We start from the raw sequence: 269757 nt of genomic DNA, 5'->3' as shown, positions 1-269757 counted from the left end.
CACAGCACAGCACGGCATGGTGCAGCATGGCACGGCATGCTGCAGCACGGCATGGCATGGCATTGCACAGTTGGGTCGCAGCGAGGAGCTGCGTGATGCAGAGCATGCAGCAGCCGTGCAAACAGAGTTGGTTTCTTTGGCAGAGAAGAGATGCAAGAGCCGGCCGTGTGTATTCAGCGCAGGTGAGCCAAGAGTCCCCGCTGCAGCTGGGGAGGGTGGCCCCCGGCCAGGCCCCCCTGAGCCCCCTGGCTGTCCCTGACTCTCCCCCTCTCCAGCACCCCCAGGCTGGAGCATCCCTGGGGACCACCCGCACCTCTGGGGGCTCCTCCTGGCAGCCACGGCCCTGGCGGCCGCCGGGGCCCCCTGAGCTGCGACGCCACCGCTGCCACTGCACGCCGGCGAGGAGAAGGGGTCGGGAATGGGAGCCAGCAGCTTGATGGAGATGGCGGGATAGGACGGGGCAGCAGGAGGGGCTGGGGCCATGGGCACGGCCCCGCTGCAGGGCCCCGCGTGGCGGCCGCCTGTGCCCAGCTCGCCCTGCCACGGTGCCACCGGCCCCGGGCCGTGCCGGCAGCCCCGGGACACCAGTGGAGTCTGGATGAGCCGCAGCCGGGGCTTTTGGAGGCAGCTGAGTGTGGGGTATGCAGAGGCTGACCCAGGGACAGCGCTGACAGGGACTGGGGGGACCTGCTTTTGGGGTGTCCCTGCCCAGCTAGCTGCTCCGCTGCTCTCCTTTTCCTGGCTCCCAGAGGAATAAACACCTGCTGTGTGACACTGGGATGTCTCTGGGGGTTTCCTGCGGCTCCCTGGGCTGGGAGCAGCTCGGGGATGCTGCAGCCAGGGCTCTTCTACAGCCCCTTCCACCCTCCCCATCTCTCCCATATTGGAGCATCTTGCAGAGCGATGCCCATGCCCCGTGTCCTGCTCGAGGGGTCCAGGGCGGGGTGTCTGCTCCCCTGCCAGTCCCATGTCTGCCTGCAGCCCAGGAGGGGTGGGGTTGCAGCCCCCCCCAGCACCCGAAGGAGCAGGGAATGGGTGGAGCAGGGCCATGCCAGGACAAGACAGGTGTGGGGCTGCCCATGGAGCAGCATGTGGGGTGCAGCAGCTCTATGCCAGGGGATAGCCCCGACACCCCCCGCCAGGTGCAGAGGGTGATGCGATGGGACCACCTTCCCTGGGGTCCCTGCACCCCAGGGATCCCTACCCTCCTCCTTGTCCTCCTCCGGGGCAGGGTGCCGCTGTGGGGCCAGGCATCCCCGGGGCAGGACCAGGGCTGGCTGTGGCTCTCCAGCCCCTCTCCAGGCAGGAAGGGGGTCAGGGATGGATCCTGCCCTCCACGGGCACCTGGGCCACCTCCTCCCCCTCCCTCCTCACCCCTGTGCACCCATGGGTGGCCCCATCCCCAGGACACAGGTGACACAGGGCAGCCTTGATGTGTTTTAATAAATCCTGGGGTCCCACAGCCAGCTGTAGGCAGGTCCTGGGGCTGTCCTGGGCAGCGCTCCCGGCTCAGCAAGGGGCACCCAGAGCCTCACGCACAGCGGGGCCGGCAGATGTGGGGCCAGGGGAACCCCATGGCGGGGCACAGAGGCAGGCCTCCACGGAGGCATCACATCCCCACGCCCATGGGAGTGGGGACCCGCACTGCGGGGCGTTCACCCGTCATGAGTTGCTCCCTGGTCTCAGCCCAGTCCCCCACTCTTGGCAGGGGCTGGGGCTGGTGCCGGGGGCAGCCACCGCACCTCCCTGGTGTCAACGCCGAGGGGGCTGAGCACCACGCAGGTGAAGTTGGTGTGCAGGTGCTGAGTACCGAAGGAGCTGAAGTGCAGGTCACGGCGCAGAGCCACCCCCGAGCCATTCGCCTCCTCTCTGTGGAGCCAACAAGGACCTGTCAGCGCCTGTCCCTGGCTGCATGACACTCCCCCAGGCTGGGGGTCCCGGGGTCCCTGCCCCAGCCAGGGCTGCCCCTCCCTGCCAGCCCTGCTGAGCCCTGGGACCCCCAGCCCCCGGTACTCACAGCACTGTCCCCTCGTGCACAGCCCCCTCTGGGTGCAGCTTCTCCACGAAGGAGCCGTTCCCCAGCCAGTAGAGCAGCGTGAACTCGGGGAGGCTGCTCACCGCCTCACATGAGATCGTCACGCTTTCACCTGGAGCCAGAGGGGACGCGGGGGTCAGAGGGGCTGCGAGGGTCCCCGGTGCCCCCTGGGGCCAGGTTGCCCCTGCCCACAGGCACAGCCTCCACCCCCAACCCCAAATGGGAGTGACCCCCCACCTCACCAGCACCCAAAAATCTCAGCTGCAGGTGCAGGATACACCCCGCCTGCCTGCCAGGGCTGATGCAGGAGCCTGCCCCGGCTGGGGGTCTCACTGCAGCCCCACAATCCCCAGGCCACCCCGCAACGGCCCCAGGGATCACTCACCCACGCGAGGGGGCTCTGACGGCATCTGCAGGACAGTGATGCTGGGGGGCTGCAGGGCCATGGCATCTGGGGGAGCAGAGTGGGGTGAGGCGGGGGGATGAGAGCTGCCCCCAAGACCCCATGTCTCTGGGGTGGGTGCAGGGTGCTGCAGAGGGGGCACAGCTCCTCCCCAGGCCCCTGCACAGGCCTCCTGGAGGGCACAGAGCCACGAGTTGGTCTCCCCCGACCCCGCCAGCAGCCCCCACTTACCCGTGCCGTGGGAGACCACAGCCCAGCAGAGCAGGGGTAGGAAGAGTTGGGCAGGAGGTCTTGGGGTCCCTGCAGACAGAGATGGGGCTCAGCGCTGGTCATGCCGGGATGCTCCCCCTGAAACCGGATCAGCTTCCCCCCCCAGCATCCCCCTCCCCAGCATCCCCCAAACCTAGGACTGTCCCCCCCAGCATCCCTGGAGCTCGTCATGGTCCCCCCCAGCATCCCCTGAGCCCCAGAACGGCTCCCCCGTCCGTCCCCCCGCCAAGCCGTCGGGCAGTTGCCCCCTCCGGAGCCCCCCAAGTCCCGGCGGGTGCCCCCCCGCCCCCGCCCCGGGGAGCTCCGGCCGTACCGGCGGGGCGCAGCGCAGCCATGGTGCGGTGGTGCTCGGGGCGGCGGCGGTTTTATGGGGCGGCCCGAGGGGGCGGCCCGAGGGGGCGGCGGGTGCGCCGTGACTCACCGGGAGCCGCCCTCCGTCCCGGCCCCGGCCCCGGCGGCGGGGGAGCGACCGCCGCCGCACCGGGACCCGCACCGGCCCCTGCGTGGCTCTGGGCCCCACGTCCGCCCCCGCCGTGTCCCCGGGCGTGCCCAGTGTCCCCCCTGTGTCCCGGTACAGCACCCATGTCCCCCTGAGCCCCCCAGCCCCATGCTACATCCCATGTGCTCCCGGGACCCCCGGGCTGCACCCCACATCGCTCTGCACCCCACGTCCCTCTGGCCTTTGCCCCAAGTGCCCCTGTGCCATCACCCCCCCGTCCCCCTCACCCCCCTGTGTCCCTCGCCCCCCCATGCCCTTTGTCCCCATGTCCCTCATCCCTCTCCACGCTTCATGACCAGCCTTGCTGCACGCAGTGTCCCCCCCGCGCCCCATGGGTGAGCAGCCGTGGGCACCCCCGGGAGACGGGAGCAGTGGGGGGCTGAGCCAGTGGGTGTCACAGGGTCCAGTGATGGTCCCCGGGGGCTGGTGGCAGCACTGGGGAGCCGGAGGGGTGGGGATTTGGGGCCAGTGTGGGGGGAGCCAGGGGCTGGGCAGAGCTGTGCAGGGGGAGAGGGAGGTGGGTGAAGTCCCCACGGGGACTGAGCACCCACACTGGGTGGGGGAGCCCTGGGTGCTCAGGGGTGGCCTGAGCTTAGCACCAGCCCCTAGCTCCGGGGGGTAAAGAGGAGAAACCCCCAGGGACCCACCCAGGGCTTCACTCTGACACTCAGTGGCAGGGGTGGCAGGGGTGGCCCAGTGAGACCCCAGGGCCAGGACCCAACCCCTCTCCCCCTTCCCGTGGCAGAGCCCCCCTGGAGCCAGCTCACAGCAGCAGGGGCCCAGCAGGAGAGCAGCAGACACAAGGGTTTCAGTAAGCCACCGGGATCAGGGCTGCAAAGCCGGGGGAAGCCCCCGGGGCCTCCTCCTCCATCCCTGGCACAGCCGCGGCCCGGAGCCAGCGTGGGCACAGCCACGGGGCAGGAGCAGCCCTCAGGCCCTGCGGTGCGGGCACAGGACCAACACACCACATGGAAAAAAGCCCCTAAAACTCCAGTGAGTTTTCCGGCAGTTGTTGATGGTTCCCAGAAGGTCAGGACCACGGCTGGGAGAGGCATTATTTTGGGGACCTCTCCAAGCACAACACGGCCCCTTCCTCCCACCAGGCTAAGGATGGTGGCTGCATCCTCCCCGCAGCACCCACGAGCACCGGGAGCTGGGGCTGCGACAGCGCTGGCCCAGGGGTCCCGTGGCCAGCGAGGGGCCGGAGGTGGCTACCGCAGCGGGGACGGCTCAGCACCCTCCGCTCCCCCACCATCCCCATGAAAGCTTGACCCACATGAGCTCAGGGCACCATGAGGCAAAACATGCGGGCAGGGGGTGCAGCGAGGGTGCATCGTCCCCAGCCCCACGGGGGATCCATCCCCCATGGAGGGGGAGCACAAAGGCGGGACACGGAAGACGATCAAGAAAAACCCTGGGCCGTATCTCCGTTTCCAGGATTCTATTTCTGTGTTTGGCACAACATTGTGACGTGGTTTCACCCGAAAGAAAACCAAAAGGACTCAGCGAGGCACGAGGCCGGGTCTCCCCCGCCGGGTGACGCAGCCCACGCTGCACCTGCAGCCGAGCCGCCGCGGCCACTTCCCGAATCCCCTGCACGAAGCAGCGCAGCCCCACGCGCCACGAATGGGGTGACAGAGCCTCGCGTCCCCTCACTGCATCCTCCTGCCAGACCCCGCCACCCTCAGCGGACACGCTGGAGCTCCCCCCGGCTCCCTGCCACCCCCAAAAGGCCCCGGCCAGCCCCGGGGTTGGGGACCTTCCCCCCGCACGCTGCTGTCACAGGCTGTCACCCACCCGCTGCCAATAAATGAGCTCAAAATGTCCCTTGCGCAAGAGGAACGGAGGCATGGCTCCACGCACCGGCACGGCGAGGCGGAGCGATGCCGGAGCAGGGAAACACCGGCACCAGCCCAGCCCTTCGCTCCATCCCTGCTATTCCAGTGCCAAAACCAGCAATGCCCAGTGAGGCGTCCCCCCAGCCCCGGGCAGCGACAACCCGCTCTGGGGCTGCTCTCCACGTACTGTCACCATCACAGAAACGGGTGCAGGGAACCGGCGCGGCCCCGCTGCGTGCCCTGGCTGGCCCCCAAGCCACAGCAGCCGGGCAACGCTGCCGGGGAGGAACGTAGAAAAGAGGGGAGCGTACAAAAGGGTTCCCCGAGGCAGGGCGCAGGCAGAGCCCACCGTCACAGCGCAGGAGAGCGGCTCGGTTCCTCCCCGCACGCCCACGGCCCCAGGATGGGGACCTGGCGGCCCAGAGTCCAACCCGCAGCGCTCAGTGCCAGGGCGGCTGAGTGTCCCTCCGTCCCCCCTTCCAGGGCTCCAGCCCCACGCAGCCGAGGGGCCCAAACCTGACCCTGCTTCCCCGTGTCCCTTCCTCGCTGCCGGCAGGGCTGCTGTGGGGAGCCGGCAAAGCCTCGGCCCTCTCCGTCGCCTCCCCCAGCAGAGCGGCAGGAGAGGGAGATGGAGAACGGCCCTCCCAAAGCCAAAAGCTTGGTGTGAAGGGCCGGGGAGGGGCTGGGGGAGGGAAACGGGACAAGCGTCTCTTCATCTGCAATAGAAAGTTTTAAATACGCTCGTTAAAATAACCGCTTTTAAAAAAAAGACTCCCCCAGCCCTAGCGGGGCGGGGGGACCCCAGGGCAGAGTCCTCCCTCGGCCCCCTGACGCCGTCCTCGGGGGCGACCGAGGTCCTGAGAGGTGACGGAGAAAAGCCGGCGTCCCCAGCCGGCCGCTGTCCCCTGCCCTGGGCACGCGTCCTCTCGTGGCTGCACGGCTCCCCAGCGCCTGCCCTTACTCCAGCCCCAGGATGTAGTTGATGCCCTGGACCAGTCCGATGATCACCGGCTGCCAGGCCACCAGGTAGCGCAGCCAGTCCAGCAGCTGCCCGTACATGACGTGAGGCCTCTCCCAGCTGGGTGGGAAGGAGTTAAAGAGCCACGGGGAGAGGGGCAAGAGGAGTGTGGCCCACCCAGGAGACCCCCAAAGCTGCCACCCCGCAGGGGCTGGGGGGACAGAGCCCCAACATGGGCCTCAGGCCAAGCTCACCTGGGCTGCGCCTCAACAGGGAGGGTCCAGGGTGCAGCCAGGGGGGACCCGGCTTCACCACCTCCTCCTCCCGTGGGATGGACACGCCCAGCCACCGAGCTGGGGCACCCACAGAGAGCAAACCCAGCACCTGGGGGTTCAGCACCCAGGTACCCTGACATTCCCATCGCTCCCTACCAGGCGACATGCCCAGCTCAGGGGTGGGTTTTGCAGGGTCTCCACCATCGATGCGGGCTGGCAGGGACCTGCCCGGGGCACCAGGCGAGCCCAAATGAGCAGCCAGCAGCTCCCAGGCACGGCGCCGAAGCCCTCCTGTGCTCTACCCACTCCTCCCCTTTGCGAGGCGCTGGGTCCCATGAGGAGAAAGGATACGGGTTACTGAACATCCTCTTGAGATCCACCTTCTCTTTGCAGTACGGACACGTCTGCTTCTTCCCGACGATGCACCAGCCACGGATGCAGAACTCATGAAACCTGGGGAGCAGCACGTTAAGGGGAACTGCCTCAGGCTGGAGGGGGACACACACACACACACACACACACAACCAAGCGTAGAGGAAACCATCATGGTTAAGAAAGTCATCGCCACGGCACGGGAGGGACAGGAAACATCCACACTGTGCAAGGACGGCTGCGTTGCACAACCGTGGTCCTTTCCTAGAAGGTGCAGCACCTTCCAGGGACAGAGGAAGGGGCTCCCAGGATGGCGGGAGGCATCACATGGGCTACGACCAACGCGCCGGGCACTGATGAAACACAAACCTTTCACTGACGCCGCCAGCGCACGCGTAGCCCGGCACACACTGACACCAGAGCCAGGCTACACTGACGTTGGCGTGCAGGGAAGCTCCTTGATATGAGGGTGAGAGCCAGAGGACTGGCAGGGATGTGTCTGGCTGAAAAACACTGGCAGTTTGAGCACTGGGAAGGTTTGTACAGCCCAGGAGAGCTCTGCAAACTTGCCTGCGTGCATTACACAAGGCTCCCACACAGGCTTCAACAACAGCTTTAAGGAGTTTCTCCCCAGGGCCCGACTTCCAGGTGCCAGCTACGCTGCGTCACGGCAGACGGGTCATGAGGATTTGCCCAACCCAAGCACAGCCCAAAGGCACACGGAAAGATGAGGTGGCCGCAGCCGGGGCCCCACGGCATAGCCCTGGGGTGAGGTGAGGCCGCTCGCTGTGACGGGGGACCCTGCCACGCACGAGGGTGTCACTGAGCAAACAAACTCCCCCAAGTAATGCCTCTGCTGCTCAAACCAAGGGTTAATGCCGGAGGGCAGCAGCGGGAGCCGCTCTCTCCTTGGCCCTGGAGCGTGCAGGCGCCGATCCAGGCTGCCAGAAGCACTGACTCCTCCGACAAACCCCCACCCGGAGCTGCCGCAGGGTGGGCGACACACAGCCCCGGGCCCCACACAGGGTCGGTTGCTGGGGCCAGGCCAGCGTAAACCCCACCAGCCAGTTTATAGAGCATAAATATAGGCAATGAGTTTTGCTGGCATGACCTTTGCTCAGGCCCAGTTTGGAAACCACCTCGCAGCCAGTAATGCAGGCGGTGCCAGAGGACATCCCATCTCCACTGCTGAGTCACTGCCAGAAAAACCCCTGCTCCATCCCCTGCTGGGGCTGAGCCATGACCAGGACTTCCAGTTTCCAAACCGACTGCGTATCAATCAGCTGACGGGGAGAGCTGAGCAATTCCAGGGCACCAGAAACCTCGTGCGCAGCCAGAGGCGCTTTGGGGAAGGAGGAAGCAGCCAGGCTGCAGCTGGAGCCAACCGACCACACTGGACCAGGGGGGCTGGAGGTGCCCCCCTACCTCACGCCGCCAGAGCTGACACAGCGGCAAGCACCGGGCAGAGAGGTGCCAGCAGATTTGGCAAAAGCAGGTGGAAAGTGAGGTGCAGCTCCACGGCAGCCCCAGAGGAGCAGGCAGAGCTGGGGAGGGGAAGGAAGAGCAAACAACCACTTGTAACGCACACGGAGGCGGCAAGGAAGTGATTTCAGGAACACGCAGGACTTTCTTTCGATGACAAGTCAGCTGTGACACAGGCAAGGATCATGTGCAAAATCAGCAGAATGGCCCCAAGTCCCAGGACAGACATTTCTTCACCCCAGGTGGGGGAAGCCCCGGGACAGGAGCTCGGCACCACCAGCCCCGGCGGGGAGCCGGCGAGGCGAGGGGCTGGCTCCGGAGGAGAAGGATACACGTGGTTGCAGGAGAGGCGGTAGGTGTTCTCGATGATCCCCTCCTCGTTGACGTCCACGAAGATCTGCTGGCCACAGACGGCGCAGACGCTGTCGGAGAGGTGCTTGGTGGGCATCCCCGAGGCGCTGTAGAACTGAGCGAGGGCAGAGCAGAGGGAGAGCGGTGACAGCGGGAGGGCACACGTCCCACGCCCGCGTCGGGGCGGCTAAGCTTTAAGGAGGGCTGGGGTCAGCGCCCGAGGAGTCCAGCCTCGGCCTTTTGGGCTTAAAAACCTTGTTACAGGTCCAGCTGCGGGAAACAACTACAACAGGACAGGGAGGTGCTCAGTGACGCAGTGCCCCACCACACCCCAGCCCCTCTGCCATCCCCGTGTGCCCCCTCCCCATGCTGGGGACCACCCCGCTTCGCTCCCCGACGGCTGGCTGAGCTGTTGGCCGCTGGCCGGGGCCGGTGCACCCATGCCCGGCAGCGAGGGCAGAGGCTGCGGGTGAGAGCGGGACAAGCTGGAGGTCACAGCTTTGACCCAAGATGACAACCTTGGGCTGGCAATCGAATGCTGCCCGAGCCAGCAAATACAACCCAAGCCTCCAGCCCCGCACGTCCCTGAAGCTCGGCCGGTGGAGGAGCGAGCGCAGAGCAGCCACCCCCCACCATTTACCAAGCCTGTCGGCTCAGCACCGGCCTGACGCGGCACGCAGGAGGGTGCGGGCACGCAGCGGGGTCTCCCCGCATGCAGCTCTGGTCCCACATGCTCCAGGGACAGCCACAAGCCCCGGGTCACGCGTGCCCTGCCCCGGCTCCCAGGGACAGGCTGGGAGAAGTGGAAGCATAGAATATCTCACAGTGGAACGGACCCATGAGGATCATTGAGTCCAACTCCAGGCTCCTCATAGGACTGCCTAACGCTAAATCATATGGCTAAAAGCATCACCCAGGTGCTCCTTGAACTCTAAGAGGCTTGGTGCCGTGACCACTGCCCCAGGGAGCCCATCCCAGGGACTGGCCACCCTCTCAGTGAGGGACCTTTCCCTAGAGTCCAGCCTGAACTCCCCCTGACACAGCTTCATCCCATTTCCTCACGTCCTATCGCTGGTCACCAGAGAGGAGATCAGCACCTCCCTGTCCGCTACACCCCCTGAGCAAGGTGTAGGCTGCGATGGGGGCACCCCTCAGCCTGCTCTTCCCCAGGCTGAACAAGCCAAGTGACCTCAGCACCCGTCAGTCTCACCCTCGAGATCCTTCACCATCTCAGTCGCCCTCCTCCGGGCACCCTCTCATGGTTTGATGCCTGCCTTGTACTGAGGCACCTCAAACTGCACCCAGGACTCGAGGTGGGGCCGCAGCAGGGCAGTGCAGAGTGGGACAATCACCTCCCTTGACCAGCTCACTGCACTCGATGCGTCCCAGGACACACGCAGCCCTTTGGGCTGCCAGGGCGTGCTGCTGGCTCCTCTTCAACTTGCCATCAACCCAGAGCCCCAGATCTGCAGCTGATGTTGATAACTGGCTCAGCAACAGAACTCAGAGGGTCATGATCAATGGGGCAGAGTCTGGCTGGAGGCCTGTCACTAGCGGTGTTCCCCAGGGGTCTGTGCTGGGGCCAGGCCTGGTCAACACATTCATCAGTGACCTGGATGATGGGACAGAGCGTAACCTCGGCAAGTTCGCTGATGGTCCCAAGCTGGGAGGGGCGGCTGATGCACCCGAAGGCTGTGCTGGCATCCAGCGAGTCCTGGCCAGGCTGGAGAGCTGGGCCCAGGGGAACCTCGGGGAATTCAGCAAGAGCCAGTGCCAGGCCCTGCCCCTGGGGAGGAACAGCCCCCCGCACCAGCACAGGCTGGGGGGGACCTGCTGGAGAGCGGCTCTGCTGAGAGGCCCTGGGGGTGCTGGGGGGCAGCGAGGTGACCCTGAGCCAGCACCGGGCCCTTGGGGCCAAGGGGGCCAGCAGTGTCCTGGGGTGCATGGAAAGGCGTGGGCCAGCAGGGAGAGGGAGGTTCTCCTCCCCCTCTGCTCTGCCCCAGTGAGGCCACATCTGCAGGGCTGCGGCCAGTTCTGGGCCCCCCAGGTCAAGAAGGGCAGGGAGCTGCTGGAGCAAGGCCAGCGCAGAGCTGCCAGGATGATCAGGGGCTGGAGCATCTCCCTTGGGAGGAAAGGCTGAGAGACCTGGGCTTGTTCAGCCTGGAGAAGAGAAGGCTGAGGGGGGATCTCATCAGTGCTTATCAATATCTGAAGGGTGGGTGTCAGGGGGATGGGGCCGGGCTCTTTTCAGCGGTGCCCAACGCCAGGCCAAGGGGCCACGGGCACAAGCTGGAACACGGGAAGTTCCCCCTGAACATGAGGAGAAACCCCTTTGCTGTGCGGGTGCCAGAGCAGGGGCACAGGCTGCCCAGAGAGGCTGTGGGGTCCCTTCCCTGGAGACATTCACACCCCGCCTGGACGCGGCCCTGTGCCCCTGCTCTGGGGGTGCCTGCTCCAGCAGGGGTGGGACAGGGTGAGCTCCAGAGGCCCTTCCAGCCCCCACCAGCCTGGGATTCTGTGATCTCTTTCCATGGGACTGCTCCCCAGCCTCTTGCCCCCCCCGTTTGTATGTATAACCAGGATTACCATGTCCCAGGTGGAGAATCCAGCACTTGCTCTTGTTAAATTTCATACAGCTGCTGATTACCTCTCTAGCTTATCCAGATCTCACTGTAAGGCCTCTCTACCCTAGAGGGAGTCCACAACTCCTCCTAGTTTAGTATCACTAGCAAAACACGTCTCAGGCAGAGCGCCAGCATGGCTTCCCTCCGAGCATCTGATGGAGCCCTCGGGCTGCAGTGCCAGCTGGTGGCAGCATCCTCCCAGCAGCCCTGCAGCCAGGCCGGACCCCAGGGGAGCGCCTGGGCTGCTGCAGGCCTGTCCTGGTGCCCACTGCCTGCCCTGGGGGAGCCCCGAGCTCTGCCAACGTGTCCCAGTACAAGTGGGAGGTGGCCAGTGAGGGGCTGGGGCTCCCCAGTCCTGCCAGGCAGCACCTCCAAGGGGCAGCAGCAGCAAGCTCAGAGAGGAAACACAAAATCCAAGACCCTAAAGAGCTGCTGCAAAGAAGCAACATGACCTACTCCACTGGTGTCCTAGGTCACTTATTTTTTGGTGGAGTGGGGTTTTTTGGTACTAGCTGAGTGGGCTACAGATTTTAGGCTTGGAGGCACGCAGGAACATGCCCTCCATCCCCAGGGATGTCAGGAGGGAACGCATCCACAGCACGGACCCAGAAACAGGAGCACTCTTTGGCACTGGAGGTTTTAAAGGTCCAGGTAGAGGAAATAATTTGTCAGGAGTCTAGAGCAGCTGGACAGGTCCTTCCACTCCTCATTTCTGGTGCTTCTGGGGGCAAGGGAACACCTGCAGATGCTTTGCTCTTACGGAAGGATCTCAGAGCAACTGTAGTTAGGTCAGAAACCTCCCAGCCCAGGCACCACGGAGGTGGGCACAGCGAGGAAGGCAGCAGCCTCAGGGAGCCCTTCCCCAAGGGAGGAGTTTGATGCACTTTCCCGTTTTGGGGAGGCAAAAGCTGCTGCTGCGACTGATGCATTTCAGGCCCCCCCTAACAGGGCAGGACTCTCGCCTGGGGGACGGCACGGCGTTAACTCACCCCGATCGTCGAGGCCATGTAATCCGCACACATCTCGGCAAAGTCCCGCTCCAGCACCCCGTAGTAAAGACCATAGAAGAGGAGGGAGATCCCAAAGTCCATCGCGTCTTCTGGTTTGATTCTACAACAGAAGAGCCCAAATGACATGAAGAGCTTTTTTGGGGGAGGGGCTGCAGGGGCACAAAGCCAGCGTGCTGGCACAGCCCGTGGCACTAACTCTGTCGCCAGAGCGGCCCACCATGGCAGCGGACGCACATCACTGGGAAGCATCACCCACGGAGGTCTTCGGGGTGCCTGCCCAGCACAACCCCAGCCCCCCCTTTGGGGACGCTTCACCTCGGTTGTCAACAAGCAGCATGTGAAGGGAGGTGCGGGTGTAACACCCTGGCTTTCCAACACCCACTGCCCATCGCCCTCACCAGCCTCTGGAAGGGGCAACTGCAGCGATCTCCAACTATCTCATTCATCAGATTAGCTCCCAGTAAGCCCCCAGTTAACCCTGTCACATCTCTGCAGGCAGCAGCCAGGTCTCCTCATATTCCAGAGGAGGGATCAACCTCTCCGAACAGGAAGATGGCTGGGGCTAGGGTCCTCCGCCACCACCTCTGGGCTGGCTGCTTGTTGCGGGTACCTCTTTATCAGGGTAGCAAAGGAAATCCTGCTGCTGCCCCCAGGCTGGAGAGGCGCAGAGCTGGAGGAGCTGCCGACACGACCGAGCTGGAAGCAGGGCTCTCCAGCGACCCTGACCAGTTCAGGTACCAGCACCTTTCCCGCCACCCTCCCAGCAGGGAGAGGACACCCCAAGAGTCATTTTGGCCCCGTTAATCAGACTGCTAAGAGAACACCTTTTCCAGAGTCATAGCCAATGCCTTATTCCACGCGGTGCGTTACATCCCCCGCCCCAGGAGAGGGACCAGAGAGATTCACTCACCTGAATAATAAGTTAAGACCAAAAAGCGTGAACATCACAGCCATGTACCCTACGATTCCAGTGGCATAGCTGATCTTGTATATTAGTAAAAACCATTTATAAACCAGCCTGTAAAGAATTAAAACAAGACTTTAACTATTTTATTTTTCCTGAATGAAACCGCACTGAGCGCCTGAAGAGTTTTACTCTTTAAACCTAGATGGTGCTGTTTGCAGACGCTTCGCCTACCCGTACGCACAGGCAAGAGAGCTCTAAATTTCTAATTCAAGCTACAGATTCACCACAGCCAGGGCAGCTCAGTCTGAATTTCTGAACTAGAAACCCTGGGATCTCCAGTGGCCGTAAACAAGGGTGCTTCATGCCGGGAAAGCCCTTGGCGAGGCCCCAGCCCACGCGGTATCTGCCTCTCCACCACCCACTCGGGTGCCACACGCGTCAGGCTGGATGCCGGCAGCCGGTTACTGCTTCACAGCGGCCGAGGCGGGCAGCGACTGCACACCCCCGGGGCGCAAAATTTAAGACAATGAGTTGTGGCATTGAAACTGGAAAGAGCTTCTCGCAGTGGTTACCCCAGGGCTGAGGAGTTCTCTCAGGAACACATGTACTAACCTGGGCGTTGTCTGTACCAGAGGTTTTCGAGTCGCCCTGAAGGTGACAAAAGCTGTGACCGCTGAGAAGAGCACCCAGATTACCAGGAACCGCCACCAGTACAGCTTGATTGTGAAATACAGAGGCACTACCCACATCTGGAAGAGGGTCACCATCTGGCAAAACAGAGGAAAGGCATTTTGAGCTGGTTCTCTGCTCATCAGACATGCAACACACCCTGCCAGTCCTGGCAGCCATTCTCCTGCCTGCATCAAAGGGCCCTGAACAGCACCAGGGAACTCAGAAGGTTTGGTCTGTGGAGGTTTGGTCAGGAGGTTTGGTCTGTGGCACCCAGAGAACAGGCTCAGAGCCTCACTGAGGGAGTCAGAGGCAGCAGCCAGGCCTCCTTTAGTAGAAGAGGACTGGAGCTGGAGGGAAAGAGAGGAAACCTTGCCAGAGGATGGTAGAGGAGATGATCCACCTAACTAGTTGTTGTAAGGTGGCTCTATAAACCTCTGCCTTGCCAGGGTCCTGAACGCTGCAACCACAGGCGCCTCGGACAAGTATTAAACAAGGAGACAGGCACAGCAGGAGGTTGCAGACTTGCCCATTCCCAAAGGGGATCTACAGCCGTGCAGCTGAGCTCGTGTGGTGCTGCCAGAGGGCACAGGCAAACAGATTTGGTTTAAAGGTCACAGAGAGTTACGGGTATTGCCTGGAAACATTAATTACGATAAGGAAGTCAGAGTGAGGTCATCTTAGGTAAAACAGCAGTCCCTGACAAGCCGGGGGAGCCGCAAGCGGCAGCACTGCTGCAGGAACTGTCAAACCCAGGGTCCCAGCAGCAACAAGCTCCCATCGCTGCTGAGGAAGCACCCAGAAAACGCAGCTTCCCTTTGTCTCACCCTAAGGGCAATACTTGAGGGACGACAGCCCATCACCTGGTGTCAAAGCACTATGTAAAACTGAGTTATTGGCTTCACTTATAACAGAAACTTATTGCCTCCAGGTGTGTCCATCCTCATCCCTAGCTAGAATCCTCGTACACCGTTGGGAAGACGAGGGTATCTCAACACCAGCCAAGAAGAGAAAAACAGGAACATACTCATCAGCTAAAGGACAGCATCGCTCAGCCTCGGAGACAAAACGCGTGCGTGGGAGACACTTACATTGTAGGAGCGAGGGTGCCTCTGTTTCCACTGAACCAGCAGGAGCTGTGCCACCACCAGCGTGGCGATAAGGATGAGGACCATTTCGGCATGCATGGCCTCGTGACCGCGGTGCTTGGCGTGCATCCGTGCGTGCTCCACCCTGCAACAAGAGGGAAAAGGCGGCTGAAGAGCACGCGGGCACAGACCGCACGCTAACAGCGTGGCGGGGCTGCCAGACACCTCGGCGCTGGGGAAGCCAGGAAGAGCAGACCGAGAGACACCACGAAGGAGTGCCGAGGAGACGCGTGCTGTCTGGCAATCAGAGGCGAACGGACAAAAGGCTTCTCTCAGCTCGTTTTGAAACGGTGAAAGCCCAGACTGCCATCCAGCCCATCCTGGTGCGAACGCAGCAGAGATAACGCGTCCTGACGTACCTGAACTAACGAACGCGGGGCCCACGTTTCACGTAACGCACCCGGCAGCTCACCGGTGCCACAGCATCACCTGCGCAGCTGTCTGACACCACGAGCGTGCGCTAACTCTCACTACCAAACCCTCAGCCCCGTTTCAGACGCACCGGGACCATCCTCCCTCTCGCCCAGCATGGGAAAGGCTGGATGGGCTGGGGGGGGTGCACGATGTGCAGCCGGCTGAACCCCCAGACCCCAGCAAATCATCCCCTCTGCCCTGGGCCACCCTATTTGCATCCTGGAACAAGTGATTTCCAGGCTGATGCTCTGCAGACACCTGGGGTTTCTTCACAGCTTGTGCTGTCTGAGCAAAAAAGAAGGCAGAGTTAAGACCTGTAACACCCCTACACCTTGGTCTTAAGCTGACAGGACAGTTCAAGTTAGGGGGAGAAAAAAAAAATCCAAACCCAACAAATATGCCAAAGTCTATGACCTTAAGCTGTCCTTTGTAAATTAATACTGGGAGAAGACCAGCCTTACCTTGCTTTCCAACAAGCATCACAAATTGGTTTGGCTAAGGAAAAAGAGGAATAACTAGCAGGCAGTTTAAAAGAAAACCATTAGTGTTGCCTTTCAGGAGAGTTCACACTTCCTCCTAACAAATAATGCTGCGCAGGGAAGGCTGACCCTGTCCCTTCCCGCTGCGAACACGGGCTGGGCTGCTGGTAGCTCCGGTCGGGAGCAGGAGCTCACTCAAGCTGTAGCATCGTTTCACCTCACAACACAGACTCACCTCCATCTCTCCTCTGGGGACAAGTGCGAAAGATCGACCTGGAGAAAGAAAAAGAAACAAAACCACCAAAGAAATCAGCCGCTGAAGTCTGGGAGCAGCAGTACCAGCCTTGAGCAGATAAGTTATTTACTTCATCCCCCCCAAACAGCATGGATGCTGGGTTCTGCCCCACACAAGCGAGGCCGTGCTGTGTCTACGCTGCCTGTTCGCTACAAGTGACACTGACACAGCACCCGGCTCCTTCATCTCCCGGTGAGACCCCACCAGTGCCGGCAGCAGTGCCGGAGTCAGCTGCAAAGCCACCCCGCGAGACCCCTGGGGTTGCTCTTTGAGAACCTGAAGAAGGAAAACCCTGGATTCAGAAGCTTTAAACACCAAACCCTCAACATGCCCATGGTGACACCACAGCCCAGGCCGTCCTTCGACCCTCCAGGGGAGGGCTGCAGAGTCCTGGAGCGATCCCAGCACATGCCAGGAAGAGGAGGGAGACGCGAGCCCAAAACCCCACCAGTCTGCAGGACACGGGGTGGCGCCTGCACACCAGCACCAAACTGTCGCCAGAAGAAAATCTCAGAAAGAATTGAGGAAAAAGAATTTAGGACTTGCTTTGCTGACGTGTCTGGAAGTTCTTCCCAAGCGTTACAGGCAGCAAAGTTTTTGCCCGACTGGAGCGACTGAGAGCAACAGGAGTTGCTGTTATTAGTGACGAAAGCAATCCGTGCTTATCGCCAGCTGAAACTGCCAGGCTGGACGGAGGGTGTTAAGGACACGCTCCATGTGACAGGTTTAGGGGACAGAAGGAACCGGATTTAAGTGATTTAAAAGCTTCCCCTCATCCCGCAGAACCACGACTCTGCGCTAACCTTCTCAGCTTGCAAGCGAGCAGCACCCAAACCTCACCCAGAGGCCGAGTCTCACAGAATCCCTGAGTTTCCCCAGTGAGATTTGGTGTGAAAGCTCTCACCACAAGGCATTTGGACTGAGGGGTGGGGGGGACCTTCGACATTGCATTTTGGCTTTCTCTTGGAGCTTTATATCTTCACATGAGAGGCCTCCAGCACCGCCCATGTCCCTGCAGGGCCTCGCTGGCCGGGCAGCGCTCGTCCCCGTGCCAGCCCAAACCCTGACACACAGCACTGAGGATGCAGCAAACGAAATCCCACATCTCCGGCTTCATGTCACCTTTCCTTGGTACGACACACAACCCCTTCCGGCCGCCCTGAATGACCTGCGCCCGATGTTTACCAGCACACAGGCCTGGGGCCATAAGAAGAGAGGTCAAAAACAAGTCAGAGCAAGGACTTTGTTATCGTGCTTTCCTGCACGCACTGGAGACGTGTACACGGGAACGTGCTCCACCTCGCCCTGGACTCTGATCACCAGGTACGGAACCTCCGGCTTCAACCTTTACCCCTGTGACGCATGGCAGATCCCTCGGGGCCTTTCCCCAAAGAGGTGTTTTGGAGCCAGCACCTCCAATCGCACCCAGCCTCGGCCGAGGACGTGTGGATGCATCGCTTCCTCTGCGGAGCTTAATTATACCCTGGGGTGAGGAGGCAGGGAGACGCCCGCCTGGCAGCAATCCGTCTGCACGCCGTCACACATCTGCTGCGCTTCGCCCTAGAGCAACACCTGTGAGAGATTCAGTCCCCGAGGCCTTCGAGAAGCGCTTCGGTACTTAGAGAGATGCAAAAAATAGATATATGAAAATCCCTGTTCGAGCTTGCTGGCTTGCGTAGGAAACCGCGTGTAGGTGGTGACGATCTGACGCTGGCTCCGAGAAGTGCGCTCAGATCGCCCAAATCCCCCGAGCTCTTCTGTTCCTCGAGCATCCACATCCAGATTAATTGGTTCGGTCACTGCTTTCCCTTCAAAAAGTCTGCTACACAAGTCGTAGTCGGAAGAGCAGCTCAAATAAACAGTAAAAAATAGTAGTTTTAAAAATATCCTCAGGTCGCTGCAAGCGGGAGAAGCTGAGAAAGCCCACGTGCCTGTTGGCCCAGCTCTGGCGCAGGTCTATCCCCCGGCGAGCTTGTGTGTCCTTCTCAGCCCCAATCCCTGAGGGAATCCCACCGGCATTTCACAGAGGAGAATGAAAATGGAGAAAAATGCCATTTTTTCCTCCAAAGCCAACAGCAACCGCCATCTGATCTGTCCTCGCAGGCGCAGGAACTGCAGCGTTGGACACAATCTTCCCCCAGTTACAGGGACTGAGCGTCACCAGATCCCCCGGAGCTTAAAGCTCCAGGATTAACTTTATTAAGGGAGGGCCGGGACGTGGCAGACGGGAGGTTCAGGCAGAGCAGGAGTGATCTGGTGACTGTCAGACAAGACTTGGCAGAGCAGCCACCCCACACTGGACTTTCCACTTAACCCCTTCTTGATCTGCATGCTCTCTTAGCAAAGGGATCTAGTTCTGGTTCTAAAAACCAAACAGCAATGGTGAATCCAAGCGTGAGGGGTGACACCAGGAAGCACCTGCTCTCACTGTTAAGCGTTCACTCTGTTTCTAGTTTGGGTTTGACTCACTTCAACACCCAGTTTTTGGGTCCTTTTCTATCCCCATCAGCCAGGCTGAAGAGCCTCTGCTCTTAAATATCCCTTTACCAGCCTAGAGAGGAGAGGGGTTAGATGAGAACCACGAGGACGACTGACTATCTGAAGATATGCTCTACTGAGCCTCAAGCACCAACCCGTTCCTGCAGCAGCCTCCTCTGACACCAGCGCAGGACACGCTGCATGCGACCAGCCACAGCTCTTAGGACAACATTTATTTAAAAAAATAAGGAATTAAGGGTATCTTCTGCCCTCTGTCTCCTCCACAACTCATGAACCTCTCAAAAACCCCAACCCCCTCTGGGTGATGAGAAATTGGCTATCTAGGACTAAAGTCTAACTCTCTCCGCGGACACAGCGTCATGGCCTTTGGAAGAAGCTCATGCCACTCCCCAGTTTCCAGCAGGGGCTAAGACCCCAAAGCCACCACAAACCTGCAATTCCCATCACTGGGACAGCCAAAGGAATTACCTCCCTCCAGGAAAACACAAAGGCTGCGGTCACCTGCAATACAAAACCCATAACCACCTGTTTCTCACCATCCCGAAGCAGGGAGGCAGGAGGATCTCCAGTCACACGACCCAACCGCCCTGCTGCGAGCCGGCTGTCATCTCCTCACCCTCTAAATCTGGGAGGAAGGTAGGGAGAATGTCTTGAGGATGTAGAATAAGCAGCTGCTAGTTTCTGTTCCACCTACAGCTCGTGTTGGGCGGCTCTGCGGTATTTTGTCCGCCAAAACTAACGGCATCCAGCATCTGCTACGCACAGCACCGGGCAGAGGCACAGGAGCTGAGGATCCAGGACACCCGGGACCTGATCTCACCTTTCCCACAGCCCCAGACTCAGGACTTGTTTCACATCACCCATGAGGAACCACCTGAAATAATTGAAGATATATCTCAAGAGCACCAAGAGTCCGGCTGTTCACCCGAGGCAGATGTTGAAGAGGCAGGCTCTTCAGTGAGAGACCAGGGGAATTTTGGAATCTCAATGCCTCATTTCCTCTGCTCATAAAACAGCGCAGTAACAACCGGTGGGGAGGAGAAAGGCCCCAGGTGGTCAAACGCCTTGATAATGAAATGAAACTTTTGAGGGCAGCCCGAGTTACAATCAGGCAGAGCCAAAGCCACATGATGCTCAGCGTTCACCCCACACGCATGGCTGCACCAAGCGAAATGTTAAACCACTTCCAGACCTCCACCGTGCCAGCCCCACCGTTAACCCAAAGAGCTGCCAAGATCTCAGGACAGCGCATAGGACGGACATGGATTTTGTGGAATCATGACACGGGGTTAAGCATGGCCCTGCGTGCGCCTCCTTATGAGCTGCCTCCTCGTGACACCCCCTCTGCCCCTCTCAGCCAGACCCAAAAGCTGTTTCCTGACACACTAAAAACCAGAAATTTCACTTTTGAGGGTCAAAGACTTCAGGTCTCTCATGTTTTTACAGGGAAGAGGTTTCCCATCTGCTGCTGACGCTGAACTAAGGTGCTCAGGAGTGCAACAGTTTACTGTTTGCTTAACTAGCTTGCTTTAAGTCTCATTTATCAGGGCAGAGGAGGTTTGCAGGAAGATGCCAGGCTTGTTTGTTCAGAGAGGGGCTAGGTCACCTCGGTCCCAGCATGCACACGTATACCTTGGGCTTCTTCAAACCTGCCTGGAAGAACACCTCTCTTGTACAGAAAGCCATCAGCGAGTATCTTAAAATATAACATGCAGCAATGCCGCCCCACCATACCCTCTCTTCAGCAGCAACACCCAGTGCGGGGACGATGCACAAGCTCTCACCGTGCTTCAGGCAGAGGGTCTCACCTCGGTCGCACAGCTCAGCCGTACACAAGGGAAGCTCTGTGCTTGACCCTGCCAGTAAACTTCCCAAAACCAACCTTCAGCACCTGAGAAGTTTTAAGCCAAACTACCAGTTCTTGAGGAAAAGCACTGAAAGTCCCCCGACTGCACCAGATGACCATCTTGTGTGTGTCCCCATGCCACTGCTCCCCTTCGGGAAGCTCCTGATTCCAGCTTTCCGAGCAGATTTTTAAAATTTTTTCTTCAGCTTTCTAATTTTTCATCTCCAGGAACGCTTGAACACCCACGTGGGAACAGCGGGAGCTTCGATTAAAGCCCTCTACCTCACACGGCTTCAATTCCCCAAGAGCAACGAGGGCTACTAATTATCTCAGCGTGGACGTTCGCACAGCGCGGCAGCAAGGTGACAGGCAGGAGTCGCTGCCAGGAGGGAACACACCCATGCCGCCGGCACCCAAGGGCACCCCGAGCAGCCCCACATGTTCCCGTGTTCCCCAAAATGCAAACTCCCCCCAGTCCCGCACAGCTTTTCCAGCAGTGAGTTTTACAGCTGGGGAATGAATTAACAGCAGAAAAGCTTTGCAGGTGCCAAACGGTGTTTGCAGGGCCCCTCTTCAGCTTTGGGGACCCCATCTGGAAATGGGCACTTTAGCCATTTCAGGGGTGTAGAGTCCTTCGGCAGAGCTTGTCCCCCGGCACCTCAGTGTGCAAATACCCCCGTGCCCAAACCACCACAGAGCCTAAGGGCTGTTCCACCGCTGCCCTCCTCCCCTGTGCTCCCCGTAGCCCCACCAGCCGCCTCCAGGCAATGCCCCCATCCACACCCAGCCCCTCACCCCCAGGAGCCACCCACCCCAGTGGCCCCTTCTCACCCCCTACCCAGGGCCTCCGAGAGCCACGGGGACCCCATATCCCCCCACAGCCCCTTCTCCCACGGCCCTGCAGACCCACTGCACGTCACCAGCAAGAACCCAAAGGCCCCCTAGGCCAGGGATCCTGTGTTTCCCTGTCCTCGAGACCCTCAATATCTCCCTGCCCCTCGGACCCCCAATCTCCCCCTAAACCGAGGGATGCTCAGAAGCTCCCAGCACCCTCCTCCCACCCCAAGAACACCCAACGTCCTCCTGCCCCCCCAGGACCCCTAATGTACCCCAGACTCAGGGACACTCAGAAGCTCCCAGCACCCCCCTGCCCGCGGGACAACCCATGTTCCTCTAAATCCAGGGGCCCGCAATGTCCCCCTATATCCAGGGTCCCCCAGCAACCTCCTGCCCCAGGGACCCCCACATCCCCCTGCCCCACCCCAGGGACCCTCAGAAGCTCCCAGCACCCCCTTGCCCTCCCGGGACCCCCAATGTCCCCCTAGACCCGGGGACCCTCAGAAGCTCGCAGCACCCTCACTCCCCGGGACCCCAAAATGTCCCCCTGCTTCCCCAGGAAACCCCCCAGCGTCGCCCTGTCACCAGGAACCCCAATGTTCCCCTGGCCCCGGGACCCCCCATGTCCCCCCACCCCCCCAGCCCTAAACCCGCCCCTCACAACCACTTACCCCGAAGCCCTACAGGCTCCCAGCGTCCCCGACGCCCCCCCGCCCCCACTCGGCGCAGGCCCCCGCCCGCCCCCGGTACCTCCTCCACATCGCGCTCGGCGGGGCCGCCAACCTCCACCTCCAGCACCGCCGCCATCTTGTGTCCCCCCCGGCCCCGGCGGCCAGCTCCTTCCGCCGCCGCCCGCCAATCACGGGCCGCACCACTGCACCTCTGGCCAATCGCTGGGGGGCAACGCTGCCCCAGTGACCAGTCAGAACAGAGTAGGGGTGGGACAGCTGTCAGAGGTCCCACTGCAGGCAGGAGGAAGAGGCCAGCTGTCACGGCCAGGGATCATCAGCCGTTTTCAATTCCGGAGCGGGACGCACAGTCCCCGCCGGCGGGAACGGTTACACTGGCCTCTTCAACGCCCCGAGGCCACCGCTTCAATGCCCCGAGGCCTCCGCCTCATCGGCCCGGGGCCGCCGCCTTCTCCGACTCCCCGCCGCCTCCGCCGGCTCCCCCTGTCTGCTCACGCTCGTTCGGAGGCACCGCACATGGCAGACGGTCCCTTAGAGCTCTCCGCGCGGGGCGGTGACGCGGCGCTGCTGGAGGACTACGTGTCCCGTCAGGCACCGCGGCGGAGCCCCGGGCTGGCCCGGTGTGGAGGGGCCGAGCCCGGTGTGTGTGGGGCCAGGCCGGGCCCGGTGTGTGTGGGGCCAGGCCGGGCCCGGTGTGTGGGGCCAGGCCGGGGCCGGTGTGTGGGGGCCGGGCCCGGTGTGTGGGGCCAGGCCGGGGCCGGCGGGGCGGGGCTGAAGTCCTCCCTTCAGCTTCCCCAGGGGAGGGGCGGGGAGCGGGCCGCGGGGTCGGGGGTCAGAGGTCAGACGGGTTTGGGCGGGAGATTCAGGCGGCGGCTTCGGGATCGGTGCGGCGGGGTGGGGGGCACTGGAGGGGCGAATGGTGGGGCTGGGTGGCAGGACTGGGGGGTGAATGGGGAGGGGCGCTGTGGGGCAGGACTAGGGGGTACTGAGGGATTGAATGGGGAGGCGAATTGGGGGGGCAGGACTAGGGGGTACTGGGGGGTTGAAAGGGGTGAGGGGGCTGTGGGGCAGGACTGGGGGGCTGTGGGGCAGGGCGAGGGGCTACTGGGATGGCAGAATGAATCTGGGGAGGTCGGGTGGGGGGTCTGAGCTCTCCTCTCCACCGGGTAGGTGGAGCTGGAGGGGCTGAGGGAGTCGTGGGGAAGGACAGGGGGCACTGGGGTGGCTGAATGGGGCTGGGGGGTTGTGAGTCACTTGGAGGGGTTACTGCTGTGGCAAAAGAAGGCTGAGGGGTGGTGGGATGGCGCTGGGGGTCTCGGGTGACCCAGCGTGACTGCTGAGGGGCTGTGGGGTGAGGCAGAGGGGGCTGTACGGTGAGGTAGGAGTCAAGGGGGTCTAATGGAATGGCTGCCCCAGTGCCCCCCCACTTTGCATCCTTTGAAAAAGTGGGGTGAGCTGTGCCACGGCAGCGGGGGGGCAGAGGCTTGGTTGGAGCCGGAGCACCAGCTTTTCCCCGCTGGGAGGTGCTCGAACCCATCACAGACCTGCCCTCTCTCCCCACCAGGCGCTGAAGGGATCCGAAAGGAAGCTTGGTCCCTGCAGAGGGTTGTCCCCAGGGGATCCCAGATGGCTCCAGTTAAAATCAGCTACATCGTGTCCTTCTCCTCACAGGTCTCCGGGGCGTTTCCTTGGGGGGCACTGGGTGGGAGGTTTGCAGAGCCTGAGGTTTCTCTCTGAGCTGCTGAGGTCTCTGAAGAGGCGGGGGGCCTTGGTAGGAGGCATGAGTGGGTACAGCACCACAGTTTTCCTTCTTGGGCACAAATTAGTGCTGAAAGACACAAATTACACGCAATTCTTCCTCTCTCAAAAAGCCAAGTGCTATTTCTGCGGGTTGCCAGAGAGCCCCCCGCTTCTCCGCTGCGCCAGGAGCGAGGTGAAGGGGAAGGTGGCTGGGGAAGGAGCTGGTGCGTGACACCACGTCTCTGCTGTCACGTGCAGGACCCCAAATACCCAGTGGAGAACTTGCTGCGTGAGGATGGCCTGCGTCCTTGGCTCAGCTGCCCCCAGGACCGCAGCAGGCAGCTGAGAGTGGAGCTGCAGCTGGAGAGAGCCAGTCCCATCGGCTATGTGGATGTTGGTGTGTCCCCCCACCACCGGCTCCGGCAGGGCTGTGCCCCAGACAGGGTCAACCGCCCTGAGCCTCACATCCCTCCTGCCTTAACGCAGGCAACTGCGGCTGCGCCTTCCTCCAGATCGAGGTGGGACGTTCCTCATGGCCGCTGGACCAGCCCTACCTCACCCTGGTGCCCAGCGTCGCGCTGATGACGCCGGCTGACTCGAAGCTGGACCAGAACCGCTGCGGGGTTCGGATGTTTAAGGAAGGTAGAGATCGCCTGATGCAAAGGGAAGAGGCCCAGGGCAGGGCTGGGGGACTGGGGGCTGGCGGTGGGATGGGGCTGGGGGCTGGCGGTGGGATGGGGCTGGGGGCTGGTGGTCGGGTGGGGCTGGCTCCGGAGGGTGCAAGGGGACGGGGAGCCCAGGGATCGCAGCTGTCCTGTTCGCTGTGCAGCCGCAGGAGTGTCATACCAGCTCTGCTCCCCTGCCCTGGCCTCTCTCCCGTGCCTGTAATCCCCCTGTTGTCACCGTGTCCTGGTCCTGGAGGGGGAACAGTGGCAGAGGTGGGAGCGGTGCTGGGACAGCAGTCCCCAGTGTGTCTACTCCACCCCAACTGCTGACCCCTGCAGCCGACTTCCTGGCGCTGGCGGTGGGGCAGAAGTGGGACCGCCTGCGGCTCACCTGCAGCCAGCCCTTCAGCAAGCACAGCCAGTTCGGGCTGTCCTTCCTCCGTGTGCGCACGCCACTGGACCCCGAGCACGCCCTGCCGCCCCCGCCCTCGCAGCAAGGCCCGGTAGGTGCCCCTCACGCCTCCACGTGCTCCTCGCCCTGGCAATGCGCCGGGAGGGAGCGGCGATGGGTCTTCCCCTCCGCTCATGCCTTGTGGAGAGCACGTGGACCCTCGCCTGGCTGACCTGGGGGACTGCACCCGGGTTGGGGGTCATGGAGTGCCAGTCTCCATCCCCCGAGGCATTCCCTTGATTCCGCAGGAGGATGCTGAGCCTGCGGACGGCCCCTGGCGCTCCAGCCCTGCCTTTTGCCGAACTTTCTTTCCAGAACCGCGCTCGTAAGTAGCCTGGTCTGGTCCATCTCCGTCCCCTCCCTGCACAGCCAGCCTGGAGCCCCTGCTCCCACCTGCCTGCTCTCGCCTCCCCGCAGGGCTGAGGGTCTCTCTGTCTGCAGGAGCTCGAGGGAGGAGGAGCAGCTGAAGAGCCGCCTGCAGCAGCTGGAGCCGGGCTCCTGGAGCCCAGCCCGCCTCAGCCGCCCGGCCCAGATGGTGTTATCGGCGGCGCGGAGCCGGGCGCTGAGGCCCAGAGCTGGCACAAGTGCCCCGGGGAATGACCTGGAGCCGCCAGCTGAGAAGCCAGGAGGCCCTGCGGTGCCAGGTGAGCCAGAGCTGCCCGTGGCTGGCGTAGGGCACGTTGCAGTGCAGCGAGAGCCTTTATCCAGCCGGTACACACCCTCCCCAAAACCATCCCAAGGGATCTTGTCCTGCTGACGGCTCTGCCCATGGCTGGAGGGACCCTACCTGGGGCAGGCTGGGGTGATCCACAGCTGCCAGGGCACGCCCCGTGCCCGGAGGGGCCCTGTTTCCCCTGCCCCATGCCCTGGCCAGGGTGGCCTTCCTCAGGACAAGTCACCCTCCTTGCTGGTGTGAGAGGAGCACGATGGTAAATCCCACAGCTCACTCAGGAGCCTCCTGTGAGCCATTTAGCGCCCGCAGCCAGGCAGCTACCCGTGAATGTCACTGGTTCCGTTCTCACCTGGCCCCTTCCGCCAGGAGATCTGGCACCACATGGTGGAGGGCAGGACTCTTCATTCCTTCTCCGCTGTTCCCCAGGGTGCGCGCAGGATGCGCCCACAGCCCGCACGAGAGCCCGCAGGCAGCCGGACGGCAGGCAGAGCGCTCCCAGGTAATCCCTCGGGTCACCGTGTTTCTCCTGCCCTCACCTCGGTGACTGCTCTGCTCCGAGTGTTCCCCAGCCAGCTCCTTGCCCGCGCCCGCAGGGCAGCCGGTGCGTGGCTCCCTCCTCCCTTTTGGTGTGGTGCCGGATCCGGTCCCTGCCTGGGGCTGTTCCCTTGCTCCTTCGGGTGGGCAGGATGCAGTGGAGCAAGCCCTGAGCTTACAAACCCCTCCTGCAATGCCTCTGCAGGTCTCTGCCAGCCGCCTCAAGGCAGTCCAGGTCGGGAGGAAGAGCCAGAGCCCGCAGCCACCGAGAGAGACGGGCCAGGAGGGGTGACAGTGGAGGGGACAGTGGTCATGGGGAGACGGGCGTCTGCCCCATCTGCTCAGGTGGGTGTGTGGCGGGGTGTCCTCTGGCCTGAAACGGCCTGAGTGGGAGCAGGACATGCTTCTGTCCATCCATCTGTCCACTGGCCTGTCAGATGAGTCCCCTTAGCTCAGTGGTGCTCCCTGCCCAGACTGAGAGGTGAAGGGGTGGTGGGAGAGGTGGGGGAGGCTCCATCCCTGGGAGCTGGGGTGCATCCCGGCCCCGCTGTCCCGTCTGGTAGTGGGGTGGTGCTCAGGGTGAGCTGCCCTGTGCCGCCGGAGAGCGGCTGTGGAGCTGCCAGGGCGTGGAGGTGGGCTCTGACTGGAGGCGGCTGGGTTTGAGGGGCTGTGAGGGGCGAGGGGATGGTGGCAGAAAGGGACAGCAGCGGCTGCCGCCAGCTCCACTGTGCGTTGAGCCCTGGTTTTTCAGGGAGAAGCAGCAGGAGCTCCATAGCTGGGATGTTGGCTCCCGCTTGTGTGAGGTGCCCCGGCCCAGTGACAGGCAGAGGGGGGACATCACAGGGTGTCACAGGAGCCTTTGGGGAGCATGTGAGTTCACCCCGACACCAGAGAGCCCGGGACAACCGTGTCACCTCCCCCCTTTCCACAGGCCGCTTCAGCCTGGATCTCCTCCCCGTGCACGCCTCCCGCTGCGGGGAGGAAGACCCCGCCGCAGCCTGGCCTTCCTCCCCGCTGGCGGAGGCATCCCCCGCCGCCTGGGTGTCCTGCCCCATCTGCCAGCAGCCCTTCGGCGCGGCGGAGGTGGCGCGGCACGCCAGCACCTGCGGGGAGCAGCCAGGGTGGCCGGGCGCCCCGTCCCCATCCCACCGCGTCGGGTAGGGCCGCGAGGGCAGCGGAGGACGGACAAACCCCCGCGTTGCTGCGGCTGTTGGAGGCGCAGGAGCGGAGCCCTGCCTGCCCCGTCGGGTGAGCTGCCGCCTGTGCTGGCGGAGCTGGTTGTGCCACGGCGAGGCGTGTGGGCAGGAGTTGGGCAGGGAACGAGCCTGCGCAGGAGCGCCGGCCACGCTGGCAGAGGCACAGCGGCCCCGGTAAAGTTGTGGCAAGGCTGGTGTGGGGAGGGAGAGGCTGCTTCCACCCCCAAGGCTGGGCTTTGGGGGAGCATGGGAGCCACCCCGGGGCTGGCGGGGGGCCCACGGCAGGGGGAGGAATGCTGTAATGACAGGCGTTGCTGCTGGAAGAGAATAAAAAGGAAAGAGAGAAAACTCCGCTGTGGGGGGCTGGTGCTGCAGTGAGGCCTCGGATGCGTGTCCTGCCCCAGGGCAGCAGGTGGGGATGCCGAGGAAGAGGAGGGGGAGATGCTTTTCCTTACTTCAGAACCCCCTCGGGGTCCCCAGTGCCAGAACGGCCCCGCAGCTGGTGGAGATGAGGCCATGGCAGTGGCACATTCCCCACCGTGGGCACAGAAACTGCTCGTGGGAGGAACAAGCCGGGACACCCAGAGCAAGGAAAAAAAATACAATTTATTTACAAGTAGAAACACTTTAAAAATGCCACCTTGCACCCCCCCAGGAGCACCAGGAGGGCACAAGGGGGAGCTGGGGGTCCTGCCTGGGGCTGTGAGTGCAGGTAGGGGGTGTCAGTCACTGCCCTCCCTGTCCCCCCCAGCCCCAGGGATGCGGCTGGTGGCCCTGGGGATGCTCCCTCCTGCCTGCGTCCCCCTCCCCAGGGAGCTGCACCCCCACCACCAGCCCTGGGGGTGCAGGGTCCCCTGGGGGAGGGCTCAGCCCCAGCCCCTGCACCCACGGGTGTTTCTGGCCCCCTGGGGGAACACCCCCCTCCCTGTGCAGCCCCCTGGCCCTGGGCTGGGCCCCAGGTGGGTGCGGGGGGCGATGCTGGGTGTGGAGCAGGAAGGGGGCCGGGGCCCTGCCTTGCTCAGGGGAGCCCCACGCGGCCCTGGGGCGGTGTCACACGGGGAAGGTGGCCCCACCTGTCCCCCCCACCAGTGCTGCTGGCCCTGGGGATGTGCCCACAGCACTGGGGGGCAGGGGGAGGTGAGGGGGCACAGGCTGGGGCTGGAACAGCATGGGGGACGCTCTCCCACCCCAGGCAGGGCGCAGCTCGGCTGGGGAAACCTCAGAATTTCGTGTCCTTGAGTGCTCTGCGACTGGCCTGGAAGGGACAGAGCAGGGAGGGGACGTTAGTGACTGTGACCAACCCACGAGCACAGCCCTGGAGGCAGCTGCGCCCACGCTGCGATCTGCTGCTGCCACGGCACAGCAGGACCTGGTGTCCCCACCCACTGCCCCTGTGAGCCTGGGGCAGGGGTTCGGGGCACCCTCATGTCCCCCTGGCACCTTGCGGGGGGCTCAGAAGCCTGCCACAGGGGGCTTGGGAGCCTGCCACAGGGTGCTCGTGGTGCCTACCTTGCCCTTGGGGGACTTGGCTGTGGCGATGCGGGGCGAGCGGCGGGTGCTGCCGCGGGGGGAGTTCTTGGGGGTGTTTTTCCGGCTGGCCGCCCGGCGCAGGAGGCTGTTTCCCAGCTTTTTCGGGGTGTTGAGGATGCTGAACGCCATCGACTGGCGCCTCTGGGCCTGCAAAGGAGGACGCAGGACCACGAGCTTGGGGCAGGGCAGGACAGGGGGGCTCCCGACCCCTCTCTTTGCTCTCTGGAGCGCTGCTCCAGGCCCTGCGGCTCACCTGCTTGCCGGGGGGCTGCTGTTCACTCCGCTGGCTGACCTGGGAGCTGCGTCGCTCGCTGCGGTCCCGGGGGGTCTGGGGACGTGGGAAGCAGCTGGTCGGCTTCTTGGACTGGAAAAGAGGGGACAAGCCGGGACCATTATCTGGGGAACAAGAGCCCTGGGGCCATGTGGAGCTGGTGGCAAGGAGGGGAAGCGAGGGGCTGCGGAGGAACCAAGGGGGCTGCGGGGGAGCCTGGGGCATTGCAGGGGGAAGGCAGAAGGCTCAGCCCTTCACTGCTCGAGGTGCCTCCTGCCAGCTCTACCCCTGGGATGCCCCAACCCCGAGGGTCCCGCTGCTGGTGTGGCCTCCCAGAGGAGCTGTTCCCAGGGCCTCAGCAGCTGCCTCAACATCTGGAGAACATCTGCAGCCATCCAGCAGCCCTCGTGTCCCCTTGTCCCCAGCCTGGGGAAGGCGGGGACCTGCCGGGGTGCTTGTGGCAGGCAGGAGGGGCTCAGCTCACCTCGGGGGTGTCAGGGCCCTGGTGGGATTCATCCGAGAGGCGCTTGCGTTGCTGCCGGGTGGTGATGCCGCCGGCCCAGGCCGTGCCCAGGGTGCTGCGCCGGGCGGCCGGGCCGGCCAAGATCTGCGAGGGCTGCATGCTGGCACGCCGCAGCGTCTCCTTCGGGTCGCCCGTCTTCATCTCCTCGTCCGTGATGGTCCCCAGGGAGTTGGAGGGCTGGGGTGGCGGCGCAGAGGCATTGCTGAGGGGCGGCCAGAGCTCCCCAGCTCAGCGTCCCCTGCACCCCCTCCCTGGGGAGGTCAAACCCCAGCGCTGGGATGGGGCATCCCACTCACCCCGCGCCCCACCTTACCCGGCTCTCCAGGGGGTAGCAGGTCTTTAGGTGGGGAGGGCAGGCCTGGTTACGCTGCTGCAGCTCCGCAATTCGGTTCCAGTCATCCAGCTGCTCCGGCTCGTCCTGGCACGTGCCCAGGTAGACGCTGCTCCGGCCTAAACCCAAGGCAGAGAGGGCTGAAGGAGGGGGACGATGGACCCAGGCAAGAAGCAAGCCCCCCGCACCCCAAGCCAGGGCAGAGCCCCCCCATCCAGCTGCCCACACGCACCCAGGCTGGAGCTGCTGCTGCTCCCCTGCAAGAGCCTCAGGGAGCTGCGAGTGACCGGCCGGTAGCCGGGGAGGCCCAGCAGCGCCGAATTGCTGGAGGTCTCCTGCGGGGAGGACGTTTCCAGCTTGACGAGGGACTCCTGGGAGGGGAAGCTGGTGAGGGAGCGGGTGGAGGCGGCCGAGCGCAGCCGGCCCTTGCCCGGGGCGGCATTCGGGGGCTGAGCCACCGGGACGCTGCAGAAGGAGGCATCGGTGCTGTCCGGTTCCTCGGTCTTGGCCTGTTTCTGGGAGGGGGAAAGTCAGAGATCAGTGAAGGGTCTGGGTGGGAAGGGACCTTCAAAAATCACCTAGACCAACCCCCTGCCACGGGCAGGGACATCTTCAGCTCCATCAGGTCGCTCAGAGCCCGTCCAGCCTCACCTGGGATGTGCCCAGGGATGGGGCATCGCCCACCTCTCGGGGCACCCTGGGCCAGTGTCTCACCACCCTCAGCGTAAAACATTTCTCCCTTTGATCCAGTCTGAATCTGCCCTCCTTTAGTTTCAAACCATCCCCCCTTGGCCTGTCACAGCAGGCCTTGCTAAAGAGGTTGCCCCCACCCTTCCTACAGCCCCCCTTTAAGCCCTGGGGGGCCGCAATAAGGTCTCCCCGCAGCCTCCCCTTCCCCGGCTGCACAACCCCAGCTCTCCCAGCCCGGCCTCGCAGCAGAGGGGCTCCAGCCCTCGGAGCATTTCTGTGCCCCCCCTGGCCCCGCTCCAGCAGCCCCGTGTCTGTCCCGTGCTGAGGAGCCCCGAGCTGGAGGCGGCGCTGCAGGGGGGTCTCCCAGAGCGGGGCAGGGGGGCAGCACCCCCTCCCTCGCCCTGCTGCCCGCGCTGCTGGGGATGCAGCCCCGGGCACGGCTGGGGGTCTGGGCTGTGAGCACACGTTGCCGGCTCGTGGCCAGCTTTTCACCCCCAGCACCCCCAGGCCCTTCTCGGCAGGGCTGCCCTCCATCGCCCAGCCTGTGTGGGTACCAGGGGTACCCTCCACCCAGGTATCAAACCCCTAGCCCATCCCAGGGCAGCCCTCGGGAGGGGCTGGAATGGCCCATGGGGTGCTGTGCGCTGTGGCTTCCATCCCGCGGGGCGAGAGGCGAAGAGGAGCTGAGGAAGCAAATAAAAGGCTGCACCTCCCAGGCACCTTGCTACCGCCCTTCATCCTCCCCCGCTGCCCACAGGCCATGGCTTCTAAGGGGCGGAAGATCCCCCAGACACTTTGGGGGGAGCTCGGTGCAGGGTTTGGGAGCACAAACAGCCCCACAGCAGCTTGGGCTTCCTCGGGACGGCCGGGCGATGGCTGCAGCCCCTGCCAACTGTGGGAGCAATGGAAGTGAGCTCCCCCACGCCATCCCTGTCCCTGTGTCCCCATCCTCAGCACGAAGATCCTGCCCCATGGGTCCCCCCCCTGCCCCACGCCCAGGGACCGCTCACTTTGGTCATGGTGATGTTGATGGTGGTGCGGCGCCGGGCCGAGCGGGTCTTGCACCCGGAGTCGAGCGAGAGGTCGCCCAGGGAGCTGGCGCTGCTCTCCAGCTGGGACCGCGTGCGGCTGGGGATGGGGGTGAAGTAGAGGCTCTCCAAGGATTCCACCTTGTGGGGCAGCCGCTGGGACCCCAATGACTCTTTGCTGCCTGGCGGCACTGTTGAGGTCTCTGACCGCGAGCGGCCAGCCTTCCTGCAGAGACGGCACGAGGGCAGCGCTGACGGGCTTACCGGGCCGTCAGGGAACAGGGAGGATGGGGGACACTGGGTTTTTGCGACGCCGGTGGCAGGGCAGGCTCCGCTGAGCCACGGCGTGCTGGTACCTGGTGGAGTTGAGCGGTTGCGCTTCATCAAGGCTGAGGTCGAGGCTGTCGGCGCTGAGATCGGCGGGGTTCTGGCGGAAAGTCTCCCGGCCCTTCAGCGTGTCCGTCGCCACCTGGAACTTGCCGAGCTCCCTTAGCTGCCGATTGGCAAACTCCACCTGGATGGGAAGCAGGGAGGGATGGATCTTCTCCAAGCGAGCTGGCAGCGGAGGCGAGGAGGAGGAGGGTGAAGCCCTGCTGCACCGTGCCCACCTGAGCCTCCAGGCTGCGGACCTGGCTGGTGAGGTTCCTGCAGCTCAGCTCCGACTCCTTGGCCTGCAGGACGCTCTGCTGCAGCTCCTTGGCCAGCCTCTCCGACTCGGTCCGGAGCTCCGCGTTCTCTTTCTGCAGCTGCTCCATGGCCTTCAGCTTCTCCGCCAGGTCCTGGTTCTGCTGCTTCTTTGCGTCGTAGTAAGTTTTTGCCTTCTCCATCTAGGATGCCAAGGACAGAAAACCCATCAAGCTGTCCCGTGGCGCACTGCCCAGGGGCCGGGGACGGTGGGGCCGTGCCAGCCCCTGTAGTCCACTACCTGGCCTTTGTAGTGCTCGGCTGCCTGCTCCTTCTGGGCGAGCTGCGCCTGCAGCTCTGCCACCTTCTCCTGCTGGCGGGTGGCCTCTGCCTGCAGCTCCCCTTCCAGCACCTGCAGGCAGGAGAGAGACCAGCTCAGAGGCACCCTGCACCCGGGCCCAGCTCAGCTGAGCCCCCTGTGCCCCTCAGAGGGCGGCCACCAACAGCACCAGGGCTGACTGAGGGTTCAGCCTGGCTCAGCCCCCAGGTTTTTGGTCTGTTTACCTTAACTCGCTGCTGCTGGGTTCGGGTGGCCTTCTCATGCTGGGTCAGCTTTTTATTCAGCTCCTCTGCCTGGAAGAGCACGGCTTGGTTAGACCAGCTCCGGGCACAAAACTCCCACCTACAACCCTCCCGTGGAGGATCACGTCCCTCCGCTCCTGCCAGCATCCCTCCTCTGTGCCAAATCTCAAACCACGCAGCTCGAGGGGGCCCGCACCCACTCGGGAGAGGAGGCATCCCACCCCAAAGGGTGCTCCTGCGGTCCGGGAATGGAGGGTGGCTGCCTGAAGCTTGCCCAACACGCACACGGGATATGACCATGGAAGGGCCGAGGAACCACGCGAGGCCCCCGGCCACAGCGGGACCCCAGGCACGGGCGGGCGGCTCAGAAATCCTTCACTGCCCGGGTGCCTGTGAGCCGCAGTCCCACGGGTCGGCCGGCACTCTCGGCAAGGGGAGACGGCCACCAGATCCTGGCTGCTGCAAGCTCCTGCCTGGATCAGCTGGGCTCTCCCTGCTCTGGGGGATGCTTGGGGAGCCCCCAGCCCCCCAGCCACAGCCACGAGGCCTCTGCGGGGTCCCTGGGCAGCTCAGGCTGTGGCTGCGGGGGCAAACTAAGCCAGGCAGGGAAATGGGGCTTTTCCAGCATTGTTTCCCAAGCCCTAACCAACACCATCGCTGAGATGGATGCTGCTGTAAAGCATCCCACCTCTGGCCACATCTGGATCGCGTTTTCTGGGAGTGCAGCCCCCTCCTCCCAGCACCAGCTGTTCCTGCCAGCTGGGTGAGGGACTGAATCTCAGGGTGGGAAAAGGGATGAATAAAAAGAATGGGGTATCCCAGCTCCCCCTAAATCCCTTCTGAGGACGAGGTATCACAGGAGCAACGGTCCTGTGCCAAGGAGCCCTGGGTGCTGAGAGCTCCACGGCCGCGCTGGGAAGGCGAGAGCGAGGAGCCGTGCCGAGCCGCCGGCAGCACCACGATCGGGCAGGCGGCAGGTTTGGGCCCCAGTTCCTACTTGCCGGGGGACGTAGGTGTGAGCCCAGAGACCTGGTCCCCACTGCACACAGTTCCTGAGAGGAGAGGGTGTCCCCGGTGGGAAGCGGCAGCAGCTAGGGCCGTGCACCGTCACCGTTTAAGCAGCCGACACTTTGCGTGCGTTACCTGCTTAGCTTGTTCTTTCCGAAGTAACTCCAGCTGCTCCACCTGCAAGCACAAAAGGCAGAGGTGAACACGCGCTGGCGCAGACTGGGCTGCCTTCCCTGGGAGCGCCCGTCCCTTTCACACCCGAGAATCGCTCAGGGAGCGTGTCCCAGACCCCCAGCTCCCGGGCTGAGCGGGAGGACAAGAGGATTCAGGGGTGCAGGAGACCAAATACATCCCTTTTCCCGGGGGTCTCCCTCCGCCCCGCAGCCTGCCCGTCCAGGAGGCCGCAGGAGCCCCTACCTGAGCCGTCAGCCTCTGCCTCTCCTCCAGCAGCTTCCTCCTCTCCTCCAGCGCCGCTGCCTTGCTGCTCTCGTACTCATTAGTCATCGCTTCCAGCTTCTGCGCCGCCTCCTCGGCCTCCTGCCGGCTGCTGGCCACGAGCTCCTCCGACGCCGACCGCAGCCGCTCCAGCTCCCGTGTGTGCCGCTCCCTGGCCTGGCCCAGCTCCGCCTCGAGCCGCTGCTGCCCGCGGCTCCGGCTCTCGCCGAGCCCCCGGTTCTCCTCGGCCAGCCGAGCGTTGGCCTGCTGCAGCCCCGCCAGCCGCGCCGCCTGCTCCGCCACCTCCGCCTGCAGCCGCTGGATGGCCCGATCCTGCTCTGCCGACCGCTCCCGCAGGGAGGGCGCCTCGGCCGCCTCCAGCTTGGCCCGCGCCAGCTCCGCTTGCAGAGCGGCCAGGGCTTTCACCCTCTGCTCCACGTCCTGGCGGTGCTGGCTCTCCAGAGAGGCGCGCTCGGCCTGCAGCTGCTGGCAAAGGTGCTTCAGCGCCGGCAGCTCCCCGGCGAGCGCCTGGGCGCTGCCGAGCTCCTGCTGCAGGGCGGCGAGGAGCTGCTCCTTCTGGAGGCACTTGTCCTGGCAGACCTTCACCTCCTGGCGCAGCTCGTCCTCCCGCTCACTCTGGCAGTGACGGTCTCTCTTCAGGGACTCGATGGCCAACCGCTGCTTCTCCATCTCCTCCTGGCACCGCTGCACCTCCACCTTCATCAGCGAGCATCTCTCAGCCGCCCGGGAGGCGGCGGTGGCCATCTCCGTCTGCAGCACCCGCAGCCTCTCCTCCAGCTTCTTGCTCTTCTCTGACTCAGCAACGATCAGGCGTTTCAGCTCCTTGCTTTCTCCCTCCTTCTCTGTCACCTGCCGATGGAGGATGGAGACCTCGTGCTCCAGGCTGCCAATCAGGCTGTTCTTCCTCTCCATCTCCTGGAGGCACTGGGACACTTGCTCCTTCCAGCTCTCCTCCGACCGGCCCTTCTCCTGTGCCATGGAGCGGAGGGACGCCAGCTCCTTCTCGGCAGTGGCGATGGCGGTTTTGCTCTGGATCAGCTCCCTGCCCTTCTCCTGCAGCTCCTTCTGCAGAGCCTCCACGGTGCTGTCGTGCAGAGCCTGCACCGACCTCGAGGCCTCCAACAGCTTCTGCAGCTCCAACGCCTTCTCCTTCTGCTGGGCCACTTCCCTCCTCGAGGCCTCCAGCTCCGCTTGCTCCGCTACCGCCGCCTTGGCTGCCGCTCGCTCGAGGGCAGCCATAGCCTCCTGCTGCTCCCTGCACTTCTGCTCCAGCTCCTCCACTTGCAAACGAAGCGCCTGGCTCTCCTTCAGCTTCTCCTGGTAAAGGTCTTGGCTTGAGCCGGACTCCTGCTCCCTGTGGCGGGTCTTCTCCTCCGAGCTTTCGAGGGACACCTCCTTCGAGCAGGTGGCCTTGATGCTGTCCCCCTCCACATCCCTGCCCCGGGCGGCCTCCGAGAAGCCCTGCAGCTCACTGTCCGCCTTGGGCGCCCGCTCCTTGGCTGCCTCCGCCAAGGCAAGCTCTCCTTTCAGCTTGCTCACCATCTTCTGCAGGTCCCTCAGCTCCTCGCCCCACGAGGCATTTTTCCGGCGGAGCTCCTCCAGCTCCCCTTCCTTCTCCTCCATCAGCCCGTGGGACCGGGCCAGCTCCTCCCGGTGCACCGACCGCTCCACCCGCTGCTCGTTGAGGGAGTTTTGCAGCTGCGCTTCCAGCTCTGCCTTGCAGGCTCGCTCGGCGGCACAATCCGCCTTGGCGCGTTCCACCTCCTGTCGCAAGCGTTCAGCTTCCTCCTCCCGGCGTGCCAGGTCCTGCCGGTGCTCCCGCAGGGTCTCCTCCAGCCTGGCACGCAGCAGGGTCACCTCCCCAGACAGCTTCTTCACCTCCGCCTCCACCTCCAGCTCCCGCTGCCTGCTGGTGGCGGCCGCCCGGGAGAGCTCAGTCTCCGCACTCCGCAGCCGCTCCACGGCAGCTTCCAGCTCCTTGGATTTGAGCTTCTCCTGGGAGAGCTGCTGGGAGACCCCCTCCAGCGCCTCAGCGGCTCTCCGGGCATCCGCCTCCAGCCCGGCCGCGCGCTGGGCTGCGGCTTGCTCCGCGACAGCCATCTTCTCCCGCAGGGAGGAGACCTCAGCCCTCAGCTTCTGCTCCTCGCCCTCCTTCTCCTTCACTTGCGCCCCGGCGCTGGACAGGTCGGCCTGGAGGGCGGCCAGCCTCTCCTGGTGCTCGGCAGCGAGGCGCTCCACGCGGGCCTCCAGCGCGGCCACCTTCTCCTGCTCGGCCTGCAGCTGCTGGCAGGCCCAGCCGTGCTCCCGGCTCAGCGCCCGCATCTCCTCCTCCAGCCGCCCGCGCTCTCCTTCCTCCCCTCGGGCAGCAGGGGAGGCTCCCATCGGCTTCTCCCGGCTCTCCTCCGGTGCCCGGCACTTGGCCGGCTCCTCGCCCTGCTGCTGCGGGGCCGGCTCCCGGCCCTGCGCCAGCTGCTGCCTCTCTGCCTCCAGCTCGGCGATCCTGGCCAGGCTGCCCTCCAGGCTCTCGGCCGCCCGCCTCTTCTCATCCTCCAGGATGCCCTCGGTGTTCCGCAGGGATTCCTCCAAGAAGAGCAGCCGCTCCTGCAGGCGGGTGTTCTCCCAGGCCAGCCTCTCCCTCTCAGCCAGCCTCTGCTGGCTTTCCTTCAGCCTGGCCTCCAGCTCCCGCAGCTGGGCTTTCAGCCCCTCCGCCGTTCCCTGCTGCCGCTGGGCATCGAGCTCGAGGATCCTGGCTTCCAGATCGCCAACCTTGCGGCTCAGCTCAGCCTTCTCCGCCGCCGAGGCGGCCTGGCTGGCATCCTGGGCCTGCGCCATGGCCTGCAGCTGGCTGCTCAGGGACGCGTTGGCCTCCCGCAGGTGCTGGAGCTGCTGCAGGGCAGAGTCCCTCTCCCGTAGGGTTTTCTCGTGCTGGGCATTGAGGGCAGCCAGCCGCCCAGCCTCCCCCTCTGCCTCGGCCTCCTGCGCCCGCAGGTCCTGCTCCAGCCTCTCCCTGGCCCGGTGGCTCTCGGAGAGGGAGCTCTGGAGGTTGGCGACGAGGCTGCCCATCTGCTGCTTCTCCTCCTCGAAGCGGCCGCGCTCGGACTGCAGGGCTGCCTCCCGCAGCTGCTTCTCCTCCTCCAGCCGCAGGACGGTGGCCTGGAGCTCAGCCCCTTTAGCGGCGAGGCTGGACACCTCCTGCTTCAGCTCCTCCAGCTGGCAGAGAGAAGAGGAGGGGGGGAACAAAACACACCCCGAGGCGTTACTCAAGCTGCACCCAACACCTTCACTGGAGACCCACGTGCTGCATCCCGGCACCCCCAGCACACCCCACTTTCCCCTCCACCTCGTGCTGCTCTGCTCTCCCGAACCAAATGCCTTTTCTCACCGTGCTCTCCCTCCACGACCACCCCACGCTACGGGAGGCTGGGGGTGCCGGCAGCTACCCGGGAGCGATATTCCCAAATCTGGCACTTAGAGTGCCCAGCCCCACACCCCCACCCAACAGCAGCGAGCAGCCGGCTCTGACCCGCATGGCTTTGCCGCGTACCCCCCAGCACCCGCTGCTCTCCCCACCTAGAGGGGTTTCCCACCCAAGCGCTGCCTGCCCTCGCTGCGGGAGCCAGAGGCTCTCTCAGGACCCAGCCGTACCTTCAGGATGTCCCCCATGACCTCCCCCTTCTCCTGGGCGCTGCAGTCCCCCAGCTTGGCCAGCTGGTCCTCCAGCAGAGAAATCTTCCCCTGGAGAATCTCGATCTTCTCTTCCGAGCATTTCTGGGGACAGAGACGCGGGACTGAGCACGGCGCGAGGCGAGGGAACCCAGCTTTAATCAACACCAAGCTTTCCGGCAGCTCAGGGCTTCTCTCCTCGCTGCGAGGAGAGCAGCCTGTCCCACTGCGGGGAACCCTTCCCGGGAGCAGGGAGAGCCTCCCCATGGGAGCCAGCTGTGGCACAGCCTCTCCCCGTGTGCCAGCATGGACGGGCGGGAGGCTCCTGCCCACGGCCCCCTGCCCGCAGCCGCAGGGCACGCGCCAGCCCCGGGAGACTGCCGCAGGCCGGCACGCATCCCCCAGGCTGGGTACAGCGGGGCAGGGGGCACCCACCGCCCCGGCGGGACCCCGGGGCACCCCCACCTTCTCCTGCAGGGCAGCACGCAGCTCGCTCTCCAGCTGCCCCTGCTTGTCCTGCGACTGCGCCAGGGCCGCGTTGTGCTCCTCCGAGAGCTCGTTCAGGGCATCCTGCAGCTGGACCAAGTGGCTGGCGATCTCCCGCAGCTGCGGAGGGAAAGCCCCCCCATCCCGGAGGAGGGTCAGAGGATGCCCACACCGCCCAGGGCTCCGCTCGGCTCCCCTCTGCCGAGCACTGAGCACTGCAGCATCCACGGGCATCCCAGGTCCTGGGTGCTCGTGTCCGCACCTGCAGCGCCGCACCCAGACAACCCCACCCAGCCCCTATTTCCACCACCCCGGTTCCCCTTTGGATCAGGTTGTGGAGCCCGGAGCAGGGTCAGTCACTGGGTCACGGTCCCACAAGACCAGAGGCAGAGCCATAAGCAGCCCAGCACCCGGCACTGCCATCAGATCCTCCCTGCTGCACCCCACCACAAAAAACTGGGCTGTGGGGACACGGAGAGGACACAGTGCCCTACCTTGAAGGAAAGATCCCCGTTCTCCTCGGAGAGCTGGTTGATTTTTCGGTCCATCTGGCCTTTTTCAGTCTTCAGGTCCTGGCACTGCTTGAGGGCCTCGTGCAAACGCACCATCAGGCTGCGGGAGAGGAGGTGGTTAAAGCAGGGGGTGCAAGCCCAAGGCGAGGCGAGGACTTCGCCGGAGACCGATGCTGCTGGGTATTGCTGAGGAAACTACGGTGGTAGCGAGGTACCTCTGTGCCGTGGTGAGAAACTACCATAAACTCAGCTCTAAACTGGGTCCCAATATGTCACAAAGCAGAGCAGAGATAAGGGATGTTTCTGTTTTGCACGAGCCCGACTGCTCCGAACCGAGGGCAGAGGCAGCTGCAGGGCTCCAGCCACCCCCGCGCAAAGTGGAATAAGTGGGGAAAGGACAAAAAAGGCACGGTACATGCCAGGGGAGGCTGGGCGTCCTTCCCAAGTAAACACATCGCTGCACAGGGACAGAGCAAAGACCGGGCTGCAGCGCAGCAGGCGACAGAACTCAAGTGGGTGACGCAGCCCGCTTCAGATCCGAGCAAATGGGATCAAACTGGAGGGCTGGCAGCTGGGGAAGGGGCTGCGGTCGGGAGCTCCCCTAAAGCGGAAAGCTTTCAGTGACACAGAGCCTGGCCCAGAGGGGGGAAGCTGGGAAGGCCACACAGGCTCTGCCAGAGGCAGGCGAGACCCACGCAGGCAGCAACACCCTTTTCCCACAACAGGGACGGCAGTTCCCGGGCTGAGCTGGGGGTAAGGAGCGGCTGTCAGAACAGCTGCCTGGTTTGGGAGCGGCCCCTGCGGTAAATAAAAACAGGTACGGGCCACCATCGCCCCGACCACTGGGTACAGCACGTCATCTGGCACAACCGTGCCCGGGGCTGCATCCCCAGCAGGGCGGGCAGCGGGGCGAGGGAGGGGGTGCTGCCCCCCTGCCCCGCTCTGTGAGACCCCCCTGCAGCGCCGCCTCCAGCTCGGGGCTCCTCAGCACGGGACAGACACGGGGCTATGGGAGCGGGGCCAGAGGGGGCACAGAAATGCTCCGGGGGCTGGAGCCCCTCTGCTGCGAGGCCAGGCTGGGAGAGCTGGGGTTGTTCAGCCTGGGGAAGGGGAGGCTGCGGGGAGACCTTATTGTGGTCTCCCAGGGCTTAAAGGGGGGCTGTAGGAAGGGTGGGGGCGACCTCTTTAGCAAGGCCTGCTGTGACAGGCCAAGGGGGGATGGTTTGAAACTAAAGGAGGGCAGATTCAGACTGGATCGAAGGGAGAAATGTTTTACACTGAGGGTGGTGAGACACTGGCCCAGGCTGCCCCGAGAGGTGGTCGATGCCCCATCCCTGGGCACATCCCAGGTGAGGCTGGACGGGCTCTGAGCGACCTGATGGAGTTGGGGATGTCCCTGCCCATGGCAGGGGGCTGGACTAGGTGATTTTTAAAGGTCCCTTCCCACCCAAACCCTTCTGTGATTCTGTAACTGCCGAAGCCACCTCCTCCCTGGGGTGCAGCTGCAGAGCAGGGGGTAGAGAACAACAGGAAGGTTTTCTCTCACCCGTTTTGTGCATTGCTGGGGAAGAGACAGACAACACAGAGCCCGAGAATGTAGGAGTGGCAAGGACCAGCCTCGCAGGAGGGAGCGGATGGCCCCAGAGGATTACCTCTCATTCTTCTCCCTCAGCTCCTCCATTTCCTTGGGCTCCAGCTGGTCTGCAGCTTGCTTCTCATTCAGCAGAGTCAGGCGGTCAATCCGTTGCTGCATCATGGTGATCTGAGCCTCTGGGAAGGGCAGCAAGAAAGGACCCGTTTACACCTTTTTACGTCACCTGAACCCCCTGAACGGCACGGTGGAGGATGTCTGTCCTTCTCCCAAGCTGGTGAGCACAGAAACCATCGGAAGCAGGACACGGAAGAGCCAGCTGTTGCTTCAGTCATGGCTTTTGTTGCCCAGGATATATAAGGGAACACGAGAGGGAATAAGGAACCTGCAGTCTCCGCATGCGCCTGGGGAAAACCCCGGTGCGGAGAGTGTTTTAGATGTGGATGGCAAGACTCCTACGCCTGCCAGCCTGCTCCAAATCATTTGGCAGGGGCACAAACAGCCACCTCTGAGAGATGCTCAGAGCTGTTACAACGGCGTCGGAGCTCTCTTGGCTCCCACCAGCAGGGCTTTCTCCTTCATGCTTTGGTCCAGATTAACGGGCAAGGCTCCCCTTGGCCCACCACGGAGGGAGGCACAGCAAACCCCGAGCTGCCCCGTCTGCTCTGGAAAGCAGAAAAGCCCCAAAGCCGCGAGCCCTGCTCACTTGGGGTCTGGCAGGATGGACTGTGTGTGACCACAGCCGCGGTGGGGTCAAAGCCATAACAGAAAGTCACAGAAACCAGACAAGGTCTCAGCCCCGGAGAGCCCTCCCCGCGCCCCAGGACGTCCCGCTAGCGACTGACCCTTCTCTGTGATAAGCTTGCGATTCTCTGCCAGCTCCACCTCCAGCTCATCCCGGTTCTCTCTCTCCGCAGCCAGCTGCTTCTTCAGCCGTCGCAGCTGAAACTGGGGGGTCTGCATGATGTCCCCCATGGGCGAGGACGGAGGGCCGGGGAGCATGCTGCGGAGAGGCGCGTCGCGTAGCTCGGTTATCCGGAGCCAACGGCAGGGCACAGCCCCTCCTTGCACAAACCCACCGTGGTTCCCCCATCTCCGAGGCAGGTTCAGGGCAATAGCTTTGAGGCCTCGTCACCCGAGCAGAAAGGCCGCCCTCCTCACCTTGACTGCACTAACGCCAGTCTCCAAGTGCCTGGCGTGCACACACAAAACCACCTCCAGTCCCAGGGCAAAGCTTCCATCTCCCTTCCCACCACAGCCGGAGCCGCGCCGCGAGCACTCAGCTTGCTAGAGAGAAACTCCCTTAGCACATCCCACAGCAACGCAAGCCTGGTCCTCCCAAACCCACCCGGGGCAGGAGAGGACCACAGGCTGCTCTGGGATGCGTCTGTGCTCGTTAGGCTGAAATGAGCCGTGCTAAAAGGGAGCTAATTACAGCCCGACCTCACTCCCCCAAGGTACACCCCCACGTCAAGCCGGAGGAGTTTGCAACAGGGCAGCACCACAGCAAAAGGGGGTCTCTGTCAAGTCAGCGTGCACCCCGGCTACATCTCCGGGTCCCAAAAGCTGCCCTGTCCGTTCCCCGCCACCCCTCGCTCCCCACCGGCAGCCGAGAGGCTGGGGACGTACTTGTTTGCACCGGAGGAAGAGGAGGAGGCGATCTTCTGCAGCTCCAGGAAACGCACCTCTCGCTTGTGCGGGAGGGAGAGCATCGGGGAGTGCTCCTCGGAGCTGCTGCTGCTCGCGCTGGACGGGGGCAGCGGCGCTGCAAAGCACAAGCGAGAAGCAGGCTGTGATCTTCACGTCAATACCAGAAAGGAGGGTTTAGCAGCTGAAACCTCTGGTGCGCAGGAACCGCAAATTCAAGCAGGGACGGATCAGCCCAGCCGAGAAAGCCATAAACCTGCCCTACGTCCCCATCCTGCCAGCTCCGCGGTCCTGCCCCGGCGCTCCGCTCCCACCGCGAAGCTGTGGGCATCCCACCCGCCTCGCTCCTCCAGGGAAAGCGCATTTCGGCGGCGTGTGCCGCAAAGGCTGGGACGCTGCCGAGCGGGGAGAGCCCGGCAGGTCTGAGGCAGCCCTACTCTTAAGGAAGGGCTCGCAGGGGACCCTTTTGTAGTGCTCAGTCCTGGGGCGTGAGGGGATCTGGATGGTGTTGCTGCTTTTACGGCTTGGCAGCTATAGGAGCACAAATGGGGGGAAAAACCCGAGGTTTTTATGCTCTAGAAAAGGGTCATCTGGGCCGGTATGGTGCTGCCAGCACGGGAGCTGTGAAGGAAGATGCCAGCAGCACTCGGCGCTCGTGATATCCCACGCTGCTGCTCTCCACAAGGTTCTGCACTGTGTCTGCCCACACTTGGACATCACTGCAGCAAACACGGTAACCTGTCGGTCTAACCAGGGAGCTGCATTGGTGCCAGCGAGGAGAACAACGTGCCCGACGCCTGCTCTGCCTGCACGAGGCCTGGCCCCTTACTCCGGGCTGGTGCCACAGCCGAGGCGGCCAGGGCCCGGCGCTCACCTTTCCTCTGCAGAAAGGTGTCCAAGTTCTCATTCAGGCTTTCCTCGTTGTCCAGCACAAATTTGAGGATCAACGCCAGCTCAACCTGTGTCAGAGGAGCCGCAGGGTCAGCAGCTCTGCCGCAGCAGCTGCTGTTTGCAGGCAGAGCGGTGCCGGCCAGGCAGCGACCGCCGCGGGCTCGGGGCAGCGGGCAGCTCCCTGCCTGCCCGTGCCTGCACCAGCGGGTGCCCACGCTCACGGACACGAGCCTGTGATTGCCCAGATGCACGGGCGAGCACCGCAGCACCCACCCTGCACCACTTTTTAAGGGCAGAGCAGGAGGACAGGTCTCGGAGCACCCCGCAAAGGGCACCTCCGCTTCCCCCTGCGTCCCCTGGCCGGAGGAAGAACCCAGAAGGGATTACCTGGGTCTTGTAGTCAAACTCATTCCAGTCCCCGGGGCTCTTGCAGCTCATGGAGGTGTGATACAGGAGCAGCACAGCCACCTGAAATGAGGCAGGTAAGCATCACCGACCCCGGGTCGGCCATCGGTGCCGGCTAGGGGTACAGCGTGCCCCGCGGTTACCTTGGCCAACGCCAGCTCCTCTCCCTCCAGGACTCTCTGTGCCGGGACCAGGTTCTCCGCGGCCGATTTGTGCTTGCAGTGCTCTGCAACGTGAGGCCAAATTCCCAGTCATGCAGGAGGCCCTGCCGCTGGGCGCGGGCATGCGTCCGTCTCCTGAGGTGACGGGCTGGGGGGCACCATGGCACACCCCCAGGGAGAAGGGGCACATGCAGGGGGGTGCTGGGCTCCGGAGCCGAGCCCCCAGTGCTCAGCCTCTGCCCTTAACTATGACAGGCTTTTTTTTTTCCCCTCCCTGGCAACTGTCCCCTCGGTCCCAGCCTCCCACCTCACCCTCGGCACCTCTTTTGCTCCTCCACCCCCAGCACAATCCCAGTCCCATCTATGGAGGGTGGGATATGAGGTGGGATATGAGGTGGGATACGGTGTCTCCCCTTCCAGGAGAGGCTGAGCAAAAGCGCAAGACAATTCCCATTTTCCAAACCCCCCAGGACTCCTGCTCGGGTAAAGGCTTTCCAGCAGGATTTGAGCAGCTTGAGGCCAGCCACCAGGCTAGAAACGCCACCCCGAAGCAGTGCCACCAGCACCCTGCCCTTCACCCCCTGGACCTCCTTTGCACCAAGGATTTCCATGGGGAAGCTTTCCTTCCCGTACGCTGCCGCGCGTCAGGGCAGCCCTGCCCGCACCTCAGGGAGCTGCTGATGCAGCGCGGGGGTCTCTTAGGGCAGGGGGGAACCAGCAGACACAAGACCAGACCCCCACAGGGGTGGGGGGCACCGAGCAGGGGCAGCCACTTCCCCCCGGCACCGGCGGACAACTCTTACTCTGCAGGAAGCCACGGATGAAGGAGATCCTCTCCGGCAGCGGCTGCTCCAGCACAGACTCCCCCTCCTCGCTCCTGTGGCTAGAAGAGTGCACGGGTTGTGTTAAAGCTTTGCTGAGGGATTAAACAAACGGTGGTTTTCTAGGTTTTGGGTTTTTTTTTCCAGCAGAGCTTACTGATCGAGGGGCAGCTCTCGAGCAAGGCGGCGCCCGTCTGCCCTACGCCCCCGTGCCAGGGCGGGCGGCGAAGCAAAAGCCAACCACGCCGTGCCCGGGAGCAGGCGCAGACGCTCCTCGCGGCCCCGACAAACATGGCTGCGTTTGGCGAGCAGCAGGAGCCGGGCAGCCGGCCCCCCCGCCGGCGCGTGTGCCGGAGCGCTGCCGGCCTCCGCCGCTTCCTCCTCTGCCTGCCAGCCCTGGCATCCGGCGCGGCAGGAGGAGCCGCCGGCGGCCCCGGCGGCGGGGAGGCACCGCGGGGGCCGGGGGTCAACGCGTGGAGCCTGGAGTCTCTCTTGTTATTGCGAAGCGCCACCGTTTGCGGGAAACAGTGTTTTGACGACGTGCAGACCCCGCTCCCCGCTCGGTCACTGCCCTGGAGCCCACGCTGGTTTTACAGGGAGGGCTGAAGCTGCCTCTTGCAGCTCTTATTCGAGACCACACTCTTCCTCGACAGCCACCGTTCAAACAGAGAGACCTTGTGCCTAAAACCCACGCCAGCCGTGCTGGCCCGGTGCTGCTTTGGTCCCTGTGGTTACTCCCAAGGCACCAAAAGCAGGGACTTTGCTGGGGAAGGGGCCGGCGCGAGGACTGCTGCCTCCTCACGGACTTCCCAGCCCATCCCCTGGTGTGGCGGGAGCTCCCCAGCTCGGCCGTGTCCGCCCCACTGCTGCCCCACTTATCAAGCTACGGTCAGGCCTGTTTAGCGAGGACAGGCAGCCAGTGATCCCGGCTAATCTGAGCTGAAGCACAGACCCAGGAGATTAACCAGTTCTGACTAAATATATCCCCGGTGCAGGCGGCTCCTTCCTCCCCACCCACCGCAGGCAGATCCCTGCTCCGAGCAGGTTCTCGTTACACCGTGCAGGAGGTAATTATAGCAGACAAGCTCCCACAGAGCCTCCCGCCAGAAGGGTTTGAAAGCAACGCCACGCCGAGCGGCAGCCTCACGCCCTCCCAGTTTGCCTCTCCGGCTCGTTAACAACGCGCAGCCGGAGCAGAGCGTGCTCGGCTCTAGCTCCGATGCCCATTACGGCTTGCAGGTTTTGATTGCCGCTGCTCTCCACGAGCGCGGCTCCTGACAGGCGTTCCTCCCAGCCCTGCCCGGCACCTCGGGCCCCGGGACAGAGCACACAGGCTCCGTCCTGCCCGTATCATACTCGGCAGCAGCCTCATGTCCCCAGAGAGCAAGAGCGCTTCGTGGGGCGGGAGCTGTCACTCTTTAAGCTGCTTTCCAGACCCAAGGCTTCCTCAGGATCCCAAAGCTGAGGCTCAGGAAAACTTGCTGGGCCGTTTCTCCACCCAAGTAGCATTTATGGAAATAAAGCATCTCCCGTGCAGCTCTGGGAGGCCCCACACCGCTGGCGTCAGCGCTTGGCTCTTCGCTTCAGCGCCAGGAGCGAGCCCAGACGTCAGTGCCGGATGCGATAGCAAGCATCAAACGACAGAAACTCCGGCCAAAATCCCACCTGGGTGGCTCCGCGGGGCCCAACAGCTCTGCCCGGTGCTCCAAAGGCTGACCCCGGCCACGTGGTGGGCAGCCCCCCCCTGCAGGGCTGGGGGCGGGCATGGGCACAGACCCTCTCCCAGATACCTCCAGCAGGTTTGTCTCAAGCCTGAGCTACCGGCAGAGCCTCGGTACATCATCTGCGTACGGAGGTTTCCAAGCAGTGCAGCCCAAAAGGCTCCTCATCCCACACGCGGTGGGTTTACGTGCGAAGGGGCCGCGCCGCGAAGGCGTGAGCCCCGTGTTACCCTGCAGCGGGTTTCAGAGCACGCCCGGCGGCAAGCGTGGCTTAGGCAGGTGCCGTGCTTGGCCGGAGCCTCGCACCGAGGAGCCGGAGATCCGGCGCCAGGTCTGCCAGAGAAGGAATATCCCAGGACAACCCAGCGCGTGCTCAGTGCCGCCTTCAGCCAGCCGGGCGGTTTGGAGAGCGCGCCCCGGCTCCCCATACTCACATTTTGTTGATGATCCTGATGAAGACGCTACAGTCCTGGAGCTGTGACAGGTCATCGAGGGGATCGGTGCAAACACCCGTGCTGTTCACCTAGAAATGGGGCGAGGTGGTCAGAAGGCAATGCCACGCCGTGCCACCCACCGCCTCCCCGTCCTGGCACGGGGAAAGCGAGACTGGTCTGGGCGCGAGAGCAAAGCCAGCCCTTCCAACCCACCCTGCACTGTCCAGGCAAAAGCTGAACGCGATTGCCACGGCTCTGCAGCCGGACCGGCCAGCACGGGTCTCGTTTATCAGGCTACAATGCTTTGCTCAGACACTGCACTGCTTGGCGAGGCAGATGCAACGGCCCCTTTACAGTCCGGCTGCCGCTCGCTTCCCAGGCCCGCTCCAGGCTCGGCTCCGGCTCCTGGGGAGTTTCCATGGCCGGACCAAGCCGTTCTGGCATTTCTGGTTACTCAACAGGAAGGGTGAGCAAAGCTTCTCCTGCAAACACCGACCTGCCCCGGGACCTGCCCCAGCCACAATCCCCGCATCGTGCCCCCGCGGAGCCGCCGGCGCCGGCGGCACGTCCCACCTACGGAGCAAGCTACGGCGGAGGAGAGGGAGGCTTTACCCAAGCGAGGAGAGCCGCGGCTCTCACGCCGTGAAGAGGCATCTTCGCGAGGCTGCCAGGTCACTGCCCGGACCTAGGAACGGGGGGAAAAAATAAGCAATTAAGGGCAAACGTAGTAATTACATTAATATATGGCTTGCACACAGCGCCAGGCATTTGCAGCCATCGAGGGAAGACAACCCTTCGTGCCAGCATCCTCCTGCTTTTCAGCAGGCACCAAGCGGGGAGTGGCACTGCTGAGTGGCAGCTGGGTCCCCTCCTGCAGCCCCGCAGGATTTACCCCAGGAGGTCGGGATCCCCGGAACAAGGCTCAAGGGAAAACTGCTGCTCGTCCCTCCCCCTCGCCCTCTGAAATTTTCTTTGAAGAGAAATTCAAAGACCTAGCAGCCCAGTGGTGTCACTGCCGGGACCGCCAGCACCCCAGGAAAATTCGCCTCCCTCTAGAAAACACGAGCAGCAACATTAGAGAGAGACAGCGTGGGTCAAAGCACAAAAATCCAGCGTGTGTAGGGATGCCGTGCCAAGAGCCACGGCGGTCCTGCAGGATGGGCAAGAGCGGGGGAAAAAAATCCCCCAGCACTGTGCCACGGCAGCTGGGGAGCGTGGCACGGCACCACGGAGCGGCGCGGCCCGTGGGGAGCAGACGGGGACGAGGGCCAGCGGGAAGCAAGCACCCAAACCAGGCGGGACGTGGGCACCTGCAACCGGCTCCGGCCAAGAGCACGGCGGGAGCTGCGGAGAGCGTGGGCTGCCAGGCCTCGGCACGGGGAGGGAAAAAGGGGGGAACCCAGGCTGTGGGGGTCTGGAGCCGGCCGTGCCTGGGAAGGGGCTGAGCTCTCACTGTGGCACTGCCACAGCTGCTTTGCCTCCCTCCCAGCAGTGTGGCCACTCGCCCCCGAAACGCTGGTGCGGGAGGCGGGGATCCCCTGTCCCCCCGCACCGCCCTGGCTGCCACCATCCCCAGCTGCTGGGACGCTGCCACGGGGGCTGGAAAGAGCCTGCAAAGGTCACCCGGCCCCAAATAAGCCCAGCGAGGCGGTGGCCAAGCCAATGGAGCGCTGCCAGCTCCTCTTCCCGGCGCTAAGGGGGCGGGGGGAGCCCCCCCATGCATGACCATGCAGGGTGGGAGCAGGGTTGAGCCACCCCAACACCCCCGGGAGCGCTGCCAGGTCCCTCCATGGCGACCCTGGCCGTCCCCGGTGCCACCCCGATAACCCTCCTGGCAAAGGGAGCTGCTGGGAGCAGACCTGAGCGGAGGCGGGGGCTGGTTGGGCCCCTGCCAAAAAGCACCCAGATGGGGAGGGTGCTCCTCAGTTCCTCGTCCCACATTGCACCTTGACGCCACACACACACCGTGAAGGGCCAGGAGCCGGGCTGGGACCCGCAGCCGTTCCTGGGAGCTCCTGGCACACCGCAGCCACCAGCCACGGGGCTTTTGGGGGGCACAGAGCACCCACCGCCTCCACAAGCTCAGCTGGGAAGCGCGGGATCCTTGGCACGACGGGTTCTCCCTCCAGTTTGGCTAAAAACCAGCTCCTCTACCCCGCAGCTGCGGCACACAGCCTCTCCTCCAGCCCCACGACTGGGGGTGCAGCATGCCAAGGCCAGGACCTCACCCCAAAAATCCACCTGATGCCTCCAGGCAAAACACGCATGCCAGTCCTGAACGCAGATTCCCGCCACGGAGGGCCACATCCTGCCAAGCACACCCCGCCAGCGCCAAGCTCGGTTTTACCGGAGCTGGTTTGCAAAAGTGCCGGTACCCGGTAAGAGGCTGGGACAGGCAGGGCTGCCGGCTCCTGCCCCGGTCACCGCCCGGCTCGTCACCAGCCACATCGGCTTCCCCCGAGCCATGCTCGCTGGGAGACAACAACATGACCCTCCGCGGGGAAACGGCGCTCGCCCGGATCCGTGCGACGGCAGACGGGAAGCGGTCGGGGGGCCCAGCGCAGCGGCACAAAGCACGGCAGCGACCGCGAATGCTTTCCAGCCCCGTCCCCAGGGAGGGGAGCTGCGGGGGAGGGCATCGGTGGGGAAGGGTCCGGCGGGAGGGAGGATGAGCCCCGGCGGCGGCATTGTCCTTCGCCGCCTTCCCCCAGCGCCCGCTCCGGTCAAAACACGGCGTTACGCAAGCCCGCGCCTCCGGCGCTCCCGACGTGCCAACCTGCCGGAGAGACGTGCCCGCAGCCCCCCAGCCGTCCCGGGGCAGGGGGTCCCGCTGCGGGAAGCACCCAGCGGCTCGCCCAGGCAGGGTGGGCGACCCACGGCAGCTCCCCCGCACTGGGGACGGGCCCACAGCAGGCGCGGGGAGGCGGCGGTGGGGGGGGACGACACACACACACACACACAACACAGCCGCCACCCCGGAGCTCCCGGATGTTGGCGAACCCAACCGGGCCGCCCGCGTCCCGACGCCTGTCGGGGAGTCGCACCTCGGGGGGCTCAGTGGGGAGCCGCACGCCGCGGCGGGGCTGGGAGACGGCGAGCTTCGCCTCCCCCGCCTCCCTCCTCCTCCTCCTCAGCCCTGTCGAAAACAAACAAGGAAGAGGGATAAAGTCTTTGTTCGCGGCCTTACCGGAGGCGGGCGGCCGCCGTCGGCGCACGGGTTTTAATCCGCCATGAGCGCTGGCAGCCGAGGAGGGCCGGGGAGCCAGCGGCCACGCACAAAAGAAAACTTGTTGGGCTTCTCTTCGGCGGGGCTGGCAGGCGACGGTTCCCCTTCCTGGCCCTGGGCCACCCCACGTCACCGCGCCGAGGCCGCGCTCGTTAAAGGCGCAACGGCACAGAACGCCGCCGTCACCGCCGCGGGGTCACGGGGAAGGGGCAACGTCTGACCCCGGGGGTACGGCTCGCCGCCGGCACCCTGCCAGGGCGCTGGGTGACGGGAGGGCTGGCGGGGCCAGCACAGACCCACGGGGGGCACGGCAGGGAAGCGTGCCAGGACCCCAAATCACCCGCTGACCTGGCGGGAGCCACGGCCCGGCTGCTTCGGGACAAATTCTGACCCCAACGACCACGGGTTCGACGGGGACGGTGGCAGAAACGTCCGCTGGCTCGCGGGAAGCCGGCCGGGGGGCTGCAGGACGCGGCCCCCCACCCTGAGACCCCCGGGAGCTGTCCCCGAGGCGAGCCGGAGCCCCGAGCACGGCGCCCACCGGGCCTGTTCGGAGCAATCCCCCGATCCGGGATTTCCAAAAGAACCGGGGAGCCTCGTGCTCCGGCCGGGGGTCCCGTCCCCCCACCCAGGTTTTAGGGGAGAGGACGGCGCTGGCGGTGCTGCTGCGGGTGGGAGAGGCGCGACGCCCCGGGGCCCGGCCTCCCGCGGGGCCACCGGGGGTGGCGGGGGTTGGGCTGAGCCCCCCGGGCCCACTGGAGCCGGTGAATGGAGCTGCTCCTACCGGACGCAGGCGATGAGGAGGCGCCGGGGCGGGGGTGTCGTGCGGGCGAGGGCGCGGGCACGTGGCAGGCGGGAAACCGAGGCACGGCGGCGATGGCGGGCTTCTTCCTCCGGTAACGGCGCCTGGCGCAGGGCTGTCAAATGGCGGCGGGTCCCGGGGGGCGACTCGGCCGGGCCCCAGAGGCGGCGGAGGGCGACGGGGGGATAGAGGGGGCGGCCGGGCCCCACCGACCGGCAGAGCCGGGCCCCGCCGAGCCCCGGGATGGCGGCGCCCTGCCCGAGGCCGCGCCCCGCCCTCGGACACGCCCCCTCCCGGTAGGCCACGCCCCCGCCGCCCAGCCGCCCCCCGCCGCCCGGATTCAAACGGCGGCTCCCGCCCCCGCCGCCTCCCCATTGGCCCGCCGACGGGGTGGGGCGCGTCGCGGGGGCAGGACTACCAATCCCGGCGGGCCTTTGGGGCGAGGTGGGGATCTCGCGAGAGCCGCGGGGGACGACGGGAACGGGTTGCCGGGGCGACGGCGATGGGGGGGGGGCCCCGGGGGAGGAGCCGGGACACGCGTGGGGAGGGGGATGCGGGGAGGGACCTGCGGGGGGGGGGGGGGGGGGTGGGTGGGAGAAGACGACGGACGGGACGGGCAGGGACAGGTGCGGGGAGGGGGCTGCCGCAGAGAGGAGGGAGATGCATGGGGATGGGGGAAGGCGGCTGCCGGGGGGGGGGGGGGGGGGAAGGGGCAACGCTTGGGAATGTGAGGAGGGGGCCGCGGTGGTGGGGCACGGACACGGGGAACGGGAACACACGGTGGGGGGGGCAGGCAAGGAAACGCATGGGGCAATGGGGACACGCGTGGCACACCTGCTGGGGCAGGGAATGACCAGGACACGCAGTGGGGGTGGGGGCGGTTGCAGGGAGGGGGCTGCAGCCCCCACATCTGCCCCACTCAGCCCCACGTGTGGGGAGGCACCTCAGCTCTGCCCAGCTCCCAGAGCCTGTGCCAGGAGCAGCTCCAGTGGGTCCCAGTAACCAACTGGGAGACTGGACTGGGGCTGCCGGGGAGCACCGAAGCCCACCCGGAGCGCAGAGCAAATCCCATAACCGGAGCATGGAGGCGAGAGCTGTCCCTAAACGGGCACATCTCACCCCAAAATCCTAGGAAGGGCCAGGGGGATGCAGCCCCCCAGACACACCGCAGCATGGCCCCGGCTGGCGCAGGACGGAGGAGACAGGCGCTGGATGAACCTGGTTTTATCTACTGTGGCCAAATAGAATAATTAAAAAAAAAAAAAAAAACAAAGAACCAACCCCAAAATAAGGTCCAAAGATGTAAAATCACGCAGGGAGGGTGTCGGAAGCCACCGGGTCCTGCGCAGCGTCACGTCCGCGGCTGCCCGGCTCCGGCACCGCGCGGCTCCCACCTGTCCTGTCCCAGCACAGCGGTGCTCGCCCACACCGGGGCCGTCCTTCCCTTTCTGGTCATCCCTGTGCAAGCACAGCCCCCTCCCCACGTGCGCCCACCCACCGACTGCGCGGAGGGGAGAGCCCCCACGCCGCGCCGGGGTCGGTGTGCCGGCCACGGGTGTCTCAGCCGTTAATAGGAAACCGGGTGTCTGTACAAGGTTGTGTCGGGGAAGGGGAGGGGGAATAAAGGCAAAAAAAACCGGGAAAAACAGCAACAACAAAAAAAAAATCCAAAAAAAACAACCCAAAACTGGTGAAGCTGCGGTGCTGCGGGGTGGGCTCAGGGGATGCCAAACTGTACAACCAGTTCTTCTTTGGCGTCGACGCGGATCTGTGAGAGCGCGCTGAAGGCGTAGGCGGCTATCCGGGACACCTGCGGGAGCGAGCACAGCAGCGGCGGTCAGCTCCGGCAAACGCGCTTACCCCGAGAACAACGCGGCCGGGAGCGGCGGGGCCGGCGGCCACGGGCGTTCGGCATCGCTCGGAAGCCAGACGGGGGAAGCACCCGCCGCCCCACCACCCGCAGGACAGGGAACAAGGCTCGCACAAGCCAGGATGTGCCCGGACCCCGGCTTGTCTCTCTGTGGGAAGGGGCTTCCAGCAGCCCCGGGACGGCCTCCTCCCCCCCCAGCTCTTCCATACCCAACACCCGCTTCGCTATCGGGACCCGACGGCCACGGCAGGAGCACCGTGAGCAGGAGAAGCTGCAGCAACAGATCTGTGCGGGGCTGCGCCAGCCCTCCCACAGCTCCGGGGACTGGTAGAACAGGGAATCCCACCCCACAAACCAGTGGGGAGCAAAGCTGAGGCTTTTCGGTGCGCTTAATGGGGGAGGCAGCAGCTCCTGCACACGGCAGCCCTGGCTGCACAGATTAGGCTGGGGCACGAGGGGCTGGGGAGCAGCTCTGCAGAGGGACCTGGGGGCTCTGGCCGACGGCAGGTGGAACAGCGTGCCCTGGCAGCCCAGAGGGCCAACCGTGCCCTGGGGGGCATCGAGCCCTGCATCGCAGCCGGGCGAGGGGGGGGATTGTCCCGCTCTGCCCCGCGCTGGGGCGGCCTCACCCCGAGCGCTGTGGGCAGCGTTGGGCGCCGCAGGACATGGAGGGTATAAAGCTACTGGAGAGTGTCCAGAGAAGGCCACGGAGCTGGGGAAGGGTTTAGAGGGGAAACCGTACGAGGGGCGGCTGGACTCCCTGGGTTTGTTCAGCTGGAGCAGAGGCAGCCGAGGGCAGCCTCATGGCGCTCTGCAGCTCCCTCCCGAGGGCAGGAGGAGGGGCAGGGCTGGTCTCTTCTCTCTGGTGACCAACGCCAGGCCCCGAGGGAACGGCAGGGAGATGTGCCAGGGGAGGGTGAGGCTGGGCATTAGGGAAAGGCTCTTCCCCCAGAGGGTGGTGGAGCCCTGACACAGGCTCCCCAGGGAGGCATCACGGCACCAGCCTGGCGATGTTCCAGAAGCCCTTGGCCAAGGCCCTCAGAGCCACGGTGTGAATTTGGGGTGTCCTGTGCAGGGACGGGAGCTGGACTTGATGGTCCTTCTGGGTCCCTTCCAGCTCAGGATATTCTACAGTTCCTGCCTGTGAGGAAGAGTGTTTCCCCAGCAGCTTCTTCAAAGCAGCACCGGGGCTCCCCAGGAGCAAAGCTGCCTGCACTGTGAAACACCCTGCTGCCATGGGTGAGCCTCCGAAGGGACTGGAAGGAGCTTGGAGCCACTGCCTGTGCCACCTGCACGCAGTTACTGCACAATAAACGCATGACTGAGCTTTGCCTTCAGCCCTAATGAGTCCTTACAGGGCTTCCTGAAACCCAGGGGCCAGCTGCAGGCTGGAACAGGCCACCAGCCCCCTCTCACCTGCTGCAGATCTGCAAAGGGGACGGGGTCACTGGCGAGCACTTGGTGCGGTTGGTTGGTCACAGACGGCAGCAGCGGGAGCTTCTTCCAGTGCGTCAGGTTGCTGCTCAGCATGGCCAGGCGTGTGCTGCGGAGGGGAGAGCGGCGAGGGTCGGCGCCGGGGAGGAGCACCAGGACGCGGGGAGACCCGGGCTCATGCTGCACATCCAGGCACCGGCATCACCAAGGAGGAGCCAGGGAGAGCCGTGCTGCACCACTCCCAGCATCCACCCCTCCTCGCTCCCAGAGGCGGGAGGACGAGGGAGCTCCCAGCTCTCCAACACAGAGGCTTTCAAGCGGGAGCAATCACACCCAGCCGCCCACCGTCTGCCCCGAGTTGGGAACACAGAACCCTTTGTGTGTGGCTGCCCTTGCCGCAGCCGGGACAAGGGCTCTGCCACTGCCCTCACCCAGTGTGCCCTTGTGGCCAAGAAGGCCAGCAGTGCCCTGGTGTGCATGGAAAGGAGTGTGGCCAGCAGGGCGAGGGAGGTTCTCCTCCCCCTCTGCTCTGCCCCAGTGAGGCCACACCTGGGGGGCTGCGGCCAGGTCTGGGCCCCCCAGTTCAAGAAGGGCAGGGAGCTGCTGGAGCAAGGCCAGCGCAGAGCTGCCAAGGGGATCAGGGGCTGGAGCATCTCCCTTGGGAGGAAAGGCTGAGAGACCTGGGCTTGTTCAGCCTGGAGGAGAGAAGGCTGAGGGGGGGTCTCATCAGTGCTTATCAATATCTGAAGGGTGGGTGTCAGGAGGATGGGGCCGGGCTCTTTTCAGCGGTGCCCAACGCCAGGCCAAGGGGCCACGGGCACAAGCTGGGACACGGGAAGTTCCCCCTGAACATGAGGACAAACCCCTTCCCTGTGCGGGTGCCAGAGCAGGGGCACAGGCTGCCCAGAGAGGCTGTGGGGTCCCTTCCCTGGAGACATTCACCCCCCGCCTGGACGCGGCCCTGTGCCCCTGCTCTGGGGGTGCCTGCTCAAGCAGGGGTGGGATGGGATGAGCTCCAGAGGACCTTCCAACCCCTGCCATTCTGGGATTCTGTGAGGACGGAGGGGAGGAGCGAGGCTGAGCACCACCTCTCCAGACGTGGGGAGCCCCATTCCCCGCAGAGTTACTACACCTACAGCAAAACCCCAAGGCCCTGCCCGATGCCCTCCTGCCCTGCCTGCAGACACAGCTTTGAGGGGCTGCAAGCACCCCAAGGGAGCAGAGCAGGTCCCACCTGTACTGCCTGGCTCTGTCCATGTACTCGTGCTGCTCCATGCCCTGGGAATCCGCCGCTGACACATCAATGATGTTGCTGCAGAAACACAAGACAGTGGGTCCCACTGTGGGTTCATCGCTTCCCCCTCCCCAAGCCCCCTCCCCAACCCCGGGCAGACACAGCACCCTCCAACCAGTGCAGGGGGCCGGGACTTGGGCACCACAATACGACCAGCTCGGGGCTGTTATGAGGCCAAACTCGCCCACCGGTCATTGCTGCTCTCCCAGGCACTGCTCCTGCCCTGCAGTGCCGAGGCAGTTACGGCACGAGGCTTACATGGCTGTTTTGGCGAGGATGGAGGACAGCATGGCCTGCTCATCGGTGCGTGCCGACGGGAGGTTGTGGTAGCTCTGCTCTGCTCCGTTCAGCACCTTGTTGGGAGGGCTGGCTGCTGGCTCCAGCAGCCGCTTCGTCTCTTCTTCCTAGGGAAAGGGGAAGGAGAATCAGCCCTGGCCACCCCACACCAGCAGCTGTCACCCCATGGGACAGGGCAAGTCTTGCCCTCTGCCTGCCAGGAGGGCTCCCCACATGCCCTGCTGTAACAGAACATCTCCAGCGACAGCCAGGCTCCCCTTCCACAATTCCTTCACTTTTTCCCCAGCCAAAGCCCCCACTAGCATGAAGGAAGGAAACATGGCTGAAATCAGGCAGCGTGCAGAGCCACACTGACCTACCCAAAACCTCACAGCTAACAAGGACGTGGCCATCACACTCCACACCTGCCTAAGCAGCATGTACTGTGGCCACCACCCCCACCCAGGGGCCAGGGAGACCCCTGCCAGCTTTTCCTGCCCACGCCAGCACAGCACGGGGCTCCTCCGGGCCACGTGAACCCCACCAGCCACGGGGCAGGGGGTGTCCAGGGGAGGGTCTCGGAGCCACATCCCCTTTGCTCAGCCCTGGGTATGTGGAACTCCCGGCTGCGGCTCAGGCCTTAATCCTCCAGCTCGGCCCAGCAGCAGCCGGGAGAGGAGCCCGGCAGGGAGCTGACGGGGCAGGAGGAGCCGGGAGAGCAGGACAGGCTGGCCGCAACGCAGCCGGGAGCACGGTCACCCCTCCGCACACCCCGTCCGTGACACCGGCGGCTCCGACCGAGCTCCACCGCTGCCCCCTCCGGCCGGGACACGCCGCCGCCGTCCTCCAGCTCCTCTCCTTCCCCGTAGCGGCTGGGACCCCCGGGGACGAGCCCCCGCCGCCGGGACTCCCGGCCGCGACGCGGGGCCGGGCTGCCCCCACCGCCGATTAGGTTCCCGCAGGACGGGTGACGGCCCCGGTTTGACACCGGCGGCAGCTGCCCCAGGCGAGGAAGGGAAGCCTGGCACCGCTCCCCGCGCCCGGGGGGGGCCGGGCACCGAGGTCCCACCGCTGTCACGGTGCGGCCGGGGATCCCGGGCCCAGCGCCGCCCCCCAGGGAGGGTCCCCAGGCGCGGGGCCGCCATCCCTGGGGATCCACCGGAACCCTCGCGGGGACACCCCCACACCCCGGTAGGCCTGCGGCAGCACAGCGGCACGGTCTGCGGGGGCGGCGAGGCTCCACCGGGAGCAGGGCGGGGGGAGCCCGCGTCCCCCCGGTAACCGCCGCCATGTCGGGGCAGGGACCGGGCCCGGCCCGCCGCCCCCCGTACGCACCTGGTCGGAGGCCTCAGCCTCGCTGCTGTAGCAGCAGCCCATGGCGAGGCGCAGCAGGGCCCGGCCCGGGGCGGCGGCGGGGCGAGGGGAGGGAGAGGCCCCGCCGCCCCGGTCACGTGAGGGCGGAGGCGCGGAACGCCCCCCACCGCCGCGGCGGGTCCCGTGACAAGACATCCCGTCACGTGACAGGGGACAACCAATCGGAGGGAGGGTTCGCGCTTGCGCCCCGCCCGGCTTAAAGGAGCCCCCGTCACATGGACAGCAGCCAATCAACGCGCGGGGCGGAGGGGGAGAACGCGCTGGCCACGCCCCGGCCCCGCGCCCTGAGCCGGGAGCGCGCCTGCGCGGCGTCACGAGGCACTGAGCGACGGGAACGTGCGGGAGGGGTCGCGTGTGCGCGGGCGCGCGCCCCACCGGTGAGTGGTCATGTGACCCCGTGGGCTACCAGTGCGCCCCAGTGACCCCCGTGCTCCCAGTACCTCCACTGCTCCCTGTGCCCCCAGTGCCCTCCAGTGCCCTCAGTGCCCCCCCGTTATCTCCCAGTACTCCCAATACACCCAGTGCTCCCAGTACCTCCCGTTCCCCCGCTGCTCCCAGTGTCCCCAGTGCTCCCACTGGTTCCAGCGCCTCCATTGCTCACAGTGCCCCTGCATTGGTCCCAGTGACCTCCAGTGCTCCCAATGCCCCACAGTGCTCCCAGCGTCCCCCACTGCTCCCAGTGCTTTCAGTGCTCCCGAGTGTCCCCAGTATTCCCGGTTCTGAAAGTGCTCCCAGTGCCCCCAGTATCTCCCAGTGCTCCCAGTATCCCCAGTACCGCCAGTCCCCTGCAATACCCCCAGTGCTCCTCAGTGCTCCCAGAGCCCTCCAGTGCACACCAGTATTCCCAGTGTTCCCAGTGTCCCCTTGTGCCCCCTAGTGTTCACCAGTGACCCCCAGTGCTCCCAGTGCTACACGGTGCCCCCCAGCATCCCCAGTGTCCCCAGTGCTCCCAGTGCCCCCCAGTTCCCCTGTTCCCCCAGTGTTCCCAGTACTACCAGTGCCCCCCGTGCCCCCAGTGCTCCCAGCACCCCCCAATGCCCCCCAGTGACCCCCATACTCCCAGCACCCCCTGTGCTCCCCAGAGCACCCCAGTGTCCCCCAGTATTCCCAGTACCCCCCAGTGCTACAAGTCCTCCCAGTGCCCCCAGTACCTTAGAGCCCCCAGGGCTCTCAGTGCTCCCAGTGCCCCATTTTCCCCCACAGTGCTCCCAGTGCCCTTCAGTACCCACAGTGTCCCCAGTGCCCCGGTTGCTCCCAGTGCTCCCAGTGCTCCCTGTGTCCCCAGCCCTGCCTGCCCGGCTCTGCTCTCCCTTCCCAGTAAGGCCCTTTGGGCAGTGCTGGTGCTGGGGGTCTGGGCTCAGCCGCCCCCCACCCCACAGCCACCTGCCCACCCCCCCCAGCGCAGGCAGCACCCCAGGCCGAGCCTGCTGCCCACCCTGGGGGCAGGGGGTGCGGGTGTGCACTCACCAGCCCTGTGGGTGCTCAGCACCGCACTCTGCCTGCGAGGCGTGGGGACCCCCCACCCCAGGGATCAGCGGGAGATGGGGACGAGCCCCCCGGCTTGCAGTGGGGCTGGGTGCCTTGTCCAGGGCAGCTGGGGCTCCCAAAGGGGTGCTGCCCACAGCCCCCGCCCTGCCACAGCCTTGCCCTGAGCCCAGCACCCACCCCCCAGTCTGGCACCCACCCCCAGTATGGCATCCAGACCCCCAAATACAGCACCTGCCCCCCAGTCTGGAACCCAGCCTCCCAGTCCAGCCTCCACCCCATGGCTCTGGTGTGTAGTCCCCCAGCCCTGGTGACAGGACCCCAGCCCCAGTGATGGGACCCCAGCCCCAGTATGGGGGTCCCAGCCTCAGTGACAGGACCCCAGCTCCAGTATGGGGACCCCAGCCCCAGAATTGGACCCCAGCCCCAGTATGGCAATCTCAGCCCCAGTACGATCCCAGCTCCAGTGACAGGACCCCAGCTCCAGTATGGGGACCCCAGCCCCAGAATTGGACCCCAGCCCCAGTATGGCAATCTCAGCCCCAGTACAATCCCAGCTCCAGTGACAGGACCCCAGCTCCAGTATGGGGACCCCAGCCCCAGAATTGGACCCCAGCCCCAGTATGGCAATCTCAGCCCCAGTGACAGGACCCCAGTCCCAGCGATGGGATCCCACCTGCAGCCCCAGACCCACCCCCAGACCCAGCCTGGCCCTGTCCCCGTCCCCAGCCTCACTCAGCCCCGTGACCGGAGCCGGCGCCAGCTGCGGCTAAGGTGACACCATCAATAATTGAGTGGGCAGCAGGGCTGGGCACCACTTGGGGCCACGCAGGTCTGCCTGCTGCCTGCCTGCCTGCCTCCTGCCTGCCTCCTGCCTGCCGCCTGCCTGCCGCCTGCCTGCCTCCTGCCTGCCTGGAGCGTAGGGACAGGTAAGTGCTACCCCCATGGCCCTCTCACTGCGCCTGGGACCCCCCCAACAGCCCAGGGTGTGGGGTGTGGGGTGTGGGGTGCAGGGTCAGCAAAGCTGGGATAGGGGGGGTGTGAGGGGCTGTGCCAGAGTACCCCCCCATGATGGGTCCCTGGCACCCCTCAGTGCCAGTGCAGGGACCCCCAGAGCACCCCGGGGTGCCCCAGCCTGCTCCGGCCACAGCCCCAGGGTGGGCAAACCATCCTGGCAACACTGGAGCCGAGGGAGAGGCGCTTCCTGGGGGATGCAGAGCACTGCCAGCTCACAGCACAAGTGGGAGCTGCGGGGCTGGTGCCCCAGGAGGATCCCCCACCCCAGTGTCCCCCGTGGGGGGCCCCTTTCCACAGCCCCCAAACTGCAATGGTGTCACCAGCGATCGCCCTGGCCTTCCTCCCCTTCCTCGTCACCCTGCTGATCCGCTACCGGCACTACTTGCTGCTGCTGTACCGGGCGGTGCTGGTGGGCTGGCTGCGGGACCGGCTCACCGGCGTCCCGCGGGAGCAGCGCGCCTTCCAGTACCTGCTGGCCCACGCCATCCCCGGGGACCCCCGCCACGTCCTGCAGACCTTCGACCAGTGGTGCTACCACTGCGAGCACCTCAGCAGCGTCGGGCCCGTCAAAGGTGAGTGCCACCCTTGCCGCGGGGGATCCTGGCACCGGGCATGGCCAGGGCACCAATGACATGGCCGTGGCACTGTTGGTGTGGCCATGACATTGTTGACATGGCCACAGCACCCCTGGCACAGCCATGGCATCATCATCACAGCTGTGGCATTCTTGGCACGGCCACAGCACCATCTGCATGGCTGCGGCATTGTTGGTGCGGCTACGGTACTGTTGGCATGGCCATGGCATTATTGACATGGCCGTGGCACTGTTGGTGGGACCATGGCACCATTGGCATGGCCATGGCATCGTTGACATGGCCGTGGCACTGTTGGTGGGACCATGGCACCGTTGGCATAGCCATGGCATCATTGACATGGCCGTGGCACTGTTGGTGGGACCGTGGCACCATTGGCATGGCCATGGCATCATTGACATGGCCGTGGCACCGTTGGTGGGACCGTGGCACTGTTGGCATGGCCATGGCATCATTGACATGGCCGTGGCACTGTTGGTGGGACCATGGCACCGTTGGCATAGCCATGGCATCATTGACATGGCTGTGGCACTGTTGGTGGGACCGTGGCACTATTGGTGGGACCGTGGCACCGTTGGCATGGCCATGGCATCATTGTCATGGCCGTGGCACCGTTGGTGGGACCGTGGCACCATTGGCATGGCCATGGCATCATTGACATGGCCGTGGCACCGTTGGTGGGACCGTGGCACCATTGGCATGGCCATGGCATCATTGACATGGCCGTGGCACCGTTGGTGGGACCGTGGCACTGTTGGCATGGCCATGGCATCATTGACATGGCCGTGGCACTGTTGGTGGGACCGTGGCACTGTTGGCATGGCCATGGCATCATTGACAAGGCCGTGGCACTGTTGGTGGGACCGTGGCACCATTGGTGGGACCATGGCACCGTTGGCATAGCTACAGCATTGTTGGCACGGCCATGACACCGTTGGTGTAACCACGGCATCATTGGCGTGGCCGTGGCGCTGCTGGTGTGGCCATGGCACCGTTGGCACAGCTGTGGCACTGCTCATACAGACCACAGCATTATTGGCACAGCCGTGGCACTGATGGCACAGTCACGGCACCGTCGTCAGGGCTTTGCACCCCCAGCGCGGCCACGGGGACGCGGCTGGGGACACGGACAGGTGCCTTGGGGACAGGGGGAGCTTTGGCATGGCCCTTCACCTCCATTGTGCCATGCCATGCCATGCCCCCCGCCAAGGGAAGGGGGGGGCAGGTGGGGACGTGGCCCCCTGGGGTGCTGAGTGCTCCGGGCCGCGGCAGGGAGGATCGTGGAGCGGCTGCTGTACGAGCGGGCGCCGCGGCGCGTGCTGGAGCTGGGCACCTACTGCGGCTACGGCACGGTGCTGCTGGCGCAGGGGCTGCCCCCGGGCGCCCGCCTCTACACGGTGGCAGTGGATCCCCGCCACGCTGCCGTGGCAGAGAAGGTCATCCGCCTGGCCGGCTTCGACGAGCAGACGGTGAGCACTGTGCCCGGGTGCCGGGGTGGGGGGAAAGCCTGGCTCTCCCCGCTGCTGCCGGGGAGGGGAGAGGCTGGCGGGGGGGCTTCCGTGCCACGAGGGGTACCCCAGCCCCTCGCCGCTGGGTGGGACAGCTGGGAAGGGAAAGGCCGGATCCTTTCCCACGAGATCCCTCAGGGCCGCTCGCTCCCAGACACCCCGTGGAGCAGTGGGGAGGGGGGTGCAGGTGCAAGGCACCCTGAAACCCACACCACGGGGCTGAGGGGGCTCCGGCGCAGGTGGAGCTGATCGTGGGCCCCTCGGAGGAGGTGATCCCCCGGCTGAGGGAGAAGCACGGCCTCCTAAAGGCCGACTTCGTCTTCATGGATCACTGGAAGCGCTGCTACCTGCGGGACCTACAGCTGCTGGAGACCCACCGGCTGCTGGCCGAGGGGGCCACCGTCCTGGCCGACAACGTCCTCTTCCCTGGCGCGCCCCACTTCCTGCAGTATGCCAAAACCTGTGGCAAATACCGCTGCAAGGTGCACCGCGCCAGCCTGGAGTACTTCCACGCCATCCCTGACGGCATCGCCGAGCTCTGCTATGTCGGGAATAGCTGAGCCAGGCAAGGAGCTCGCACCGGGTTCCCGAATAACCAACCATGCTTGGCCGTAAAAACGGGCTCTGGAGAAAACACGGTGGCTGCTGTGGTCTGTGGTGGGGCATGGCGGTGGAAAGATGGGGGCCTTGCTCCCCGTACAGCTCCTTCTGGAGCTGCTTCCCCCTGGCAGCCGTGCAGGAAGGTCTGCGGGAGACCCCGGCTCTCCCCGCCAGACACAGACCCTCGGTCGCCCGAGCGGCACCCCTGTGGCTCCCAGAGCCCGCCATGGTGCACCTCTGACACCAAATTTGGGGGCTTTTGTTTTTTTAATTGAATTTATTAGAAAAGACACCACACCCCCGTGGCATCAGGCAGAGCCACGTGTCTCCCAGCAGCTGCAGCCTATCCCCGGCCCGCCCTGGGGCAGCTTCAGCCTAAGCCCCCCGCCCCGGGCCACCACAGCAGGAGAAGCTTCACCAAACTGCACCGTGGAGGCCCCAGAGCTGTGGTGGGTGAGGGCTCTCCCCCAGCCTCCTCCCGTCCTCAGGTCATGGCAGAATCAGATCATCCACTGGTCCTGATCCTGCTCGGCCCCCTCCATGTCCACCTGGGAAGGGACAACAGGTTTGAGACCCCTCCCCAAAACCGGAGCAGGGGCCACGCTGCTCCCAGCAGCCAGCCCTTCCCTCTCCTCCCAAAGGAAGGAAGAGCCAGAGAGCGATGCAGCAGAGGGAGTGCAGGAGAGGGAACAAGCACTGGGGCTCACCCACAGGCCCCATGCCCCCCTTTTTGGGGTCCCAGTGGAGCAGGGACATGGGCCGGTGCCCCCAGCCCCCCTTATTTACCTCATTAATCTCCCCATCATCAGGAGACTCATTATAATCATTCATCTCATCCATATCCTGCATGTCCTCGTCATCCTCTGAGTCTTCCTCACTGTCTTCATCATCTTCGTCATCCTCTTCCTCCTCCTCATCGTAATGCTGCGAAGACGACAGCTCCAGCACCCCACCGCCGCCGTCGCCCCCGCAGCTTCCCCCGCCTCACACTGGGGCGAGGGACCCCCCGCCATGCCGTGCCCACCTCGGACGCCGGCTTTCCGATGGGCACCAGGTTGTTGTCCTTCTCAGCGATGCTCTGGAGCTGGGGAGGGAAGAGAGGGGGCAGGCAGGTGAGCACCCCGACACCTCTGCATGTCCCCCCTCGCCCCACCAAACCGGCCTTTCCCAACCCCCTCTGAGCACTCGTGCTGCTCCCAAACCACGGCTATTCCTGGCTGGTAGCTGCCGGAAGAGTCCTGCTGCCCGCGGCAGCCCCCGGTGAGGGGCAGGCAGGGGGCTGAGGGGAAGCACGAGCGGCTGTGGGCAGCTGCCTGAGCTCCCCAGAGCAAGGCAGGGTGCTCCCACTGCCGCAGCACCCGCCGCAGGGCCCAAGGGACACAAGCAGGACTCAAACAAATGGGTTTTCTTCTTTAAAAAAAACAAACCACCAAAACCAAACACCACCCCAAAGCCGAGGTGCGTACTCAGCCACAGGAGCTGTAGATAATTAAAGCTCAATTAAAATACGCCAGCACCTCCCACACGGAGGGAACTGGTCTCCCAGGGCAGAGGCTTTAATTATTGATTGAAGTGATTTCAGTTAATTACAACCATTTAATCACCCAGATCCCTTATTTACACTTTAATTGAATAGATGGAGGTTCCCCCCCCAATACTGAGGGGCTGGGGGAGGGCCACAGCACCGAACTGTGGTGCAGGGCAACCCTGGGTTCCTGGGGGTGCCCACCTTCCCTGGGAAAAGGTTAATTATAGAATAATTAAGGTTGGAAAAGAACTCTAGGATTACCAAGTCCAACCCCCAACCCAACACCCCCAGGCCTCCTAAACCATGGCCCCAAGGGCCATCATGTCTTGTCTGCATGGTTTTCGAACCCCCCCCAGGTTCGGTGACTCCCCCACCTCTCTGGGCAGCCTGTGCCAGGGCCTGACCCCTCTGGCAGGGAAGGCATTTTCCCTCACATCCAACCTAAACCTCCCCTGACGCAGCTTGAGGCCGTTCCCTCTCGCCCTGTCACTGGTGACTTGGGAGCAGAGACCAGCCCCCCCCTCACTCCAGCCCCTCTCAGGCAGCTGCAGAGAGCGAGAAGGGCTCCCCTCAGCCCCCCCTTCTCCAGGCTAAACCCCCCCAGCTCCCCCAGCCGCCCCCCAGCACACTTGTGCTCCAGACCCTGCCCCAGCCCCGCTGCCCTTCTCTGGACACGCTCCAGCCCCTCCAGGCCCTTCTTGTCCCGAGGGGCCCAAACCTGAGCCCAGCATTCGAGGTGGGGCCTCCCCAGTGCCCAGCACAGGGGCCCCATCCCTGCCCGGCTCCTGCTGGCCACACCAGGGCTGACACAAGCCCGGGGGCTGGTGGCCTCCTTGGCCACCTGGGCACTGCTGGCTCATGCCCAGCCGGCTGTCAGCCAGCACCCCCAGGGCCTTCTCCGCCGGGCACTTCCCAGCCCCGCAGCGTTGCCTGGTGTTGGTGTGACCCAAGGGCAGGACCTGGCACTTGGCTTCGTTAAACCTCACCCATTTAAGCTTGGCTCATCGATCCAGCCTGTGCAGGTCCCTCTGCAGAGCCTTCCTATCCTCAAGCAGATCAACGCTCCTGCCCAGCTTGGTGCCACCTCGGACTCACCGAGGACGCACTCTGCCCCATCGCCCACATTAATCAATTTAAAATTAATTAATCAGGGCTGCTGAAGGGGCGCAGTTCAGCACCGGCCTTTCATTCACGGGATGGAGGGCACGGCCCGCCGGCAGACCCCGCCGTGGTGGGAGGGGCCCGAATCGCGGCCACGGGACCTCCCCCACCCCCCCTCTTGGTCCCGGTGCCCCCCCTCACGGCGCCGGTGCTCCCCCCCCCGCCCCGCCCACCCAGGCCTGGTGCTGCTGCTCCTGCTGCTGCAGCTCGGTCTCGTCCACGCAAGGCCGGTCGAGGTTGAACCAGAGGGACTCGGTGACGCGGGGCAGGAGTGAAGGGAACAGCGTGGACATGGCGGGAGGGTAGGGTGGCAGGGGGACACACCGGGAACCGGACGGGTCGCCACCGGGCACCCACCCGGAAGTACAACCCGGCCCGCGGCCCCCCGCCGGAAGCAGTTAGCGGCGACAGCCCGCACGGAGCATGCGCGGAGGGACGGCGAGGCCACGCCCAAAGGGGGGGACAAGGAATGGGGTGGGGCGGGCCCAACACAGGGAGGGGCGAAGGGTGATTGACAGGTCGGGAGGTCTGACCCCGGGGGACCGGCCCGGGGGGGGCATCTGTGACCCCAGTGTGGGGGGGGTGGGTACCTGCCCCCCCCCGGCATCTCTGACTCCCCCCGGTGTACCTGTGACCCATGGGGGGATATCTGTGACCCCCCCCGCATCTGTGACTCGTGGGGGGAGTCTGTGACCCCAGTGAGGGGGTACCTGCCCCCCCGGCATCTGCAACCCCCCCAAGGGGAATCTGTGACCCCCCACCAAGGTATCTGTGACCCCAATGGGGATATGTGACACCCTGGGGCATCTGTGACCCCCCTGGAAGGTATCTGAGACCCCAGTGGGGGGTATCTGCCCCACCGGGCATCTGTGACCCTAGCGGGGCTGTATCTGTGACCCCAGGGAGGGGTATCTGTGACCCCCACGGGGTACCTACCCCACCCAGAGGCATCTGTGACACCCCCCCCAGGGCATCTGTGACTCCCCTGGGGGCATCTGTGACCCTAGTAGGGTGGTACCTGCCCCCCCACGGCATCTTTGACCCATGGGGGGGGGTCTCTGCTTCCCACCCCTCAGGGTATCTGTGACCCCACGGGGGTACCTGCCCCACCGGGGGGGCCTCTCTCGCCCACTGGGGTGTCCCCTCCACCCCCAGGGCACCCCCAGGACCCTGCAGTGCCAGGGGGTCGGATCCTGCCCCTGGTGCTGGTGTTGGGACTTGGGGTCCCCTCCCCACTGTGACTGCCCCCGTCTCCCCCCCACCACCACCATGGGAGGGACAGAAAAACAGCGACGAGTGGATTTTGGCCAGCACTGGCCCCATCCTGGCGCCGGGAGGACGGACCCTGGCTCTGCGCTGGGCTGGGGGGGCCGGGGTGGGTGTGCGTGTCAAAGCGGGACACACCGAGGCATCGGGGTGCGGCGCCCCATCCCGCCCGTGCCCCGTGGGCGCTGCCCGGCCCGCCGTGCCCCGCGCCGGTGGCGGGCAACGTCCCGTGATCGGCGGCCAAGGGTTGCGTCGCGACGCGACCTTTGAGATGAGCCACGCTCACCCCACGGCACCCAGCGCCTGGAACCCCCACAGGTAAAACCCCCGCCCCCCCGCCAGTGGTCCCGGCCGAGGGCCGGCGGTGACAGCGCGCCGCTACGTGCCACGCAGGGGACTTTGTCCCCGTTGGCACCGAGTCCCCTTTGGGACGGGTGCCAGCGTTCCTGCCGGGGAGCCTCGGTGCCGCCGTCCAGACCCCCCCCCCCGTTGCCACCGGCAGGACGATGGTGGCTGCGTGGGTGCTGCCACTGGTGCTCCTGGCGTGGCCGGCCGCCGCCACTGCCGCCACGGTGACCCGGGACTCGCTGCTCAACATCTGCATGGACGCCAAGCACCACAAAACGCAGCCTGGCCCCGAGGGGCAGCTCTATGGGCAGGTAGGGTCCTCGCCCACCACCCCCTCGGCACCCACCAGCATCACCCGCAGTGGGGTCACCGGGATGGACCCCAGCAGTGCCGCAGGGGTCCTCTGCCGTGGCGGGGCCTCCATCACCCGGTGCCGGTGCTTTCCCTGGCACGGCGGCACCGCCTGCCCCCCCTGCCCTGTGCTGGGGAGCAGCGGCGGGTCCCGGCTGAGCCGTGGCTGACCCCCGGCTGCCCCGGCGCAGTGTGCCCTCTGGAAGGACAATGCCTGCTGCACCGCCAACACCAGTATCGAGGCTCACCAGGACCAGTCCTACCTGTACAACTTCAACTGGGACCACTGCGGGGTCATGCCGGAGAAATGCAAGCGTCACTTCATCCAGGACACGTGTCTTTATGAGTGCTCCCCCAACCTGGGGCCCTGGATTGACCAGGTGGGTGCAGACCCCCACCCACCCGCTGAGGGGGCTGGCAGGTCCCTGGGGTGAACTGGGATGAACTGGGCTGAAGTGGGGTGCCACCGCAGGCGGACAACAGCTGGCGTAAGGAGCGGATCCTGCACGTGCCGCTGTGCCGGGAGGACTGCGAGCAGTGGTGGGAGGACTGCCAGGATGCTGTCACCTGCAAGGTCAACTGGCACAAGGGCTGGAATTGGACCACAGGTCAGTGGGGGAGCGTGGGACACCCCCCCAGTGGCTGCATCCCCCATCCTCGGTGGCTGTGAGTGGGTCTGGGGGTGCACGAGGGTCCCTGTGGGGTGATGGAGGGGTGCTGGCAGCTGGGTTGGCGTCCCTCAGGGCCACACGCACCCTGGTAAGGGCAGTGGGGTCCATCAGGACCCTGATACCCTGAGGAACGACACCCCTCAAAGACCCCCACCCCACCTCACCCCCCCCCTTCCCACAGGCATCAACCGGTGTCCCAGGGGCGCCATGTGCCAGAAGTTCAAGTTCGTCTTCCCCACGGCGGCCGACCTCTGCGAGCAGGTCTGGTCCCACTCCTACCGCTACACCCTCCACCATCGCGGCAGCGGCCGCTGCATCCAGATGTGGTTCGACCCCGTCCAGGGGAACCCCAACATCGCCGTGGCGCGGTATTACGCCCACGGTGCCGCCGCTGGCCCACCTGGCCCCCCGCTCCGCGTCCTCCTGGCCCTGCTGCCCCCCGTCCTCCTGGCCCTGCTCTGAGCTGCAGGCGGGAGCGGGCAGTGGGTGGGCATGGGGGGGTCCGAGCTGCACCAGCCGCTGTGCGTCCCCCCCCAGCATGTGGCTGGTGAATAAACACTCCTGCCCCGCTTGGTGTTGGGGTGCCGTGGGGCTGGGGGAAGCAGAATGGGGGGGCCGTGGGATGGGAGGGAGGATGCGGGGTGAGGGGGGTCCTTTTGGGGGGTTAACATTACCCCCATTTATCCATACTGATGTGCTGGGCTGCATGGCATTGCCGCCCCCCCCCCCCCCCAACAGCTGTGCCCGGCAAAGCAGGGGGCATGGGCCTCCCCACCGCTGGGACACAGGGGGACGGGACCCCCGAACAGTGTCCCAGCACCTGCTGCAGCTCCTGGAACCCAGGGGGTCACTGGCACCCCCGGATGCACAGGGTGGGATTGGGGAGATGATGGGACACACACACGCCCCCCCGGACCCCCACGGCCACCTCTGCCTGCCCCAAGCCGGGGGGGTCCTGCCAGCCCGGAGCCCACCTGGCCGCCCCATGTCCCACTGTGGGGGGCTCAGCTGTGCTCCCCCCACCATGTGGGGGACGTGGGGTACCCTGCCCGGGGCTGGGGGGGTGCCCCGGGCCATGGGGGGTCCCCGGTCCCGGTGAGGTCTTTCCCGTGCTAAACCGGGCCGTGCACCCCCTCACCCGCCCCATCCTTTGAGCCCCCGGTCCCGGCCCCCCGTCGCAGCCCCCCGCCCATTGCCCACCGGTCCCGGTGCCCCCTCCTGCCCTCCGCCCGGTCCGGCTTCCCCGGCCCCCTCCTCTTGTGCCCCCCCCGGCTCCACGTCCCCATCCCGCTGCCCCGCTCCCCCTTCCCGGTGCTCCCCGCCCCCCTAGTGCCGCTGTCCCCCTTGGTGTCCCCCATCTCCCGGGTCTCCTCGCCCCCCCTCCGGTGCTGCTCGGCCCCCCACGCTGCCCCCGGTCCCCCTGGGTCTCCTCGCCCCCATCCGGTGCTGCTCGGCCCCCCACGCTGTCCCCGGTCCCCCGGGGCTCCTCGCCCCCATCCGGTGCCGCCCGTCCCTCCGGTGTCCCCCATCCCCCCGGTGCTCCCCATGCCCTTGTGCTTCCCCCGGTGCTCCTTGCCCCTCCCCCTCCGGTGTCCCCCGTCTCCCCGGTGCTCCTTGCCCCTCCCGCCGCTCCACCCGGTGCTCCTTGCCCCCCTCTCCCCGTGTCCCCCGCCCCCCGGTGCTCCTCGCCTCCCCCCCGGTGCTGCCCGTCCCCACGGCGTCCCCCACCCCCCGGTGCTCCCCCCGGTGCTCCCCCCGGTGCTCCTCGCCCGCCCCCCCGTTGCCACCGCCCTCCCCGCCCCGCCCGCCCCGTTTCTCCCCGCCCCCCCGGTGCTGCCCCCGCCCGCCCAGCGCCGAGCGCGGCCCCGCGGCGCGGCCCCGGCGGCGGAGCATGGCGGGCGCGGGGGGCGCGGGGGGCGCGGGGGGGCCGCCGCCTCCGCCGCCGCCGCAGCCGCCCTGGTACCACCGGGACCTGAGCCGGGCCGCCGCCGAGGAGCAGCTGGCCCGGGCCGGGCGGGACGGCAGCTTCCTGGTGCGGGACAGCGAGAGCGTGGCGGGGGCCTACGCGCTCTGCCTGCTGTGAGTGGGGGGCGTGGGGGGCAGCGGGGGGGAGTCCGAGGGGGGTCCGGGCAAGTAGCGGGGGGAAAGCGGGCGGGGGGTCTGCGGGAGCGCCGCGGAGGGGCGCTGAGGGGGGGTCCGGGGGAGCACTGGAGGAGCACTGGGGGGGCACCGGGGGAGGTCTGGAGGGGGTCCGGGGAAGTACCGGGGGGTTATCGGGGGGAGCACCGGCGGGGGGTCTGGGGGGGCATCGGAGGGGGTACCTGGGGAGCACTGGAGGAGATCTGGGGGGGCACCGGGGGGAGGGGTCCGGGGGAGCACTGGAGGAGAACTGAGGGGGCACCGGAGGGGGTCCGGGGGAGAACTGGGGGGGCACCGGAGGGGGTCCGGGGGAGCACTGGGGGGGCACCGGGGGAGGTCTGGAGGGGGTCCGGGGAAGTACCGGGGGGTTATCGGGGGGAGGACCGGCTGGGGGTCTGGGGGGACATCGGAGGGGGTACCTGGGGAGCACTGGAGGGGGTCCGGGGGAGCACTGGAGGAGAACTGGGGAGGCACCGGAGGGGGTCCGGGGGAGCTCTGGAGGAGAACTGAGGGGGCACCGGAGAGGGTCCGGGGGAGCACTGGAGGAGCACTGGGGGGGCACCGGGGGAGGTCTGGAGGGGGTCCGGGGAAGTACCGGGGGGTCTGGGGGGGCATCGGAGGGGGTCCTGGGGAGCACTGGAGGAGAACTGAGGGGGCACCGGAGAGGGTCCGGGGGAGAACTGGGGGGGCACCGGAGGGGGTCCGGGGGAGCACTGGAGGAGTACTGGGGGGGCACCGGGGGGAGGGGTCCGGGGGAGCACTGGAGGAGTACTGGGGGGGCACTGGGGGCGGTTCGGAGGAGCACCGGCGGAGGGTCCAGAGAAGTACCGGGGGGGGGGGAGAAGCGGTGGGGGGTCCGGGGGAGCACTGGAGGAGTACTGGGGGGGCACCGGGGGGGGGCACCAGGAGGTCTATGGGAGCACCGAGGAAGGACTGGGGGAGCACTGGTGAGGTACCATGGGGAGCACCAGGGGGATCTGGGGGAGTACTGGGAGGGTTTGGGGGATCACCGGGGGATTTGGGGGACTACCAGCAAGGTACCGGGGGAGCACTGGGGGATCTCTGGTAACACTGGCAGCCAAGGGGGGATCCAGGGGACAGCGGTGGGGCATTGGGGGGGTCCGAGGAGAGCACGGGGGAGGATCAGCACGGGTACCGGCAGGGATCCTGGGGGAGCTTGGTGGGGGAGCACCAGTGAGGTTCTTGGGGGCACAGTGGGGGGCACTGGAGGGGATCTGGGGGAGCACCAGGGGACACAGGTGGGGGGCACCAGCACCCAGAGGGCAGCAGGCACGGGGGGTGGACCCACTCCGGGGAGGCATACTGGACATGGGGGTCACCAGGACTAGGGGGTCTACTGGGAACTGGGGGGGGAGAAAGAGGCAGTGCTGGTGGCGGCAGGATGGGTGGTGGGTGACCAAAGCTGGGGGTGGGGGTCTGGGGGGGTGCAGGCACGGGGAGACCCGGGGGGTGCAGGGGGGCACTGGCACTGCTGGGCGCCAGGGCACTGGGGGTTCAGCACCTGCTCTGGGCTGGGGGTCCTGGAGGACCAGGCACTGACAGACTGGGGGGGACTGGGGAAACTGGGGGTCCTGGGGCTCTGGGAGGGCACAGGCACTGTGGGGAGCAGGGCCAGCTCTGGGGGGTCAGGCGTACCTTGGGGGTCTGCAAGCATGGGGACCCCTGCCCTGCATTCTGGGGGTCCCTAAGCTCCCCCGTGAGGCTGGGGGAGCATCAGCCCCTGCTCTCATGTCTGGGGGGTCCCCAGCCTATTGGGGCTACTGGGCGGGGGGACAGCTCTGTGCCCGTGGGTCACGCTGAGGGGCTCTGTGGCTCCTGTGGCAACGCCGGCTGGTCCTGGGCCAGGGGTGAGTGCTGACAGGCCGGGGGGTCGTGGGGCGCTGCCACCCCCTGCCCGGGGCCGAGCGCGCGGTGGCACTGGGGCAGCAGCGCGGCTGTCACCGTGCAGCGGAGCTCGGCCGCCCCGCCATCCCCCGGGCCTCGCCGGCACCTCGGCGTGTTGGCGGTGCGGCTCAGAGCCGTGCCGGGGTGCTCCCGGGGCGTGCCGCCGGCTCTGCTCGCGGCCGGCTGCCTGCACCAGCGCCGGGACCTTGATGTGGTTGTGGGGCAGGCGGTGCGGCACGGCGGCCGGGGCACCTCGAAATGAGGCTCTTCCGCTCCCCAAGAGGCCGTGGGCGCCGGCAGCCGCTGGCTCCTTACGGCAAATGACGGAGAACCAGGAGTCTGCCGCGAGCTGGCCTGCCCTGGCTTAGGGCTGTGCCGTGTGTCGTGCCGGTGCAGGGCGTGCAGCCTCCGCGGTGGCACCGGCCTCCTTCCCTGCGGCCGGTGGCTCGTGCAAATTTGGTTTCCCAGCCACGTGGGCACAGCGTGGCCGTGGGTGCTGGCTCCCCACCTCGAAGCCAGGGTGGTGAGCGGCACAGGGGACACGGCACCGGCAGCACGGCGGAGGGTGAGCACGCCTCGCCCCTGCAAATACCGGTGCTGGGGTAAGGGGGGACCATCCCCGGCATCTGCCCCTGCCTGGCCCGGTGCCGGCGGTGGGACGTGGCATCCCCACTCGCGGGCCAGCTCGGAGGAGGCCGGTGTCACCCTGTGCCGCTGGCTCTGGCAGGCTGCCCGGCCCGGTTATGGCTTTTCCCTGGGGCTCGCCGGCTCCAGCCTCCACCGCCAGCGCCCTGCCGCCCGCCCGGCTGCGGCTGCCGCGTGGCTGTGCCGAAGGCCGAGACCCTGCCGCGGGGGCAAAGCCCGGCACGGGGATGCCATAGCAGGCGGCTGCGCCAGACCCTGCCGCGGCGAGGGCTGGTGGGAGTCCCTGGCCGGGCGGTGGGCAGCGGTGGGCAGGAGCGTGTTGCCGTCCCACCGAGCAGCCCCGCTGCCGGCACGGGGGCGGCCAGGGCTGCTGGGCCCATCGTCGGCAGCGGCTGCCGCCGGGGCCTAAAAATAGCTGCGGGGGCAGGAGGAGGAAAGGGAACTGCGCCGGGATCCCGGCAGCGCCGTCTTCCTTTAACCCTCCCGCCGACGTGCCGCGGCCTCCGCTGGGCCGGCCACGGCACGCCGGCGCTTCACCGGAGCAGGCGGTGCTGGCACGCGGCAGTGGCAGCCCCGGAGAGCGTGGGCATTGCCGGTTGGCAACTGGTGGGCGATGGCAGTGGGGACGGTCCCCGTGAGGCGTCCCACGGGAGGGTGGGGGACCGGAGCCCCCGCCCCAGCTCTCTGCTGGTTCATGGGGACCGCGGTGCCCCCCTCGCCGGGATGCAGGCGGCGGTGGGTGCGCGGGTGGTCCCCGCTGCGCCGGCTGGGCTGCGGCGGGATGCCGGCTGGCGCGGCAGAGCCGGCGGGGAGCCCCGGCGCTCGCCGGCGGCCGCGCTCCCACATAATGGCTCTTTGTGCCGGCGGCCCCGGCGCTCTCTGGCCCCCTGGGATTACTCACCAAAATAGCAACCGCAGGCGGCGCGGGGCTGGGCAGCTGGGGGGGCAGCCCCCCGAGGACGGCGCACATGGGGGTCCCCTGCAGCCCCCCCCCCACCTGGGGTCCCCTGTACCAGCCCCTGTGCTGGGGGTCCCAGGGATACCCATAGAGTAACGCCTTGCCACCCTGATTTGGGGTTCCTTGTATGGGGTCCCCCTTGCCCCCCCGATTTGGGGTTCCCCCCCCCCATTACCCCCCCATTGGGGTTTCTGCTGCGGAGACTCCAACTGGGCTTCCCACAGAGACCCCTTGTGACACCCCCGTCAAGCTGGGGGGCTCTGTGTACCCCCCCACAATCCCACCAGCTGGGGGGCCCCAGATGGAGCCCCTGACACCAGTTTGGGGTCTTCCATGTTGACAACCCCCTGATTCCTTTGAGTTGGGGACCCTCCACGTCCCTCAGAGGGGCTTTCCCATATAGACCCCCTTACCCCCCCTCTGTGAGGGTTTTCCATGTAGCCCCCCCAGAGAGGGTTCCCATTCATCCCTCCCCAAGTTGGGGGTCCCTTATGATCCCCAGCTGGGCATTGGGGCACCCTGGAGCAACCCTGGTGCTGGGGGAGCAGGTGCTGCACCCCTGGGGTGCCACACCTGCCGTGGCAGGGTTTGGTCCTGTCCACAGGTGTGGGGGGGTGCAGAAATGGGGGATCCCCTTTCTGGAGCCCGTGGGAGGATGCTCACGCTGTGCCCCCACTCGCTGGGGGAGCCGGTGGGGGGGACGGGACAGGGACCCGGCACCGTGGGGAGCGGGGTGGCACCAGGGGACCCGGCATCGCAGGGGACGGCACCCTCTCTGGTGGCACAGCATGGTGGCGGGGGGCTGCTGCCTGGCCCCGGTCCCCCAGCCCCGCGGCGGGGTGCCACCAGGGCAGGGGACACCGCAGCCGAGCTTGGTCCCGCTGACAGGTGGCCCTGGCGCGGTGACAGCCGCATCCGTGTTCATGGTGATCTCCGAGAGTGTGGTGGCCGGGGGCCAGCCCGGCAGCCACCGTCCCTGCCGCCGGAGCCGGGTGCGGGGAGGCCTGGCTGTGCTGGGGGTCCCCGGCTCATGGTACCCCCCTGCCGCGGAGAGGGCACGCGTGTAGGGTCCCAGTCCCGGTCCCCGCACCCGCTGGCATCGGCACCCCGTCTCTCAGCGCCGCCCGTCACCCCCTGCCCCGGGATCGCGTCCCTGGTTCCTGTGAGCTTCCATTGAAAAATAAATTGTTTCCTGGCCTCCCGGCTGCCAGCGCCTGCCTGCTCCTGCCTGCTCCTGCCTGCGCTGCGGGCAGGGGACACCTGCTCCGGCACACGGCTGGGCAGCGGGGCCGGGATCCATGGCATGCCATGGGGCAGGCTGCAGCACTGTCTGGGGACGTGGGGCTGTCGATTGTGGGGTCTCCCTCAGAGCAAGCGGGGGATCGCTCTGGGACCCCCCCAGCACCCATCTGGGACCCCCACCGTCCACCCTGCAGGCATTTTTCTGTGGGAGCCAGGCTGAGGCCTGACAGCTCATTGCATGCCACGAGCAATGGTGCTGCCGGAGCTCCTTCTGGCTGCGGCTGCTCGTGTCTGGCCGGTGAGGCGGGGGTCCCGCAGGATGGGTGTCTGGTGTCCCTCGGGGGGGCGTGCAGGCAGGTGGGGGGGATGCTGCCCCCCGGCATCCTCTGCCTGACACCCCCCCCCGCTGCCCACAGGTTCCAGAAGCACGTCCACACCTACCGCATCCTGCCGGACGAGGAGGACTTTTTGGCTGTGCAGGTGGGCAGTGCCCCCCGCCCCCGTGACATGGGCCACCCCCCAGCTCTTCGGGAGCAGGGGGCCCCCAATACGGGTCCAGTAGGGGGGTCCCGCTGCTGGAGGTCGGGGCGCTTGGATCCCCAGCCTGCGCCTGGCTCCTGCTGGGGGGTGCGAGCTGGGTGGGGAGGTGCTGGGTGAGCCCAGCACCCCATTTACAGCCACTTGCACCCCATGTTTGCCAGGGCCGAGGGGGCTCCATGCCCCGCAACCCTCCTTGGGCTGGGTGCAGGGAGCAGGGCTCGGCGCTGTGCCACGAGCATGCCCGGCTCTCCGGCACGGCCGGGCGACTTGGCAGCGCCCATCTTGGCCGGCCGGCTGGGCCGCCGGGTATTTTTAGAGCAACAGAACCCCCTTTGTGCCGTGCGGGCCGGCAGGAAAAGCCGCCCCCGGGAGGGAGGAGGCCGAGGGATGGCCGCTGCCTGCACCCTGCCAGCCCTCCCGGCAGGCAGCTGCGGCACGGCGGCGGGGTGCCACGTGCGCCGGGCCCCGCTCCCTGCGGGGCTCAGCCTTGGGGCTGTGGGGTCAGTCCCCCACCCTGTGTGTGTGGGGGTGTCCCTGCGTGGGGGGCTGCGGGTGACCCCGCAGCGGGTGCTGACGGTCCCCGTGTCCCCGCAGACGTCGCAGGGGGTGCAGGTGAGACGCTTCAAGACGCTGAGCGAGCTGATCGCCCTGTACCTGCAGCCCAACCAGGGGCTGGTCTGCACCCTCCTCTTCCCCGTCGAGAGGGAGAAGGAGAAGGAAAACGTGGAGGACAGGGACTACTCGGGTACGGCAGGGCGACCCGGGCGACGGATGGGGTCCTGGGACCCCCGGGTCCCCACAGGGGCTGTGACCGCCCCACTTCTCCTCGCCCCATTGCAGATGGAGAGGATGAAAAGCCCCCGTTACCGCCACGCTCCGGCTCCACCAGCTTCTCCAGCACCTCGGCAGGGCTCAGCCCCACCGGCCTGGGGCCGGCTGTGCCAGAGGGGATGGCGGAGAGGTGAGGGTCTGCACCCCTGCCCGTCCTCTGCCTGTCCCTGCCGGCTCCTCATCCTCCGTGCTTCCTCCCTGCAGCACCAATGGCCTCAGCAGCATCTCCCACGAGTACCTGAAGGGCAGCTACACGCTGGACCTGGAGGCAGTGAAGGGGGGTGCCAGCAGCCTCCCCCACCTCAACAAGACCCTCGTCACCTCCTGCAAAAGGCTACACAGGTGGGCGCTGGGCACTGGAAGGGATGGACGGACAGACAGACGGCCGGTCGTGCTGCCTGCTGAGCCCTCTCCTCTCTCCCTCCCCAGCGAGGTGGACAAGGTGCTGGCGGGGCTGGAGATCCTCTCCAAGGTCTTTGACCAGCAGAGCTCCCCCATGGTCTCCAAGATCCTGCAGCAGGTGAGGGGGATGCGGGGACACGGCGGTGCCACCCCCCCACCCCGGGGACCGTGCCCACAGACCCGCCATGGCACCATCCACGGGGACACGCGGGTGCTGGGAAAGCCAGTGCAGAAACCCACCCATCCTACCCTGTCCCGTGGTGCTGGGGGGTGGTCCCTGCCCCTCCAGGGGGCTGGGGTGGCTCTGGGGGTCCCGTCCCAGTGCCGGCCATGACATGCCGGGGGTTTCAGACGGCGGGGCAGAGCGGGGAGCAGGAGCTGGAGAGCCTGGTGCTGAAGCTCTCCGTGCTGAAGGATTTCCTCTCCAGCATCGAGAAGAAGGTGAGGCCGGGGGTGCCGGGGTGGGGGTCCCGTTACAGGGGTCTGCACTGGGTCCTGCGCCTGGGTGCGGCCAGGGCACGATCTGGATGGTGCCGGGGCCAAAATGAGCCACCTGGGTGGCACAGGGAGAACCCCGTGGGCGGTGGGGCTGGGGGAGCTGCGGGTCTGATGGAGCTGGGGGGGGCTAGGGGGAGTTGGGGTGCTGGGGGGCTGATTGAACTGGGGGGGTAGGGGGAGTGGGGGGCTGGGTGTGCTGGGGGTCTGATGGAGCTGAGGGGCTAGGTGGAGTGGGGGGGTGTTGGAGCTGGGGGGATGGAGGGGGCTGATGGGCTGGGGGGGCTGGTGGGTTTCGTGGGGCTTGGGGGACTGATGGAGCTCGGGGTGGCTGGTGGAGCTGGGGGGCTGGTGGGGTTGGTGGGGCTGTGGGCCGTGGGGCCCGCTGCTCGGCTGATGCCGGCGCCGGCTGGGCCAGGCGCTGAAAGCCCTGCAGGAGATGAGCTCGGCCGCCCCCGCCGCCCCCGCCCAGCCCCTCTCCCGCAAGGCCAAGAGCATCCCGGTGCAGACCTTCGAGGTGAGTCCCGGTCCCCGCCTCTGTGGCAGAAGGGTCCCCGCGGGGGGGTTGGCATTGGTGTAACACCGAGGGTGCAAACCGGGGGCAGCGGGGGGGGGCTGAGTGCCTGGGATGTCCGTCCGTCTGTCCCTCCACCGCAGGTGAAGCTGGACGTCACCCTGGGCGACCTGACCAAGATCGGCAAGTCGCAGAAGTACACGCTGAGCGTGGACGTGGAGGGGGGGAAGCTGGTGGTGCTGAAGAAGCAGAAGGACTCCCAGGAGGATTGGAACACCTTCACCCACGACAAGAGTGAGTGCGGGGGCACAGGGGGGCGTGGGGGGGGGGTCCCTGCACTCCGGGCTGGCAACTGGGGCTGACTTTGTGCTGGAGCGGAGGGGGAGCGTCCCTCTGGGACTTGGTGGTGGGGTGGGAGCAGCTGGTTGTCCCCATCTTTGGGTGCCCCTCCACCCTGGGTGTCCCCCAGACCCAGAGCTGGGGGGCGGGGGTCACGGTGCCCGACCGGAGCCCAGCGTCGCAGCCCCACCCCCGACCTCTCCTCGCTCTCCCCCAGTCCGGCAGCTGATCAAGTCGCAGCGGGTGCAGAACAAACTGGGCATCGTTTTCGAGAAGGAAAAGGATAAAACGCAACGGAAAGACTTTGTTTTTGTCAGCGCCCGGGTGGGTCGCGCTCTGCCGGGATTGGGGGGCTGGGGGTACCCATCACGGGCACGGGGGTGGACAGGATTTAAGCCCTGGTCCCCCACGGGGGCTCAGGGACGGGTGCTGGGTGCCCGGTGGCTGGGGGGTGTCTCCAGGGTGGTCCCTGCCCAATCCCCCGTGCCGGGGAGGTGCTGAGTTTGGCCAAGTGGAGTTGGGGGGTTTCAGGGGGGCCACGGGGAGCCCCTCTGCCCCCCCTCACCACTGCCCACCCCGCAGAAGCGAGAGGCTTTCTGCCAGCTCCTGCAGCTGATGAAGAACAAGCATTCCCACCAGGACGAGCCCGACATGATCTCCATCTTCATCGGCACTTGGAACATGGGTGAGCGGGGCCGGGGGGGTCCCGCTGCGGGGGGTGGGGGCTGAGCCGCTGGGGTCCCCTCCTGACCGTGCTGCTCCCCCATCGCAGGCAGCGTGCCCCCGCCCAAGAACATCACGTCGTGGTTCACCTCCAAGGGTTTGGGGAAGACGCTGGACGAGGTGACGGTCGCCATCCCCCACGACATCTACGTCTTCGGCACCCAGGAGAATTCCCTGGGGGACAAGGAGTGGGTGGATTTCCTCCGCGCCGTGCTGAAGGACTTCACGGAGGTCGAGTACCGCCCGGTAGGAACCTGGGGGTCCTGGGGGCCACGGGACACGGGTACTGGTGGGGTGACGGAGCTGGGCGATACTCGGCATCCTCCAGCTCCCGGCGAGGCTGTGGGTGCTCCGGCTCCGCCGACGCTGGGCGTTTTGGGGTGCATTTGTGGTGCTGGGGCAGCCGTGGGTGCTGGTGGCGGTGGGTTTTCCCCAGGGATCAGCCCTTGGTGGGAGTCGCTGGGGTGAAGTAAGGGGGCTTCTGCACCCGAGGGGCACCCTGCGCCCGCGGGCCGGGGATCCGCTCCCCGGTGCGTCCCAGCGGAGGCGGGGGTCTCACGGTGGCCGCGGGTCCGCAGGTGGCCATGCAGTCCCTGTGGAACATCAAGGTGGTGGTGCTGGTGAAGCCGGAGCACGAGAACCGCATCAGCCACGTCAGCACCTCCAGCGTCAAGACGGGGATCGCCAACACGCTGGGTAGGGGCCGGAGCCGCCGGGCGCGGGGAGGGGGCTGTGCGGGGTCGGGGGGGGTGCACGCTGCACGAGGCGGGGTCTGGGTGCATGTGTGTTGCACAGGGAGGGGTCCTGGTGCTGTGTGTTGCACAAGGAGGGGTCCAGGCACGTGTGCATTGCATGGGGAGGGGTCCTGGAGCACATGCCTCGCACGAGGAGGAGCCTGGGCCTGCGTGCGTTGCAGGGAGGGGGGTCCTGGTGCTGCATGCATTGTATGGGGAGGGGTCTGGGCGCGTGTGCCTTGCACGAGGAGGGGTCTGTGCATGCGTGCTTTGCACGAGGAGGGGTCTGTGCACGCGTGCTTTGCACGAGGAGGGGTCTGTGTGCGCGTGCCTTGCACGAGGAGGGGTCTGTGCACGCGTGCTTTGCACGAGGAGGGGTCTGTGCACGCGTGCTTTGCACGAGGAGGGGTCTGTGCACGCGTGCTTTGCACGAGGAGGGGACTGTGCATGCGTGCTTTGCACGAGGAGGGGTCTGTGCACGCGTGCTTTGCACGAGGAGGGGACTGTGCATGCGTGCTTTGCACGAGGAGGGGTCTGTGCACGCGTGCCTTGCACGAAGAGGGGTCTGTGCACGCGTGCTTTGCACGAGAGGTCTGGGTGTGTGCGCATTGCACAATTACACGAAGAGGGATTGGGCACATGTACGTTGCACTAGGAGGGGTCTGTGTGTGCGTGTATCACACGAGGAGGGGTCTGTGCATGTGTGCATTGCACGAGGAGGGGTCTGGGCGCGTGCCAGGAGCCTGGGCACAGCGCAGTCTGGGTGGGGTCTGTGCCCTGTCACCGGGGCTTGGGGGCACCTGGGTCCCCGTCCCCATGGGGGGGGCATCCTGTGGGTCCCGGGGCAGCTGCCCACTGGGGCCTGATCCTGCCCCGACCCCGTGTCCCTGCAGGGAACAAGGGAGCCGTGGGCGTCTCCTTCATGTTCAACGGCACCTCCTTCGGCTTCGTCAACTGCCACCTCACCTCCGGCAACGAGAAGACGGCACGGTGAGCACCCACACACCGGGACGGGCCTCGTCCTGCCCCGGGGCTGTGACACCCCCGTCCCCATGTGTGTCCCCCCCCCGGGCAGGAGGAACCAGAACTACCTGGACATCCTGCGCCTGCTCTCGCTGGGGGACAAGCAGCTCAGCTCCTTCGACATCTCCCTCCGCTTCACCCACCTCTTCTGGTTCGGGGACCTCAATTATCGCCTGGACATGGACATCCAGGTGAGGGGGGAGGGCGGTGGGGGGTGGTGGGGGGCTGTTGGTGTGCCCCCTCCGTGCCAGCCCTTCTGTCCCACAGGAGATCCTCAACTACATCAGCCGCAAGGAGCTGGAGCCGCTGCTCAAGGTGGATCAGCTCAACCTGGAGAAGGAGAAGCACAAGGTCTTCCTGCGCTTTGGTGAGGGCTGGGGGGAGTCCAGGGGGGTCCGGGGAGGGCAGCCCCCGCTGCCAGGACTGTCCTGACCCCCCCCCGCTGTTGGCGCAGGCGAGGAGGAGATCACCTTCCCCCCCACCTACCGCTACGAGCGGGGCTCCCGGGACACCTACGTCTGGCACAAGCAGAAGCCCACGGGGGTAGGTACTGGGGTGGAGTGGGGGGGGTCAGGTGGTGGTGGTGGTGGGGACACCCCAGGCTGAAGCCCACCCCCCCACTCCCCACCCCTGCCAGGTCCGCACCAACGTGCCATCCTGGTGCGACCGCATCCTCTGGAAGTCCTACCCTGAGACTCACATCAACTGCAATGCCTATGGTGAGCTGCGTCTGTGTGCCCCCTGGACATCATGTGTCCCCCCAGGACACTGTCCCCCCCACCCTGGGGACAGCCCCCTCCCCACCCTGACCCCCCTCCAATCCCGTCCGGCCACAGGGTGCACGGATGACATCGTCACCAGCGACCACTCGCCCGTCTTCGGCTCCTTCGAGGTGGGGGTGACGTCCCAGTTTGTCTCCAAAAAAGGTGCCTGTGCCAAAGGGGACACCCCGCTCCCCTCCCTGGGGGTCCCACCCCTCCCTTGAGAAGGGAGAGTCCCGAGGGGGGTGGTCCTGATGCCTCACCTCTCCCTGGAGGGCTCTCCAAGTCCTCCGAGCAGGCGTACATCGAGTTCGAGAGCATCGAGGCCATCGTGAAGACAGCCAGCCGCACCAAGTTCTTCATTGAGTTTTATTCCACCTGCCTGGAAGGTGAGGGCTGGTACGGCAGCGGGCGGGTCCCGGGGGGGCTCGGTGCGCTCCCAGGGGGCTGACAGGGGCCATGCCATGTCCCCCCCCACCGCAGAGTTCAAGAAGAGCTTTGAGAACGACAGCCAGAGCAGCGACAACATCAACTTCCTCAAGGTGCAGTGGTCGTCCCGGCAGCTGCCCACGGTGAGGAGGGGCTGGGGGTGAGCAGGGCTGGTGCCGGGGAGGGGCTGCTGGCAGGGAGACCCCCTCCAGTGCCACCATCCCATCCCCTCGCCTGCAGCTGAAGCCCATCCTCTCCGAGATCGAGTACCTGCAGGACCAGCACCTCCTGCTCACCGTCAAATCCCTCGACGGCTACGAGTCCTACGGTGAGTGCCCGCGCCGGCTCCCCAGCACCGCGCCGCTTTCCCGGGGGGGTCCCTCAGGGTTGCGGACCCCCGACCCCCCCCCACACTGCCATCCCCAGGGGAGTGTGTCATCGCCCTGAAGTCCATGATCGGCAGCACGGCGCAGCAGTTCCTCACCTACCTGTCACACCGGGGCGAGGAGACGGGCAACATCCGTGGCTCCATGAAGGTCCGGGTGCCCGCCGAGCGCTTGGGGACCCGTGAGAGGCTCTACGGTGAGGATTCCCCCCCCCGCCCCAGGGGTACGGCGGGGACGGGACCCCCCGTGCTGAGCCCCTGTCCTCTGGCAGAGTGGATCAGCATCGATAAGGACGAGACGGCAGCCGGCAAAGGGAAGGTGCCGCTGGGTGCCAGAGCCAACCAGGACTATGCCAAGTACGGGGGACAGGGCTCAGTGGGGCGGGGGAGCACCGGTGGCCCCCAACTGGGGGTCCTGGGGGTGTGGGAGGGCTCAAGCATCCCCCGGTGGGTCGGGGGCACAGGCGTTGCTCAGAGCATCCCTCGGGGGGTGGCGTGTGTGACGTGGTTGGGGACAGGCCCGGTGCTGGCTCTGCCGCGCGGGCCAGGGATGGGGGGCTCGGTGCCTCCGAGAGCAGCATTGGCCCCGTCCCGGGGGTCTGAGCCCCGTCCCGGGGGGCTGGACCCTGCCCCGGGGCAGGCGCGCCCCATGGGGCACCCAACACCTCTTGTCGCTCAGGTCGGTGGGACGGAAGCCCACCGGTGCCGAGCTGCCTGCTGCCGCCCCGGCAAAGCTCCCGGAGGAGCCCGAGAAGGGCAGCGCCGCGCCAGCCCCCCGGCCCCCCGCCCCGCACCGCGGCACCAGCAGGGATGACACTGCCCCGAGCCGGTGAGGGGGGGACGGGCAGGGCTTTGGGGGGGACACCCACCAGCTCTTCCCCCCCCATGTCTGGGGGTGCCACGCTCACCCCTGTGCCCGCAGGTCCAAGGTGGAGGCGACGCCGGAGCCAGCGGTGGGGCCGTTGAAGAACAGCTTCAACAACCCAGCGTACTACGTGCTGGAGGGGGTCCCGCACCAGCTGCTGGCGCCCGGGGACCCCGGCAAACCCCCCGCCCCCAAAGCCAAGGTGCAGCTGGCGGTGCCCGAGCGACGCCGGCACCCTTCGGCCGGGCAGCCGCCGGCATGCCGCGGTGAGGAGAGCTCCTCGGACGAGGACGCCGGCACCCTCAACCTGCCGCCGCCGGATTTCCCCCCGCCGCCGCTGCCGCGGGAGCTGGAGCTGCCCCCCAACCCCTTCTATGCCGGCGCCAAGGAGCTGCCGGCGCCCACCGGGCGCGAGGAGCCCAAACCGCGGCCGGCCGCCGGCGGTGCCGCCTTCGGCGAGTCCCCCCCGCCCAAGCTGCACCCCCGGACCCCGCCGTCTGCCGGGGCTGGCTTTGGGCTGGATGGGCCCGGCGGGACCCCCGCACCCGGGGGGCTGCCTGCACCCGGGGGGCTGCCAGCGGCGGGGGGGCTGCTGGACGACCGCTCCTGCTCGGTGCTGCAGATGGCCAAGACGCTGAGCGAGGTGGACTACGCCGGCGGGAAGGGGAGGGCGGCCCCCCCACCGCCACTGCTTGCCAAGGGGGGGCGGTTGGAGCTGCCCCCCCGCTGCCTGCACCCCGACTACGGCCGCCCCCTTGCCTTCCCCCCGCACTCCATCCGGGAGAGCATCCAGGAGGATTTGGCTGAGGAGGTGGGTGTTGGGCAAGACCTGTGGGGCCAGGGGCTGCCTGCACCCCCCGCTTCCCTGCCTGCACCCCTGCCTGCCTGCCTGCACCCCCCCTTCCCTGCCTGCACCCCCCGCCTGCCTGCCTGCACCCCCCGCTTCCCTGCCTGCACCCCCCGCCTGCCTGCCTGCACCCCCTGCCTGCCTGCCTGCACCCCCTGCCTGCCTGCCTGCACCCCCCCTTCCCTGCCTGCACCCCCGCCTGCCTGCCTGCACCCCCCCTTCCCTGCCTGCACCCCCCGCCTCCCTGCCTGCACCCTCTGTCCCAGGGAGCAGCCGCGATGGGGTGGGGGTCTGGGCACGGCCACCAGCACTAGGAAGAGACCCTCCACGGTCTCAGGGAGGGTCCCATCCTGGGGGGGGTCCCACCCTGGGGGGTCCCGCTGGGTGGCAGGGCTGACGGCGCGGGTGCTGCCGCGCAGGCGCTGTGCCAGGCGGGCCGTGGCGTGGGCGCCGTGCCCGGCGTGGGCGAGTGGCTGCGAGCGCTGGGGCTGGAGCGGTACGAGGAGGGGCTGGTGCGCAACGGCTGGGACGACCTGGAGTTCCTCAGGTGAGCAGCCCCCCCCACCCCGGGGCGGTACTGGGGGACCCCAGCCCACACCCCTACCCCTTGCCTTGCCAGCCCTGGAGGGTCCCCATCCTCCCCAGGGAGTCCTGGTGGTGCCTGGGTGGGGACACCCCTAGTGGGTGCTGCATCTGGGGGTCTCTGCTGCGTTGGGGGGTCCCTGCTGCCCCCCAAGGGCTCCCTGATGCAACGGGGGGGTCCCTGCTGACCCCCAGGGCTGTGAGCACCACACTGGGAGCAGGGAGGAGGCTGGATGGGCACCCAGGAACCTGAGCAGAGGCTCCTGCACCCACTGAGGGGGTCCCCACCTGGGCTGGGGTACCCCCTGGGGGCGGTGAGCCCCACGCCTCCACTCCCTCCCCAGCGACATCACGGAGGAGGACCTGGAGGAGGCCGGCGTGCTGGACCCCAGCCACAAGCGCATCCTCCTGGAGAGCCTCCAGCTCCGTAAATAGCTGCGGCCGAGGGTCCCGCATCCCGCGGCCGAGGGTCCCGCATCCCGCCAGCACCAGCGCAGCCAGCATGAGCAGCCGGCGGGAGCACCGGGACCCCCGTGGCCACCCCCTGCCCTGGGTGCTGGGTAACGGGGGCGGGGTGGGGGTTCTTGGGAGGGAGGGAAGGGGAGGCGGCGGGTCCTGGTCAGACAATTTCAGGGGGGGGTCCCGCCGCTGGGGCCTCCCCTCGTTTAAGTTATTTCTTATTTATTGAGAGAAGGAATGAGCATTCGTCTTGTGGGGGGGGGGCCCTGTGGTCGGGGGAAGGTTTTTGGGGTGAACCCAGGGAACCTCTGGCGCCCACCGTGGCCCCTCACAGCCTGGGAGGAGGAAGAGGAGGAGGAGGAAGCTGTGAGCAAAGTCGTGTTTCAACCCAAGTGCCTTCGTGATGCCCGGCTGGTGCTGAGCTGGGATGTGGGGCAGGATGGGATTGTGGAGGCTCTGCTGGCCCCCACGGACGACACCGGGCAGAGCTCGGGGTGCCCCTCCCCACCCTGGGGGTCCCCTCCCCACCATGGGGGTCCTGCCGCAGCAGAGCTGGATCAGTGCCTTCGCCCAACCCCCCTCCCCGCCCCTAGCCACCACCAGTGCCTCCGGGATGTCCCCCCCAGCTCCCAGGTCACCCATTAGGTACTTGCTGGATCCGTCCCCTCCGGGGGGCTGCGTCGCCCTCGGTGGCAGCGGGGCTGGCACCCACGTCCCCCCATGGGTGCTCAGCCCCCAGCCTCACCAAGTGCCCTTCCGGGGTGGGTGCGCAGGGTCGGGGTCCCCAGAACGGGCGTGTGCAGGGTGGGGGTCCCCCAGCTGTGCATCCACCCACTTTCCCTGCCTGGTGAAACCCCCCAGCCCAGCTCCTCGGACCCCCGGGACCCCCAGCCTCCCCGCCCAGGCCCCGCTGCTGCCGCTCCGGCTGAGATGAAGGATGGGCCGGACCCCCGCCGGCAGCCCCCTCCCCCCCCGCCCTTCGTTAGCTAACGGGGCGTTTGGTGTGAACTTAATCCTACTAAAAATGCGTCGTGTTGTGCTCCGTAGTTTGGTGGATTGTGGTTTTTAAATCATGAGCTATTTTTTTAATGTTCAATGCAATGCTTGTTATAAACCTCTCGTCGTGCGTTGGGGGCATTTCTGGGGGCACCACGGGAAGGGGGGGGATGAGGAACTGGGATAAGGAACCAAGTCCCATCATGGTCCAGGATCCTCCACGGTGGCCGTACTGGTCCCAGCACGGTGCAGGACCCTGGGGGCTGCCCATACTCATCCCAGCGTGGTTCAGGACCCTCCAAACTGGCGCTACTGGTCCCAGCAAAGCGGGGTTCTGGTCCCCTGTCCCTTCCCTGAGGAGCAGGCCCGTGGGTGGGATGCTTCTGCTGCCCCCTTTGGAAGATCCGATTCCCACCCCGGTCCCCAGCTGTCCCCAGCACACAGACCACCCCCCCCATCCCTGAAACCCCCTGCAGACCCCGGCCCAGGACCCCAGTGGCACATCGTGGTGCTCCCTTGCACCGCGACCGTGCGGCTCGCCCCCAGCCCGCCCATCCTGGGGGGGTGCAGGGCCCCTGGCCCCCCCCCCAGCCCCCCTTACCCCAGCCCCCCCCCCCTCGCTGCGCCACCCCCCGGGATGCTCCTCACTGCCATCCCGGTGCTCCCTGGGGACCTTTGCCGCCATCACCACCCCCCCACAGGGCCCCAAGGGGGCTGGCGGGGGGCATGGGGCACCCCTGTCCTCACCCCAGCCTCCGGGGGGCTGCCTATGGGGGGCGACCCCAGGTCCCTGCAGCTGCTCAGGGTCTTTTGGGGGGGGGCCCAAAACATGCCTAAGGTGATAGGGCTGGGGGTCTGTGGCACCCCAGCAACACCTGGGGGGCCCCTGGCTAGCTCGGGGGGCCTCGGGGCGGGGGCTCGGCTGCGCAGACCCCCCCCAGTCTGTAGCTGTGGGGTGGTTGGGTGGGGGGTGTTGCAGCAAGGGCAGGGACCCAGTGAAATCTTCAATAAATTAAGTTTTATTTGGATTAGTGTCATTTGCAAACGGGGTCAATAAATTACAGAACGGTTAAAAACGACAACAAAAAAAAAAAACAACCCAGAAAGAAAAAAGGTGAAACCCAAACCCACCTCAGCCGGGACGGGGATGGGGGACCCTCAGTGGGGAGGGGACGGGGACCCGCTGCTGCCGCTGCGCAGACACACAGACAGGGACGCCGGCACGGCCACGCCGACGCTCACCGCGAAGCCCACCGGCACGGGCAGCACCGGCGAGTGGGGGCAAGGGGCCGAGCTGCACCCCGGGACCCCCCAGGACCCTCTGCGAGGTCGCTGCCGAGCGGTGGTGTGCTGGGTGATGCCGGCTGCAGCCGCGCCAGCTCCGGCGGGAGCCTCCTTCCCGCTCCCAGCACGGTGGTGACGGCCAGCGAGGGGTCGCGGCTCCTTCGGGGGGTCCCACAATCTGCTCGGGGGGGGTCCATCCTGTGCCAGCCCCTCTCCGGGGGAGCTGCGGTGTCACCGGGGCGGCTCGGCCCTGGCACAGCAGGACGGTGACAGTTCCCGGTGCCTCGTCCCCGTTGGCAGCATCCGCAGCGTTGCCGGTGAGCGCAAAGCCCAGGTCTTGCGTTTGCCCCTCAAAATCCCATCGCACCCGGGGCGGGGTGTCTCCTCCTCTCCAGGCCTGCCAGGCTGGGGTGCTGTTGTGGGTGGGGGCACATCCATGTCCGCAGGTGGGATTGGGGGGGGGGCATCACCCCCGTCCCCCGTGCTGAGGGGTCTCTTGCTGCCGAATTCCCAGGCACTGCTCACTCCGCGGCCCCCAGAGCCCCCAACCCTAAAGTGCTTCCTCACCCCATGGAGGAGGGAGGGGTCTCCTGTGGGGGGGGCTGCCCAATGCTGGAGCATCCACAGCACTGTGGGGAGCCCCACGGCTGCCCTCACTCCTGGAGTGCACCAGGAGCCCCCCAAAAGCATGCTGGAGCAATGGCTACACCCAGACACACCAGCCGGGCCGGGGGCTGCCGTCCCCCCCCTTTGCACCCCCATGATCCTGCACCACCACGGTGTGGGCAGGAGCCAGTGGCAGGGGCTGCCCCGAGCTCTGGGTCCATCCCATCGGCGCAGGGTCTGGAAGAGGGTGGGGGGGGGGTCCCGTGGTCCCCCCCAGGGAGCAGCCTCTGGTGTGGGTGGCCAGGCAGGGATTTGGTGGGGGTGGGGGGGGTCCCCAGTCCATCTCTCTGCCGGAGCATCATTGCTGGGTCCGCGGTGGGAGCGTTGGGGTGGAGGGTGCGGGGCGGCGGTGGGGGGGCCGGGGGGGGTTCGGTGCGGCCGGATCCGGCGACCGGCGCATCAGAAGAGGTTTGTCTTGAGGGCGTTGGGCTTCCGATGGAAGGAGGAGAGGACGCCGGAGAAAGGTCCCGGCACGGCTTCGGCGGGCTGCCAAGCCTTCAGCAGGTCAGCGGCGTTGGCGGTGCCGCTGCTGGTGCTCACGCCAGGCCAGATGGGTGCCTTGAGGGGCTGGGGGGGGTGGCCGGGTCCCATGGGTGGCCCCGCACTGGGGCTGGGGCTCAGGCTGCTGCCGGGGCTGCCGAGGCTGCCGGCGGCAGGCAGGGATGCCGTGCTGTCCGGTGTCGGGCTGCAGTTGGACTCCTTGGACTCGTCGTCTTCCGAGGAAGAGCGCGGTTCCGACTTCTTGCCGGTGGTGCCGGCTGCGGTGCCGGCGCCCTTGGCATTGGCCGCCCGCTCCTGCTTGCGGAATTTGGCTCGGCGGTTCTGGAACCAGACCTGGGCGGGGGGGGGATGGAGGGAATGGGAGGACCCTGCGCCACGATCCCCACGACTTTGGGGAACCCGTGGGGTGTGGACAGCTCTGCAGCCCCCCCACCCCCGCCACGCCGGGGTGCTCGCCCTGGGGTGCCCCTCGCAGCGCCCCCAATCCCACGGGTGAAACGTTTTCCACAGCACGGGGGGGTTTTGGGGGGGGGGCGGGTGTCAATATATTTAAAACCAGCGATGGGCTTTGCGGTGTTGACGCCGGGCGCTGGCACTGCTGCGGTGCTGCGGCACGAGCACCGCGATGGCAGGGGGCTCTGCAGGGACACCCGGGCGGATGGGGAGGGGGCAGCCCTGTGGGTGCCCATCCTTGGGGACCAGGACCCTCCCCAGCCCCATGGTTTCCCCATCCCTGGGGTCCCCCACAGTGCCCAAGAGCCCCGCAGTGCCTGGGCCCACGCGGGGGGGAGCAGGAGCTGCCCCAGACCACCCATTTTCCACCCAAACCCAGAGGGGAGCTGGGGCTGAGGCTGGGTGGGGTCCCCTTCCCTGAGCCTTGTGCACCCCAGTGCTGCGGCATCCGGGCTGGGGAGGCTGATGGACAGACCCCCTCCCACTGTGGGGTGTCACCCGCCCTTATTCTCCCCCCGAGCAGTGTCCCCCTCTCCGGAGGGGTCACCCTGGCTGAGTCCCTCCGAGGGGCATCGTCCCACTGAGTGCCTCTCCCTGCAGCGAGACCGGGCACCCCGTGGGGACGGTGGTGCTGACAAAGTGGGGGGTCTGCACCCACGGGGGGGGTCAGAACCCACAGACGGGGGGTCAGAACCCACGGGGGGGGGTCGGAACCACAGAGGGGGCGCTGCACCACCACGGGGCTGGCGTCCGTCCCCCACCACCTTCACAAATCCGCCCGACCTCGAAGCGCTTGGGACTGCAATGAAGCTCACGGTGCTGCGGCGTCCCATCCCCTTGCCGCTGCGGTGACAGAGCCGGGTGCCGGGCCCCTCCCTGTCCCCCCCATCCCAGCCGATCCCCGGTCCCGGCCAGGGCGCCCAGAAAACACACGGACTCATCTGAGTCACGGTGGGGGGGATCCCTGCAGCGAGTCCCCGCTGCTCCCCCGCCACGACCCCAACGCAGGCAGCGAAGCGGCCGGGGCCTGGGCAGGCTCCCGGCCTGAGCCCGATGTCGGGGCGCAGCCACCTGCACCCCAGCTCCGGGTGTGGTGGCACCAGAGCCCCCCCCCCGCCATCGCCGGGCCCCCAGCCACGACCCGCCGGCAGCTCACCTGCACCCGGGCCTCGGTGAGGTCGATCTTGAGGGCCAGCTCCTCGCGGGTGTAGATGTCTGGGTAGTGCGTCTCGGCGAAGACCCTCTCCAGCTCCTTCAGCTGGGAGCTGGTGAACGTCGTCCGGATCCGCCGCTGCTTCCGCTTCTCATTGATGCCCGACGGGTCCGAGAAGAATTTGTAGGGCACTGGGGAGGAAGAGGATGGCATGAGCGGGGCTGGCCCTGCGGGCAGGGAGGGCAGGGGTGCACCGGGTTCGGTGTACTGGGCTGGGCAGGCAGGATGCACCGGGCAGGGCCCACACGGCAGGGCCACACCGGGAAGGCATGAACCGGGAAGGGATGAACCGGGCAGGGATGAACCGGGCAGGGACGCACCGGGCAGGGATGAACCGGGCAGGGATGAACCGGGCAGGGACACACCGGGCAGGGATGAACCGGGCAGGGATGAACTGGGCAGGGGCACCGGGCAGGGATGAACCGGGCAGGGACACACCGGGCAGCGACACCGGGCAGCGACACCGGGCAGGGACACACCGGGCAGGGACGCACCAGGCAGTGATGAACCGGGCAGGGACGCACCGGGCAGCGACACCGGGCAGGGACGTGGGGCAGGGACGCACCGGGCAGGGATGAACTGGGCAGGGACGCACCGGGCAGGGACGCACCGGGCAGGGACGCGGGCAGGGACGCACCGGGCAGGGACGCACCAGGCAGTGATGAACCGGGCAGGGACGCACCGGGCAGCGACACCGGGCAGGGACACACCGGGCAGGGACGCACCGGGCAGGGACGCACCGGGCAGGGACGCACCGGGCAGGGACACACCGGGCAGCGACACCGGGCAGGAACACACCGGGCAGCGACACCGGGCAGGGACGCACCGGGCAGGGACGCACCGGGCAGGGACGCACCGGGCAGCGACACCGGGCAGGGATGCGGGGCAGGGACGCACCGGGCAGGGTCGCACTGGGCAGGGACGCACCGGGCAGGGACGCACCGGGCAGGGACACCGGGCAGGGACGCACCGGGCAGGGACACCGGGCAGGGACGCACTGGGCAGGGACGCACCGGGCAGGGACGCACCGGGCAGGGACGCACCGGGCAGGGACACCGGGCAGGGACGCACTGGGCAGGGACGCACCGGGCAGGGACGCACCGGGCAGGGACGCACCGGGCAGGGTCTCACCGGGCAGCGACACCGGGCAGGGACGCACCGGGCAGGGACGCACCGGGCAGGGACGCGGGCAGGGACGCACCGGGCAGGGACGCACCGGGCAGCGACACCGGGCAGGGACGCACCGGGCAGGGACGCACCGGGCAGGGACGCACCGGGCAGCGACACCGGGCAGGGACGCACCGGGCAGGGACGCGGGCAGGGACACACCGGGCAGGGACGCACCGGGCAGGGACGCGGGGCAGGGACGCACCGGGCAGGGACACACCGGGCAGCGACACCGGGCAGGGACGCACCGGGCAGGGACGCACCGGGCAGGGACGCACCGGGCAGGGACGCACTGGGCAGGGACGCACCGGGCAGGGACGCACTGGGCAGGGACGCACCGGGCAGGGACGCACCGGGCAGGGTCGCACTGGGCAGGGTCGCACCGGGCAGGGACGCACCGGGCAGGGTCGCACTGGGCAGGGACGCACCGGGCAGGGACGCGGGCAGGGACACACCGGGCAGGGCGGGCAGCACCCCCGGGCACGGCGGCGGCGGGGCTCGGGCGCTGCATCCCCGCGCCCCCCGGGTCCCTCCTCTCGTTGCCGCCGGCGCCCCCGCGGCGGGACGCGGGGCCGGGGCGGCGGGGGCGGGGGCGACGCGGTGCGGGACCTGGGCCGGGGCGGGTGGGGGGCGGTCGGTACCGTCCGACGGTCCCTTCGTTGTCGGCGCATCCGCGGGTAGCGCGTCCGCGGCGACAACGAAAGCGGAGCGGGGAGGGGGGGCCCGGCGGCAGCGACCCCCGCCCAGCCCCGCTCCGGGGCCGCCGCCGCTTCGGGGACCTCGGGAGCTCCGCGACCACCCACCGGGCGTCCGCGGTACGGGGGATCGGGGGCACCGGGCACCGGCCGTACCGAGCACCGGCGGTACCGGGGATCCAGGGCACCGAGCACCGGCGGTACTAGGAATCGATGGCGCCGGGCACCGGCTGTACCGGGCACCGGCGGTACCAGGAATCGATGGCGCCGGGCACCGCCGGCAGTTGTTCCCGATGGCATCGAGCCCTGACAGTACCGAGCACCGCCGGCACCGGGCATCTGCGATACCGATCACCGCCGGTACCGGGGACCGAGGGCACCGGGAACGGGCGACACCGATCACCGGCGGTACCGGGGATGGAGGGCACGGAGCACCGGCCGTACTGAGCACCGACGGCAGTCGTTACCGGCGGCACCGGGCAGCGGGAGCCGATGGTCCACCGAGCACCGACGGCACCGAGCACCGGCCGTACCGAGCACCGCCGGCCCGGGGCAGCGGCGGGGGCGGGGGGGGGGATGCTCCGCGCTCCCGACCAGCGGATGCTGGGGGTGGGTCGGGGGGGTCCCCTCGGTGACAGTGGGGTCGGGGGGCCCCCGGGTCCGTTACCTGCCGAGTAGGGCGAGGGCTGGTGGTCGCGCAGGGCGCCCAGGGCGCAGCTGGCGGAGGCGAGGGGGGGGCAGGCGGGTCCGGCGCCGAAGCCCCCCCGCATGGGGCTGTACTGGAAGGAACCGGCCTGGCTGCAGGGGCTGAACTCGTAGGCGGACGCCTCCATGGCGGCCACGCAGGAATCGTAGGAGTTGAGGTAGGAGTAGTCCATGGCGAACATGGAGCGGTCCCGGCTGCCGCCCGCCCGTTACCGCCGCCGCCTGCCCGCCGGCCCCCGGCCCGCCCCCGCCATCCGCCGCCCCGGCCCGCCCCGGGCCGCCGCGCCCCGTAAATATACCGGCGGGGGGAGCGGCGGACAAAGGCTGCGCTCGCCGGGGGCTTTTGCATGACAATATCTCCCGGGGACGGCAGGAGCGGGAGGAGCCGCCCCCCACGCCCCCCCACCCCCACCCCTCCCCACCCGCCCTTAACCCTTCGTGGGAGCCGGCCGAGCCCCGCACCCCGCCGCCCCGCTCTGGTCCCGGCATCCCCGCACGTCGGGGGGCGGCGGGGAGCGACCCCTCTGCCCACCCCGCCCCCGCGGCGTACCGGGACTCGGCAGGGCCTCCCCCCCGGAGCCAGCACCAGTGGCATCCTGCACCAGTCCCATTGCCATCCCCAGCCCCATTCCCAACTGCATTCTCCAGCCCCGTCTCCGCCGCGCACCCATCCCTCCCTATAAACCCATCCCATGTCCATCCCATCCCACACAAGACCCATCCCCAAGCCAACCCATTCCTTTCTGGTCCCATCCCATGCAATCCCCATCCCATCCCTTTCCCATCCCATCCCCAAGCCAAACTATTCCTTTCTGATCCCATCCCATCCACATCCTCATCCTAGCCCCATCCTCATTCCATCCCCTTCCCATCCCCATCCCCTCCCCAAACCACCCCTGATTATATCCTGTTGCATCCGAAAAGCCATCCTACCCCATCCCACCCATATCCCAGTCCCCATCCCCAGCCTATCCCATCCCATAACATACCCATCCCAAGCCCATCCCCATCCCAATCACCAAACCATCCCATATAATCCCATCCCACCCCAAACACCATCCCATCCCATGTCCATACCAATTCTCATGCCCAAGCACCCCTCATCCCATCCAATCACTAGCTGCATCCGAGGCCACCCCATCACCACCCAATCCCTATTGCTGTCCCATCCCTGTCCTCACCTCCATTGCACCCCAATTCCATAACATCCCATCACACCCCATCCCATTCTGCCACATCCCATCCCATCTCATAACATCCCCATCCAATCCCACCCCCATCCTCATCTTTATCCCATCCCATTACCATCCCTGCCCTATCTCATCCCATCCCATCCCCAAATGATCCCATCTGATCCCATGCCAAACCCTACCCCATCCACATCCATTTTATCCCATCCAATCATATCCCATCCAAGCAAAGTCCCCATTCCAATACATCCCATTTCCATTGTCATCCACTTTCCCTTCCCCATCCGATTCCATCCAATTCCCATCCTACCCGATCCCAACCCCATCCCACACCCTCAAATCCCTATACCATCCCCGTCCCATTCCCATCCTACCCCACCCCATCCCTTCCCATCCCATCCCACCCCATCCCCATCCCATCCCATCCCATCCTCATCCCATCCCACCCCATCCCCATCGCATCCCATCCCCATCCCATCCCATCCCTTCCCATCCCATCCCATCCCCATTGCATCCCATCCCATCCCATCCCCATCCCATCCCACCCCACCCCATCCCCATCGCATCCCACCCCATCCCCATCGCATCCCATCCCATCGCATCCCATCCCATCCCACCCCATCCCTTCCCATCCCCATCCCATCCCCATCCCCACCCCCATCCCATCCCATCCCATCCCATCCCCATCCCCATCCCCATCCCCACCCCCATCCCATCCCCATCCCATCCCATCCCCATCCCATCGCATCCCACCCCATCCCATCCTGATTCCTGTCCCAATGTCATCCCCAGCCCAGCCCAACCAATCCCATATCCATTCCCATCCTCATCCTATCCCATCCCCATTGTCATCCCCTGTCCCATCCCATCTCATCCCATTCCCGTCTCATCCCATCACCGTCTCATCCCATCCAATCTCATCCCATCCCCATCCAATCTCATCCCATCCCATCCCATCGCAGCCATTCCCAGCCTGGCCCCTCAGGACACCCACCCCTGCCCACTGCCCACGCTGGGGTGGGGGTGCCCCCATGGTGTCCCCCTGCACCCCCCGCAGATTCCCGTGGGAAGGGGCCCCCCCATCCCCTGGGGTCAGCCTCGAGTAGGGACGACAGGGCTCCCCTGCCCCAGGGTTGAGCATCCTCGGAGCCGGAGGGCAGCGGGGGGCCCCCAGCACCCCTGGGTGCACAACGGGGCGTCCCGCGGGGCAGAGCCATTGCTCCCGCTCCCGGCCGGGCTCCCCTCACCGGGAAGAGCCCCGGCTGGCTCCGGGTGCCCCTGCTGCGCCGGGGGCCGTGTCCAGTCCTTGGCGTGGGACCCTGGGGGACCCCCCTGGGTGCTGGCAGGGGTCGGTGGGTGCTCCCCACCCGCACCCACCCCAGCTGCGCCGGCCGAGCGGGCAGGTTGCTAAACAAGTTAATTAGATCACGGAGCTGGCGGCTGGCGGCGGAGCGAGCGCCCCGGCTGTCAGGCTGCGGGAGTTGTGAAAAAGTTAATTCAATTAAGTTTTCCCTCTAAACTAATTAGGCAGCAATCTGCCACGCAAGGAGCTGCTGCGAGCGCTACCCAGAGCCAGGGGCAGGACGGGGCGGGGGGAGCGAGGAGGATGAGGGGGATGAAGGGGGAGAGGGGAGGGAGGAGGATGAGGAGCGGGGGGAGCCCGGCCAGGGGTGGTGGGCAGCACCCCCCGTGTCCCTGCACCTCCTGTGGGAGCTGGGATGCAGATGTGGGTGATACCGCCTGTTTTCGGTGGGTGCTGGCAGCAGGGGCACGCAGTTGTGCCCGGCGTCGCCCCGTGGGGTGGGGGCGTGGGCTGACTCCCCCCAGAATGGGTGCCAGAGACAGCAGGGAGGGCTGGGCATGGTGCAGGAGTGGGGACAGGGACCCCCATCCCTCCCTCCCGCTGGGCTCTGGGGGGATCTCCGTGACCCAACTGCTCAGGTGGGATTGGGTCCCTCTGGAGAAGGGGGGGGCTGATAAGACCCCCTTCTGACGGGACCCCCTCCCATGGGACCCCTCAGACGGGTCCCCCTTTGGCCACAGCTCGAGTCCCAGCTTTGCTGGGGTCGTTGATCAGGCGCAGCCCCTGCCACACGATGCGCCCGACGGCAGCACCCACGGCATCGTCCCGCGCCCCGTCCAAGCTGTGTCACCCCACGGGGACCCCCGTGCTGCGGCCAGGACCCCCCCCGCCGGGTCCCGGCCCCGCTGCCGTCGGGGCGGCTGGTCCCGCATCGCGCACGGCCCAGCGGTGCCAGAGGCCTCCGGCCGCCGCCGCCGCTTTGTTCCCGGTGACAAAGCCCCGAGCCGGGGCCGCACCGAGGCCCCTCCGCTGGCTGGAGCTCGCCTGCCCCTAATCGAATTAGGAGCCCGGCACGGGGCTGAAGGCTGGCGGTAATTGAATTTCCCCCGTCACAGCCTGATGTTTCTCCCCTCCAGATCCTGCCTCCCGTTTATTGTTCCCGGCCCGGCTGCGGTGGCACATTTATTTGATCTGTCAGAGGGAGCCCTTTCACCCGCTGCTGTTTGCTCAGAGGACGCCGGTGCCGCGCCTCCAGCACAATTAAAAACAAATAAAACGATCCGGGAAGGGCCCCGTGTGCCCCCAAGTGCTGCCCCGGCCGGGACGCTGCTGCCGAAGCGGCCCTCGTGGCTGCGCTCCCTGGGGACCTGGCACGGCACGGCACGGCACGGCACGGCACGGCACGGCATGGCACGACACGGCACGCCACGCCACGCCACGCCACGCCATGGCACGCCACACCACGCCACGGCACACCTGGCCATGGGCTTCCCGCTCTCCCTAAGTCCCAACCAGCAGCTCCAGGCAGGGATGGGGCCCCTTCCCGCTGCCGTGCAGGAGAACCCACGAGAGCCCCGGTGTGGGGTGCCCGGGGCCCGGCGGTGTCGGCGTGGGGGTGCCGGTGTGGCGGCACGCGGGTGCTGGAGTGGGTCGGGCATGTGGGGCGCGGAGGGAGCCGCTCCCTGCGGGGTGCAAGGAGGGAATCTGGCTTCATCCCTGGGGTCGGCCTCAGCGTCCCGCAGCACATCCGTGCACACCCCGGCACAGCACGCTCGGCTCTGCTCCCCACCATCACCCGCTTTTCAGCCCCATATCTTGCAGCCCCCCCAGGTTTCGGGGCCTGGCTGGCAGCTGGGGGGGCCCCAGGGACCCCAGCTTTGCCCACTGGCTCCGCGGTGCCGGCCCGGTGCTGCCCGTCCTGCAGCGGGCTGGCGCGGTGCCGCACTGCGGCCGGAGGGAGCCGAGCCCCCCGTGCCCGTGCAGAGCGTGGGGCTGGTGTTGGCCAGCATCGCGTTGCAGGAGGCGACAGCAGGTTTGGGGATGCCAGTCGCTCTCCTGTGAAGCATCCTGGTGTTTTTGGGAACCCCCTCCCCAAGCCCTGACCCCAAGCCCCTGCACCCCAAGGGGTGGGTAGTTCCCCGGCTGCCGGCGAGCTCCCCTTCCCGCCCGTCAGGTTGGAGTCAGCCACCCCACCACGGCGGCGGCTGAAGCTCCTCCTGCTCCTCCACCTGGAGCAAATCCGAGTTTGAGGGTGCGGAAAAGCCCCGTGAAGCTCCAAAGCCCTTTCAGGGGCGGAGAAGCCCGCTCTGGCCGCCCGGCCGTCCCCTTGCTGGTCATCTTGAGGCCAAACCCTGCTGCCGGAGACCCCCGTCCCCAGCCAGCCGGATCCCCGGGCACTGACAGCCCCCATGTCTCAGCGCCCGGGTGGGAAGAGGCTCACCCTCTCCTGCTCCATCACCCACCCACGGCCAGCCCGGAGCTGCCCGGGCAGCGGACGGGGGCTGAGAGGAGCAGGGCGCCCATGGAGCACCAGCTCGGGCCATGCCCAAGGTGGGGTGGCTCTGTTTCGGCAGAGATTTCCCCCTTGCCCAGTCGGTACCCACCACGGAACACCTCATCCCACGTACTCAGGACCCCACGCCGGGTCCCTCGCCCCCCGAAATCGCTCCTACCACTGAGCCCCATGTTTCCCCGAGCCCTGGCGAGGCTCGGAGCTGGGTGTGCGGGGGAAGCTGGAGAAACTGGGGGGGGGGATTTTCCCCCATCTGCCCCATCAGCCCCGCAGGGACGCGCTGGGCAGCGCTTCCCCACGCTGTGGGAATCCTCCACCGCGGAGGGGATGCACCCCAAAACTGCTCTCAGGGGAGACCCTCACCCCTGGAGCCCTCCACGCTGGCAGGACCCGGGAGGAGTGACTGTGGGCGGGGGTGTCAGCCCTCAGCCCCCAGCCCCACTCCAGCCCTGGGGACCCGCAGACAGGGCTGGTGGCAGGATCGGTCCCCGCCGAGCTCACGGGGACGGTGTCGGTCTGCAAAGCCCAGCGTGGGGGGGGTGAAGACTCCCGCCTACAAACACCCAGGAATAATCCAGTGCTGCCCAGTGAGAGGCACTGGAATTTGTCCGGGCCGGGGACCTTTGCTCCAGCTCTGGCACCGGGGACAACCCGCGCAGCCAAGCGAAGCCCGAGGTACTAAATATTCCCCAGCAGCAGGTCAGACAAAAAGCAGCGGGGAGGATTTAGTGAGGGGGGTTTGCACTGGGACGTCGCCTGGGACGGGGAGATGTCGGAGCCCCCCGGGGACGCGTCCTGCCCGCGGCAACCCCCGCCGCCGCTCTACCCACCCTGCGGGGCCGGAGGCAGGAGGCCGTATGTGCACACCGTGTTTATTGCAATAAATAGAGAAAAGCGGGCAAAATACAGAGGCAGAATGCCTGGTGGTTTTTAAAATCAAGCTGTCACACTCTCGGTCCTGTCCCACCACCTTCCAGCCGCAGCCCAACCCAGTAAACCCAGCCTGGGCAGCGAGCCTCCTCCGGAGGGAAGGACAAATCCTACCCGCGCCGGACACCCCAGCTCCCGTACGGTCTGAAATCTGCTTTCCCCTTTCTCAAAAAGCCCTCGTGCCAAGCGAAACCCCGCTCCCCTCCACCTGTACATCCCCAAACGGCAGCGCGGCACCTCGCCGTGCAGCGCCCCGGCTCCGGACCCCCCCCGCGCCCACCCCAGAGCCAGCAGCCGTGGGCTGATGGGGCAGCCCCTGCCCGCCCGTGCCCGGCCGCGGCTGCAGCGGAGGCGGCAGGAGCAGGGTTTTGCTCCCCCCCGTCCCGCCTGCTGCCCGCCCTCACCGACGTGGCCACATCGCACACTCCGAGTCTCACGGTATTTTATTGCCAAGCGCCGCTGCCTGCGGCGTCGCGCAGGCAGCCGCTGGGGCAGAGCGTGCTCCGGCAGTGCTCCTCGCTGCCTACAAGAAGTAAGCGATGTTTTCTGGGTTCAGAGGCGCTTGGATGTCCAGTTTTCGGGATTTGCTGTCTTTCTCCACTATCTCCAACCGCAGGGTCGGCGTCTTTGTTTTCTCCGCTCCAGGGGAAGAGCTCTCCTTGGTTTTCAACAGTTGCTTGTCCGAGTCTTCCACCGTGATCCTCAGGGTGCAGCCCCTCGGCAGCAGGTCCTGCTCGTAGGCAGCTGCCAGCTGGTTCACAACGCGCCGCTCGACCTGAGGGAGAAGCAGCAGCTCCCGTCAGAAACGCCCTGCAGGCAGCCTCCCGGGGAGCCGGGCCGCTCTCCTGCCCACCCTCGGTCCCCGAATCTCCTGCTCGTCCTAATTATAGAATCACAGAATCATTACGGTTGGAAAAGACCTCTGGGATCATCAAGGCCAGCCCCCAACCCAACACCCCCAGGCCTCCTAACCCATGGCCCCAAGTCCCACAGCTACACGGTGGTTGAACCCCCCCAGGGACGGTGACTCCCCCACCTCTCTGGGCAGCCTGTGCCAGGGCCTGACCCCTCTGGCAGGGAAGGCATTTTCCCTCACACCCAACCTAAACCTCCCCTGACGCAGCTTGAGGCCGTTCCCTCTCGCCCTGTCACTGGTGACTTGGGAGCAGAGACCAGCCCCCCCCTCACTCCAGCCCCTCTCAGGCAGCTGCAGAGAGCGAGAAGGGCTCCCCTCAGCCCCCTCTGCTCCAGGCTAAACCCCCCCAGCTCCCCCAGCCGCCCCCAGCACACTTGTGCTCCAGACCCTGCCCCAGCCCCGCTGCCCTTCTCTGGACACGCTCCAGCCCCTCCAGGCCCTTCTTGTCCCGAGGGGCCCAACCCTGAGCCCAGCATTCGAGGTGGGGCCTCCCCAGGGCCGAGCACAGGGGCCCCATCCCTGCCCGGCTCCTGCTGGCCACACCAGGGCTGGACACGCTGTTCCTGACACCTATTCCCCGTCCCTTTCTGGAGTGTACTGGCTGTGACATTTCCCCCCACAGACCATGAACATCTCCTCTCAGGAGCCGGGGGGACCCTCTTCTGCGGGTCAGACCCCTCCTGACTCCCCCCGCGCAGAGCCGGGCTGGAGGTGATGCCCTGGGCTTCGCCCTCGGCTTTACCTCGTGTTTGATCGAGCGGGCACCGTAGTGCAAGTTGTAGCCATCAGCCAGCACGTCCATGACCTCCCTGTCCCAGAGCAGGGTGATGTTGTGCCTCGCCTTGGCCTGCCGGGTGAGGAAGAGGAAGAGTTACTGATGCCTTTGAGCAACCCTGGCACCACAATCCTTGAGCAGCGGGGACCCCACGGGCAGCACGGTGGGGTGCGAGCGTCCCCAGGCCTAGGAAGAAAGGGCAGCGAGAGCTCCACCAGGCCAGACCACCCAAGCGAGTGGTCCCCTCGTTCCTATTTACCCCCCACGGGGAGCTCAGATGAGCAAAGACCAACTAGACAAATAATGTCTCTGAACGTGGCCTGAAGCTCGACCCTGCCCCAACGCAGGCGGAACCATCCCCCACCGTCCCGAGAGGTCCCTCCCGACCCGAGCAGGGTCCCCTCCTGTTGAACAGTGCCGAAGACTGTGGTAAAGGTGTACCATCGCTCTGCTTCCCCATCAGGAGGATGAAGGCTTAGGCAGGGATTTCCTCCCGCTCGTGCACCTCCTGAGAAGTTGCTTCTAAAGCCGTGGATGGTTTTTTACCTTTTTGGCCCAAAAATTCAGCTCCTTGTTGACAAGCTGGATGAGCTCCGAGTGGCAAAAAGGGAGAAAATAGACGATCTCATTGATCCTCCCCAGGAACTCGTCTCGTCTGAAGTGGGCCTGCAGGGACGAGGGGCGAAGGTCAGCGGGGACAGCGCTGGTGACGCCGGCAGGGGCAGCGGCTGGAGCTGCCCAGGGATCGCCTCCACCTCCGGCCGCTCACGCGCCCGCGTTGCCAGGCCCCGGCAGCCATCCCGCCCCGTGCCACGGAGCTGGAAACCCCTGCTGCCAGATCTCGGGTCGTCGGGGGTACCTCTCAGCGTGGCTTACAGGAGGAATTAATTCTTCTGGAGGTGGCAAGAGGAACTAGAAATGGATCTCTCCTGCGCTGTAAGCCCAGCTCCGGCCTCTTCGCTCCTGCCCCAGCCCCCTACAGTGACACCCCTCGCTGCTCCCGGCCCTCCCGGTTCCGAGGCTCCGACCTGAGCCTCCTGCCAGGAGGTCAAATTCTTGGTGTCTGTAGGAGCTGCCAGGCAAGCAGCGCCCCGAAGTGCTTCAGAAACATCTTAACATCGTCGGGATGCGGCGCTGCGGTCGGGCTTCCCCAGCCCCTCTGCAGCCGTGCAGGAGCTGAGCTGAGAACCCCCAAACCCCACCGCAGCACCTCCCACGCCACGTCCCCCTTCTTGTCTCCGTTGTTGCTCTAATATAAGAGCGCATGGAGTCAATGAGATGCTGTTATTTATTTCTGTGGGTTCTGACCTTACTTTTTAATGGCTAAAAACTAAAAAATGATGTCGTGCCACTTATCTCACAGCTGGGAGACAGCTGGGTGCGGAACACGGATATGACTCAGTGACCAAAAAACACAAGCCATGAAAAAAAAAATCATCTGTACCTTCAAGATGGGGCGAATAACCTTTTCCTTGAACTGCTTGGAGATGGTTATCTTGTCGGTCATCTGGACATCCTCTGAAAGACAGGAGGACACGGGGTGGGTAAGGAGGGACACGGGCTTCCCGTCTGCCTGGCTCCCAGAGCATTGGTGAGCAAAGCAGCGTGACACGGAGCCGGAGGCCGGGCAGGGGGGCGAGGTGGGGGTCCAGAACAGACCCGGAACCTCCCCACGTGCCAGCAACCACGCTTGGTTTGGTCGTGGGGTGTCGTGGCGCGTGACACTCCGGACACCGGCTCTGGGTGACCCACGGCTGCCCCCCGTGCACGTCGGGCGCCCGAGGAGAGCACCCCACGCTGACGTGTTTCACTTGCGTGGCCGCAGAGCTCCGGCTCTGCCCCCGCTCTCTGCCCTGCGCCCCCAGGAGCTGCCGCCCGGAGGATCCAGACAGCCGGAGTCCTCGGTGGGCCTCCACAGCCCCCCGCCGGCGGCTGGGCTCGGGGAGCCCGTGCCGGTTACAGGATGCACAGAGCACACCGTCGCCCGGGGCCGCTCTGCGTGGGCTCCCGGCGCTCTGCCGGGCACAGGAACGGCCCTCGGTCCCCTTGGCAGAGAGCAAAACCCCCTGTTCAGACTGTTTGCGGCACAGCTCTGGCCGGGGTCTACTTCCCTCCGCCGACTGCAGATGGAGCCAGGGTCTGGCTGGCTCCCGGATCCCCGCTCTGAATCCGACGGACGGCTCAAGCGCAGGGTTTGCCTCTCTGCCGCCCAAATTCACTTTTCTCTTTGTCTTTACCACCTCACTGCTTCCTCCGTCTTCGCTCATTTAACTCCACGCGCTATTTAACGCAGGGATGCTCGGAGGGAGATCCCTCGCACCCAAGGCGCTCTGGATAGGGTCCCGACACGCAGGGCGGTGGGGACAGACCCACGCTGGGCGCTGGGTGCCCGGTGCGGGGTGCTGGGAGCCTTTCCCAGCTTTGCAGCCTCGACGAGGATCGCCGCACCCCCAGCGGCCGCAGCAGGGGCTCTCAGGCTCCGCCGGACCACCCCCAATCCTGGCCTGCAGCTAAGCGGTGCTGCGCGCTCTGCGATCGCCCCTTCTCCTTCCACCCACGCGGCCTAAACGGAGTCGGGGGTCTGTGGTGATAAGGATTTGGCCCGTTTCACTCTTCTGCTTTCTGCTAAAAGACACCAAGGAGTTTTTTCAATAAGTAACAGGGATTTGGCATGGCATTCTGGAAGGGGAGAGCTGGAGAAGGCAGCGGAGACAGAGCTGCCCCCGGCATTCAGGTTTGCCACCTGTAACATCTGCTGCTCCCACTCGCAGACGCAGAGATGCTGCGGAAGCAGCTCCTTCCCTCTATCTTTCCATTTATCTGCCCACCCCGGCATTTGCGCTGACCTGGCCACTGCCTTCGAGAGGATCTCCAAGCCAAGAACCCAGCACAAATTGCAAGGAGCTCCACGAAACTCAATTGAGGGCAGGCTTCTGAGCCGAAATGCATTTTCCGGCTACGCTCTCTCGCCGCCGTTCGCTCACTGCAGCTGTCTGCCGTACAGCTCTAGAAATTAAAATTCAATGCTTTCCTCATTTAGCAGAAAAGCGCTTGGCATTTTAAAATGTTATTCTTGAAAGTTCAGTTGCAGGCATGCTTTGTCCTTTACCTAGTTTGACTGAAGTTTAAAGATTCTGAATTAAGCCAGCTTTGGCATCTGCTTCTCAAAATAAAAAGGAAGAGACAGTGAGAAAGAAGCTGGAAAATATGTTTGATGCCAAAACCCAGCATCTTTTTCCTGCTCCCTTCGAGGGCTGTGGTTCCCGGGCACCCCGGCAGCGCACACCTGAGCTGCTCCGGGCACTTCCACCGGCGAGCAGAGCTCTCGAGACCGGCCTTTAGGCAATACGGTGTGTCCGTGACGGCACAGGCTGCTAGATACCCTACAGAAGACACATGGCCAGATATTTAAGACCATAAAAGGGTCTTAAAAACCCCCAACTGATGAGTTTTTCAAAAATGGTGAGAAAACAAGGGTTGCAGCCGTTGTTCGTGGCTGCCTGGTTATCCCCAGGCACGGCAGCACGCGACGGAGACGGTCTTTTCCCCGTCCTCCCTGTGCCAGCGTCCGTGCGCACAAACCGCTGCACACCTTAGAGCTGGAGGGGACGGCCCCTGGTGCAGGGATCGCCGTCTGTCCATCCGTCCGTCCACCCGTGGCACAGCAGAGAGGAGTTATCACCAACCGGCTGGTGAAGGCGGTGGAGGGTTGCACGTATTGTTTAATTCAAACCCCGGAGGCTGCCCTTACCCTGCTCGGTTCTGCTTTGATTGCCTCATTAATTTTTGGAAAATTCCCTAAGGACCCTGATGTGGGGGTCCAGGGCTCCCATGCCAAGGCGAAGTAAGATTGATGAAGCTCCAGTTTTTTTTTGGAAGGACCGCGAGGAAACAACACCCTTGCTCTTTTTTGCGAGCTCCTGTACCAGCCCCAGACTTTTCTAGGAAGCATTTGGAAGGGCCCCGAAAGAATGAAAAGGGTGAGGAGATAAAGGGAAGAGAGCACGGGATGAGGGGGGCTGAGAGCTGGGATGTAAAGCCTCCTCCGAAGAGAGAGCGCAAGGACGTCATCCGGAATAACGCGGGTTTCAGAACAGGGTGAGCCCAAAGCAGAGGCCGATGGAGATCGGGGCGTGGGACTTCCCAGCAACAGGTCACCCAAGCAGGCAAAAGCACGGCTTCCCAGGCACACCCCCCAAAGATGCGGCAGCCGCCTTCCCCCCCGGCCGGGGCGCGTCCCCGAGGCTTGCCCGAAAGCCGCGGCGCCTGAGGACGGCTCGGTGCGGCCCCGCGGCAGGGGCGAGCAGCCGAGAGGCGACTGCGGAAGGGTGCGGGTGCTCCCCCCCTGCCAGAGGGGCGGCTGAGCTGGCGTCAGACGAAACGAGAGGGGCCTGCCGCGTTAGGGGGGGCGGCGGATGCTTTAGGAATTTGGGTTACAACATTGAAAGACCGGTACCTAAGTTTTCCGCGATCCTTTTCTTGCTCATCTCCATGGCCTCTTGTCGGAGCTGCAGAGCGTGCTGGGCGATCTCGTCGCTTGCCACGTTGGAGGTCATGATAAAGATGGCATCCTTGCAGTCGATGGTTTTCCCCTTCCCGTCCGTCAGCCTGCCCTGCAACAGAAGCAACATGAGCAGGACATCACCAAAATGCAAGGCGAAAGGACACGGGGCCCATTTTTCCCCCGGAGCCGATTTATTTTTGCAGGGATGCCCGAGGATGCAGGCAGGAAGGAGGCAGGGCTGAGCTGCAGAGGCTGAAGAAGTCCCCACCTCCCCGAGGAAGGGCAGTAACTTGCCCTGCACGCGGCCCCAGGCACACTCGATGGAAGGCCTGGGTTCCACGCAGGGCAGGTGGGCTGGGGCAGCCCCTGTGGCCGCCCATACGTAACTCGGCCACCTTTGACCCTCCGCCTGCCTCCCTGCCGCGCCTTAGGGTCTGGCACACGAGCTCGGGTGAACCCCACGAGTGCAGGTGAAGTCGTCGTCACTCGTGCCTCTGTCCCACCCCTCTAAGAGAGGCTGTTGCCCCATAGGGAGGCTGGAAGGACTCTCAGAGCGATCCAGGCTCTTGGCTCAGCCCTGCCCACGGCTGTGGTTTAGGCTGGGACGCTGGCCTCCGTGCTGGAGTGGCTGAGACCCGAGCTGTTCCCCCCTTTTTGGGGGCTCTTTCTGGGGGCAGCGTGGGCAGCTGCAGGCATCGGTGCCCAGATGTTCACCAAAGCCTCCCAAACGAGCCCGTTCAAAGCTCCCTGTGGCACCGGGGCCGTCCGGGAGGGCTCAGAGGGGGCTTTGTGGTGGTCTGAAAGTGCCGCAGGGAAGCACAGGCTGCTGGCAGCCTCACCGAAAATAAGCAAAGCCGAAATAACCTTGCAGGAATAAGCGGGTTACGGCTATAATGGAGTGAACTCAGCAACGGAGGGGCCGTGACAGCAAGAGGCAACGGAGAGCATCCCTCACGCCGGCGGGATCGCCCGGCAAACCAGACCAGGGCAGCCCAGCACCGCGCTCGGTGCCGGGGGCGACCGCCTGCCGTGGCATCAACCCTCCTCCTACCCAACCAACGCAGGAACCCTTCAAAAGTACTAGTTCTCTTGATTAATAAGATAAAAAAGAGAGAAAAATAAGGAAAAAATAAGCGGCTCCCCAGGCAGTTTCTTTCCTCGATACGTCTCCAGCAGCAGATATCCAGCACAATGACACAAATCCTTGTTGGGTGCTTGAGATTAACATTTGGGTTATTGCCCTGTCAAGTGCGTGGTACAGGAATTGATTTCACATTTAGCTGCTGCTGCGATGATCTATGCAAGAAAAAATTGTGTTATTAATCCTTAAAAGAAAAATCAAAAAAACTCCCCCAAAACCTCCCAGCGCATTGCTCTGGAGCTTGGTTGCCTCCGAGGACAGACCAGGACCTTAAAAACCAGCCGAAAAGCTTGCGTGCACCAGGCTGAGGGCTGAGGGGAAGGCGCGGAGCCCGGGGACACGCGTCTCTCCCTGGCCCCCACCAGCTCGTGCGCGGGAGCCGCGGCTGCCCGACGCAGGTCCTACGCAGAGCATCCCCCCCCAGAGCAGCAGAGGACCCCGAAGTCACGGACTTCGTGCTCCCCTCCTCGGACGGCGAGCGCCTGCTCCCCTGCAGGGTCGCCTACGTCGTGCGTGGAGGGGGGCGCCTGGGAGGAGTGCCGGGGAGCTGGTGGGCACGGACCTGCCTCCAGCATCGACAAAACTCCTTGGGTAGCTACTGCGGAGGAGTCTCGGGCTTCTGTCAGCGACTTCAGCTGTCTCCAGAGGAGGCCAACGCACTCCTGGAGATGCCTGGGAGTTTTCCTGGAGAGCAACCGGGCACGGACCTTCCCCCAGCACACACGATGCTCTCGGGAGCCCCAGACCCCTCCAAGGACGCTACCCAAGGAGGTGTGTATATGTTAAGGCAGTTCCACGCCGGTAGCCCATCGGGACTCCTCCCAGGCATCCCAAGAGAGGTCTGGCTTCCTCTGGAGACAGCTGAAGTCCTGGGATGCAGCCCCAGACTCCTCCAAGGGAGTTAGCTGAAGAGTTTTGGCCATTGCAGGAGGGTTGGAACTAGATGATCTTCCAACCCAAACCATTCTGTGATTCTGTGATTTTACATTTGGGGGAGGAAAGGTATAAGACACATCACATGCCATCTGAAAAGTCATAAATTAACCATCCTGAGCTAAAAAGCAGCAATTAAGAAGACACGACCCGTTAGGGTACCGATGGACTACGAAGCCCCCAGACCGCCCTGCTTCTCTGATGTTGTGACGCCGCCGACCCGTGCCTGGGACCCTGCCTCGTCTCATCGCGCCTGCTGTCAGCCCAGCGATTCCTGCACCGACCTGTCACTGCCGGCTTTCCTTAGCAGCACCCCCACGACAGTCATCACCGTCACACCTTCCCGGTGCCACAGGACAATCCAGCTCCCAGGCTTTTTCCTCAAGTTTCCAACCCTCCCATCACTGGCTTTTTCTTTGCCTAAAGATGTCATTTATTCCACCAGGAGACCTCGGCATCATCCTCTTCCCTGGTGTTAAAACGGAGAAGAGCCTGACCAGCTGGCTCACACCGATCCGGAGCATTTCAGCTCCGCTCCAGGACATCTCCTGCAGCCGTCGTCCCTTGCACCGCTCACAGTCACCTTCCGAACGGCCCCTGCGCAAGCTCTGACCCCGAAACACGGGTTTACCTCATCGAACAGCTGCAGCATGATGGTGAGGACATCTGGGTGGGCTTTGTCGACCTCGTCGAAGAGCACCACAGCATTAGGGCACTGCCTCAGCTTTTTGGTGAGCTGCCCGCCCTCTTCGTGGCCCACGTAGCCCGGCGGGGAGCCGATAAACTTGGCGACCTGGGAGGAAGCAACAGGACACGTGAAAGCTGGTCCGTGGATGCCAGGAGCAAGGCCCTCTCGGTACCGAGCGGCTCAGCAGGCAGCCACGACTCTTTGCTGCAGACAAATCAAGGTCTATATTCTTTGTGACATCTACCGCGCCCCGGCTAACCCAAAATCACCTTAATAAGCAACAGTTTGGTGAAAGGCAGGTTGGTGGCTCGCCCAGAGCTTTAACCAGCAGAGCCGGCAGGAGCGAAGGGCCACAACCCGTGCTTTTCCACACAGTGTCCGAGTGCCCCGTCCCAGCTGCCCCAAGGCCTGTTTTCATCTCCTTTAGCCTTTTTAGGAGCAAGAATTCAAAGGATTATGAGTGGCAGGTGGCTCTGGTGGGGAATCAAAGCTTGGGATGAGGCTGCAAGGAAAATATTTTTCCTGTGTCAATAACCAGCTTCACTAATTCTTGACACTACCTTTTTTTTAAATGAGGTTTAAAAACTCATAAGATTGTTTGCAAGAATATTTTTGATAACAGAAATGATTTGGAGAAATGGTAAGTGATTTTTGACATACAGCTTCAAGCATTTTCAAGCAACCCGGGTCTGCGGGTGCACCTGAAGTCACAGTCCTTTAGGCATATAACAGTTGAAAAGAACAAAGTTATCGGTTTGTGAATTCTCCGCGGTGCTCCGGGACGCCGGACGTGCAGAGCCGGCGGCCGGCCGCTTGTACGGGAAGCAGAACAAATTCACAGAGCTAAATCCCAAATCCTCACAAAACAAAGACATTTCCTCTCCTTGATGGAGGGCAAGGAGGCAGCGCAGCCGACGGGCGGGTCTGTCGTGGTCTCAGGGCCGGCCAGCGACGAGAGTCGCGTGTGCCGTGGCACGGCCGCGCCGGTGCGTCCCCGTTCGGCGAGCCCGGCTCTGCCGGGGCTGGCAGAGGAGAGGAGCCACGGCAGCTTCTCCAAAGCCAGCGCCGACAAGCACCCGACCTGTCCAGCGCGGGACCGACACGGGGCTGTGGGAGCGGGGCCAGAGGGGGCACAGAAATGCTCCGGGGGCTGGAGCCCCTCTGCTGCGAGGCCGGGCTGGGAGAGCTGGGGTTGTTCAGCCTGGGGAAGAGAAGGCTGCGGGGAGACCTTATTGCGGCCTCCCAGTGCTTAAAGGGGGGCTGTGGGAAGGGTGGGGGCGACCTCTTTAGCAAGGCCTGCTGTGACAGGCCAAGGGGGGATGGGTTTACACTAAAGGAGGGGAGATTCAGACTGGATCAAAGGGAGAAATGTTTTACGCTGCGGGTGGTGAGACACTGGCCCAGGTTGCCCCGAGAGGTGGGCGATGCCCCATCCCTGGGCACATCCCAGGTGAGGCTGGACGGGCTCTGAGCGACCTGATGGGGCTGAAGATGTCCCTGCCCATGGCAGGGGGCTGGCCTGGATGAGCTTGGGAGGTCCCTTCCCACCCAAACCATTCCGTGATTCTCCCACTCAAGCGGCTCCTTTTTGCCCCGCGACACGATCCGGCTGCCCGGGGCGAGCTGCCACCCCCTCCCCGCGCGCCGCCGCTGCCGCCCCTGCCCGCTCCCACGGACGCGGGCTGCGGAGGTGCGGGGGGTCCCGCCGACTCAGGGAACAGGAGGGCAGAAATTAGCCGACAGCAGCTAATTCGTTGCATTTGTTTCGCAGCGCCTGGGGCTACGTGCGGCTCCCCGGGCTCCTCCGAAGGACGCTGTCTCCTGCGCTGACCTCCTGATCCTTGTTTGCTTGAAAAATTTATATTGCTCTCGCCGCAATTCTCTGCTTTATTCCTTCCCTTTGCTCTGCCTCTCGTCTTTGTCAGGGCGCGGTATTTTATATCTTACATTTATGCTGTTTTTCCCGACTCCTCTTTCTTTGTACTGAATCATCAACATGGCTTTATTTTTATCTATTTTTCACTCCTACGGTGTATGACCCTACCACAACCGACCTATCAGGCCAGCCGCAAGCACGCCTTTACTTTCTCTTCCCACACCCCTTCACTTTGGATAAAATAACACATTTTCTGGACCTTTTCTAGGGCCCTGCAGCTCCTGACGATGATGCTGAGGCTCCCGCTGCCTCGTGCCAGGTCAAAACTCAAATCAGCCTTTGTGGCAGCCTGGCACACCGAGCGTGAGGGTCTGCCTGACCCCTGCCCGCTCGCAGCCCGGTGTGTAGGGGCAGAGGCTGGCTGCAGCCCTCAGCCGCAAGAAATGCAAAGAAAAAGAGGTTTTCCCATGCTGGACCGGTCCTTCCGAGCGCCTCCCCAGCACCTTCCTCCTCCTCTCCTTCAGGACACCATCCTCCCAGGTCCCAGGCAGCCAGGCCGCCTCCTCCTCCTTCCCCGTCTCCATAACACAACGCAGCGGCTCCAGCGTTCATGGGGACGATCCTCAGATCCCTCACGGGATATTTCTCATCCCACGCTTTCTGGATTTGGGTGCGCCAGACCAACAGCATCGATAAAAAATACAGGGTCCCTACACAGCCGTCAAAAGAAAAATGTTACGATCCTAGCTCAGCTAGGGCCTTGCTGCTTTCCAGGGAGACGGAGCCCTCCAAAGGGGTCTGGGGCCCCCCCAGCTCCGGGGGTGACCCCGGTGGGATGTCCCACGCCTCCCGCGGCACCGGACTTGGGCCGGAGGGGTGGCGGGAGGGGTGGCCTCTGCGCCGCAGACCTGTCGTCTCCTGGATTCCCCCCTTTCCTCCCGCGGGAGGCACGCTGAGGCGCCGATCCCACACCGGGTCGGCACCGTGTCGGAGGTGCGGCGGGGAGCGGCGCTCTGGGCTGAGCTCTGCCCGCCGGGGCGCGGGAGCGCGGCCAGCCCCGGCACGGGCGGGTGACGTGCGGCACGTGGCTCGTGCCCAGCCTGCAGGTTTTCATGCACAGTATGATCCCTTCTCAGTCGCTCTTCCCCCAAGGGTCGACACCGTGTGCAGGAGCCTCAGCGTCAGGTGCAAATCATCGGAGCTTTTCTTGCTCCTTGGTCTCTGTTCCTGATTTTTTTGAGATTAACGTGCTTTTTTGGCTGCTGTTTCCCATACTGCACAGCCCGGAGCAGCTGCTGTTGCTCTGGGTCTTTGACACACCAAACCACCCAGTTTCTGGAGAACACGGAGGCAATTCTGGAAGGTCCTGGACGCCACTGCCAGGGTGAGACAGGAGATGCTGCGTTCAGCGGCAGCGGGGGGATGCTCAGCACCGCCCAGGACAGGGACCAAGCGCAGGGCATGGACAGGAGTTGTTTAAATTACCCATTAAACTCGAAGCTGCACCCCTTGGAAGCAGGAACAGCCCATTTACTAACCTCGTGCCGCTCCTGGAACTCTGACATGTCCAGTCTGATGAAACCCTGCAAGAGAAAGAAATACTTAACACGGTATTTGATTAATTGGCTCGAAGCTTCGCTGCATTTGGCAGGCTCCTCCAGAACCAGGCAGGCGGCTGCCTGGCGGAACGCGTGGTTTTGCGGCGGCCAGACCCACCACAAAATGCCGAGGGTTTTGTTCTGAGGGAGAGGAAGATGCCCGCAGATTCTCAAAGAGAGCCAGGAACAGCCCCCGGCCGAGATTCCCTTCAGACGCTCTGCTCGTCGGAAGGGCCGGCGCGATACAGACGGGACCGAGACAGCAGCTTCCACTTCGCGAAATAAAGCGGATATTCAGCTTTTTAGAAACAAATCGCAGGAAGAACGCAACGCCTCTCCGCGAAAATAAAATCCTAATTGTAAAGCCGAGGTAAAGCAGGGTCGTGGGCGATCGTCTCAAAGAGGTGATGTTGTTAGGGAATTTACAGCGACTACCCAAGCGCCCTTTTTGCATTGGAAAAACTGATGATTCACTGCAGATATTGAATTTCCCGGGCTTGCAGCTATAACCTAGCTCTAGTATGAGAATAGAATAGAATAGAATAGAATAGAATAGAATAGAATAGAATAGAATAGAATAGAATAGAATAGAACAGAACAGAATATTTCAGTCGGAGGGGACCCACGAGGATCACCAGTTATGCCAGCTGCCCACGAAGGCGGCGAGCGGGGAGTTTCCCAGCACCAGCGCCGGCACGGCCAGCCGGACACGACAGCTCTCCGTCGGCATCCCCCACGGGAGCCGGCACCTCCCCGCTCCGCCCTGCACGACTTCCAGGCGGGATCAGGCAGCGATCCCGCCCTGCCGGAGACCCTCCGAGGCTGGCTGCAAACGTGCCACCACAGATATTATCCCCCAGCTACAGCCCGAGACCCAAGTGGAAGAGTTATTTACTGGGAAGAGGGAATGGAGGTGGGAGGGTGCGCGGACACGGGGAACAAGAGCAGGTACCGTGGAGGAGCCCTGTCGGTGTGCGCAGCTCGGCCGGGCACGTGCACACAGCGCAGGAACAGCCACAGCCGCCCAGGGACCGGAGAATCACACAAGGGTTTGGGCTGGAAGGGTCCTGACCTTGACCATTCACCTTCAGAGCTAATGGGTGGGACGTTCGGTAGCGCAGCCAGAGCTTGTCTGGTCCCGGGTGATGCTGAGGGGCACCAAACCAAGACGGTGCTGCTCCCTCCTTCCTGCCTGGTTCGCCACTCTCCCGTGAAATGCCGGTGTTTGGGGGTGGCGGTAAGAGTTCAGGCCAGTTTAGGTCAGATTTCAATTCAAACCAGCCACATTTCCTTGCAAAATATTAAAATACCAGCAAAGAGCCCAGGGCAGAGCGAGGCGTACAAAGCTGGGGCCGAGGGGCGTCCCTCCAGCGTCCCGGTGAGCAGCCGGCACAAGCAACGCGGAGCCGGGCTCTGCAGCAGCTGCTCCCAGTCCCCCCGCCTCCCCGTCCACGCCGCGCAGGCTGGGTAGGGAGGTTAGCGCTTGCCATCACCCGGCAGCCTCTCTAGCAGTACGAAAATGGGACGGTTCCCGGCTTTCCTTTCTTAACCCGACAGTCCCTGCGAGTTGCTGCAGCCCCATGACGGCCCGTGGGGCTCGTGACCCCCCTCACGCCGCCCGTCACAGCACTGACAGCCGAGCCGATTCACTGCCAGTAAAACTCCGATTCGCGCGTGCTATTGAATTAACGCAACCTTCGGCGTTTCACTGATCTCTCCGTTTGATGTTTGGCCGGGCACTGACCAGTTCCAGGTGTGGGAGCTGGGGATGAAGGTGCCCGAGACCCAGGAGCCGGGATTTATTGCTTCTGGAAGGCAATTATAGAAGGATGAGGAAAAGAAACCAGAACAGCCATTTTTTATAGCGCTGTTTTACTTTTGATCTTCCTACACGTGTCATTTTACCTTGTGCCCGTTCTCTGCCAGAGGATGTGGGGGCGAGGAGTTAATCTAGCGTCGGCGCAGGGGGCGGCTCAGCTTGTGTTTCCTCCTTTTCCCCGGCTCCAGCCTCCGCGCCTTCCCCAGCCCTCGGTGGGAGAGAGCTGGGCACGTCCCCAAGGCAGGCAGAGGCTCACACGTGAATCGGGGAGCCCGGCTTTAAGTGCTCCCTGTTCTAAAATCTTAGATATCCCTGAACCATCCCCCTGCTAAGCCACCGCTGCCACCCCCGCTGTCCGTACGGGGACAAGGCGACAAGTGGTGCAGCCAAGGCCACGTAAAAGGGATTTTCAGTATTTTATCCTCCTAAAAATTCGCAGCGTTATTACTAACAGAGGCAAAAACCCCACGTTCACAACGCAGGACGTCAAAATGACGGCAGCGTCCAGCCGGGAACACAAGATATTGTTAAATCCGTCCGGATTTTTACAGTTCAAATACTGGTAACGTGGACAGGGAGCTTCACGGGGTCATTTTAAGGCAGCAGAAGCCCTTTCGCGGCGCGCACATGCAGACCTCGCATTTCTCTCCCCTGGCTGAGCTCAGCGCGCTGCAACGCAGCCGGGCTGCCCGGTGAGCCGCACTCCCAGCCCAGCAAAGCCAGACAACGCCCCGCCGCCGACCGCAGCGGGACGGCAAAAAGCGAAGGGAAGAGCCCTTTACCTTTTTGACGTCCTTATGGATGTACTTGGCCGTCTGCTTGGCCAGCTCCGTTTTACCTGTTCCAAAGACGGGAAGAAAAGACTCGTGTTAAAGCAGGCTTGGTCACCGTCCGTCTGTCCGTCAGCTGCGCTAACGCCAGGGCTGGCACCCCCCGTTACCAATACACAGACTTTTCTGCAAAGGCACCCGTGGGAAGAGGGCGTCGCTGTGGGAGCCCCGGGATAACGCCCCGCCGCGGGGCCCGGGCCGGACCCCCCGGCTGCAGCTAACGGGTGAGGAGGGGGGCGGCAGCGCCGCGCCGGCTGCTTCGTTTTTAGTAGTTCATTCTTACACGATGGGCAGAGAGGTCTTAATTTATTTTCCCCAAAAAGGTGTGGTTAGATCAGCGTTTTGCTACATTTATTCTCAATATTCTAGGTTTCATGTGCGATGTCTTTTACTCTCTAGATAAAGAATTTCAGGGAAATGTCTTTTACTCTCTAGATAAAGAATTTCAGGGAAATGGGATATTCTTTTTTTGATGTATATAAGGTGACCGTCATAAAATTCTAGGACTAGGATCAACGGGCAACGGGGCAAATCCCCGCCGAGCCGGACGAGCACAGCTCACCAAGGCCAGATCGTGTCCTCCCAACCCCTCTGTTCACTGACCAGGCAGGCTCTACCCTGCGTCGGGAAGATCCCCTCGTCCCCGGAGCTTCCCTCCCGCCACCCACTGGCGCATAATTGCTGGGTTTATCGGGTTGATCAGGTGGAGGATTGGGGCTGATTTCGGCTCCTGGGACTGTCAGCGGAGGCGGGGTGCAGCCTTTCACAGCCGCGGAGGACGCTCTGCTCTGCGGGTTAACGCCGGCTCCTCGCACAGCGGCTGAAGCCCGCGGGCTGCACATTTATCCACTTCAGATTTACCTGCACGCTGGCAAACAAACACCCTGACAGGCCAGGGCAGAGAGCAGGCACGCGGCTACGCCACCGACAGCTACTGCTAAGTAAAATGATTGTGGCTTAAATCTACCGGCTTAAATCTGCCAGCTGCTTAAATCAAACCTAAATCAAAAAAAAAAAAAAAAAAGGAGAGTCTTACTGGCCCATCTGCCCAGCCCCACCCTGACAAAGCCGTATTTTCGGTGACGGCAGGCTTGGTGGGTCAGATCTGCGGGCTCAGGTAATGAGATCACCACAACAGGGCTGCAAAAACCCGGGAAGCCTGCCCCGGCGGGTAAAACCTCTGCCAAAACTTAGCATCTTGTTTCAGTTCGGGCTTTGCTGGCTTCGTGTGCCGCCGGATCGTCGGTCCCGATGTGCAGGCGTGTGGGCGTTTCTGTGTACTCACGCGTGTCGTGCGTACGCACATATATGTGAGCGGATCTTTAACTGCTGTTGGGAGGCTACTGAAATGTGAAGACGCATCAGGCGTTTTAGCTTGCGCGTATTTGGGCTTTCAGACTGCTGCTACAGCGAGACCTATATAAAATATCCATTTGATACAATAAAATTCTCAGCTGCTTTGCTTTCTTATCTCAGCGTTCGTTTTTACGGCAGTAAAAGAAGGGGGAAAAAAAACAACCCACGGAACTACACGGGAGCTGAAGGGCTGACAATTGCCATTACTGAGCCTTCAGACCTGCTATAAGCGGTGCAATGAAGTCTCAAAAACATTTCTTACTGGTTTTATACAGCTTTATAGCAACTCATTTAGAGTTAATACTCGGCCTGCCACTGCTCTGAGGCAGGAGCCTGGCCAGGCAGCCAGCGGCGCGTGTGTCCCCTCGCATTAACCCCTCCGGCACCGGCACCTTCCCGAGGACCGCGGGAGCCAGCGGACGCAGGAGAAGCACCGAGGTTGTTTCAAATGTCACCGTTCGGTTTCTTTAAAGCCCCCTTCCCGCCTCCCCCCGCGCCCCTTTTCTCCCTGACTAAAAGTCATTTCGCCCATTTCATGAACTGATCCGCCGTCGTGTTGCGTTTCATTGTGCTGGAGGACAAATATTATCGGTGTCAATAAAATCCCGTCACTACAAGGCGATGCCAGCCCACAGGAGCAAGATGAGCAGAGATTTGGTTTGCGAGCAGCAAAATTCCTACTGTTACCCCACCCATGGAGGCATTCCTCCCGGAAAGCACAGGGCTGTTAAAATAACACTTTTCTTGTGAAAACTGCCCCTTTTTGAGGCTCGGAGGGCAGCCGCTCCCCCGGGACGGACCGGCGCGAGGCCGCCTGTGCCCCAGGACGGGCCGTGGCCGTGTGTGCCGGAGTCTGGCAGCGGTTGCCCTGCGGGACCAGGGACTGGGTGACCAGTTGGAAGGACGACGGCACTTTTAAATGGTTTTTTACTCCAAAAAAGTGCTGCCGGGCGCAGGGGGAGCCCGAGGAGCAGCCCTGCCGCCGCCGGCTCTCCCAGCCCAGCCGCTCCACGGGGCTCTCCGCCCCTCTCACCGCAACCCAGACGTTACCTATTCCAGACGATCCCAAGAAAAGAAAGACCAGTGGGTGCTCCTCGTCATACCAGCCATTTTCCTTCCTCCGAATAGCTGCATTTAAAGACAAGGAAAACAAAAAACGGGGGGGGGGGAAAAGGCATATAAATCAATGACACAAAAGCAAGTATAATTATCACTAAGTATACACTATGTTTTACTGCTCTCTACCCACTCAAAGTCCTCACTACCATTAGTGCTATCTAATTTGATTAGCCAGCCAAGGCCCCAGAGACACCTAATCAGGTTAGCATGGATTTGGAAAGCTGCCCAGAGCAGATTTCGGATAAAGTTTTCCAGGATGTGCACTCAGCGTTGCCAGGGCGACGGCCGGGAGGGGGGACAGGGATGGATGGATGGACGGGGCGACGGGGAGGGGGGCTGGCGAGGGGAGGATGCGAGAGGCACGCCGCGTTGCCAGCTCGCAAGCGCAACCTTCCTGTGAAAAAGCAGGCTTGGGGAGGTTTATGCGTTACTTCTTGCATGGAGGTGGAAAGCGGGAGGTTAGGTTTGAAGGTCGCAAAAGCTCTGAACTGGTGCAAGTCCAGAAGGACTGGGAAAGGAGAGCCGGGTACCTCCGCGCCGGACAGCGATGTCCAAGGGCATCCTGGTTAAGATACCAATGGAAATTTTTACAAAAGGCAAGGAGGGTTTGGAAACCGAAACGCCCAATGGCCTCCCAAACTCCTAGTCCTAACAGCACACGCCTTCCCCAGGACAGACGCTGGCCTGCCTGGCGGAGCTGGCGATGCCTCCTACCCCCCCCGGGGTGGCCCACAGCCACCCGAGCTGCGATTCAGCCCCGCCGAACCCCCTCGGACTCTGTGAGCACGTTCACCAAACCACTAGCATCGCTGCGCTAGGCTTATCTGGAAGATAAGGGATGGCTTTTGAGGCCAAGAGCGTCAAACGTAGTCACCTGTAGGCTGGACCTGGCCTGTGGGGCACAAGAGTGACTGCCCTGGGGTCCGCTGCTGCTTGGCCTGTTGGCTAAGTATTCAATTCTTAGCATTTTAATATTAGATACCCCCTTGGTTGGACTGGACTTGGTGTCTGGTGGTTGGGAGACACCCGCAGATGGACTGGGTGTCTCCTCTACCCACTGTGGGTGCCCGCTGGTGCAGCGATGCTCCCCGGAGCGGCGGGCGAAGGAGGAGGCTCAGGGACGAGTGCGCCCCATCCCCGGGACCTCCCTCCCGCGTTCTGCTGCCCCCCAGCTATCTCCAGCTCTGGGGGTCTCCTGTGCCTGTCCAGCCTCCCCTGGAGTCCAAGCAAGTGCCACCAACCTTCGAGCACAGCCTACGGAAAACAGCCTGACACGTTCCGAAGTGACCACCAGTAAATGGGAAATACCGGTGCAGGCGGGTAGGGTGGCTCATCCGCGGCTCGGGCACAACCTGGCAGCTGGCCCTCGCAAAACGACGTGGCGCAAGGCTCCAGAGCGGAGCCCTGACCTCGCCAGATCACCGCCTGTGTGCTGAGAGCTAACCGCAGAGGCACTGCAATGCACTGAATTTCCAGCTTCTGGTTCAGACTCGCATCTCAGTCTTCCTGATTTATCTGCATTATTTAAACACGGCCCGCATTACAGCTCTTAAAAAGAGTTATTCTTGCCGTATGGATCGGTGCACGTTGTGAAGCGTTTGGCGATATTTGTAGGAAACGACATAAACTAAAACCACACGGCGTTATAAACGACGGGGAGGCTCCGGGGAGACGGACCCTCACGCGTGCCTTTCGCACGGCAGCGGCCGGGCGTCAGCGCCACCGAAGACGCGGCGCGTTATGTTTGATAGAAGCAGGGCATGAAACGGGCAAGATGCCCGAGAACGAGAACCTACGTTCCCTTTAGGGTAGCAGAGGAAAACAGCAGCACCCGAGGGAGAAGAACAGAGGGACGCCGCTCAGAGATCCGCAGCTCGCCCGCGCTTTTAAAATAAAGCTCTTTAAACGTCGCTGCACAGGCGGCACTGCAAAGCTCTGTGTTCGCTGCCTTCCACAGCAAACACGGCAATGAAACCCCCGCTCCCCTCCCTGGGACCGGCACCCCCGAGCCCCCGCTCCCCTCCCTGGGACCGGCACCCCCGAGCCCCCGCTCCCCTCCCTGGGACCGCCACCCCCGAACCCCCCCTCCCCTCCCTGGGACCGGCACCCCCGAGCCCCCGCTCCCCTCCCTGTGACCGGCACCCCCGAGCCCCCGCTCCCCTCCCTGGGACCGCCACCCCAGAACCCCCGCTCCCCTCCCTGGGACCGGCACCCCCAAACCCCCGCTCCCCTCCCTGGGACCGGCACCCCCGAGCCCCCGCTCCCCTCCCTGGGACTGCCACCCCCGAGCCCCCGCTCCCCTCCCTGGGACCGGCACCCCCGAACCCCCCCTCCCCTCCCTGGGACCGGCACCCCCGAGCCCCCGCTCCCCTCCCTGTGACCGGCACCCCCGAGCCCCCGCTCCCCTCCCTGGGACCGGCACCCCAGAACCCCCGCTCCCCTCCCTGGGACTGCCACCCCAGAACCCCCGCTCCCCTCCCTGGGACCGCCACCCCAGAACCCCCGCTCCCCTCCCTGGGACCGCCACCCCAGAACCCCCGCTCCCCTCCCTGGGACCGCCACCCCAGAACCCCCGCTCCCCTCCCTGGGACCGCCACCCCCGAGCCCCCGCTCCCCTCCCTGGGACCGGCACCCCCGAGCCCCCGCTCCCCTCCCTGGGCCGCCACCCCCGAGCCCCCGCTCCCCTCCCTGGGACCGGCACCCCCGAGCCCCCGCTCCCCTCCCTGGGCCGCCACCCCCGAGCCCCCGCTCCCCTCCCTGGGACCGGCACCCCCGAAATGCAGCCTGGGTCTGAGCCTCTGCCCTTGCCCCTCAGCCCCGGGCTCTCGCCTCCCCGCGTCTCCCCAGAGCACCGTGAGGAGCTGTGGATTTGTTTCCTCCCCGGAGCTGGCGGGAGAGCGTGATATCACCTTTATAAATGGGGAAATCTGAATTCAACCTGAGGAAAAAGGAAAGTCAGCCCACTAAACCCTCTGCGTGACGGGGAATGGGAGAACGAAAGACCCCTAAGAAGAGGCATCCCACCCGCGGCACGTGAGGAGGTCTTCCTGCAGGAACAGGGCGAGTGGACTGCCAGGGGAAATATTTAATAACTATTTCCATTTTGCATGTCAAACGAAGCTGCGTATCACCGCCTCCAGACTGGCGGTGAAATGCTGCCTCTGCCAGCGCCAGCAGGAGACACGGTGGGAAGATGTTTAATAGCAGCAGCTCAGGTGAAACATCCCAGCAGCCGGACGGTACAGCTGCACTCAGGAGTCGCAAGTGCATTTCCTAGAATCACAGAAGGGTCTGGGTGGGAAGGGACCTTCCAAGCTCATCCAGGCCAAGCCCCTGCCATGGGCAGGGACATCTTCAGCCCCATCAGGTCGCTCAGAGCCCGTCCAGCCTCACCTGGGATGTGCCCAGGGATGGGGCATCGACCACCTCTCGGGGCAACCTGGGCCAGTGTCTCACCACCCTCAGCGTAAAACATTTCTCCCTTCGATCCAGTCTGAATCTCCCCTCCTTTAGTTTAAAACCATCCCCCCTTGGCCTGTCACAGCAGGCCTTGCTAAAGAGGTCGCCCCCACCCTTCCCACAGCCCCCCTTTAAGCCCTGGGAGGCCGCAATAAGGGCTCCCCGCAGCCTCCCCTTCCCCAGGCTGAACAACCCCAGCTCTCCCAGCCCGGCCTCGCAGCAGAGGGGCTCCAGCCCCCGGAGCATTTCTGTGCCCCCTCTGGCCCCGCTCCCACAGCCCCGTGTCTGTCCCGTGCTGAGGAGCCCCGAGCTGGAGGCGGCGCTGCAGGGGGGTCTCACAGAGCGGGGCAGGGGGGCAGCACCCCCTCCCTCGCCCTGCTGCCCGCGCTGCTGGGGATGCAGCCCCGGGCACGGGTGGGGGTCTGGGCTGCGAGCGCACGTTGCCGGCTCGTGTCCAGCTTTTCACCCCCAGCACCCCCAGGCCCTTCTCGGCAGGGCTGCCCTCAATCCATTCTCCACCCAGCCTGTATTTGGGCTTGGGGTTACCCCAGCCCAGGCGCAGGACCTTGCACTTGGCCTTGTTGAAGTTCATGAGGTTTGCACAGGCCCCCCTCTCAAGCCTGTCCAGGTCCCTCTGGGTGACACCCCAAGCTCAGTGTCCTTGGCAAACTTGCTGAGGGTGCACTCGATCCCCCTGCCCGTGTCGCCAGCAAAGATGTTAAACGGCACCGGTCCCAGCACCGACCCCTGAGGCGCCACCGAGCTCTTGGAGCTGCTCCTGCTGCTGAGGAGAGCTGCTCTGAGCCCGCGCCTGCGCTCGAGGAGACCCAGGTAGGGCGGAAGCCGATAGATGCGGCGAGGATTAGGGAATACAAGTCCGAAGCCTCAAGTGAACCTGAAGATTTCAGAAGCAAGAAAAAAATCAGTCTACTGAGGTTAACAACGAGAGGTTTGAGGATTGACTTGACCAGAGTCATTAAGTATCTCCACAAGAAAGCACACGCCTCACTCATCTAGCAGACAAAATTAACATGCTCCAGGGGCTGGGTGAATGTCTTATTTCAAACTAGAAATAAGACAGAAGGTTTTTTTAATAATGAGGGTAATTAACCACTGCAGCGACTTTCAGAGAGGAGTGTGACTGAATCCCTAATCCCTGCGGAGTCTGCAGGGAAAGGTGAGGGCTCTTCCCGAAAGGCGGCGGCAGCTCAGCCAGAGGATGAAGGCTTGCATCGCCGCGCTATGCGGAGGGACCGCTCAAACAGCCAAAAAAGCCCAGTTTAACCTTAAAATCCAGGGCCACATCCACCCGGTGAAACGGGACTGAGCGCAGGGATCGTGAAGTTAGTGGGAACTCGAGCCCCAGCGGCACGAGGACTTGCCATTTTCGGCCTGGACGCAATCGAGATGCATTACCCAGTGCCTCGGCCAGGCTAATGAGTCCCGACTCCTGTCAAGGCTTAATTAGCTCGGGCGCAGAGCCAGGCTGCAGCTCTGGCCTGCGGCCGGCTCTGCCTCGCCCTGCCCGGGCGTCTCTGCTCGGTCCCGCGGACCAGCTCCGGCTGCGGCCGGCGATACGGCTCTGTTCTCTCGGAGGTCCGGGGCGAAGCTGGGCGGGTATCCAGTCCTGTCCTCCAGCCGCTCACGGGCCACGTCGCCCCCCCAAAAACGGCCGCGGCAGGAGGAGGAGGAGGAGGTGGCTGTGCCGTTGGCGCGGAGGTGCGAGCCCAGGCGTGCCGCGGCCGTCCCAGCCCCCGCACATCTCCGAGCGCATCCCACCGCGTGCCCTCCCCGGCGGCGCACGTGCTCCTTCCCCGCCCTCCACCGCGGCAAACGTGAGGTCAAACGCCCGGGGTGGATATATTTTTTAAAAATTGATGGGGAATAACATGACCGCTGACAATTTCTGCAGCTATCTCAGCTAAGATAATAAAGGTAATAATCTTTTGCTTCGGGGCACGGAGTGACCACTTGCAGGGGTCAGCACGTTCAACGGTCCGAAGGCAGCGAGGTTAAGTGCGGTCTTTTTTCACTCCCCTCTGCGGCAGGATACCAGACTTTATGGGTAAATGCTCGTCGCGCTCGTAGCAGGGATATAAACCACCTCATAAAGAACCACCGTAAAGTTAGCGCTTGTGATTCAGTGTGAGAACCCGGCTGGAAGGCGCTGATCGTCACTGAGGAGTGGGTTAGTTGGGTCAACGGAGTGATGAGGAGCGAAACCTTTTCTATAAGCAGCCTTAAACCGAGGAGGTGTTCGAGCACGCAGCCTCGCCTCGGCGCTCTCGAGGTTCGCACAACCTGACGGGGTCGGGTTGTCGCCAGAGAGGGGCCGCCGCGCGCCCGGCCCTCGCAGCCGCGGCTGCGGGCGCCTCTCCGAGGTCGCACAGTTCAGGTTCAGCAAGGGAGGAAGAGAGACGCCGTCCTAGGAGAGGGCAGGGCCTCCGCGCCCGCCCGGAGGAGGCAAACCCCAGCGAGCAGAGCCCGCCGGAGCGCTCCTCTCCTTGGGTTCCGTACCCACGGAGCGGCCGCTGGCCGCGGTGACCGCTCTCCGTTGATAGCCACGCAAGAAATCCGCGCTTTGCCTCTTGGAAAGCTGTCCCTTTCCTCCTGCAACCTCGGGGGTGGCAGAAATAAATAAATAAAAGGAGGTAGGTCGCGCTGCTTTGCTGAAATTTCATTAAGACCTTCAGACCCAATGTCCAAGCAAAGAGGCTGATGATGACGCCCGGGCCTTCTTCTTCGGAGCCATTTCCAGCGTCGCTGCAGCGCTCTCACTTTATTTTGTACATCTGTAACAGCGTAACTGTAGCGCGGTGTCTCTGAGAGGCCCTTCAGCTTGCTATTGAACTGATAAATTCACTGTATTACTTTACACAAATCAATACCCTAGCAGTTATCAGGGGTTGATGTGACCGAAATTGGTTTCAGCCAATTTGTGAGTGTAATAAATGTCCATTTATCAAATCAATTCATTCAGCGGTGCTTCTCCGACCGCCCGGGCTCAGGGTACCACGGGGTGACATCTCCAGGTCCGCACCCACCGTGGGATCGCTCTCCTCCGGCCGGGCTCTGCATCCACCGGCCGGGATCCACCGCATCCCCCGAGAAGGCGCTGGCGGGCGCCGGACCCAGTCGGTGGCGCGGGGATGGGGAAGAAGATGAAGCTCAAACTAGACCAAAGCTGTTGCCTTGCAAAGCCTGACCTGACCTGCAGGCAACAACAAGTGCTACGCGCGCTCAAATACCGAACTCGTCGAGGACCCTGTCTTGTCCAAAATAAAACGGATTTCCTTCGGACCGGGGCGGGCTGATATTCCTGGTCACCCATTTTCCTTCAGCTTTGAAACGCCAACCGATTTCGACATTGTAGCTGCTCAGCGTGCTCAAAATCTGCCGCTTTACAATTAAAAAGTAGATTTCCTGCACTGCCCGTTGTTCAAAATCTCTACACTAAAAAAAAAACCAACACTTTTCCTTCCTCCTCCTTTATTCAGCTTCAGGAAGAGCCGTAACAGATTAATTCAGTCCAAAAGGTTTAGAAAATCAGCGCTGGAAAGCGGTGGTTTTGAACCCCCACCTCTAAGTGAGCGCCGCCCGGCAAGCGCCGTGCAGCCGTACCGAAGGGTATTCTTCCTCTGGCGTAATATTTAAGATATGAGATCACAAACCAAAACGAAACCCCTATATATTTTCAGGAAATGCCCCCCTTTGGTTTTTAACCTCAGGCAGGAGATGCTTTCTGTCGCTCCCTTAAGAAGCACGCTCTGCTTCGCCCCGGCGCCTCTGCGTACTCGAGTGAAAAGGCAAACAAGAGCTAAGCAGCCTCGGAGTGTGATCAGTTCCGAGAGTGCCCTGGCAACACAACCTTTCAGCTGCTCATCTGCGTGCACCGGGCGCGGCCTCCAGGCTGCCGTCGGTCCCCGGGATCACGGGGGCGACCCGCCTCGGTATTTTTCTGACATGTTACAAGGGGGAATATTTAATTTGGGTTTTGTTAAAAAGGAAACAAACATCTAAACCTGCACAGGGGGGAGCGTCGTGCGGCCACGGCCGAGCTGCCTCCCACCCTCGCCGTCCCCAGTCAGAGCACGGGGAGGAATCCTGCACCCTCGGAGCTGCCCCATTGCGACCGGTTCATCATCATCATCATCATCACCGTCCACCTCCTCACAGTCCTGCCATCGCCCGTCCTGCTTCACGTAGCAGAAAGGAGAGCAGCAGGGCTCGGATATGTCCCCTGGAAAAGGCAGAGAAGGGTTTCTTCCCTCTGCGGCAGAGACGTCAAGCTGTCGGTGCCGCGACGGCGGCGAGCTCCGTGCCAGCATCCCCGGAGCCGCAGCCCCCGCGCATCCCCGCCACCCCGGACCCCCGCCGCAAACCCCAGAGCGCACATTCCCTTTGTATTCTCGGCTGAGCCCCTCTGGAGACTGTTTGGATCATGCACCGAGTGACGGATTAAATCGGATTATTCAATTAAGGCAGCAGTTATAAATTAAACATATCAGCTAGGCTTGGTAAATCTCGAGACGTGGCGTGCGGCAAGCCTCCTGGCCAACAACCGCACGGGCGAGTGCAAGCCAGGAGGCACGTGGAGCTCGCAAAGTGGCAGCAAAACCAGCTGGGAATAACATAAATAACAAAAATCGACAGGAAGCGCTTGGAAGAAAAAGTCATGTCTCTAAATTCCCCGTTCCTGAAGGAAAACAACAAAAATGGGGCAGAAGGGAAGAGGGGGAGGAGGGGACGGAGGCTCTCCTGCTACCTTTTGGTCCGATATCCCGAGGCTGCGGGGGTATCAAGCACATTCCCTATAATTCAATAAGAGAAACCTCCATAAAGGCAGGCGCTTTAATGTGCAGAAACACCACCTGTGTCAGAAACAGGCGCTGCCCATTAATCAAAGCCTCCCAATTAGCCCGTCCTGCTGCCCCCAGGCAGAGCCACTCTCCAAACACAGAGGGTGTCTGGTGGGTTTGCGGGGGGAGAGCTGGCTCTTCCCAGGGCTGCCAGATCACCCAGGACTCGTCTTTGTTAACTAGCCCGCTATGGGGTTTGTGTTTACGACAGCACGTCGCTCGCTTTGAGAGAGCACGTTGAGTTCTGCCATGACACCGGCCCGGTCTTACCTCGCCGCCCCATTTTCAGGCACTAAACTGGGATGCGCGGGTGGTTCAAGGCATTATTAACGGGATCCAGAGGCTTTCAGGCTTTGGGTCAGCAAATCGAACCCAGCCCAGCTTGCTGGAGCCTTGATTTCCTTACGGTCTTTTAGCGCCCAGCATGAAATAAACCGCTCCTGAGTTTCAAGAGGCTGCCCCAAGCTGGACCCGCCGCGGAAAACCGCCCCGCACAACCACCCGGGACCCCGCTTTTCTGCTCGCTGCAGGTGCTCTGGCGGGTGCAACGTTCCCCGGCCGGTGCCTCCAGCGCGGGACAGAGCGTGGTGCTCCCGGGCAGGGAAAGCGGGCGGCTCGGAGCTCGTGCAGCTGCAGCTCCAGGCTCTCGGCAGGGCCAGGCTGGTGCCCCCGGCTCAGGCTTTGCAGGGGTGCTGCTGCCGGAGCCGGGCTGCCGTAAGCAAGGTTTGCAGCGAGAGCTGACAGCGTTTACAAGGCTAACCGATACAGTCGGGCATCGTCCCCCTCTGCTCCACAGTCGCCCAGCAGCCTTTCGTCTCAAAGCGCCCAACTGATCAACGTAATGAAGTTACGCTCGCAGCGACCGCCTGCGCTCATCTGAAGTCCGAGGTTTCTGTTTGGACCCGCGTGCCTAAAAGCCGCTCTGGATTCTCCCCCCGACTCCATCCTCTGCTCTGATGAAAACCACTACCTTTTCCTCCAAACCTCGCCGCACGCTTGTACGGTTCCCTCACAGCCACAAGAGGCCAGGCTCCTCATTTATTCCCCGTGTTTATTTAATTGTTTTTTTTTTTTTCTTTTTTTTTAAGCAGTGAAAACTTAGAATTTGAAGCGCAGGAAAAACACCAGAAGAAAAAGGCACCAGCACCTTAGTTTGCCAACGAAGGCCAAGGGGCTTCAGCAGACCCGGACAAGGGAACGCCAGCCTATGAGATACTCCAGGCTCACACTACTTGCAAGGGACTCGGATCTAAGCAAGCCCTTGTTTTGCCTGATCCATAGCAGGGACAACTAACGCGGCTTCCCAGACAGACAGACAACAACAGAGGCACACGCGTAAAGGCAGCGTGCTTTCAAGCGCAGTCTCTTAAGTCTCGGCATTCCTCTCTCGGCAGCGGGTGCGGCAAGAGCAGATGGTGTCCCCTTGTACCTGTAGGGGCTCACGGATACGGCAGGGAATGTCACAGGGACACGCTGCTGCAAAAGCTCCTGTTTTCATGTTGTCTTCAGTGTTGACCCGCAACCCCTCCAGAAAGGTGCGACGGGAAGGGCTCAGGCGGCAGATAACCCTACCATCCCTCCCGTCCTCCCGCAACGCCCGGGTGTCTTATGACAAACGCCCACCAAACACCCTCTGAGAGCTCACGATCGCAGCCCCCCGCTGGCCACAGCGGGGCCGGGCCCTGAACTCCTGCTGAAATCAGTCTGTTACGAGGCAAGAAGAGCCTTGTGCCACAACTGCAGCTGCTTCGGCTGAGCAACCGGTTCCTCAGCAGCAAACGCTTTGGTTGACGCAAGAACTAGAGGGCACCAGGCGAAACTATCAGGAAGCAGATTTAAAGGAATAAAAGGGTCTGTTTCTTCACTAGCTATGCAACTCCCCGCCACAGGATGCTGCAGAGGCCGGACGTTTATGGGAGGTCCAAGAGAAACTTGGACAAATTAATGGAAGAAAAGTCTCTCGAGGGCTGCTGTAAAGAGGTACTTCTGGTTCAGAGTATTCCTGGCTTGCAAAGCGATGGACGTTGGGAGAGCAGGGCGGGGGAATCCCACTCTGTGTCTTGCTAAAGCTCCCTAACACTGGTACGGGACTCCTGGCCTTTGATCTGACGTAGCACACCTGGCCAGGCGGCTGAAGAACATGCTTGTGTTTTATGCTCCAAATTGTATTTGGATCCCCAAATCTGTACGGGATACAGATACAGAAAAATTCCCCAAAGCAGCCTGCGTGAGGGGGGCTTATATACAAAAAGCCATACAAAACTGTCCGTGAATTATTGATGAGTGATATACTTAAGACAAAGAGGCTTGTAAAAATATAGCTCAATGTTCGAGTGTCGTCACGTTCAACCGCGGCGTGTAGCTGAGAGCTGTCTGCGTGCTCAAAGGGTCGCAGTGGGCACCTCAGGGGCCAGCTCTGACCTTCCAGCTACTACGCTTAGTCTGGGGAGGAATCGGTCTGTGTGAGAGGGCCTGCAGGCACCTCACTGGGGAGAAAGCATCTGCTGCTCCTCTCTGCTGCTGCACCTGGAACAGCCCCTCTTGTGATGATGAGGAGCAAGAGTTCTCTCTCACAGCCAGCAAATACCGGCTGGGCCTCACCGTGAGTCCCCCGCCAGCCTCGGCGACCCGCTCGGAGGCAGCCTCACATCGGGGCTTGGGGGAACGGCTCGCTTTGCCCGTGGAGCAGATGATGTGGGAGGGCAGAGCGGGTGGCGCGCGAGGGGTCCTACCTGCGCCCACCGTCGCTATCGCGCTCTCCTGACCGATGATGTGCTCTTTCAGGCGTTGCTCCAGCGGAAACCTCCGGCGTTCCTCCACCTCCCTCCTGCGCTGCTCCTCCTGGAACTGCGGGAAGGAAGAAAACGTTGGGATCAGAGGCTTTTCAGAGCAACAACAGGGGCATTGGGTACGTACATCGAGTTTTCCCCCCCTCCAGGACCGCAGAGCCCTGCACGGGTATCTGTCTGACACCCGGACGGACAGAGCACCGCTCCCCGGCGCTGGGAAGCAGCCAGGGCAGGTGCAGCTCCGTAGGAGTCTGGAAGCACCAGCCCAAGCCATGGCAAGAGGGAATTTCTGGATCTGCCAGGGATAGGGGCTGGGGGGAATGGAGAGAAGCGGGCGAGCTGCTGCGCCGTGGGCAGCACTCGGGAACCGGCTCTGCAGCCGGTGGGACGGCCAGACCTGGCACTGCTGCTGTACCGGCGACACAGAGGGAACACTGGCCCTGCCCAAACGTCCTAATGAGCTCTTAACCCGTTACGAGCTCGCTGATTTTGAAAAACAAGGCCTTGACTGTCCTACTTATATTCGCCTTCCCACCCTGCACACGCTTCCTGCTGAAAGACTCCGGCAGCATCCCGCAGGGATGGGAGAGCATCGCCGTGCCCTGCGGTGTTCGCTGCGGAAGTCGGGCACCGTTGCTTTGCAGACAAACCCACGGCAGCACGACGGACGGCACTGGCAAAAGCTCTTTCCTCGGGACTTTTGCTTTCTTCCACCTCCAGCTCACAAGGAAGCAGGGCCTTGGAGAGCCGGCAACTTAGGTACTGCTCCCAGCCGGATCGTTTCTGGAGCTGAAGGCTGAGGCAGCGCACGGCGCAGTTTATGGAGACACGACACAAGCACGTCTCCGCGATGCTCAGGGATGGGATACAGGCAGAATCCCAAAGCAGGAGCAGGTTTTACAGCGCAGTGAGTTCTAGAGGAAAGAGGACAAATCCAGCCCTTGCTCATCTTTAGAAACTGCTGCAAATTCTGCTGAGCACCTTTCCCCAGCCCAAGCAGAGGTTGGCCAGTGAAACCGCTGCCGTCCCACAGAGCCAGACTCAGCTACAGACAGAACATAAAGAGCCCAAAGGGTTTGCAGAGTGAGTAACTTAGCACACGTAACTGCCCCCGGCATTGAGCCCACCTTCCCGAAGGGGAAACACCTCTAACAAAACCAGAAAGCGGTCACAGAAGCTGAGGCAGGATCCCGCTGCCGGAGCCGGAGCGGATAAAACCCCCCCGGCCAGGTTGGCAGTGTTTCCCGGGCTAGTGCTGACTCTGACAGAGGTTTAAAAAAAAGAAAAATAAATAGCAAAAAGTCCAATTTTGGCTGGTGCCATCCGTCTCGCGCGTAACGGAGAGATGCCATCAGCCCTGATGCCTCACACGGAGCAATAACTTCCCTGCGGATCCCAGCGGAGCAGCGCTGCGGGACGGACACCGGCGTGTCTGCGGTGATCTCCCCCAGGCTGCGGGGCGCCACGAGCTCAGAGCACTGCTCTTGTCATAAATCTGTGTCTTTCTATATCTCTTGGCAAGTGTTTTCTTCCTCCCTCCTTTTCTGCCTTTCTCAAGGGGCGGAGAAGGTGAGCTGCGCTGTCGCGGCACCGAACGATTCCGCCCGGGTTTACGAGAGGTGGGGAGCTGTGCGCGAAGAGCAGGCGGGGACGCCCCTCTTCCCCAACGCCCTCTCCCCCCGCCTTGGAAAACCAACATCGGAAAAGTCCCTGGGTAGGAAGAAAGTCCCTTTCGAGGATAAAAGGCTGCCCCAGTTACGGTGCTTTTTCCAGGCTGTCCCACCACGGTTCTCTGCTCGGGGTCTGCTCTGGGGGGACCTGCCCTCCCACGGGCCGTCTCCCGGCGCGGCCGCGGTGCCGCCGGACCCGCTGCGCGCTCGTCCCGGCTGCAGCGCTCCTTTGGCAGGCACTGATGGAGCGAGGAGGCCGCTGCAGGGATCCGACCGGGCCCAGTGCGCCCCGGCAAAGAGGAGCTGAACGGCAGAGACAGACCTGTGAGAGCTGAGATCAGTCCTGGGGCTGCTCCCCTTCTGGTTAGATAGAAGGCACTAGTTTCACGGGCCGCTCCCGTCCTTTCAGCCCTAGGTACGTGACAGCTTAGTTAAATTTCGCTGGCCTGCATCGCGATGGGGACTAGCTCGAGAGCCCTGAACGCCAGGCGAGTGTGGGTTAGCACGGGGAAAGCACATGCAGAATTCTCTTTTTTTAAAAAAAAAAAAAGAATAAAGGGAATCAAAATAAATTAAAAATACATATGAAAACTCCTTGTTATTCTGTCACAAGGATATGTAAATAAAATCTATGGGATGTGCCCATCCAGTAATAGTGCTGCCAATTCATTCTCTAGCAGTGATTAAAATGGGCAATAAATTCTCAAAGACTCTCGGTGGAACGCAGATACTGGGGTGGATGCAACCCCGGGAGCACCACATCCCCCCCGGCTGAATATTCATCACGAGCTGGCTTGACTGTCTTATGTTTTATATACAAGTACAATCACTTGCATCGGGAACATCTCTATAGATATATTTCCTTCCTCTCCTCCATCTATTAGTTAAGCATAAAAACCAGCGCAGCTTCTCGAACTGTTAGGGGCAGGTTTCCTTGCCAGCGCTGGACTCCAGAGACCATTTACCCGGCAGAAAATCTCCCCCCGCCACCTCCTTCAAGTGTTTTATTCTCAACTTTTCGTCCTTAAAGCTGTCCCGGAGAGCCGTCCAAGCGCCCAAGCTGTGCTCCTGGCTAACGCGAGAAGCCGGCAGCTCCGCAGAGCAGGGTTTCCTTTGCTGCGATGGAGCGCGGGGAGCCCCAGCGGAAGGATCACCGACCCCCCGCTCTAGCACTGGCTTCAGCATTCGGGAATGTGGTTTTCAACTCCAGCGATGACTTTGCTAGGCGAGCGCAGACAGGGCAGCCCTTTCGCTGCCTGGCAGGTTTAAGTCATGGTAATATCTAAGTGCAGTAACCGACACAGTTTTCACTACCTTCCTCTTCCACTTGTGGGCAAGTTCTTAACGTCAGGTCTCCAGCATGCAAATTCAAATTCCAAACCCGCGGACCGACCTCGGAGGTGCCCCAGCTCAGAGGACAAGTCCGCAACCGTGAGCAAACCCGGCGTCCTCGTGCCTCGGTTTCTGCTTTTGCGATCTGGCGGCGCCGGTACCCCCCTCCAGCGGGCAGCGGGGGCAGCCTCCTGCCCTGGCTCACGCGAGATCCTTGGGGAGATGATGCTCGGGAGGCATCGCTCATCGCCGCTGCGACGGCTTCTCCTACCGGCTGATAATCGGTTGCTCCTACTTGACTGAGGCCTCATGCCCAGGCATTTTAAACCCTTGACCTGAGGCTGCAGATCCCTCGCTGTCTAATAACCCGCTCCCCTGTAAATCTGCTTACTCCTGGGGTTTTTATTGGAGCCACGACGGCAAACATGGCTCTTTTCCCTCTTTAAAATACCCTACCACAGCGACTCACGAACGGGACAGCGTGTGCTCCAGCCCGCTCACGGAGACAGAGGGGCTGGAGGGACGAGACGGGTGTTTCACAGCCAGAGAGCCGAAATGGGCATCTTCTCCCTCAGAGTGGTGCTCGTGAATGCATGGATCCCAGGCCCACAGCTGGACGCTGCATCCTCAAGCCTGGCTCTTTTACCAGGAATTTTAGAAAATGCAGTAAAACCAACCCCCTGATTTGACCGTATTCTGGCCAAGGGCTTACAGAACAGATCTCTGGCCTGCGCAGGCCGCTGCCGAGGAAGAAATGTTCAAATGGAAGCGGAGGGCGCTCGGCCGCGGGCGCAGCTACAATACCTCAGGGGTGGTGGTTTTTTCCCTTCCGCGTCGTGCCATTAATTCATACAGACCTCTTCCGAAAAAGCGCGGAGGTGCAGGCGCCCCAAGGGGCTCCTCCGCCCCTCGCACCGGGTCCTGTTTAAAACCGTTCTTGCAGCGGGAAAGGAACCAGAAAGCCACCTGCATCTCAGGCTCACCTTCGTCTCCGACGCTTTCAGAAGGCTCATGACCTCCCCTTCGCGGGCGTAATCCAGGGGCGTGTGTCCCATTTCGTTCTTCTGCAGGGGGTTGGCACCTGATGGCAGGAAGGAATTAATAAGATCAGGGGATGCGAGTTCAGTCTCGGGGCAGAATGAGCAGGAAGCACATCTTGCGTCTCCCGTCCTAGCGCGTGTCCCCTCCTAACCTTTGCTCCAAAGGGTATCTGGATCAGAAAGGGACAATGTACGACCAGCGGTTACAGGCACGGGTGTCCAGGGAACAAGAAAAGGAATTGTCACTGCTAACAATTGGCTTGGCAGGGAAGAGCTGCTGTGGGGGATGAGAGCACATGGTCACCAGGAGAAAATACAGCTTCACAAAAGCACCCGCTCCCCGTCCCGTGGGAGCCACATGGGACCATTACGGCTTCAATTGGACACGCTACCCTTCCTCCCTGTTCCTCCACGCTGGAGCTGGCGATGGCTGTAGCCTGCTAAACAGCTGCCACCCTACGCCACAGGAGCGGCTTCTGGGGGAAAACCACGCTCTTCCTTAGAATTCAATTTAAAAAAAAAGTCAACAAACCCCAAAGCCTGAACTGGAGGGAGTCAGACGGGCACCCTCACAGAAACAAACTCGCGTGGAGAGAGCTCTCCAACCCCTGTGCCCTTCCCAGACGTGGAAGAACACGCATAGCCCAACTGGTCCCAGTTGCCGTGATGGGAAGTATATAAAAGTGACCCTGGACAGTCCGAAATCAGGAGAGGGGGGTCCTGGGGAACAGCCAGAGAGGCAAGCAAGGTCTCACAGGATAAATCTCTCCGCATCTCAGGAGGTATCTCCAAGGCAGAGGGACTCGGCACTGACGTCGGTGCACTCTGTGACTCCACGACAGCCTGCTGCCGCCCACCAGACACCAAAGGTTACAGGAACGAACGTTCAAACTGGCCTCAAACCCCTCACGCTGGCGCTTGGGCTGACCACCCCGCCCCGTTTCCAAGCAGCAGCATTTATCGAGCCGTGAGAAGCAGCCCGGCGAGGGGAGAGCCCCTTCCCCTGCTCAGTAGGTCTGGCCCGTTCGCCTGTGAACCGGAGGGGACGAGCTGCTGGGAAGGGCAGGCTGACGGTGCCCGTGCACGGCTGTGAGCAACGGGAGCCCGGGCACCGCCGCAGCAGCCCCGCTCTGCAAAGAGGCTCGGCACACCTCCTCCACCCCGCTGGAAAGGCGGGAGCCGGGCGGGTACCTTGGCACAAGGCGGACCAGGCTGCAGCGCCTGCTTCCGCAACGCAGGGGAGCGCAGAGCACCAGGAGCGCTCAATAAAAGCGAGCAGCAATCATAATATATGAAGGAAGCGAGAGGACCCTCTGCGAGCGGGAGGCAGAGAGATTAGCCATTTCTAAGCATTGGCATCAGGGATCTATATTTGCTTACAGAATGAAAAATGTGCTCCATAAACATTCGACACAGAGTAATTTCTATCGCAAGCCTTGTCATTGCAAATAAAGAATATGATCGAGACAGGTGAGATTATATACTGCCGAGGCCGGCCACTCAATATCTTTTAAGGAGACGGTGCTCCCAGGGCCCCCCGCCCCCGCCGAAACCCACCCCGGGTTTGTGCTCCTCCGGGCAGCGAGGAGGGGGGCAAGTTTTGTGGCTTCTCCAAATGATGACATCCTCGAGGCTAGGCCTGCTCTCATTTCAGATGAAGGTTGAGGGTTTGTTTGGCTTTTCCCTTCCCCTGGATCTATCAATAATGGCTATCCAATATTGGCCTAATCCCCCTGTTAATGGCTTTGACGACTTGACTAATTGCTGCAATAATTGATAGAACCCGACTCCTACAACTGGTCGATTCCAACCTCGAGTACCGGCAGCAATAAAATATTACGCCGCAATAAATAACCGTGTCACTTTGCTTGCTAATAGAAGGTAAAAGTGGCGACCGGTTCGTCAGCGCCCCGGCCTGACCCCCTTCCCCATCCCCACCTCCTCCCCTGCCCTCTCCCACCCCGGCAGCTGGCTCGAGCCGCGGCGGAGGGGACGCCAACCTTTGGAGACTTAATAGAAGGCAATTTGTCACCTCCCACTAGCTGTCTGTAGCTGGAGATCGACACCTGGGCAACACCTCGGGCTGTGCGAGTCCGTCGCCTCCTCCCGCACCTCCCCGCTCATATTAGGAGGCCCCGGCTTATAATATTTGATAAATAGCACGCTGGTTCACTCCCAGCGTCCGCGCGGCGTCGCGTCGCTGGAGCAGCTGCATAAGGTCACTCATTGGGGAAATATGTTTCTGTCAGCGGTATCGAAAAAAGTTTAGTAGAGTGACAGGCCTCAATTTTTCAAATTTTATTAACTCCATCCTCTTAACAATTTGTCTTGAATTCCTTCAGATTCTGGATAACTGTCAATAGCGCTCGCCACGCGGCGGGCGCTGGTGCCCGGGTCCTCCGCTGGCGTCAGGGAGGAGGTGGGGATGGCAGGGAGGTGTGAGGGATGCCGGGCGCTCGCAGGTGATGCCGGGGGCTCGGGGGGCTCGCGCAGGGCTCAGAGGAGCACCCCAGCGATGCTCCCTGGCCAGCCCTGCGGCCTCTGCAGCTCGGCAGCCCCGGGACCCTGCGGCGGCTCGGTCCTCGCCCTCCGCCCTCCGCCGCAGGCTGACCTGGAAGGTCTGGCTCAGGGTGCGTTAGCCAGATGGGTCCCTGCTGAAGCAAGTCTCATACCTTGGACAGGCAGCACGGGGCTCACAGCGGCACCAGCTGGCCCATAGGGATGCCGGGAGAGCTACATTTCTCCAAAGACTGGGCACAGAGAGGCTTGGGAAAGCCCTGGGCAGCAGGACAAGGAAAGGAGGAAGCGTGAGGACCCTGTTTCACGGCGCAACCAGATGCTGAGAAAGCTCCTGCCGCTCTTGGGCACCCTCAGGGGTAACCTCCAGCGGCGGGTTTGGCTCCGAGCCTCTCCTCTGCAGACCACTCAACAGGAGCTGCTTCGGGGGACGGAGGACGCAGCTGCTACGAGCAGCGCGAGGTGGTCTGTGGCCCGGTGCCGCTGCGAAGGCCCTGCCTGCAAAAGAGCCGGACAGCAGCGCTGACCTGTTCGGTCGACAAGATGCCAAAGTGTTCGACATCCCGATGTCTTCCTTTGTTTTGCGTCCTGCAGGTGCGGTGAAGGCGGCAACCGAGCGCTTGGGCGAGTCGCTGGTGCAGAAGACGGCGCAGCTTCGGTCAGAAAAGCCAAGGAAAGCTGTTCTCCCCGGTGTAAAGCCATCTCCGGGCTCCCAGAAGCAGAGCTGCTAACTTCTTGCATCAGGTTGTCGACCAGGGACTGCTCTCGCAAACATCTCTTTACAGGGGTTGCTTATTCACCACGACGTCGTTTCAGCAAGGGTTCCTCGAGGTCCCTCCTCTCACTCAGGTCCTCATCAGACCCTTCCCGGTGAGGAGGGTGCCCGGCCCAGCCCTACACTGACAGGTCAGCACGGAGCGAGCCCTCCTGGGGCCAAGGCTGCTCCCTGACCACGACCCAAATCCAGGCTCAGCCCCAGCTCTGAGCCTCTCCCGAGCGGAGAGGGCTCAGCCCACCCTCGGCACAGCAAGAAGGACGGACAGTACCCGGATCACAGACCTCCAGGGCACTTCATGGCACCGTGCAGGCTTCATCGCCCTGCCCGGCACCCGGCAGCCCCCCAAGCCTTTTCCGCAGGCTCAGCGAGGAGCCCTTCTGCCAAATCCACCGCCTTGGACCCCTCGCAGCCCCGCTCGCCCATCCTGTGCTCCAGCACGCTGGAGGGGGCTCCGGGAGCCCCCCTCCCCCTGGGGCAGACTCTGCAGCACCCAACCCGCAGCTTCCCCTAAAGGGGAAAAAAAACCAACCCTAATTTCTCTGGCAAAGGAGACTAAATCCCAGAAAGAAGAGCCCGGAAATCCCCCAGGCCCACAGCGGGTACGCTGCTGAGGATGGGCACAGAAGCGGCTGGCATCCTCAACTGGGGAGGCTCTGGGCGGCAGGCGAGCACTGGGACGAAGTGCACGGCTCCGGCGGGCTACATGCAGTTTGCCCCTGCCGTTACACCCCTCCGTGGCCCGGTTCAGACACCAGCGCGGTCTGGGACTCACCAGGAGGAAGCAGCCCGTACTACCTGCTGGGGATTACAATGTCATCAGCCATCAGCTTTGACAAGGAATGACATTATTATTGCTCCACATGGCTAGTTAAAGTAATATAAAAAGACTCCTGTCCTCCTGAGCCTTCAGTGATTGAATTAGCATGATCACCCCTTTTTCCAGTAACATAAACCTGTTTTTAAATCAATAAGGCACGTATTTCGCAAGCAGCTTTTAACATACGCCATTAATATGAAAGCAGCCACCCCAGCCTGTGATCCTGCCACGCTTCTCCCGCCTGGCGGTTCACTAAATACAAGAGACACGTTACAGGGCACCGCTCCGCTCGCTGGGCAGCGACCCTGAGCCCTCGCTGAGGACCTGCCCCTGCTACTCCTCGAACGAACCTTCCCAAGGGCTTGAATTTCACTGCGCACACCCGCTCCCCTGGGAACGTCCTCAGATCTCATCGGGGGAAGACCTGGAGGAAAATTTTCAGCGGTACCAGGTGGAAGTAGAAGCGGCGGGTGCACTTGAGGGCAGTACTCCAGACGACTTAGCATCCCACCCCACCCCTCTTACCCACTGGCGTTTGCTAATTACCCTGGCTGTGAGGGTCTGTGAGGCCAAATCAAAGATATTTGGTCCCTCCACTGACTGAAAGCATCAGTCGCCATGGGAGCAAATGCTCAGCACGCTTAACTGCGATCGATGTAGGGCTTGAAGATCCGGCGGCGAAGGACGTGGAGTCGCGAGAGCCTACGTGGAAAGGAGAGACCCCCTAAAGCAGGACACGCAGAGCTCATCCGGAGCTTCATCCGGAGATGAAGGTCAGACGCTGAAGGGCAGGTAAGAAACAGCAAGGAGAGCTCCTCGCGGAGGCGCAGCTTAACCAGGGCTCACAACGCTCATGGAGCAGGCTGGGAACAAATCCCTGAGTGCTTCTGGCAGGCGGCAGCGTCCACAGCTCGGACGTGCGAGCTGCAACGGAGGCGGCAGAGACCGGTAGGAAGATAACGGCGGGGTGCCCCAACGCCAGCGGATAAACTCTATTGCAGTGAAGGAATACGTCCCGCTGGCGGGGCAGTGCTGATAGGTATTGAAGACTGGAACCAGAAAGAAGGTAAGTGGGTTGTAGCAGCCAGAATTTGTAGAGAATGAAACGTGCTGACCGAGTAGGGAAAACAGAGCGCTAGGCTCCCGCCTCTGAGAGACGGAGGGACGCGACGCGCTAAGGAAAACCGCAGAGACCGCAAGGGCAAAACCGTGATCCTAATAAATGGATAAAGTGGTCAGAACCATAGCCTAAGAGGCGCTTCCTGAAGCAGCTGCTCAGAAAGCTCGCAGGACAAGAAGCGAGCCTTAATTCAGGCTCGGGCAGAGCAAAAGACTTTCTCCAGATCCTCAGCTCCCGAGGGCCGCGCTGCAGCGGGACACGCACTGGCGCTTACCTTCACTGCACGCAAACCCGGACAAAGAACCCACTGCCAAGGAGCTCTGCGCCGAAAGAGGAGCACAGGAGCCTTGCTAGAAACAAAGCAGCAGCCCACCAGCAGAAAACTGTCAGAAATATGGATGTTAAAGGCTAAAGAAACCCGTGCTATTTCTCGGAAAGTCTTTATCACGAGAAAAGTTAGGGCCTTAAAGAACAAACTACCCCCCACCCTTCCAAGCCTGGAAGCTGCGCCCAGATGAGGAAAAGACAAGGGTGGATTTGCTCTGGCAAGTTAAATGGAAAAAACGCAGGTCAAAAAGGATTCAGAAGAAGCCTTTCCTTCAGGAATAGAAACTAGAACCTCTTTTTAGCCACGTCGGAAGCTGGAAGCCAGCCTGAGGAGGTGAGTTTCCACAGGTGACCAAGGTGAAGCAGGAGGGCTCGAGATGATGTGAGGAACGGCTTGTCCAACCGGCTCGATGCAGGTGCACCTCTGACATCCAAGAACCTTGGAGTTCCTCACCTAAGAAGCAAACTGTTACAAGAAAAAGCCTCCTCATGGATAAATAATGACTTAAACACTGAAAACAAAGGATTTCAAGGAGAGCAGGTCAGGGCCTGCAGGGGATGAAAGCTCTCCAAGGGCATCCAAGGGATTTCTGCTGATGCCAGAGCGGTCAGACCGCCTGCGAGTGACTGGAGCGAGGGCTAATACCGCCACGACACAGATGACTACCCATACTAATTTATTCAAAGCCATTCGAGTGATGGCGGCGAGCTGGGGAGCAAAACTCAGATAATAAATGTAAAGCAACGCACGCTTGGGAAAATCGATCTGAATTAGAGGCAAGCAGCGAGAGGCGCTGAGCCACCCCTCACCGGCACACGGGGCGCGAGGCGCTGGAGCTGCCGCGAACGCTTCTATGAAAGCATTAACTTGCTGCTGAATCCACGTGGGGATTTGCTTGGGAAGAAGAAAGCGCCGGGCGTTTGTCCTGCTCCGAGTTTTCCCTCCGGAGCGGTGGGGGGACGCGGTCGGACGCAGCGTGCTCCCTGCCGGGCGCGGTCCCGCATCGCTGCGCGAGCTGCTCCAGGCAGACGGATGCGATGGAGGGTGGAAGAAAGAGAGGAGGACCTGGAACAGCGAGCCGCTGGCGGGGCTCAAAAGCACCCCAGACCTCCTGAAGCTCAGCCCAGTGCTTATTTATTCAGACAGGTCGTGTCCTGAAGGCGTTTTGGTGCCCTCAGCCCCACAAAACGCAGGATTACACGCGTCAGGGGGTGACTTGCAGAACGGGAACCAGCCCTTCACAGTTACTTCATCTCTTTCACGCTGTTCAGCGCTGGGACAAGGGCTGCTGCCCCCCTTTATGGGCAGACTCTTGCCCATAGATTTTTCACCCCCGTATAAAATTACAAAATATAACAAAATGACCAAATTTGCTTTCAGTGACCCCAGTGAAACTCTGGAAAATAAAGAGCTCTGCAGAGATATGCCCCATGCACAGGTACAATCCCAACCAGAACCTCCCCTCCAGAAGAATAACAGTAGAGGACTGTACTTCCCTTTGAACGCATAAAACAGCCGATAGATCTGGCAAACGGGAAGGTTGCAACAGAAGAAAGAGGGAAAAAAAATAAAGAACGTGTGTGTGTGTTAAATAGAAATACGTTCTTTTGGATCTGCCTTCTGAGAGCTCCAGTGGAGAAGTGTGCCCTCCAGCAGTGCTTCCCTGAGCAAGGCTAGTGCTGCTGGTGCACCCCCGGCACGGCACGGCACGGCATGGCACGGCACGGCAGCCTCCCTCCTGCAGCTCTGCGCCCCACGGCAGCTGGTAAGGGGATCACCGTGCTCAGTGCCGGTCTCCGGTGCCTTACCCAGCCCCGCACGTACCACTCAGACTCAGACCTGATGATGAGGATGAAGAAGGGAGCCAGGTTTGCAAGTTGTTGCGCTCCGTGCACAAGACTCGACATACCTGAGGAAATAAAGGCTTCCCTTGAGATCCTACAAATATTAGCTAAGTCTTAAACCGCTTTCAGCTTGCCCAGGTGGTTAAATTCAAACCATTTTCTAACACAACCTTCTCCTCCGGTTACGCGTGGGAAGGATCAGAGCACAGAAAGGCTCGGGCAATTTGGACTCTGTATTTTGGGCTCAGAAAAATAGAATCCCAGACTCCCAGGCTGGTGGGGGCTGGAAGGGCCCTCTGGAGCTCACCCTGTCCCACCCCTGCTGGAGCAGGCACCCCCAGAGCAGGGGCACAGGGCCGCGTCCAGGCGGGGGGTGAATGTCTCCAGGGAAGGGACCCCACAGCCTCTCTGGGCAGCCTGTGCCCCTGCTCTGGCACCCGCACAGCAAAGGGGTTTGTCCTCATGTTCAGGGGGAACTTCCCGTGTTCCAGCTTGTGCCCGTGGCCCCTTGGCCTGGCGTTGGGCACCGCTGAAAAGAGCCCGGCCCATCCCCCTGACACCCACCCTTCAGATATTGATAAGCACTGATGAGACCCCCCTCAGCCTTCTCTCCTCCAGGCTGAACAAGCCCAGGTCTCTCAGCCTTTCCTCACCAGGGAGATGCTCCAGCCCCTGATCCCCTTGGCAGCTCTGCGCTGGCCTTGCTCCAGCAGCTCCCTGCCCTTCTTGAACTGGGGGGCCCAGAACTGGCCGCAGCCCTGCAGGTGTGGCCTCACTGGGGCAGAGCAGAGGGGGAGGAGAACCTCCCTCGCCCTGCTGGCCACACTCCTTTCCATGCACCCCAGGGCACCGCTGGCCCCCTTGGCCCCAAGGGCCCGGTGCTGGCTCAGGGTCACCTCGCTGCCCCCCAGCACCCCCAGGGCCTCTCAGCAGAGCCGCTCTCCAGTAGGGCCCCCCCAGCCTGTGCCGGTGCGGGGGGTTGTTCCTCCCCAGGGGCAGGACCCTGCACTGGCTCTTGCTGAATTCCCTGAGGCTCCCCTGGGCCCAGCTCTCCAGCCTGGCCAGATCAACGTTTATCCTTTGCCATGCCTTATAAAAGAGGTTGACCTACCTGCTCCTTTCAGCCTCGCGTTATGGTAACGCTAGTGCAAGTCGGTTTATGCGTACTTAACACCTGGGTGTGAAAACAATTTACCTTATTCTTGTTTGTACGGGAAGGGAAACCAAAGAACCCTCATCCCTCTCTGACCACACGTGTGTGCAGAGCTATTAAATTCATGACAAACATTATGTTGCTGTAGAGTTTTGTACCCAGAAACACTTAGAGAGGGATCTATTTGCTCCCCTGCCCTATGGGGAAACTATTCTTAAGCACTCCGACATGGACATAAATGTGCTTGCACTTACACGCTTATTGCTCCCGCCACGGTGGGATGTTGGACGCTCCGATGCCGCGATATGATTGGTTTCTAAATCCCAGTCTCACAGGATTTTAATTACTGGTCTGGCGCGGCTGGGAGTGGAACTTGCTGCCGTTGGATGGAGGGGGTCGATACGCCGGCCCAGAACATATTGAGCCATGGCGCCTGCAGACTCTATTGCACTATTTAATCATCTTTTGCAAAATTTACAGTGCAACAGAAGGAATCAATACTGAATTTATCACATTCCCTTGTAAATATGAGCGTGGAGAGGGAGAGAGGATTTCAGGCACTCCTGCACAACAGCTGGCCTGGGATGGATAAGCCACGGCAAGCGCCAGACCTGGAGCAAACCTCCAGGACAGAGCGCCCGGGGGAGCTACCACGTGTGTGACTCCCCGAAAACACTGACCCTGGCACCCCGCGGCCGCTGAGGCAGGGCTCGGTGTCCCGCGAGGCGCTGGCAGGGGCTCGGGGGAGGGCTCGGCCGCGCTCCCTCCGGCACCGGCGCCTGGGCAACATGGGATCTGCAGCACGCACGGCTCTGCGGGAGCAGGGATGCTCCCCGGCACGGGCACCCGCCGCTTAGATGCGTGCCTGCAGGCTCCCGCACAGCAAAGGTGGAGGTGATATATCACGCTGGCCTGGTTTTGCTCAGGAGGACTGAGTTTCAGCCTTGCTCTTCACAAGGCAAACAGGTTCCTAACTAGCCAACGTGAGGCAAAGAAACCCAGTGAAGACAGAGCAGCCCACGGTTCTCATTTCCCCAAACCGAGCCGCAACAACACCTGCTTTCGAGACACACAGGCAGAGGCGGAGCCAGCAGAGAACAAGGATGAGACAGGAAGAACTGCCAAGGTAGCTTTAGAATAAATAAAATAATTTTCGAAGGGAACCAGCTCATGTGGGAACTTTTCAAGTGCACCATCTACCATCGTGGGCCCCCAGGCAGCACTTCTCAGCCTGATCAATCTCCAGGGCTTGATGGAGAACCAAGTAAAGCAAAGCCGTTCAGTAAGATTAAGCTCAGTGTACAGCTGCACCTGAACTGTAGCTGCACGTTTCTGGGGATCCACCCTCCTGCTCAGAGACCGACAGCCCAGCAGACCTCTGCCAGCTTGACTGCCTCTGTTTCTCATGTAGTTTCCCCAGTTTTGCTCTTGCTTCCGCTGGTGACTCCACTGAGCACAGCGAAACAGGGACATCGCCTTCTCTGGATGTGTCCAGGCCCGGGGCATCTCCTCTTGGGGCAGGGGGGCTGGGAAGTGCCCGGCGGAGAAGGCCCTGGGGGTGCTGGCTGACAGCCGGCTGGGCATGAGCCAGCAGTGCCCGGGTGGCCAAGGAGGCCACCAGCCCCCGGGCTTGTGTCAGCCCTGGTGTGGCCAGCAGGAGCCGGGCAGGGATGGGGCCCCTGTGCTCGGCCCTGGGGAGGCCCCACCTCAAATGCTGGGCTCAGGTTTGGGCCCCTCGGGACAAGAAGGGCCTGGAGGGGCTGGAGCGTGTCCAGAGAAGGGCAGCGGGGCTGGGGCAGGGTCTGGAGCACAAGTGTGCTGGGGGGCAGCTGAGGGGGCTGGGGGGGTTTAGCCTGGAGAAGAGGGGGCTGAGGGGAGCCCTTCTCGCTCTCTGCAGCTGTCTGAGAGGGGCTGGAGTGAGGGGGGGGGCTGGTCTCTGCTCCCAAGTCACCAGTGACAGGACAAGAGGGAACGGCCTCAAGCTGCGTCAGGGGAGGTTTAGGTTGGGTGTGAGGGAAAATGCCTTCCCTGCCAGAGCGGTCAGGCCCTGGCACAGGCTGCCCAGAGAGGTGGGGGAGTCACCGTCCCTGGGGGGGTTCAACCACCGTGTAGCCGTGGGACTTGGGGCCATGGGTTAGGAGGCCTGGGGGTGTTGGGTTGGGGGTTGGACTTGGTAATCCCAGAGGTCTTTTCCAACCTTAATGCTTCTGTGATCTCTTTGCCACCACACGCTGGCCGCTGGGGACCTGGGAGGCCACCGCATCTGGTGATGTCCTTCCCCCTCCATCTCCAGGAGCAGAGCCCTTCCCATCCGGGATGCAGCTGAAAACGCTCACAGATTTGCTACACCAAATTCAAACACAAGAAAGCCAGCGATAATTACAACCTGCTTTTTCCTGAACCACAAGCACTTTCCCTTTCTGATGTCAAAAGACCACCCCCTGTAATGCTGGCGCTCTAATTCATCTACCTGTCCTTCATCCTATCCACAAGACAAGATCACACTGTACCGAGTAGGGGCGCGCGGGGCGTTACCCACAAGTGCATTGCGCTAAATTTTCTGGCAAACCGGGTTCAGAAGCCTGGGTTACTGCAGCCTCGGCTAAAACGTTTTCATAAGTATATGTTCTTGCCTTCCTTCTCCCCCTGTCTCTCCTGTAATTAGAGATGTGTGCGCTGAGCTGCCTCGATCGCTCACGTTTCACACGAGCACGAGAGCAAGGCGCTTCCCGCGCAGGAACACCCGGCTCGGCCTCGCCTCGGCCTGCCCGCCGGCTCTGGGAGGGGGTAGCTGGAAGCACAGGGGATTTCTGAAGATGGAAATTAGAAAGCAAGGTGGTCATGGATCAGGAGAGCGCTGGGGAGAATGAGACACATCATGAGGCTGCCCAGGTCTGGCAGGAGGAGATGTGTCTGCCCCTGCGACGGGACAGAGAGGGGAGGTCCCGACAAGGCAAGGGGTCACTCTCTGAAGGAGGGAATTGCTCTGCTTTTAAGCGAAGGTACGAGAGGTGAGGCACCACCCGCCTCCGTGCATCAGCAAAGCGTGCGCCCGCACACGCCGGCAGCTGGCGGTTCAGCCAAGCCCTCGCTACGTGGAGACACGCACGAACGCACCTTGGAAAAGCAATTCAACACCCAAGAAAAACGACAGCGGAGCTGTTGAGCGCCAGGGAAACCTTGCTTCTACACTCCTTTCTGCGCCCAAGTTTCTCAGGTGTGTATGGGAGGAAGCAGTCACGATATTCTGATTTTGCATTTCATAAGCTCTAGCCCAAGAAGAAGCCGCTTCTCTGCAGCGTTTTCTTCCACGCTTTGTTCAGTGTAACTGTAATTTATGACACAGGTAGCAGAGCCACGACGACTCTTCCCCGCACAAGGCTGCGACGGGCAGTGCCCCGCGCCGGGAGCTGGGATATCTCCCTGCCGGGCAAATCCCTCAGCAGCGATGATGCCCCTAGACTGGGAGCTCGCGGGGTTTCCCCAGGCTGACCTCCCTTTACACTTGCTGAGCCTCATCCAGGGCACAGGACAGGACTTGGGGCCCCCCCTGCCCCTGGGGCTGCCCGACTGTAGGGATGTGGGCTCCGGTGGGAACGGCTGGAGCAAGGCTGACCCTTGGAGGAGGAGGATCAGCGTGGGGAACACTTAAACAAGCATCCACGGGTGCTGAGGGACCTGAGCAATGTCATTGTGAGGCCACTCTTGATGACGGTTAAAAGGTCATGCTGATGGGAAGAGGGCCCTGGGGACGGGAAGAAAGCAAATGTCACGGCTGTCTTCAAGAAGGACAAGAAGGAGGATCTGGAGAACTGTAGACCAGTCAGCCTCACCTCGATTCCTGGGAAGGTGGTGGAGCAACTCATCCTGGAAACCCTTTCCTAATATACAAAGGTGAAGGCGGCGACTGGGAGCAGTCAGCATGGATTGATGAAGGGGAAAGTGGTGGATGTTGTTTATCTTGAGTTCAGTAAGGCTTCCAACACGGTCTCCCGTAACATCGTCACAGAGAAGCAGACAAAATGCAGGCTAGATAAGTGGAGAGCGAAGTGGGATTGAAAAGCGGCTCAAGAGCCAGGCTCAGAGAGTCATGACAAGCAGCAGAAAGCACAGCGGAGGTCTGTAGGGTACCGCAGGGGGCTGATACTGTCCTGACGCTAACAGCTTCCTTAATGGCCCTGATGATGGGGCAGCGTGCACCCTCAGCCGGTTCGCAGCAGACACAAAACTGGGAGGAGTGGCTGATATGCCAGAAGGTCGTGCTGCCATCCAGAGGGGCTCTGACAGGCTGGAGAAATGGGTTAATAAAAACCTCATCAAGTTCAACAAGGGCAAGGTCCTGCCCTGGGGAGGCACAAGCCCAGCGCCAGCACGGGCTGGGGCCACCCAGCTGGAAAGCAGCTCGGCAGAGAAGGTCCTGCTGGGCACCAAGCTGGCCACGGGCAGCGGTGGCCAAGGGTGTCCTGGGCCGCGTCGGGGGGAGCGTGGCCAGCAGGGCGAGGGAGGGGATCCTTCCCCTCCGCTCAGCACTGGGGAGACACAGCAGTGCCCAGTTCTGCACTCCCCAGGTCAGGAAAGACATGGACATACCGGAGTGAGGGCAGCAAAGGGCCAAGATGACGATGAGTGGATTGGCACCTCTCGTACAAGGAGAGACTGAGAGAGCTGGGACTGCTAGCCTGGAGAAGAGAAAGCTCAGGGGGATCCCATCAATGTGTGTGAATACCTGACGGGAGACGAGGAAGAAGATGGTGCCAGGCTCTTTCTTGTGGTGCCCAGTGACAGGACAGGAGTCAACAGGCACAAACTGAACCACAGGCAATTCCATTCAAAATGTTAAGAAAAAACTTTAACAGCTATTGAGCGCTGGAAGAGGCTGCCCGGTGAGGTTGTGGAGTCTCCATCCTTGGCGATCTTCAAACCCCAACCCAAGGTCCTGGCAACCTGCTCCAGGAGACCCTGCTTGGAGCCGGGGGCTGGACTAGAGGGTCTCCAGAGGTCCCTGCCAACCTCAGTGACTTCCTGGCTCTGGGATCCTACAATGCCCAGCACCCTGATGGGGAAACTCAGCTCTCCCCTCGGCTTCCTCTTTGTCCCTGTGACTATTCCAGAGTGTCTCTGGACCTAGATGCTTTAGTCGGGGTGAAGATACCATTCTTCAAAGAGTGTGAAGCATGAGGCAGCAGCTGGATACGGTTAGAGGAAGGCATGCCAGCAATGACACACTGTCGAGCGACAGACGAGGCATCAGCAAACCCCTCGCAATGCCTCCTGCGGGCAACCGAGCACGGGGGAGAGCGCTAGGGCAGAGAGAACAGCAGAATCAGGCTTAGAAGGGTGCCAGAAGGCGGCTGAGCTCTATGGGAAGGCGACCCGATTGCCTGCAGAAAGGTGAACTTCTAAATACTGGCTGTTTCACGTAGCCGATTTAAATACTGACATAATAAAAGCTCCCTCTAAAACTAAGAGACTTCCATCATCAATGAGCTGGAGACCCTGCCTTCCTTCCTCCAAGCCAAACACAAAGCCCCCAGAATCGATCGTGCCTGCAGTAGCAACTGGTGCACTCTGTGGGTGCGAGCTCCCACCCGCTCCCTCCCATGAACACCGATATTTATGGTGTCAGCTCAGGTCAGGAGACTGTGAAATGTCACCAACAACTGTCCGAAAGGACAACAGAGCAGCGACTTCGTCTCGCGGTCTGCTGGGCACACACATGCTGGCCACAGGGCGATAAGGTCCTGCAGGGGTCAAGCGAGTCACTGAATGGGCCACAAAAGGCCAGGGGTGTGGGGTGAGGGGCAAGCTCACGGGGGCTTCCCTTAAAAAAAAACCCCCAGTGCCGCACAACGGGGTAGTTGTTTTAGCAGAGAGGGGCCTTGGCAGTTAATGGCTTTGGCCCCGGGGGCAGGGCACGGAGCGAAGGAAGTGTTAGGGAGAGTAAATGGACAGTTAGTAAAAAGGCAGGTGTAGGGAAGCGTAAGGGAGGGAGCGAGGGGAGCCTGTTCCATGTCAGCAAACAGGAGACATCCTACGCGCGGATGTCAATGGCAGACGGCACGGGGAAATTACCCTCACAAAGGGCCCGGGGCAGGCGCACTTTGAAAGGTGTTCGATCCCCACTTCTGAGACCTTCAGCCATGTATTCATCGCAGATTATACTAACAAGGACGCAGGGACCGAAGCTTTGTTATCGCGCAGAACCGGGAGGAGGGGAACGGCCCCGGTCAATGCGATGAAAACCTCGCGTCAGGCGCCCGTCGTGAAACCACGCTCCGGCGTGCAAACCTCCCTGAAAGGAAAGGGAAGGGTCCGGGGTAACACAACCAGCGCAGGAGAATTCACCTGACGGAGCGGGGAGACGCATTCGGTTTAGTGAGCAAATGGTCATGAATTTTCATCATAGCTGTGACTGCAAAGGGTAAGCGGATGTTGTGGATGGGCCGGCAAATACAGATTAATCTGCAGAACGTTGCAAACTCAGCCTCGGGATCCCACAAGGACTCCAGCGTGATCCTTCACGTCACGCACCGAGCGGAGATTCATGTTGGCGGGCTGCTAGTCCCAGCTCTAAGCACTGGGACACGCTCCTATCTTTGCAGGACGATGATTTTCACGTGGAAGTGCGTTCTTAGCCTGGACTCTCTTGAATCTGTATCCAGAAGGATTTCCGTGGGGCTGCATTAAGACCAGAACGGTGACGAGTGACCGTCACATCGTAGTGCTCCGGCTGACTAAACTCAGAGTTTTCACTCTGGTTTGGTACAGAGTCCCTTCAGCTGGACTCAGACAAACCCAGCCCCACAGATTGTTCTATGCCTTTTTTCTGAGATCCGAGCGAGTTCTTCTGAGCCGAGACGCTTTGCCATGAACAAAGAACTCTCTCTGAGCATCGGGCAGCAGAAGTGGCCATTCACAAAGACGGCAGTGGCTCTGGTACGGACACAGAAACAGCTTTTGAACAGAAAGAACAGTCCTTTCTATTAAGAGAGGCCTCTATTGTAACAGCACTCAGATAGCTGAGCCGGGGACAGATGTAGAAATGAGCTGGACTTGCTACTCGCAGTTCTTTATTCAGTACGGTGAAATTCTTTAGCGCCAACTTCACTTATTTGCGCCCGTATTTTAGCTCTACTCAGGAAAACCAAGCAGCTGCCTCGGCACTTTCAGTCAGCCGATAACGCGCACTCCTTGCAAGGAGACTTTCCAAGGCCGAAACACGAAGCAGGTACCTTTGCAAAAAGCCCACCCCGCCCACGACTGCGGGATCTCCGGGGTCCCGTCGGAGCGGTCCCTTCCGACCACCGGCGCCCTCGGACGAGGAACCGCTGAACGCGCGCCGTTGGGCCGGGCAGCAGACGTGCGGCGAGCCGGAGGCGCTGAGGAAGCGCCAGGTTCGGCGTCCGTGCAGCGCCTACGTACGCTGCGAACGCCGGCTAGGTCTGCCACATCAGACAGACGTCCTGGAACGCCAGGGCAATATTTTTGCCCGAGGACTTCCCAGTCCCCACATGCACATATTCCCACAGCCCACGGAGCAGCTGTCTGCTTTTTCAGCTCCCTCCTCTGCAAGCACCCCCGAGGAACCTCGGCTAAATCCATCTGCAATTGGTTTTCTTTCAGTGACTCCTTTTTTTTCGGGGGGTGTGTGTGTGTGTGTGTGTGTGTGCGTGTGTGCGCGCTTAATTTATGGCCGAGAGATAGGGTTCTGGTATCTGGCAGGCTCCCAGAGAAATCCTGACCCAGAGTAAACTGTGGAACTCGGTGGTATTGAATCTCAACCTTTCGCTCTTATTTTTCTATTTGTGAAAGATAACAAGCACATGGTGTAGACGAGTATCAAGGTTCAATGTTCCTACAATTATTTTTCTTCATCTCTTCTGGGGATGTTCAGCCTTCTCGGATGCTACTTTCCATTATCTTTTTAGTTGCTTTCTTAAGGAATGAGCCTTATGTGAGCCCGTCCTACAGCCATCTGCCTGCCTGCTTCCCTAGAATTAACTCCTGCGCTCCTGAGACGCCCACACCACCGAGATGATGACATTCCTCAAATTTCTGCAGAAATCACCATCTGGCTAGAGAGACGCTAGAGAGCCTCTCCACCGCGGGGACGGGCCGACCGCCCTCAGCCGCCCCGCGCTGCGCTGGGCGGAAGGCTGCTGGCGAGCGCGCCCTTGAAGGCAGGCACAACGCCGCTGCTTCTTGCTCGTTCTGAGCTGCCCCAGGTGGCCCTGCGGGGAGGAGAGGGGTTGACGCTGCCGGAGGAGGAGGAGGAGTGCTGGGGCCAAGGGGCGCGAACCCGGAGGGAAGCAGAACCCTGCCGACCAGCTCTGCGCTCCGCAGAATGGTTTGCAGCGCGGGGAGGTGCGGCTAAGGGAGCAGCGCCGTGCCCGTTAGGTACCCGTTCAGCAGACGCCGGTTCTGGGTAACAGCGTAACACCGACGCAAACGCCATCCTGGCAAAGATCGGCAGGAGGGTGAATATAAGAAACTGTTGTCATGGTAGCACATCTCTACTCTGTCAGCTATACACATCTTCTTCTCCTCCACAGTGCTGATGAGCCGTGTACCAGTACTTAAGGGGCAGCTACAAAGGAGATGGAGACTCCCTTTTTACACGGAGTCCCATGGGGTGGACAAGGGGGGGGATGGACACAAGTTGCCCTTGGGGAGATTCCGATTGGACACGAGGGGGAAATTTTTCACAGTGAGGCCAGTCACCACTGGAATAATCTCCCCAGGGAAGGGGTTGGCTCGGCCACGTTGGGCACCTTCAAGAGCCGCCTGGACAGGGCGCTGGGCCGTCTTGTCTAGGCTGGGCTCTTCCCAGAAAGGTTGGACTGGATGATCCCTGAGGCCCCTTCCAACCTGGCATTCTGGGATTCTGTGATCCTGTGATTTTTCCTCAGGAAGACAGCCAAGCACGGCAGCAGGTTGCCCAGAGGGGCTGGGCAGCGTCCATCCCCATCCCTGGCGCTTCTCAGGACCCAGCTGGCTAAAGCCCCGAGACACCTCGACTGGCCTCACGGCTGACCCTGCTTTGGACTAGAGACCTCCTGAAGTCTCTTCCAACCCAGACGGTGCTATAATCCTACAAATTTTCATCTCTTTTTGTATCACAGAATCATTTAGGTTGGATAAGATCGAGTCCAACCGTAAGTATATCTATGCATCTGTAATCTAGAGCCGCGAGTACGTGAGAGATGACAGCAAAGCAGGATCCATGAGAAGGGGTCTGTGCCCTCACCGGGAGGACCAGTAACTGCACCAGCTAATTCCTCCCAGTTCTCCCAGGAGCTGCACTGCCAAGGTCCCAACAGTACCCGCGCCTCAGCTGTTTGACGGGGGTACCGGTACCTATCAAGGGCCTTCTCTACAGAGCAGACCATTCCCAGTAAAGTGGAGGCTCTTCGATTCCGCTCCACACGGGTACACAAGGGATATGACAGATGAGGAGAGTGCGAATTGCGAAAGGGAAACGTTCAAAATACTGAACAGAGACCGGGGGACGCATCTTTAGGACCCGAGGGAATGGCAGGGAGATGTGCCAGGGGAGGGTGAGGCTGGGCATTAGGAGAAGGTTCTTCCCCCAGAGGGTGGTGGAGCCCTGGAACAGGCTCCCCAGGGAGGCATCACGGCACCAGCCTGGCGATATTCCAGAAGCCCTTGGCCAAGGCCCTCAGAGACACGGTGTGAATTTGGGGTGTCCTGTGCAGGGACGGGAGCTGGGCTCGATGGTCCTTGTGGGTCCCTTCCAGCTCGGGGCATTCTGTGGTTCTACGATCTCCACTGAACTGCAGGGGAAGGCGCAATGACTAAGATGAGAACAGCCACCAGGAGACCATGAGAAAAACTACTGGAGATGAATGGGAAGACAGAAACTAAAAAATAAAGAGATTAAAGCAAAGAGTAAGTCACATCTAACCCTGGCAGTGGAAGAGCGTGGTCCTTGTCTGAGCCTGACCTGTGGGTCAGGCCTACTCAGAGAAAGCGCTCCCGCCCAAGAGCCTGTTGGAGCTACAAAACTCACCTCCATCCAGCAGCAATTTGACCGTCAGGTAGTCATCAGCCAGCACGGCATAGTGTAGAGCTGTGCAGCCCTTGAAATTGGCTCGGATGTTCAAGCGGTTGTTGAAGTCGTCCTCCCGGGTTACAAGGACTGCAGGGGAAGGAGAAGGAAAGCTCAGCTCACTGAGACAGTAAACAACCGCTTGCCTGAACGTGCACCAGCAGCACGGACCACCACCATGGGTCTGCTTGTTAAGGGCCTCATGGCCTTTTCCAGGAGACAAGCAGGACCCAGTGAGGGTGTCTGAGGGCTGTTGTCCCCCCTCCACCGAGCAGCCGTCGCGATGAAGGCAACACGGTGCCCACAAAGCCCAGTGACTGCCTTCGCAGCGCCCAGGCAGGGGAGGAGGCGGCTGGAGAGCGCCCGAGAGACCTCTCAGCCTTGTCCCAACCACAGCCTCTTTGCACCTTCCAAGTGAAATCAGGATTCAACACAAGCAACACAGAGACTTCTGCCTGTTCCTTCCCCTTTTACTGTCCAGAAGGGCTGCAGAACAACCACTCAACGCTTCCTCCACACTGCCCTCCTACATATTTAAAACCAGGAACTCTTCTAAAAATCCTTCCTTCTTTAGCTGAAAAGTAATAGGGGTTAGAGCGCTGCAGAGCACGATGCTGAGCTCCGTTCTGCTCCTGTGCACATCGACCTGCTTGCCATCTTTGGTCGGGTGTTGAAACCGGCTGCTCTTTGGCATCTGGAGTTTCCACTCCGTGTTCGCTTAGCCACCAGCATGGTGTGCCTCATGAGGAGCGTCCTTGACGCTGCCGGGATGGGAATAAGTCATGATAACACATTTTGCAGCTCACTAGAAAGCCTGGAATCCCCTGAGCAAATGCAATTACACGGAGCCCTGGCAGGTTTCGTGAAATCAGACCTAGAAATTGTGACATTTCTTTGAACAGAAACCCATGCTTTCTAAAGCTGATTAATTATAATTTTTCTTCCCTTGAGCTCTGTTCTACTGAATGGCAACACGCACAGATACCCTGCAGAAGGGAAAGCCCAACGACTTGCGCCTGCAGGCCAGAGGAAAGCTGGGCCTTCCGAGGAGGACAGGAGAAGGACTGCGTGGTCAGACAGACACTGCAACACTAAACCTTCCAGCTTGGGTGCAAAAGCAGGGTTTCAGCAAAAGCTGGAAGATCAGGGAATGCTTTAAATCAAACAGGATTTAATTAATTAATTCTGGACAGGCTGGATCAATGAGCCAAGCTCAACTGGGTGAGGTTTAACAAGGCCCAGTGCCGGGTCCTGCCCTTGGGTCACACCAACCCCAGGCAGCGCCCCAGGCCTGGGGCAGAGGGGCTGGGAAGTGCCAGGCGGAGAAGGCCCTGGGGGTGCTGGCTGACAGCCGGCTGGGCATGAGCCAGCAGTGCCCGGGTGGCCAAGGAGGCCACCAGCCCCCGGGCTTGTGTCAGCCCTGGTGTGGCCAGCAGGGGCCGGGCAGGGATGGGGCCCCTGTGCTCGGCCCTGGGGAGGCCCCACCTCGAGTGCTGGGCTCAGGTTTGGGCCCCTCGGGACAAGAAGGGCCTGGAGGGGCTGGAGCGTGTCCAGAGAAGGGCAGCGGGGCTGGGGCAGGGTCTGGAGCACAAGTGTGCTGGGGGGCGGCTGGGGGGGCTGGGGGGGTTTAGCCTGGAGAAGGGGGGGCTGAGGGGAGCCCTTCTCGCTCTCTGCAGCTGCCTGAGAGGGGCTGGAGTGAGGGGGGGGTTGGTCTCTGCTCCCAAGTCACCAGTGACAGGGCGAGAGGGAACGGCCTCAGGCTGCGTCAGGGGAGGTTTGGGTTGGGTGTGAGGGAAAATGCCTTCCCTGCCAGAGGGGTCAGGCCCTGGCACAGGCTGCCCAGAGAGGTGGGGGAGTCCCCGTCCCTGGGGGGGTTCAACCACCGTGTAGCCGTGGGACTTGGGGCCATGGGTTAGGAGGCCTGGGGGTGTTGGGTTGGGGGTTGGCCTTGATGACCCGAGAGGTCTTTTCCAACAGTAATGATTCCGTGATTCTATGAAACCGCTGTAGCTAAGGTTCTCCGCAGGGGAGCCAGCCCCCCTCCATCTCCAAGCCCAGCTCTCGCTAGATCTGTCCCCTTCCCACACCTCAGGCAGGCGGGGGAGCGGCAGATCCGTAGGCAAGCCGGGCCGACAGGCAGGCAATGCACCACGGCCAGCAGACCTGGCTGCGCTGTTAATGCACAGGCACAGGACGCCTCCCAGATGGCACTGAAAGGCATCACCCCTCTCTGCTGAGCGCAGCTCCGACCCGTCCCCGAGCACGGACGTGACATCTGCAACACTGACGTGCCAGCTCAGACCCAGACACGCGGTGGGAGAGGCGCAAGTGTCACCGCTGCTGATGCTCTGGTACTGATCGAAGACCTAGTTGTAGGTGCTACTTCTACAATGGGAGGGAATATTCTCCCAAGCCGGGAGAAACCCTCCCCCCACACTCAGACTGATCGCTACGAGGCAGTGGCGACTCGGGCAACGAGAAGGGAAGCTGTGACAGGAGAGGACGCTGCCTCCCCGTCGCTTGGCTTTCAAGCAAATTCCTACTTCTGGGGTCTCCAGCAGGCCAGCCCGAGCGTCTGGGCAGGGCTCCAGCACCCAGGGCCCAGCACCCTGCGCGGGTCCCACAGGACCGACACCCTTCTGCAGCTGGGCGAAGGGTCAGGCTTTAGGAACCCTCCTGGTTTTCAAGTCCTTTGCTCCAGTCATCAGCAAAAATGAACAGTGGTAGAAAAAGAGTGGCTCTTTTTAGGCATTGAAGGGAATAACAGCACCAGGCTGCTGATCAGCCAGGACCTCGGGGAGCAGAGACGGCATCTTCACGACATCAGCCCTGAGAGCGTTCAGTGCACCAGCGAGAGGCCTGATGTAAGACGGAGAACCAAAGCCACCAAAGAGGTCAAGAATCCGACACGAGCACCGCTCTCAGGTGTGAAGGGAGGGCAGATCCCTCTCTCGTTTCAGCATTCAGCATCTTCACTGGCTCTTTTATCGACAAGGAGATGCTCCCGCTCAGGGCTGAGGGTTTTGACAGCTACTGCACTTTATGTCTGATTTTTGAGGAAAGGGAGGTGGACGCGGCCATGCCAGAGTTATTGGAGACTGACGAAGCTCTTGCTCGGCTCAGGGGGGACGGGCAATACGGCCAGGCCTGGCCACAACCCCTCTGCCCAACTCCGGCAGGCGAGGAAGATGAGGAAGCCCCAAAAGCACACAGCCCCACCACGGGGCCCAAGCGATGGCGGGGCTGGCACGTGCCATCTCCCGTTGAATGAACGCCACCCTACTGGGGGGCCAAATTCTGCTCCTGGAGGGGCGTTCAGCTCCTTGGTGGACGGGCACGTAACCAAAACTCGGTAAGCCCACGGTCGGGGACTTTGCCGTCGAGACTGAAAGGGCTCCGAGCACCTAAAGCCTTGTCGCAGCAAAGCAAGCGGACCCGGGCGGCGGATGCCCTGCAGCGCGGTCTCCGTGATCCCTCCGAAGAGCTACCGACAGATTTCCAGAAGATTTGAAAAGTTCAGAAGAGAAAAACACTGTAATGAAGACCTGATGCCATCCTAGCCCGGCATCTCTGCTAATGAACCGCAGTACCTCCAGGAAGATCAATTAATGCCCTGGCTCCTTTCCTTTCCTGGGTCTTTTCTCCAAGCATACAGGGCGAGTATGTATATTTATTTATTTGTCGTCATTTCCTACCCAGGGAGGAGCAGGATAATGAACTGCGTGCGTCAGGGAAGATGAATCTGAGATACTAGGGAGCAGTGCAGTAAAGAGATTAAAGTGTTATTATTGTTGGGTTTTTTCCCCCATGGTCCGTTGTGACAGCTCGGCCGTCATCTGTAAAAAATGTCTCAGAGAGAGATAATCATCGGAAACTCAATAAAGCGTCAGGGGAAGCCTCGTCTACCATCAATCACTGGGTGCCTGGAAATTTTCAGCCCTCTGTCTCCCTTCCTGCCATCCATATAAATGTCTGTAATATATTTTGTGCAGTGTTTGTGGAGCATACCCTCTCGATTTGGATGTTTTTATGAAAAAATATTTATACACGAAATATGTAAATGGGTAAAAAGAAGTAAAAAACAAAGGCAGTTTCTCTCTCTCCCTCTCTTTTTAAAAATGCAACTGAATTTATTCTTTTTAATAAAACATGTCAACCAAAGAATTAATGCAACTTCTTACTGAGCGGCCTTATCTTTTCTTCACCCCAAAAATATATAACGTTACAGAGGGATGAATGCGGACAAAAACAATTAACTTTATTGGTTGATATACTTTGTCTTAAATAAAGTCTACGTACATGCATTATGTATTGGCATTCCATTGCTCATTTTTTAATGTTGTTTCATACATTTTGCATTCACCGCTACAGCGACCTGATATATGCGTGTTCTCACTTCCACCCAGGAGCAGGTCTATTGCACGGGTGGGTTACGGCGAGGGATGAGAGCGGAGAGCTTTCAAAAATAAGCTAGCGCCCTGTCACAACTGCCCCCTCACCGACTCCTCTTCTTAACTCACCCTGTGCTGTATGAAAGGATCAAATATTACCCCTTCGTTAGACTTTATCGAGCTTTCAGCTCTTTGGGGTGAGGCAAGGAGCACAGGCAGACCAACGGGTAACGTCACCGTGTGCTCCTGGCTCTGCCAGCAGAGCCTCTGGACAACCTCTGTGGCTTCCTCCGGTTTTCCCCCTACAGCAGCTAGGAAAAGGTTTAACTTCGACGCAGAAGGCCAGAGCGCGCAAACACCGCCCCCGTGGATGCGGCAGTCCCCGGGAAGGCGAGCCCCGGCGGCTGGCTCTGCCCGCTCCGAGCCCGGGCTGGCAGGTCAGCGCAGCGCTCGGCTGCGGAAGGGGCTTCTGCAACGCGGGGCCGCGTCCTGGCAGCCCACGAGCGGCGAGCCTGGGGACCGCAGGCACCCTTGAAACGCGCTGCTGGCCGCTTGGGAGCACAGCTGGGCGCCGGGAATCCAGGCGTGCCCCCCCGAGATTCCATCGATAATCACAAACCCGAGAAAATTTCACCACTATTTATCGTCATATAAAGTGGAAACAGCCTGGGAAATTGAAATAGGTCTGAATAAACAGAGCGGGGCTCTGAGCAACCTGATCGAGTTGCAGATGTCCCTGCTCGTGGCAGGGAGGTCGGACTGGATGAGCGTTAAAGGTCCCTTCAGACCCAAACCCTTCTGGATTCTAAGTCTGCATCAGCGTCCCAGCAATGGGGATAACGTTAGGGTGAGGCTGGGACTTGAGACATCGGCCCAGAAAAAACATCACAAGATGAAACGACGCTGCAGAAAACGTCCTCGTTTTCACGTAAAGACCTGAAGGGCTGAAAGCTAGCACTAACGCCTGCCCAAAAGCCAGCAGCGGTAATTGCAACCAGCTACATCATTCAGCTTTATTTCAATTGGGCAAGTCTTTCTTCATTTTATATCTGCTTAGAAGATCTAGAGTGAGGCTGCTGGTGGAATACGCTGCCTTGAACCCTTCTCCTCGCCCAGCAAGTGGCTGCATGTGGGTCAAGGGGACGACGCTCCCATCTACAACTTCGTGTTACGTATAAAACAAATGAACTCTATAAAACCAGGTTATCTCTAGGACGTCAAAGGATTGCTTCCCATAAACATCTAGATAATGTTTTCTCTCACCTTCAGAGATACGCTCACCCACGTACCATCGGTTACTCTGCATTTAAATGGAAGCTGAAGCTAGCTCTAAAATAAAAATGAGGTCAAATTTCCATTTCAAAGCCAGGAAACAAAATTTTGGGACCTGAAAAGCAAATGCAGGTAGCTGCACAACATCAATATTACCTTCTAAAGAATGGAGGCCTTTTTCCTTGGCAGTCTCATACACGCTGCTGAAATCATCTCCAAGGTTTGGGTCTGCGTTAGCGGCGAGCAGGATCTTCACCACGCTGTTACCAATTAGAACAAAAATAAGGCAGAGGCAGATGAGTAAAGTCCTTCAGAGACTGAGGAGGGAGGCAGCCCTCCCGAAACACCCCCAGCTGGCGAAGGAAAGTTAAACCAACAACCACAACCGCACATCTCACCAAATACAACCACACCAGCGTATTCTGAAACCAGTTTGGTGCGGGAGGGGTGACGCTGTAGGGGAACGCAGCCCACCCAAGAAGGCCAGCACAGGACACGCTCGTAGAATGAGTCGTATTCCCGGTCCCCCCTGGGAATCAGTGATGTCCCCACAACTTTGTAGGTCTGGATTGGCGGTGGAAACTGTCCCTGGCCGCAGCAAATGCACAGCCAGAGCCAGACCTTGGCTCCGAGGCCATCCCTGCCCCTCCAGAAAGGAAGACTCTTGTAACTTGTTGAGATTCCCTTCAGGTTAAGGGAAGCAAAACAAAGTCGTGCTGTTACTTCTGCTTTTGGGATGCGATCGCTACAGCACCTAAGCCTCCTTTCATAAAGGTACCACCCTGCCACGACAAGAAGCGCACAGCATTTCGGTGTGAAGCACGACGACAGGGCTGGAAGGGCCCTGCTCGCTCCCAAGGTTTCTGCCCTACGATTCACAGCGTTCGCTCGAGCGGTCCCTCTGCATCGATGCAGCTCATGGACGCCACCCTGGAAAAGGCCCCCACACCGGCTATGAGACACAGCTGGTCTTTCTTTGCCTCTTTCTGCCCTCACGAGATGAGGCACCAACCTCAGCATTTCAAAAATAAATTTCAGCTGTATTAATTATATGGAGGTCTGGAAGAAAAGCATTCGAGTGCTGCGTCAAATCCCCGCCTCTGAGAACCAGGCAGTTCGTACGAGACGGCCACCCAAGACAGCCTGATCATCTGTGACCAGCCCAGCAGCTGCCAGGACTTCCCGGGAGATTTAATCTCTGATTTTGTAGAGAAATTCCCCATTATTTTATACTGTCACTGCAGGGCCCACCGGAGAGGCAGGTCCTCCCAGGGCTGACCAGCATGGCGGGACATCCCATACGGCAACTCTCCCACGCGTCGGGGCCGAGGCTTGTGGTCCCCAGACCTGCGAAGTTACCAACGCGCTGCAGCAGGAGAGGTTAGCACGAGGCGCACGGGCCAGGCGGTTTCGGTGTGGAAGTCCTCCATCTCTGCTTGCGCACCCAAACAATCATCAAGCAAGAATTAGATTTCTTGCCACCTCTGAAAGCAGCTTGAAGCCAGTTAATTCTTAATTTTTTCCAGGGTTCAAGCTTTCCATGACAACTAGACAGTAACTCGTTAGTTAGCATTCATCACCGGTGACATGGCTCTCGGGCTGACAGCGACGTGCACCGCAGACTGACTGACATGTATCTGCAGGCTGTGTCTTGTCAAGTCACATTTAGAATTTAACTTAAGCTCCTCTCCCATTTACCCCATAAATGCATTAGCGGAACAAAAGGTGGTTATTTTATTCTTTGAATACGGTACAATAGGGGCCAGCTCCTTACCGGCACCGGCACGCTCCTCACCACGTACAAAGTGACGAGGCTGGAAGGGCGGAGAGCCTCCCGCCATCTCCCGTGCGAGCATACAGAGTTCATCTATATCTGTATTTTCACAATGCCCTTAGTTCTAAAATATTTAGGCTGAGATGCACTGGATCTTATTTGTCAAACAGCAACTACCAACTACGATCGTTCACAGTTTCAGCGTAGTCAGGAGCATGTTACACCAAAGATTTTCTCCAACGGTTTGAGTTGCACACCCATGACCAAATTAGGTACCTGCTGGTTTAGGACTGGCACTAAGGAGGAGGGGTCATCTCATCTACCTTCACACATCAGCACTGGGGGACGTGAAGCCCTCAGTAGCCACCCATGATAGACGTGCCCACTCTTTACCACCCAAACCTCTCCAACTCGCCTGAATTTTCTTCCAGTTCGTTCAGCAGTTTTGGTCTTGGTGCAAGGGTCGGTGTGTGAGACCGTCTACAATTGTCAGCGCAGTTTCAGCAAGATAAAACCTTACTGTCTCATCCTCAGCCCTCTCAGAGCAGCCAATTTGCTGCCAGGGAAGAGAAGCTGATACAAATGTCCCCCCTTCCCATTAAGAAAAGCCACATCTACCCTGCCTGGCTGCACTGCTCCTGAAGGCCACATCAGTGAGGACATCTTATGCAGGAGTGCCGTCTCTCCAGCCACACGACAAGTCTGTGGGTCCTTCTGGACCACCTTAGGAGCATCTGTAAGGCACAGGGCACAAAACCTATCCTTAAAGTCCTTCGGCACCTCTAGCAAGGGCTTTTCAGCATGCCTAGCTCCAGACTCACCTCTACTTCCCACCTCCAACATGTTGCCTCATATGAAGGGACGCTGCATGACCTTTACCCCTGACTTCTATGGCCGCAGCAAAAAGGAGAGCAAGAGAGAGGTCTGGCTGCACGCAAAGCCACGTGAGCCCCAGTGCGTAGCCGTGGCTGCCCAGAACAGCTGTAGTCAAAGCCCACCAGCCCAGGCTCTTCCACCCCCGGGCATTAGGTAGGAGGCCTGTCAATCCTGCTGCGGTGCCTGGCTGGCAGTGCTGGGCAGGAGGTGTGCCATCTGTCCCGCTCTGGGAAACAGGAGAACTGAAGGTGCTACACCCACGCTTTCTACCTGGGAAAGCTCTAGCACAGGTCATCGATCTGTGCAAAGTTCTTAGAATCACAGAATCATTAAGCTTGGAAAAGACCTCTCAGATCATCACGTCCAGCCCCCAACCCAACACCCCCAGGCCTCCTAACCCATGGCCCCAAGTCCCACGGCTACATGGTGGTTGAACCCCCCCAGGGACGGGGACTCCCCCACCTCTCTGGGCAGCCTGTGCCAGGGCCTGACCGCTCTGGCAGGGAAGGCATTTTCCCTCACACCCAACCCAAACCTCCCCTGACGCAGCCTGAGGCCGTTCCCTCTCGCCCTGTCACTGGTGACTTGGGAGCAGAGACCAGCCCCCCCCTCACTCCAGCCCCTCTCAGGCAGCTGCAGAGAGTGAAGGATCTTCTGGAAGATCCAGTGCTGGATTCCTCTAGGGACACTCTGCACCTCCAGTACTTGGGGCTACTGTGGCCAGCCCGTCATCAAGAGAACTGCATCGGAGACCTAGAAGCAGCAGTGCCTATGGAAAGCATGGAGGACGGGGGGCAGGCACTGCCCTGGTGCCCTATGGGATCTGGGTTGATGGTCTCCGTGCTCCTAGAGGTGGACACCCAGCTCCTGAAGAGAAGGCACTATTAGTGCAATGTGCCGCAATCAAGCCTTTGATGATCCTGCCCCAGCAGCTGACTCACCGTGATTCTTGCATCAGGGCTTCCAGCACCTACACCAAAAAGCCGGGCCTTTTGGATCGTTCAAGAAGTACAGGTTCCGATACAGTCAGACCTCCCTTCTTGGACCCGTCCTCATGGCTGTCAACACCAAAGAGACCCCTTGACTCCAGTTTCAGCTGACGGACTATGATATATTTTAGGGTCCATCCATCTCCCTCACTTGAAGAGGAACGATCCCAAGTCCCAGTGTAGGCCTTCAGCCCACAGCCTTGCAGCCCGGGGGTGAGCCACGGGTACTGAATGAGTCATACGCTAACACACAACGGCTTGCAATCTCCTTGGTAACTCCATCTTCCCTTCCTCTTCTTAGTGACTGCATCGAAACGGAAGTTCTCCCCAGGCACTTCATCAGACATCACCTCCGGGTGTGCTCAGCGACTCCCGGGAAGCCCTTTCCCCTTCGTTCACTGCACACACCTCCGGCGTTTCTCTCTGGGCAATGATCTTTCACGAAAAGTTTAGCAGAGGACCACAAAAGCTAGACGCAAGGTGGTCTAAGAGCAAAAGCAGTGGGTGATCGCGTCAGAACCGCGCCGCTCTCTGTGTTAACCACCCAACCCAACACCCCCAGGCCTCCTAACCCATCGCCCCAAGTCCCACGGCTGCACAGTGTTTGAACCCCTCCAGGGACGGTGACTCCCCCACCTCTCTGGGCAGCCTGTTTCAATAATTCCAATATTCCCCCCCAGCGATAAGAAACATTTCCTTATCTCTTAAGATAGTTGGGAGGCTCAAGTTTAATAAGCACGGATATCATCTCTTACTGGCAAAACCTGGTGTTCCAAAAGCCTGGCCCCGTTTGGGCTGCCATCCAGCTCCGCAAACAGGAAGGACTCACTGGTCTAATAACACGGCGTTGCACATTCAGCCTCCCTCTCCAGTCATCATTCAATCTAACCTCCTGCTTTTGGGACGTGCCGTCCCCTCCGGGCACTTCTGCACCAGCCAGACGTTCCTGGAATCACAAGTATTGATCGGACCTATCCAATTTGCAGGTAATGGGACACTCAAGCAAATTAGCCTTTAGGAAAGGTAACGGCGCCATCAAAACACAGAGTAACTGCGCTCATCAGCGCGAAGGGTGTGAACGTCATCGGAATAAGCGAGGGGCTTGCAAAACCAGGTGACAGTCACAAAACATGGTCTAACAATCCGGTCCCTGGGTAGAAACCTCGGGTTTCCCAGGACCTCCCGGTTCCTAAGCAGTCGTGGGGGTCAATTAAGGAAGCTCTGGTGAAGGTGCTAGAGAAGGCAGAAGGCATCTTTCTCTTCTGCAGCAGCTCAGCTAACAGCTCTTAATAAAGGAGGGGGGCTTAAATCCAGGATCCTCTGGCCCATTTACCTCCTGTTCTCCTGCTCTCACAGGTATTGGGGCAGAACAAGACTCCGTGCCAGATACCTAGAGGGAGAGGGATGCCGACGGCCGGCTTGAGCTGGCGTGGGGAGGCAGGCTTCACTCCATAACTCACCTGTGCTCAACAGCCTCAACAAGCCGAGTTTTAATTTGCTGATCAAGTTTTCATTAGATTAGAGGCAGAGCCTATTCATCAGCATGAATATAAATCTAAATTGACCCTGGTGATGACTCACAGGGCAACGCTTAACTGAAGTTCGCCGGGCAGTTCAATCGATTGGAGAAAGTGCTTTCTGCTTCTAATGGCTGGACCAACATATTGTTAAATAAATAAATACATGCATACAATACAGGGGGTGGGGAAATCGATGACGAGATGGCTGGACGCAGCTCAGGGGAGGCGCTGTGCCTGGACCAACGCGCCGGCAGCTGGGGTTGGTGAACCAAGAAGTCCAGTGATCCCCATGACCGTGAGTTATCGGCACAATGCAACGGCCTTGACGCGTTTTGATATGCGGCTGCCCCTGAGCTCTGGCAGAAGCCACAGGTCCCGCCTGGACACAAAGAAGATCCCCTGTCTCGCTATATCTTAACTCTCCGTAAAACTCAGCAGGGGCAGGAGGGCCGGGGGGAGCTGCTCTTTACACTCCAGCCCCGTTCTCTCCTTTTTTCCCTGAGAGGAGGTTGTAAATGTGGATGTGCGCCTTCCCAGGAACATGTTTACACCTATCTGTGGCACAGAAAGCAGGGCAGCCGTGCCATTCCCTCGCTCCGTGGTGGTTTATTATTGGCCCAGGTGAAAGTGGTTCCCCAAAAAAGGGATAAAAAGGGATTATGGAATCAAAAAAAGAAAAAAAAAATCCTGAAGGGCGATAATTGTTATATTGTTCACAAGGGTTTTCTCTCGAGTGCGTGACTCGGGTGAATCGTGCTTCAGAGACACGGTCGAGGCGCAGCACCGCCGCTGCCATCGGCAACGGAGAGTCCTGTTACCTGCGTGCGGTGGTAAGAAAATGCGCGCAGAGGCAGCTTCCGTGGCTTGGAGAGGTGCAGTAAGGGGCCACGCTGACGATATCTCATCGTGCCTGACCTGCAGGACACGGGATGCCGTTCGTCCCTGCAAAAAGGGACTCCGATGGGGACGCTGCCGCGGCGCGGGGGGCGCTTGCCCTTGGTCCGTCCCCAGGTGGGCAGGTTCAAGGCAGGAATGGCCGAGTGGACGCCGCTGTCCCTCAAAGACACCCAGAAGAGGGTTAGTTGAAAGGCAATGCCTCGGTTTGTAGGATCGAGCCGTCGAAATGTGCTCGCATCACAGCTGAGAACCATGTTCGACTCTTCAGCTCTTTGTCAGGCAACACTAAGGGCCATACGTGCTTCCACAGGCATCCGGATATTTCTCCAGCTCTGCTGCAGACAGCTCTGAATGAGTTGCCTGGAGTGAAAGGAGTGAAAAAACCCCACACGAAACAGATGTATGTACCTAATATAGGTAATAAGACTGCGCCAGTTCGTCATGTCATCGCCTATAGACAGGAAATAGCTCCAGATAGGTCGCCCTTGACTATAAGTCTTAGGACATACCCACTAGAATATTACTATGCATGACGTGCTGTTATTACCAATATAAAACATCTATACAGCACCTTCAATGCACGAAGTCTAGGTACGCGTGGAAGAGGCACGAGCCCCCGCGACCTACGCCGAGGCAGGGAGCGAGCCGCTTCCCGGCTCCTCGCCTTAAGGAGGCTTGGAGGAAAGCAGGCTGCGGGAGGAGGAGGAGGGCAAGGGAAGGGACAGGACCCTGCTGGGCCAAGCACCGCCGGCTCTGGTTCTGTGCAGGAGCCTCCGACCCACAGCCCCTTTGATCTACATCGAGAGACAGAGAAGGAGAGCGGAGGCACCGGGAGGAGTCACTTCTCGTCGGTCATTCCCAGCAGGAAGGTGTGGAGAAGCAAAGGTGAGGGAAGGCGAAGAGATCCAGACCTGAAGGTGGAGGGAGAAGGAGGAAGGGTGTGCACGAAGGCAAACACGCGAAAAGAAAACGGAGGAGAGGAGATGGTGTCGGGAACAGCTGAGAGGAATCAGATGCTAAAGGCCCTGCTGAAAGAAGTCCTGGGAGGTGCTTATACCCAGAGCTGGATGAAGGACTCGTTTAAAGGCACACGGAAGGAACCGGTCACCAGCACAGAGCACTAAGTTGTCCCCTCCTGCCCCAAGAGAACGGGAAGCAGTCCGTACAGAAGGAGGCCATGGGTGAGGGGGGATGGGGACAAGTTTCCAAGAGAAAGCACCTATTCAAATAAAGAAACGCTCTTTAGGTGGAGCTGCACCCCCATGCCCACCCCCCATCCCAGAGCCACATGTGTCTCTGCCAGCAAACGGAGACCTCGCTGCGACCCAGAGACCCAGCGGCAGCCAAGACATCTTCTCTTTATCTCCTCTCTCCACCTGTAAAACGTGGGCACCGCTGCTGCGAAAGCCGTGAGCCAGCCTTGCGGAGGCCTGAACCGCCCTGAGGACCGCCGGGCGCTCCTCCCCGCCGCCGGAGCTATGCGGATCGCTTCGGAAGTCCTAAAATCATGCTCCGACCCCTTTTCCTCCCCGCCGCACCGCTGCTTGCATTGATGGTAAGGAACTGGAGCAGAACCAGGTGCCGGTGGTTTATAACTACCCAAACCCACCCCGCTGGGACTTAAGAGCCCCCGCACTGCTCTGTGCCTTCGCTTCCCCTTCCGCACAACGAGTTCTCCGCCTCGTAAGGGGCTGAGAGGGTGACCCAATATTTCACTGTCCTTTTATTTCCACTGAAACAATGAAAAACAGAGTAGCTGTACGCAGGAAAGGTCATTACGCTACAAATGCATAGACAGTTAGCCTGCTAAGGTCCCAACTGCTTTGGTTTTTCATTTATGATAGCTTTGTTGCTTATTTTAACAAAGGCACAAAACCCACAAAGCTCTCAGTAAGCACTTAATTAAAGCTTAATTGCTATAAATACGTTAAATGTGCAAAGCTAGCGGGCGCAGCCAAGGGAAAGAAGCCCCTAGCAGTGTTTTTCACATAGACTATAAATCCTCCCTTTTAAAGACGATGCCTTTCCAGGAGAATTAAGAAACCGCTTTACAATAGGTCTTGATATCCAGAAGAGCTGTAGGCTTTCACAAGGACTAAAAATAAAACCGGGTAGGAGTCGCTCCAGGTGAAAAACGTAAACGAAAAGTAAGGTGGAAGGTGCGCGCGCACCCACTCGCCTGCGAACGGGTCGGGCCTCAACAGAAACGCGCGCCCGGGACTCAGCGTTGCAGGCTAAGGCGGCCGTGGCTACGCTTAGGCTCAGCCCAGCGTCCCTCCCCCAGCAGCGACGCTAAACCTGTGCCTAATTCCCCCGGCAATGGGAACCGCAGCGTAAAACCTGCCTTTGCTCATGTAAACACGGTCACAGCTCATCTGTCTTTAGCCCACAACCCCGTTACAGCCTGTATTATCCCAGAGCCAAGGGATTTGGACCCGGACTCCCTCTCACATAGGAAAAGAACCATAAATGAATCTATCCACACTTCAGGAAAGGCCTGAAACAGGGTAATAAACTAATTAAAAGGATAAATGAAAGGAACACTATCAACCGTGTTATAGCATCTAAATTACCTTAATGAAGTGTTTTTAAAAGACACACACCAAAACTGGGCACCAGACTGAAGTATTTGGCCACTTTCCTTCACTTTTATGACTATCACCACAGCAACGTTTTGGGGGCTTAGCGGGTCGGCACCGTGTGGTGGGGCCCTGGGCGTTTGCAGGGCGAGAGGGAGCCCCAGCCGCAGGCAAAGGCGGAGTGAGCAGAGGCCAGAGCGGATCCCAGGCGTCCCGGGAGGTCACAAACCCCTCCGGGACCGAGAGGTGCCAAGGCTGAGCTGCAATCACGCCGCACGGCCGCGCCTCAGAACAGGGTGCTCTGCAGAGGAAGATGCCAGCTAGGACTAGAAACACCCCCGGCTGGCAGAAGAGCGATGCCCTGGAGCACGGGCCATGGGAGAGAACCCCCTGCCCGGAGCTGGAGCTGCTGGAAGCACCGGGGCCTCTCCCAGGTCACTCTGAGGCCAAATCCGCCTGGATCGGGACCTTGGGAGCCCATGAGAACAGCTCTGCTTCAGCGCGACGTGAAGCGCTGACCCCGCTCCTTCCCAGCTACGCACCCCTTTGGAACCCATGAGCAGGACCCGACCGGGATGCTTCTTAATGCCTTGCCACGTTTTGGCTACAGGATGTTTGCAAGGGGAAGGGAATGATCGTTGTTGTGTTGTAAAAAGGAAGGACAGACCCCAAACCTCCCTGCCGGCACAGGGGGTTTTATCTTGTAGCTGACGGCAACTGACAAACATCATTAATGCTGTGCCTCTGAAATTGAATTAAACATATGGGCTGTAGCTGTCTAATTGGCCGAGTGAGGGCTGTGAAAATTGGGAAGCGCTGCAAAGCTAAAGGACAGGTCACAGAAATCTCCAGCAGCGCAGCAGAGAGTGAAAACATAGCTCTTCTCTGAAAAACGACTTTGGAAAGACAGTAATTTGGGGCTGAAGGCTTAATTCTTAGCGGTTCCAAGCTGGAAACGCTGATTGCGGCTAGCGGCGTCACAGCCCCCTAAAGCCACGCTGGGTAACTCGTTCAGCTATCAACAACCTTACGGACCAGAAGGGCTCACAAAGCGTGTGGGTTAAACGAAATCGAATGACCTCGTACTCGGCGCAGGCTGAGACTCGGCGTGGGCCCTCGGCCATCCCCGAGCCGCTCGCTACCTCTCCGGCGGTGCGCGGGCCAGGGGAAGCGCCGCCCGACCGGTGGGCTAAGAACCAGACGTCATAACAACGTATAATCCACCAGATCAGCTGCTGTGGCTGCATAAACCCATTTCAGATCATCGCTCTTTACAGGAGGGCGGGGAAAAAATATAATCCTGCACCCTACTGCAAAGCAAAGTCATATTTAGGCTAGTTCCTGCCTAATGGACGTAAAAGGACTGTGCGAGATCCACAAAGCCAGCAGGCGCTCTGCACTTGGAAGGGAAAAGCTAATAAACACCTAAAATTCTGCAGGCGAACCCGTGCCACCGAGTCAAAGCCATCAGCTCGCCAGGCTCTGCCTCCTCCACTTCCCCATCCGACCGCACGCCAAACCCGGTTCCGCCAGGTTCGGGTTAGGAAGGTCACCCCGTGGACCGGGTCCGCGAGCGAACGGTCTGTAGGGAATTTCAAAGACTCCGCGTGCCGTCTTCCAGCTCAATCCACCTCCCGGCCGGCCGCGAGACCCCGCTGCGGGCATCGCAGAGCTACAAACGGGTCGGAGGGCCAGGCCCAGGCCTGGCACAAGCCCAGCGGTATCAACAGAGGCGTTACACCACGAGCAAGCCTGGCCTGCGTTTACCTTTGCCTCCATGAAGCATCTAATTACTCTTCCACTGTATTGCTGGAGACAAGTCCCACCAAGCTTCAGATACTCAGGATCCTCTTAATTTTCAATTAAAGTCAGTATTCATCCAAAGTGTGGGAAAAATAAACACCATTTGCCCATCACGACCAAAAGCTTTCCTTTTTTTGCCAGGTACCCAAATAAGACGCACCGTCGTTATCGCCCTGCCAGCCCCTAACAAGGGACCCACCTGGGTGCTGAACGCCTTTTACTGCCTAGATGTTTTCATTAGCATTTCTACGTGGTTTTAGGCCTGGTTTTAGGTAATTATTGTACCATGAACAGCTTTTCTCCCTGTCTCCTCTCAGCCTTTGCAACTCGGGAAGCCCTGTTCTGGTCCACCGGTCACTTGGAATGGTCAACAGCCGTCACAGCCCATTGCTGACCATTGTCCACTGGCAAAGGTGGGAGGCTCCAAAGCCCGTCCCTCTGCGGACGGGCAAACAACGGGGCCCGTTGCTGCTCGGACATCAAAGTTAAACAAACAGTCCCAAGCCCCCGCCTCTGTGCCCGTCTTAAGGAGCTCCCCAAGGAGGTCACGACTTTCAGCTTGTCATAGCACACATCAAAGTTTGCACCACACACGAACTCGGCGCATGGATTCGAATCGTGTCGCCCGAGAGCGGATATTCAGCCTTTGTGCGCTGCTTTAATCCTGTGTTTTCCCAAGTAATTAGGCTTTTTTGCTTATGAACTTGTGACTAAGTAAAGCATCCCTGAGAGGTTGTAACATCAAAGCCCATTCTCCCGTCTGTCCCACGTTTTCCAAAATTGGATTTCTTTTTCTCTTTTTTCCTTAAATAAAAAACTAATTGAATTTAGTTGTAGACTGAATATATTTAAGAGTGTCTTTAAAAGGTTACAAGAAGCCACAGCGATCATCATGGGAACTAAGGAGGGAGAGCACAGCGTTCGGCCTTTTTGCTTCATAAAGGCCTGGCATGAAAGACCCAGCAACGGCCCCACAAGCAAGGAGGGACGCGGCAGCTCCTACGGGAGCTATTTCTGACGGTGGGGTGTCGAGGCTACCTACCACAAGGACACCCCGAGGTTACGGACTCGTCAGAGGCCAAAACCCACCGCCAATTCAGCAGTCACCTCTCTGGGATCGCAGAGCAGCCTACCACGAGCCGTCACACACCGGGCAAAGCGAAAAGCCCCCTTGGGTTTAGCTCGAGAGCGCAGCCCAAAGCAGCCCAAAGTTTACGGAAACCCTCCGTGGAGCTCGGTGTGACTTTAGGAAAAGGCGGGGCGGCTGCGAAGCGACGCGATGGTGAATGCCGAGGCAAACGTACCTGGAGTTTCTGCTGATCGCTGCCACCATGAGAGCGGTCCAGCCAAGCTTGTGCCTCGCGTTCACGTCTGCGCCTTCCAGCAACAACCTGGGCAGAAGAGAAACACCTTCAGGAAACAGACGCCGAGAAAGCATCCCCAGCTGACCGGAGCTAACGATGGAAAGCCGAGTATTTTACTGCGCCAGCGCAGCCTAGACCCAACATGGGAAGTCCATTCCGTCCAGTTTCTCATCGGCTACCGAGCTGAAACAAATTGGTAGGTGACGGCAAGCACCGTCCTTTCCAATGGCCCAATGTCAACCGGCTTGATTCCTCTGATTTTTGTTTCTTTCTCCTATTCAGACTAACACCCGAAGAACCAACCGGCGGCACAACGGAGAGCGAAGCCGATTAACCTACAGCCTGCTGACAGGTTCAGATCTTCAGGCCATTAGGGTTTCAGAAACGGTTTCTGAAACCACTAGTGTTTCAGAAAAAGCTCAGCAGATCTCCAAAGCCTGTGTCAACAAGAGGTATTTTGCAGTTTTCTTGCACAACACGAGAACAAACGAGACAAACCCCCCCAAAATACAAGGCATCAAACTACTCTTGGTGCTTTTTCTGCAAAATTTTCTCGGCCTTTGCACCGTTTCCCTAATCCCTCCCTGGCACCTTCTAGTAACTTTGCTCCTCCCAGGCTTCTGCTGGCTTTTTCTTTTATATTCTTCAGACTCTGAAGCACCAGAAGGTTTCTCGACGCTTTCTGCACCCTCTGATCTACTACTCTTAACTCCAGATTCTGTGCAGTTCCCTTAGAACAGTGATATTTTATGAAGATAGACAAACTCACCTAACCCTCCTCTCTTTCGTGGCCAACCACGGGATCCCAATAAGCTCCTCCAGCCAAACCCCGGTGAATGCCAGCACTCCAGCCCGCCCCAGCTGCCTACGCTCCCCCCAGCTCATGGCAGGAGAGAGGTCCTCGCAGAAGCTAATTCAGCTCATCCTAAAGCAAGTACCGAGCCCAGACGGTACGACGTGACAGCCTGGGCGTACCGTTCTCTCCGCGAGGCCGTTACCGCACAGCTCATCCTTCGTACCGGTGTAACGGGGATGAGCTGCCATTAAGCTCCGTGCCGCGAGAGACACAAGTGAAAACACAAGCCACGGTTCACACACGCAAGCACCACACTTCAGGTATTTAAAATCCACGGAGAAGGAAGCCGTGGCTGCTCGCGTGCGCTGGAAAAGTCAGACCACTGACTCTCTAAGGACTTAGAGAGGTACACGTCCGAACCTGGCCGCCCTTTTCAAACTAACTGCCCTCAGCCTGCTGCGGCGGTAACTCTGTGCGGTGGTTAATGAAGAGCACTGGGATGGAATTAGTGAGACGAGGTAAATGCACCATATTCCCCTTCCTGCAGCTGGAACAAACGTAAAGGAGAGCGGGAACGCTAGCCCAGCGAACCCCCACAGCTGTACACGAGGTCTCTGCAAACCCTCCTCTACCTGCCCAAAAATCCTCACAGCGGTTTCACTAGAAACTTATCCCCAGGAACAAAAACACTCAGATAATCCTAAAGTTATTTCCAGCCAGCAATGCCAACGCCTACGCTTTGGCTCGTGCCTTGAACATAGCGGAAGGCAGCTCTCTGCGCTGCCCTGAGACGCCAGCCAGGTAATTGTCATCCGAATGAGATGCCTAAAATGATCTGGTTTTGCCCCACTAGACTGCGACTGGGGCGGGCGTGAGGGACAGCAGGCAGACGGCCCAGCCAAGCGTATCCAAATACATCGGTAACTCCTCTGACTCAAGTGGAGGTACGATATGTAGGTAACAGCGGGTAATCTGACCATCCTTTTTTGACAGAAGAGGTAGCCAGCACCGGTGCCCTGGTACTGGATGCTCTGAACTGCTCATCGGGCACTTGGACTGGGACCCAGTAGCTAAAAAAGTAGGATAGTAACTGGTAGCCTTTAGTCGTAGCTCCCAAGCGTGGTTCAGGAGACCACAACCCCTGTAAATGATCCACGGCACCAACAGAAGATTTATATTCTCTTTACCGGGGTTACAATTAAGAGTTTAATGATACTGAACTATTTGGCAGGTAAAACAATAGGTCCTTGCTCCAAAAAAGTTCAATGTTTGCTGCTACGCAGTAGCGGGGGAACACGTTTCCGTGCAGAATCCTTACCAGATCCACGCTGCACGGATCTGCACATCACCGACTCCGGGCAGGCGGCAGGTCCTGCGTTATCGCACGCCCCTGCCAACTACAGCCCGAGGAGCTGCACAGGACCAGCCTTGGCTCTCCCCAGGCCACGTCCTTATGCTTCCTCCTTCTTCCAGCCCCTAATCTCTGAGAGCAAACGATAAGAGCGTGCCACCAGCTCTGTTGCCCGAAGAGCACTCCCAGACAGCAGCTCACCCCAAAGCCTTGCTGCCCCCGTAACGCAGGGCCTGCCTAAGCACGCGGCTGGTGGCAGGCTGCTACCTTTAGAGAGCAGATCCCGTTGCAGCTACGCATACGGAGGGTGTTTGCACTCACAACACAGAGAGAGGCACGTCTGGCTCGGATCCACGGCCGCTGCTGGTCGCAGCAATCACCCGCTCTCGCTCGGGGGGGGGGACACGCTGCCTGCGGGAGAAATCCACACCGCGGCTCCATCTGTGCCCCCGCATCCCCCGCGTCCCCCGCGCAGGCACAGAAAGCTGCTCCTTCAGATGGAAAACGGCTCGCTCGCTGCTGCTGCGGGGACCGGCCTCGGCCCCAGCTGGCTCCAAACACCACCAGGAGCCGTACCCACCTGCACCCACGCGGCTGGGAGGCCGAGCCTGACCAGAGATGGGGCAAAGCCACGCAGGGATCTTACAGTCTCCCCTCCAACCCACCCCAGGTGCTTTGAAAAACCCTTTCATAGCCATCGCGACGCTCAGTCGCCTTCTCTTAGAGCGGTGTGGAAGGACGCGTACAAGTTATTTCTGAATTTCATTTTTACTTGGCCGTTTGACAGCACTTTGGACGCAGTAACTTCCACCTCACCCCCTTGCACAGCGTGCCCGTTTGACAGTCTAACAGCCCCTTAAAATCCTGCAAATAAAAGAAAGGAAAATATTACCACGATGGAGGGGAAGCCTGGGAGGGGAATTCGGGGGAGGCAGGGGAAGCCAGGCATGAAACCTCCCCCTCAGGTGCGAAGGCATCAGCTAAACCGGGATTAAGGCAGCTGCACCCCTCCAGGCTGGGAAGCTTCGCCCTGACAGCTAAAACCTCACAGCCCAACACCTAACCACTTACTAACATCTTTAACGGGGGTTAATTAACGTAATTCACAACGTAGGAGCCCCATTTGCACTTGACCACGGTATTAACACGGTTTAACGTTAAAGGGGCAAACAGAGCGTCCGGGTCGCCTCCCACCAGCCCCGGATCGCGCTGCTGCAAAAGCCCGGGCTCGCTTCCAGGTGTCGTGCGCTTTAGCGTTCGTTTTCGGGTGAATGGGAACTGCAGCTAAACACTCCAGCATCTCCTCGTGAGACAGCGAGGACGGCAATCTCCACTTACGGCACCTTGGAGCCACTACAAACTACATTTTAACTCACTGGTAGGCTTTTCTTCACCTCGGATGTACTGGAAGGGCAGACTGAACAATGAATTCTCTTCATTCATAGGTAAAAAAATAATGAAATGAGATCCTAGTCCAGCAGCCAAACCTGTTAGAACACAGTGCATCCAACAGGAAGGACGCTGGAGTCTCCGCTGCGGGATTCGATTATGGGCTCGGAGCGAAGATATTAGAATTAATCATGTAGTTTTCCATTCAGGAATCTAGATAATGGTAAGCATCTGGAACGCCACATGACCCGGCCTGGTGAGAGAATTACTAGCATCACATCAGCTGGCATAATCTGCATCGACATTTCATTTAGAAGCCGGATTATTATTATTTTTTTAAATCATTGCAAGATGCTCAGCAACTTAACAGATTTTCTAGACAGCTGAACTTTATGTTCAGGGTCTTTAAGAGCCTATCATTAATTCCCCACCCCCCCGCCTGATTTAATGATAAGACAATCGATAAAGCGACGACCACTGCTCAGATCCTAGACAGCCAAATGTATTTACCAGCAGGAGTATTTTTTTTGTTAATTAAATAAAATCCTCTGATCAATGTTTAGGATGTTTATCCACAGTTGAACCAAGTACGATCCAGGACGCTCACTCCCACCTCGCGGGCGGTTTCTCACGCGTGTATGGCTCTGTTAGCATCATTTCCAGTGCTTCTCAAAGGACAAACTGGCCCTCGGCTGCAGCGGTGCCACCAGCACTAGAATAACCCTGATTAAGAGCAGGTGCTTCTTCTGTTCGCTGGTGTGTTCGTATTTTAAGGATTTCACAAAAATGTGGGGTTTTTTAGGGTTTTAGGGCAGAAAGCTTGGCTGCTTCTCCAGACGTGAGCAGATTTTCCTGGCGGGTTTCTAATGGTTAGAGAACCTGCGAGCGAGCAGCGACGCCAGGCCCCAGCCCTCGAGGGACGTCCCCGCTCCCGGCAGCGCCCCGGCTCCGGGGCAGCAATGGGGGCACTGGGCAGAAGGGAAGGGCTCTCCGGGAAGGGGCAGAGGCCCTGGGGAGGCCCAGGGCCTGGCCAGCAGAAGCCCACCACCTGCTCTGGAATTTGCCAGAGGAGCCCCTGCGGAGCGGCACCCACCGCTTTGTGCATATGCCCTGTTTTACCTCAAAACAGCAGCTCCCAAAGTTTCAGCGCTTTGATCCACCCAGAAGAGAAAAAGAGCCCAAAGTCGGCTGCGGCGACGAGGCCTCTCCCCCCGCCGCTGCCCCCGGACAGATGTGCCTCCTATTCACCCCGCCGCCGGGGTTCTGGGTGACTAACTCGGTGACACCGCGCTCACAGCCGAGCCCAGAGGGCATGTTTGAGTTTGTGCTCAGTGCCGGCAGCGTGCCCAGCGCTCCCTCCCGACAGGTGGAGGAAGAGGAAGCTGGAAACTTGAACTTTTGCAACAACAATAGCTTCTGTTTCTCTCGGCCACTTAAACATTTCCCCCACCCCTTCCCCAATATGTCACTGTTTAACCGCAGCGGGGTGGGGGACACCCTCAGACCTCCTCACCCTCTCGGGACTCGCCCTCCGCTTTGCAGAAGAGGGAGGGAAGGAAAACATCCAAACCCAATCTTTTGGGTTTTATCTCCGAATATGAAAGCACAGTCCCCCTGTTAGAGGCCAGGGAAAGGATCTGCCTGGTCAAGAGAACAAGGCGAGCCCCTGAAAAGCCTTTGATCTTGCTGCTGTCTTCCTCGAGATGGCTCCCGTCTCCTTCTCGACCCCTCACGATCATCTCGGAGCCAGTAACGCACCGCGGTGCCTCGTGAGAACCCACGAACCTCCAGGGCGTCGGGCAGGGTCGGTGCAGACGGGTCAAACAAGGCTCGGGAAGGGAAGGGACGAGGAGACGAGCTCGCTTTCTGCGCGGGTCCCAAGGTGCCCCTAACCCAGACAGCACCAACAGGACGTGGAAATAAGTTCCCCAAATCAGAGGGAAGCTCTTATAAATCTGAGTTTCAGAAGGGAAAACAAGCTGCCGGATGAGAGCGGGGTTGTCTGGGGGGGGGGCAAAAGCACCACAGGCGACAACACACAAGGCGGGGAAAGCCGAAGTGGCACAACTTGAAGGTGAAGAGACTGGTGCCGGTCTCCATCCCGCACCTACACCACCGGGGAGACGCTCCGACACCACGAGTAGATTTTGCTTTTTAAAACAGAATGAAAAAGGGAGAAAAGGACTGGGACGTACACAGCCTGCCTCCTGCGACTGCCCAGGGAACGGGGAGGAGCGCTGCCGTCGCCACTGGCTCAGGTGCCCTACGGTTGGCATCTCCGGGGCTTGGGAGGAAAAGAAAGCGTAGCCTCGCCTGAAGGAGCCCCGATTCACTCCGGGCTTCCCGAGTCACCGCAGTGCGACGGCTAACCTGTGCCCTGGAAAAATACAACGCCAGCCTGCCGGCCTGGCTCTGGCAGCGGCCGGTAGCTGGGGAGAGACCACGAGTAATCGCTGTTTGCAGAGGGATTTGAGCAGAACATGCTAACTTCTGGCAATCCACAGGACACTGGTGTCTGAGCTGGAGGCGACAGCGGTTTCCTGCCAGGCTTACTCTGCGCGAACCTGAACTCGCGCTCCGGCTCCCTAGCATGCACCGACTTTCACAGTGTGTGCTGCCTCCAAAAGCACCTTGCATTTGTTTTAAACCAGCTGCCTTGACGCCTCCCTGGGTGCTCCTTGGCGCCCGTGCCATGAGGGAAGCAGAGTAAGCGCTCCCGTTCGTCCCCATCGCTCGTGGTCGTACGGGCCACTTCCACGCCGGCCGACTGCCCTTCCCGGCTGCCGCCGCCTCTCCTCCAAACCCAGAGCCGCCTGCGCTCAGCCCCAGCGCCAGAAACACCTACAGTGACGGGAATTAACCCTGCGATGGCTACCAGATGTATTCCACACATACAGAAAGGACCACGCATCCAGCCACGCCAGATGAGTCGGTGTCTGCTTCCAGAGAGAGGGATTTGGGCACAGTAAAGGGTTTAAAGCTGTTTTGGAAAGAGGCATGAGATCTTCTGCCTCTTGTGGCTGGCTGGCTGGATGCCGGCTGCAAAGAGATTGGTCTTATGACTCAGTGTGCAAACACCATCAGCCCTGGGAGGACAAAATACAACAAGAAGCGTGAAAAAAAGGTCACTAGAGAGGAAGCGTTAAAGCAAAACACCCCTGCGAAACCGGTGAGGAACTGCGCCGCGACAGCAGAGGTTACCGCTTTATTTCCCATCCTTCCTCCTCAGTCCTCACTGCCCCGTTTGGGAAACCTGCTCCGCGGTGCTGCCTGGTAAAGGCTGTCCCTTCGGCTCCTCTGCTACCCGGTACGGGAAAGCACGGCGCATCCAAGCCTCCGCCGGTGTTTCATAGCCAACGCGAGGAAATCCGGGCTGTCGCGTCTGCCCCACGTCGCCGAGGCCACGCGCCAAGTCAAACTCGATACCCCATCAAAAACTTCCACTGAAACAAAGTACTGTATAATTTGGTCCATGCATTAGGAGAAAAGATTAAAGGGGACATTGGCAGGAAAAACATCTGTTTATCCCTAAAAAACCCAGGTGTCCATTAACTCCCATATATACTAACAACTACAGGCCCGGGGGGAGGGTAAACAGCGTAATATAAAGCGTGTAGCAACGGAAATAAATGTATTTATAAGTAATCTTCCAATCCTGTCCCCAAGCCCCCCTCACTGCCACACCGAAGACGTTTCACAGCTGTTCAGGACAGAAGATAAGGTCCACGTCTGGCCAGCGGCCAGAGGCAGTCATGCTTCGGTAGCCGTTGAGACGACTCCCACGTTAACCCTACAAAACATTCAGGTGTCCCTCGAGCACAAGGCCCCGTGCTCGATACTCCCCCTGCTGCTAATTATTCTGAGAAGGAAGGTGCTCCGACAGGTACGAGTCGGGATATCGTCTCCCGTAAAGGCCCACAGCCTCCGCATGGTTCCTTCCCGGGATGCGATCGTTTCCCAGCTGCAGGCACGACGTTCTGCTTGGGGCTCAGGACAGCGAGTCTGAGCAGAACTTTACTCTGAACGAGCAAAAAAATGCCAGTTGTGGGGGCAAAAAGGGGACAGCCAGGTCCGGAGAGACAATCCACCACGGGGCTGAGCTCCAGGAAGCTCTGACGCAAACGGCTCACGTCCAGCTCCAATCTGGGCTCATTTCAGACAAGGGACTTCCAAAAACCCATCCCTGGACTGAGGAGGGTGTTGTTCCGAGCTGGTACCAAAGCCTGATTCACTACAGAGGGTTTTTTTTTGCCTGGTCTGTGATTTCATACGCAGCATCTGAATTCTTTAATGAATCCCTGGGCTGGGAAGCAGACAGAAGGTGCTGCTGAACGCCCAGCCCACCCCCTGCGCTGGAGAGGACTGAAAGGCAGGCAAGTGCAACATCCAGGAGCACAATCCGTTTTACCTAGAAGCAGACTCGTCCTCACGGATCTACCGTGGTCCTGGCAGCTTAACTCCACTCCTCCTAGCCATTTAAACATAAAAAAAGACATGAAGCATAAGAGATGAGGACAAATACTGCTCTGGTCTAGCTGGGAGGACTGACCAGGCCCTTCCACGCCACACGCGCCCCAGAGCAAAAAGGGTTTGTTTTCCAGCACATCTCACCACCGTGCCAGGTACAGATTAGAAAGCAAATCACCACCGCACACTTCAGTAAGCGCAGGAACTAACGCAGCCCATGAACCTTCAGCTCAGTCTCCTGCAGTTGACCACGGCCTCAGGTTTAATCTTTTCCCACTGGCAGGCCAAAACAGCCTGACAGCCTACGCCCTGGGCCGGAGGTATTTTCGTGGTGGGGAAACACGTCCGGCCCCGCCAGCACGCACCCCACGCACCCCACGCTCTCCCACACCAGCGCTTCTGCGAGTTTCGGAGCTGGAACTACGTGGGGGGCGAACAGCCCCGGAGCACCATGCGGGTGGGCAGCAAACCTCTCTGCGACGGCACGGGGAGGCGTGCTGCCAGAGGCACAGAGCAGCGGACGGTGAGGACCATGTACGGGGTGTAACCCCGCCGCGGCCAGCCTCCCTTGCTGCAGAAGGGAGCTCTCACTTGATGAGATCTGCTGCCTACAAAACAAGGGAGAAGAGACAGACACGGCCTGGGAGGAGGCAGCGCAACGATGAGTCAGAGGTGACAAGATGAGCGATGCTCGGCTGCCTGACCAAAAGGGAAAGAGATCACCGTTTGGGGCGATCGAGCTTGACTTAGCTGTTTTTGCAACCTCCCTGCCTAAAAAAACAGCCTGGAGAGAGGAAAACCAGCTGCAGGAGCTGACATGGAGCTCCCTGCCCTACCAGCACGTCCGGCTGGATCCCTCCGAGAGCATGAGAGCGCCTGGTCATCTCCAGATCTCATTAACACGCAGATTTGGGTGGCTGCCTGCTGCGGTAAATGAGCCTGGTAACAGCCGTCGGACGTACGCGCCGTGTTTCCATGAGTCACACTCGTACGGAGCTTATGAGAACCCTGTTCCATCGGATTTATCTGGCGAGGAAACTCTGCTGTAAGCCTGCACTTTTGTGGGTGGCTTATTAAGAAACAAAGCTGGAACACAGAGAATCAATATTAATACTGAATATAAACACAAGGGGGACCGAGGCAGTAATTCTTTATGGCTTTGCTTCTTGCCTTCCCTCCAAATGTGTGGAACAACTGAGGTCGAGGGAAATGAAACTATCCACATTAATTAGGTGTTATCTTCTGTACCGGCTAACAGCATGAGGGGCTTGCAGGGAACAGCCGCTTTGCCACACGCTCCAAAGGGAACGGTCTCGGAAGGTAACACGTTCCTTGATCTCCACGCAGAATTCAGCCCGGTTTCTTGCGTTGAACAAACGGGTAAAGATGAGAAATCCTGTCTGGGAGCTGAAAGGAGACAGAGGGAAGAGGAGAGGCTCTGGCTCAGGGGCTGGAGCCGGCCTTTGGACATGCGATCCCTCCCGCAGCAGTACTAACCTGTGCGGTAATGTGAGGTCTGCCTGGTGTGTTTCAAAGGCCTGTCCGTCCTTACCCAAGGAAAAAATTGCTGGTCGGAATAATGGGAAATTCCCCCGAGCATAAGCCTCCCATTCATTTCCGATATTCGTAACCTTAGACGTTGCAAGCTTGACCGAGCAACTTCTAGTTACCGGCTGAACCAACACTCATTACGTCCCATCACTCTCCCTATTTAACAGTTCAACAGCAAAAAAGGACGCCCAGAAAGCTGTTCAGAGTAAGGTGCTCTGTATGCTGCTTGTGAGCAGGGCTTGGCTGGCTTCTCGAAGCCTCCTGGCCCCAACCCGAGAGACGCCAGCGCAGCAGCACGGCCTGAGGCACAGCCAGCCCTTGCCTTCACGTGCTGCCGGACACAAACCCTCCTTTCGGTTCCTTCAGCCCCATTTTCACCTGTGCCTGTGGTTCTTTGGGTTCCCAGAGAGAAGATCTGGAAAGGTGTAGGACGGCTTGGCTTCCAAGATGAAACGCTTTTAATTTTGTATACCTGCATCGCTTATTTTCCACCTCCATTCAAGTCCCGGCAGCTGGAACCTGCTTCTTCTCCACACATCGTTCAGGAGCTGCCTCTAACTGTTGTCATTACCCCATTTTCTCACCTTCCTACTCAGCTGATGGGATCGACTTTAACTCATTTGAGGAATATGACGATGAGATGTACACGCTGAGGAAGAGGCAGCGAGAAGACCCCCACTGGAAGATTTACAGTCCACGATGGGGAGGCTGAGATCTTCTGGAAGAGTGGCCTGCTCTGGAGAGCCAGTCGCCAAAAAGCCAGCATCTTCTCTGGCTGATGATTCCAATGCTGTTCCTGCCTCTCCATCTCCCACATTGCGCCCCGCCCCTCTGGATTTAAGGTGTATTTCTGGAGTCCCCACGTACAACCCCTCCCCTCCCTCATTACATTAGTTTCTACAAGAAAAATTGCTTCACTCTTCATGGCACCAGGGCACCATCACACCTCAACAGGCAGCAGATTATGGCCATGTGTGCTCCCATTCTTTGACTAGCATTTATTTTAGGAACCAGCCACTGGTTATCCTTGCTGGCATTCAAATCCTCCGCAGGGGTTCTCGTCCTCCCTAGTTTTCCTCACGGATGATAGCCCTGACCCCGTCATCCTACCGGTGGCTGTCAGGGTCATGAAAGGGGTCACTCTCTTCCAGGAGAGAACTCTGGGAATAAGGGAGAGAGAGTTTGTCGAAAAGCTTGTCAGTTCTCTGCTCCAAGCACAGCCTCTGCTCCAAACCACCTTGGAGATTCTCCGCCCCATTTTCCCTCTGCAGTTAAGCACAAGTTAAGCACATGACTGAACTTTCAAAACTATCTTCTTTGTACCTCACACCACCCTCCCTCACACGTCCATTTTCCACACTTCAGACCAAAAGGCTGCGTGTCCTGGTCATTGCAGTCACGATGTTCTAATGCACAAAGGGTGATGACAAGCCGCCAGCTGAGGAAGGCACTTGAAAAAGGCCAGCTCCCCGGTTCGTGCAGCAAGGAAAGCCAAGTCCCCAGCAGCAGATGGAGAGAGCATGTACCAGAGAGCACGGTTGGGAGAGGTATAAACATCTGGCTGCTGCTTCTTTGAGCCAAAAGGCTGCAGAACTGAACAGCATCAGCAACTGCTCCACAACACGAGCAACAACCGGTCTGTGCTCAGCTTTCCCGGCACGGCCTAAGGAGACAGGCCGCCCAACTGCAGAGAACACGCGTCTGGAATCGCTCTGCCAAGCCCGAGCGAGACGGCACGCAGGAGCTCGGCCCTACCGCGCCACCGGCTTTTCACTGCCTTTAAGTTATTATACCAAGACGGGAGAGAGTTTAGTTGAGTCTAAAGCTATATTAGAAAACTCTATCACACCAGCCTGCCCTCTGCTAACTCACCAGCAGCGAGCTGTGCAGACCAGGGGGCAGAGCAGGCGGGGGACAGGCTGTCGCGGGGAGGATGAGTCAGGAACAGGGTGTTTAGGTGGACGGCGCTGCCCTCTCCTGGGTGCAGCCCACAGCGCTCAGCTGGATGGCACGCTCCCGCCCTGCCGACGCTGTATTTGGGCTTTACCACCTTGCAGGTAGAGCAAGAGCCCCTAATGCAAGTCCGTTCGTGCCTCCTCTGTCAGCTCTGCGGCAGCTGCGGAGCTCCCGGGCTGCGGATGCTTGCTGTAAAGCAGAGGCCGAAGCTGCCCGTGGCAGGGAGGGTCGGTAGTTTTCCCCATCCCCTGCCCACACCAGGCGGCGAAGGCACGGGCCAGGCGCAGGCAGCTCCGAAGGCAGGGGGTGTGGGACTGGAAGGCGAGAGCACAGAAACAAAGGGAGAGGATAGCTGGGATGTGTACGGCTGCCAGCCCTTCCCGAATCAGGGGGAGCACAGAGCATCCCTCTTGCTGCTCTGTCTGACCAGGCTCACAAATCACCCAGACATCTCCAAGCAGCAGCTTCCTGCAATTACAAGCAGCAGAACACATCTGCCAATTAGCTGCGCACCAATATCCTCTTTGGCCCTTGATCTAGGCCAGATCCCAGCCCCGGGGTGCAGCAGAGCCAGGCTGCTTCCTCTGAGATCCCGGGGACTGGAAGGAGCATCCCTGGGCTGCAGGCCAGGAGGGCTCTCCTCTGCTGCCGCAGGAGGACGCAGGGACGGCAGCTCGCAGCACCGAGCGCCCTGGATGCCTGCGGCGGGTGGGAGATCTCAGCCAGAGAGACAACCCCAGGTGTGGTGGACCAGGCGAGCAGCAATGCCTGCTCCTCTCCTAGGCAAGCTCAGGCTACCAAAACATCTTAATTTGTTACTGGCTGAGGGCAGCACCTGGGGAACGGGAAACCTCATCACCGCGAGGTTACCGAGAGAGGCCAGCCAGGACAGCCAAGCTCTGCCAGACGAGCGGCTCCACCTGGTTCTCAGACCCTTCTCGTCACCCTGTGTCTTCAGGACATTTGTTTCCCCACACGGCTGCAGACCAAGTCCCTGGCACTCGCTGCAGATGAGGTCAGCGCTGTCCTGCCAGCAGACGTATTTTGTTAATGCAGCACTGCTGCTCACAAACCATCCTGAGAACCGCTCGAGCCAGTCCAAGTCCCTCCCCAGAGCTACAGCCGCAGGAGGGCTCGGTGGACAGCGAGCAAACGTGCCTCTCGGGGACCGGTCACACGCTGGGCCTGAGAAACGCGCTCGTTTGTTAACACCCCAGTGAATTAAACGTTGCTAGACGGCTCCCCAATAGGAAGGCATGGCCAACGGCAACAGGAGCACCGGAGGCCCGTTGCCTGTGGGATGGGAGTACTGGGACAGCTCTGGGGATGCCCCACTCCCTAATGGGCATGTGCTTGGTCACCCCACCACAGCTGCTTCCCTGACAGGGTCGGCTTGGGCAGCACAGGGAGAGCTGAGCTCTTCTCCTGTGCTCCTCGTGGGACACAAGCCCCTGTCTGGGCTGGAGAGCTGCTGGCTTGGGATGAGGAGCCCCTAAGGGCTGATTGCACAGAGACAGACCCCCACAAACGAGGCTCTGAGTCTTCTGGCCTGGAGGGCTTCGTCCACACCACGTCACACACACGGCCTCACACTTTGTCCTCTCCCAGCCCAGGGATCTGTGATCCACCCTGCAATTCTCAGGTAACTGCGCTCATCGTCCCCTCCGACCCGCCCTGGATCCGAGAGAGCGAGGTGAGCACCCCAAGGGGTGTGGGAGCAGCCAGCCCCTCCGCTCTACCCCGGGAGCTGTGCCTTGGGACGCTCACCCAAACACGGACAAGCGCCAGATCACAGCAGGATGAGCCCACCTCTTCCCCAAGTGCGGACAGAGCTTTCCTGCCTTCCTACCCCTCGGCAGCAGCCTTCTCTCACACCTCTCTGAAGCCTGCTCACCTGTTGACTTCCGAAACGTTGTTCATCCTCGCAGCTTCCAGCAGAGCATCTTCTGAAAACAAAGAAGAGAAAGCGAGTTAGCAGCAAAAGACATGAATAAGCCAGAGGTGACACAGGCCACCGCAGCGGGGAAGGCAGGGCCCGTGCTTACAGCTCTTATCAAACACCACAGGTTAGGAAGGATCTATTTCTGCGAGCGGGTTACTCCCACATCCCTCGCTTGCTGACTTACACAGGCTCCCTGCAAGCGCCGGTGCCAGGCTCTGGGGAAGGCAGGACTGAACAGCACTTCTCGAAAGGCAGTCACGAGCAGGCACATGGGAACCCGTGCGCGAGCCGAATCCCCGGCCTGGCTGCACCGGTCCCTTCCTTGCCTCTCGTAGCCCAAACACAGGCGTTCAGCCCGCTGAAACAGCAGCTCCCCGTGTGCCGCATCGTAACACCGGCGATGGCCCTGGGCAGCACCTCAGCAGATGCAGCCAGGGATGGGAATTGCTCCTCCCTGGCAGACCAGTCTCTCCCAGCCTGCCAGAGATCGCCCACGTCTAGGAAACTACCTTTGTTTATCACTGCAGGCACTGCCAGTCTCTGGCTCAGAAGGTGCCACGGGATGGGCCTGGCAAAAGGCAGGAGTGGAAGGAAAAGCTCCTGCTGGGGCATCCAGGGCTGGGGGTGAGCCTGTAGCAGCTCCAGCAAGGAACCGACTGCGTCAACAGTGGGAGAAGCAAAGGCTTCTCCTGTGTTTGCAACGCAAACCCTGCAAACGGCGGGCTCTGGGGTGCAGCAGGCGTTACGGGGCAGCTGGCACTGTCACCCCAGGCACTCACAGCCTCGGCCAGAGGTTTCCAGGCACGGCACCACGGCCAGCAGGTTCCTACCGCAGGCTCCGAATGACACCTCCTGGCTAGAGAGGGTAAGGACAGCACCCCAGCTCTGACCCTTAGAGATGCACGGAGCTGTTGGAGCGGGAGCTGTTCAAAACCAGTGCAGCCAGCAGAGCTGTCCCAGGGCATTTGGGAAGCTGCGACAATTCTCCCCAATTCTCACCAGCCTTCAGGTGCTTCCTACTCTCTCCCCACCATTTTATACCTCCTTTTCTCCAAGTCATTCGTGCCCGTGGCTCAGCCTCCTGCCTTGCATCTGTAACCTGCCTTCCCGGAGAGCGGCTCCAGCAGACAGGGCTCTGTCCTGGCACCCCATCCCCTGCTCCTGCAGTGAGGGTCCCTCTCTCAGGGCACGAACTGGACAGAGGCAACGATTACAGCTCACCCCAGCAGCCAGCCTTCTGCAGAGGTTCGAGCTGCACCACAAACCCCAATGTTTCCTCCGCTGGCCTCAAAGTAACGGCACTCACAGTGCTGCAGGGAGCTATTTCGGCTGACGGATGTCATCGGTGCAGACATGCATCCAAACTAAGAGCTTTCCAGCTCTTTGGGGTCTTACTAGGAAAGCTGAGATCAGGCACAAAGCCTGTGGGACGCAGCTGGGCCCGTCAGTACTTGCAGGCCCGCTGGCCGCAGAACCACAGCAGAGCACCGGCACCATGGGTCACCCAGCCTTGCCCGAGACACGCGGTAAAGTCCAGGCAGTTGGGACCGAATGACCTTTGGTGTCCGAGTTATGGAGTGTTCGCAGCACCGCAGCCGGGACCCAGGCCCCGCACCGCACCCTCCTCCCAGCCACAGAACTGCGGAAGGGTTTGAGTTAGAAGGGACCTTCCAAGCTCATCCAGTCCAACCCCCTGCCATGGGCAGGGACATCTTCAGCTCCATCAGGTCGCTCAGAGCCCGTCCAGCCTCACCTGGGATGTGCCCAGGGATGGGGCATCGACCACCTCTCGGGGCAGCCTGGGCCAGTGTCTCACCACCCTCAGTGTAAAACATTTCTCCCTTCGATCCAGTCTAAATCTCCCCTCCTTTAGTTTAAAACCATCCCCCCTTGGCCTGTCACAGCAGGCCTTGCTAAAGAGGTCGCCCCCACCCTTCCTACAGCCCCCCTTTAAGCCCTGGGAGGCCGCAATAAGGTCTCCCCGCAGCCTTCTCTTCCCCAGGCTGAACAACCCCAGCTCTCCCAGCCCGGCCTCGCAGCAGAGGGGCTCCAGCCCCCGGAGCATTTCTGTGCCCCCTCTGGCCCCGCTCCAACAGCCCCGTGTCTGTCCCGTGCTGAGGGTGCAGGCAGTACCTGGTAAAGAACAACAGGACCCCTAAGCTCTCCGGGCCCGACCTTCTGCAGCCGCCTCCCCACCTCCCTGGCTGTGGGGTTTGGGGCACTCGTGGCTCTGTCCCCTCTGCCCGCACCCACAGCCACACAGCTGCCTGGCTCTGAGCACTAACCAGTCCACAAACCGGCTCCTGCAAGAAAGCCAGGCCTTTCCTAAGCACTAATTACAAAAGACTCTCCCATAACGATGGTGAAACCTCCCGGGTGACCAACCCGGCAGCCCAGCGCAGCAGTCGGCACATTACTCACAGAGTGACCGACCTCTGACGTCCCTGAAACCACCAAGTAAGCGTCCTGCTCTGAAGTCCCAGCCCCTCCTGCCCCAGGCCTGCGTGACACCGGCGGATGAGCTCGCTGCTAACAAGCCCAAACCCATGAGCCAACTCATCTTCCAAGCCTGGATCCTGATCCCGTCCAGGTCTGAAGGCTGCCTGGCACTCAGCAGCGCAGCAAACGTGTCTCGGCTCCAACGCCACCTTGTCCAGTAACACCAACGAGGCCACTCCACCTCCTCTCCTGCGGCAGGAACGCGGGGAGTGACAACCTGGGGCGCGGAGGCCAAGCGCATCCCCATGGGACTGCATCCCCAGTACTCCCACACAAAAGAATGGGATTTGCTGTGGCGCAAATCTAGTTACATCTCAACCTAAAAGCGTTAAGTTTCGCCCCAATAGATCGCTGGGGCTACCTCGTGCGCCTCAGCTCAGAGGCATGAGTCAGCCTTTCTAGACCCAAACCTAATGCTGTGGTAGCAACGGCTTGTGGCCACCCACGAGCTCCTTCCTTCCCACAGTGGGGTGGAAGTTTCCTCCCGGTGGAGTTTCCCACTCCATGAGAAACCTTGGGCTCATCAGGGTGGTCACTCAATCCCTTCCCAACTCCCAGACCTTTGGATTTGCCTGAAATATCCTACGGTCAAAGGAGAGGACTGGAGTGAGCTGGCCCTGCGGAGCCCAAACCCTGCCCTGGCAGCCACCTCACCCAGGGGGACCGAGAGCCAGGTCCTCTCCCAGCACACCTCACAAAACTGCCCGCAGAGACGGTCTGGGCCGCAGCTGACAAGAACGCTGGTCGCTTTATCTTGCTGGCAAACGTAAGGATTGTTATCATCGTATCACAGAAGAGTTTGGGTACCCAGCACACCTCTGGGGTAGGGATCAAGGATAACACGCCTTCCCGGGAGGGCTTCCCAGGCCAGCGCCCACAGGCAGGCTCTGGCCCCCAGAGGGACCCCCACTCCCCGCTCCCCGGGGGGCCTGAGCTCCCCTGCTCTGCACCAAGCCCCCCCCTCCCGCCCCGGAGCCAGGACGGTGAGCAGCAATAGTCACCCTTGGACAGGCGGTCCCTGATGAAGCAGTACGCCAGCGCAGCGACGAGGGCAGGCAGCGCAGCTCCCGGGGGGCAGCTCCCGTCTCCGCTCCGACGCCCACCGGGGTCTCCTCCGCCACGACAGCGCTGCTCAGCACCCAAGGGCCACGGCGCCGGCTCTCCGAGGGGCGTCGTGAGGCCGGACGGCCCCGGCACAGGGGAGCCTGCTCCAGCCAGGCCGGTGGTGCGTGGGCTGGGGGTCCGCAGGAGGGCCAGGCCTCGGTCCTGTAGCCTCGGCACCTCTGCTGTGGGGGTCCCCTTTGGGCCTGGCCCCATATCTACAGGGGGGTGCCCTGGACCTGACTCTGCTGCTAGGGGGGAGCCCCCCAGGGCCGGCCCCAATGCTAGGGGGGAGCCCCCAGAGCCTGGCCCAATCACTACGGGGGTCCCCTTTGGGCCTGACCCCACTGCTAGGGGGGTACCCCCAGAGCCCAGCCCCATTGCTAAGGGGGTCCCCGTTGGGCTGGGCCCCATTGCTAAGGGGGTCCCCCCCGGGCCCGGGCCCATCGCTAGGGGGGAGCCCCCCGTTGCCGAGGGGGTGCCCCCCGGGCCCCGCCGCTGCCCCCCCCAGGCCGCCCCCCGCCATGGCAGCCCCGCGCTCGCGGCGTGTTCGCGGCGCCCCCTGGCGGCCGAAGCCGGTAGCAACGGCGGCCCGGCGGTCCCGGCCCCCTCAGCTGCTGCCGGAGCCCCGTAGGCCGGTCGTGAAGGCGACGGCCGCGCCCGGAGGAGCCGCGCCAGCCCCGGCGGCGGCGGGCGCGACGCCAAAGAGGCTAGCATCGCCCCCTCGTTAGCCGCGCTCCCACCGTTCCCACACACCCCCCCCCCCGCCGCGGCCACTGTAGGCCGGCGAATCAAGATGGCGGCCGCCGGTAGCCCGCGCAAACTCTGCTGGAAGTTGTAGTCCCCGCCGCGCCCTTCGCCGCGCTGCCGGCGCTTCCGCGAACTACAATCCCCAGGGTGCACCGCGGCACGGCCCGCCCGCCCTCCGCGGTGCATGCTGGGAAGCGACGCCGGGTGCCGGCCAGGCAAAGGGCGAGGCGGGGCCGCGGGTTCGCGTCCGCCCCCGGGAGGAGGCGGGAACCGGTTTCGAGACCCGCCGGGGCCGGCACGGCCGTGCTCACAGACACCGGCACACGCGCGTGAGCTCGAGTCTGTGCGTGCACAGGCGATGTGCTCACACACGGGCATCACGCATAGCGTCACGGAGCCATTTAGGTTGGAAAAGACCTGTCGGATCATCACGTCCAGCCCCCAACCCAACACCCCCAGGCCTCCTAACCCATGGCCCAAGGCCCACGGCTACACGGTGGTTGAACCCCCCCAGGGACGGGGACTCCCCCACCTCTCTGGGCAGCCTGTGCCAGGGCCTGACCCCTCTGGCAGGGAAGGCATTTTCCCTCACACCCAACCTAACCCTCCCCTGACGCAGCCTGAGGCCGTTCCCTCTCGTCCTGTCACTGGTGACTTGGGAGCAGAGACCAGCCCCCCCCTCACTCCAGCCCCTCTCAGGCAGCTGCAGAGAGCGAGAAGGGCCCCCCTCAGCCCCCCCTTCTCCAGGCTAAACCCCCCCAGCTCCCCCAGCCGCCCCCCAGCACACTTGTGCTCCAGACCCTGCCCCAGCCCCGCTGCCCTTCTCTGGACACGCTCCAGCCCCTCCAGGCCCTTCTTGTCCCGAGGGGCCCAAACCTGAGCCCAGCATTCGAGGTGGGGCCTCCCCAGGGCCGAGCACAGGGGCCCCATCCCTGCCCGGCCCCTGCTGGCCACCCCAGTGCTGACACAAGCCCGGGGGCTGGTGGCCTCCTTGGCCACCCGGGCACTGCTGGCTCATGCCCAGCCGGCTGTCAGCCAGCACCCCCAGGGCCTTCTCCGCCGGGCACCTCCCAGCCCCTCTGCCCCAGGCCTGGGGTGATGCCTGGGGTTGGTGTGACCCAAGGGCAGGTTAAACCTCACCCATTTGAGCTTGGATCATTGAACCACCCTGTCCAGACCCCTCTGCAGAGCCTTCCTGCCCTCAAGCAGACCAACACTCCCACCCAATGCACACGCGTGTGCTTGCACACGCCTGTGCACACACATCCACAAACATGTGCAGTGCACACACACAGGGATGTGTGCTCGCAAACAGGCATGCACAGAGCACGCACACGTGCACACGTAGGGGTGCACACACAGAGGCGCTTGCACACACTTGCATGCACAGACGCTCACAGGCACGTGTGTCCACGTGGCAGCTCATCCATGCCTGCGTCCACACACACATACAGCTCCCCATGTGTAGGCATGCACATACACACGCGCACACGTGTGTACACACGCTGAAGACCCCATGGGATCCTTTTGCACCCCTGTGTGGAGCTTGCACATGCACACAGGCGCTCCTCTCTCCCACAGCGGCTCTGCTGTGCCCTCGGAGACCCTGGGTGTGCAGCGAGGGGTGGGCAGCACCGGCACAGGAAATCTTCTAGGAGCAAATACCCTATGGGAGCCGCAGCCGCGGGATTTGCACGCCCAGGCGGGCTCGGAGCTGCCGATGCGGGAGTTGTGTGCAGGACGCGGTGCCGAGGAGCCTCTCCCTGCTTTGCCCGGCGCTGCGGGAGGAGCGGGAGATCTGCTCCCGCTTTCCCATCCCTGCTGTGCACTGGGGACCCTGCTCCGTGGTTGCGGAGAGGAGCGGCCGGCTCTGTCCCGTGCGCGTACGCGACTCCGAGTGTGTGCGTGCACGCGTGCGCGTCCGGGCACGAGGCGCCGAGCACCGGCGGCGCAGCCCCGCGGACGGCTCCATCCCCGCTGCTGGCCTCGTGCTGGTTTAAATCCCCCTGCGTGGCCAAGGCTTTGCTTTCTGCCCAGCTGACGACACGAGGCATCCAGGGACGGATCCAGCACAAACCTCCACCCCTCTCCACCCTTGGGCACCTCTGTCCCCCAAAAAGGCATCAAGGTGCCCCCAAAAAGCCCCCCAGGCCCCTCGGCTGCTCTCTGGTGGCGGTCCAGGATCCTCCCCGCCGTCCCACAGAGCTGCTGCGCGAGGCAAACAGTAAATCACTGCCCTGTGGAAGAAAAGCGTCTTGGTCGATGATAAAAATGCGTATACCTGGATGCTTAAGAGAAAGAAAATGTAGAACTGCGTGTTGCAGGGGCGAGACAAACGGCAAGCGTCGCGCGGGGTTTCACTGGGAGAAAGGCTCACCGCGAGGGCGACAGAAATGGTCGTTTAAATTATTGTGCGCTGGTCGGGAATGCTTTTTTCTCTACCCTCATATATCTGGCACCTAAAGGAGCGGGAGGACAGCAGGCAGGCTGTTAGCAGGCTGCGTCTCCTCTTTCTCTCCTCCAGGCCCATCAATATTTCAGAGCCGGAGGAATTCGCCAAGTCTCTCACACGCACTTACAGCTCCAGGAGGAAAACAGGCATTTCTGCTTCGTTATTTGGTGAAGAAAACGGTATTAAACCGTGGCACGAGCTGGGGAAGCCATGGCTGCCTGGAGCCCTTTCCCGCACCGGGATTCGCCGGGGGGCTGCAGCCGCCGCTCCCCGTGTCTTCGTTATCCCAGCAGCCGCTTGCAGGGTTTGACATTATGCACCATTACACAGCGCTTTAATAGGCTCTAACAAGCTCAGTGCCTGGGGCGTTTAAACTGGGTTGCTAATAAGTTGCATTTTAGCAAGAAAAATAAAAGCGAGGAGAAGTTGATGAGGAAAATCAGGTTTATTGGGAAGAATTGGTTTTATCGCATGCATTATTCAATATCCGCTTTCTGCCCACCAGCCCCTGGAGAAGGAGAGCTGAACGCAGAGCTCATGCCGGGCGCTGCTGGGCCAAGACATGCTGCAAAGCTCCGGGGAGCTCGCGGGAGCTTGCCGGTGACCGCGGCGGCTCGGCCTCCTGTGGGAAACCAAACCATTTTCTCTGACTTAGCGATAAACCTTTATAACCCAATTTTTGCATCCCTCCACCGGCTCCTCAGCGGCCGCCCGGCCGTGCCCGCAGCCCTCGGCAGAGGCTGGCAGCGTGGAACGCATTTGCACGGCTAATTTAGCTGGGTGCTCTGCTAATTAAAGCCTGTCGGGAGCTGCAGAGCGGAGGGGCAGGGTTAGGGCTCGTGGCGCAGCGAGCTCAGCACCGCGCAGCCGGCCTGTGCCGTGCTCTCTGCCGGGGTGCACCGGGAGACAGCAGGGAGGAAGGATTGTGGCTGGGAAGAGCAAATGGACACGGGGTGGCCCTGGAGAGGAGGGGAGGGGGCTGCTCCCCTCACTCCCCTCGCTCCCCTCCCAGTTCCCGCCGCCTGGTACTGGGAGCAGCCAGGAATCGGCATTTCTGCACCCAGTGCGGGGTTCAGGTGGGCTGTGAGTTGTGTCGCAGGTGCTGCTGGTGGTGCAGGCCGCCCAGTTCCCCCAGTTCCACAGCCCAGTTCCCCAGTCTGACTCCCTGCCTCCCACAGCTCTGCTCCTCAGCAATCAGCCCCCCCAGCCCAGTTCCCCCAGTTCCACATCCAGCTCCCCCAGCCCAGTTCCCCCAGTTCTACAGCCCTGCTCCTCAGCCCAGTTCCCCAGCCCAGTTCCCCTGGTCCCCCAGCCCTGCTCCTCAGCCCAGTTCCCCCAGTTCCACAGCCCAGTCCCCCAGCCCAGTCCCCCAGCCCAGTTCCCCCGGTCCCCCAGCCCTGCTCCTCAGCCCAGTTCCCCCAGTTCCACAGCCCAGTTCCCCAGCCCAGTCCCCCAGCCCAGTTCTCCCAGTCCCCCAGCCCTGCTCCTCAGCCCAGTTCTCCCAGTCCCCCAGCCCAGTCCCCCAGCCCAGTTCCATAGCCGAGTCCCCCAGCCCTGCTCCCCCAGCCCAGTTCCCCCAGTTCCATAGCCCAGTCCCCCAGCCCTGCTCCTCAGCCTGGCTCCCCCAGCCTGGCTCTCCCAGTTCCACAGCCCAGTTCCCCCAGTCTGACTCCCTGCCTCCCACAGCTCTGCCCCTCATCTCCCAGTACTCCCAGCCCAGCCCCCCAGCCCAGCCCCCCAGCCCTGTCCCCCCCAGCCAAGCTCCCCAACTCAGCTCCCCCTGCCCAGTTTCCCCAGCCCAGACCCCAGCCATGACCCCCAGCCCAGTGCCCCCAGTCCCCCAGCCCAGACCCCAGCCCAGACCCCCAGCCCAGTCCCCCCAGCCCCCCTGCCCAGCCCCCCAGCCCCAGCCCGCAGCCGGCCGCCTCGCGCCGTGCCCCCCGCGCAGGCAGGATTTCTGGGCCTGCCGATGACGTCTGTCCTATTTTCGGCTCGGGTTCCGCGCACCGCGGCGTGCGGCAGGCCCCGTCTGGGGACGTGGGTGATCCTGCTCCCGGCGGAGAGCCGGGATCGCCCGGGGAGGGGGCGCAGCCGGCTGGGAAAGGCTGCGGGGTGCCGGCACCCGCTCCGCTCGCCTGCGGGGACGGGGTGGGACAAACCCCCCCGCCGGTTTCACCGGCCGACCAGACACAGCGCTGGCGATCGAAGCCTCCCTCCGGTTCTTTTTCGTGGGTCAGGACTGCCGGGAGCAGCCGTGGGGCGATGCGGGGTCCCCGTGCTGCACGCGCCGAGCGCAGCGACACCCCCTTGCCCCCCTTCTCCTCCGGTTACGGCATCCAGGGAAGGGCCCCATCCTTGGGCTCGCAGCCCGGGAAGGGGCTCTGCGCCTCCCACCCTCCTCGCTGCGGGTCCCAGGCTGCCGAGGAGAGCTTGGCTTTGCTGCGCTAAGCAAACGCCCGGCTGCTGCGCCCTCCTTTAACCGGTTATTTGTGGCAGCGGGAGCTGGAAAAGGCTTTCTTCGCAGAGGAAGAAATCCTGAGTCTGCAGCATTTCCAGAGCCAGCCGGGAAGCCCCAGCACTTCCAAAAATTGCCTCCGAGTCAGCACTGCCGATGGCTCCCGGCCAGCTGCACCGCGGCACTGCCGCAGCAGGGCCCGGCATGGGGGGACACGTTCACAGAGTCCCAGCGTGGTGGGGGCTGGAAGGGCCCTCTGGAACTCACCCCGTCCCACCCCTGCTGGAGCAGGCACCCCCAGAGCAGGGGCACAGGGCCGCGTCCAGGCGGGGGGTGAATGTCTCCAGGGAAGGGACCCCACAGCCTCTCTGGGCAGCCTGTGCCCCTGCTCTGGCACCCGCACAGCAAAGGGGTTTGTCCTCATGTTCAGGGGGAGCTTCCCGTGTTCCAGCTTGTGCCCGTGGCCCCTTGGCCTGGCGTTGGGCACCGCTGAAAAGAGCCCGGCCCCATCCTCCTGACACCCACCCTTCAGATATTGATAAGCACTGATGAGACCCCCCTCAGCCTTCTCTCCTCCAGGCTGAACAAGCCCAGGTCTCTCAGCCTTTCCTCCCAAGGGAGATGCTCCAGCCCCTGATCCCCTTGGCAGCTCTGCGCTGGCCTTGCTCCAGCAGCTCCCTGCCCTTCTTGAACTGGGGGGCCCAGACCTGGCTGCAGCCCTGCAGGTGTGGCCTCACTGGGGCAGAGCAGAGGGGGAGGAGAACCTCCCTCGCCCTGCTGGCCACGCTCCTTTCCATGCCCCCCAGGGCACCGCTGGCCCCCCTGGCCCCAAGGGCCCGGTGCTGGCTCAGGGTCACCTCGCTGCCCCCAGGCACTGCCAGGGCCTCTCAGCAGAGCCGCTCTCCAGCAGGTCCCCCCCAGCCTGTGCTGGTGCGGGGGGCTGTTCCTCCCCAGGGGCAGGACCCTGCACTGGCTCTTGCTGAATTCCCCGAGGTTCCCCTGGGCCCAGCTCTCCAGCCTGGCCAGGACTCGCTGGATGCCAGCACAGCCTTCGGGTGCATCAGCCGCCCCTCCCAGCTTGGGACCATCAGCGAACTTGCCGAGGTTACGCTCTGTCCCATCATCCAGGTCACTGATGAATATATTAAACAGGACTGGACCCAGCACCAAACCCTCCATGTCACGCTCACGTGCCTGCACGGGGACGCGGTGGCACAGCCGCGGGGCCTGGACCCACACCGTCGGCACCCGTGGCCCTTTAGTCCCACTCCAAGGGCATCCTTCAAAGCCGGGGAGTTGCCGTGGCCGGGACCCCCTCCCGCAGCACCCCGGGCCCAGGGTGAGGCGCAGGGGTGCAGCGCAGGACGGTGTGAGCAGGCCTGGGGAAGGGCGTGTGCACACGTGTGTGTGTGTGCGGGCAGGGACAGGCGTGTGCACCCGCGTGTGTGCCGCTGTGCGTTTGTGCAGGCAGGGACACGCGTGTGCACCCGCGTGTGTGCCGCTGTGTGTTTGTGCAGGCAGGGACACGCGTGTGCACCCGCGTGTGTGCAGCTGTGCGTTTGTGCAGGCAGGGACACGCGTGTGCACCCGCGTGTGTGCCGCTGTGCGTTTGTGCAGGCAGGGACACGCGTGTGCACCCGCGTGTGTGCCGCTGTGTGTTTGTGCAGGCAGGGACACGCGTGTGCACCCGCGTGTGTGCCGCTGTGTGTTTGTGCAGGCAGGGACACGCGTGTGCACCCGCGTGTGTGCAGCTGTGCGTTTGTGCAGGCAGGGACACGCGTGTGCACCCGCGTGTGTGCAGCTGTGCGTTTGTGCAGGCAGGGACACGCGTGTGCACCCGCGTGTGTGCAGCTGTGCGTTTGTGCAGGCAGGGACACGCGTGTGCACCCGCGTGTGTGCCGCTGTGTGTTTGTGCAGGCAGGGACACGCGTGTGCACCCGTGTTTGTGCATCCAGGTGGGAACATGAGCGTACAAATGCACAGGGCGTGTGTGCAGGGGGTTGCACGGGTGGGGGGTGTGTGCGCTGGGGGTGTCTGTGCAACAGCCGTCTGCATCTCTCTGTGTGTCCCCATGCTCCCGGTGCCCCCCCACCCGGGCTCTCCCCCTCCCGGAGCTCCCGCTGCCCCCCCTCCCCGGGCTGTGACCCCGCCCCCGGAGCTCCCCCCATCGGTACTCCCTGTGCCCCCCCCCGCCCTCTCCTCCTCCCCCCCCGGTGCTCCCGGTGCCCCCCCCCCACGGGCTGTCCCCCCGCCCCCGTGCTCGCGGTGCCCTCCCCGGCTGCCGGCCCCGCCCCGGCCCCGCCCCGGCCCCGCCCCGGCCCCGCCCCGGCCCCGCCCCGGCCCCGCCCCGGCCCCATCGCGCACCGCGCACTGGGGATGCCGCCGCCGCCTCCCCCGTAGGGCCGCCGCGACCCCGCGGCACCGGCACCAGCAACGGTGTTGGTGGGCGGGGGGGGGGCGGGGGTGGGGTGTCGCGGGGCTATGTCGGGTCGCGATAGCGTCCAGATCCCCGACGACCGGGACTTCGGGGCGTTCCGTGCGGAGTGCGAGTCGGAGCGGGGCTGGAGCCTCACCTACAGCAAGGCGGGGGTGGCCGTCTGGGTGCAGCTGCTGGAGCCCGAGCGAGCCCTCCACAAGATCAAGGTGAGACCCCCCCCGCACCGGCACCGGGCACCGGCACCGGGCACCGGGGGGACCCAGCGCCCGGGGGGCCCCGGGGGGCAGCGGGGGACGGGGGACGGGGGGGGACCGGGAGGCGAGGGGGGACCCTGGGGCGATGACCCTGCGGTGAGTGGGGGCTCAGGCCTGAGCGGGGACCCCACCGCGAGTGGGGACCCTGGGGCGACGCAGCACCCTGGGGTGAGCAGGGACCCCATCGCGAGTGGGGACCCTGGGGTGAGCCAGCACCCAAGGGCGAGCAGGGACTGTGGGTGCCAGCAGGAATCTTGTGGCAAGTGGGGACCCTGGGGCGATGCAGCACCTTGGGGTGAGCGGGGACCCCGCAGTGAGTGGGGGCTCGGGGGTGAGCCAGCACCCTGGAGTGAGTTGGGACCCCACCGCGAGTGGGGACCCTGGGGCGATGCAGCACCCTGGGGTGAGTGGGGACCCCGCAGTGAGTGGGGGCTCGGGGTGAGCCAGTACCCTGGGGGAAGCAGGGACTGTGGGTGCAAGAAGGAATCCTGTGGCAAATGGGGACCCTGGGGTGATGCAGCAGCCTGGGGGCAGCGGGGACCCCAGGGGTTATTGGGGACCCTGTGGCAAGTGCGGACTCGGGGGGTGAACTAGCACCCTAGGTTGAAAGGGGACCCTGGGGGTGAGTGGGGACCCCAGGAGTTAATGGGGACCCTGGGGCAAGTGGGTGCCAGGGGACCCTGGGGGAAAGGAAGGACGCTGGGGTGAGCCAGCACCCAAGGGCGAGCAGGGACTCTGGGTGCATGTGGGAGTCCTGTGGCGAGGGGGGACCCTGGGGTGATGCAGCACCCTGGGGTGAATGGGGACCCCAGGGGCGAGTGGGGACCCTTGGGTGATACGGCACCCTGGGGCAAGTGAGGACTCAGCTGAGCTGGCACCCTATTGCAAAGGGGGACCCCAGGACAAGTGGGGTCCCAGGGGTGAGCTGGCACCCCAGGACAGACGGGGACTCTGGGGCTGAGTGGGGACCCCAGGACAAGCAAGACCCCACAGGTGAGCTGGCACCCTGGGGTGGGCAGGGACCAGTAGGGACCCCTGGGAACAAAGGGGTTGCACAGGCGTGGCTGGGGACTCAAACAGGGACAAACAGGGACCCTGGCGGGTGTGGGACCTGCCTGTGTTCCCCCCACCCCACCCCTGGGACCCCCCCAGCACTCCCTGCATGGAGGAGATGTGGCCAGGCCCGGGCTGGGGGGCTCCTGGGGGCTCCGCCCCGCTGCCAGCCCTGCTCCATCCTCACCCCGTGTCCCCATCGGGCTGCCCCCGCCTGTCCCCTCACCCTGCGGGGTGCCTGCTTGCAGCCCCCTCTCCTCCCGTACGGACCGGAGCTCCCGGGGCTCTCGGGGTGGTCCCCTCCAGCGGGTCCCTGCCCACCCCGGCGCCCGTTTGCCGGGCTGGCACAGGCGGGCCTGAGCGGCTGCGGGGCTGGCGTGCCGCCCAGAGCCCATCGGGTGGGCTTTACTGGGGGAAACCGGGCTGCCGGCTCGGATCCCTTCACCTTAAAAACCAGGGAGCGAGATCCCGGGGCGCAGGGAAGAGCGGGGCTGCGGTGCTGAGTGTGCCTTGGGGGGCGGCGCGGGGTGTCCCGGGGGGCCCACGGGTAGGTGGGTGCACGCTCGTCCCTCCGGCAAAGCGGGCGCACGGGGAGCGTTAGCGGGGACCGGGCACTGGGAACGGAAGGGAAAACTTGGGAGAGGAGCGGCGTCAGGCTGGCGTTGCCGGTGGCCGCGGGCCGCCGTGCCACGCCGGAGCCTCCGGCTGGCGTCTCTGCAGGGCCGGCTGCTGCCACCGTCCCTGCCAGCCTTCCCCGGTGCAACGGGCTCCGTTGCCCTCGCCGCCGCGCCGAGGCCCGGCAGCGAGCGGCGGCAGCCCGGCGGGGTCGTTGGCGGAGCGGAGGCGGTGGCGGCGGTGCCGCGGCCTGCTCCCACGCTGCTCTGCAGCAGCCGCCGCGCAAACAAGCGGTGCCGGGAGCGCCGGGGAAACCTGTCCCTGGGGTGGTGGCGGTGGCAGGAGCACCGGCTGTGCCCGGCTCCCACCACGCCTGCGCCCGCTGCGAAATCGCCTCTGCACCCCGGCGTTGGCCAGCGTGGCAGAGCCACGGCTGCGTGTTTGGGCTGCGGTGACCCCGGGACAGGGCCCCGCCATGCCCCGGTGGCGGCAGCCTCCGGTGCCGTAGCAGCGAGCCCGGAGCGGGGAGACAGTCTTTTGGGGTGTGGGGGCTCCCTGGCGCTGCTCCCCCCACATTGGGACACGCGGCCAGCGGGATGCAGAGCACCCATCTTTGTGGCGCCTGGGCATCTCCCCGGCCGCGCTGGCGTACGCACAGCGCCGTGGCCCCCCGTGCTGAGCCCCCCCCCCCGTGCCCCCCCAGCCCTGCCGCCGGCTCCTGGGGGCGTTGCTGCATCCCAAAATGTCTCCGGTGGGGTTGGGGTGCAGCAATCTGTGGAGGTGCTTGGGTGCGAGCACGCAGCAGGGTGGGTGCTGGGGTGGGGGTGTGTCCCCCACCTGTCCCCTGCCCGTCCCCCACCTGTCCCCTGCCCATCCCAGCAATCCCAGTGTGCCACGTCTGCAGCGACCGGCGCGGCAGGTGCGCACCAGGACGTCCCGGCCCAGCACATCCTGCCACGGGGCGGTCGGTAGCCAAAGGCACCCCTCACCCACGGGGGTCCCCGAGCCGTGGCAGCACCCCAGGGCTGGGGCAGCACAGTCCATCGCTCTCTGTGCCGGGGGGAGCCCAGGCTTGGGGGGCTGCTCGGTTAAACCCCACAGAGGAGTCTCTTCATCCCAGAAAGTCCAAGGTCCCTGTTTACCGTGGGGGTGGTCACCTTCCCTCCAGCCACCTTTGCTCCCCACGCCTGCTCCTCTCGCTGCGTCCCCCCCAAAGCCTCGCCAGCCCCGCGGGGTGCTCTGAGCCCCCTCCCCACCAGGTCCCGGCCCCCCCAGCACCCTCCTGGCCGGATTCTGCTCGGAAAGATCCTGCTGGTTGTTTATATGTCGATGCCGTGCGTGTGCTGAGTGGCACGGTGCTGCTCCAGGCAGGGATTGGGGAATGCGGGGGGGACCCACAGACCCTGTGCCACCCCCCTGACCCCCAGCAGGACCCAGACCCAGCGCCTCCCACCCAGACCGGGCTGCTCCCACTGGATTTCGTGCCATCCGGCGGGACGGGCACACGTGGCATCGCTGACGTGGCCCAGCGGGGCCGAGCCGGCGCGGTCGCCCCCCACGCCGCAGCTCCCTGGGGAGGGGGCTGGGGGCTGCCCGCTGCGCCTGGCACCGGCAGCCTCCCAGGAGCTGTTTTTCCTCGCTGTTTGCTCGCTGGCTTTCTCGCTCCTGCTGCTGCTTTGTAATTAAATGAAACGCGAAGGTCTCGCCCTGCTCTGAAGCGGCTGCCGTCCCCCCTCTCCTCTCCTCTCCTCCCATTAGGGATGCAGCTCTCGTCTAACCTGTTTTCTGGAGTCTGGAAACAAGTTTGTGCCACCGGGACCTGACACAACCCAGGGCTGATTCATCGGCCGAGCTGGGGGTTTCGATGGCCTTGGGGCTGCCCGTTAACCCTCGCGGTGCCCGGGATGGGGGACCCTGGCCGGGAACCCCCCATCTCCTCCCCGGTGGGGCAGCAAGCTGGTGCGTGGGGGACCCGAGTGTCTCTGGGAAGGGGCTGCTCCGAAAGGATGGCCGGGAGCCATCCCGTGGGACGCACTGGGGAAGCTGGAGCTTTGCTGGGCCTTGCCGGGGCCGCTGGCGTGGCCGGGCTCTGGGACACACGCGCCGGCCGTCGCTGCCCGGCTCCCGCTCGTTACTTATTCATCGGGTCACCTTGAGACGCGGCGCCCGCTCGCTAATGATTGCGCCGAACATCGGGGCGGCGGGGGGAGATCTTCTCTTTAATTAACGACCTGCGTGGCCGTGGCCGCCGGCGCTGCCCGCACCAGGCGCCCGGCACCCCCGGAGCTGGGGATACCTGCTCCGGGCAGGAGGCGATGCCGGCGGCAAAGCCGGGGCTTCGTAGCAGTGCCGGCATCCTGAGGATGCGGGGTGGGGGGTTGAGGTGACCCCCATGGGAGATTTACTCCATCCCAGGGGACCCCTCAGCCCCCAACCACCTGGGTGGCCTCTGTGTGTCCCCAAGGTGGCCACAGCCCCCGCCCTGAAGGCGAGGGGGTCTCCCCCTTGGATCTGCTCCTGTCCCACAGCCCGGCACGCCGTCGGCCATCCCCTCGTGCCCAGCACAACCCCAGCCCCGGGGACTTCTCCTCCTGGTGCCAGCGGTGCCGGGCACGGTGCGGGTGCCCGCAGGCAGCCCCCATCCCGGGGAGGGCATCGGGGCAGAGCCTGGCACGGGTGGCCCCTTGCACCCATTGCGTTCACCTCCCTCCTCTTGTTCTTCCTTCCTCCTCCTCCTCCTCCCCACCACGTAGACGTCAGAGTCAATATTGACTCAGGGCTGGGGCGCGCGCAGCTCTGGGCAATTCCCGGTGGCACCGTCCCCTGTCCCGGCAAAACGACCCCCCCCCCCGGCACCCCCAGGGACGTGAGTCAGGCAGCCGGTGGCACGCAGGCAGGTCCTGAGTCACCCGGCTGGTCCTGCCCGCGTGGGCACGGCTCGGCCGACCTGCCTCGCCGCTTTCGGAATAAACGGGGGTGGCAGCGGCGCCCCGGCCGGCGTGGGCAGGGCGCCGGGGGCGCCTGGGTGCGGGTGGGGAGCGGGGTGGTCCCCCGGCACGGCGCCCGGGGCTGTGCTCCCTAAAATGGCCTTGCAAAACTGTCCCCTTCTGAGTTTTTGGCCAAATGGAGGCTCACGTGGCGGGGTTGCAATGCAAGACACAGCGGGACAGGCTCCGACCCGGGGATGGGCTCCGTGGGGTTGGGGACACTCCATGGCACTGGGGACAGGCTCCATGGCATTGGGGACGGGCTCTGTGGGGTTGGGGACAGGCTCCATGGCATTGGGGATGGGCTCTGTGGGGTTGGGGACACTCCCTGGCACTGGGGACAGGCTCCATGGCATTGGGGACGGGCTCTGTGGGGTTGGGGACAGGCTCCATGGCACCGGGGACGGGCTCTGTGGGGTTGGGGACACTCCATGGCACTGGGGAGAGACTCCATGGCATTGGGGACGGGCTCTGTGGGGTTAGGGACAGGCTCCATGGCATTGGGGATGGGCTCCGTGGGGTTGGGGACAGACTCCATGGGGTTGGAGATGGGCTCTGTGGGGTTGGGGACAGACTCCATGGCATTGGGGATGGGCTCTATGGGGTTGGGGACAGACTCCATGGGGTTGGAGATGGGCTCTGTGGGGTTGGGGACAGACTCCATGGCATTGGGGATGGGCTCTGTGGGGTTGGGGACAGACTCCATGGGGCTGGAGATGGGCTCTGTGGGGTTGGGGACAGACTCCATGGCATTGGGGATGGGCTCTGTGGGGTTGGGGACAGACTCCATGGGGTTGGGGATGGGCTCTGTGGGGTTGGGGACAGACTCCATGGCATTGGGGACGGGCTCTGTGGGGTTGGGGACAGACTCCATGGGGTTGGAGATGGGCTCTGTGGGGTTGGGGACACTCCATGGCATTGGGGACGGGCTCTGTGGGGTTGGGGACACTCCATGGCATTGGGGATGGGCTCTGTGGGGTTGGGGACAGACTTGGGGTTGGAGATGGACTCTGTGGGGTTGGACAAGCTCTGTAGGGTTGGGGACAGGTCCCGGGGGTTGGGGACAGGCATGATAGGATTGGAGATGGGCACTGTGGCGTTGGGGACAGGTTCCATGGGGGAGGGATGGGCTCTATGGGGTTGGGGACAGACTTGGTGGCGTTGGAGGTGGGCTCTGTGGGGTTGGGGACGGGCTCCGTTGGGTTGGGGACAGGCATGATGGGGTTGGAGGTGGGCTCTGTAGGGCTGGGGACAGGTCCCGTGGGGTTGGGAACAGGCTCCGTGGGGTGGGGACGGGCTCCGTGGGTGGAGGCTTTGGCTCTGCGAGCCGCGGTCGTGCCCCGCTCGCTGCTGGAGGGGCCAGGTGCCGGGACGACGAGCCCCAGGGCCGGGGGTCTCCAGTGGCCGCGGCGCCTTCGCCCCTAAAGCTGGTCCTAAAGGAAGAGCCTACCAGCAGCCCCCTCCTCCCCCGGCTGCTAAAGGGGAGCGAGGAGGGGGCACAGCCCAGCCTGGCCCTCCCCATATGGGTGCTGGGTGCCTGGGCCCTGGGGGGTGCTGGTGTGTCCTTGGGGAGGGGCCGGGGGCCGGTGGCATTCGGTGGGGGGGCAGGATGCCGGTACCCACCACGGAGGCGCCGGGGGCACATGTGTTTGCCGGGGGTGCAGGAGCAGCATCCCCCCCGCCCCACGGCACGGACCCCTGCACCGCCCCACGGCACGGCTCCGGCGGCCCTTGGCCGTGGCCGGTGGCGTCCCCGCTGCCGGGGGAGGACGGCAGCTTCTCCTTTCTTCTCGCCTTCCCGAGGATTTGGCTGCCATGGTTACTGGAGCTGCTCCTAACCTGGGGGTGGGGGGGGGCTGCTCCCTGCTCCAGCCCCCCCGGCACGATGCTCGCTGCCCCACCGGCCCCCCGTTGCACCCTGGGTGCCCCGTGCAGGGGTGCTGCTTCGGGGGGAGGCCAGCGATGGGGGGAAGAGGCGAGGCGGGAGGGTGACCCCCCCAGAAGGTCCCCCCAGCACCTGGGGCTCAGCTCCGCGCTGCCTCGGGGCGTAGCTGGCCCTGCGTACCCGGGCTGCAAGGTGGCAAACTGGGCCAGACTGGGCTGAGCTGCTGGTTGGGATCCGGCTCCTCTGAGGGGGTTTTGCGTTGGGTTTTGGGGAGCCCGAGCGGAGACCCCCAGCCCGGGGGTCCCCCCGGGGCGGTTTCTCACCCGCCCGCCCCTGCAGTGCAGGATGGAGTGCAAGGACGTGCCGGCGGAGACGCTCTACGACGTGCTGCATGACATCGAGTACCGGAAAAAGTGGGACACCAACGTCATTGAGACCTTCGACATCGGGAAGCTGACTGTCAACTCCGACGTGGGCTACTATGCCTGTGAGGAGGGGGCTGGGGGGGGACCCAGGGGGGGAGCCGAGCCCTGGGGCGGTCGTGGCAGCGCCCCTGGGTTCAGCACCCGTGGGTTTGGTGGGTGCTGGGGTGCCCGGGTATCGCTGGGAGCTGCCGGGAACCAGTTCAGGAGGGGTTTGGGGGGCAGGTTGGGACCCCCGTGAGGGATGCCCGCACTGTGGGGGGGGGTCTCACCCCCACCCCCCACCGCTGCTGTCCCCAGGGAAGTGCCCCAAGCCCCTGAAGAACAGGGACGTCGTCACGCTCCGCTCCTGGCTGCCCATGGGCACCGACTACATCATCATGAACTACTCCGTGAAGCACCCCGTGAGTCCCCAGGGGGGGCGGGGGGGCGGCTGGGGGCGCTGCCCCCGCCGCCGTGGGGCTGGGTTTGCCATCAGAGCTCGGGGGGAGGCTGGAGGCATCGGGGGGCTGCGGGGTGGGGGTGTCAGAGGAGCCCTGCCTGCTGTCGGTGCTTGCCTGTACCCCGTCCTGCCAGCGCCACCGACTCGGGGGTGTCCTGTCCCCCCCCAATCGCTGTCCCCCCACCCTGCAGAAGTACCCCCCCCGCAAGGACATGGTGCGAGCTGTCTCCATCCAGACGGGCTACCTGATCGAGGGGACGGGAGCCAAGAGCTGCACCATCACCTACCTGGCACAGGTGGACCCCAAAGGTAAGGGGGGGGCCCCAAAGGTAAGGGGGGGGCCCCTGCTCCCACGCCTCAGGGCTTGGCCCACCCCAGTCCTGCCTGCGTGTCCCTTGGGGAGAGTCACCCTCCGGATAGGGGTCTGTCCTGACGGAGCAGCCGAGCTTAATAAATCGGGCTGGAAGTTTTCTGGAGCCGGGAGGGGTGGGGGGCTCAGGGACTGGGGGTGGGGGGGCTCAGGGATGGGGGTGGGGGCCCGGAGACAGGCAGCAGCAGGCAGGGAGGCAGGCAGGAGCATCTCGGAATGCAGCCGGAGCCAGACTGGGAGCGCTGGAGCAGCGCCAGGAGGAAACATTTTGGGCCCTTTCACCTGAAATATCCCTTTTTTTGGGGTAGAAGAGGTGGCCAAAACGCAGAAATCGCCTTTTTTTTTTAACTTAGCAAGAAGCAGTTTGGGTTGAACCCCAATTTCCCCGCACTGTCCCTGAGGAGGGTGACCCGGCGGGGGGGGTGGGGGGGGCTGGCGCTGCCGTGCCCGGGGGTCCCGGCTGTCCCGCGGCTGGGGGGTGCCGGGGGTGCCGGTCCCAGCCCCGCTCCTCTCGTCCCGGCAGGTTCCCTGCCGAAGTGGGTGGTGAACAAATCCTCGCAGTTCCTGGCCCCCAAGGTGAGTCGGCCGCACTGGTGGGGGGTGGGGGTTCCCATGGAGGGGGGGGGGGGGCGAGGGGCCCCCTGCCCGGCTCAGCTCCAACCCAGCCTTCATCCCAGGCGATGAAGAAGATGTACAAGGCTTGCCTGAAGTACCCGGAGTGGAAGCAGAAGCACAACCCGCACTTCAAGCCCTGGCTGTTCCCCGAGCAGAGCCGGCTGCCCGCCCTGCCGCTCTCCGAGCTCTCCCTCCAGCACGCCGACTCGCTGGAGAACATCGACGAGAGCTCCTTGGCCGAGACCAAAGACGACCGCGGCGAGGCCAGCGACGAGGACAGCGTTAACTGAGACACCCCCCACCCCCAGACCCCCACCCCACCTCGGGGGGGGGCTGTTCGGTCCCTGCCTTGTGTCCCCCGTCCGTCCCCCCCCCCCAAATGCAGTTTGTGCCCCTCTCTTGCACGCGCGTGCACCCACGCTTCTGGCTCCGGGGGGGGGGGGATCCCCCTGCTGCAGCCCCCCGGCCTGGGGGCGGCGGGACCGTGCTGGGCACCCCCTGCCCGGGGGCTGCCCCCACCCGCACCCGCCCCGGGGAGGGGAGCAGGTCCCTTTGCAGCCACCGCAGGGCGCTGACCTTGTCCCCGCCGGTGGCAAACCCGAAGTGCCCTTCAGCTCTCGCCCTGGGAGGGGGGGCAAAGGAAAGGGGGGAGCCTGCCCCTGCTCCCCCACCCTGGGGGCACCCCCCTGCCCCTTCCCCCCGCTCCCCCTCTGCTCCCCTGCCCCTCGTCCCCACCTCCTCCTGCAGGACCCCTGCCCGGGGTGACCCCCAGGGGTGGGGGGACTTGGGGGTCCGCACCCCAGGCATGCTGGGGGGGTGTCTTTGGGGTCTTGCAGCACCTCCAGGCATGGGGGGGGGGGGGCTTAAGGGGCTCCTGGCTCGTCCAAGCATGCTGGGGGGGGCTTGGGGGTTCCCTGCACGTCCAGGCATGTGGGGGGGGTCCTCTCGGGTCTTTCAGCACCTCCAGGCATGCAGGAAGGGTTGGGGGGCTCTTGGCACCTCTAGGCACCTTGGGGGGCTCCCAGAACCTCCAGGTGTGCTGGGGGGGGGATGTCTTGAGGGCTCGTGGCATCTCCTTGCATGTTGGGGGGACCTGGGGGGCTCCCAGCAACTCCAGGTGTGCTGGGGGGGTCTTGGGGTGTTCTGGCACCTCCTTGCATGTTGGGGGGACTTGGGAGGTCCTGGCATCTCCTGGCATCTCCAGGCATCTTGGGGGGACTTGGGGTGCTCCTGGCACCTCCAGGCACGTTGGAGGGTCTCTGGGAGCTCCCAGCATGTTTGGGCATCTTGGGGGGGCCCCTGGCACCTCCATGTATTCTGGGGGTCTCCCAGCAGCTCAGATATCTCCAGGTATACTGTGGGGGGTCTTGGGGGCTCCCAGCACTTCCAGGCAGGTTGGGGGGACTTGGGGGTCTGCTGCCACCTCCAGGCATGCTAGGGGGGGGTGTCTCTGGGGGCTCCTGCCCCCCCCCCCCCCTTTCCAGGCGAGGGGCCCCGAGCTCAGTGTCTGAACACTTTCTGCGCTAGAATTAGAGGCCTTGAATCGGGATTGTGGAGCTGCTCCTCGGCCGCGCTCCTGCCCCCCGCATTGCCCGGGGCGGCGACGGGAGGAGGGAGATTTTGTACCTTGTACCGGAGCTGATTATTTAGGAATAAAACAAATAAATCTGGCGCGGGGGGTGACTCGGCCTCTCTGTCCTGCCTCGGTGCCTGTCCCCGGCTCGGCGGTGGGCTCGCACAGGGGGGTCCGCAGTCATGGTGGGTGCTGCTGGGGCCCGCTCACCCTTGGGGTCCTCCCGTGCTGGTCCCCCGGAGCCACCGATGGGTTCAGCCCAGGGGGAGACCCCGGGGGGTCTCTCGGCGGTGGCGATGCCAAAGAAAACCCTAAACCCAATTAGCACCAGGTACTAATTAGGAGCAAGGCTACTCGCCCCTGCAGCGGGTTTTGCCCCAGCCCCAGCCAGACCAGTAACACCAGTACTGCCCGTTGGACACCCCAGCTGGGGCACAACCCTCCCAAAGCACCTTTGGGAGAGGAGTCGCCGGGCACTGGGCTCGGGGGCGGGGAGGGGGCACTATTTGGGGGTCCATCCATGGGTTCTCCAGCTTTTCTCTGTCCCTATAAGGAGGTTTGAAACGCCTTAAAATGGGAATAAAAGGTGGAAACGGTGAGTGTCCCGTCACCACCCGGAGCTGGGGCTGGGGGACGGGGTGCTGTGCGTCCCCCCAACACCCCTGCGGGTGATGGGGAAAGGGGAAGCCCCCCCAGGCCTGCGGGGCCAGGGGCTGCCAGGGATGGGGCCATCGATGCTGTCGTCCTCCAGGGCTGGGGGCTCTGTGGGGGGACCCTGCGGTGTCCCCCGAGCCCCCCGCTCTGCTGTGGTGGGGGAAGCTGGCACTCGGGAAGATGCGACACCTCCAAGGCCTTCATCCTCCTCCCCCAAACTGCCGATGTTTGCCAAGAAACCTAAAAGCAGCGTCCCCCCAAGCATGGGACCGTCCCCTCCGGGACCCCCGCAGCCATGGGCCCGAGCCAGGGCAGTGGGGTGCACGGAGCGTGGGGGGATGCGACGGAGAGGAGGGTGAGGATGGTGGGGTGCCGGGGGGGGTCGCTGAGCAGGTGGTGGGCAGCCGCCCGGTGCCGGGCTTTGCAAGGGCCAATCTTTATTTATTTAATTCTGGGAAGGGATTTTTGTGTCCCCCCCCCCGCGCCCCCCTGTGCCCAGCCCGGAGCCACCGGCGGAGCCCACGGCTGCCCAGCCGGGTCAGTGTGGGGGTACTGCGGGGTTCGGGGGGCACGGAGGTGGCCCCTCGCTGCCCGGGGGGGGCCCCCCTGAATACACCCCACCCCCCCCCCCCCGCTTCTCTTCAAACCTTGAGCAGCCGCTGGGGACGGGGGGGGATCAAGGGGGGACCGCGGGGGGGGGTGTCACCGTTCCCGGGAGTGCAGCCAGTCCTGGTGCTGGGGGGGGGACCCCACCTAGGACCCCCACCGCGGATGTCCCCCCCCACTGGTGCAGTTTGCAAATCTCAGCTGGGGCCGGGAGAGGATCTGCTGTGCTGGGGTGTGTTTTTTCGGGGTACAGAGAGGGGTTTGGGGTCTGCGAGGGGTTGGGGTGCCTGAAGCAACAGGGGGGCATCAGGGGGATGCTCTGTCCTGGGGGACAGGCTGGCACCCCCAGGGGACTGGGGGCCTGCGAGGTGTTGGGGTGCCCGGAGCACTGTGGGGGGTCAGGGGATGCTCTGTCCTGGGGGACAGGCTGGCACCCCCAGGGGACTGGGGGCCTGCGAGGTGTTGGGGTGCCCGGAGCACTGTGGGGGGTCAGGGGATGCTCTGTCCTGGGGGACAGGCTGGCACCCCCAGGGGACTGGGGGCCTGCGTGGAGCCCAGCTGCAGCAGGCTCAGCTCTGGGACCCCCCCCTCCTTGTGGGGTGCAGCCCCGGGCGAAGCTGCATGCGCTTACAGCCAGTGCACCCCCCTATTCTAACACCCCCCCCCCCAGTGCTCTGGGCACCCCACACCTCATCGGTCCCCAAACCCCTCTCCGCCCACCGGCGGGGTCTCGCTGGGTGGGTGCGTGCCAGAGTCTGGCTTGGGGCCGGCCGACGGGCCGCAGCCGGTGCACCCCAGCTCCAGGCGTGCCCCCCGCGTTGTGTCACACGTGGGACCGCGCCGGGTGCCGGGCGCTCGCTTCCGATTTCACCCATTAATTTCCATGGGCTGCATCCTCCCCACCCCCCCCCGCACCTCTCCCAAACCGGCATTAAAAATAGGACCCAATTAAAAAGGGAGCCGGCCGCCGCTCCACCCCGCCGTGGGGCAACACCGGAGCAAAACCGGAGCGAAACGCGCGGCGGGGGCCCACCATGGGGTCAAAGCCCCTCGCAGGGGGTTTTTTTAGGTCTTTTGCCTGTTGGAGGTGCTGCCAGAGACTCGCTGTTGGGGGGCTGCCAGAAGCAACGGTTCCGTAGGGGAGCGGAGGATGCTGCGGAGCGCGGCCGGGTGCCGGAGGAGCTGCGTGGTGGGGGGCTTCGGGCAGAGCCGGGGGCTCAGGTAGGCTGCGGGCGATCGGCAGCGCCGGAGGAGGGTGTGGATCTGCCGGGTGCGGGAGGGCTGTGCTGGGGGGGTTTCTTGTGCTGCTGTATTAGTTTCAGTCCCACCGCTGGCTCGGGAGGAGGTTGGTGAGCCCCGAAACGCCGCCGGGGAGGTCTGCGAGGCTTCGGCTTCACCAGGGGGACCCTCCCGCACTGCTGCCGGTCCCCTGCGGCCTCGGGGTGCCCTTCGGTGTATGCGACCCCCTGACCTGGATAAGGCCACTGCCCCCTCCTCTTCTGCTGAGGGCTTTGGGAGGGGATCGGCAGCGCGGCTCTGGGGCACCGGGAGGCGGGAATGGGGGGTGCGATGGCTCTGGGGCACAGGGATGCGGGAATGGGGTGTGCGATAGCTCTGGGGCACCAGGATGCGGGAATGGGGTGTGCGATGGCTCTGGGGCACAGGGATGTGGGAATGGGGTGTGCGATGGCTCTGGGGCACAGGGATGTGGGAATGGGGGGTGTGATGGCTCTGGGGCACAGGGATGTGGGAATGGGGGGTGCGATGGCTCTGGGGCACCAGGATGTGGGAATGGGGGGTGCGATGGCTCTGGGGCACAGGGTGGCGGGAATGGGGGGTGCGATGGCTCTGGGGCACCGGGATGCGGGAATGGGGGGTGCGATGGCTCTGGGGCACAGGGGTGCGGGAATGGGGGGTGCAATAGCTCTGGGGCACAGGGATGCGGGAATGTGGGGATGTGACGGCTCTGGGGCACAGGGATGCGGGAATGGGGGGTGCGATGGCTCTGGGGCACCGGGATGTGGGAATGGGGGGTGCGATGGCTCTGGGGCACAGGGGTGCGGGAATGGGGGGTGTGATGGCTCTGGGGCACCGGGATGTGGGAATGGGGGGTGCGATGGCTCTGGGGCACCGGGATGTGGGAATGGGGGGTGCGATGGCTCTGGGGCACCGGGATGTGGGAATGGGGGGTGCGATGGCTCTGGGGCACAGGGGTGTGGGAATGGGGGGTGCGATGGCTCTGGGGCACAGGGATGTGGGAATGGGGGGTGCGATGGCTCTGGGGCACAGGGATGTGGGAATGGGGGGGTGCGATGGCTCTGGGGCACTGGGATGAGGAATGGGGGGATGTGACGGCTCTGGGGCACCGGGATGTGGGAATGGGGGGTGCGATGGCTCTGGGGCACAGGGATGTGGGAATGGGGGGTGCGATAGCTCTGGGGCACCAGGATGCGGGAATGGGGGGTGCGATGGCTCTGGGGCACAGGGATGCGGGAATGGGGTGTGCGATGGCTCTGGGGCACAGGGATGTGGGAATGGGGGGTGCGATGGCTCTGGGGCACAGGGATGTGGGAATGGGGGGTGCGATGGCTCTGGGGCACCGGGATGCGGGAATGGGGTGTGCGATGGCTCTGGGGCACAGGGATGTGGGAATGGGGGGTGCGATGGCTCTGGGGCACAGGGATGTGGGAATGGGGGGTGTGATGGCTCTGGGGCACAGGGATGTGGGAATGGGGGGTGTGATGGCTCTGGGGCACAGGGATGTGGGAATGGGGGGATGTGACGGCTCTGGGGCACAGGGATGCGGGAATGGGGGGTGTGATGGCTCTGGGGCACAGGGATGTGGGAATGGGGGGATGTGACGGCTCTGGGGCACAGGGGTGCGGGAATGGGGGGTGTGATGGCTCTGGGGCACAGGGATGTGGGAATGGGGGGATGTGACGGCTCTGGGGCACCGGGATGCGGGAATGGGGTGTGCGATGGCTCTGGGGCACAGGGATGTGGGAATGGGGGGTGCGATGGCTCTGGGGCACAGGGGTGAGGGAATGGGGGGTGCGATGGCTCTGGGGCACAGGGATGCGGGAATGGGGGGATGTGACGGCTCTGGGGTGCAGGGATGCGGGAATGGGGTGTGTGATGGCTCTGGGGTGCAGGGATGCGGGAATGGGGTGTGCGATGGCTCTGGGGCACAGGGATGCGGGAATGGGGTGTGCGATGGCTCTGGGGCACAGGGATGCGGGAATGGGGTGTGCGATGGCTCTGGGGCACAGGGATGCGGGAATGGGGGGTGCGATGGCTCTGGGGCACAGGGATGCGGGAATGGGGGGTGCGATGGCTCTGGGGCACCGGGATGCGGGAATGGGGGGTGCGATGGCTCTGGGGCACAGGGATGCGGGAATGGGGGGTGCGATGGCTCTGGGGCACAGGGATGCGGGAATGGGGTGTGTGATGGCTCTGGGGCACAGGGATGTGGGAATGGGGGGTGCGATGGCTCTGGGGCACAGGGATGCGGGAATGGGGGGTGCGATGGCTCTGGGGCACAGGGATGTGGGAATGGGGGGTGCGATGGCTCTGGGGCACAGGGATGCGGGAATGGGGTGTGTGATGGCTCTGGGGCACCGGGATGCGGGAATGGGGGGTGCGATGGCTCTGGGGCGCAGGGATGCGGGAATGGGGGGATGGGACGGCTCTGGGGCGCAGGGATGCGGGAATGGGGGGTGTGATGGCTCTGGGGCACAGGGATGTGGGAATGGGGGGTGCGATGGCTCTGGGGCACAGGGATGTGGGAATGGGGGGTGCGATGGCTCTGGGGCACAGGGATGCGGGAATGGGGGGTGCGATGGCTCTGGGGCACAGGGATGCGGGAATGGGGTGTGTGATGGCTCTGGGGCACAGGGGTGCGGGAATGGGGGGTGCGATGGCTCTGGGGCACAGGGATGTGGGAATGGGGGGTGCGATGGCTCTGGGGCACAGGGATGCGGGAATGGGGTGTGTGATGGCTCTGGGGCACAGGGGTGCGGGAATGGGGTGTGTGATGGCTCTGGGGCACCGGGATGCGGGAATGGGGGGTGCGATGGCTCTGGGGCACAGGGATGCGGGAATGGGGTGTGTGATGGCTCTGGGGCACCGGGATGCGGGAATGGGGGGTGCGATGGCTCTGGGGCGCAGGGATGCGGGAATGGGGGGATGGGACGGCTCTGGGGCGCAGGGATGCGGGAATGGGGGGTGCGATGGCTCTGGGGCACAGGGATGTGGGAATGGGGGGTGCGATGGCTCTGGGGCACAGGGATGTGGGAATGGGGGGTGCGATGGCTCTGGGGCACAGGGATGCGGGAATGGGGGGATGCAGGCAGCAGAGGCACTTTTGGGGGGGGGGTCGGACCCCAGCCCCACAGGCGGCCCCCCCATAGAGCATCCCCGCCCCCAAACGCGGGGCCGAGGCGGGGGCATCGGGCCGCGGGTGCTGCTGCGCCCGGCCCCCCCCCGCAGCGGGCCCGGCCCGGCGTGGGCGGGGGGCGGAGATGCGGGGGGGCGCGGGCCCCGCGCAGGGGGGGGGGCAGCCCGCCCGCCCCCGCGCCGCCCTGCGGGGCGAAGGGAGCGTTGTCCGGCCAGCCCGAGCGCGGCGCGCCCGCACCGCCACGCAGCCCCCGCCGCGGGGGGGGTGCCCGCAGGAGCCCCCCCCGCCTCCCCCCGTGACCCGCAACCGCCCCGCCTCGCTCTTCCCCCTTGCCAAGGCCTTGGGAGCTGGGTGCGGAGGGAAAAGAAAAAAAACCTTATTCTTTGGGTTTTTTGGGAAAGTCCCTTCGGTTTTCCCCTCGGCTCCCGTTCCCGTGAGGCGGGCGAGCCTCCCCGCAGCAGCAAGCCCGGGCCGTGCGTGGCTGGGGGGGGCCCTGGCGGCCCCCGCCCCGGGAAGCACCCCCGCATCCCCCGCGGAGCCCCGCCCGGCGCCGGACGGAGGTACGCGGGGCTCCTCTCCCTGCCCCGCTGCCCGCTGGGGTGGGCGATGCCCGGGGGGGGGGGGGGGGGCTGCGGGGGGGGGGGGCCGAGCTGCTGCGGGTGCAGAACTGGGGGCGGGGGGAGGGGGCGGGTTGCACCCGTGCTCCAAAGTTGCTCAGCTGCGACGGGGCTGCGCCCCCCGCCGGAATGGACCCGCACCCCCAGCACGTCCCAGCTCACCCCCAGTATTCCCCACCTCAAGCCTGGTAGTCCCCAGCTCAATTCCAGTATACACCAGCTCACCCCCACTACTCCCCAGCTCACCCCCAGCACACCCCAGTTCAACCCCAGTACTCCCCAGCTCAATTCCAGTATACACCAGCTCACCCCCACTACTCCCCAGCTCACCCCCAGCAGACCCTACTTCAACCCCAGTACACCCCAGTCCAATTCCAGTATAACCCCGCTTCCTCCCAGCCCACCCCAGCTCATTCCCAGCACACCCCAGCTTCCCCCCAGCACGCCCCAGCTCAATCCCAGCACACCCCAGCTTCCCCCCAGCACGCCCCAGCTCAATCCCAGCACACCCCAGCTCAACCCCACTATTCCCCAGCCCAATTCCAGTATACCCCAGCTCCCCCCCCAGTATAACCCAGTCTCCTGGGGGTCCCGGCTGTGCCACCAGCCCCTGTCCCCAGGCCACCCCGGGGAGCTGAGGTGCAGCGATAGCCATGTCCCCCCGCTCACCGGGGGTCCTGTCGCCTGGCGGGACGAGGGACGTGCCTGGGGACGCCGGGGGGAGCAGTGGCGGAGCTGGGGCCGGCTGTGGGCCCGGTGGCAGAGGGGTGAAGCCCGGCAGAGCGGGACCCCGAGGGCCCGGCTGGCAGATTTGTTTTCTGTTTGAGAACTGACTCAGCGCGTCCCAATTCACGGCCAAACAACGCCGGCAGCTGCGGCTCTGCCGGGGCTGCCAGGATCCCTGCCAGGATCCCTGCCAGCAGCTCCCGTGCAGCGCCGGTCGCCGCCGATAGCGCCCAAACGCCAGGCAACGCCGCCGGCGGGTTTTTCTCGCCTTCCTCCTCCTCCTCCTCCTCCTCACCACCACGTCCCGGGTACTTCTGGCACGGCCTGAAGAATTGCTCCGGCACAGGCTGCCGGCGCTGCGCGGCTGGAACCGGGACGGTCGCTGCTTCGTCCTCCGGTAACGGCGGGCTGGTTCCTTGCGTCGCCTTGCTGCTGCTGCCGGGGCCGTCGGGACGATGCTCGGGGATGCGGGGCTGGGGGCTGCGCCTGCATGGGGGGGTGCCTTGCTCGGGGCGGGGGGGGGGGAGCTGCAGGGGCTGCAGTTTTAATTTGCAGCGTTCACCCCTAAAAGAGCAGCCTTTGAAGGCAGGGGCTGGCTCCGTGCGGCAGGCCTGGGTGCAGCGGGTGGGTGGCCGTGCCGGGGCTCGCCGGCGGCTCCCGCCGGGTGCTCCGGGGTGCCGGCATCCGTGTCAGGAGGAAGGACGTGTCTGTGCCAGGGAAAGGCCCTCTGAGGGCTGCCGGTTCTTTCCCGGGGGTGCTCCCATCTGTGCCGCTCTGGGGAGCAGCCAGGACCTCAGGGACGGGGGTTATTTATAGAGATATTGGATTTTTGCATCCCTCCGTGCCCCACATCCCCTGTCCCCCCTGCCAAAAGCAGGTCATTTGCTGCCAGAACCTAGAAAACCCACCGGGGTGGTGAGCACAAGGTGGGCTCTGGCAGGGGGTGGCCAGGTCGGGGTCACCGCCTGTCTCCCTGCCTGCTTCGCCGCCGCCGGCGCGGCACGAACGTCACGCTTGAGGGGAAAAATAATAATCTAAATATAATTCGGGGCTTCCCGCCCAGCTGGGGCAGGTTAGAAAGTGCCGCCGTGTCCCCCACCCCGGCATGGCCTTCCTCCTCCTCCTGCCCGTGCTGCCGGCCTGGCGGTGCCTGGCTCGGGCGCTCGGACACCCCAAATCTGCAGGTAATGGGGGGGGCTGCTGTGCAGAAAGGCTGTTGCAGAGGTTGGGGGGGTGCATGACGCAGGTGGGGTGCCCGTCCCCCTCTCCCTGCCGGCAGCATCCCTGCACCGCGGCTTGGCCTGGCCTTGCTGAAGGGCTGCCGGGAGGTGCCGCGGCGGCCGGGGGTGCACGGGGGTGGGGGGCCATGGCATGGTGTGTGGGGTCGGGGTGTTGCTGCACCCCGCCGAGCCGGCTCGTTCCAGGCAGGGCTTTTTGGGTGTTTTGGGGTGAGCTGGGTGCCTGCTGCACCCCGAGGAGGAGGAGGAGGAGGAGGAGGAGGAGGAGGAGGAGGAGGAGGAGGAAGCGGGAGGACAGCAGGGCCGGCAAAGGGCCCCCCCCGGCCACAGCTGGAGCGGTCAAGGCTTTTACTGGGAGACTTTCACTTCCCACTTATGGGAAGGCGAAACAGGGGCTGACCTGGTTTCGGTGCCGTGTGTGGGTGCCATGGATGATTCCCACGGAGGAAGGCGATGCCGTGTTCCCCCGGGACCGGTGCTCCGCGGCGGCGGCCTCAGCCTGCAGCCCGTGTTTCGGCATGGTCCCCCCGCAGCGTCGCCGGACCCCAGGAGCTGGGGGGGCTGGCGTGGGGGGGCCGTGCATCAGGGGCACGGTTTCCTGACCTATTTTGCAGGCAGCTTCCAGAAAGCGTGTCAGGAGCTGAGAGCATCCCCGTGGGGGCTCGGCGGGGCAGGGGCATCAGCTGCCGGATGGATTTGCTCCTTTTTTTTTTGCTGGATTTGCCCCTTTTCTGGCTAGTTTTGCCCCTTTTCCAGCTAGCTTTGCCTCTTTTCTGGCTAGCTTTGCAAGGCAGGCGGCGATGCCCCGGGAAGCGATGCCGGGAGCTCGGGGTCCTCATTCGTGCTACAGCCCAGGGCACGCTTCACCTTCCCGGGTTTTACTTTCAGGGGAGAAGAGAACCATGTGTGGGACCTTGGGGAATTGAGGAAACCCCCTTTTCCCTGTCCCCTGGTCCCTGATGCCCTCCTCATCACCCTCCTCACGGCCTTCCTCCCCTGCTGCCCTCTCCTCCCTGGTAGGCCACGCACACCCCGACACCCGGCACCACCAGGGACACCCACACTGCCAGGGGCATCCCCTGCTGCCCTGCGCCCCCCGCACCCCCGCGCAGAGCTGCCTTCGGGCAGTTCCCACCGCGGGGAGCTTGGCAGGGGTGACAGCCTTGGGGGTGGGCAGGGGGCGGGGGAGCCATGAAGCGATCCGAGCAGCCCGCAGCGAGGCTGGGGTACTCTCCCGGCTGCTTAAACATGAAGCGCTTTGAGATTTGAATCGCTGGCAGCGAGAAGAGGCTCTGAAGAACCTTTTCCACCCCTCGATTTTAATGACTTTACAAGATTTAACTTGATTTGTGAATGCTGCCCGGGGCCTGGTGTGTTTAAATATTATTTGCATGTTGCATTCACTGGCCTGTGCTCCGCTGTGAGATCTTGAAAATGAAACAGCTTCATCTTCCCAAAGTGAGGTCTTTGCAGCTGCTGAACTGATGGGGCTGTGCCGAGGTGAAGCGCCGGAGCGCTTTCGGTGGGAGGTCTGTGCGGTGCGGTGCTGCCAGGAGCCGAGAGTCGGTACAATCCCAGGACCCCGCTTCTGCTTTTGGCCTTTATCTGCTCACCAAGGATTCGTGTCGGCAAGTTTTGGTGCGAGGATGCGGCGCTTTCGATTCCTGGCCGAGAGCGGCGGTGGCTGCGGCAGGGGCAGGCGAATCGGTCCTGGGCCCCTCTGCCAGGCTGGCTCCATCCCCGGGGACGCTGGGGACATCGGCCGGGCCCCGACGGCCACGGTCCTGGCTGAGCATCCTTTCTTAAATTTGGTAGAAAGGGGTAAAAATCACCTTGGTGCGAGGCCGGTTGCCCATCGCAGCCGGGAGCGTGGCGGCTGAGTAACCGCCTTCCCACCGACGGCCATCCCTGTTCCCACAGGTCCCCCCCTGACCCGGCTCCATGTCCCCAGTGCCCACCGCGACCCCCTCCCGGGTTTGCTGCCCTCCCGGGGGGTTCCGTGGGGGTCCCGGGGTGGTGGGGACACGGCAGCCACGCGGGTGCTCATCCCTGCCGGCCCCAAGGCCACCCCATCCTCGGTGCCCCGGTCCCCAGCGCCGGTGGCGGGGAGCCGTGCCGCACCGCACGGCTTTCCAGGGACCACCCTCCCCGTTTCTTCCTTCCTCTCTTGCCGAAGGCCCTGCCCCGTCCTGCCGCCAGCCGGGGCTCATCTGACACCACGGTCCGGCTTCCTCCTCTCCCATGGCGGCTGCGGTCAGCGCTCCTCTGCCTCGCCAAGGCGCCGCCGGGTTCCGCCGGGGCCGGTGAGCTCTTGCAGCGCAGCGGCGAGCTGCGAGCGAGCGGCGGTTATTGCGACACGTCCCCTCGCGCGTGGGGCTCGTTAACACCCATCTCGACTTTTCGGCAAGTTCCTGATCGCCGAGGCGGTGTTTGAGGAAGTCCTCGGGCGGGCAAAGACCCCCTCCGCAAGGCTCCGCCGTGCCGGCCCGGGAGCCGGGTATGGGCCGCGGCCGCACCGGCCACCTCACCGCCGCCGCCTCCAGCAGCTGAGCCAAGGTACCGTGCTTTGCCTGCTTTAATTAGCTCTCCTTGATTAACGAGCCCGCAAGCCTGGGAAAGGGGAACCCCGGGGCGCAGGCAGGGTTTGCCTGCCCGGCCTGCCGGTGCTGGAGGAGGAATCGCGATGGCAATTAGAGCGGAAAAACGGGTGATGCTTGTCCGACCGGCTCCTGCGCCTGTTGTCTTCTGTCTCGCCCAAGTTCCCTCGAAGGGACGGGCAGGGAAGAGCCGAGGGGTGGCTGCGGTTCAGCTGCGGGTGCCTGGGGACGGTGCTGCCGTGAGCCCGGCTGTCGCCGGAGCCGCTGGCTACAGCTCTGCCACTGACGCACCGACCGGTCCTGGTCAACCCACTTGACTCCCCGGCGCCTCGTTGGGGGTAATGATGATTTAGCCGGGCGCCGCAGGGCTGCCGGGGTGCAGGGGGCTGCGTGCGGTCGCCTCCGCGGTGCTCAGGGCTTTGCCGGGGCCGGTGAAGGCGGCGTGCTTGCCGGCCACCCCCGGTCAGAGCCCACCGCCCTTCCCATCGGACACGCAGCTCGTTACACCGATGAGCCCGGCCCTCGTTACCCCCGTGCAGGCTCCTGCTGCCGTTTGTCTCCGGTTTGCTGGATGGGAAACCCGCCGCCCTGACGGGGGATGCAGTGGGAGGAGGATGGGCGCATCCCCACGGCACGGGGAGGGTCAGGGTCTCCCGTGGCACCCAGGGGCTGGCGACCCCGGAGCAGACCCTCAGGTGGGGAAGTTGCGGTGCAGGGTGCCGGGGTGGCCTTAAATGGAGCGGCTGGTTCGTGGTGGTGTGTGCCAGGGCCGCTGCTGGACGCTGGTGGTGCCGCTCGGTGCCGCTCGGCAGCCGATGCACCACCTGGCACCGCGGGCAAGGAAAGCCGGCTTCGGGGCGGGCCGGGAACCCAGGTGGGGTGGCTGCGAAGTGGAGGGCACGGCCGTTTCCTTGCTTAACTCCGCTTTGGAAAGGGAGCCCGGGCGCAGGGTGGCCCCCGAGGCTGGGGACGCTGGTGCAGGCATGGCAGCGGATGGGGAGAGGGTTCCCGGTGCCCTGGGTGAGCCCCGGCACGACGCTCAGCCCTCCCTGGCGCTGGTGTCCAGGATAAAAGAGCATCCAAAGCCCCGCTGCCGAGTTGGTGGCATCCGAGCAGGGCTGGTGAGGATGGGGCGGCTGCGGGAGCCCACCGGGAGAGCAGCCAGCGGCCCCGTTTGAGAGCAGAGGGGATGGCTGAGCCCCTTGCGCCAGATGCTGGGGACGATGGGGACCATCCCCGGTCACCCCCAGGTCCCCCATCCCCGGCACGGGGAGCCCGAGGGCAGCGTGGGCTTGGGACGGGGCTGGCGGGGCCTGTCCCCGGCCGCTGCCAGCTCGCGGCGTGTTTTGGCATCCCGGCTCATCCCCCCGCTTTGCAGGCGGCTGCCCACCCCTGCCCCGGTCCTGGGGGCGGTTTGAGCCCCTGCCCGCCCCTCGTCACGCCGCTCTCACAGCCTTTAAGTCTCTTACAAAACAGCCTTGGCAGAGTTGCCTAATCCCGGGGAGGAATGTGGCGGGTAAGCACGGCGAGGCTTTGAGAGCCGAGAGGGGTGGCGGGGGCTGGGGTGACCCACTCGGTCCCCGGCTGCCGGCTGAGTTACGGCGGCAATCCGGGTTGGTTTTGTTTCTGGAATTTCCTCGTGTCTTCTTGGGCAAAGGTTAAATGACTGATGACCGGAGGAGGGAACCCAGCAAGGTCCCGATGAATGATTTACTTGGCGGGGGCGAAGGGCCGGAGAGCGATGGTGAGCTGCCAGCCCAGCGCTCCGAGGACACGGCGGGTCCCTCGGCGGGGCTTTGTCCCCGTCCCCGGCGAGCGGCAGCGAGGCCACGGCCGCCCCGGTGCTCCGCCGGCACACGGTGCCGCGGTGGTGCCGGCAGCGAGCGGAGGTGAGCGTGCGGTGGGTGCAGCTCTGCCCTCGCAGCGGCGCAGGGCTCGTCCCAAGGGGGGGGGGACAGGGGGTGTCCCGCGCTGGCAGCGCGGCACCGACCCATCCGCTTCCCACTCGGTGCAAAAGCGGAACCGGCGGTGACACCGGCGGCACCGTTGCGCACTCTCCTCCCGGCAAGGCTGCACCCTGCGCCTGGAGGGGGGTCCCACCCCCACCCCAAACTCCCGGCTGCCACCGCTTCGATGGCCCCGGCACAGAGCTGGGGTTGTCATCACCCATGGTAATGGGTGACGCTCGCGGTGACTCCTCGGCTGCTGCCGGAAGGGGACACGTGTGGGACCCCCACCCCCGCCGGCACCACCACGTTTCCCCCTGCTCAACCGCAGGGTTTTGCCTCTGCAAGAAACGCGTTGCAGGCAGCGACTGGCTGGGGCACGAGCCTGCCTGCGCAGGCAGCACCAGACATCCTGTGACAGCGATGTCACCCGGCGCCGTCACTATTTTTAATAGTAAATGGGTTGTTTTATTTTTCTGTTTAAGCTGTGGAGGTGGGAGAGGGGAAGGGCCGGTCTGCGTGCGCGTGGCCGCTCGTGTTTTATGCTGCTTCAGGGATTTTTGTGCTGCTGGTTGAATTTGCTGGCACCAGTGGGAAGGTTCTGGGTGCTGCTGGTTTCTCCGGTGTAGCGGGAAGGAGCCGCGGGGAGCAGCCGGCCCCAGGGTCCCCATCGCTCCTTCCTCGGCCGGCGATGGATGCTCTTGCAGCCAAGCTGTGCCGGGGAAGGGGCGCCGCGGCCAGACCCCCGCGGCAATGCCGGGATGCCCGCGCCTGGCGGTGTGGGGGCCGCCGGGTGAGACCTGCTGCCGGGACCCCACACCGCCACGGGGGTCTGCCGGGCTCGGCCGTGCCCGGTCGGTGCCGGGAGGAGGGCGAGCCTTGCCCTGCCACGCACTTCGCCCGCGTTAGACCGTCCCCGCTGCTGAAACTGCGAAAGCCGGCCGGAGGAGTTGGAGCTGCCTGAGTCAGAGAAAATGTGACTCTGACGGGCAGATTTCATGATCAGTCTATTTACAGCACCAGGAAATCCTCTGGTTCCAGTTTAGCAAGTCTAAAAAAGCCTCTGGCAAACCCAAAATAAGACGTGTGCCAGGGGCACCGGCGGCGCCGTGAGGCTCTGCCGCCTGCCCCGGCTCCCGCGCCCACCCGGGCCGCGGGGCTGTGCCCACCGGCGGGCGCCAGGGCAGGGTACCCCGTCCCCGGGGCTCGGCTGTGGCGTGGCGCGGGTGCTCTGCCGTCCTCCGGGGTCCGGCAGGGCCTGGGTCACCGAGCGAGCCCCCGCATCTCCCCTCCGCCCAATCTCCGGGTGCCCCAAGGGTGCTCTCCCAGGCAGGTGCACCCCAGGGTGCTGTGCCGGAGCGATGCGCCGGGCCGCCGAGGACAGCCGCGGCCCTGGGGCAGGGTGGGAGCCGGGGTTTGGTGGGATTTGGGTGGGGGTCTCCAGCAGCAGCACCCAGCCACCGCCGGGGCTGGGGTCAGCGGGCAGCAAGGACTGTGTTGGCACGCAGAGGTCAGTACGTGGCCCCCCTCCTAAAGCCGTGGGCTCGCCCCCAAACCAGAGCTAAGACCAGCGCAGCTTGTGCTTGCTCTCTCAGGGGGCTTTGGGAGACAACATTTCGGGACCGGTGGGTTTGACGGTGCTGGGGACAGCCCGGGAGAGGGGGCAGGGGCTCCTCTCAGCATCCCATGGACATGCAGCCCACCGGACCCCTCTGTCTGTCCATGTCGCCCCATCCAGACTCGCTCAGGCAGAGGCTGGGGGCAGGGAGAGTGGGGGGCTCTCGAAGGGGGTGGGGGGCTGCCCGTCTGCAGGAGCTCTGCGGCTATTGATGTGCTGCCTCCGCTCGCCATCGATTAGCCCGTAATTGCCGGAGCATCCTCCGGCAGACCGCGTGCCTTCCTCCGCAGGGTCGGGTCCTGACGCTGGTGTAAGCGGGGAGCCACATCAGGGGGGTGTCAGCAGCCTCCCCACCCCCACCCCAGAACTGGGCCTCGTCCCTGCGAGGCGCCCGCCACACCCCGCCGCCCCTCGGCACCCTCACCCCTGCGTCCCGGTGGTGGCTTCTGCCGCCTCCTTCTTGCTCTGGGGGGGTTTCACGGCCGGTGTGGGCCCCCACGCCCTGCCCTGGCCCCCAGCCCACGCGTTGCCCCCCCCCCCGTGTGCGGCGTGACGGCCGGGGCCGCGTGGTGCCGCCATCCGGCGATGCCTCGGCGGGGGTGGCATCTGCGGGGATGGCATCTACGGGGGTGGCATCTACGGGGGTGGCATCTACCGGGGTGGCATCTACGGGGATGGCATCTATGGGGGTGGCATCTATGGGGGTGGCATCTACGGGGATGGCATCTATGGGGGTGGCATCTATGGGGGTGGCATCTACGGGGGTGGCATCTACGGGGATGGCATCTATGGGGGTGGCATCTACGGGGGTGGCATCTATGGGGATGGCATCTACGGGGATGGCATCTATGGGTTGACATCTACGGGGGTGGCATCTATGGGGGTGACATCTACGGGGGTGGCATCTACGGGGGTGGCATCTATGGGGGTGGCATCTATGGTGGTGGCATCTACGGGGGTGGCATCTATGGGGGTGGCATCTATGGGGATGGCATCTACGGGGATGGCATCTATGGGTTGACATCTACGGGGGTGGCATCTATGGGGGTGACATCTACGGGGGTGGCATCTACGGGGGTGGCATCTATGGGGGTGACATCTACGGGGGTGGCATCTATGGGGGTGGCATCTATGGTGGTGGCATCTATGGTGGTGGCATCTACGGGGGTGGCATCTATGGGGGTGGCATCTATGGGGATGGCATCTACGGGGGTGACATCTACGGGGTGGCATCTACGGGGGTGGCATCTACGGGGGTGGCATCTATGGGGGTGGCATCTATGGGGGTGGCATCTATGGTGGTGGCATCTACGGGGGTGGCATCTACGGGGATGGCATCTATGGGGGTTGACATCTACGGGGGTGGCATCTATGGGGGTGACATCTACGGGGGTGGCATCTATGGTGGTGGCATCTACGGGGGTGACATCTATGGGGGTGGCATCTATGGGGATGGCATCTACGGGGGTGGCATCTACGGGGGTGACATCTACGGGGGTGGCATCTATGGTGGTGGCATCTATGGTGGTGGCATCTATGGGGGTGGCATCTATGGTGGTGGCATCTACGGGGGTGGCATCTACGGGGGTGGCATCTATGGGGGTGGCATCTACAGGGGTGGCATCTACGTTTAGTTGCCTAAGCCGGGACCCCCTGGCATTCCTGGACCCCTGCAGACCCCACCGGTTCAGGGGAGGTGCCGGTGTCCAGGGGCCCGATCCTGTTGGGGTCACAGGGTGGTTGGAGGGGAGGAGCCCGTCCAAAAACCTGGCTGCATAACTGGGAAATCTCTGTTTTGGGAGCCTGGGTTGCACCTGGCGCGTGGTTCAGGGCTGATCCCGACGCCAAGCTCACCCCTGCTTCTCTCCATCCCCAGCTCCTGATGTCGTCCTGAGCCTCGCCAGGTGCAGGAGATGCTCTGAGCGGCGCGAGGTCTCTGCGGCCGGGCCCCCGCCATGGAGGAGGGGGGGTCTCTGCCGGTGGCCGCCTGGCTGGCGGCCCTCCACCTCGACCAGTACGTGGAGAGCTTCCAGCAGAACGAGCTGTGGACGGTGTGGGATTGCCGGGCGCTGACGGACGAAGCGCTCACCCACCTCGGCGTGGTGCTGCCGGGCCATCGCCGCCGCATCCTCCTGGGACTGCAGAAAGCCTTCGCTGAGCCCACCCTGCCCTCCGAGAGACCCCAGCCCCCCGCCAGGAAACCCGTACCCCTAAAACGCCACGTCTTCCGCCTGAGCACCGCGACGGTGCCGGGGATGCCGGAGCAGCCGGGGCCCCGATGCCCGGCGGTGCCCGATGGGTCCCCGCTGCTGGAGCCAGGGGCGGGTGCGACCTTCACCCAGCTGCCCCCACCCATCCCACCCAGGGTGGGCTGCCGCCCGCCTCTCAAGTTCTCCCCATCGCTAATGGGTGGCAGCCCAGAGACCCCCACAACGGCCCCCAGCTGCCCCCCGGCCCTGGAGGTGCCGTCACTGCCAGCCCTTGCCGAGAAGCCCCGGGCCGAAAGCGGGGTGAGGCCCCCGGTGCCACCGCTGCCAGCCAAGCGTCACCAGCTGGAAGAGAAGAGCCAGTCCCTGAAGGGCCCCCCACCCCCCAGCCGCCCCCCGGTGCTGCCCCCGAGGGCCGTGTCCCAGAGGAGGTAAGGGGGCTAAAGGGGAGGCTGAGCCTGGGGGTGCCCCGAGGCAGCGGGGTCCCCTTGGGGGGCTGCGGTGATGGTGATGGGGCGCTCGGGTGGGTGCGTGCAGTGACGGCGTGGGTTGCCCAGGGGTACCCAGAGCCCCCATCCCCAGCACATCTCCTAGGGGTACCCACACCCCCCAGACCCCATCCCATCTCTTGAGGGTACCCACACCCCCCAGCACATCTCCCTGGGGGTACCCACCCCCCCAGACCCCATCCCATCTCTGGGGGTACCCACACCCCCCAGCACATCTCCCTGGGTGTACCCACCCCCCCAGACCCCATCCCATCTCTTGGGGGTACCCACACCCCCCAGCACATCTCCCTGGCGGTACCCACACCCCCCAGACCCCATCCCATCTCTTGGGGGTACCCACACCCCCCAGCACATCTCCCTGGGGGTACCCACCCCCCCAGACCCCATCCCATCTCTTGGGGGTACCCACACCCCCCAGCACATCTCCCTGGGGGTACCCACCCCCCCAGACCCCATCCCATCTCTGGGGGTACCCACACCCCCCAGCACATCTCCCTGGGTGTACCCACCCCCCCAGACCCCATCCCATCTCTTGGGGGTACCCACACCCCCCAGCACATCTCCCTGGGGGTACCCACACCCCCCAGACCCCATCCCATCTCTTGGGGGTACCCACACCCCCCAGCACATCTCCCTGGGGGTACCCACCCCCCCAGACCCCATCCCATCTCTTGGGGGTACCCACACCCCCCAGCACATCTCCCTGGGGGTACCCACCCCCCCAGACCCCATCCCATCTCTGGGGGGCCCAAGCAGGCTGGGGGGTGTCACAAGAGGAGCTGTGGCTGCTCTTGCCCAGGACACCGGTGCCCCCTAGTGTCACGCTGACCCGGGGCGGGGGAGGGGGTTTCACCCCCAGGGACACCCCAGCTTTGTCCCCATCCCCATTTGGGGTGTGTGGGGGGGGAGGGGGATGCAGGAGCGTCGTGGCGTGGCCGAATCCTGACCGTGGGCTCGGTGAGTGCCGGCAGCTGCGGCTCTTTTCTCCCCCGGGCTCGATACATCTCTTGGGGGGCTGATATCTTGGGTCACCCCAGCCTGACCTGGGCTTGGGATTCTGCGTGTCCCCTGCCGCCCCCCGCCCCGAGCCTGGCGGCGGGTGGGCACGCAGAGCCCTGCGCGGGCAGCGCTGAGGCCCGAGGAACTCGTCACACCCCGCGGGGGCAGGCAGCAAACCGCAGCGCGGCGGGAGGGGACGGGGGAGCAGGCAGCTGCGGCCGGATGACACAAGAGCAGGCAGGGCTTTGGTGACAGCAGCGCTCGCAGCCCTCCCTTGATATCCCCCCCCGCACCCCGGTACCCCCCCTCGCCGAGCCGCAGCACCTCCCTGCGAGCGCAGGCTCTGCTGCGCCGCGCTGGTTTTGCTGCAGCTGCGACAGCGTGACCCCCCCCCTTTGACACCCCCCACCCCACCCAGTGCCACAGCTGCTGCACCCCAAAATCCTGCAGAGCAGCAGGCAGGCGTGGAGCTGGGGGGGGAGTGGGGCTCTGGCAGCTGGGGGGGGGGGAGCCCCTGGGTGCGAGGGGGGGTGAGGGGGTGGCTGCAGCGGGGAGCTGAGCGAGGCCTCCCTGGGAGTAGCGCTGCGCTTATGCCCCCCCCCACCCCCCACCTACCCAGGACCCCCCCGGACTCCCCTGGCACCACAAGGGATGGTGGGGGGTGTCCAGCCTGTCCCCGAGGGGAGGCAGAAGAGTTTGCCCCTGGGTGAGGGTGCTGGGTGAGACCCCCCCCCCACCCCCCCGAGGTGTGTGCGGTCAGGATGGGAATGGGGGGGACATAATGGTGGCTGTACCCCCCCACCTCCCCCGCTGCCCATCCCCACACCCCAGCAGGATTTTTGGGGCAGAACCCCTGCCCTCGCCTGGGTGAGGTGTGCAGAGACCACCCCCCCCCAGCCCGTGCTTTGCCCCCCACGGGGGGCCGATGCAGCCAGGGAGCAGGGTGGGATGGCGAGCGGGGAGGGGGCCCAGCCAGTGGGGGGGTGTGGGGGTGTATGTGTGGGCTGGCACCCCAAGGGGTGGCCAAGCCCCTCTCCCCGGGGGTCCGGCTCGCTGCCAAAGCGTTGCCTGTGTCCCCATGGCTGCATTTCTGCAGCGAGGGGGTCCCCAAACCGCCCCCCCCCGGAGCCGCCCTCCAGCCTGCCCCGGCCGGGGGGATGCTGGTGTCCGGCGAGGCCGGCGGCGGCCGCTTTGGTGCCGGCCGTGCCGCGGCTTTGGCCGGCTCAGGAAGTTTTGCTCGTGGGCTGGAGCACAGGAAGTGCTCCGGGGTGATGAGCTCCGCTCCGCGCCGCTCTCGACGGCTGGCCTCGCCGAAATCACCCCGCGCCGCCGGCTGCGGCCCCGCCGGGGGGTCCCCGCTGCCTGCCCAGGTAGGGGTGTCACCGCTGCCACCGCGCCGGGTGCAACGCGACCCTCGGCGGGACGGCACCGCGTGGAGCCGGCGGGAGTTTTGGCACGGCAAACGAGCGCTGCGAGGCGCGAGTCTCGCCTCCTTTTGCTCCGTCGGGTGTTTCCTGCCCCTTTGCCTGCGCTGCGGGGCCGGTGGGTCGAGCCAGGGCCCGGCGGGGCGAGCTGCCGCCCGGGAAGCGGGGCCGGGCCGTGGGGGTCACCGGCTGCGGTGGCATGGCGCGGCGGCTTTGCCTGGAAAGGAGCGGTTTGCCCTGGCTGCCCCGGAGAGGGAAGCTGTGGTGCTGCGGCACTTTCCATAGGGCTCCGCGGAGGGTGGCCGGGCCCCCCGCTGTGCCTGCTGGGCCCCCCGCCACCATCCTCTTCCTCTGCATGTTTACTTTGCTTGGACGTACATTCCTTTCCACCTGGGGAGCCGCCCCCCGCCGCCTGAGCGCCCCGCTGGCCCCGCTCCTCCCGGCCCCGACGGGTGGCCTCGGGTGGGGGGGACGCAGGGGGTCCGGGAGCTCCCTGGGCGCAGTTGGGCTGGGCAGCACCTCGCCGCAGGGTTTTGCAGGTGCCAAAAGCGTGGGTGGCTCAAATAGCAGCGGGGTCGCGCCGTGGGCATCGCTCGGTCCCTGCTCACCGGGGTGGGGGTGGGGGGGCTGCCCCTGGGGACGGGGGCATCTGCCCCGGGGGCTCAGCGGGGAGCAGCTGGGTGCCGTTTGCTCCCTCCCGCCCAGCTCAGCAAGCCCTGGGGGTGGGATTTGCCACCGGAGCTGCTCCCCGCGCCGGGTTTCGGTGATGGCACAGCTGTGCCCGCCGGCTGCGGGGTCCGCACGGGTTCCCCTGCGAGCCGTGTGCCGGTGCCGGCGGGTGCCCGGCCAGGCTGTGGCGACGCGCCCGGCGCCGGAGGGGACGGGGACGTGGCCTCGCCGGGTGCCGGCAGCCGAGCGGCACCTCCCAGAGCGGCGGGGGAGGTTTTCCCCGGGACGGTGGGGTGGCTGCGGTTGGCCTCACCAGCCGCTCGTCCTCGTCAGGGTCCCGGGGGGTGACACTGGGGGCACCGCGGTGGAGCCCCGCAGCCTGTGCCGCAGCTATAGGAGGCACGCACTCGGTTCCTATAGAGGCTGTATATACGGCAGGGTATGGCCTTGTGCCGGGCCTGGGGGACGCACCGGGGCGGTTTGGGGTGGCGGAGGAGGTGCCGCGGCGCAGGGCTGCCAGCGCGGACAAGGGGCGCGTTCAGGCGGGCGCAGGCATGAGTCACCCCGCGGCGGCTGTTTGGCGCGGGCTCGGCCACCGGCGAGCCGCGCTCCCGGTTCCGCGTGCGGGGCGGCACGTGCCGGGGAGCTCCGGGAGCCGCCTGCGCTGCCGCTCCCCGGCTTCGCCCCACGGTAACGGGGCGCCCAGCCCCGGTGACACGCGCTGGGGTGCCCGCTGGCGGGGACCGAAGGGGCCCCGAAACACCATCGCCTGCCCCGATGGTCGGGGGCCTGCCCCGGGCTGCGTGTGGCTGCTGAGCGCCGAGGTCCTGGGGCGTGGGGGGCCGGCCGGGCCGCACAGGGACGTAAAGCTGCAGGTGATGCCTGCCCATGTCGGGGTGATGCTAGTCCGTGTCAGGGTGATGCTTGCCCATGTTGGGGTGATGCTTGCCCATGTCGGGGTGATGCTTGCCCATGTTGGGGTGATGCTTGCCCATGTCGGGGTGATGCTTGCCCACGTCCAGGGTGATGCTTGCCCATGTTGGGGTGATGCTAGTCCGTGTCAGGGTGATGCTTGCCCATGTCGGGGTGATGCTTGCCCATGTTGGGGTGATGCTTGCCCATGTCGGGGTGATGCTTGCCCACGTCCAGGGTGATGCTTGCCCATGTTGGGGTGATGCTAGTCCGTGTCAGGGTGATGCTTGCCCACGTCCAGGGTGATGCTTGCCCATGTCGGGGTGATGCTAGTCCGTGTCAGGGTGATGCTTGCCCATGTCGGGGTGGTGCTTGCCCATGTCGGGGTGATGCTAGTCCGTGTCAGGGTGATGCTTGCCCATGTCTGGGTGATACTAGTCCATGGCAGGGTGATGCTTGCCCATGTCGGGGTGATGCTAGTCCGTGTCAGGGTGATGCTTGCCCACGTCGGGGTGGTGCCGGGTTCTGGCCCCTGCCCGGCTGCCTTGCCAGCGGGCAGCAATGCTGCAGCCCTGGATTTGGGGGGATGAGCCCCTCGCCATGAACCACCCCCCCAGAGGTGCGGGTGCCCACGGGGGAGGCGCCCCCGAGGACGAGGTCTGGGGAGGAGCTGGAGCATCCCTGCCTGCGCAGGCAGCCTGGGGCAGGGGGAGGGACCCGGAGATGCCGCGCGGGGGCCTTTGCAGCGGCGTTTTTGGGGTGACGCCACCCACCCGGCTCCCCTCGCTTCCGGCTGCGCCTCCGTGGTCCCCGGCGCTTCCTCCCGGCTGCTCACGGTGTGGGGCTCAGCCACGGGCGTAGCCACCCCCGTGGGGTCCGTCCCCCCCCCCGTGCCCGCCCCAAGGGGAAACAGCCCCGTGGGGTTGGCGTTTTGCAAGAGCGGCTTGGGGCCAGGCTGGGGGGGCGTCTGAGCTGCCGGGGGTCACGGCAGGCACCGAAGGTGCCGAGGGCGAGCGTCATGCTGTGGTTTCCTCCGTGCTGGGCTCACATCTGGAGTCCCGCCGTTCCCCCCACCCCAGCCCCGGGCCACCCCGGGCATCCCCATGCCAGGGAGCAGGAGGTGATGGGGGGGGGGTGTCTCAGCCTTGCTGGGTGGGGGATGGCCGGCTCCAGCACCCACGACACCACCGTGATCGACACCGGGTGCTTCTCAACAGCTCCCGAAAGTGGTCGGATTTGATGCCCCCACCCCCCATGCCAGCAGCGGGGCTGCGAGCCCCCCATTTCGGCTGCTGATGGCTCAGACCTACAGACCCCGCAGGGGGGTCCCAGCAGCGGTGGGTGCTCGTGTCCGCACCCTGACCGTGGCGTGAGGCTGTCGGTGAGAGCACCCGCTCCCCACACCCGGGGGGGATGGTTTGGGGTGCGGAGCAGCCCCTCCCAAGCAGCTGGTTGAACCCCGGGGGGGGGTGTGGGTGGGCAGCGAGCGATGGCCAGGAAGGTGATGGCACAAAGCTCCTTCTCCGTGTTTGCCAGGGCACAGCCCGGCGAGCCGGGGCGGGTGGTGGTGACCCTGGCAGAGGTTTGTTTTTGGGGAGGTGTTGGCCGCAGGACAGCAGCACCCCCACCTCCGCCACCCTTGGGCGGGGGGGCCCGGCCGAGCTGTCGCTGGTGGGGAGGAGGACAGCAGATAAGGCTCTGCTGGCACTTCTCTAACGGCAGCGCTTGCACCGGCCGGACCCTGCCCGGAGCAGGGTCGGCATCATTTGGGCACGGCTGCGGTGGCGGGGGGCTCTCAGGGGGGTGGTGGGGCACCCACGCTGCCCCACGGCGCCGTGGGGGGGAGACGAGGCCCGGGGATGCTCCGGCAGCAGGCGGTGACCTGGGGAGCAGGCAGAGCATTGGGGAAGGTGTTTTGGGGAACTGGGGCGTTATCTGTGCTCGGACTCTGGGGCTGCCCGTCCTGCAAGCCCCCGCTGCGGGGGTGAGGGGGTGGGCCGGGGCAGAGAGGGTTTCCTCCCAGACCCTCCCGAGATGTCCCCAACGAAGAGCCGGAGGTGGTCCTTGGCCATCGTGCCGTGCCTGCAGAAATCGGGACAGCCAGGGGACCGTCGCCGCGGGGCTCGCACCAAACCAAGGCCGGCAGCCGCCGGGCGGGCGCTTGCCGGGGGCTCTGTGCCGCGCACGTTGTCACCTCCCTGCCCCTGGGTCCCCGCGCCCCCCGGTGCCAGCGCCCCCCCCCCCGCCCCAGCAAGCCCCTGACTGGTGCTGCTGGGAGCAATGCTGCTGCCCTGGGCTGCCAGACAGCTCGCTGCCCGCGCTCCCCTGCCAGCGCTCCCTAATGTATGGATGATTGTGGCTGGTTCCCATGGAAATGGCTGCTGAGAAATGAGGTCAGCCTGACCCAGAGGAGAGCCAGCGCTCGCCGTCCTCCCCCCGCTCCGCACGGAGAAGTTTCCTCTCCGCAGCCCGCCCGCAGCTCGGGGAAAGCTCTCGTGCCCGGGCCGTGGGGCTGGGAGTCACCGGGGCTGGCCGCCCCCAGGGACCCCCGGTGCTGGTGGCGACCTCGGCCCTGCTGAGCTTTCTCCATCGCGGCCATGGGGCGATGCCGTTAGCCGCGCCGGGGCTCGGTGCTGGATGTGGGTCCTGCACCCGCCGCTCCAGCTCGGGGCTGCGGTGGGAGGTAGCGGGCTCGGGGACGGGGGCGGTGGCTTCGCTGCCGGCATGCGGGTCCCCTGGGGGTCACCCACCCGGCCGTGGGGCTGCGAGGGGCTCAGGGCGGCAGCAGGCAGACCGCTGACTTCAGGACTGGTCCATCAGGCGCCTCATGTTTTTATACCTTGCAGAAACTTCCTTTTAATATTCTGCCCTTAAAAATACTAGAGGTTTCTAGTTATTGCCCATCTACCTGCGATTTCAGGAAGGCACGAAGCAAGTGGGGAGGCAGGAGCGGCCGAGCCCCGTTTCCCCGGGGGCTCTGCAGGCAGCAGGAGCGTCCCCAGGGTCCCTCTCCTCCCCTCGCCAAGGTTTTGGGGCTGGGGGCACGGCATGCTGCTTGCTGACCCAGGGGAAGCCCGAGGCTCCGTTTCCAGGGGGCTTCTTGCCCCAGCGCAGGTGCCTTGTTGGAAAGGAGCATCCCTGGGGACCCCCGTCGCGCTCGGGGGGGGCCCCGTGGCCTCCCCGAGGCCGAGGAAGCAGCACCGCCGTTGTTTAGACTGGAGGAGAAAAACAAAACCTGATCCAGGACGTGGGCTTCAAGGCTCTAGACGGCTTCTGGTGTCCTTGAGGGCCAGATAAGGAACCTGAGCCGTGGCGGCAGCGACGGGGCGGTGAGGCTGGATGCCAGAAAATATTTTCAGGCTGGAAAAGCATTGGGATAACCGGAGCAAGGTGAAGCCTTCGCCGTGGGAGGCTGTTAGGAATTGGTCTGTGGCCTTGGGTCTGCTGGGGATTTGGGTGTTTGACCCCTTTGGGGGTGTAAAGCCGGCTGTGCCGGGGGTCCTCTTGCAGCCGGGACCCCCCCCTCCGATGGCCACGGGTGCATCGGGGTTTGGGAGGCAGGGCTGGGGAGGTCCAGGGCCGGCGTAAGGCAGCGCTTGCTCCTCTCTCCCGCAGCACCCCTGCCAAAGAGGAGGTCCCCGTCCCCACCAGAGCACCCAGCGTCCCCCCGGCCCCGCCGGCCCTCCTTCCCCGCACGAAGCCGCCGGCCCCGCTGCCGCCGGAGCTGCCGTCCAAGGCCAACCTCCCCTTCGTGCCCGAGTTCGGTGAGTATGAGGGGAGCAGGGCCTGGGCCCCCCTCCCCACCCTTCCCCTGCCCCAGATCTTCCCTTGGGCCATCTGGCTGGGTCTGTCTGTCCATCCGCCACCATCCCGTGGGTGCCGTGCCTTCATCAGCCTGTCCCTCTGTCCTGCACAGCCTTGCCTGGGTCCCTCCCTCCGCCCGTCCCCTCCTCTGCTTTCTGGGCTGGGGACCTTCAGGGGGTGCGAGGTCTGGGCTGGGGCTTTGCGTGCACCCTCTCCCGGGGGAGAGCCCCGGTTTGCACGGGCTCTGAAAGCAACCGCACCAATTCACGGAGCAAAACCAAACCCGTCAGGGACGTCGAAGGCGCGCGCCGTCGGCTGTCCCCGAGCGGCCGCCGGGGGCCGGGGGGTGCTGGGGGAGCGCGGCAGGGGCAGGACACGGCCGTCACACCCCCCCGCTGCTGGGACCCCTGCACAGCCTTCGGGGCCTCTTTGCACCCGCCAGCCCCCTCCTCGGGGGGTCACCAGGGCTCGACCAGCTGCAGGGAGGGAGGCTGAGTTGGGGACCCCGCGCAGGGGCGCGGCTCCGGTCCGGAGCATCGCTCGGGGAGCAGATGTCCGACAGCAATAACTCAGCTTTATCTGCTCCTTTATTTAGTAGCTCTCATCCAGCTTGAATAGCTCTGCTGAAAGGAAGAGGAAGGGCAGGGCTCTGCGGGGTGCTGGGTGCCTGCCCGGGGTCCAGCCTGGCCAGCAGCCGTGCGGGAAGCGGCACTGGTTTAACTGGGAGCTGGGGTGTGTTTCAAAAGCCAGGAGAAGCCGTGGGCAGAAAAGTTATCTTTCTGTCGGGGGATGCGGGGAGGAAAGCTGCCCCTGCCCCGTGCCCCGGTGGGGCTCCTCTGCCCCGAAAGCTGGGTGCTGTGGGGTGTCGGGGGGTCCCCTGGAGGGACGTGCCCCTCGCCCCCGCGCAGCCCGGGAGCATCCTCGCCCTGCCCCCAGCACCGGGGCTCCCTTGAACCGTAACGGCACCCTCTGCATGAGGGGTTTTCTGGGAGAAATCTGGTCTGGGTTGTGGCCAGGGTTTGGGGGAGGGTGTCTGCGAGGGACAGGCTGTCGGGGGCCACTTGTCCCCTGCGCGGCGGGCGCTTGCTGTGCCAGGATTTCTGCTGCTGTGGGTGCTGGGCAAGGAGGAACCAGCTCCTTGGTCTTGTTCCGGGATCTTGTTTCCCGTGGGTGCGCAGGCTCGAGAGCCGCTCGCTGCTCCCGTCTCTGCCACAGGCGATAAGGAATGGAGCCGGAGGGGGGAAACCCACCCTGAAAAACAAGCTGTAGGAAAAGCCCCCGGGGACACCCCCCCACCCCCCCGCAGCGGCAGAAGCTCCCAGGTGAAGCTGCGGTGCTGGTGGCACCCACGTCCCCTCCCGGTAGTGCCAGGAGAGCCGTGATGGTGCCGGGAGCTGCCACCAGCGGGACGTTGCCCTTCCCCGCTCTTCTCCAAGCTCCGTGATCAAGCCCCCATTGCCGCGCCGATGGAGCGGGTGTTTGCCAAGGGCAGGGCAAGGGGGGAACCTGCCGTGCCGGCGTCCCCCGTGCCGGGCTCCGGCGCTGGCACGGCCCCACGCTGGCGGGGACGGGCAGATGGGTGCCAGGGGGTGCCGGGACCCCGCCGTGCTGCTTCCCAGCATCTCCCCTCCGCTTTTGCAGATGACTCGGACTACGAGGACTCCGCCTGGGAGGAGGCATTAGCCGGTCCCACGGCCGAGATGGCCGACAAGGTTGGTCCCACCATGGGGTTTGGTGGTGGGGAGGAGCGAGCAGGGTGACCCTCCCCGGCGAGGGAGAGGCGCTGGCGCCGGGCTGCTTTGGAGGGACAGCTTAGGGTTGGAGTAGCACGCCTGCAGCACCCAGAGAGGTGGCTCTGCCTCGCCGAGTGCCCACCGGGTGTCCCACGGCAGGTGGAAATGGCCCCCGGGCAGCCCCCAGGGAGCAGCACCTCCGTGCAGCCTCTCTGCAGATTTCCGTGCACAGGGTGCGTGCTAGTGGGCATCTGCAGCATCGCAGCCTGAATGTAATCTTTGGATCGGGGATTTATATCTGCCCTGCGCTCCCGAGGCTGAATTTGGGTGGGTCTGGATGGATTTGAGGCGTTGCAGCAGCTAGAGAGACCCCCTGGAGCCCCCCATCCGCCTTCACCCGGGAACAGGGCGATGGGGAGAGGTGATGCTGTGGCTGCCTCTAACCCCGGCCCAGCCACCCCCAGCCCTGGGGGCTGCAGCAAGGGGCTGGTGGATGAACAGCCGCGGCAGCTTGCTGGCAGGGGGTCCCCTCTGCCTGGCCCTGCCTGGCCCCCCTTCACCCCCAGCCACAGTCATGCACCCCATGACAGTTCCCAGCCATGTCTGTGTGCCCGCCCCAGGGCCAACGAGGGGGAAATCCAGGATTTCTCAGCAAGCACAGATATTTTTGGTTGCTGAAAGTTACCCAGTGCTCAGCTCCTCCCCACGGCCGCGCTTCCATCCCGCTGCGGGCAGGAGCGTGCCCCTTCCCCGCGGGCAGCTGCAGAGCCGGGAGCCGCCGGCCGTGGTTTTGCATCGTGACCCCCCTCTTGCTCCGTTTATCCCCAGCGCATCCCTCGGGGTGCAGGCGGGCGGGGAGGGGGGGGGGGTCGGCAAGGGGTCCCCACGGTGAGCCGCCTGCTTTGAGCAGCGGGGAGGGCGCGGGGGCTGCCCGTTTCACCCACGTCCGTCCCCCGCAGGAGGATGCCGAGTCCGGGACGGGACAGCCGCGGTCCCTGCGTGTCAACAGCCTCTTCAGCGAGGACGAGCTCATCGAGGACCACTACGATGCTCCCCCCGACAAGTAGGAGCTCTTCTGCCCCGTGTGCGTGTGCGTGCACACGTGTGCGCGCGCGGGGCGGCGGGGGGGGGATGCGGGCGCAGGCGTGTGCGTGCACGGACGGCGATGTTTCGTGCACGTGGGGATGCCCGTGCGTCGGGGAGCGGGGTGTGCGTGTGGGCACGGGCAGAGGGCACTTGTGCGTGGGGGTGAGACGGGGCTCCTCGTGCCTGCAGGGCTTCACGGGACGCACGTGCACGCACAGGCAGGCGGGACGCGCGGGGGGGAGCGAGCGGGGAGCAACGCGGCGCGCCTCCGGGGTGGGCGCCCTGGGGTGCCCCCGTCCCCCTTCCCCGAGCTGGGGTCCGGGTCTCCGCTGTCTCAGGGACTGGGGGATGCGCTGCGACCCCCACAAAGTGGGCAGCCGCCAGCGTCCCTGCTTGCAAACGGCTGGCGCTTGCATCGCGTGCGCCTCCGGGAAGGGCATCGGGAGGCCGAAGCATGGGGGGGGGGGCTGTGCCCGCCCCCCCCCCCGCCCCCCCGCGGGAACCACCAGCTCTTAACCCCCTCCCTCGTCACCTCGTCCCCAGCGGTGGCAGCGGCTGGAGTGACAACGGCCCCAGCCCTCGCCCGCCTGCGGTCGCCTTCTCCGGCGGCATCCCCGGCGCGCTCGCCGACGGCATGGAGGGCACCGCCGCCGCCCCGCTCTCGCCCACCATCAAAGCGGGGTGGCTGGACAAGAACCCGCCGCAGGGGTGAGTAACGTGCCGGGGGGGGGGGGGCCGCGGACCCCGCCTCCGGTGCCTCGGAGGGGAGCTGCCCCTCCGCCATAACTCCTGCTCACAGGGGTGTAATTTTGCTTCGGTGCAAAGCCGTCCCAAGGGGTTCCTTCAGCTCCCTCCTACTCCTTCCATTTAGGTTAAAACCGCCCGTTTTTTGGTGAAGGAGCCTTCCTCAGCGCGGGTGCCACCAATGGCTGCACTGAGGTGGCTGAGGAGGAGGAGGAGGGGGGAAGGCTGTCCCACCCCGCCGCCCCGGCGCCCCCGGCTTTTGCCTTCCCTGGCTTTGCCACGGGAGGGGACGCCGGCGGCGGCGTGCCGCGACCCCCGCTGCCGGCGCCCGGTTGCAGAAGTAAAACTTTGGGGGTCGCCGGGAGGGGGGGTGGGGGGTGCGCGCCCATCGAGGGCGAGCGAGCCCGGCGTGCACGGGGCGCTCGCTTGCCCCCATCCCGGCGCAGAACCGGCTCAGGGAGCCGCCGGGGGTGTGGGGGAGATTTGGGGGGTGCCTCAGCTGGGCCGTGAGGAAGCCCCGAGGCTGCAGAGCGGCTGAGGAGGAGGAAGCGCCGGCTGTTCGCAGCGGAGCAGCCTGGCTGCTGGGGAAGTGAGAGCGGCTGGAGGGTGCCTGGGAAGCTGCTGCTCGGGGTGGAGCCGCCGCCTGGGGAGGGCAATGGAAGGAAAAGCAGAACCCCCCGACCCCTCAGCAGCTCAAGAGCGGCCGGAGCAGGGCTGGGGGTCTCTGCACCCCACGGGACAGGGGCGAGCTCCTGCCGGGGAGCGGGAGAGCCTACGGCCAGGCGCTTTCCATCCCAGCGCTGCTGGCGCTGGTTGCGTAAAGGCCGAGCGCTGGGGTCACGTGCGGCGGTGGCGAAACCCTTCCCGAGCCAACGAGCCCTTGCGCAACGGCCGCCGGGGCCGGGGGGCTCTGGGGGTGCGGCGCGGGCGGGGGGGCTGCGGCGCGGGGCTTGCGGGAGCCCTGCGGGCTGGCTCGGCGTCTCCGGCAGCCCTGACGCCGGGGTGGATGGGCTGCGGGGTTTAATGCCTTGCCCTGCGCTGTGTGGCCAGCCTGCGAGCTGGGCTGGGCGAGGGGGTCCCTGGTAGGGTCTGGGGTCCCCCCACCTCTCCCTGCATCCCCATCCTGGTAGAGACGGCTGGCTTCTCCCTCTGCCGTGCGAGACCCCCGGGTGCCACCAGCATCGCCTGGTCTGTCTGCCCTGGATTGAACCCCTGGAAAATAGGGATTTGGGGCGGGGGCGGGGGGGGGCTTTTAGGGGCAGCCCCCTTTCCCAGCTCTATGTGTTAATTGGTGCCCGGGGGAAGAGCACGAAGCCGCCATCGCTGTCCCCAGCGGCGACACGAGGGCTGGGGACGCGGCGCAGGGTCGATGGCGGGGTGGCCCCAGGCTTTCGGCAACTGGGGCGTGAACGGCCAAGCGGAGCAGCCCCGAGTTCAAGGGCGCACGGCGCAGCCCGTGCCGCGGGGCCGGCAAGGGGTGAGCGGGGAGGGGGCTGCGCCGGCCCTGGGGGGCTCGGACCATCCTCGCTGCACCCCAGCCCCCTTGGAAGCAGCGCCGGGTGCAGCAGCCACCGCCTGCCCCACGCGGAGGGTGCAGCTGGGTCACCCCGTCCCCTCCAACGGGTGCCCCCGGTCCCCTTCCCAGGTCCTACATCTACCAGAAGCGCTGGGTGAAGCTCGACGCCGACTACCTCCGCTATTTTGACAGCGAAAAGGCGAGTGGGGAGGAAGGATTTGGGGGCTCGGGGTGAGAAGGGCTGCCCCAGCGGGACCACGTCCCACCGGGCATCCCGGCCGCGAGTCGTGGCCGTGCCGAGGGGCAGCGTCCCGGGGAGCAACGACGGACGGCCGCTGGGGTGGTGTGGGCAGGGTGGGCTTGGGGGTGCTCGGAGCTCCCCCCGCCCCGCCCCGGTCCCGATGCTCTCAGCGTCGCAAGGCCGGGGCAGTACCCGTCGCAGCTCCCCGAGGCCGCGGTGCTGAGCGGCGCGTCTCTGCCGCAGGACGCCTACTCCAAGCGGTTCATCCCCGTCTCCTCCATCTCCCGCGTCGCCAGCATCGGGGACCAGAAATTCGAGGTCATCACCAACAACCGCACCTTCGTGTTTCGGGCCGAGAGCGATGGTGAGCGACGGGAGGGTCCCTGCTCGGGGGTGACCCCCGCTGCTCCCTGGCCCGAGGGGTGAGCCCCCCGCCGCGGGCTGACCCTGACCCGGCCGCGCTCTGGCCCCGCAGCGGACCGTAACAAGTGGATGCAGACGCTGCAGCAGATCGCCGAGGAGCGGAAGAGCAAGGAGAGGATGTCCATGTCCCTGCCCGCCAACGGTGCCGCCGACCTGGCCGACAAGAGCGGCTTCCTGGAGCTGCGGGGGTTTAAGCACAAGCTGTTCGTGGTGGTGGCCGGGGACAAAGTTTTCCTCTACAAGAATGCGGAGGTGGGTGGCTGGGGGGGGCTGCGGCACCGCGGGGGACCCCGATGCCCTTTGGAGGGGACCCCCTTCCCTTTGCATCCACAGCTGGAGCGGAGCGGCAGCGAGCTGGGGCACCCCGGGGCTGCCACCCCCGACACGGGGGTGGTGACCCCCGCGTTGCAGCCCCCCTCCCCACCGGCTCCGAGCCTCGGGGTTCCCCAGGAGCATCGCACCTGATGCAGCCGCCCCAGAGCCCGTGGTGCCCCATGCACCCCCGGGGCACCCCAGCTCCCAGATGCCGGGGCGGCATGCGGGCAGCCCCGGCTCCAGCTCCTGCAGGCAGTGCATCATCTGTACCCCCCGGGAGGGGGTCCCCGCTGCCCCCCCTCACCCCTGCACCCGCCCTCGCCCGCCAGGACTATCGCCTGGGGATCGGCATCACCTACATCGAGATGAACGTGGGAAACGTCAAGGAGGTGGATCGCAGGGGCTTCGATCTCACGACGCCGTACAGGATCTTCAGGTGAGCGCAGGGAGGGGAGGGGGTGCCGGCGGTGCTGCCCACCCCCCCCACCCTCCGCAGCCGTGGTCTTCCTCACCGCCGTCCCCACCGGCAGCTTCTCCGCCGACTCGGACCAGGAGAAGGAGGAGTGGGTGGAAGCCATGCAGCAGTCCATCGCCGAGGCTCTCTCCAACTCGGAGGTGGCGGAGAGGATCTGGGCGGTGGAGCCCAACCGCTTCTGCGCCGACTGCGGCTCGCCCAAGCCCGACTGGGCTTCCATCAACCTCTGCGTCGTCATCTGCAAGAGATGCGCAGGTACCCGCGGCCCCGGCGGGGCGAGAGGGGGCCGTGCACCCCCTGCCCTGGGTGGGGATGCGGGGTGCGAGGCACAGGGGACCCCGGTGGCTTTAGGGTGGCCCTCCCACCCCAAAACAGGTCCCTAACGGCTCGTCTCGCTGGCAGGGGAGCACCGGGGATTGGGCCCCGGCATCACCAAAGTCCGGAGCCTGAAGATGGACAGGAAGGTGTGGACGGAGGAGCTGATCGAGGTATTGGCACAGACCAACCCCGAAAGCCCAGTCGGGGGGGGGGCACCCCGTCCCCTCCCCATGGCAGACCTGCTGGCCACAGGCCGGGGACCGTGGGAGCACGGCAGGGATTTTCCAGCCTGACCCAAGCCCCTTGGGGTGACGGTGCGGTGTGGCGTGGGGGGGGAACACCCCCAGCACCCCTCCATCCCCGTCCCCATGGCCTAGGGACAGCCAGCACCCAGCCAGGCACGCCGGCGAGGGCGAGCAGCGCTTGTGTGCCTGTGCCGCAGACAGACGGCGTCTGCGTGTCCGTGGGGAGATGATGCAGATCTGCCGGAGTGGCTGCAGAGCCCTGGGGCTGGTGTGGGGGGATGCTGCGGAGCCGTGGGGCTGGCGTGGGGAGATGGCTGCAGAGCCATGGGGCTGGTGTGGGGGGATGCTGTGGAGCCGGGGGTCGGGGAGGGGAGATGCTGTGGAGCCATGGGGCTGGTGTGGGGGGATGCTGTGGAGCCATGGGGCTGGGATGGGGAGATGCTGTGGAGCTGTGGGGCTGGCGTGGGGAGATGGCTGCAGAGCCGTGGGGCTGGCATGGGGGGATGATGTGGAGTTCTGGGTCAGGGTGGGGGGATGCTGTGGAGCCATGGGGCTGGCATGGGGAGATGCTGTGGAGCCGTGGGGCCGGGACGGGAGATGCTGCGGAGTGTGGGGCCGGCACGGGGAGATGCTGCGGAGCCGTGGGTCAGGGTGGGGAGATGCTGTGCAGCCGTGGGGCCGGGACGGGAGATGCTGCGGAGTGTGGGGCTGGCACGGGGAGATGCTGCGGAGCCGTGGGTCAAGGTGGGGAGATGCTGTGGAGCCGTGGGGCTGGCATGGGGAGATGCTGTGGAGCCGTGGGGCCGGCATGGGAGATGCTGCGGAGCCATGGGGCTGGGATGGGAGATGCTGCGGAGCCGTGGGGCCGGCATGGGAGATGCTGTGGAGCCGTGGGGCCGGCATGGGAGATGCTGCGGAGCCGGGGGTCGGGATGGGAGGTGCTGCGGAGCCGGGGGTCGGGGTGCCGGCCCATGCGGCAGCGCAGCCCCCCGGAGCGGTGCGGCCACCGGCGCGGAGGAATGCGTCGGCGCAGCCAGGCCGGGGCGGGGGGGCGGCATTTGCTGCCAGGCCCAGCCCGGCCGCCATTTCCAGCCGGCGGACCCTGGCTGGCCCCGCTCTCCCCAGCCCTCCCAGCTGCATCCCGCATTCCTGCCTGGCGTCCCACCCGCGCAGCCCCCGCCTCCGGCATCGCCTGCTCCCCGAGCCCCCAAACGCTTCCAGCTGCGCCTCCCCTTCCCTCCCCTCTCCGGGCCGGCTGCCCCGAAGCTCGCCGGGATGCGGGGGATGGCTGCCAGCAACCTCCGGCCCCTCCACCCCGCCCCGACCCCCCGGCCCCACTTGCACCCGTGCCACCCCAAGGAGTTTGGGGGTGCTGGCAGAGCACCCTGTGGGCTTGCGGGGCTCCCTGAGACAGCGCTAAACCCTCGCTTGCTTGATGCCACGCTGAGCACGGCTTGGGCTGGCGAGGGGCCGCGGGAAGCCCTTTCAATCCGCCCCGGTGGATGCTGAGCATCCATCCCCCCCCAACCCCCCCCTCGCCCACAGCTGGGCGCTGCTTTCCAGATGTGATTTTTCCAGGGTGGGAAGGGGGGGGGGCGGGTGTCTGCGGCTGCGGGGGCTGCCAGACGCCAGGGCTGAGCCCTCGGTGCTGCCGGGCCATGGGGCTGGGCAGGAAGCAGCCCACCCATGCTCCCCGTGCACCACCCATCATCCCCCTCCGCGCTGCCCGCGCCCCACTGCTCCCCTGGGCAGCAGTAACGCCGCGGCTTCGGGCTGCCGACATCCATTCATCCCCCCCCCCCCCCGCCCAGACCCTGGCAAAGACCCCCGCAGGCTCCCCGCGAAGCCCCCACAGCCAAGTCCCGGCTGCGCTCCCTCCCCGCGGCGGCAGGGTCACGTCGGCCTCTCCTTGTCCCCGCAGCTCTTCCACCAGATCGGCAACGCCGTGGCAAACCAGTTCTGGGCCGCCAACGTGCCCCCCAGCGAGGCCATCACCCCCGCCAGCGGCAGCCGGGAGCGGAGGCGCTTCCTCATCGCCAAATACCGGGAGGGCAAGTACCGCCGCTACCACCCGCTCTTCGGCAACCAGGAGGAGCTCGACAGGGTCAGTGGCCCCCCGCCCCCAGGGCCGGGCGCTGTTTTCGGGGGGGTCCTGCCTGGGTGCTCAGTGGCGCTGAGCCAGCGTGCTGGCGTTGTTTTGGGGGGGAGCAAGGTCTTTGCCCGAGTGGGGTGCCCAGCCTTCTGCGTGGGGCTGGGTGGTTTCCCACCCTGCCTGTACCCCCCGAGCCCCTGCGGCACACCCTACGTCCCCACCGTGCACCCCAAGGCGAAGCCTGGGGTCCCCAGGAGGGACAAGCCAGCTGCGGGGACAGGGTGATGCCTCTGGGCTGGGGCACAACCAGCTTCGTCTCCAGGCTGGCGAGCCCAGTGTGGGGGGGACCCCCCCCTTCCCACAGCCGGACCCCCCCCCCAGTGTTCGGCTCTCCCTGGCTTGGAGATGGCGTTGGCGCCCAGCACCGGGCCGGAGCGGGGTTCAAGGGTGTGTGTGGGGGGGCCTGGTCCTGGGTGGGTGCCCTGCTTGCAGCACCTCGAAGCCCCCCCCAGCTCCCCGGAGCACCCTGCGGTGGCGGGGGAAGGGGTGCCTGACCAGCACCCCCCCATCCCGGGCCAGGGCACCCATTGCTGGTCCCGGCATCCCTCGGCACAGGAGCCGGGGGCGCGCTGGGGGCCTGGGTGGCCGCGGGAATTCGCATGTGGGCTTGTTTGTTTTCCTGCTCCGGGCCAGCCCGTCCCGCCCCGCCGCCGTATGACTTCACCCGGCTCCTTAAGGGAGGGATTCGCCGCCCGCTCCAAACTTTTTTCTCCCAGTTCCAACCTCCTTTGTCCTGCCCAGGCGGCCGGGAGGCGGCGGGGGTCCGGCTGCTCCCACCCGGCTCCGTTCGCCGGGGTGGGGTGGGTGGGTGGGGGGGTGCTCCTCGCCTTCCTCCTCGGGAGCCTTCGGCCTCGCGCGTCACCCTCCCGGCTCTGCCGCAGGCTCTGTGCGTGGCCGTCACCACCGGTGACCTGGCGGAGACGCAGGCTCTGCTCTTCTGTGGGGCGGCCGTGAGCTGTGCCACCGGGGACCCCCAGTGCCCGACGCCCCTGGCCCTGGCCGAGAAGAGTGGGCAGAGGCTGCAGATGGAGTTCCTGCTCCACAACAAAACCTCAGGTAAGGGCTGACCCCTTGAAACCCCCCCTCCCCAAGGCCATAAACCCACCGCCGGCATCCCTGGAGCCACGGACGAGAGCTGCCGGGGTGTCCCGGGGGGACACGGGGGTGTTTTGAGCTCTGTGTCCTGCCCGGCAGCTTCCCGGCACAGGGGTCTCCGGGTGCTGGGCTCTGTGCCCCCCAGGAAGGGGGAGAGGGGCTTTGGGGAGCCCCCCACACCCTTGGGGAGGGGGAGGGAGGCTCTGTGCCAGCTGGGGGCACGGGTCCAGAGCCCCCGCTGGGGGTGCAGGCTGACGCTCCAGGCTCTCCCGCACCGTGCTGCGGCCATCGCCAGCAGCCACGGGGTTTGTCCCCCTGCCAGATGGGCAGCCCCCGCTCGAGCATCCCCACCGGGACCACCGTTTTGCAGACCATCCCCCTAAAATCCCCCTCCCGTGCCAAGGAAATGTGCCCACCCCGCCGAACCCCACTCCGGGTGGGCTGACGGCTCCCACGGGACCGATCCGCGCCCTGATGCCGGAGGAACCTCTGGCCCTGGGGGGCTCGGGCAGGCGGGATGGAGGTGTGCCGGGGCTGGCCGGCGCCTGCCGGAGCCGCCACCTCCCTCGCTGCTGCGGCAGCCAAGTCCGACCCGCGGAAGCTGGCGTTTGCCCAGGACTGGGGCCGGCCCTGCTCTTCCAGACTTGTCAGCACAAAAAGGGGTCTGGGGGAGCGGCGAGGCCACCCCGGTGAGCTGCACAAAACCAAACCGCTGAGCTCATCCCGCCGGGGCCGGGGCCGGCAGGCACCTCCGGAGTCCCGGGATCGCTGGGCTCGACAGGCCCAGCACCGTGCGCGGAGCAGGGCTGGGCTGCTGGAGCAGGGCTCTGTCTCTAGAGCTCCACGGTCTGACCTGGGGGTGCTTTAGGGGCGCCCCTGCACCCCATTGCTGCCGGGTCCCCGGAGGGAATTGGGGGATGCCTCTCGCCGGCAGGCAAGGTGGGGAAACATGCCCGTGGCCACACGGGGAGGCGGTGGCAGAGCCCTGGGCCGCTGTCTCGGCCGCAGGGCTGCGGTGCTCTGCCCTGCCCGTCCCATGGAGCAGCAGGGACCTGGGACAGCCTGGGGGGGGCCCCCGCCGGTGGGGGAGTCCCGTCCCCACCTTCCCATAACACCCCCATGCCGTCACAGCTCAGCGCCCGGGGTGGGTCTGCAGGGGGGATGCAGGATGCGGGATGCCATCCCGGCAGATGAGCCTGACCCCGCTGACCCCCAGCAGCCCCAGATTTGGGGGCTGGAGCCGCTCCTCGCACCCCAGCCGTGCTGTGGTGGGGGCTCGCGGTACGGCCCAGGGGATGCTTTTGGGCTCCTGCACCTTGTGCTGAGGTGGGGGACACCCGGCTGCGCTGGGGGGGGACTGGGGGGGCCCAGTGTCACCGCTGCAGCCCCCCTCCAGGTCACATCAGCAAAGCACCCGGGGGGGACCACTGTCACCCCATCCCCAACCCAGCGGGGTCCCACTGCATCCAGTAGCTGCCGGGGTCCCCCAGCCGTGCAGGGGGATTTGTAATCCCCACCAACAGCGTTTTGGGGGGGGAGGGTCTGCAGGGGGGTGCGGCCCCCCCCCTCCCCGTGACAGGTTGTCACCCCGTTTGCAGAAACACCACGCCTGGAGGTGGGGGGCAGCGAGGAGAAGCCCTACTCGGTGCCCCTGCCCTCCGTCACCCACAACGGCTTCCTCTACAAGACCCCCTCCATGGCCAAGCCCGTGGGCGAGCGCAAGGGCCCGGAAGGTATGTGGGGGCTCATGAGGCTGGGAAATAGGGGTGCAGGGGGATGGGGGGGGGGTCTCAGAGCTGGCCCCGAAAGGGGTGCTGGCGGGGGGATCGCGCCGTCCCCTGCACCCCAGCGCACTGCAAGGCACCAGGGAGGTGCGGCATCACCCGGCCATCCCGGTACGCGGCGGGGGTCGCAGCAGGTGGGCACCCGGTGGGTGCTGCAGGGCCACCCGTGCCGGGTTGGTGGGTGACCCCGGGCTGGCCGGAGCGCGCGGGGGCCGCCCAGCACCACCCTGTGCCGCGCAGAGTTCAGCCGGCGGTGGTGCACGCTGCAGGACGGCGTCCTCAGCTACTACGAGAACGACCGCAACGCCGTGCCCAACGGCGAGATCAAGGTGGAGGAGATCGTGTGCCTGGTGAACAACCCGCCCCACACCCACGGGTAAGGCTGCACCCCCACGCGGCCCCCCTACAGCACCCCCACCCCACCCCCCTGCTCCTACAGGGCTGGGCATGGCCGCTGCATCGCTCCTGGGGGGGGGGGGGTCGCACGGGGAGGGGGCTGCTGGCCCCGACCCCACCGCTGGCCCCGACCCCACCGGCACTTGGGGTACGCCTGGCCTGGCTACCTTTGCAAGGAGTCCGTGTAAAGCCTCTGCAGCCCCTCTGCAGCCCCTCTGCAACCCCTTCGAAGCCCCTGTGCAGCCCCTGTGCAGCCCCTCTGCGCTTCCTTTGCAGCCCCTTTGCAAGACCTTTGCAGCCCCTTCACAGCCTCTCTGTAACGCCTTTGCAGCCCCTTTTGCAATCCTTTTGCAAGCCCTTTTGCAGCCCCTCTGCAGCCCCTCTGAAGCCCCTTCGTACTTCCTTTGCAGCCCCTCTGCAGCCCCTTTGCAATCCCTTTGCAGCCCCTCTGCAGCTCCTTCGCAGCCCCTCTGCGCTTCCTTTGCAGCCCCATTGCAAGACCTTTGCAGTCCCTTCACAACCCCTCTGTAACGCCTTTGCAGCCCCTTTGCAATCCTTTTGCAAGCCCTTAGCATCCCCTCTGCAGCCCCTCTGAAGCCCCTTTGCAGCCCCTCTGAAGCCCCTTTGCAGCCCCTTTGCAATCCCTTCGTAGCCCCTCTGCAGCTCCTTCACAGCCCCTCTGCAATCCTTTTGCAAGCCCTTTGCAGCCCCTCTGCAGCCCCTCTGCAGCCCCTCTGCAGCCCCTCTGCAGCCCCCCGCTCCCCACCGGAGCATGCACGGCTGCACGGGGATGCTGGAGGGCCGGGGGACGTGGTGGGGGGGATCCCAGCTCGGATGGGCCGTCGGCGGAGCTGCTGCCAGCCGTGCAGCGAGAGGACGCTCTCCCTACTCGGGGTGCCCCTGGCACCCCCCAGCCCCGTCCCACCGCCCGCGGGCGCCCAGGCACCCCTTGCCCTTCCTCCCGCAGGATCGAGAGCACCTTCGAGGTCTACATCGAGTCGGAGAGGCTCTACCTGTTCGGGCTGGAGAGCCCCGGTTCCGCTCGGGAATGGCTCAAGTCCATCGCCAAGGTGGGCTGCGGCGGGCTGGGGGTGGCCGGGGGTGGCCGGGGGGCAGCCGGGGGGCCGCGGCACTGACGGATCCCTCTCCTTCCCGGCTCAGTCCTTCGTCCACCCCCGCGCCGAGGAGCTGCTGGCTCTGGACTTCGAGCGCATCGGGCGGCTGCACTACAAGGGCGGCCTCAACCTGGAGCGAGCCAAGGAGGGCTGGTTCGCCCTGGCCGGCTCCGCGCTCCACGTCTGCTTCGAGGACAGCGAGCGGCAGGAGCCCCTCCAGCTGCGCAAGCTGCAGGAGCTCTGTGCGTGGGGACCCCCGCCCCCAGGCTGGGAGGGACCTTGGGGGGCACCCGCAAATCCTGCCCCGAGCAGCTGGGTTGCACCGGGGCTTTTGGTGCGGGGTGGGAGGTGGGTGCTGCTCCGATGGAGGTCGGGGTCCCTCCGCGGGGTGGGATGCAGCTGCTCTTCCTCCTCTCCATCCTCTTCCCCATCCCTGGAAAGTCGCTGCTTGTCCCACCGGGGCTGGAGCTGGACCGTTGGCTCGCCAGCGCGGCCCTCCCCGTGGCGTGCGGGGGTCGGGGGGCCAGGGGACCCCGTGTTCCTGCGGGTGACGGGCTCTCCGCCTTCCCTTCTAGCCATCCAGGGAGACAACGAGGTGCTGGTGCTGGTGGAGAGACGGAGGTACGAGCAGAGGGTGGGAGGGGGGTCAGACCCCCCCCAGCGAAATATCACACCCTGCCCAAGCCCACCCTCCTCCAGGGGTGCCTTCACCCTCCCCGCGGTGACTGGGGACCCCCAAAAGAGAGCCAGGACCATCCCCAGGCCCCCAGTGACAGCCTTGCGGGGGTCCCGGCCGTGCGGTGGGGTCTGGGGGGGGGCGGATGGCGGCCCCCCAACCCCCGCTGAGGCCAGGCTTGCCGGCAGGACGCTGTACCTCCAGGGCGAGAGGAGGCTGGATTTCCTGGGCTGGGTCCACGCCATCCAGAAGGCCGCGGGCAGCTCGGGGGACACCTTGTCGGAGCAGCAGCTGACCGAGTCGGACGTCCCGCTGCTGGTGGACCGTTGCATCGACTACATCACCCAGTGCGGTACGTCCCCGCGGCGGGGACCCCATCAGAGCCGGTGTCCCGAGACCCGATGCACTCGTGACATGTGTTTCCCTCCCTCCCTCCCTGAGCATCCGCTCCAGCTCCGTGGGAGGGCTCCGGCTGGAGCAGGGCTTTGGCTCTGGCCCGTGGGCTCCTCGGTGGTCGTGGCAGCACCTGCGGGGTGGGCGTTTGGTGGGGAGCCAGAGGGTGGGCGAGGGGATGGGAGGGGTGGCCGCCCCCCTCCCGCCCCGTGGCGGGGGTCTCACCCCTGCCGGCTCTGCCCCAGGGCTGACATCCGAGGGCATCTACCGCAAGAGCGGGCAGAACTCGAAGACCACCAGCCTGCTGGAGATGCTGCGCCGGGACGCCCGCAGCGTGCGCCTCAAGGAGGGCGAGCACCAGGTGGACGACGTCGCCAACACCCTCAAACGCTTCTTCCGCGACCTCGGGGACGGGCTCTTCACCGGGCGGTGGGGCCAGGACTGGCTGCAGGCGACGGGTGAGCCCTGGGTGGGGGGGCTGCTGGGGGGAGGCGGTGGGATGCTGCAGCCCCCTTTGTCCTCTCCTCCGGGCTGCGGGGTGGGGGGGAGCACATCTGGGCCCCCAGGTGTTGCGGGGGCCTCGAGCGGTGGGTGGGGAGGGGAGCGTGGCCGCGCTGACCCCGTGCTCCGGCACAGCTGGGGCTGGGACAGGGCAGAGTGCCGGACCTCACGGTCTGCGTCTGGATCTGGCCCCTGAAATCGGGGCTGCAGGCAGCCAGCAGCTAAACAGCCACGAGCCATGGTGCTGTGCAGCTGGGATGCGCCGGCCCCACGGGGCTGGGATGTGCCGGCCCCACGGGGCTGGGATGCTCCGGCCCCACGGTGCTGGGATGCTCCAGCATTGGGATGCTCTGGCCCCACGGTGCTGGGATGCTCTGGTCCCATGGTGCTGGGATGCTCCAGCATTGGGATGCTCTGGCCCCATGGTGCTGGGATGCTCCAGCGTTGGGATGCTCTGGCCCCACGGTGCTGGGATGCTCCGGCCCCACGGTGCTGGGATGCTCCGGCCCCACAGGGCTGGGATGCTCCAGCGTTGGGATGCTCTGGCCCCATGGTGCTGGGATGCTCTGGCCCCACAGTGCTGGGATGCTCTGGCCCCACGGTGCTGGGATGCTCCAGCATTGGGATGCTCTGGCCCCACGGTGCTGGGATGCTCTGGTCCCATGGTGCTGGGATGCTCCAGCATTGGGATGCTCTGGCCCCATGGTGCTGGGATGCTCCAGCGTTGGGATGCTCTGGCCCCACGGTGCTGGGATGCTCCGGCCCCACGGTGCTGGGATGCTCCGGCCCCACAGGGCTGGGATGCTCCAGCGTTGGGATGCTCTGGCCCCATGGTGCTGGGATGCTCTGGCCCCACAGTGCTGGGATGCTCTGGCCCCACGGTGCTGGGATGCTCCAGCGTTGGGATGCTCTGGCCCCACGGTGCTGGGATGCTCCGGCCCCACGGTGCTGGGATGCTCCGGCCCCACAGGGCTGGGATGCTCTGGCCCCACGGTGCTGGGATGCTCCAGCGTTGGGATGCTCTGGCCCCACGGTGCTGGGATGCTCCGGCCCCACGGTGCTGGGATGCTCCGGCCCCACAGGGCTGGGATGCTCCAGCGTTGGGATGCTCCAGCCCAGTGGATGTGGGACTTTCTGGCCCCATGGAGCTGGGATGCTCTGACCCTTTGGAACCAGGATGCCCTGGCCCCATGGAGCTGGGATGCTTCAGCCCCACAGAGCTGGGATGCTCTGGCCCCATGGACCTTGGGAAGCTCCAGCCCATGAAGCTGGGATGCTCTGTGCCCTGTTGAGCTGAGCTGAGCTCCTGTGTAGCTCCATCTCCACAGAGCTGAGATGCTCCAGCCCAGTGGAGCTGGACACCCTGGCCCCACAGAGGTGGGATGCTGTGGTCTTTTGGAACTGGGATGCTGTGGCCCTGGTGAGCTGGGATGCTCCAGCCCCATGGAGCTGGGATGCTCCAACCCAGTGGATGTGGGACACTCTGGCCCCACAAAGCGGGGATGCTCTGGCCCCGTGCACCTTGGGAAGCTCCAGCCCCATGGAGCTGGGGTACTCTGGCCCCGTGGAGCTGGGGTGCTCCACCCCCACAGTGGGACAGGAGGGTCTGAGGTGGAGTCTGGACAGGGGATGGTGGGACCGTGAGTCTTAATCTCACCATCGCGCCCCTCCGCGCTCATCCTCTCCCTCCCGCCCCTCTCGCAGCGCTGGAGGATGAGGAGGCGAAGATTGGCGAGTACCGGCGGCTCCTGGGCACCCTCCCCACGGTGAACCGCGCCACGCTGAAGGCGCTCATCAACCACCTCTTTCGGTACGGCGCGGGCGGTGGGTCCGCGGCACGGCAGAGCCCAGGCTCCCGGAGCCCCCCGTGGCTGCGGGGTCCTGGGGAGGCTGTGGGGCAGAGGAGAGCCTTCATCCCTTGGCTGACATCCCGAGCAAGGAATCGTAACGGGGTTCCCCGCAGGGTTCAGCGCTTCTCCGGGGAGAACCAGATGAACACGCACAACCTGGCCATCGTCTTCGGGCCCACGCTCTTCCAGACGGATGGGAAGGACTACAAGGCAGGCCGTGTGGTGGAGGACCTCATCGGCCACTACGTGAAGATCTTCAACGTAGGTTCATCCCCGCTCTGGATCAGGCCCTTGTGTGGACGTTCCCGGGGGGCGGGGAGGTGGAAGGAGGAAGCTGGATCCACTCTGTGCAGACATCTCGCTTCGTAGAGGAGGGGAGGGGGGTCCAAGTCCCTGCAAACCCTGGAGACCCCCGAGCCTGGAGGTGCCGGCACTGCTGGGAAGGGGAGCAGATCCCCCATGGGACTCCCTGGGCTCTTCTTCCTCGGCAGGTCAATGACCAAGAGATGAAGAAGCAGCAGGACGAGATCACGGCCATCATGAAGATGCGGGAGGCAGCGTCCAGTGGGACGCAGGTGGGTCCTGGACGTGGGGGCCTTCCTGGGGCACCCTCTTCACGTGGGGCCCCCACCGCCTGCTCCAGCGTCTCCTGGAAATGCCCCAGGCAGGGGGTGTCTCCGCCGGGTCGGGGGGATTTAGCCCACGGGTGGGAAGCTGCAGGTTGAAGTGCTTTCCCGTTGCCCTCCAGCAAGCCGGGGACTTCATCTGCACCGTCTACCTGGAGGAGAAGAAGACGGAGGCAGAGCAGCACGTCAAGGTGAGCGGCGGGGCGGAGGGCGCAGAGGGCAGGGACCCCCCGTCGCGTGCCCAGACCCCTGCGGGCGCGCTCCGAGCCGGCACCTCTGCGGCGTGAGGGTGGAACGGCCCCGGGCACCGGCTGCTGGAGACCTGTCCCCTCTGTCCGTCCCTCCCTCCCAGATCCCGGCTGCCATGACAGCCGAGGAGCTCACCTTCGAGATCCTCGACCGGCGGAAAGTCGTCATGAAGGAGAAGGACTATTGGAGCTGCTTCGAAGTGAACGAGAGGGAGGAGGCAGGTCAGTGCGGAGGCGTGAGGGTGGTGGGGATGGGGACGGGGACAGGGGTGGGATGGGGGTGGGATGGGGGTGGGGATGGAGGCAGGGATGAGGATGGAGGTGGAGATGGTGGGGATGGAGGTGGAGATGGTGGGGGTGGAGGTGGAGATGGTGGAGGTGGAGACGGAGATGGTGGAGGTGGAGATGGTGGGGATGGAGGTGGAGATGGGGGTGGAGGTGGAGATGGTGGGGATGGAGGTGGAGATGGTGGGGAAGGAGGTGGAGACGGGGGTGGAGGTGGAGATGGTGGGGATGGAGGTGGAGATGGTGGGGATGGAGGTGGAGATGGGGTGGAGGTGGAGATGGGGTGGAGGTGGAGATGGGGTGGAGGTAGAGATGGGGATGGAGGTGGAGATGGGGATGGAGGTGGAGATGGTGGGGATGGAGGTGGAGATAGTGGTGGGGATGGAGGTGGAGATGGGGATGGAGGTAGAGATGGGGATGGAGGTGGAGATGGTGGGGATGGAGGTGGAGATAGTGGTGGGGATGGAGCTGGAGATGGGGATGGAGGTGGAGATGGGGATGGAGGTGGAGATGGTGGGGATGGAGGTGGAGATAGTGGTGGGGATGGAGGTGGAGATGGGGATGGAGGTGGAGATGGGGATGGAGGTGGAGATGGGGATGGAGGTGGAGATGGTGGGGATGGAGGTGGAGATAGTGGTGGGGATGGAGCTGGAGATGGGGATGGAGGTGGAGATGGTGGGGATGGAGGTGGAGATAGTGGTGGGGATGGAGGTGGAGATGGGGATGGAGGTGGAGATGGTGGGGATGGAGGTGGAGACAGTGGTGGGGATGGAGGTGGAGATGGGGATGGAGGTGGAGATGGGGATGGAGGTGGAGATGGTGGGGATGGAGGTGAAGATGGTGGAGGTGGGGATGGGGGAAGGGATGGGACGAGCAGGCTGCCATGGGACTGCACCACAGAGCAATGCTGGGACGGGCTCCGGGTGCTCGGGGGAGGCCAGCTGTGGCGCCGCAGCTCTGGTCGCGCAACCCAGGGTGCACATGGCTGAGCGCTGCAGAGGGGCCGGTGGCGTGGGCCAGGACCCCCAGGGCGCCTGCTCCCCACATCCTTAGGGGTTCAGGTGCCTTTGAAACCCGGCAGGGGGTGTCCGGGTTCTCGGGCCACCCTGGGGTGCCCGTAGGCAGCAGCAAGGAAGAGCTTGGCGTGAGCAGGGCGAGCCCCTGCTGCGGGCTCCGGGGGGCTGAGCGCGGCCGGGGGCCGTGCCTGGCGGGGAGATGGGCACGATGCTGAGCCCGGCAGCGCGCTGGGCACCACCGAAAGGCCCTGGTGGGGTGGTTCGGTCCTTGCCAACCCCAAGCCATCAAGCTCAGGCTCCCCTCGGCAAAGGGTGGGTGCTGCTTCCCCCCTCTGCGCTCGGGGAAGCGCCGTGCTCAGCCAAGCACCACCAAGCCCTTAGAAAAAAAAGGGATCCTCAGGCTGCGCAGGGGCTAAAATGAGCCTAAAATTGAACATTCACCTCTGAACTTGTATGAAATCCTTGACTCGCCCTTTGCTTGCATAGAAACGTGCGTGTTTGAAATATCTCGGCGCATATTTTTGCAAGCACATGTGCAGATTACGCCCTGCCTACGGCGGTCTGCGGTTTCAAAACATACATGTTTTGCAGTTGCAAAATCCCTTGGCATTCGTTCCTTTGCCACCTTGCAGTCCCCGCGGGCCCCGCTGCTCACGTACCACGGGCCAAAAGTCACCTCCCCAGGGGACAATCAGCAGGCAGCAGCAGCAGGGTGAAATGAATGCAGCGAAAAGGGGATGGTGCTGGGTGGGAGGTCTGCTCGGGGGCAGGCGGGACCCTGGCAGGCCCTCAGGACACACGCGCGACCCCCCCTTGGTGAGTGGCAGCCCCCAGGGCTGCTGCCTGACCCCTGCCTGTCCCCCCGCCCGCCAGAACGGCCCTTGCACTACTCGGAAAAAGTCCTGCCCATTTTGCACTGCCTGGGGACGGAGAGTTACCTGGTGGTGAAGAAGCAGGTGTCCATGGAGAACATGCTCATCTACCTCGGTGAGGGGCTGGGGAGCCTCGGCCCTGGTGGGGAGGGGAGGGGGTGAAATGGGGTGGGAGGGGATGGGGATGGGGATGGGATGGGGATGGGGATGGGGATGGGGATGGGGGTGGGGATGGGCATGGGGATGGGGATGGGATGGGATGGGATGGGGATGGGGGTGGGGATGGGGATGGGGATGGGATGGGGTGGGGATGGGGATGGGGATGGGGATGGGGATGGGATGGGGATGGGATGGGGATGGGGATGGGGATGGAGATGGGGGTGGGGATGGGATGGGGATGGGGATGGAGATGGGGGTGGGGATGGGATGGGGATGGGGGTGGGATGGGGGTGGGATGGGGATGGGGATGGGGATGGGATGGGGATGGGGATGGAGATGGGGGTGGGGATGGAGATGGGGGTGGGGATGGGATGGGGATGGGGGTGGGATGGGGGTGGGATGGGGATGGGGATGGGATGGGATGGGATGGGGATGGGGATGGGGATGGGATGGGGATGGGGATGGAGATGGGGGTGGGGATGGGATGGGGATGGGGGTGGGGGTGGGGATGGGGGTGGGGGTGGGGATGGGATGGGGATGGGATGGGGATGGGGATGGGGATGGGATGGGATGGGGATGGGGATGGGATGGGATGGGGATGGGGATGGGATGGGGATGGGGATGGGGATGGGATGGGATGGGATGGGGATGGGGATGGGATGGGATGGGGATGGGGATGGGATGGGGATGGGATGGGATGGGGATGGGATGGGATGGGGGCGGGGATGGGGATGGGGATGGGATGGGGATGGGATGGGATGGGGATGGGATGGGGATGGGATGGGATGGGGATGGGGATGGGATGGGATGGGGATGGGGGTGGGGATGGGATGGGATGGGGATGGGATGGGGATGGGATGGGATGGGGGCGGGGATGGGGATGGGGATGGGATGGGATGGGATGGGATGGGGATGGGATGGGGATGGGATGGGATGGGGGTGGGGATGGGGATGGGATGGGATGGGGATGGGGGTGGGGATGGGATGGGATGGGGATGGGGATGGGGATGGGATGGGATGGGGGTGGGGATGGGGATGGGATGGGATGGGGGTGGGGATGGGGATGGGATGGGATGGGGATGGGATGGGATCAGCTCCCTGCCCTGCCGGCTGTGACCCTGCAGAGAATCCCCATGGGATCAGCCATCCCAGGGCCGCGTCCTGCCCGACCCTGCAGGCAGCACATGGCTGGGAGCCCCCCAGTATGGGCTCGTGGCTGGATGCAGGGGGCACGCTCCTGCCTGCCCTGCCTGGGCTGGGAGCAGGCAGCAGCCGGTGGGCTGCGGTGCTGGGGGCGAGGAGGGGGTTTTCCATGCTACCACCCTGCGAGACCGGGTCTACCCACACCCCGCGCCCTTCTTGGGGGGCCTGACCCCGCTGGGGGGCCGGAGCCGCTCAGGCGTGTGCCCCCAGCCAGCAGAGTGGGTGACTGCAAGCACGGCATGATGAAGTTCCGGGAGGAGAGGAACCTGCTGGGGCTCGGCCTGAGCACCGGCTTCCACGACCGCTACTTCATCCTCAACCACACCTGCCTGCGCCTCTACAAGGAAGTGCGGGTGAGCCCTGCCTGTTGCTGCCTGCGAGCAGCACTGCCGTCCCCTGCCCGCCTTCCCGTCCCCTGCCCGCCTTCCCGTCCCCTGCCCGCCTTCGCATCCCCTGCCCGCCTTCCCGTCCCCTGCCCGCCATCCCGTCCCCTGCCCGCCTTCCCGTCCCCTGCCCGCCTTCCCGTCCCTTGCCCGCCTTCCCGTCCCCTGCCCGCCTTCCCGTCCCCTGCCTGCATTCCCGTCCCCTGCCCACCTTCCCGTCCCCTGCCTGCCTTCCCGTCCCCTGCCCGCCATCCCGTCCCCTGCCCGCCTTCCCGTCCCCTGCCTGCCTTCCCGTCCCCTGCCCGCCTTCCCGTCCCCTGCCCGCCATCCCGTCCCCTGCCCGCCATCCCGTCCCCTGCCCGCCTTCCCGTCCCCTGCCCGCCTTCGCATCCCCTGCCCGCCTTCCCGTCCCCTGCCCGCCTTTCCATCCCCTGCCCGCCTTCCCTTCCAGTTGCGCGCTCTTGTCACCCTGTGCCGGGAGTCGTGAGGATGCGGGACAGCCCTGCTGCTGGGGATCTGTGCGGGCTGGCAGGGCAAGGGCACTGCAGGCAGGGATGGGGCTGGCAGGGCACGGGCAGTGCAGGCAGGGATGGGGCTGGCAGGGCACGGGCGCTGCAGGCAGGGATGGGGCTGGCAGGGCACGGGCACTGCAGGCAGGGATGGGGCTGGCAGGGCACGGGCGCTGCAGGCAGGGATGGGGCTGGCAGGGCACGGGCGCTGCAGGCAGGGATGGGCTGGCAGGGCACGGGCGCTGCAGGCAGGGATGGGGCTGGCAGGGCACGGGCAGTGCAGGCAGGGATGGGGCTGGCAGGGCACGGGCACTGCAGGCAGGGAAGGGGCTGGCAGGGCACGGGCACTGCAGGCAGGGATGGGGCTGGCACGGCACGGGCAGTGCAGGCAGGGATGGGGCTGGCACGGCACGGGCGCTGCAGGCAGGGATGGGGCTGGCAGGGCACGGGCAGTGCAGGCAGGGAAGGGGCTGGCAGGGCACGGGCACTGCAGGCAGGGATGGGCTGGCACGGCACGGGCAGTGCAGGCAGGGATGGGGCTGGCAGGGCACGGGCAGTGCAGGCAGGGATGGGGCTGGCAGGGCACGGGCGCTGCAGGCAGGGATGGGGCTGGCAGGGCACGGGCAGTGCAGGCAGGGATGGGGCTGGCAGGGCACGGGCACTGCAGGCAGGGATGGGGCTGGCAGGGCACGGGCAGTGCAGGCAGGGATGGGGCTGGCAGGGCACGGGCGCTGCAGGCAGGGATGGGGCTGGCAGGGCACGGGCGCTGCAGGCAGGGATGGGGCTGGCAGGGCACGGGCAGTGCAGGCAGGGATGGGCTGGCAGGTCACGGGCACTGCAGGCAGGGATGGGCTGGCACGGCACGGGCAGTGCAGGCAGGGATGGGGCTGGCAGGGCACGGGCGCTGCAGGCAGGGATGGGGCTGGCAGGGCACGGGCGCTGCAGGCAGGGATGGGGCTGGCAGGGCACGGGCACTGCAGGCAGGGATGGGGCTGGCAGGGCACGGGCGCTGCAGGCAGGGATGGGGCTGGCAGGGCACGGGCAGTGCAGGCAGGGATGGGGCTGGCAGGGCACGGGCAGTGCAGGCAGGGATGGGGCTGGCAGGGCACGGGCGCTGCAGGCAGGGATGGGGCTGGCAGGGCACGGGCGCTGCAGGCAGGGATGGGCTGGCACGGCACGGGCAGTGCAGGCAGGGATGGGGCTGGCAGGGCACGGGCAGTGCAGGCAGGGATGGGGCTGGCAGGGCACGGGCACTGCAGGCAGGGAAGGGGCTGGCAGGGCACGGGCACTGCAGGCAGGGATGGGGCTGGCACGGCACGGGCACTGCAGGCAGGGATGGGGCTGGCACGGCACGGGCGCTGCAGGCAGGGATGGGGCTGGCAGGGCACGGGCAGTGCAGGCAGGGAAGGGGCTGGCAGGGCACGGGCACTGCAGGCAGGGATGGGCTGGCACGGCACGGGCAGTGCAGGCAGGGATGGGCTGGCAGGGCACGGGCAGTGCAGGCAGGGATGGGGCTGGCAGGGCACGGGCGCTGCAGGCAGGGATGGGGCTGGCAGGGCACGGGCAGTGCAGGCAGGGATGGGGCTGGCAGGGCACGGGCGCTGCAGGCAGGGATGGGGCTGGCAGGGCACGGGCAGTGCAGGCAGGGATGGGGCTGGCAGGGCACGGGCACTGCAGGCAGGGATGGGCTGGCACGGCACGGGCAGTGCAGGCAGGGATGGGGCTGGCACGGCACGGGCAGTGCAGGCAGGGATGGGGCTGGCAGGGCACGGGCGCTGCAGGCAGGGATGGGGCTGGCACGGCACGGGCAGTGCAGGCAGGGATGGGGCTGGCAGGGCACGGGCAGTGCAGGCAGGGATGGGGCTGGCACGGCACGGGCGCTGCAGGCAGGGATGGGGCTGGCAGGGCACGGGCAGTGCAGGCAGGGAAGGGGCTGGCAGGGCACGGGCACTGCAGGCAGGGATGGGCTGGCACGGCACGGGCAGTGCAGGCAGGGATGGGGCTGGCAGGGCACGGGCAGTGCAGGCAGGGATGGGGCTGGCAGGGCACGGGCGCTGCAGGCAGGGATGGGGCTGGCAGGGCACGGGCAGTGCAGGCAGGGATGGGGCTGGCAGGGCACGGGCAGTGCAGGCAGGGATGGGGCTGGCAGGGCACGGGCGCTGCAGGCAGGGATGGGGCTGGCAGGGCACGGGCGCTGCAGGCAGGGATGGGGCTGGCAGGGCACGGGCAGTGCAGGCAGGGATGGGCTGGCAGGTCACGGGCACTGCAGGCAGGGATGGGCTGGCACGGCACGGGCAGTGCAGGCAGGGATGGGGCTGGCAGGGCACGGGCGCTGCAGGCAGGGATGGGGCTGGCAGGGCACGGGCGCTGCAGGCAGGGATGGGGCTGGCAGGGCACGGGCACTGCAGGCAGGGATGGGGCTGGCAGGGCACGGGCGCTGCAGGCAGGGATGGGGCTGGCAGGGCACGGGCAGTGCAGGCAGGGATGGGGCTGGCAGGGCACGGGCAGTGCAGGCAGGGATGGGGCTGGCAGGGCACGGGCGCTGCAGGCAGGGATGGGGCTGGCAGGGCACGGGCAGTGCAGGCAGGGATGGGCTGGCACGGCACGGGCAGTGCAGGCAGGGATGGGGCTGGCAGGGCACGGGCAGTGCAGGCAGGGATGGGGCTGGCAGGGCACGGGCACTGCAGGCAGGGAAGGGGCTGGCAGGGCACGGGCACTGCAGGCAGGGATGGGGCTGGCACGGCACGGGCAGTGCAGGCAGGGATGGGGCTGGCACGGCACGGGCGCTGCAGGCAGGGATGGGGCTGGCAGGGCACGGGCAGTGCAGGCAGGGAAGGGGCTGGCAGGGCACGGGCACTGCAGGCAGGGATGGGCTGGCACGGCACGGGCAGTGCAGGCAGGGATGGGGCTGGCAGGGCACGGGCAGTGCAGGCAGGGATGGGGCTGGCAGGGCACGGGCGCTGCAGGCAGGGATGGGGCTGGCAGGGCACGGGCAGTGCAGGCAGGGATGGGGCTGGCAGGGCACGGGCAGTGCAGGCAGGGATGGGGCTGGCAGGGCACGGGCGCTGCAGGCAGGGATGGGGCTGGCAGGGCACGGGCGCTGCAGGCAGGGATGGGGCTGGCAGGGCACGGGCAGTGCAGGCAGGGATGGGCTGGCAGGTCACGGGCACTGCAGGCAGGGATGGGCTGGCACGGCACGGGCAGTGCAGGCAGGGATGGGGCTGGCAGGGCACGGGCGCTGCAGGCAGGGATGGGGCTGGCAGGGCACGGGCGCTGCAGGCAGGGATGGGGCTGGCAGGGCACGGGCACTGCAGGCAGGGATGGGGCTGGCAGGGCACGGGCGCTGCAGGCAGGGATGGGGCTGGCAGGGCACGGGCAGTGCAGGCAGGGATGGGGCTGGCAGGGCACGGGCGCTGCAGGCAGGGATGGGGCTGGCAGGGCACGGGCGCTGCAGGCAGGGATGGGCTGGCACGGCACGGGCAGTGCAGGCAGGGATGGGGCTGGCAGGGCACGGGCAGTGCAGGCAGGGATGGGGCTGGCAGGGCACAGGCAGTGCAGGCAGGGATGGGGCTGGCAGGGCACAGGCGCTGCAGGCAGGGATGGGCTGGCAGGGCACGGGCAGTGCAGGCAGGGAAGGGGCTGGCAGGGCACGGGCACTGCAGGCAGGGATGGGGCTGGCAGGGCACGGGCAGTGCAGGCAGGGATGGGCTGGCAGGGCACGGGCAGTGCAGGCAGGGAAGGGGCTGGCAGGGCACGGGCACTGCAGGCAGGGATGGGGCTGGCAGGGCACGGGCAGTGCAGGCAGGGATGGGCTGGCAGGGCACGGGCAGTGCAGGCAGGGATGGGGCTGGCAGGGCACGGGCGCTGCAGGCAGGGATGGGGCTGGCAGGGCACGGGCAGTGCAGGCAGGGATGGGGCTGGCAGGGCACGGGCGCTGCAGGCAGGGATGGGGCTGGCAGGGCACGGGCAGTGCAGGCAGGGATGGGGCTGGCAGGGCACGGGCACTGCAGGCAGGGATGGGGCTGGCAGGGCACGGGCACTGCAGGCAGGGAAGGGGCTGGCAGGGCACGGGCGCTGCAGGCAGGGATGGGGCTGGCAGGGCACGGGCGCTGCAGGCAGGGATGGGGCTGGCAGGGCACGGGCAGTGCAGGCAGGGAAGGGGCTGGCAGGGCACGGGCAGTGCAGGCAGGGATGGGGCTGGCAGGGCACGGGCAGTGCAGGCAGGGATGGGGCTGGCAGGGCACGGGCACTGCAGGCAGGGATGGGGCTGGCAGGGCACGGGCAGTGCAGGCAGGGATGGGGCTGGCAGGGCACGGGCAGTGCAGGCAGGGATGGGGCTGGCAGGGCACGGGCAGTGCAGGCAGGGATGGGGCTGGCAGGGCACGGGCACTGCAGGCAGGGATGGGGCTGGCAGGGCACGGGCGCTGCAGGCAGGGATGGGGCTGGCAGGGCACGGGCAGTGCAGGCAGGGATGGGGCTGGCAGGGCATGGGCGCTGCAGGCAGGGATGGGGCTGGCACGGCACGGGCACTGCAGGCAGGGAAGGGGCTGGCAGGGCACGGGCGCTGCAGGCAGGGATGGGGCTGGCAGGGCACGGGCAGTGCAGGCAGGGATGGGGCTGGCAGGGCATGGGCGCTGCAGGCAGGGATGGGGCTGGCAGGGCACGGGCAGTGCAGGCAGGGATGGGGCTGGCAGGGCACGGGCGCTGCAGGCAGGGATGGGGCTGGCAGGGCACGGGCAGTGCAGGCAGGGATGGGGCTGGCAGGGCACGGGCACTGCAGGCAGGGAACGGGCTGGCAGGGCACGGGCACTGCAGGCAGGGATGGGCTGGCAGGGCACGGGCAGTGCAGGCAGGGATGGGGCTGGCAGGGCACGGGCGCTGCAGGCAGGGATGGGGCTGGCACGGCACGGGCAGTGCAGGCAGGGATGGGGCTGGCACGGCACGGGCGCTGCAGGCAGGGATGGGGCTGGCAGGGCACGGGCAGTGCAGGCAGGGATGGGGCTGGCACGGCACGGGCGCTGCAGGCAGGGATGGGGCTGGCAGGGCACGGGCAGTGCAGGCAGGGAAGGGGCTGGCAGGGCACGGGCACTGCAGGCAGGGATGGGCTGGCACGGCACGGGCAGTGCAGGCAGGGATGGGGCTGGCAGGGCACGGGCAGTGCAGGCAGGGATGGGGCTGGCAGGGCACGGGCGCTGCAGGCAGGGATGGGGCTGGCAGGGCACGGGCAGTGCAGGCAGGGATGGGCTGGCAGGGCACGGGCACTGCAGGCAGGGATGGGGCTGGCAGGGCACGGGCAGTGCAGGCAGGGATGGGGCTGGCAGGGCACGGGCGCTGCAGGCAGGGATGGGGCTGGCAGGGCACGGGCGCTGCAGGCAGGGATGGGGCTGGCAGGGCACGGGCAGTGCAGGCAGGGATGGGCTGGCAGGTCACGGGCACTGCAGGCAGGGATGGGCTGGCACGGCACGGGCAGTGCAGGCAGGGATGGGGCTGGCAGGGCACGGGCGCTGCAGGCAGGGATGGGACTGGCAGGGCACGGGCAGTGCAGGCAGGGATGGGGCTGGCAGGGCACAGGTGCTGCAGGCAGGGATGGGGCTGGCAGGGCACGGGCACTGCAGGCAGGGATGGGGCTGGCAGGGCACGGGCACTGCAGGCAGGGATGGGGCTGGCAGGGCACGGGCAGTGCAGGCAGGGATGGGGCTGGCAGGGCACGGGCGCTGCAGGCAGGGATGGGGCTGGCAGGGCACGGGCGCTGCAGGCAGGGATGGGCTGGCACGGCACGGGCAGTGCAGGCAGGGATGGGGCTGGCAGGGCACGGGCAGTGCAGGCAGGGATGGGGCTGGCAGGGCACGGGCAGTGCAGGCAGGGATGGGGCTGGCAGGGCACAGGCGCTGCAGGCAGGGATGGGCTGGCAGGGCACGGGCAGTGCAGGCAGGGAAGGGGCTGGCAGGGCACGGGCACTGCAGGCAGGGATGGGGCTGGCAGGGCACGGGCAGTGCAGGCAGGGATGGGCTGGCAGGGCACGGGCAGTGCAGGCAGGGATGGGGCTGGCAGGGCACGGGCGCTGCAGGCAGGGATGGGGCTGGCAGGGCACGGGCAGTGCAGGCAGGGATGGGGCTGGCAGGGCACGGGCGCTGCAGGCAGGGAAGGGGCTGGCAGGGCACGGGCAGTGCAGGCAGGGATGGGCTGGCAGGTCACGGGCACTGCAGGCAGGGATGGGGCTGGCAGGGCACGGGCAGTGCAGGCAGGGATGGGGCTGGCAGGGCACGGGCGCTGCAGGCAGGGATGGGGCTGGCACGGCACGGGCAGTGCAGGCAGGGATGGGGCTGGCAGGTCACGGGCACTGCAGGCAGGGATGGGGCTGGCAGGGCACGGGCAGTGCAGGCAGGGATGGGGCTGGCAGGGCACGGGCACTGCAGGCAGGGATGGGGCTGGCAGGGCACGGGCACTGCAGGCAGGGAAGGGGCTGGCAGGGCACGGGCGCTGCAGGCAGGGATGGGGCTGGCAGGGCACGGGCACTGCAGGCAGGGATGGGGCTGGCAGGGCACGGGCGCTGCAGGCAGGGATGGGCTGGCAGGGCACGGGCGCTGCAGGCAGGGATGGGGCTGGCAGGGCACGGGCAGTGCAGGCAGGGATGGGGCTGGCAGGGCACGGGCAGTGCAGGCAGGGATGGGGCTGGCAGGGCACGGGCGCTGCAGGCAGGGATGGGGCTGGCAGGGCACGGGCAGTGCAGGCAGGGATGGGGCTGGCAGGGCATGGGCGCTGCAGGCAGGGATGGGGCTGGCACGGCACGGGCAGTGCAGGCAGGGATGGGGCTGGCAGGGCACGGGCAGTGCAGGCAGGGATGGGGCTGGCAGGGCACGGGCAGTGCAGGCAGGGATGGGGCTGGCAGGGCACGGGCACTGCAGGCAGGGATGGGGCTGGCAGGGCACGGGCACTGCAGGCAGGGAAGGGGCTGGCAGGGCACGGGCGCTGCAGGCAGGGAAGGGGCTGGCAGGGCACGGGCGCTGCAGGCAGGGAAGGGGCTGGCAGGGCACGGGCACTGCAGGCAGGGATGGGGCTGGCAGGGCACGGGCACTGCAGGCAGGGATGGGGCTGGCAGGGCACGGGCAGTGCAGGCAGGGATGGGGCTGGCAGGGCACGGGCAGTGCAGGGAGGGATGGGCTGGCAGGGCACGGGCACTGCAGTTGTTGCCGGAGCAATGTGTTGACCCCAGAAGTGCTGTCGCTCCCAGACCTGGAGCGTTCCCGGAGCAGGACCAGAGCTGGCTCTGAGTCAGGGCAAGGGCTCAGGCAGGGGATGGTGGCACCGTGGCCGTGCTGGGACATCTGCTCCCCCTCTCTGGTCCCAGCTCCCCCTGTCCTGTCCCCCATGTCCAACACCCCACCCTTGGTGCCTCCGCACCCCTCCCATGCCTGTAGGCGTCTCAGGGTCTTCAGGGGGGTGGTCCGCTCTCCTCCCACTGCTCCGCATCCTCCCCGTCTGCTTTAATCCCCCTCCTCTGTTGAACAGAGCCTGAAGCAGCGGACCCCCCCCCTTGGAGAACGTGAGTAGAGGAGGCCGGGGGCCTCAGCCGGGGCGCACAGGGGCTCCTGCTCCCTCTGCCCTTACAAGGCTGCCCAGGGTCGATCCCAAATCCAATCCCACAGCACGCGTGTGCCCGTCCCTGCGCGCTCGGGGACGCGGCAGCCCCAGGCGATGGGGTGCTGCGCATGCCCGAGCTGCCCCCGCTAGCCCCTGGCATTGGGGGCGCATCAGCTTGCACCCCTGTTATCCGGGGCCCCTCGATTTTGGGGTGCCGCCGCCCCATGCTCCAGGCAGCTGGAGATGGGGAAGGGGGGCGCAAGGGCTGGCCCCCGGTACCTGGGGTGCAGGGGGGATGGGCTGAGCTGGCTCCCCCATCCCAAGGGCATTGGATCGGGCGCTTGTAAGTCACGCGGCTTGCACGTGAACACCGGCGGGCGGCTGTACGGGAGGGTCCCCGGGGGTCCCCGTCGTGTCACCCGCTGCCGGGGCACGGCTCGTGCGGCGTGGCGAGACCCAGCCAGCGCCGGGGAAGGCCCGGGCGAGGCGGGAGGGTGCTTCGCCCACCTCGAAACGTCTGCCGGCGGTGGGGGACGCCGGGGCTGCCGCGGCAGTGGGACCGGGGGAGTCGGGCCACCCATCTTGACCCGCCGCGGAGAGGTGCCTGCCTGCCGCGCTGTGCCGGCGGCGGGACCTTTGGGGATGCGGTCAGGGCAGAGCGAGATGCCGGCTGAGCATCTCTCGGGGATGCCGAGGAGTGGGGTGACGCGGGTGTCCCCGTGGTGGGTGTCTAGTGCCAGGCTCTCCAGACCCCAAGACAACGCGCGGGTGCTGGTCCCAGCTCCGAAGGCGACCGGCACCATCCCTGGGGGTCCCTCCCGCAGGGAGAGGCCTCCTGCATCCCCGCTACCCGCCGCCTCTGCCCTTGGCGCTGCCCTTTGCTCTGCTCCGTCCTGGGCTTCACCCTCGTCCTTGGCAAGCCCAGCCCTGGGCTCAGCCCCTTCCCCATCGCCACATCCCTACGGCTTCTGCCTGCAAGCCGGCGGGACAAACCCCACCCCGGTGGCGTGGGCCACAGCAGGGAGGGGGGGCGGGTCCCGAAGGGTCAGGCACCCCCCAACCCAGCGCTGGGTGCCTCTGTCCCCACCCCCAGAGCCACAAGCCGGAGAAGGAATGGCCCGTCAGGAACCTGAAGGTCTACCTGGGCATTAAGAAGAAGCTTCGGCCCCCGACGTGGTGAGAGGCAACGCGGTGCCCGGGTGGGCTGGGGGTGGTATGGGGCTGAGCTGGGGCTGGGGCTGGGGCTGGGCTGGGGCTGGGGCTGGGGATGGGGCGGGGATGGGATGGGGATGGGATGGGGATGGGATGGGGATGGGGATGGGGATGGGATGGGGATGGGATGGGGATGGGGATGGGATATGGATGGGGATGGGGATGGGATGGGGATGGGGATGGGGATGGGATGGGATGGGATGGGGCTGGGGCTGGGGGTGGGGATGGGATGGGGATGGGGATGGGATGGGGGTGGGGATGGGGATGGGATGGAGATGGGGATGGGGATGGGCTGGGGATGGGGATGGGGATGGGGATGGGATGGGATGGGGCTGGGGCTGGGATGGGATGGGATGGGATGGGATGGGGATGGGGATGGGGATGGGGATGGGGATGGGATGGGGATGGGATGGGATGGGGGTGGGGATGGGGATGGGATGGGGATGGGGATGGGGATGGGCTGGGGATGGGGATGGGGATGGGATGGGATGGGATGGGGCTGGGGCTGGGGCTGGGGCTGGGGCTGGGATGGGATGGGGCTGGGGCTGGGATGGGATGGGGCTGGGGCTGGGATGGGATGGGGATGGGGATGGGGATGGGATGGGGATGGGGATGGGATGGGGATGGGGATGGGGATGGGATGGGGATGGGGATGGGATGGGATGGGGATGGGATGGGGATGGGGATGGGATGGGATGGGATGGGGCTGGGGCTGGGGCTGGGGCTGGGATGGGATGGGGCTGGGGCTGGGATGGGATGGGGCTGGGGCTGGGATGGGATGGGGATGGGGATGGGGATGGGATGGGGATGGGGATGGGATGGGGATGGGGATGGGGATGGGATGGGGATGGGGATGGGATGGGATGGGGATGGGGATGGGGATGGGGATGGGATGGGGATGGGATGGGATGGGGATGGGGATGGGGGTGGGATGGGGGTGGGATGGGATGAGGATGGGGATGGGGGTGGGATGGGGATGGGATGGGATGGGGATGGGGATGGGGGTGGGATGGGGGTGGGATGGGATGAGGATGGGGATGGGGGTGGGATGGGGATGGGATGGGGATGGGGGTGGGGATGGGGACGGGGACGGGGATGGGGACACTCTGGCTGCCGAGCCCCGTCTCCTGCCAGCAGGTGTCAGAGCAGCCTCGCAGGAGCCTGTGCTGGCCGCTGCCAGCTTGGGGGGCTCCGGGGGGCTCCGTGGGGGCCCGGCACGGGGGTGGGAGGGAGACCGCGGGGAGCGTGTGTGCGTGTGCTTGGGGGGTGCCGCTGTGCGTCTCGGGGGGCGTGGGAGTGGGTGCGTGCATGTCAGCGTCTGTGTGCACGCGCGTCTTTGCGCGTGCATACGCATATGAGCGCATCGGCACATGTGGGTGTGCGCGCGTGCACACGTCGATGCGTGTGCGCACGCGTGTGGGTGTGTGCACGTGGGGGTGTGCCTGCATGTCACCCTGTGCGTGCGTGCGCGCGCGCCCGTGAGTGCACGTGCGTGTTTGCGGGTGTGCGCGTGCAAGGCACGCCCACGCGTACACGTGTGCGCGCCCACGAGTGCGAGCGCAGGCCTGTGTGTGCACGACGAGCCGCGCGGGCGTGCTGCGAGGCTTCAAACCCACGTGCTCCAGGGCCACCCTCCGCCGCGTGTGTGCACCCACGGGTGCACGTGCATGTGCAAGGCCGTGGCCCTGAGCCCTGCTGGGGGTCTAGGTGCTGCGGTGCCGGGGTGCGCTGGGAGAGGCTGGGGCTTGGGGCTGGGGCTGGGGGGCTCCCCCCGGCACTGGTGGGAGGTTGGTGCCCTGCCAGGCCTTGCGAGGTCACGCTGAGGCCCGGGGAGGGGTGAGAGGAGGCTGACCATGACCATGAAAGCAATGCCACCATCCAAAGGGCCGGCTCAGAGAGCTGTGCCTGCGCCTGGCCCGCTGGGCTGCAAACTGGGGCGAACTGGGAAGGACTCGGGGCTGTTGCCGGCTGCTTTACTGGCCCTGAATCGCTGCGTAGCGCTGCTCAGCCCGATGGGAAGCCGCGCTGAGCGGCGAGCGGCGCAGGGCTGCCGAGGCTTGCGGAGCCGCGGGTGCTCTGCAGGGAGGGAGGCAGCTTGCAGGGGTACAGGGGGCTGGCAGGGCTGCGGGTGGCTGCAGGAGCGGAGGGGGTTTGCAGGGATGTGGGGTTTGCAGGGACATGGGGTTTGCAGACACGGGGGGGTTTGCAGGGACGTGGGGTTTGCAGGGACATGGGGTTTGCAGGGAAGGGGGGTTTGCAGGGATGTGGGGTTTGCAGGGAAAGGGGTGTTTGCAGGGATGTGGGGTTTGCAGGGAAAGGGGGGTTTGCAGGGAAGGGGGGTTTGCAGGGATGTGGGGTTTGCAGGGATGTGGGGTTTGCAGGGACGTGGGGTTTGCAGGGATGTGGGGTTTGCAGGGATGTGGGGTTTGCAGGGAAAGGGGTGTTTGCAGGGATGTGGGGTTTGCAGGGATGTGGGGTTTGCAGGGAAAGGGGTGTTTGCAGGGATGTGGGGTTTGCAGGGAAGGGGGGTTTGCAGGGACATGGGGTTTGCAGGGACATGGGGTTTGCAGGGACGTGGGGTTTGCAGGGATGTGGGGTTTGCAGGGATGTGGGGTTTGCAGGGAAAGGGGTGTTTGCAGGGATGTGGGGTTTGCAGGGAAAGGGGTGTTTGCAGGGATGTGGGGTTTGCAGGGATGTGGGGTTTGCAGGGATGTGGGGTTTGCAGGGAAAGGGGTGTTTGCAGGGATGTGGGGTTTGCAGGGATGTGGGGTTTGCAGGGACATGGGGTTTGCAGGGACATGGGGTTTGCAGGGATGTGGGGTTTGCAGGGATGTGGGGTTTGCAGGGAAGGGGGGTTTGCAGGGACATGGGGTTTGCAGGGACAGGGGGTTTGCAGGGATGTGGGGTTTGCAGGGAAGGGGGGTTTGCAGGGACATGGCGTTTGCAGGGATGTGGGGTTTGCAGGGATGTGGGGTTTGCAGGGAAGGGGGGTTTGCAGGGACATGGGGTTTGCAGGGACAGGGGGTTTGCAGGGATGTGGGGTTTGCAGGGAAGGGGGGTTTGCAGGGATGTGGGGTTTGCAGGGAAGGGGGGTTTGCAGGGAAGGGGGGTTTGCAGGGATGTGGGGTTTGCAGGGAAGGGGGGTTTGCAGGGATGTGGGGTTTGCAGGGAAGGGGGGTTTGCAGGGATGTGGGGTTTGCAGGGAAGGGGGGTTTGCAGGGAAGGGGGGTTTGCAGGGACATGGGGTTTGCAGGGATGTGGGGTTTGCAGGGATGTGGGGTTTGCAGGGAAAGGGGTGTTTGCAGGGAAGGGGGGTTTGCAGGGACATGGGGTTTGCAGGGATGTGGGGTTTGCAGGGATGTGGGGTTTGCAGGGATGTGGGGTTTGCAGGGACATGGGGTTTGCAGGGACGTGGGGTTTGCAGGGACGTGGGGTTTGCAGGGAAGGGGGGTTTGCAGGGACGTGGGGTTTGCAGGGATGTGGGGTTTGCAGGGACATGGGGTTTGCAGGGACATGGGGTTTGCAGGGACGTGGGGTTTGCAGGGACGTGGGGTTTGCAGGGAAGGGGGGTTTGCAGGGATGTGGGGTTTGCAGGGACATGGGGTTTGCAGGGATGTGGGGTTTGCAGGGATGTGGGGTTTGCAGGGAAGGGGGGTTTGCAGGGACGTGGGGTTTGCAGGGATGTGGGGTTTGCAGGGACATGGGGTTTGCAGGGACATGGGGTTTGCAGGGACGTGGGGTTTGCAGGGACGTGGGGTTTGCAGGGAAGGGGGGTTTGCAGGGATGGGGTGTTTGCAGGGACATGGGGCTTGCAGGGACAGGGGTGTCTGCAGGGATGGGGTGTTTGCAGAGACATGGGGTTTGCAGGGATGGGGGCTTTGCAGGGAAGGGGTGTTAGCAGATACGGGGGGTTTGCAGGGACAGGGTGTTTGCAGGGACAGGGGGTTTGCAGGGACGGGGGTTTGCAGGGGTGGGGGCGTTCGCAGGGGTACTTTCCCACCGGGAGTGCTGGAGCCGAGGGCCGGGCAGCCCGGGACATTGGTCTTCACGCTTTCACTTCTCCCCTTCCAGCTGGGGCTTCACAGTCTTCTATGAAAACGAGAAGCACGAGAAGCAGCAATGGTAAGGGCAGGGGTGGACACAGGGAGGCGAAACTCATCCCCCAGGACAGACAGACACGCTGCCGCGGGGGCTGCTCTCCAGAGCCAGGGGGACGTAGGTGGGGGTTTCTGTGGGCAGAGCCTGGCTGGGTGCCCACAGACCCACTCGGGGGCTGTCACCCGAGTCCCCTTCGGTCCCCAGGGGGTCTGCGAGACCCCGTGCAAAGCAGGGCCTGGGGCCGCGTCTCCGTCCCCAGCGCGGTGCCTGGAGCAGCCGGGTGACCCCGAGGCGGGCAGAGGCGCGTCCCCGCCGTCCCCGCCGGCCGCTGACGCTGTGCCCCCGCAGGTACCTGTGCTGCGACACCCAGGCCGATCTGCGGGAGTGGTTCGCCACCTTCCTCCACGTGCAGGTGGGGAGCGGGCACGGGGGCGGCCCCGGAGGGATGCTCGCCGAGCAGAAGCCCTTTGGGGGACCCAAGCATCCCTAAAAATCAGCACCCCGGGGCGGAGGCGAGGTCCCTGGGTGGCTGCAGACCGAAAAGCCGGTCTTGAGCCTTCCTCCACCCTCCGTCCCCAGAACGGGGGGGCCCTGTGGCCCTCGGAGACCTCCAAGGTGCGGGCGTCGCGGTCGCAGCAGGACTCCAGGTTGGGTAACATCTCCCTCATCCCGCTGCGGGGCAATGAGAGTGAGATGAGGAACAGTGTGGCTGCTTTTGCTACTGACCCGCTAACCGTGAGTGAGACGAGGGGGGCGCCGGGGGGGGAACCCCTCTGCGCGGGGCGCGCATCTCCCCTGCATCACACGTGGGGGCGGGGGGTCCTTCTCCCCCAGACCGGGGGGAGATGTCCCTGCTCCCATTCCTTTTGTACCAGCATCAGCCTCCGGTCACCCCGGAGAGAGCTTGGGGGGGGCGGGGGGGCGGATCCTTTGGGTGCCCCATCGGCATTGGGGGTGGCGGGTGGTCTCCTGGGTGCTGGGGTGCCCCGAACCGTGTGATGCAAGAAGAAGGGATGCTGCCAGGCTCCTGATTTTTTCCTATAACAGAGGTGATTTCTGGCCACAAAATCAGCCTCCCCTCCTGTTGGCCTGCTGTCTGTCTGTCCGTGCAACAGCCGTCCTGCCGGGGGGGTGTCGCACGCCGGGTGCCCCCCGCCCCGTGCCGTGCCGGTGTTGGCTGTGGGTGTGGGAGCCTTGCTGAGCCGTGGGGCCCGCTGGTGCCGCTGGCCGGTGGTGGGGCAGAGCTGCTCCGGCTCCACCGCGACGAGCCGATCCCTCGGGCCCTCGTTGCTGTTATAAACCTGAGGACGTGGCTGTGCCGGGGTTGTGGGGGGGGTCCCCGCTGCCGGCACCGACTGTGCATCGCCCGAGGGGCATCCGAGGGTGCCCCAAGGTGCCCCAGGCAGCAGCATCACTGCCCCAGTGCCCCCCCAACCTCGTGCCTGTCCCCTGGGACTGGGTCTGCAGGGGAGCCTTGCCCCAGGACCCCCACCCAGGCTCAGGTTTATAACGGGGGGGGATGGCAGGGAAGCTCCTCTGGGGCTTCGCCGTGGGCTGCGCTTCCCCGTGTGCGTGTGCCAGCGTGCGAGGCACGGCCATCCCTGCCCTGCTCCGCGCCCGACCCCCCACCCCTGGCAGGGGGGCTCTGCACCCCAAGGGCCCGCGGTGAGGGAGCAGCACCCTGGGGCTCCCAGGGGATGGCGCTGTGGGGGCCCCCCACTGGTGCCATGCTGGGTGGTCCTGGGTGGGATGGAGCAGCTGCGATCGCAGCGTCCCCTCGTACCGGCTGCTCAGGGGACGTGCCGGGGCGATGGTGGTTCCCCTTGCCCTGGGTTTTCTCCCCCAACCCTTGGTGCATCCCCCCCTGGGCGGGGGGCTGCGCTGCTGGTGACCCCCAGAGGCGGAGGAGGCTGGGGACTAACGGGGACCCGTCTGCTCTCTGTCCCCAGCTCCTGCGAAACGTCTGAGCTGGAGGCCTGACACGCCGGGTGAGCATCCCGCACCCCCTGCCCCTGCCCCCCCCCCCAGCTCAGGGGCACACGGTGGTGGCCCGCCACGCGCGTCCCCCCGCAAGGTGGGGAGGGGGATGAAGGCGGCAGCCCCTTCGCCGACCCTTTGCCCTCCGCTCGCGCCGCAGGTTCGTCCGCGAGCAGCGCAGCCCTCGGGGAGCCGCGCCAGCCCTGCACCCCGACACCGGCCGGGGGGGGTCCCGCTGGCTCCGGAGCCTCCGCCGGGCCCTCTCGCCTCCCTCCGTGATGACCCACGGGCAGCCAGGAGGGGAAATGGCAGCGAGGCCACCCACCCACCCACCGGCAGAGCGGGTCTGGGGAGCCACGGCCAGGCAGCCCGCGGGGACCAGGCAGCACCGGCCCACCCGACCCCGCATCCCGGCTGCTTTCGGCTGCCGCTTCTGCTCCGAGCTCCGGGCGGAGAGACAGAGCCCGGCCAGGCGCCCCGGCACGGCCGTGGGATGGCGGCTGCGGCCGGGGACTTTGGCTTTTCCTCCTCCTCTTTCTATTTTTAAGTATCTTCCTTTAAAATGATAAGGCGGGAGCGGCCTTTCCCGTGGGATGCGCGCCTGGCTCCGGGCACCGGCACCACAGCGCTCCCATGGGTCCCCTCCGCGCTGGGCAGGGTGGCAAGGGCCTCTGCATCCCCCCCAAATTAGGGAGGGGGTGCATCCAGCCTCTGCCCCCCACCCCCAGCTCCAGCCTCTGCTGGAAGCGGAGGGGCACAGGGTGGGGGGGCGGCAGGAGCTGCCCCCTCTTCCCGCCGCCGCCTCTCGATGATATTAAAGGTCTTGGGGAAATGGCGTGGCGGTGTCCGGGTCTCTGCCGGCCGCGCGGCGCGGGTGGCCGGGGTGGGGGATGGCGGGAGCTGGCGAGCCCGTGGGTGCAGCGGGACAGCCCTGGGTGCGCCCGTTGGGTGCTCGCGACGTGATGGGTGATGCTGGGAGGAAACAGCGAGCAGCACAGGGGGTGCTGGGGGGGTGGTGGGAGGGCCAGGTGGTGGGTTGGGATCCATGCCAGACTGCCACTGTGGGTCACTGGGGCTGGGGGGAGGTCAGGGAGATGGGCACTGCCCTGGGGGCTGTGGGGGGCACCCACCAGGGGCTCTGTGGGGCCGGGGCAGGGTGCTGGGCCAGCCCAGGGGAGCGCCTGCGTGCCAGGTCCCGCTTGGTGATGCATCGCACAGCCCCGTGCTTCCTGCAGGGCTGTGCCCGCTGCCAAACCCACAGCTAAGCCCACCCTAAAACCATGGCCAAACCCATGCTAAACTCAGCCTAAATCCACCCTAAACCCATGGCTAAACCACACTAAATTCACAGCCAAGCCCACTGTAAACCCGCGGCCAAACCCACCCTAAACCCATGGCCAAGCCCATGGCCAAGCCCACGGCAAGCTCACCCTAAACCCATGGCCAACCCCACGCTAAACCCACGGCCAAACCCACAGCAAGCTCACCCTAAACCCATGGCCAACCCCACACCAAACCCACAGCAAGCTCACCCTAAACCCATGGCCAAGCCCACGCTAAACCCACAGCCAAACCCACAGCAAGCTCACCCTAAACCCATGGTCAAGCCCACACTAAACCCACAGCCAAGCCCACGGCAAGCTCACCCTAAACCCACCGCCAAGCCCACACTAAACCCACGGCCAAGCCCACGGCAAGCTCACCCTAAACCCATGGCCAACCCCACGCTAAACCCACAGCCAAACCCACAGCAAGCTCACCCTAAACCCATGGCCAAGCCCATGCTAAAACCATGGCCAAACCCACCCTAAACCCATGGCCAAGCCCACACTAAACTCACGGCCAAACCCACGGCAAGCTCACCCTAAAACCATGGCCAAGCCCACACTAAACCCACGGCCAAACCCACAGCAAGCTCACCCTAAACCCATGGCCAAGCCCACACTAAACCCACAGCCAAGCCCACGGCAAGCTCACCCTAAACCCACCGCCAAGCCCACACTAAACCCACGGCCAAGCCCACGGCAAGCTCACCCTAAACCCATGGCCAAGCCCACCCTACACCCACGGCAAGCTCACCCTAAACCCACGGCCAAGCCCACACTAAACCCACGGCCAAGCCCACGGCAAGCTCACCCTAAACCCATGGCCAAGCCCACCCTACACCCACGGCCTAGCCCACGGCAAGCCCACCCTAAACCCATGGCCAAGCCCATGCTAAAACCATGGCCAAACCCACCCTAAACCCATGGCCAAGCCCACACTAAACCCACGGCCAAACCCACGGCAAGCTCACCCTAAACCCATGGCCAAGCCCATGCTAAACCCATGGCCAGGCCCACAGCAAGCTCACCCTATACCCATGGCCAAGCCCACACTAAACCCACGGCCGCTCCATGCTGCTCCGCAACAGCCGCTGCCACGGGGAGCACGCGTGTGCATGCATGGAGGTGCGGGTGCCAGGCACGTGCACGCACACGAGCACGCCTGCGGGCGCCTTTCAGGCCGCGGTGCCCTGCAGCGCGAGGCACGGCGGGCATTTTAAGCCGGAGGGGCGGGAGGAGCTGCCCGCTGTCTCCCCTCGGCGCGGGCAGAGCGGGCTGCTCCTCGCAGCTCGGCAGCCTGGGGATTGCGCCCCGAGACACCTCGGCCCCACAGCACGCGCTGCCACGCGTGGCCGCCGCCGTCCAGCGTCCGCGGCCTTAGCCCTCGCCTTGAGAAACCGTTCGAGTTCCGCCTCCCAGCCCGCCTTGCTGCGAACCTCCTTGGGGCTCGGCCTGGGTGGCAGGAGGTGGCCGTGCCTCTGCATCCCGCGTCCCCAGGGGTGCAGGGAGGGATGCAGGGATGGATGCAGGGATGCAGGGAGAGATGCAGGGATGGATGCAGAGATGCAGGGAGGGATGCAGGGATGCAGGGAGAGATGCAGGGATGCAGGGATGGATGCAGGGAGGGATGCAGGGATACAGGGATGGATGCAGGGAGGGATGCAGGGATACAGGGATGGATGCAAGGATACAGGGATGGATGCAGGGATGAAGGGACGGGTGCAGAGATGCAGGGATGGATGCAGGGAGGGATGCAGGGATACAGGGATGGATGCAGGGAGGGATGCAGGGATACAGGGATGGATGCAAGGATACAGGGATGGATGCAGGGATGAAGGGAGAGATGCAGAGATGCAGGGATGGATGCAGGGAGGGATGCAGAGATGCAGGGATGGATGCAGGGATGCAGGGAGGGATGCAGAGATGCAGGGATGGATGCAGGGATGCAGGGATGGATGCAGGGATGAAGGGATGGATGCAGAGATGCAGGGATGGATGCAGGGATGCAGGGATGGATGCAGGGATGAAGGGATGGATGCAGGGATGAAGGGAGAGATGCAGAGATGCAGGGATGGATGCAGGGAGGGATGCAGGGATACAGGGATGGATGCAGGGATGAAGGGATGGATGCAGAGATGCAGGGATGGATGCAGGGATGAAGGGAGAGATGCAGAGATGCAGGGATGGATGCAGGGAGGGATGCAGGGATGCAGAGAGGCAGTAATGGATGCAGGGATGCAAGGAGGGATGCAGGGATGCAGAGATGCAGGGAGGGATGCAGGGAGGGATGCAGGGATGCAGAGATGCAGGGATGCAGAGATGCAGGGAGGGATGCAGGGAGGGATGCAGGGATGCAGGGATGCAGAGATGCAGGGAGGGATCCAGGGATGCAGAGATGCAGTAATGGATGCAGGGATGCAAGGAGGGATCCAGGGATGCAAGGAGGGATGCAGGGATGCAGAGATGCAGGGATGCAGAGATGCAGGGATGGATGCAGAGATGGATGGAGGGGCTGGGTGGGCAGCAGGAGGCAGCCGGGTGCAGCTGCAGGGCCGGGAGCATCGCTCCCCAGCTGAGCTGCCTGCGGTGGCCCTGGGGGGAGGGGGTCCCACCGCCCCCTCCTCGCACTGGGGGGGGCCGGGTGGTGAGTCAGGCGTGGGAGAGGGCTGTCAATCACCCGCAGGCTGTGGGTTGGCGGCGGCGGCGCTGCAGGGGGTGGCAGAGCTGCCGAGATGGAGGCGAAGGGGAGGCTTTGCTTTCATGTGGCTCGGGTACCTCATTGCAGAGCCTGGCTGAGGACCTGGGTGTTGGGGAGAGGGGAAGGGCCCCCGCCGCCCCCCGCTCCGTGTCCCCTCTCCCTTTCTGCGGTGCCACGGGTGCGCAGGGCTCTGCAGGCAGAGAGGAGTGCAGGCAGGGCAGCCGGTGCCTGGCACCAAACCCCAGCCATGCACCAAGAAATGCCTTAGAGCTCAGCTTTGCTCCTGCCTCCATCCCCCATCCCTCCCTCTGCCCGTCCCTCCCTTCCTCTAGCCCCCCACCCATCAATCCACCCACCCATCAGCAGCCTTCCTGTCCCTCCAGCCATGCCCTTGTCCATCTGTCCTACTCCTTCCCATCCTTTCCGCACCGGGACACCCAACCGCCCTCGCCCTGCCCTGCTCCAGGAGCTCCCGCCGGCCCCCGAACCCGCTGAGCGCCCATCGATGGCTGCTTCTGCCCTCTGCGCTTGGGTTTGTCCGCAGCCAGCCCTGTCCGACCCCATCACCCGGACCTGGGTCTCACCTCTTGCTGGACACTCAAAGCCCTTTGGGCAACGGGAGCCTGCAGGTTTCTGCTGCGGCACCTTGGTGGAGGCGCAGGGAGGTGAGATGACGCCAGCCCGGGGCCTTTGCGCTTGGATTCACACCTTTGAGGGCGTGAATCCATCCCGGAGCTGGGCTGTCCCTGCAGAAAGGCCAGCTGTGTGTGCAGAGCCGTGGTGCGCTGGCTGCCCATGATGGCCGCATGGGGCCCTGATGGACGTGTGGGCTGTGTGCCGGCATGGCCGGGGTGCTTGGAGCCTGCGTGCGTGCTTGGCTTCTGCAGTGCCTGTTGGTGCACATCGCACGTGGGCTTCGGGTCTGGGATGTGCGCTCAGGGCATGCAACATGTGCTCAGCGTCTGCAACATGTGCTCAGCGTCTGCAACGCACGCTCAGCATCTGCAACACATGCTCAGTGTCCGTAACGTGCTCACTGTCTGCAGCGCATGCTCAGTGTCTGCAACATGTGCTCAGTGCATGCGACATGTCCTCAGTGTCTGCAACACGTGCTTGGTGTCTGCAATGCACGCTCAGGGTCTGCAACGCGCTCAGGGCGTGCAACATGTGCTCGATGCATGCAACGTTTTCAGTGTCTGCAACACGTGCTCAGCATCTGCAACACATGCTCAGTGTCTGCAACGTTCTCAGTGCATGCAATGTGCTCAGTGTCTGCAACGCATGCTCAGGGAGTGCAACACATGCTCAATGCATGCAACACGCACGCTGTCTGCAATGCGTTTGGTGTCTGCAACACGTGCTCGATGCATGCAACACGTGCTCACTGTCTGCAGCACGTGCTTGGTGTCCACCATGCATGCTCAGCATCTGCAATGTGTGCTCGGTGTCTGCAACGTGTGCTTGGTGTCTGCAACGTGCACGCTGTCCGCCACACATCCTCAGGGTCTGCAACACGTGCTCGATGCATGCAACACGTGCTCAGCATCTGCAACACATGCTCAGTGTCTGCAACGTTCTCAGTGCATGCAATGTGCTCAGTGTCTGCAACGCATGCTCAGGGAGTGCAACACATGCTCAATGCATGCAACACGCACGC

At 64.2% G+C, this 269757-nt stretch overlaps 14 protein-coding genes across 27 annotated transcripts in view; 7 read left to right on the top strand and 7 right to left on the bottom strand.

The window, feature by feature from the left end:
- LOC135311495 (erythroblast NAD(P)(+)--arginine ADP-ribosyltransferase-like) overlaps positions 1-367 on the top strand; it is a 1376-nt gene extending 1009 nt beyond the window's left edge. The window contains exons 2-3 of one of the 2 annotated variants that reach the window (XM_064440719.1): positions 144-182; positions 285-367. In XM_064440719.1, the coding sequence (XP_064296789.1) occupies positions 144-182; positions 285-367 (122 nt within the window). The remainder of the gene's footprint in view (positions 1-143; positions 183-284) is intronic. The other variant, XM_064440729.1, reaches the window with a different exon arrangement.
- A 1057-nt stretch (positions 368-1424) lies between these two features.
- IL18BP (interleukin 18 binding protein) lies at positions 1425-3162 on the bottom strand. The gene is made up of 5 exons (XM_064440707.1): positions 3022-3162; positions 2670-2738; positions 2421-2486; positions 2018-2147; positions 1425-1869 (listed from the first exon to the last, which is right to left on the bottom strand). The coding sequence occupies exons 1-5, from the start codon at positions 3041-3043 to the stop codon at positions 1683-1685; spliced, it is 474 nt and encodes a 157-aa protein (XP_064296777.1). The 5' UTR covers positions 3044-3162; the 3' UTR covers positions 1425-1682.
- A 1471-nt stretch (positions 3163-4633) lies between these two features.
- On the bottom strand, positions 4634-22069 carry RNF121 (ring finger protein 121). The gene is made up of 9 exons (XM_064441628.1): positions 21962-22069; positions 15970-16007; positions 14785-14926; positions 13637-13791; positions 13028-13135; positions 12097-12217; positions 8465-8598; positions 6630-6731; positions 4634-6123 (listed from the first exon to the last, which is right to left on the bottom strand). Exons 1-9 carry the CDS (start codon positions 22016-22018, stop codon positions 6003-6005), a joined length of 978 nt encoding a protein of 325 aa, XP_064297698.1. The 5' UTR covers positions 22019-22069; the 3' UTR covers positions 4634-6002.
- A 528-nt stretch (positions 22070-22597) lies between these two features.
- On the top strand, positions 22598-27419 carry XNDC1N (XRCC1 N-terminal domain containing 1, N-terminal like). 5 transcript variants are annotated; one of them, XM_064441622.1, is made up of 10 exons: positions 22598-22636; positions 23465-23571; positions 23899-24037; positions 24127-24282; positions 24645-24808; positions 25005-25081; positions 25198-25400; positions 25856-25928; positions 26169-26308; positions 26895-27419. In XM_064441622.1, exons 2-10 carry the CDS (start codon positions 23527-23529, stop codon positions 27122-27124), a joined length of 1227 nt encoding a protein of 408 aa, XP_064297692.1. In that variant the 5' UTR covers positions 22598-22636; positions 23465-23526; the 3' UTR covers positions 27125-27419. The 5 variants fall into 5 exon arrangements, with proteins under 5 accessions (XP_064297692.1, XP_064297696.1, XP_064297694.1 ...); XM_064441626.1 differs by lacking the exon at positions 22598-22636 and adding an exon at positions 22746-22784; XM_064441624.1 differs by lacking the exon at positions 22598-22636 and adding an exon at positions 23172-23350.
- Positions 27420-27745: 326 nt separating this feature from the next.
- Positions 27746-50823, bottom strand: NUMA1 (nuclear mitotic apparatus protein 1). 4 transcript variants are annotated; one of them, XM_064441619.1, is made up of 26 exons: positions 50545-50823; positions 47147-47219; positions 46535-46623; positions 44362-44441; positions 43541-43623; positions 43380-43460; positions 42976-43060; positions 42084-42219; positions 41300-41457; positions 40516-40633; positions 38846-38963; positions 38331-38471; positions 37848-37970; positions 34164-37412; positions 33882-33923; positions 32721-32789; positions 32458-32568; positions 32141-32359; positions 31889-32046; positions 31515-31758; positions 30047-30329; positions 29797-29933; positions 29445-29660; positions 28943-29053; positions 28669-28836; positions 27746-28414 (listed from the first exon to the last, which is right to left on the bottom strand). In XM_064441619.1, the coding sequence occupies exons 2-26, from the start codon at positions 47186-47188 to the stop codon at positions 28379-28381; spliced, it is 6297 nt and encodes a 2098-aa protein (XP_064297689.1). In that variant the 5' UTR covers positions 47189-47219; positions 50545-50823; the 3' UTR covers positions 27746-28378. The 4 variants fall into 4 exon arrangements, 3 of the variants coding, with proteins under 3 accessions (XP_064297689.1, XP_064297688.1, XP_064297690.1); XM_064441618.1 differs by lacking the exon at positions 50545-50823 and adding an exon at positions 49722-49900; XR_010371261.1 differs by lacking the exons at positions 27746-28414; positions 28669-28836; positions 28943-29053; positions 50545-50823 and adding an exon at positions 49722-49902 and having other exon boundaries at positions 29520-29660; positions 30047-30323; positions 31508-31758.
- A 947-nt stretch (positions 50824-51770) lies between these two features.
- On the bottom strand, positions 51771-56936 carry LAMTOR1 (late endosomal/lysosomal adaptor, MAPK and MTOR activator 1). The gene is made up of 5 exons (XM_064441616.1): positions 56772-56936; positions 55419-55564; positions 55101-55178; positions 53849-53975; positions 51771-52372 (listed from the first exon to the last, which is right to left on the bottom strand). The coding sequence occupies exons 1-5, from the start codon at positions 56811-56813 to the stop codon at positions 52280-52282; spliced, it is 486 nt and encodes a 161-aa protein (XP_064297686.1). The 5' UTR covers positions 56814-56936; the 3' UTR covers positions 51771-52279.
- A 29-nt stretch (positions 56937-56965) lies between these two features.
- TOMT (transmembrane O-methyltransferase) lies at positions 56966-62278 on the top strand. Its single transcript, XM_064441615.1, has 5 exons — positions 56966-57187; positions 59025-59224; positions 59610-59884; positions 61178-61374; positions 61653-62278. Exons 3-5 carry the CDS (start codon positions 59623-59625, stop codon positions 61971-61973), a joined length of 780 nt encoding a protein of 259 aa, XP_064297685.1. The 5' UTR covers positions 56966-57187; positions 59025-59224; positions 59610-59622; the 3' UTR covers positions 61974-62278.
- Positions 62271-65100, bottom strand: ANAPC15 (anaphase promoting complex subunit 15). The gene is made up of 4 exons (XM_064441617.1): positions 64876-65100; positions 63038-63097; positions 62800-62937; positions 62271-62561 (listed from the first exon to the last, which is right to left on the bottom strand). Exons 1-4 carry the CDS (start codon positions 64993-64995, stop codon positions 62514-62516), a joined length of 366 nt encoding a protein of 121 aa, XP_064297687.1. The 5' UTR covers positions 64996-65100; the 3' UTR covers positions 62271-62513.
- A 1075-nt stretch (positions 65101-66175) lies between these two features.
- Positions 66176-67908, top strand: LOC135311617 (folate receptor gamma-like). Its single transcript, XM_064441614.1, has 5 exons — positions 66176-66286; positions 66471-66627; positions 66859-67047; positions 67140-67275; positions 67520-67908. The coding sequence occupies exons 1-5, from the start codon at positions 66240-66242 to the stop codon at positions 67798-67800; spliced, it is 810 nt and encodes a 269-aa protein (XP_064297684.1). The 5' UTR covers positions 66176-66239; the 3' UTR covers positions 67801-67908.
- A 1293-nt stretch (positions 67909-69201) lies between these two features.
- INPPL1 (inositol polyphosphate phosphatase like 1) lies at positions 69202-85252 on the top strand. Its single transcript, XM_064441612.1, has 28 exons — positions 69202-69417; positions 74644-74707; positions 75362-75512; positions 75608-75728; positions 75803-75940; positions 76028-76118; positions 76352-76441; positions 76914-77012; positions 77153-77303; positions 77566-77672; positions 77931-78033; positions 78121-78317; positions 78650-78767; positions 79699-79795; positions 79881-80019; positions 80096-80195; positions 80283-80371; positions 80466-80547; positions 80665-80754; positions 80865-80978; positions 81073-81161; positions 81259-81346; positions 81445-81600; positions 81676-81760; positions 82083-82232; positions 82326-83079; positions 83535-83662; positions 84042-85252. The coding sequence occupies exons 1-28, from the start codon at positions 69230-69232 to the stop codon at positions 84130-84132; spliced, it is 3870 nt and encodes a 1289-aa protein (XP_064297682.1). The 5' UTR covers positions 69202-69229; the 3' UTR covers positions 84133-85252.
- A 912-nt stretch (positions 85253-86164) lies between these two features.
- Positions 86165-92136, bottom strand: PHOX2A (paired like homeobox 2A). The gene is made up of 3 exons (XM_064441613.1): positions 91799-92136; positions 89213-89400; positions 86165-87936 (listed from the first exon to the last, which is right to left on the bottom strand). The coding sequence occupies exons 1-3, from the start codon at positions 92016-92018 to the stop codon at positions 87502-87504; spliced, it is 843 nt and encodes a 280-aa protein (XP_064297683.1). The 5' UTR covers positions 92019-92136; the 3' UTR covers positions 86165-87501.
- Positions 92137-97697: 5561 nt separating this feature from the next.
- CLPB (ClpB family mitochondrial disaggregase) lies at positions 97698-184385 on the bottom strand. The gene is made up of 16 exons (XM_064441621.1): positions 183519-184385; positions 179971-180022; positions 166507-166593; positions 154921-155024; positions 149063-149191; positions 130419-130516; positions 126377-126491; positions 115258-115335; positions 112804-112859; positions 110143-110187; positions 106672-106833; positions 103919-104075; positions 100907-100980; positions 100009-100128; positions 99430-99534; positions 97698-98546 (listed from the first exon to the last, which is right to left on the bottom strand). The coding sequence occupies exons 1-16, from the start codon at positions 184333-184335 to the stop codon at positions 98295-98297; spliced, it is 2451 nt and encodes an 816-aa protein (XP_064297691.1). The 5' UTR covers positions 184336-184385; the 3' UTR covers positions 97698-98294.
- Positions 184386-191632: 7247 nt separating this feature from the next.
- On the top strand, positions 191633-202026 carry STARD10 (StAR related lipid transfer domain containing 10). The gene is made up of 6 exons (XM_064441611.1): positions 191633-191918; positions 198846-198993; positions 199229-199332; positions 199562-199679; positions 200264-200316; positions 200418-202026. Exons 1-6 carry the CDS (start codon positions 191757-191759, stop codon positions 200643-200645), a joined length of 813 nt encoding a protein of 270 aa, XP_064297681.1. The 5' UTR covers positions 191633-191756; the 3' UTR covers positions 200646-202026.
- A 10352-nt stretch (positions 202027-212378) lies between these two features.
- On the top strand, positions 212379-264912 carry ARAP1 (ArfGAP with RhoGAP domain, ankyrin repeat and PH domain 1). 6 transcript variants are annotated; one of them, XM_064441609.1, is made up of 34 exons: positions 212379-212721; positions 218203-218964; positions 226662-226810; positions 228492-228562; positions 229543-229646; positions 230213-230377; positions 232059-232128; positions 232414-232534; positions 232646-232845; positions 233238-233344; positions 233439-233638; positions 233786-233871; positions 235868-236050; positions 236980-237154; positions 238792-238926; positions 239218-239353; positions 240341-240443; positions 240535-240730; positions 241064-241109; positions 241353-241516; positions 241803-242015; positions 243763-243868; positions 244022-244169; positions 244400-244483; positions 244657-244725; positions 244887-245004; positions 246957-247070; positions 248528-248670; positions 257884-257966; positions 262074-262124; positions 262449-262512; positions 262680-262835; positions 264050-264088; positions 264238-264912. In XM_064441609.1, exons 2-33 carry the CDS (start codon positions 218282-218284, stop codon positions 264065-264067), a joined length of 4461 nt encoding a protein of 1486 aa, XP_064297679.1. In that variant the 5' UTR covers positions 212379-212721; positions 218203-218281; the 3' UTR covers positions 264068-264088; positions 264238-264912. The 6 variants fall into 6 exon arrangements, 3 of the variants coding, with proteins under 3 accessions (XP_064297679.1, XP_064297680.1, XP_064297678.1); XM_064441610.1 differs by lacking the exon at positions 212379-212721 and adding an exon at positions 214464-214651 and having other exon boundaries at positions 262680-262747; XM_064441608.1 differs by lacking the exon at positions 212379-212721 and adding an exon at positions 214464-214651.
- The last annotated feature ends 4845 nt before the right edge of the window (positions 264913-269757 follow it).

Source organism: Phalacrocorax carbo, chromosome 1 (genome assembly GCF_963921805.1).
Source record: "Phalacrocorax carbo chromosome 1, bPhaCar2.1, whole genome shotgun sequence".
Classification (NCBI taxonomy): domain Eukaryota; kingdom Metazoa; phylum Chordata; class Aves; order Suliformes; family Phalacrocoracidae; genus Phalacrocorax; species Phalacrocorax carbo.
Note: the sequence above shows the minus strand (reverse complement) of the source record. Positions and strands in the feature narration are given on the sequence as shown.

Excerpts from the sequence above, each read along its gene's own strand:
- RNF121 (XM_064441628.1), bottom strand. The coding sequence starts at position 22,018 with ATGGCGGCGGTGCTGGAGGTGGAGGTTGGCGGCCCCGCCGAGCGCGAT. Across the intron at positions 12,218-13,027 it reads GGTCTTAACTTATTATTCAG|AATCAAACCAGAAGACGCGA; the intron begins GTGAGTGAATCT and ends CTTCTGTTGTAG. Across the intron at positions 6,124-6,629 it reads AAGAGGATGTTCAGTAACCC|CTGGGAGAGGCCTCACGTCA; the intron begins GTATCCTTTCTC and ends CTTCCCACCCAG.
- IL18BP (XM_064440707.1), bottom strand. The coding sequence starts at position 3,043 with ATGGCTGCGCTGCGCCCCGCCG. Across the intron at positions 2,148-2,420 it reads GTCAGAGCCCCCTCGCGTGG|GTGAAAGCGTGACGATCTCA; the intron begins GTGAGTGATCCC and ends CTCTGGCTCCAG. Across the intron at positions 1,870-2,017 it reads GTGCACGAGGGGACAGTGCT|AGAGGAGGCGAATGGCTCGG; the intron begins GTGAGTACCGGG and ends TTGGCTCCACAG.
- NUMA1 (XM_064441619.1), bottom strand. The coding sequence starts at position 47,188 with ATGCCTCTTCACGGCGTGAGAGCCGCGGCTCTCCTCGCTTGG. Across the intron at positions 43,624-44,361 it reads CATCCGTGGCTTCCTGCAGA|AGCACTGCAAGCACAAATCG; the intron begins GTAAGAGTTGTC and ends CTCACGTTGCAG. Across the intron at positions 32,790-33,881 it reads GGAAAGAACAAGCTAAGCAG|GCAGAGGAGCTGAATAAAAA; the intron begins GTAACGCACGCA and ends GTGCTCTTCCAG.
- XNDC1N (XM_064441623.1), top strand. The coding sequence starts at position 23,299 with ATGGAATGGCTGCCCCAGTGCCCCCCCACTTTGCATCCTTTGAAAAAG. Across the intron at positions 25,401-25,855 it reads AGGAGGCCCTGCGGTGCCAG|GGTGCGCGCAGGATGCGCCC; the intron begins GTGAGCCAGAGC and ends GCTGTTCCCCAG. Across the intron at positions 25,929-26,168 it reads GGCAGGCAGAGCGCTCCCAG|GTCTCTGCCAGCCGCCTCAA; the intron begins GTAATCCCTCGG and ends ATGCCTCTGCAG.
- ANAPC15 (XM_064441617.1), bottom strand. The coding sequence starts at position 64,995 with ATGTCCACGCTGTTCCCTTCACTCCTGCCCCGCGTCACCGAGTCCCTC. Across the intron at positions 63,098-64,875 it reads AGCAGCAGCACCAGGCCTGG|CTCCAGAGCATCGCTGAGAA; the intron begins GTGGGCGGGGCG and ends TTCCCTCCCCAG. Across the intron at positions 62,938-63,037 it reads TCGGAAAGCCGGCGTCCGAG|CATTACGATGAGGAGGAGGA; the intron begins GTGGGCACGGCA and ends TCGTCTTCGCAG.
- STARD10 (XM_064441611.1), top strand. The coding sequence starts at position 191,757 with ATGTCGGGTCGCGATAGCGTCCAGATCCCCGACGACCGGGACTTCGGG. Across the intron at positions 191,919-198,845 it reads GAGCCCTCCACAAGATCAAG|TGCAGGATGGAGTGCAAGGA; the intron begins GTGAGACCCCCC and ends CCGCCCCTGCAG. Across the intron at positions 199,680-200,263 it reads GGCACAGGTGGACCCCAAAG|GTTCCCTGCCGAAGTGGGTG; the intron begins GTAAGGGGGGGG and ends TCGTCCCGGCAG.
- CLPB (XM_064441621.1), bottom strand. The coding sequence starts at position 184,335 with ATGCTAGCCTCTTTGGCGTCGCGCCCGCCGCCGCCGGGGCTGGCGCGG. Across the intron at positions 166,594-179,970 it reads AACGTTTCGGAAGTCAACAG|GTTGTTGCTGGAAGGCGCAG; the intron begins GTGAGCAGGCTT and ends TCTTCTGCCCAG. Across the intron at positions 149,192-154,920 it reads AGGCCTCCATTCTTTAGAAG|TCCTTGTAACCCGGGAGGAC; the intron begins GTAATATTGATG and ends CTTCCCCTGCAG.
- INPPL1 (XM_064441612.1), top strand. The coding sequence starts at position 69,230 with ATGGCGGGCGCGGGGGGCGCGGGGGGCGCGGGGGGGCCGCCGCCTCCG. Across the intron at positions 76,119-76,351 it reads TCTCCAAGATCCTGCAGCAG|ACGGCGGGGCAGAGCGGGGA; the intron begins GTGAGGGGGATG and ends CGGGGGTTTCAG. Across the intron at positions 77,673-77,930 it reads TTGTTTTTGTCAGCGCCCGG|AAGCGAGAGGCTTTCTGCCA; the intron begins GTGGGTCGCGCT and ends CCCACCCCGCAG.
- LAMTOR1 (XM_064441616.1), bottom strand. The coding sequence starts at position 56,813 with ATGGGCTGCTGCTACAGCAGCGAGGCTGAGGCCTCCGACCAG. Across the intron at positions 55,565-56,771 it reads AGGCTGAGGCCTCCGACCAG|GAAGAAGAGACGAAGCGGCT; the intron begins GTGCGTACGGGG and ends CCCTTTCCCTAG. Across the intron at positions 52,373-53,848 it reads CCTTTGCAGATCTGCAGCAG|GTGTCCCGGATAGCCGCCTA; the intron begins GTGAGAGGGGGC and ends TCGCTCCCGCAG.
- LOC135311617 (XM_064441614.1), top strand. The coding sequence starts at position 66,240 with ATGAGCCACGCTCACCCCACGGCACCCAGCGCCTGGAACCCCCACAG. Across the intron at positions 66,628-66,858 it reads AGGGGCAGCTCTATGGGCAG|TGTGCCCTCTGGAAGGACAA; the intron begins GTAGGGTCCTCG and ends GCCCCGGCGCAG. Across the intron at positions 67,276-67,519 it reads GGGCTGGAATTGGACCACAG|GCATCAACCGGTGTCCCAGG; the intron begins GTCAGTGGGGGA and ends CCCTTCCCACAG.
- PHOX2A (XM_064441613.1), bottom strand. The coding sequence starts at position 92,018 with ATGTTCGCCATGGACTACTCCTACCTCAACTCCTACGATTCCTGCGTG. Across the intron at positions 89,401-91,798 it reads GCCCTCGCCCTACTCGGCAG|TGCCCTACAAATTCTTCTCG; the intron begins GTAACGGACCCG and ends CTTCCTCCCCAG. Across the intron at positions 87,937-89,212 it reads TCACCGAGGCCCGGGTGCAG|GTCTGGTTCCAGAACCGCCG; the intron begins GTGAGCTGCCGG and ends CCCCCCGCCCAG.
- ARAP1 (XM_064441609.1), top strand. The coding sequence starts at position 218,282 with ATGGAGGAGGGGGGGTCTCTGCCGGTGGCCGCCTGGCTGGCGGCCCTC. Across the intron at positions 226,811-228,491 it reads CCCCTTCGTGCCCGAGTTCG|ATGACTCGGACTACGAGGAC; the intron begins GTGAGTATGAGG and ends CCGCTTTTGCAG. Across the intron at positions 232,846-233,237 it reads TCCTCTACAAGAATGCGGAG|GACTATCGCCTGGGGATCGG; the intron begins GTGGGTGGCTGG and ends CTCGCCCGCCAG.
- TOMT (XM_064441615.1), top strand. The coding sequence starts at position 59,623 with ATGGTGTCACCAGCGATCGCCCTGGCCTTCCTCCCCTTCCTCGTCACC. Across the intron at positions 59,885-61,177 it reads CAGCGTCGGGCCCGTCAAAG|GGAGGATCGTGGAGCGGCTG; the intron begins GTGAGTGCCACC and ends GGGCCGCGGCAG. Across the intron at positions 61,375-61,652 it reads CCGGCTTCGACGAGCAGACG|GTGGAGCTGATCGTGGGCCC; the intron begins GTGAGCACTGTG and ends GCTCCGGCGCAG.